At 32.9% G+C, this 288358-nt stretch overlaps 2 protein-coding genes and 1 long non-coding RNA gene across 7 annotated transcripts in view; 1 reads left to right on the top strand and 2 right to left on the bottom strand.

The window, feature by feature from the left end:
- Window positions 1-16591: 16591 nt before the first annotated feature.
- On the bottom strand, window positions 16592-174992 carry LOC145277843 (actin nucleation-promoting factor WASL-like). Of its 4 annotated transcripts, none has more exons than XR_013868221.1 (12): window positions 174057-174992; window positions 141684-141824; window positions 99269-99355; window positions 92259-92358; window positions 69991-70104; window positions 66737-66839; window positions 59416-59458; window positions 32707-32863; window positions 26534-27060; window positions 24620-24725; window positions 17595-17742; window positions 16592-17546 (listed from the first exon to the last, which is right to left on the bottom strand). XR_013868221.1 is itself a non-coding variant. In XM_080129788.1 (11 exons), the coding sequence occupies exons 1-11, from the start codon at window positions 174189-174191 to the stop codon at window positions 17678-17680; spliced, it is 1569 nt and encodes a 522-aa protein (XP_079985914.1). In that variant the 5' UTR covers window positions 174192-174992; the 3' UTR covers window positions 16592-17677. The 4 variants fall into 4 exon arrangements, 2 of the variants coding, with proteins under 2 accessions (XP_079985914.1, XP_079985913.1); XR_013868220.1 differs by having other exon boundaries at window positions 17581-17742; XM_080129788.1 differs by having other exon boundaries at window positions 16592-17742; window positions 32707-32854.
- LOC145277844 (uncharacterized) lies at window positions 171727-179084 on the top strand. Its single transcript, XR_013868222.1, has 3 exons — window positions 171727-172980; window positions 175740-176205; window positions 178997-179084. It is a non-coding gene; the product is annotated as an uncharacterized LOC145277844 (long non-coding RNA).
- Window positions 179085-212208: 33124 nt separating this feature from the next.
- Window positions 212209-288358, bottom strand: part of LOC145277845 (2,4-dienoyl-CoA reductase [(3E)-enoyl-CoA-producing], mitochondrial-like) — a 141918-nt gene continuing 65768 nt past the window's right edge. The window contains exons 1-8 of one of the 2 annotated variants that reach the window (XM_080129789.1): window positions 261369-261880; window positions 250803-251014; window positions 249639-249696; window positions 249310-249544; window positions 247479-247578; window positions 225594-225666; window positions 213477-213623; window positions 212209-213101 (exon numbers count right to left, since the gene is read on the bottom strand). In XM_080129789.1, coding sequence (XP_079985915.1) covers window positions 212979-213101; window positions 213477-213623; window positions 225594-225666; window positions 247479-247578; window positions 249310-249544; window positions 249639-249696; window positions 250803-251014; window positions 261369-261434 — 1014 coding nt within the window. In that variant the 5' untranslated portion in view covers window positions 261435-261880 and the 3' untranslated portion in view covers window positions 212209-212978. Of the gene's footprint in view, window positions 213102-213476; window positions 213624-225593; window positions 225667-247478; window positions 247579-249309; window positions 249545-249638; window positions 249697-250802; window positions 251015-261368; window positions 261881-288358 lie in introns of those variants that run through there. The other variant, XM_080129790.1, reaches the window with a different exon arrangement.

Genomic DNA, 288358 nt, shown 5'->3' on the forward strand with positions numbered 1-288358 from the left:
GCCCTGGACGATGGCTGCAAAGGATTGAACATATTGAGAGAGCATTATTTATCGAAAGAAAAACCAAAAATTATTTCTTTATACACTGAACTGACCTCTCTAAAACGAATGGAAGCCGAAACTATTACTGATTATATTATAAGAGCCGGAACGACTGCAAATTCTTTAAAAATGTCTGATGAAGTTATAAGTGACAGTCTGTTAATTTCCATAGTCCTTAAGAGATTAACCGAGTGATTTCAAGCCATTTACCACCGTGATAGAAAGAAAAATCCGTGACTTTTAGCCAATTCAAGGTAGCACTCAGAAGTTACGAAGAAACTGAAAAAAATGTTCACAGAAAAAAACGAATCCACAAATATCATGAAATTTAAAAATACACACATAAAAACACAAAAATCGAATTATACCGATGCCAGGAATAAAAACCGCAACTTTGCCAAAAACAATTTTTCTCCTAAGAAAAGTACAAAAATTATTTGCTATAATTGTGGACGACCTAATCACAAGAGTTTCCAATGTAGATACAGGACTCAAAATGGCGACTACATTAAAAATGTAGAGAGCTCTGTTAGCGAACATACATTTTTATTTTCGTGTACGTTTAATGCTTCAACAAACAATAATAATTTTCTTGTCGATTGTGGGGCCACAGCATATGTGATTACAAAGGAATCTGATTTTATCAATTTTGACCCCAACTTTAAGCCACAAAATCATTTTGTAGAACTAGCTGATGGGAGTCGAGTAAATGATATCGTTTTGAAAAGAGGCAACGCGAAAATCTCGCTAAAGAACAATAAAGGTGAACTGTGTTTCTGTATTCTAGAAAATGCTCTTCTAATCCCAAAATTTAAACAAAATATATTTTCTGTACAAGCTGCCACAAAACAAGGTGCAAATATAAACTTTAGCTCCAATAAATCAAAACTGGTATACCCGAATGGAACTTTATTCGACATTAAAGAAAATGGAAGACTATATTATTTAAATAGCGTAGTCCCATCGAAAACCGCCTGCCATGATCTACAGACATGGCATAAAATTCTTGGACACTGCAATATTCCTGATATCAAAAATTTGCCGACTGTAGTTGATGGAATGAAAATACAAACATCAAAAAACTTCAACTGCGACGTCTGTATGCAAGGGAAAATGACAAACTACCAAAGCAAGATACCAGACAAAAAGGTAAAAAAAAATCCTATCAATGGTGCATTGTGACTTGAACGGTCCCGTAGAACCAATGGCCAGAGAACATTATAGATATGTGTTGAATTTCGTAGATGACCATTCAGGTTTAATAATGGTTTACTTTTTAAAGAACAAATCTGATACCCTGCTAGCAACTAAAAAATATTTAGCCGACATGGCTCCCTACGGTAAAATCAAGTGTATTCGCTCTGACAACGGTACGGAATTCACCAATAAAGACTTTGAATTTTTATTAATTAACCATCATATCATACATGAAACATCAGCTCCTAGATCACCACACCAAAACGGGACTGCTGAACGTGCATGGTGGACACTTTTTGAAATGGCAAGATGCCTACTCATTGAATCAAAACTCCCTAAAAACCTCTGGACGTACGCACTTATGGCGGCAGCCTATATACACAACAGGTGCTTTAACAAAGCACTATATAAAACTCCATATGAATCTTTCTGCGGTAAAAGAACAAATTTAAGCAGAATGCATATATTTAGTTCAACTTGCTTCGCATATATAGATAAAAAGAGTAAATTGAATATTAAAGCCGACAGAGGTATATTTCTTGGATACGATAAAAACAGTCCAGCCATTTTAGTATTTTTTCCCGAAAAAAATAAAATAAAAAGAATCCGATGTGTAAAATTCACAGACACATTTAATTTTACAGACGAAAACCTGCCATATGAAGAAGATGAAATTATATTCCTTCAAATAATTAAAACAAACGAAGACAATAAATAATGACGGAGACAAGAGTGTCTTTATAGTTGAAAGATATCCCAAAAGAAATAGAAGGCGACCCGATTTTTTTGTGGTCGACAATATAAAAGATTATCAAATCGACTATTGCTATTCAATGGAAAATGCGCCAAAAAGCTTTAACAAAGCAATTAATTCAGAACATTGTGATGAATGGAAAATTGCCATGAAAAAAGAAATCGAAAATGATACCTATACGGTAGACAAGATGGGTCTTTACAAAAAAGACTACAGCATCAGGCGTAGAACAGTACAAAGCTAGATTTGTTGCTAAAGGGTACTCTCAGATTTATGGTATAGAATATTTTTCTATGTTTTCACCGACCACAAACTTAACGACAATCAGAATTTTACTGCAAGTCGTATCACAATATGACCTAAACATCCATCAAATGGACGTAAAAAATGCTTATTTTAATGCCCCAATAGACTGTGAAATTTATATAACCCCTCCAGAGGGATTTATAATGAAAAATAAAAATAGCGTGTGGCGACTTAACAAGTCATTATATGGTCTAAAGCAGAGATCTCAGTGTTGGAACACAGTATTTCATGATTATATTATTAAACAATAATTTAGACAATGCGCTGTAGACCCCTGTTTATATACCCAACACAAAGACGATAAACTACTGATTTTGGTTTTGTGGGTCGATGGTATTTTAATCGCATCAAATTGTGACATAATGTTAACTGATGTTAAGAACAAATTAAGTAAAAGATTCAACATGACCGATCTTGGCAAAATATCCTGGTTTCTGGGGATAGAATTTACTCAAAGCAAAGGACTTGCTACGATGAATCAATCGAGATACATCGACAAAATACTATTAAAATTTGGACTGAGAAAGTGCAAGAAACGCTCCACACCGGTCGAAAATGATATTAATAAAAATATACACACAGAATCTGAAATAATAAATGACAAACAGTATCACAAAATATAGGTAGTCTTATATATTTAATGACTGCATCCAAGCCCGACATATGCTATACAGTAACAAAACTGTCACAAAAATTATCACGACCGACAATGAAGGATTTAAACAGAGCTAAACAAGTCCTGCGTTATTTAAAAGGAACTAAAGAACAGAAGTTAGTATTTAGAAAATCAAGAAATCCCCTAAAATTGGAAGCCTTTTTGGATTCAGACTGGGGAAACGACGAAGATCGCAAGAGTATATCTGGATATTGTTTCAGACTCTCAGAAAATGGGCCTATTATTTCATGGAAATCTAAAAAGCAACAGATTGTATCTCTCTCTACGTGTGAAGCAGAATTTATCGCGATCACACACACGACCCAGGAAGCACTCTACATTAAAAATATCCTAAAGACTATTTTAGAGCCAGAATTAACTAAAAGCCCCATAGTAATTGTGATAATCAAGCCAGTACAATCTTAGCACAGAACACGATAATCAACCAAAGATCTAAGCATATAGATATAAAATACCATTTTATAAAAAACGAGGTGAAAAAGGAATCCATTATTTTGAATTACATATCATCAGAACAAAATATCGTTGATGTATTTACGAAACCCGCAACAAGAATAAAGTTACAACGTTTTTTCTCCAAACTTGTTGGGGGATTCGACTGAATAATTTTTTTTTTCACGGCCCTATAGATTTCTATATATATAAAAAAAAAAAATAGTTTTGGACAAGACGTTAAACTGTATCCATTTCATTTGTATTAACACTTTAACCTACTAATGCGTAACTAATACTTTTGCTGAAATAAAAATAAATAAATAAATAAAAAAAAACTCTTTGTAATTTTCCTTTTCGACAAAATACTTTCTGCATGCTTATTTTAAGGCACGCAGAAATTACAATTGACTTTTATTTATTTTTTTTTTTTGTGCACATTAGTTTCCTTATTTTTCAAAAATGTCCTATCTATTTTTTGCAGTGTTTTCATTAACAAAAAAAAAAAACTCTTTAAACGGGTACATATTGCATGTATGTTTTATGTATATTTATTTATATGTATGCGTTTTTTCTTTTCTTTTTTTTACAAAACTGCATGATCAAATTTAAAAAATGGCTTCTTTTTCGCATACCCACCCCTTTTTAAGGTTGAAATACCTTCCATTTCTTTTATTTCTCTTCTCTGTACACATCTCTGTTTTGACATTTGAACACAATTAAAAATGGCGTCTTTTTACATGCTAAAATTCTAAGATCCAAATGATTTTTAATTTTTGTTATGTATGATTGAATATAAAAATATATATTTATTTTTGAGCAGAACGAACACAAGGGACTTCCCCATTATAAAAAAATAGGGAGGATGTTACAATATTTTTGGAGTTATAATGGGGTAGTTATTTAATTGCCGCCCACATCGGCAATATTTGGCACAAGGCCGGAAAGTGGGAACCCCGCAGGCTCCCCTAAAGGAGGGGCACTCCTGCAATGTTAAAAATTGCCTGAGTAACCCCGTCGGCATTCCCCGGTCCTCAGGCAGCAAGCAATAAACTTGCCCCACCGGAAAGCCCGGTGGCAAGGCCTGAGAGGGTGGACCATCTAGGTATTACCTCAGTCCAACAGGTGCTGGGCCGGTTCCCGGCCCCTCACCTGTTGGGCTGAGTGTCAAGTGACGAATCCTTGACTTGTACTACCCTGTCTCCCTGCAGCCGAAGCCGCGAGGAGACACATCCCATCACAACAGTGTTATAATGGGGTATGATCTCACACAGTCGGATTTCTATTTATAAACGATGCTGCTAGGAACTGACGACTCGAATTAATTCACGTTCTGCTACCAACCAATCAGAAACCAGAATTGCTCCATAAATATTAAACCTTTTCCGTAGCAATTTCACATGTTTTTTTTCCGTCTCGACACAGTTAGAATATTTTGCTCTGTGGAACTGTCTACTGAAAACAAGTCACCTCTCAGGACTTGTGTGTAACAGCGAACCATCGGAAACTGTTCTGTCTACTGCAAACCAGTCACCTCTGAAGACTTGTTTAGAACAACGAACCATCGGAAACTGTTCTGTCTACTGCAAACCAGTCACCTCTCCAAACTTGTTTAGAACAACGAACCATCGGAAACTGTTCTGTCTACTGCAAACCAGTCACCTCTCCAAACTTGTTTAGAACAACGAACCATCGGAAACTGTTCTGTCTACTGCAAACCAGTCACCTCTCCAAACTTGTTTAGAACAACGAACCATCTGAAACTGTTCTGAAACTAAACATGGCTTACACTTCTATTAGCTACTCATATTTTCTCTACCGTTCACCCTCGACTCAGAACTGCGCCCTAATCAATCATGTCTCTGACAGTATAGATACAGCACTCCGCCTAAGTACATCTATTTGATGATTTTAATGTCCACCATAGAAATTCACTTGGTTTCTCTAGTTACGCAAACTCGTCTCCCAGATCAACAAGATCTCATTTCTAAATCTATTTCTAACCACAGTTCCTGTGATTGTGTAACAAATGCTGATCACACTGTGATGCTGGTAGAAATCATCCTAAATTCTCGACCCCAATATGAATACCCATTACTCAAAATAACAAGGTACAACAAAAAGACTGACTGGGAAGCCATCTGGGGTCACATCAGAGATGCTTCATGAAGTAGTATCTTTTCCTATCGAATTATGTGCAAATGAAATTACCAATGGTTCAAAGCAGCAATTGAAGCACATGTTCTAACATGGAAAAACATTAAAATAAAACTCCCCTTTCCTCAATGGTTTATTTCTATTTGTGCAGATGCAGTTGCTCAAAGGCAGCATACATACTGCAGACTTATCTGATATAAGTCCGATACAAATAGGCAAAAGGTATATAAAAGCTAGAAATAATTGGAAGTGTGAAAAAACTTAGAGAAGGCATTCCAAAGTCACCAGAAAATGCACTGAGTTGCAGAAATTAGGAACTCATGATTTCTGGAAAATTTATAATAGTGAACAGTCAACAATTCCCTAATCTTGAGATTGTTTTCATAGCAACTGAAAAGGCAAACCTGCTTGCCCAACGGTTTACTTCTAACAAAGCACCCCCTCCCAAATTTTCATTTACAGACAGAAGCCACACTTGATCAGGAAATCATGATGCCATAAAAAGCCTAGATCCTTCGAAAGTGTGAAAGATCTCATCCCTGCTATACTATTTAAAAAAATGCTCTACCTAGGTTGCCCTAATTCTCTCCAAACTCCTTACCTTACAAATACCTTACCAAATCTTGCTTTCCTGACTACTGTAAAACTGCTTCTGTTGTACCGGTTTTTAAGAATTCTGGCGAAAGAACCGACCCACTAAACTCCTGCCCCATTAGCTTCCTTCCTCTCTTCGCCAAAATCAAGTCCACCACCTCCAAAACTTCTTTCTGACCGACAATATGGATTTAGGCATGTCGATTCTACTGCAGATATCCTAACTGTAATCTCCAAACATATATGCCATGCACTAGATAAGGCAAGGGAAGCTAGATCAGTAGCCCTAGACATATCTAAGGCCTTTGGCATGATGGTCTTCTAAAGAAAATTAAATCATATATGGTATAACTGGACAAATTCTTAATAATCAAATCCTTCTTAGATAAGAGAAAAATCCAGCTTGATAGTCAAAGCAACATGATATAAATGTAGGACGTTTATTATTCCTGACATAAATGACCTGATAAAAAAATTGTCTTGATTACACTATGCTCTATAGGGAAATCAAATGAGAGGAAATCAAATGAATCTAAAACCTTAGAGGATGACCTGTAGTGGAATGGAGCTGAGAATGGATGGTAACGTTCAATGCTGCCAAGACTAAGCTTCTTTCCTTTAATAATTACAACCTTCTCAACCAACGATTGCTATGTCTAATGAATGTACTTTGTTTAAATTCCTAGATTTAACATTCACAGGCAACATAAATTGGAACAAATAGATTGAAGTAATTGCCAAGGCTGCTGCAAAGGCGAGCACCTTGCTAGGAGGTTACTCATACCTGAAAGTATCCCGTACCACCATTCGCACATGCATGGAGTATTGTTGTCACATCTGGGCTGGTGCATCTACGACAAGTCTCATAGGATTGAAAGACAGGATTGAAAATAATCTAATACTAATAAGTCCCGCACTGTCAGCCAAACTCCAACTTCTGCTAAAATGTGGCATCCCTGTTTTAATGGAATGTGCTCTGACAAACTCAAAATATTTGTACACCTTCAATGAAAAAACCGACAAACTCATCAAGCAGCAAAATCCCACTCCTACATTGTAGAGATCCCTAGATGCTGTAAAGCCTTTCTACTTCTTCCCTTGGTTTTGGAATTCCATCCCAGATCTGTGCATCCCCGATGCAGAAGTTCAAGTATAATTTGAACAGATATCTCGCTACCCAACTTCCTACACAGTATCCCTGTAAATTTGATCCCAAATAGTAACCCCTTATGAGAAAGTGGCACTGTGCCTTGTTTGGGGTGAAATAAAAGTAAAATAAATAAGCTGCAAGAAAAAAATTGAACACTTTTTTATTGTTCTAATATAAAAAACCAAAAAACAAACATATTCTTTGAGAAAACTGCCTCCAATAATTCCAGATGAGTAGATTTTAATGCGGCTTTCACTCTTTTTTTTAGGTAACCTCCCAGCAATTATTGGTAAGTGTAGATAGTTGATTTATTTTTAAAATCCTCAGTTTTTTTGTTTTTTTTTAATTAATAAAAAATGCTTAATTATTCAAATATTGTTTTAAGTGAAAAAAAAATTAGAAATAACTAAATTTTTACTAATCTCAACTTTGATTTATCAACTCTGATAACAAAAATCTGAGCAAGGTTGGCGAGTACAAGGTTGGCGAAAACATTACAGGTATAAGAGCCATGAGTAGGAACCATGCAAATAAATTATTTTTCACCAACATATATAGACTTTTTTGAGCCATCACAAATTGCTTTGGCAATTCATGTAGATTACATCCATCTTCCCCATAGTATTCCATGCCATGAGAAAATCTTTCTAAGCAAAATGGACAAATAATCTCTGGAAATTTGCTTCAAACTAGCGCATGAATGTAGTTAATTCATTTTACTAATTATTGGTAAGTGTAGATAGTTTTATAATCTTAATTTCATTGTATTGCAACTTAACCAAGAGTGCACACAACTTAACCAACCGATATCATTAGTTAATTCTTTTGTTCAGATTCTTTTTATGTTGGAATTTTAAAGATCATTCTCAAACGTTTATTTTTTTACTTTGCCAATGGAGCAGAGTTGCTTTTAATAAAAATAGAAATAAGGGGCTTACTCTTATTTACATCTTCCTCTTCTACTTCAATTTCAATAATTCCATTTTAAGATGATGTAAAAAAAGAATCCATATAAAAAAAAAATCAATAAAATTGCTGATTGCAATATCGCACATAAAACTTTCATTCTTAAATTTGCTTAGATATGCTTATTTTGACTTTGGCAACTTTTATCTAAAATCATGACATTTTTAAAAAAACATAATTTATGATGGAGCAATGTTTCGCCACTAATCTATTTGTTTAGCTTTTTTATAAAATTTGTTTAAAAGTCAACTTTTCAAATTTGATCCTTACCAAATCTCTCACAATTTTACATTTACATTTCAAATATTTTCTTTTAAAGTGCTGTTTATTATACAGTGTCATTTAAGCTCATTAACAAAAGTGAAAATATTTTATTATAATATTTAAACTTTTTCTATTTGTTAGGAAACTGATTAGTCATTAAAAAGTATTTGAATTTTAGTGAAAAATATCTTCTATTTTGATTAACATAAATGCGTTAATATTTCCAAATGTTACAGATAATATATATATATATATAATATTTTGATTGCAGAAATTCCCCTCTGGATCAAATTACTGTAGTTTTGCAACAATAGATGCCACACACAAATTTATTGTGTCTAGGCGATTAGCCACTACATTATGTAACTTTACAACTTCATTATAGACAGATTTAGGCCTTATAATAAAATCCTACAATTCATCCTAAGAGAGAAATCATCACTTTCGCGAATATCATTAGAGCAAGTAGTTCCTATTTTTCCTTCTAATTCATAACTGCTCTCACCACCCCCACTCTACACCACATAAAATTACACACAGTAGACTTGTATTGCCCTGTCACCCTTATTTATTGAATCATAAACTTATAGAAATAATGTAATACATGTAGTTCATCGATAACAGACCATTTGCTTAAAAACCTGCGATGTTCAATAAATTTCAGCAGTGACTTATTTTCTATTCTAAATCATGCTCATTCATGAATAGTCTTCATATCTGGAAACTATTCATGTCTGTTTAAGGAGACCTTCTCTCTGAAAGCAAAGGGATTGTCTATTGGGTCTGGACTTCCCTCTCCATTGTATAACAATAGATTTATTTTAGTCGTCTCCCTATTTTTCTCCCCGATAGTTGGGTTTTATTTTAGTCGTTCCCATCTGAATTTGGTTACCTATACAAAAAAAACAAAAAAGAAAACCCTCAATTCGGTTTTGAAAAGTGAGGGCAAAACCCAGTCAGCTGACTATCCCCTTATTTATTTAATTTTTTTTTAACCTTCATTAAATGTTTTCCCTTCGTCCTCCTTTTTACCATACATAAAAAAATAACTCAGTCTTCCTTTTTTAATAGCTATTAAAAAGTTTTATACCCTCCCAAAATAATGATACACACGCACAAAATGCATATTATCATTCAGATAAAAGTGAATGAGTTGCGCTGTTTTATGATGATTTCTATTTCATCAATGTTAGCAATGGTAACGATTACCGTAACTGATAAAACATGGTTAAAATGAAATGAACTCCAGACTAATTACATGTCGATACAATTAGTTTCTCATTTTTGAGTACCAAAATATATCAATTCTATTTTTTTCTCCTACCACTCTTCTTTCGTATGTTGATTTTCCTGCATTCTCATCGCACTGTTTTTGTTTACAGCTTCTCATATTTATTTTTAACTTTCAATTCCCTTACACAGATTTTTAAATCTCTCTTTTCTAATATCTCTTTGTAATGGTTGATATGCGTTGCCAACTTTGGACAAAAGTTTTTCCTTTCCTGAAAAAGACTTGTAGTTTTATAATGTATTCATTGACAGGGTCGAACATTCTTACCTCTGGGAGGTGTAGATAACTCAACAAAATATTTTTCATATAAAAATAAGACTGTTTTCATAAAACTTGTAGTTACCAGAAAAGTCTTTCACTGATTGGACATTGAGACCTCTTGTATTTCTGGACTTAACACCCAATTTGGACTTTTTTGAGGTCTTTCAAGTTCGAACCTTATTTTGCAAAGTTACTTGGCAGATGGTCATCAAGTTTTTGGGTGAAATAAAACCATTTTTGTTGGGGAAACTTGAAAACTTTTCCAAAACTGAATAAAATGAATATTAATTGACAAGATCACTGCCCAGCCAAATTCCATAAAACCTTTTTATTAGTCCCTTTATTTTATCGGATCTGTATCACGAAACATAAATATATGTGTGTATATGCACGCATGTAGGTAAAAAGAAAGGTTAAAAAATGTCTTTAAAAAGCTTGTTGGAAAAATTATTTTAATTAAAAATTATTTGAGTAAAAAGACAGTTTTTCTTTTCATAAATGGACTTTGATATTCATACTCCAAGAAACTTTCTTTTTAAAAGTTTTAAGATTTGAAAATTCTGATAAACTTTATTTTTCTTTTAGCCGCCATCAATAAATTTTTACAGAATTATCTTTCAAATACTAATTTTAAACAAAAAAGAATAACCTGAAACTTTAATTTTGTTTTAAACGTTTTGATCTGCACAAAAATTTGAAAAATATCTTCCGTTTTGTTTAACATAAATAATTTTTTTTTAAATTCTTTTTTGTTATTAGTTTGAATCCAAATTTGAAAATTAAGAAATAAAATTATTCAGTCTTAAAAATTTGACTAGTATGCCATCCTCCTTCTCCTCTCTAGTCTCTCATGATAATATGACTGACAATCCACACAATCGAGAAATATTAAAAAATTGAGAAATATTAAATTTTTTTTTAAAATATCCCTGAAAGTGGATACAACTTGCAATCCAATTTTTGTTATATAAAAGATCTTTGAGTTACGATTTTCTAAAATTGAAATGTTTTGTGGTTACAGCGCATAGTTTGCATAGTGTAACGGAAGAATATTTCTCATCAAATGTTGCACTGCGATTTTTTTTTTTTTACATAGGCATCACCACTTATCAAGGCCAAGAGGCCACTCGAGGATAAGGGCTAAAGAGTGTATAGTAGAAATTGGATAATATAGTAATCGTTAATAATGGAAATTCAGTAAATTTGTTAACATATGGAACGGTTCATCAAAAATTTGTTTACGTTAGACTTGTACACAACCATATTGTAGTCAGCTGGAAAGCAGGAAAACGGAAGATAATTCCACAGGCGTGCAGTTCTAAGAAAGAAGCTTTGTTCATGGAATCTACATTAAGGTTTAGGCACAGCTAAAGAGTGGGGGAAATTAGTGATAGTGTTTTCTGCTAGATGAGTGTTTCTTGTGAAAGTTTGGCGAGGGGGAACCATAGATTGGAGCTCAGCTGAGCACTTGCCATGAAAATAACGATAAAGCAGAAACAAACTCGCAACATCTCTTCTATGAGAAAGAGGTTGCAGGGAAGAGAAAAGGACATCTCCTACGAGGCTATGAAGTCTATTTTGAACTCTATCAAAGCAGGATAAGTCCTTTCTAGCAGCTCCTGCCCAGATGTGGCAACAGTACTCCATCCCTGGACATACTTGGCTCTTATATAGATAGAGAATTGCATCAGCAATGAGATATCTACTGGATCGATAGAAGGATCCCACCATTTTTCCAGCGGTCTTGGCAATGGATTTAATGTATGTGTTCCATTTAAGATTAGGAGTAGAGGTCAAGCCAAGAAGCTTGTCAAAACATGAGGCCTCCCCAAAACGAGAGCCATTTATTTCAATTGATGCCAGATGGGGATCAGAGCATTGATGATGTAAAGAGAGAGGCTTGGTTTTAGGTGCATTAAAAGTAACAAGTCACCTCTTTCCCCATTGTACCACTTGCTTAAGATCAGAGGAGAGAGAATCAGAGAGAACTTGGTCATTTATGGTCTTAGATGTGCTACCATAGATAGTAGTGTCATCAGCATAAATGTCTACGAATGATGTAAGGATGTGATTTGGAAGATCATTAATGTAGATCAGGAAGAGAGTTGGGCTCAGGATGGATCCCTGAGGGACTCCAGCATTAATATTGAGAGCTTCTGATTTTTGCCCATCAACTACTACTCTTATGAACCTATCAGAGAGAAATGATTTAATAATTGAGAAGACATTTCCAGCTATACCGTAACTGGATATCTTGTGAAGTAAACCTTTATGCCATACTCTATCAAAGGCCTTTGATATGTCAAGAGCAATTGCCCTAGAAAGGTAGCTTCCGTCGAGAGATTCGCTAATCCTATGAGATATAAATGTAAGCACATCTGCTGTAGATTTAGCAGAACGGAAACCATATTGTGTGTCACTAAGGTTATTTTTGCTGAGATGGTTGATTACTTCTCTATTTAACACAGATTCCAGCAATTTACTCATGACACAAGGAGACTTATTGGCCTGTACTGAGAGGGAGATGAGCGATCACCTGAATTCTTAAATACGGGGCATACTGATGAGATTTTCCAGGGTGACGGGAAGCAATTCCCTTAAGACAGCGTTTAAACAATTTTGTAAGGGTGGGCGCTAGTTCTGGTTGAAGTCTTTTGAGTACTATAATTGGAATACCGCCAGGGCCGGTTGCTTTACTGGAATCAAGGTTTTTGATTAGCTTGGCAACATCATGTACAGATATTTGTGTATCACATAGCGTGTTTTCTGATACAGGAGAAATATTGGAGGTTGGCAGCCTCGGTCGCAAAGGGCAGAATTAGCTGCAAAGTTCTTGGCAAAGAGTTTGGCTTTGTCTGATGCTGACAAGATGACCTCAGGTCCATTTATGAGAGTTGGGATAGAACACATGCTTCTGTTCAAGATTCTGTTTGCTATTTGCCAAAACTGGTGGGAACCAAGCCGCTGCTCAGCTACTTTGGACTTGACGGACTGAGCATCCAACTTTCTTGCGTTCTTTATTACTTTTTTACAATGGTTGCTGGCAGTCCTGAAAGTGGCTTTAGTCTCAGTACTTTCTGTGCGCAATGGCAGCAGCACATTCTGGAGAGAACCATGGCTGGCTGTTAGGTTTTTGCTGGAATTTTTTTGAGGGTATGAAATGGTCTATACCTACAATTAACCATTCCGTCAGGTCTGATACGATAGAGGACACATCCTTTTTAAACATGGAATGCAGAGGTAGATCTGATATAAATGTACGGAAGCTATCCCAGTCAGTCATAAAGTATCCATATACTGTACGATGGAGAGGTACGTCTCGGGACTTATTACATTTCATTTTTATCTTAACTGATACAACTGAGTGGTCGGAAGATCCAAGTGGCGACAGAACGGAAGCTGAACACAGTTCAAGGCAAGTTGTGTGGATTCGTGAACAATCTGAGTGAGGTCATAAGCAATAGAGAAATCATGATAGAACCTCCCCTCATCTTTGGTCTTTTTTGAGTGAGTTAACCATTCCACATTGTGAACATTGAAGTCTCCACATACGTGAATGTTAGCTGAAGGATAAGCAGATAGGACTTGGTCAATTTTCTCAGATATGCATTTAAAGATAGTAACTCCGCTGTTGTGGAGGCGATAAAGAGCAAATATAAATGCAGTAGTTTGAGCAAGTGCAACCCGGAAGCACATATAGGGTAAGTTAAGATCTTCTCTGGAGATGTCCCTACCACATGGAAAGCCGTCTTTTATATAGGCACATATTCCATGCCCATGGCGATCTTGAGAGTCAGATTTGGAAGTTAAATTAGAGTATCCTTTAATTACGAACTCATCTAGGGAAATGGTCTGTCCAATGCCAGTTTCGCTTAGAAATAATACGATTGGGGCATTCTGCTTGTATGTTGTTTGGATTCCATGAAAATGTTATAGTTGCAATATTTCATGAAATGTTATAGTTGCAAAGTTTCATATAAAAAGCTGTTAGAAATAATAAATGCCAAAAATTTCAACAATATCTGAGTCAAAGCTGCTCTTTTGGAAAGCTTTTAATTTATTAAAAAACTAGCAGGACCTGCTAACTGGCATTGCCCGGTGGAAGCATGCCCCTCTAGAAAATTTGAAAGTACAGTTATTGTTGACCAACAACCAACCTCTTCATGTTAAGAAAGGTTTTCAGAATAGACACCCCCAACCTTTTCATGTTAAGAATGGCTTTCGGACTGGTTACCGGCAACATTCCCATGTGAAGAACGGCTTTCGGACTGGTCACCCCATTTTGGTAGTGTGGTTGACTGTCAAAATATTTGCCACAAATTTAACTTGGATAGTCGCTATCAAGATCCCCACGCGCAACTACTATGAACCAAGAAATAAGTTAGGGGGTGAGAATGTCGGTCGGATATAATTAGATTTGATCCTCACCCGTGCGTACTAATCTGACGGCCAGTGATATAAAGTGCATAATACAGGTTTTATATGTGGAAAACTACTTGTATAAATCAGATGTTCTTAATCAGCATAGCGAAAAACTACAAAAGTTGTCATTTTAAAGGAAAGTATGTTGGTGGATCTAAAGTAAAAATTTTGCAACCAAAAAAATGCTCTATCAACCCCCATCCCTCGTAAAAACAGTAAAGTACTGTTGCTGTTGTTGTCGCCCAACCCCCAAGCTTCTCATGGTAGTAACGGCTTTCGGAATACACCTCACAACCTCTTTTGGTCAGCCACAATATCCCCGTATTAAGAACGGCTCTTGGAATATACACCCCATCTTGTGAGTGGGAAGAGATTTGTTCAAATTTTCATGTCATAATGTAGGACGTTGAAACCAAACATTAAAAGAAGTTTGTCTCATTTACTAAGATTCGTTCATTTAGTCCATTCATAATTTTGGATGATAAAAACAAACATTAAAATGTGGAGTTTGTCTCGTTTGATTCGTTCATTTAGTAATTCTCATAAATTTGGACGCTAAAAACAAACATTAAAAAAGTGAAGTTCATCTCGTTTATTAAGATTCATTCATTTAGTCCATTCATAATTTTGGGCACTAAAAACAAACATGTAAAAAATGAAGTTTGTCTTGTTTACTAAGATTCGTTCAGTTAGTCATGTGAAAATTTTGGACGCTAAAAAATCAACATTAAAAAAGTGAAATTCCTCTCGTTCAAGATTCGTTCATTTATGTGATAATTTTGGATGCTAAAAACAAACATAAAAAACGTAAAGTTTGTCTTGTTTACTATGATTCGTTCATTTAATAATGTAATAATTTTGGATGCTAAAAACCGTTAAGACCCCCCCCCCCAAAAGAAGAAACGAATAATACAATAAATGTAGATTATATATTTTGTCCTTTTTAAGTTTTATTGAAAGTTTTCTATTTGGTCACAATGTAATTTAGCTAAATATAGGACGGTTAACCGTGATGTCATGTAAAGAAATCTGCGACATAATTGTTTAAATATAACAATCTATAAATCCCCCCCCCCTCAAACAAAGTAAAAACACCAAAAACAAATGAAGGATTTTCGTTTGTATTTGATACAAAAACAAACAAACTAAAAACCCACAAAAAAAGACAAAAAACAAATGTAACGGTTTTAATCAGAAATCGAAAGTTTTATAAACATAAAAAAAAGAAAGATAAACATGTGAGCGAACATTTATAAATAATGAAACCCATCCTTTATGATGAAAGAAAAAGTATATAAATAAATGAAAAATACAAGAAATGTGAAGTATATCGTATGTGTTGCTAATTATGTTGGTTAAAATGTAATTGAGGTAAATTTAGGACGCTAAAACCATATATGATATATAGAAAGCTGCGATGTAATTGTTTTTAATTGACCAATACGTAAATGATGGTTATTGCAAGTATTGGAAAAAGTATTAACTTTAGAGTGATTAAATAATGTATAGCAATGCGTGATGACATGCGTAAGTGTAAATGGAATAAATGATGGATGACAATGTGTGGCGATTGACCTGCCATTGTGAATTAGGGCTGCGGTGTTCGTTTTTTTGCATGTCTGTGTATAATCCAGAAGAATAGAATGACATCAATGCAACCAATGAAAATAGCCGGATTGTTATGCGGGAGGAATCAGTATTTTGGAATAGCGAAGTATACGAGTGTGCAACCCAGTTAATAACGGTATCAAGTCAATATAGTTGTAATGGTTGTAGAAGTACCTGGTCCTGTTTAGGAGAGTGGGAGGAGTTTTCAGTTAGAGGGGAAATATGAGCTACTTCGTCTTTAGGTATTGGCAATCGTGATGATGTCGCTCCTAGGAAATAAGATAAGATTTGATTAAATCTAATAAATGTGTAACGGCGTTCATAAGTTACATAAGATGGTGAGTAAAAGTTTAGACACAATAAATATGTGGCATCTGTCATTGCAAACCTATCGTAATTTGGTCCAGAGGGGAATTTCTGCAATCCAATTATTATATATAGAAGATAAAAAGTAAAAACAAAAACAAAGCATTAGTTTAAATGTTATTTATCCAATTTAAAAAATTAGCAATCCAAATTAAAAAAAAAAAATCATTAAAAATGTACAAAAACAATCAAATTGAAATTATTAGAATTTATTTTTCAAACTGTTCTTTGATATTCCCATGTCAAGAAATGAATTGGCCAATTGAATGTCTTTTTTCTGAAATTTCTTGACAAGAACTAATTACGAATTACGACGATTTCATCAAACAATTTGAAAATCTGTTAGAAATGGTAATTTTTAAGATATTGAGCATTTTTGAAGACGATCCAACCTCTTCTTGCATGAGTTGCTGTCACCACGTTTCAATCTGTGTAATGCAGAGGATCAGGCTATTTTATGGGCTGAGGTGGTGCAGGGGAGTAATATAGTATATAAATACCTCTCCACCTTAGTTGAAACGGAATGAAAACAGAAGTGCTGAAAGAGTAAATGGTAATATGACGTCTCAAAATAAATATTTAAACGTAGACACAACTAAGAAAACAAATGCCCAAATTTGTTGAACAATAAAACCTCCTTTGAGGCAAAAAGTTAATGAAGCCAGTATTTTTATAAGGCAAGATTTTTTGTTTTGTTGCTGACAAGAGGTTAATAGGAAGGAGAGAAACCATATTGAGAGAAAGAGGGGGGTGGGTGAAACAAGGTTAAAATAATTCACAAGTGAAAGAGTGGGGAAGGAGGGGCAGCAAGTTCAAGGCTCCTTATTTGAAAATTTTATTTTATATTACAATTTCTTTACTCAAGAGGCCGGGTTTTATTTACTCCAAGTTAAATGATCAAACTGTTTGATGATGATGAAGAGGAGCAGGAAGAGTTGGCTAGCTAAAGGGAGGGGGAGTGCATGGAGCATAAGGCATTTGTTGTAAGAAGATTTCTTCTGCTCACTTTCAAGTAAGAGGAAAGACACATAGGCGCTATTCATATATGTGTGTGTGTATGTATATATATATATATATATATATATATATATATATATATATATATATATATATATATATATATATACACACAAACACAAACAGTTGTATAGATATATAACATTTCTTCTTTAGTCAGCTGCTAGCTCCAGTTCAATCGTCCCAGTCATCATCATCAATATTGTCATCATCACTGCTTTCTTCATCACTTTCCCCATCTGCAAGAAAAAAACAAAAACAGATAAAAATAAAAAAATATGATTGCAATTATTGTGAGAGTTAAGCATCAGTTTCATACGAGATAAATGAAACCTTTCGATAGTTGAACGAGAAACAGAAGAGAAATGACTAAGGATGGTGGAAAACGGGAAGATGAAGTGAAAATAGTTTTATTTTTAGTTATTCTTTTAATTATTACAATTATTTTTAATTATTCTTTTAGTTATTACAATTATTTTTAATTATTCTTTTAGTTATTACAATTATTTTTTATTATTCTTTTAGTTATTACAATTATTTTTTATTATTCTTTTAGTTATTACAATTATTTTTTATTATTCTTTTAGATAATACAATTATTTTTAATTATTCTTTTAGTTATTACAATTAATTTTAATTATCCTTTTAGTTATTACAATTATTTTTAATTATACTTTTAATTATTACAATTATTTTTGATTATTAATTTAGTTATTACAATTATTTTTGATTATTCTTTTAGATATTACAATTATTTTTGATTATTCTTTAAATTATAGCAATTATTTTTAATTATTCTTTTAGTTATTACAATTATTTTTGATTATTCTTTTAGTTATTACAATTATTTTTAATTATTCTTTTAGTTATTACAATTATTTTTAATTATTCTTTTAGTTATTACAATTATTTTTGATTATTCTTTTCGTTATTACAATAATTTTTATTATTCTCTTAGTTATTACAATTATTTTTAATTATTCTTTTAGTTATTACAATTATTTTTGATTATTCTTTTAATTATTACAATTATTTTTGATTATTCTTTTATTTATTACAATTATTTTTGATTATTCTTTTAGCTATTACAATTATTTTTGATTATTCTTTTAGTTATTACAATTATTTTTTATTATTCTTTTAGTTATTACAATTATTTCTAATTATTCTTTTAGTTATTACAGTTATTTTTAATTATTCTTTTAGTTATTACAATCATTTTTTATTATTCTTTTAGTTATTACAATTATTTTTTATTATTCTTTTAGTTATTACAATTATTTTTAATTATTCTTTTAGTTATTAGTTATTTTTAATTATTCTTTTAGTTATTACAATCATTTTTAATTATTCTTTTAGTTATTACAATTATTTTTAATATTTCTTTTAGTTATTACAATTATTTTTGATTATTCTTTTAATTATTACAATTATTTTTGATTATTCTTTTATTTATTACAATTATTTTTGATTATTCTTTTACTTATTACAATTAATTTTAATTATTCTTTTAGTTATTACAATTATTTTTTATTATTCTTTTAGTTATTACAATTATTTCTAATTATTCTTTTAGTTATTACAGTTATTTTTTATTATTCTTTTAGTTATTACAATCATTTTTAATTATTCTTTTAGTTATTACAATTATTTTTTATTATTCTTTTAGTTATTACAATTATTTTTAATTATTCTTTTAGTTATTAGTTATTTTTAATTATTCTTTTAGTTATTACAATCATTTTTAATTATTCTTTTAGTTATTACAATTATTTTTAATATTTCTTTTAGTTATTACAATTATTTTTGATTATTCTTTTAATTATTACAATTATTTTTGATTATTCTTTTATTTATTACAATTATTTTTAATTATTCTTTTACTTATTACAATTATTTTTAATTATTCTTTTAGTTATTACAATTATTTTTAATATTTCTTGTAATTATTACAATTTTTTAAAATTATTATTTTAGTTATTACAATTATTTTTAATTATTCTTTTAGCTATTACAATTATTTTTTATTATTCTTTTAATTATTACAATTATTTTTTATTATTCTTTTAGTTATTACAATTATTTTTAATTATTCTTTTAGTTATTACAATTATTTCTGATTATTCTTTTAGTTATTAGAATTATTTTAGTTATTCTTTTAGTTATTACAATTATTTTTAATTATTCTTTTAGTTATTACAATTATTTTTAATTATTCTTTTAGTCATTACAATTATTTTTAATATTTCTGTTAATTATTGCAATTATTTTTTATTATTCTTTTAGTTATTACAATTATTTTTAATTATTCTTTTAGTTATTCTTTAAGTTATTACAATTATTTTCGATTATTCTTTTAGTTATTACAATTATTTTTAATTATTCTTTTAGTTATTACAATTATTTTTAATTATTCTTTTAGTAATTACAATTATTTTTAATATTTCTTTTAATTATTACAATTATTTTTAATTATTCTTTTAGTTATTATCATTATTTTTAATATTTCTTTTAGTTATTACAATTATTTTTAATTATTCTTTTAGTTATTAGAATCTTTTTAGTTATTCCTTTAGTTATTACAATTATTTTTAATTATTCTTTTAGTTATTACAATTATTTTTAATTATTCTTTTAGTTATTACAATTATTTTTAATTATTCTTTTAGTTATTACAATTATTTTTTATTATTCTTTTAGTTATTGCAATTAATTTTGATTATTATTTTAGTTATTAGAATTATTTTAGTTATTACAATTATTTTTAATTATTCTTTTAGTTATTACAATTATTTTTAATATTTCTTGTAATTATTACAATTATTTTTAATTATTCTTTTAGTTATTACAATTATTTTTTATTATTCTTTAAATTATTACAATTATTTTTTATTATTCTTTTAGATAATACAATTATTTTTAATTATTCTTTTAGTTATTACCATTATTTCTTATTATTCTTTTAGTTATTACAATTATTTTTTATTATTCTTTTACATAATACAATTATTTTTAATTATTCTTTTAGTAATTACAATTAATTTTAATTATCCTTTTAGTTATTACAATTATTTTTAATTATACTTTTAATTATTAATTATTTTTGATTATTAATTTAGTTATTACAATTATTTTTGATTATTCTTTTAGATATTACAATTATTTTTAATTATTCTTTTAGTTATTACAATTATTTTTAATTATTCTTATAGTTATTACAATTATTTTATTATTCTTTTACTTATTACAATTATTTTTAATTATTCTTTTAGTTATTACAATTATTTTTGATTATTCTTTTAATTATTACAATTATTTTTGATTATTCTTTTATTTATTACAATTATTTTTTATTATTCTTTTAGCTATTACAATTATTTTTTATTATTCTTTTAGTTATTACAATTATTTTTAATTATTCTTTTAGTTATTACAATCATTTTTAATTATTCTTTTAGTTATTACAATTATTTTTTATTATTCTTTTAGTTATTACAATTATTTTTAATTATTCTTTTAGTTATTACAGTTATTTTTAATTATTCTTTTAGTTATTACAATCATTTTTAATTATTCTTTTAGTTATTACAATTATTTTTAATATTTCTTTTAGTTATTACAATTATTTTGATTATTCTTTTAATTATTATAATTATTTTTAATTATTCTTTTATTTATTACAATTATTTTTGATTATTCTTTTACTTATTACAATTAATTTTAATTATTCTTTTAGTTATTACAATTATTTTTAATATTTCTTGTAATTATTACAATTATTTTTAATTATTATTTTAGTTATTACAATTATTTTTAATTATTCTTTTAGCTATTACAATTATTTTTTATTATTCTTTTAATTATTACAATTATTTTTTATTATTCTTTTAGCTATTACAATTATTTTTTATTATTCTTTTAATTATTACAATTATTTTTTATTATTCTTTTAGCTATTACAATTATTTTTAATTATTCTTTTAGTTATTACAATAATTTTTAATATTTCTGTTAATTATTCCAATTATTTTTACTTATTCTTTTAGTTATTACAATTATTTTTAATTATTCTTTTAGTTATTAGAATTATTTTAGTTATTCTTTAAGTTATTACAATTATTTTTGATTATTCTTTTAGTTATTACAATTATTTTTGATTATTCTTTTAGTTATTACAATTATTTTTTATTATTCTTTTAGTTATTACAATTATTTTTAATTATTCTTTTAGTTATTAGAATTATTTTAGTTATTCTTTTAGTTATTACAATTATTTCCAATTATTCTTTTAGTAATTACAATTATTTTTAATATTTCTTTTAATTATTACAATTATTTTTAATTATTCTTTTAGTTATTACAATTATTTTTAATATTTCTTTTAGTTATTACAATTATTTTTAATTATTCTTTTAGTTATTAGAATCTTTTTAGTTATTCCTTTAGTTATTACAATTATTTTTAATTATTCTTTTAGTTATTACAATTATTTTTAATTATTCTTTTAGTTATTACAATTATTTTTAATTATTCTTTTAGTTATTACAATTATTTTTTATTATTCTTTTAGTTATTGCAATTAATTTTGATTATTATTTTAGTTATTAGAATTATTTTAGTTATTACAATTATTTTTAATTATTCTTTTAGTTATTACAATTATTTTTAATATTTCTTGTAATTATTACAATTATTTTTTATTATTCTTTTAGTTATTACAATTATTTTTAATTATTCTTTTAGTTATTACAATTATTTTTAATTATTCTTTTAGTTATTAGAATTATTTTAGTTATTCTTTTAGTTATTACAATTATTTTTAATTATTCTTTTAGTTATTACAATTAATTTTGATTATTCTTTTAGTTATTACAATTAATTTTGATTATTCTTTTAGTTATTAAAATTATTTTAGTTATTCTTTTAGTTATTACAATTATTTTTAATTATTCTTTTAGTTATTACAATTATTTTTAATTATTCTTTTAGTCATTACAATTATTTTTAATATTTCTTTTAATTATTACAATCATTTTTAATTATTCTTTTAGTTATTACAATTATTTTTGATTATTCTTTTAGTTATTAGAATTATTTTAGTTATTCTTTTAGTTATTACAATTATTTTTAATTATTCTTTTAATTATTACAATTATTTTTAATTATTCTTTTAGTTATTACAATTATTTTTAATTATTCTTTTAGTTATTACAATTATTTTTAATTATTCTTTTAATTATTACAATTAATTTTGATTATTCTTTTAGTTATTACAATTAATTTTGATCATTCTTTTAGTTATTAAAATTATTTTAGTTATTCTTTTAGTTATTACAATTATTTTTAATTATTCTTTTAGTTATTACAATTATTTTTTATTATTCTTTTAGTTATTACAATTATTTTTAATTATTCTTTTAGTTATTACAATTATTTTTAATTATTCTTTCAGTTATTACAATCATTTGGAGTTATTCTTTTAGTCATTAAAACTATTCCTAGTTATTCTTTTATCACTAAATCAACTTTTATATTATTTAATTGGAATTCAGATGAATATCATTCAATTTTATTTATTGCAGACCATTAACCTCATCTTTTTTTTAGTTGTTTCACGACGTTCCGGCCAACTATTCCTTTGGCCTTCGTCAGATTGTAACCGTGACGGATATGAACTCTGAATGTCCTGACTGCATTCACTGCAATTACTGCCTTTCGTAGTTGTTGTCGTCTCACCACGCTTTTGGCACAGTAAGCCTCTGACTGGCTTTGGGTTTTAAGTTAATGGTAGGATTGAAACCGTTAACTTAAAACCCAATTGCAGTGGATGCAATCAGGAGATTCAGAGTTCCTATCCCGTCGCGGTTACCACCTGTCGAAGGCCAGAGGAGTAGTTTGCCAAAACATCATGAAACAACTAAAAAAAGATGAGGATAATAGTCCACAATAAATAAATTTAAAAAAAAATTAAATTAACTTTTATCACTTAATCAACTTTTACAGATTATTTTTATAGAAAGTACAAATTAATTCATAAATTGAAACAATTTGTCAAGTTGAGACTTTAAAAAATTGCTACAGAAAAAAGGTTTGGAGTGAAATATTTCCAATCAGATTAATATGCTTCGTCTATACAGCTTTTACTTTACTGTTGATCCATTGCGTGAACAGAGAAAATGGTGGCGAGTCAAAAATGCATGTACATTATCTGGAAAGATTCTCCGTTGGCAACAATGGAAAGAGAAATGTCGAAACACAAGCATTCCAAGACAGATAAAGAAAGGACAGATTCGGTTGGACTAGAATTGTAGACAATTTGTTGCTTTCGTTTCCAATTATGTTGAAGTTTCTTTATCAACAGTCATTTACTGTTGCTTTTATATAAGAATTCATATTTTCACCTTTCATAATGTAACTTTCACATATAAAAAAATTGGTTAAAATGGCTTTTACAATTATTTCTTTCAATTATGACCGGATGTAAATATTAAAATAATGTCTCACTACAGCTGATATTCATTAAAGCAAATATTGTTGAAAGATGATTTACCAAGAATTAAAAATATTTGTTGATTCATGGAAAATGACTTGATCATTGGTTAGCATGTGACATGGAAAAGGTTTCAAGTTAGGTTTCAGTTGCAATCTGAATTTTATGCAATATAAATTATAGGAGATGATGATGATTAGGGATGGTGGAAAAGATAGTAATATGGCTAAGGAAAGGAAACATGGATGAAGTTGAAAAATGTTTGAAGAGAGTCATCATTCACCATTTTCAGAAATGTATCATTCGCCAAACAAAAAACAGATTCAGCCCGACTGAAGCAAAAAATAATGAAAATATACAAAATTAATAATTGTTTTCATTTATTTGACTTACATAAGTTGTTGTTAGAGTTGAATTGGTATCATGTGAACATATCTGTACAATTTGAACGAGTGAATGTTTTCTGAAGCATGGATAATAATTAAATCAGAAAATGAATCTTGGAGGTTTACCAAAAAGTACCTAATCTTGGGAAAAGTTTTTTGGGAGAAAAAAAAAACAAAAAATAAACGTTATGATCATGTTTCTTTCAGCAACTTAAAGAAAAAAATGTCCTGTCTGTATACCTGATCCTTGCATGCTTTTCATTCGGTTTGCCAAGGCTTGGGCAAGGGCACCAACAATTCCATCTTCTCCTGCTGAATCTGGCCGAGCTGTTTGATTGGCTTCAACCTGAAAACAGTCACATAGATAGATATGGATAGAAAAAGCTGGACAAAAATGTAATTTATTCTTTATTCAGTGGGAAAATCAAATTAAATCGAATTAAGGAAAGAAGTGAACAAATGAAACAAATAAACAAATGATAATGTGGGTTGATCTGGGTTCATCTAACTAAATTATTTATATTGCAAACAAGAAATGCTGTGAGTTGCAACTCTCAAGAAATTTATGTCAGATAATAAAATAAGTTTTCGATATAGAAACCTTAAAAAAGGTTTCATTATAATAAAAATATGTAAGAAATTGTTTTACATACAAGTCCATTGTTTCAGTTAAAAAATTAAATCTTACTCGTCATTTTATAGCGTTAACATTTTATCATTAATTTGCTAAAAACTGTTTAAATATATCATGTAGATTATTATTTTTTTATGAATGTGAAAGGATATTCATTTCCAAACAAAATGGTGGTATTTTGAGGACTTCAAGTGCTTTTAAAATATAACTATTTTAGTAGAACTGCCTTGAAATCTGATTATTTAAAGCATTTTATCTATGATGGGTATTATTAGTATAACCTTTAGCTGCAACTATTTTTTTTTTTTTACAATGCTTTATGATTATTTTCTTTAAATATTTGATCAGTTTTCGTGGTGATGGAGGGTATTGCTTGAAATTTGATACATTTTGATAACTAGTATTTGTTTGAAAATCTTCATTTAATCATGTGGTTTGCCTTTGTTTGATTACAGCAAGATTGTTTGGATGTTTCCATGATTCAAGTGAACATCATTTTTCGAACAATTTCAATTTTAAAAATCACATAATTGTAAAAATAAAATGATCATAATATATTTGAACTTTTGTCATTCATTTCTTTGGTCATCTTTTCTTATTTGTAAATCAATTACTTTGTTTTATGATTTTTCTCATCTTTGAAAACTTAATTTAAGAGATGAAAATCTAAAATTATCTTGACGAAGTAGTGAAAACTCGGTTCATAAAACACCGAAAAAAGTGTCACTTAAAAGAATCAATATCGATTATGAATGCGAAAATATAAACAATTTTCATTCATTTCTGATTGAATTTGATTAAAGATTTCAGGGGATTGTTGCTGCTGCATGTACAATAATTTCAAAACTCATTTTGAAAAACATGTTTATGTTAATAAACTAAAAACAAAATAATAACACTTTCAGCAATTCACAAATAATCATAAGCAATTATTGTAGAAAAATAAAAAGCAACTTTCAAAATTGAAGCTAATATTGAATTATATAAATTTAAAAAATATGAGTTGCTTGAAATATTGAATTATATAAATTTAAAAAATATGAGTTGCTTGAAATATTGAATTATATAAATTTAAAAAATATGAGTTGCTTGAAATATTGAATTATATAAATTTAAAAAATATGAGTTGCTTGAAATATTGAATTATATAAATTTAAAAAATATGAGTTGCTTGAAATTTTAAAAGCAAAAGCCAAAAAAACCCCCCAAAAAACCCAGACTTTATCTACCTGACAAAATGTTAGTCCATGTTTGCAACATTAGAGCGGGTTTAATAAAGCTGCTGCTCTATTTTAACAAATGCTCATTCAATTTTAACTGTATATGTAAAAAAAATGCAACATATATAATACAATTATGCAATAACTTTCTAAGGATAAACAGTTTTTTGTTACTCCTTTGGATGGAAATGACTAATTGATCACCTCTGGTACACATCGCTTACTCCTAAAATGCAAACATGATGCACGAAAAACCATATCATCAACAAAAAAAAAACAAAAAACAAAAAAAAAACTTACTTTTTTCAAATGTTTACGTCCCACATTTCGGATCTCACTAAGGAGATTGTCCCTCTTGTCTTCAGAAGGAGGGGGTCGGTTTTCATCCATCTTTACCTTTTTCAATTGTGTCCCTTGTTGAATTTGATCAAGGAGAGCACTTCGGGGATTGCTGCTGCTGCTGCTATCGCAGGTCAAATCGTCGTCATCCATCATCGGAGGAGGTGGAGGTGGGGGAGGTGGTGGAGGCGGAGGGGGAGGTGGGGCTCCACCAGAGATCTCCACTGGAGCAGCACGGGGTGGTAGTGATGCACTGTTGGGTGGATTCGTTGGAGGTGGTGGTGGGGGTGTACCAGGTACTTTGGGAGGGGGAGGAAGTGTGGAACGCATAGGGGGAGGTGGAGGAATTGCAGGGCTACGAGAAGGTGGCGGTGCTCGTGATGGAGGTGGGGGTGCTGGTGTTGTGTGCCGACCTGGAGGCAATGGTGGTTGACCCATCGTCCTACTGGGCGTTGGAGGAGGAGCTGTAGGCCGTGGAGTAACATTTTCTACAATAAAAAAAAGTAATAAATAAAAATAATAATTTAATAACATTTTTTTTATTTTTAATTGATTTAGAAATTACATTTTTATTTTTAGTAATTTAGAAATTGTATTTTTATTTTTTAATTAATTTAGAAATTATACTTTTGTTTTTAACTAGCAAGCTGTCTGGCATTGTCCAGTCGTAAAATATGCTTAAATATGATATTTTGATTAATGCAGATTTTGTATTTATTATTATATTATATTGGACCCAATATATAGTAATGATTTAAAAAAAAAAAAAAAAAAGATTTGTGCGCCACCACTGAGAATTGAAACCTAAATGTTTAGCTTATGATTTACTTTTTCCTTTTTTTTTTAATGCCTGAGCATGTTTTCTGCAAGGTTAAAAATTAAAACATAAACCAATAGCTATCACGTTCGACCTTAATCTGGCAAATTTCATTTTTTTAATTTTCACACTTTTGCACTGATTTTCCCTGGTTTGCATGGGTTTCAATACACTATATATTAAGTTTCATGTCTGTAGACCAAAAACTGACAGGCAAAATTTTTTAAACAAATATATATACGCATACATAAATATATATAGAAAGAGGTTTTTACGCAAATATTATGCAAGTATAAATCATGTAGAATATTTACATGAATATAATTACACATAATAGTTACCCCATAAGAAAACCAAAAAAACTAATAGGGAATTAATTAAAATGAATGCTTAAAAGAATATGCAAATTAGATCTTTTGCAGATGAATGCAATGTCATGACCCATATATAATAAAGTTGTATTTTTTTTTTTAAATAAATAGAAAAAAGGGTTTTTAATATGTCAATACACACACACAAAAAAAAAATTTATAGGAATATAGATTAATTTAAAAAGTGTACCTTTATTTTTTTTAATTTAGATTTTGTACTTGTGTTTTGAAAATTTTCTCATCTTATTTTTTATATTTGAAATGTTTTAGTTGATGTAACTTACAACCTTCTTCACGTGCATCTTTTTAACCTGGGAAACTATAGAATTTATATAATTTTGAACTGATCACTTTATTTAATCAATGGGAATAAACTGTTCTTATTATGGCAGCCATGACTGAGTAGAAATGTTGGATTATCCTTAGTTATTGCTTGTAGTCATTGACCATTACTTACAACTGATTATTAACTGATGTTTTATGCAATGGTGCAATGGGTTCATGTTTTTATTATTGATATCCATTTATAAAACTCAACGTTTGTGTGTTTATGTTTTCCCTATAAAAAAGTTACAGAATTTACATAAGATCTAAAAATGTATTCTCATCGATAATGGAAATGTTCCTGAATCTCTAAATGCACCCTTATGATGTCATAACCACCTTAAATCTTCAAATATATCCTATTTTTATAAAATTTCAATATGTACAACATTTTCCAAAGAAGGCAATGGAAGTAGTTCCATATATGTGCTAAATATCTACGTACCCTCATGCCTTAGTGACCTAACGGGAGAGAATCTGTTAAGATTTCAAATTTTTCTCATGAATGTTATTTTAAAAGTCAACTTAATGAATGTCAGTCTCAGACTGAAAACATCAAATGTGCGGTTTCAATGAAATCAAACATTTTTCAATTTTTTAATAGAATTTTGATATATTTACTTTGTAACACCTCTTTGTTTGTCTCTCATTAAAGATTTCTATATATTCAAAAAGAAAAGTTATATAAAATGTAAAAGTCTATTCATATGTGAAAATTTATTGGAGAAGACAATGGAAGTATCCCTGAATCTCCAAGTTCACCTTTGAGGGGACTTGGAGTGTAATCTCCTTAAAGCTTTATATACTGTTTTATGAAATTTAAATCATATGTATAAAATTTTCTGGGGAGGACAACGAAACCAGTCCAAAATCTTTAAATATCTTCCTAACCTAACAAAGCTATGGGGGCTGAATGAACCTCTTTTAAAACTTCAAGCATATTCTATTCTTTGTGTACGTTGCCCCCAATCTCTATGTGTACCCATCTCTAAGACAGTCCAGTCATGGGGACAGACCCTTTAAAACTATTAGTGTATTAAAAGGAAAGATTATATTTTCAGGATAGAATATGTGTCAGAGATGAACAGGAAAAATTGAAGAATAAAAAAAAATTGTATTTTATGAATAGTATTTTGAAAAGAAAAAGAATTAGTTGAGAAATATTCGTGTATCAAAATAAAAATCAATTATATAGAGACTTTGTCCATTTGTCAAATTTTTTAAACACAGAATTATGAAATTGTAGAATTTGTTTCATTCTGAAATATTAGATATCTTTATTACTTTTAGAAAAGGAGAAAATTGCATTCATCATAAATAATACATCTCCCAAGAAATAAAACGGATGCTATGACTGGAAATCAAAACTGAAACTTTGTACTTTACTCCCTACTTGGACTTTATTATAAATAGAGATTAAAACATCACTACAATAAAATAATTATACCTTGTGTGTGACGTCATAGATTTGTTATTCACATTATGTTTCAAAATATGAATTCAAATATAAATAATAATAAAAAAATTTTAAAAATGAACAGGTAAACATTATCAATAGTGTTGGAAATTATTTTAATAGTCTCAAACAATTTATTTTGCTTTAACTATGTATTCGCATTAAAAATAATTTAATATTTAATACCAGCTGTATCCGCCAAATTATGCGGCATAGTCTGGTTGATGCAACAAACAAACACACATACAAACACGAAAACATGTCATCACACACACACATTTTGCAAATAGTCAGGATTAGACAGTTTAAAGGTTTCCAAATCACACATAAGGAAATTTTTAAGTATATAAACTCCAAAATACTGGTTATGTACACAGGTCTCGGCTATAATAATCGCTTAATCCGTTTTTAAAAAGTTTTTTATTTAGTTATTTATTTAATTTTCTTTATTTTATATAAAGAAAGAATTTTCATCAATTGTACTTAAAAAAAAGAAAGGTTTATAAGAAATATTTGTTATCAGTGCCGATATGTCGGAAAACAGTCCGATGTGATGAGAAAAGATTTAGCATGGTAACATAACTTTCGAATGAAAATTAACATGTAGGTTATACTTGATGAAAATTAACATGTAGGTTATACTTGATGAAAATTAACATGTAGGTTATACTTGATGAAAATTAACATTCTGGGCTTATAAACATTGTCCCAATGTCTCACAGCTGTTTGATATGTTTGTGTTTTATATATAGCGATTGCCTCTTGTATAGAGTGAAGCCATATTGGTAAATTTCTGGAGTGTTCAATTCTGGAATAAACAAATTAATTTCTGGAAAGTTAGATTCTGGAATGAACGAATAGTCAGTTTCAGCCAATGAGATTTAGCAGAATGTGAAAAAGGAGAATTTATTATTTTTGTATTAGGAAATGGAAGGATTATGTTATGGCTAAGGGTGCAACCCCATATCCATCGAAAGTGTAGAAATCCTCCCGGTGATGACTGGGAGCGGTAAGAGTATTTGGTACTTAGAGGGGAAAATACAAACTACTTCCTCTAAAGATGGTTGCAATTGTGATGATGTAATGTAGGATTTTATTATAATGACAAAATGTGGTGTAAATGGTGTTCAAAAGTTAGATAAGATGGTGAATAATAGTTTAGACATAATAAATTTGTATATATCTGTTATTGCAAACTGACGGTAATTTGGTCCAGAGGAGAATTTCTGCAATCAAAATATTATATATAGGAGATATATTAGAATTTGGGCCATAGGGCCTATATGTCTCGTAAATAAAAACTTTTTTTTCTTTTTGTGTTCAAGATGCCAGTCATGAAAGGTTCATAATCAAGAAATGTGAGCTGATTTAAAATATAAAAAGATCCGACAATTCTATTCTCCACTGCCCCCTCTCGCACCTCGTATCCCTCAAAACGACACACTAGTCAAACTGCCGAACGATGGCACGTTACACATTTTTTTTTTTTTTTTTTAAATCTTGTCGGACGCAGAGCTGTATAAAGCTAAGACAATCGTTAATAGTTATGCATTGACGATGAATGCTTTTAACATAAGTTGTGAATTTGCGATATTTTCGTTTTTATTAGATGCAAATGTTAATATTATATTGATTTCAGTTTTTAATTTATATTTTTTATTTGATTGTGTTTTATTAAATCTATAATAGTTTTCATTTTATCTTGCATATTGATTTAAAATACAGCATAAAATGATCCGACAATTCTATCTCTGCTGCTTCCCCCATGCACCGTGTATCCTTAAAATGATACACTAGTCCAACTGCCGAACAATGGCATGTTACGTTTTTTTTTTTTTAAATATTGTTAAACGCAGGCCTGTATAAAGACGATCTTTGCATTGCAAACATTTTAGAAAGGTATGGCATAAAGGTCTACTCCACAAGATCTCCAGCTACGGTATAGCTGGAAATATCTTCTCAATTATTAAATCATTTTTCTCAGATAGTCATAAGAATAGTGGTTGATGGGCAGAAATCAGAAGCTCACATTATCAATGATGGAGTCCCTCAGTGGTTCATCCTGAGCTCAACTCTCTTGCTGATTTACATCAATCATCTCCCAAATCACATCCTAAGATCATTCATAGACATTTATGCTGACAACGCTACCATCTATGGCAACACTTTAAAGGCCGTAAATGACAAAGTTCTCTCTGATTCTCTTTCCTCTGATCCTGAGCACAGGCGGCTGGTTAATTTTAATGTATCTAAAATCAAGCTCCTATCTTTACATTATCAACGCTCTGATCCCTGTCTGGCATCAATTGAAATGAATGGCTCTCATTTTGAGGAGGCTCCATGTTTTGACAAGCTTCTAGGTCTGACCTTTACTCCTTACCTGAGATGGAACACGTACATCAAATCTATTGCCAAGGTCGCTGAAAAAAATGGTGGGATCCTTCTACTGCTCCAGTAGATATCTCACTGCTGATGCAATTCTCTACCTGTATAAAAGCCAAGTACATCCAAGGATGGAGTACTGTTTCCACATCCGATCAGGATTTGTTAGAAATATCTTATCTTGCCTAGACAGAGTTCAAAATAGACTTCGTAGCCTAGTGGGGGATGCCCTTTTTCTTCCCTGCAAGCTTCTTTCCCCCAGAAGAGATGTTGCGAACCTGTCTCTATATCATTATTTTCATGGCAAGTGTTTGTCTGAGTTCCAATCTATGGTCCCTCCACCGCCAAACTTTCACGAAAAACACCCATCTAGCTGAAACCACTTTAACATTACTATTATCCGGCTAAAATGTTATCAGGAAAAAAAACAAAAACAATTTGAGAAAAATTATATTTATGTCATAGTGGGGAAAAAAGTAAAAAATTAGAGTAGCCTGAACCAAATAGTGATATGTCAGACTGATTGCTATTTGGGATTGACTTTGAAAATCAAATTGACTTTTCTTAATATGTATATATATAGAAGCTAGAAAATTGTATATAGAATTTACATATTGAAATGAAGTTGATAAATTGTAAATACATTTTTTGTTCTAATACTAGTCATTTCTATAAATATTGTCTTCTAATTTGGTAATTCTGATTGGTATACAATAACATGCAATGATAAGAGAAACAGTTAAAAGCAAAAATGTTTCATTTGTGAAAAGAATTTCACACTCACTCTCACGATTAGCCATCTCTTTTTTAACAGCATCAATGCCACCATATTTTTCAACAAAATCGTAGATGAAATCCACCGTGTCTTTGTCGATATTCTCACCAGATGTGTAGCCAACGGATTCAAACAGTTTTTTCATGTCTTCATCGACCTTATCCATCTGGGAATCAGCAAGAGAAATCAAAAATTTGTTTAAAAACAAAATCTTCCAAAATGTTCTAATGAAAACTGAATTGAAACGGGTAAGAGGGGAATAATAATGAGGATAATGTAACAAAACCAAAACAAGCAATGTTTAAATATTATGGAGAGCAGCATTTTATTTCTCTGGAAAGAAAAAAAAATTGCTCTTGATTTCTAATTGCAATTTGAGAAACAAAAAAATGGAAAGAACAGAAGAAAAAAACTAGAATTGGAAATTTAATGAAATACAAAAACTTTGAAAATCAGAGGAGGGAAAAGAAATACTTTGAAACAATGAATTATTAAAGTCGACTGTTAGTTTTGTGAAATGAATAAGGATCAGCAAAAATCTAAACAACTGGAATTTGTCAAATTATCAAATATTATGCAATTATGAAATATGGATGATAACTTTAGAAACATTAAACATGGAGAATTATAAGAGATTAGGAGAAAAAAAAATTGCTTTTAGAAATCTCATAAAAAATGAGAAATAGAGAGAAAAAGTCCATGTGAGAGAGCATAAATGAAGGAAAATATTATAAATAATATTAAAAGGGAAATATAAGTAAAAAATAATATTATAGCATAAAAATTTTGTTTGGAAATCAAAAATTCTTCTGACTGCAAAAACTATAAGTCTTTGATCATTTTAAGAAGTTTGCTTTCAATTGAAAATCAAAATTCATAAGAGTTCATTAAAATTTCAAATGTTATCAAACTAGTTTGATGGCACATTTTTGTATTTTTTCTGTAAACATGGATTTACTCAATATTATTTTTTGTTGTCTTAACAACAAAATGATCAGAAAGAAAATTGTTTTTTTTTTAAAGCAAAATTCCATTCCTCCAAGAGAAAGAATCTTTTAAAAAACTTGAATGTTATTTTTATTCATTAATTTATGAATCACCTTGTACCCTGTTCCCCAAAATATCAAAGATCAACAATGTGAACCTACTCTTTCACAAATATACAATTTACTTACAAAAAAATGTCAGTTTTCTTATTAAGAAACATCAAAACAGTTTTATTTTTTGTCTCTTATGATTTTAGACTTGAACAAATTGAATGAAAGTAAGGCAGAGGCAACATGGTTTGGCATCAACATGTCAAATGAGCATGTATGTGGGGAAGAATGAGCAACATCTATTTTTTTTGGGGGGGGGGATCCAACACATAACATTGTAAACTAGTAACATTCAATTTCAAAAGCAAAAATTCCTGAAAAAAAAAAAAAAAAAAAAAAAAAAGAAAGCAATTTTAAGCAATAACAACAAATGTGTACATGCATGCAACTATATCTAATATGAAAAACATAAAAAAATAAAAGGTGGGAGGAGGGCAGGGGAGTAATAAAAATAGCAAAATGAGAAACACACTGATGTACAGATTGGAAAAATGTAAAACAAATGCAAAAACAAAACTTTATTTGTGAAACTTTGTTGTTTTTAAGATTAATTATGAAATTGATCACGCATAAATGAACCAGCTAAAAAGAATAAATTTACAGATGAGTTTTATGAGCAAATGGCAGAACGAAAGAAATACCCATCCTTGAACAGTTCAAATTTGAATTTTAAGATGGCTTTGTCTAGTGTTTAACATTTTTCTAAAATTACTATTAGAGTAATTAAGTAATCTTCCTAATATATATATATATGTAATTGAAGGGAGTTAAAGAAGTATTGAAGACTTCTTTAAATGTGGATCTATAAAAACGTGTGAAGTCAACAGATATGGTGAAGCTTAAATACAATAAGATTATAGACAAGACAAAGCCATATATTGGTATATATACAGATTTATTTGCGAATGTAATAAGGAAAAAACATCATATGCTATTTATATGTAGGTATTTTGAAGCATAATGCTTCTCATCAGAAGAGAGGCTAGGGAACTACGTCGCCAACAGTTCAATGCAACATCTAGCTAAAAGGTAAATTGGGAGATTAAGGTATATGGTATATAGTGGAGTGATGAACTAGGGATATGCGGGGTATCTGGGGAGGAGCTAATTATTATATAGGTGAATTTAAGCTGTACTGGGAACTTGAGAAATTTGAAATAAAGAATAAGAGATAATATAATAGGAGGGGGATAGTGACGATATGGAGGAAATAAACTACTGTATAATGGGATTGAGGACATATTCAATGAGCAAATGATTTCTAATTGCAATTTATAATATAATGATAAATAAGGGCTAAGAACTATAAACAAATAAGCGATGAGAAGATAATTAGAGTAAGATGAAGTGGAATAAAATGAAGTAAAGAAATCTTAAATTTAATTAATTAATTAGATTAAGATCAAGAAAACAAGGTTCAGAATATGAGGATACGAGAGGATAGAAATATAGATAAATAATTAGCATAGAGAACATAAAGAGGAGGATGAGAAGCATTAGGTTTTGAAATAGCAATACATAACACCTCCCCAATTGATGTTTTTCCTTATTACATCAGCAAATAAATCTAAATATACCAATATATATCGCTTTGTCTTGCCTATAATCCTATCATATATATATATATAAAAAAAACTCAAATGACCTTGTAACGGGTGTTGTAACCCAACAGTTTATGACTTCCGGTTGCGCATGCGTACATAAACAAATAATCAATGCGACAATAAAACGTATTGTTTTACTGTGTACGTTTTCAGTGTCCCAATTGTTTTGTTTTTTTGCGTTATCAAAATAAACAATTGTTAATACTTTCTGCATTTCTTTTTTACATCGTCATTTCCATATTACGTTTAAGTTATTTTAACGCAATTTTCTTACAAATAAATCTACTTTAACCCGTTGACAACCATAAGAGCATTTTACTACGCCGATTTAACCACCGCCTTCATTTTTTTTTTAAAATTTATTCTGCATTTTTTAATACACCTTCCTTGAATAAAAACATTCATACATTTTCTTCTACCCTACCAACATAAATAAACAACTCCGAAAATATGTTTTTTTTTAATTTGCGTTACAAACGCGACAATAAAATGTAGTTTTACTGTGTACATTTTCAGTATCCCAATTGTTTTTTTTTATTTTTCGTGTTTAAATTAAAAGATATATCAAAATTTGAATTTAACTTTAAGTATTATAGTATCTGTTCAGTGCACATTTACCTATAAGTATTGCAAACCACTTATAATTCAATGGCTGTAAGTTTTTTTTTTTCCAAAATAAACAATTATAAACAGAACGACTCATAGAAATCTATCTATATTCTTTTTTCATTTTAATATATTTTCATAGAAATATTTTTGTTATGCCACAAAAAATCATTTTCTTTACGTCACAAGTGTCATGCTCATACATTAATTCCATAGCTAATATAGCATACTGACCCAACGGGTCACGGGTAGTCTAGTGTATATATATACATAGAGAGAGAGAGGAAAATATATTTATGGAAAGTAAGATACACAGAGGCATTCATGTTTCATTCCATCAGGAAATCATCAGGCTAAGATTTTATGTTAGTGATTGTTTTTATATCTAAGTAACGTTAACCAATCAGATTCATTTGTTTTGTGAAATCCCTAAATCATATTGAATAGTATTTTCCTCTAACAATTCCCCTGCACAAATGCAAGAAATTAGTTATAGGAAAATGCTTTTCGATAAGATTTAGGAATTTTGTGCCAAGTTTTAAAGACGGTAAAGATTTCAAGGCAGTCAAAAAGAGAAACACAAAAATTTATGGGCTTAAAATTGTTTTAAATTGAACTTTACAAAGCACATATTCTTAGACGGTCTTAAAATGATTGTCATTTGCTCCAATACTGAGAATCTGTATGATTTGCTGTCGTTTTCTCATGAGGTCTTTATAAACAAGGCCGATAGCCATTAGTCGTGTGCTCTCGTGTAATGAATGAATGCGTGAATGTAGATTGACATGAAATTCTTAAAGATAAACTAAAATGACCGAAAAATGGGCTGAAATGACTTAAATAAAGAGTAAATGAGTTTAATGAACTTAAGAATGAATTGAATGCTTAAAAATAACTGGAATCCTTCAAAAACAACTTGAATAATCTGGAGAATGACTTGACTGGTTGTAAAGTGGATGATCATTTTACATTAAATTAATACAGAAAAGTGATCCCCCACTTTATATCACAAAACTTATTTGATTTAGGGAATTTGAAACGTTATTTTCGTATTCAGGAATCCCGAAAACCAATAAATAGTGGTATAATAAACATAAAAAGAAATAAAAAGTATATGTGTTACGGACCAACCGACTGAGTGACATATAGAGTTGCTTGCACACGACTAAAAAAACTATTCTGTGGTATGCATTTTTAAAAGACTATTCTCCGTCCGTCCATAATTAGTTACAAACAAGTGCAGTATCGGTTAAGAACAGATACTACACTTTGAGATATTAAATCTTTTATTCATGGTAAAAATTACAGTCAAAATCAACGATGAACAAAAAACTTAGGCACATGGCCAACTCAAAAGGGGGGATTTTGGGGGTCGTTGGTCATCCTTGTCACTCCAGAACTAAACAAAGTCAAAAGTTTCTCCCAGCTAGTATCTTCTTTCACCATAATACCGCATTCACCCTTTCATATTGGGGGACGTCCTACTTAACTCCCAATTTTTAAAACATTTTTTATTGACGTGTAAAAACAAAAAAGATAACAATAAAATGGTACAATAATTCATTTGTGTTGAGGGCGGGGGTAGAAAAAACAAAAGGTGATTAGTAGGACCCTCCCAACCCCGTCTAGTTGATAGACTGCCCGTTCCACTAGGTTTGTAAAAGGAACCTAGCTTCTGCGGGTCAGTCTCTAGGTGGGGATGCCCTCTAGATGGGGATGAATGGAGAAAAGAAATTTTTGTGGGTAAGGGATGGAGGTTAGTTTGTATTTCTTTTTCTCCAAGATGGGTAGAATTTAGAGGAAGGGGTGAAAACAAAAATTGCAGGTAAGAAGGGATGGGGATCTTGGAGGCTTCCTAATCGGGGAGGGATGGAACACACACTCAGCTAGCTGAGAGGCTACTTGTTTAATTTTACTTTACAGAACTGCGCGTTCCACACCTAGGCGGGGAACACGTATTCAAATTTGGCTCCTCTTCGTACACACAGACTTGCCACATGTATCCATCTTCTGTCAAATGCAGCGCGATGCAGCCTTCTTCTATCACATCTGATCTTCACCCGTAGTTAGTGTTTAAAGAAAGCGATCAGATCTTGATCAGAAAAAGACAACACTCCCCGGCAACCTTGCAGACGCGACGTCCAAATCACCATTCTCGCCACGGCCAGGATCGTAACGTAGACCATTTGTCTTTCCTGGTCCCACGGCGGCCTCACGTTGTCCACAACATTGGATACAGTAATTGGGCGAGGATGCTCAGGATCGATGCGAGCCGTCACTCCGCTGACATACGACCAGTACTGGCGGAGTTCGCAGCAATCGAAGAAAGCGTGATCCGTAGTTTCTACGGCCGTTGTCCCACCACGGGGACAATCAGGCGACTCCAAAAACCCGGAACTGCATTGTATGTTGTTGAGTGGAAGTGCATTTCGGGCCAATCGCCAGGTCAGAGAGAACTCGGAATTGTTCAGATGACTCGAACCTGGCGCCCAGCTCCACGCGGAGCGGATCTCACTCTGCTGCCACCCCAAACGCGCGCATAGCGGGTCGTCGGCGGCCCCCTTCACTAGATCCCTGTGGAGTTCCCTACGGGTAGCAGTCACAAGGTCACTGGACCTTGGTAGTCGTTTTAGCGCGGCTCGACACTCTTTCATGTAGGCAGATTCTTCCCACGGCCTGCGACGGCTCTCAATGGAAGGGTCGAGAATGAGGTCGGGGAAGGCGGCAGTAACCACGGGGTGCCACGGTTGGTCATTTTGCATATAGTGGCTCAGGAAGGCCAGCCTCTCAGCATCTCGATGACACGTCAAGTCCGGCATTCCCAAGCCTCCCTCACACGGACGTTGAATACAGACCTGTCTGCTCACCCAGTGTCTTCCTCTGTCCCAAAGGAGCGAGGACAAGAGTTCAACAAGAACTTTTAGGTGTTGTGCAGGCAGGGGAAGTACGGCCAATCGGTAAAGGATGAGAGGAAAGACGTAAGTGGCGCACGCCTCAGCTCTACCCTTTAAGGAAAGTTTCCTAGGAAGCCACGAATTGACTGCAGCCTCCACCTTTGACCGTACCTCCAACCAATTCTTGTCAAGCTGGAGACCCGGTCCGAACCACACGCCGAGGATCCGGACCGGGCCATCTGTCCAGCTGAGGGGCGCCGGGAGGTTTGCGTTGCCACTCCATGCGCCCAACCGCAGTCCTACCGACTTGTTGCGGTTTATCTTGGCTCCCGTGATTCTTTTGTACTGTGTGAGTGCCTCCGACACGACTTCAATGTCTCTGAAGCCCGACACGAAGACCGTGACATCATCGGCAAACGCGGATACCTTGGCAGCTGAGCCGCCAGGCAGAGCCATTTCGCGCAGGGCCGAATTTGCCTCCCCATGTCTCAGCTTGCGGAGAAGAGGCTCCAAAGCCAGGACATAAAGCAGGGGCGACAGCGGACAACCCTGACGAACTGACCGGGAGATAACAAAGGGTTTCGAGCGCTTTCCGTTGACTTGCACGACAGCCATGGGCTGTCGATACATTATGGAGATCCACTTGCAAAAGTCCGGTTTAAAACCGGCGGCCTCTAAGACAGATGCCAGGAAACGATGGTCGACCCTATCGAAAGCTTTGGACTGATCTAAGTTGATCAGCGCGGCTTCCGTGTCGTCATCTATTCCCCCCTCTAGGATCGTGCGGATCAGGTGCAAGTTGTTCTGAATCGATCTACCCTTCACAGCGTAGTTCTGTTCCAGTTCAACCAACTCGTCGATAACAACCTGCAGCCGATTCGACAGGACCTTGGCCAAAATCTTCAACTCTGTGTTTAGCAGAGTTATGGGCCTGTAGTCGTCTAACTCTTCTCCTCCATGCCCGTCACCTTTCTTCAGCAATGTGATCACTCCCTTGGTCACCTGCCCTGGGATGGATCCCTGAGCAAACCAATGGTTGAACATATCCGTCAGAAGAGGCAGAAACATGGGCGACAGCCTCAAGTACAGTTCGTATGGCAGACCATCAAGTCCCGGCGATCTGTCACAGCTGACCTGCTTCAGCGCAGTAAAGACCTCCCGCTCCGTCACCCGGCCCTCGCAACCAGCCGCCTCGAGGCGGGGAGAGTCGGCCAAATAGTCGCTAAACTCAAGGACCGGAAGATCGGGCTGCTGCGTAAAACGCTCCTCGAAATGTTCTTGAAACCCCTCGCAGATCTCCCGAGTCGATCCCAGGGTGCGTCCATCCGGATGTTTGACTTTCGCAATGTATTTGTCCGAGCCACGCCTAGAAACCTCACGGCGCACGTCTGCATCAGAATTGACTGCTTCGTTGCCTATCTTTCTAAGCCTAGCTCTAACTACTTGGCCTTCGTAACGCTCGCTAATCTCGCGTAGAAGGTCCTGCTTAGCTAGTTCCTGACTAACCCTATCACCCTCCCCCGTAGCCTGGGCTAATTTCTGCTCTAGCTGCTTCTTCGTCTTGGCCTTATCTAGTGCGAGGCGCTGGGCATACTTGACGGAGAAGCTTCTGATCTTGGCTTTGAGACCTAACCACCACTTACTCCCGGTAACCGCCCCCACTAGTGCCTTTTTAATCAATTCTCTTAACTGATCTCGGAAGTCTTGTATCTCCAGAAGGGAGGTGTTTAACTTCCAGTACCCTGCTAACTTAGGCCTATTTCCTAGCTTCAGCCGGGCCATAACTAATTTATGGTCCGTCTGGCCTAGCCAAGTGAACGTGGGACAGGATAGGAAGTCTACTTCGCCTCTCCTAACTAACATCCTGTCCAAATAGGTATTTGGATAGGAGGAAACGCTATTGGTCCACGTCCACATTTCCCGCCCTGGATGCTCGACCCGAAACCTGTCGACCAGTCCGCATCTAGCCATCAGATCAGCCAGGCTGGACTCGCACCTCTCCGACCCTCTAGCTCCGCCTCCTACCTTATCTATGTCAGGGTCTAAGATGGCATTCCAATCCCCCATTAGCACTACCCGCTTCCGACAATCTACAAACGCGTCAAGCTGACTGAAGAATGAGACCCTCTTACGAGCGGTGCTGGGCGCATGAACCGCAATCACCCGAAACACAGAATCTTTTACGGCAACATCTGCCACGACCAGCCTGCCCTCCGCATCCCTATGGACAACGTCGACCGTCGCGGAAACAGTACGTTTAACTAGCAAGGATACTCCCTTCCCCCGCGGGCTGCCATATGCTGAGAAAACCTCAAAGTCTCGGGCCAGCACCTGACAGTCCACAGAGGAAACGAAATGCGTCTCCTGAATCGCAGCAACATCCACTCCCAGGGACAAGAGGTCGTGCCGGAGGCGAGCCGCCCGGCCCGATGATTTCAAGCCCCTCGCATTCAGACTAGCCAAATTCAAAGCCATGGTACCTACCTTAAGGTGTGTTACACTCAGCTCCGAAGTCAGCCGGGGAAAGGACACCGACGTTGTGTGCAATGCTCAAGGTGGTCAGGTTTTTCATGTCCTGACCTTCTCTCACAATGCCGCCAACATCCAAATACTACACTTTGATCTTAGCCATGTGGCCAAGGAAAAATTACATTTTGGACAAGTTTCAGAAAAGTCTAATGTATAGGTAAACATTTATGGGGCAAAAAGTGTCATTATTTGCAATTTTGGTACATTTTTGACCCCTTATAAGCCCCTTGGAATGCTGAATACCAGTGACAATGGACAAACTATGCAGTTTTACACCATAACACATGTATATTTGAATTCAGCACCATGAGAGAGCACTATATAGATATACATATCAAGTTTTTTTATTGAGAAATATGAAAAAAGGGTATTTTTAGCACTAAAATCCCCAGGGGACGCAAAGCAGAATTTTACTAGGGTCATCCATAGTGAATTTATATTAAGAACAATGCTCTGCGCATTTTGGACAAGTTTCAGAAAAATGTAATGGATAGGTAAAAATTTATGGGTCAAAAAGTGTAATTTTTTGCAATTTTGGTACATTTTTGACCCCTGATGAGCCACTTTGAATGCCGAATAGCAGTGACAATGGACAAACAGTGCAGTTTCACACCTTAACACATGTATATTTACATTCAGCAACATAGGAAATCACTATATAGACAGATCAAGTTTTTGTTGAGAAATATGAGAAATGCGCCAGAAGAAAGGGCATTTTCAGCACAGAAAATCCCCGGGGGACACAAACCAGACTTTTGTCAGGGTCACCCATACTGAATTTATATTAAGAACAATGCCCTCCACATTTTTGGCAAGTTTCTGAAAAATCTAATGGATGAATCAAATGTTACGGGACAAAAAGTGTCATTTTCGGCCATTTTTTACCCCTTTTGAGCCCCTGCCGGCAAAACAGAATTTTTCGAAAAAAAATGCTTTTACTAAGCACATTTACACATTAAAATATGATTTGTGACAAAATTTCAGGAAAAACTAATGGACGATTATCCGTCAATCATCTGGATTAATGGACAGACGGACCCATTGAAAACATAGGTCCCTCTCTGATAAATCGGGGGACCAAAATGTTACTCCATACCCCTTGTTTAAAAAAATAAAATAAAATGTAAATGTGTTACAGACCAACCGATGGAGTGACTTGCATGCGACTAAAAATGCCTTAGCATGGAAGGGTTTCCCCTTCGATTTCCAAGGAAAAGTTACAAATGTAAGTGCAGCATCTGTTAAGAACAGATACTACGCTTTGATCTTGGCCAAAAGGACAAGAAAAGGGTATTTATTTGCTCCCCCACTGAGCAAATTAGACACAAGGCCGATTTTTAATGTGAGGAGTGAAGGGGAAATGGGGACCAACTCCCCGTGGAGTAGGGGAGCTGGATAGTGACAATTGGTATGAAGGGTTGCCCCTACATTGACCAAGATCATATACGTGGAGTTGCCCCCACATATGGTCTTTGCTTGCAGTATCTGCCGGAACAGATACTACACTTTGATCTTGATATCTGATTTATTCCGTTTAAAGAAAAAATTACAATAAAAAAAATTTCAATATAAAATTAAAAAATTTAAAAAAGTAAAATCTCCAAAAGACAAAACAAATTTAGGCACAACAAGCACAAAAGTGTTACGGGTCGACCGATGGAGTGACTTATAGAGTCGCTTGCACGCGACTAAAAATATGACCCTGTGCATGAGTAGATTGATTATTCTTGCCAAATTTCATATTAAGTCTAAAGGTAGTTTGCAGGACTTGTATTAGAATATCATCTTTATCGTTTATATTTGTTGCTTAAAATAAGAGACACTGTCTTTATTTTACAGATATATTCTCCGTGAAGAGAAAAAAGACCGATAAAAACTGTTGGCACAAATCTCTTTTTAGACTTGCCTTCATCATTTGTGTTGTTCTCTGTTGCATCCTCACATCCTTTCTATCTGGTATGATCGACTCTTCTGAATGTAGCTATTCAGTTTCATAGCAGGTTAAATTTGGAATTTGTCTAAAACATCTGATATTCATAGCAACAATGCCAACAAATGCCAGTGTTTTAGAAGAACTATGAAATTTTAGGCAGGTTTTTTTAATCTATTCCTTGCTTTTTTCTATGTTGATTTTCCGGTTATATTTTACCTAAAATTAAGTTAACTTTATACATAGACTTCTAAGAAAAAACAAAAATAAAAAAAGTAAAATAAAAAATATTTAATATAAAAAAAATGAAATTATTGATTCATGACAATGGTTGGGTTTTCACTTAAGATTTGACCCTATAATGCGGAGTTTCTTCATGAAGAATATAACCCTATAAATGCTGGGCTTCTTCAAAAATGATATGACTATAAATGTTTAATTAATATCTCTACTTATATATAAAAGGTATTTTTTTACTATGTGTGTGTGTGTGTGTGTGTGTGTGTGTGTGTGTGTGTGTGTGTGCGCGCGAGTTTGTTCCTTACCTATTTTTGAAACGTCTGGGCTGATTTTTTTTTAAAATTTCACACAAATTTAATTTATGTGTTTCGGAGTGTTCTTATACTAGGTTTTGTATTGGAATGCTCCTGATAAGTATTGAAAATCAATAAACGAAAAAATCTGATTAAAGAAGGAGCAGTTCGATTTTGAATAAAATACAACCCAACATCACAAGTGCATTTGAAAAGTTTTATCAAAGCACAAGCCGGCACATAAAATCAACAATAGTTTTTTTAATGAGACAGGGGCGCGTTTGAAATTAATGTTTCTGCTTACAGTATAATTGAACCATGGTACTTGAGTTCTGCATTTTAAACTTTAATTCAATTTTATAAAATCAACTGTAAGTTCTCTGTAGTGCATGTAATATAGCTTACAATCTATTGTGAACTAAGTCATTGCGGGGAGGTATGTGAAGCTTCTAGCCAGTGCACCATTGTGAGTCTCCGACTAGAGCAGGCAATCAATTGATTGAAAAATGGGCAATTATGATAATAAAAGTATTGGAAGTGTGGAACATTAGTTGATCCTCATTCAATCGTAGGCAATGTCAAGTCTCCCTGCTAGTTATTTGAATACAATATGGATTGGAAACAAATTAAAAATCGAAAGAATTACAATGTTAGATCAGAACATCATTCCATTTTTTTTTTTCAAGCAGACGTTCAGCAAAGCAGGCAAAACATACAATTCTTCAATATTTAAATTCCACAAAGTTTTAGCAAACACAAACACAAAATTAAAACAAGTTAGTCGAAATGTTAACATTAGATTGAATAACTTTTTAATTCATAACCAAATATAATGTTGCTTTTTATCAAATGCAAAACAATATTTGACAAATTGAAATCCTCTATTTCAGCAATGAAGATTTATCAATTCTCACATTTTCTTTGGAGTGTTGTCATCATCATCAGTATTATTTAGATTAGCCAAAAACAATCAGGTTTATTATAAGAATTTGTATCATTCGTTGCAGCAATTAAGTTTATGAAAAACATCAACCAATAAAAATGTTGATTAAAATATGGGAAAAACCACAAGCATGAACCTTATATCAGGAGACTTGAGGGCACTTTAGCCAAAATTTGGTACAAATATCAATGTTGCATTGGACAACATCACAAACTAACACAATGTAAATATTGTGTTGGTATTAAAAAGATATGACTGTATGATATGCCTAATATAGAGATGCTATCCTGAAATGGGAAATGTTAAATGTTGCTGAGAAAACCAACAAAAAAACACCATAAAGTTATTTGCTTGACATCCAAAGGTTATGCAATCAGTCAATTGTTCATTTGTAGTAAATCAATTGTTGCAAATGTAAAGTGGTTGATTTTTCTTTGAAATGTGTTGAAACAAAAGTATCACTTGTGTAAAAGCCAACAAAGTTTTTCAAAATTACACTCACACACAGGAAATTTAGTTTGCATATTTTAAAAATATTGCTTTAATTATTTTTATTCAATTTTAAAATATTCAGTTCAATATAAATTTTTTGAGGTATGAAATATTTAAGGTTACATATATAATATGAAAATTAATTAAAGAAGAGCCGAATCAAACCTTGCAAATACAAACAGGTGTGGTGTCCTTTCAAATAGAATAATAATAAATGTAGTATGTTTTAACACTTTCCTGCAGTTTCATGGAACATCTGATCATCAGAAGTAGATTAAAAACATCCTTAACATCATTTATATATATATATATATATATATATATATATATATATATATATATGAATAAAAAAGAATACGAAAAGTATAAAAGCTTATAACTTTTCTTTATTCGTTTTTAATTGGTGACGTGCAGGAATACAAAATAATATTATGAAAAAAAATTAAAAAACTTTTTTTATAAGTACATAATTTTCGACCGATCCTTCAGTCTTCATCGGTGTAGTGAAAGTATGAGGATGCACGGGGAAAAGGGGAATGGAAAAGGAAGGAAGGTAGAGGAGGAGGAGAAGGAGGTATAGCCAATGAGAAGGTGCCACGTCAGTCTTAAATATATAGACATATAAGTACGCACATAAACACATGCACACAGTACATATACACATACAAACGAAAAATTAAAAATTAAACAGTAAATAAAAATGAGAAACGCATCTTTAACTGTCTAATCCTTTGAATTCTAATGATATTATTTATTCTAAGAGAGAATAAGAATTCAAAGGATATAAGACGTTATGAGGAGAAACGCTATGATGCTCATTTGTAATTTAACGGCTATTTCTCGTTCGAAAAAGAACAAAAACGTTGTTTCTAAATTCAACCGTTTAAGACAAAAACGAAACGCTACTTTTTATTAATTTGTATATTAATATGTACATATACATACGTATACAAACACTCACATGTACAAATATATATATATATATATATGCACATATGCATACATAAATGCATGCATATATACACATATACATATACTAACAGACATACATGTACATACATAAATGCTTGCGCATACATTTACACGTAGAGACAGCTGTACATATATACACAAGTTTACATAAGCGAATGTAGGGAGAGAGAGAGAGGAGAAGAGAGTGACGGGAAAAGAAGTATAGGTGTGCGAGAAATACATACACATATATACACATATACATATACGGTAATATGAAGAAAATAAGAAAATGTGTTTTGAAAACATACACACATATATGCGCACACATACACATATATCCAAATATACATATATATATATACATACACATACATATACATGTATATACATATACTGACGTGTATATACACTTTCAGGTACGTGTACACATACACTCGCACAAATACATACAAATATGCATACATAATATGCACACACATACAGATGCCATGTGTATGAGAGGATAAAGAAATAAAACATTAGGGAAAATGTAAAGATTTCGGAAAGAGTTACCCCATCTCACCGTGCATTTTAGTCCTAAGGAAATGTTTATAGAATATCTTTGTAGTTATGAAAATTGTAGTCACTGAGTAGTCCTAGGTTTTTGTTAAGGCCTGTAGTGTGCGTGTTGAGTTTTAGAATTAATTTTTTTTCATATTTTCTTCTCTGGTGTTGTGTAATAAAATTGGATGCTATGAGGATATATCTGATATTGTCTATTGTGTGGTTAGGTAAATTATAGTGGATAGCTACTGGATGCTGTGTAGATTTATCTCTGATGGTATGTTTGTGGTTATTAAGACGTAGGCGGAACTCCAGGCCTGTTTCCCCCACGTAGTTGCCTTTTGTGCATTTTGTGCAGTATAACAGATATATTACATTTGAGCTATTGCAATTTAGAGGGGGAAGTTTGAGATGGACGTTGGTATATATATTAGGTTGAGAGGAAAGTTCAAGAATTTGCTTCTGAATTAAACATAACATATACAACGATGTCCAACCACAGGAGAGAAACTGGAAAGACAAAAAATTTGATAAATGGCTGCCTCACAAATTGAACGACAAAAGAAATGACATTATGAAGTGTCATCTTCCTTCTTTTATGCAACATTTCTCAACCGAATTGTGACTTGTGATAAAAAATGGGTTCTTTACGACAATTGGCGATGCTCAGCTCAGTGATTAGACAACAATGAAGCTCCACAACATTTCCCAAAGAGTTGCACCAAAAGAAGGTCATGCTGACTGTTTGGTGGTCTACAACCAGTCTCATCCATTATAGTTTTTTGAATGTAGGTGCAAGGTTATCAGATCTGAACGCTCTCCTCAGTGCATGCATTACATAACATTCAATTGAAAAATCACAATTGATAAATACAAACTGAAAGCAAATTGGAAAACTGTTTGTATCTGTTTATTGGCCGATTTGTTTATGTTGTCAATTTTAAGATGAGAAAAGTCTGCCCACATATGGAAGTGATGCGGTTAGAAGTTTGCGAATTGGTGATGGATGAAGACAGGAAACAAAGCAAGGAGATAATGAGAATGAGAGAATTATAAAAACTGAAAAATTTGAGGTGATTAAAACAAAAAACAAAACATCTCCACACCCAAACAACGAGTAATCATGTAAGCGAAGGGGGGGGGGTGATCCGTCTGTTCTCTTCTGTCTCTCTCCAGTTTTATGTTCTCGATTTAGTCTTTCATGGATTAAAACAATCAATGAAATTTTTCATAACTCATTTCCATTAATTTTCAAGAACATAACCATTTTTATTATAAAGCAAATTTTATCTTGGAAATAGTTTTTCAAGTATTTAAGCATGAAACTCAAGTTTGAAACAATCTAGCAATATATTTACACAAGCAATTTAGCAGAACATAGGATATAAAACCCTAAAAAAAAAATACATTTTTCTTTTTTTCCTTCAGTAAAGTTTTTGTTGCTCATTTTTAGTCGAAAGATGTGATCACGTGAGACAAGGGCAGCAAAATAAAAACGTTAAAAATGTGTAACATCTTTGTTTCGAACACTTTTCACCTTTTACATCATCAGACATGTGACTTTAACACCTTCTGTTCCATCTGAACTACTCCCTCTCTCTTTTGCAACTGGTTCAAAATAAGAAAAAGGAAGAAGCTGACTAAACTAGTTTCAGTTTTGTTTTTAAAACAATTACCAATAAGAACAAAAGAATATTTCTCCCACTCCTAAATTAATTTAATCCCTAGTGACCTTGAGGAATGAATATTGCAATATTTTCTTTTACCATAGTCAGTCGATGATAAATCTGATGATGCATGGGATATGTATCTTGCAAAGTTTCTGACTTTTAGCCAAACACACACAGAATTATGATTTTCTGTTATATAAAAGATGGAACAGATGGTGCCAACAAGCATGAGAACTGTAGTAGAGTAATTCTATTTCTTTTAATGATGCTGATGATGATGACACAAGTACAGAACATTTGAAATTTGTTTAGTTACAAATGATCGTTTGCCATTAAATTACAACTTAATGTAATGAATGTCAGAGATAAAATGAGTTTATAGGTGAAACCATATATCAATAATGTTTACACAAAATAAATTGTGTATTATAAAATTATCAAATTAATATCATATATATCTACTTTATACTTTATTTTTTATTAAGATATAATTAATATCATTTATCTTTCATCTAGTTTGGTAAACATGCTGATACAGGACTGATAGTAATTTGGGGTATGAAAGGTGAGGTTTTTATTTCTAATGAATGACATAAGGTGTGACCTTATTTCTATACATATCTGCAAATTTGCATAGTATTTAATGATTTTCTTTCAAATTGAACTGCATTTTTTTACATTTGCTCAGAGGTGGTGGTGGTGGTTTAAAATCCCACTAGGTTGCTAATTTTGATGCAAGTAGACTAAATTATGATGATAGCATTTAGTGTTCATCCAGTATTTGTGTATTATTTTGTAATATTTTAAATATTTCCATATGACCACTGTATTGCTTAGACAGTTGACATTGTATGTAAAAAAATAAATATTAATGAAAAGATGCATTTTGAATGAAAACTGAGTGTATTTGCAGCATTAATATTAAAATGAGACAATCATCTCAGCTTAAAAGATGAAAATTATATTTCTCCATCCAATGTCAATTAGAAATCATATGATACTGACAATTGGTTATAACAAAAATCAAACAATCAAGCAAAAAAAACCCAAAACATTAAGTTGGGCATATTTGTATTTTTAATATTTAAATTGATAAACTTATTTTACAATTCAACATGATAGCCAAAGTGATTTAAGTAAAAAAAAAAAAAATGGATGTGACGAGTGATGTTTAAGAGATTTGTAAGTGAAAGAGAAAGAAAATGGAAAGGTTGCAAGTTCTTAGATCTTAATCAAATTGTTTGATGAAAAGGAAGGACATTTCTTTAGAAATGCTCACGATTATAATGAGGAGAATAACAACTATTAGTACTACTACAACAACGATGATGACGACAATAATGAGAACTAAAGTATTGTGCTTGAGCTGTGAACTAATCACTGGAAAATTGTAACTTGTGGTGGTTTAGTGGTAAAGTGTGCCTGAGGCAAGAGTCTCAAAAGGAAGGAGAGAGAGACAGAGGTAAAAAAAAAAAGGATCAATAAAACATGCATCATATAGATGAAAGTCCTTGGTTGCTAAGGATGAATGAGGATGACGACAACTGAGTGGAAAGGTGGAGGAGGATTAATGATCAGAATGTGTGGAAAAAAAGCAAAACTCACCAATTGATCGGAATCCAGAAATAACCACGAGGTGGGGGGGACATCATGGGAGAGAGAAAAATGAAATTAGGGCATTGGACAAAAGATGTCAAGTTAGTTTCCAAGCAGATCATTTAGATACATTTAGAGAGTCAGGCAGATTTAGCAGGTGTGTGAAGCAAAGATGTATAACACAACTCAAAGGTGGTTTGGAAAACGGTACGATTCAATTGTTGTGGTAAGAAAAAAAGAAGAAAAAAAATTCTAACTCTAAAACAATTTTCTCAAAACAAATTAGCTTTTAAAATAACCAACAGAAAAGGAATTGATGTCAAGGTCGTTTCTTGTGAAGAAGAATTTTTACTGATATTTCTCAGAAGCTTTTTTGGCTATTTCAAAATTCTGTAAGCTATTCAAGTTAGTTTTACATTTGAGTGCCACTGTACCTTACATATATACACATTACTATAGATATGCACAGCATACAACAATGTATCTATTGCATCATATACTTATTCATAGTAGCCAAGTATTTTAATGATTTTGACGGAAATAAAATATTTGTTTAATCTAAAAACGTTCTGAGCTATTTGTATAAAATACTAATGAATTTTCTTGTAAAACTAAAAAAGCATTATATATATATATATATATATATATATGTAGACACACATATGTATTTAAAATAAAAAAATTCAAGATAATATCAAGGTTTTATCATTTGTTTATTAAAGAGACATAAATCATAACCTGTTCTCACTTACTGTGAAGAGTTGATGTTTCGTTTAATCAACCAAAGCATAATCAATTGTTTAAAAAAAGCAAAAGTTAAAGAAAAGCAGCTGACAAATGTTGCAAAAAAATCGAAAAAAGAATATACATTGGTTGAAAGTAATGAAAAAAAAAAAAACCCACAAAAACAAACAGTGGTGGTGGGGTCAACAAATGTAGCAGCAACAATACATTAGGCAGAATAACATTAAAATGGTTTTTGTTTTAATTAAATTTGATATTTTTGCTTTATATCAGCCATTAATGGTGATAATCAGAAAAAAAAAAACAGTGAAGATACATATTTGAGATTTTACTAACACTATAGAAACAACTTTCAGTTCTTTCGAAATTTGTAATATAAAAAAAGGACACTGGGAGGAGGATTTGTGTTATAGTATATAAATCCTACCTGAGCTATTTAATGCTAAAACACAATGCCTATTAAATATATCATTTATTGAACACAAGTTGCTATTTTTCTATTTTCCACATATATGGTTAGGCATTTATGGCATATCAGCCCATATTTAGTTATTTAATGCCAAAACACTGACTATTCATGATTCATCGAAAACACAGCTTACGATTTTGGGCATAGAAGAAGAGAGGAATAGTCATAGCTCCTCGATAAATGGAAGTAAAAACTCAATTCCATGTATTCATTATGTCACTAATTTTCTTTTCTTTCATAAAATGCATTCATTTGGACAATCAGTGATTGCGTGTTCGTTTATATTCAATGACCCAGAAAATCAGATTGATATTAAATTATCCCAGAAAGCATTCACTATAGATTTAGCCAAACTTTGGAAGAATAACTTTTTCTTACTGCTTCTTAACCTTGGAGAAAGATCACCAGTGTCAAGCAATCTTTGCCAATCAGCAAAGTTAATGCTTGTGTACTATTAAAATTTTAATTAAATATTTTAACAATTTCATGTTAATCAAGGCCTGCAATATTTTGTATTTAAATAAACACTGGAATTAATGTAAATTAAACACACACACACACACACACACACACACACACACACACACACACACATTATATACACACACACACAAATTATTTATAAACTATACATTACAGATTCCATAGATGTACCATAGTTTCATTAACCTGTTTAAAATTCTCAGCGACTCATAGAATGAAAACAGTTTGGAAAAATGCAAGCTGATAATTGTATTTTTGTTCTCACATTCTTATAATTGAGCACTGTCTGGATTTTGACATAGCAGCATTATAATTTCCTTTATTATAATTATTATAATTTCCTTTATTAGCACGACAGATATGATTCTTGAGTGTTGGACGCATTTAGATGTGATTAGCTATTCAGGTTTCAGATTTTGGCATGGATACATTATCTTCATCATACTGATGAGTTGTAGACAACTAAACAGTTGTCTGTGGATGACTATATGAATGAACCATTTTTCAGGGTCAACGGCCAACTAGCACCGTGTGTGTTTGTGTATATGTATGTGTGTGTTGGGGTGGAGAGGGCTCCCGTAAGCTGTGGTGAAGGCAACCTTTCTAGGAGAAGCAAATTTAAAAAACCATAAAGCGGGAGACCAGTACCCGCATTAAGCTGGTCTGCAGTTTAACTTGTTGCTGGCTATGTTGCTCTTGCTTGTTGTTGGATCTCAACATTTTGAACAGAGAGAGAGACTTAGCTGTCGTACAAAGCTAAGACTCTATAACATCATCTGTGTATAGATACTCCCTCAGGCATTTGTCTATTTAAATGGTCCTGTGGCGATGGAAGTCATTTTTGGGCTCATGGACTTTAAGTGTCTGAGGAAGTGGCACTCGTCTGACAAGACGTTGCAATCATCATATATATATATATATATATAAATTTAGTAATTTAAATTTTAGGACGTGAAATGGTTAAATTTCAAATCTTGAAATGTTTATTATATGCAAGACAAAGAATACAATTCAAAAAGTATATCTCCTTAACTCATAGGTTTTTGATGTCTACCCGTCTCCTCAGAGGAGAAAATATTATTTTTTTTTTTTTTTTATTACATTTTCTAACCAAACAAGGCACAGTGCCACTTTGATGTAGGGGGCTACTATCAGGGACATAAGCTACAGGGGTACTATGTGGGGAGCTGGGCAGCAAGATGTCGGTTCACGTTACACTTGCTTGAACTTCTGCATATCAGTGCAGTTGGGGAAGCAGGAACCCGGAAGGGAATTCCAAATTCTAGCGGTTCTGGGGAAGAACCTACTGGAGTAAAAGGCTCTCTTACATCTAGAGATCTCTACAGTGAAGGGGCGAGATTTTGCTGCTTGTCGGGTTTGTCGGGGGTATTTACGCCGAGAGGGTACAAGTGCTTGCAGTTCTTCGGAGCATTCACCGTTAAAGTACTTGTAGAACAGGCAGAGGGATGCTACATTTTGTCGATGGGGCAGAGGCTGAAGTTTAGATGACAATTCAGAACCTATTAGGTTGGCAACTCTCTTTTGAACCTTGTCTAAGAGTGAGAGACTAGTGGCAGATGCACTTGCCCAAATATGACAACAATACTCCATACATGGGCGAATGGTGGCCTTATAGAGGTACAGGATACTTTTGGGCGTTAATAGTTTTCTAGCATGGTAGAGAGAACCTACCCTTTTCGCAGCAGTCCTGGCAATGCTCTCAATGTAATTGTTCCAACTCATATTTCCTGTGAATGTTAGGCCAAGAAGTTTAAAAGATGTACTTTCACATAAAGAGTCATTGGCCATTGCTATTGGTGGTACAGAAGGTTTCTTGTAGTTATTGAAGGAAACAAGTTTAGTCTTGGCAGCATTGAATGTGACCATCCATTTTTGTCCCCATTCCACTACGGATCGGAAGTCATCCTCTAGTGTTTCTGCCATTTCTTTAGATATATGTTCATTTGTTTTCCTGTCGTGTCTGTTATAGAGCGTGGTGTCATCAGCATATATACCCATCTCACAGACAATTTTGTCAGGGAGGTCATTTATGAATATTAGGAATAACAGAGGTCCAAGGATAGACCCGAGGCACTTCCGCATTTATATCTTATTGTTTAGATGTATGACCATCGAGGACAACCTGAATTTTTCTTTTATCTAAGAAGGATTTAAGTATTCTTCCAGTGATATCATATGATCTGATTTTTCTGAGATGACCTTCATGCCATACCCTTAGATATATCTAGAGCTACCGCTCTACCCTCCTCTGCTTTGTCAAGTGAATGGTATATACGTTCAGAGATTACAGTTAGGATGTCTGCTGTGGCTTGTCTAAATCCATATTGTTGGTTGATCAGAATTTTAGTATCTGTAAGGTGTTGAACTAGAGCTTGGTTAATTATGGACTCAAATATTTTGGCGAAAAGTGGGAGGAGGCTAATGAGGCGGTAATTTATTGGGTCAGTTCTTTTGCCAGAATTCTTGAAAACTGGTACCACAGAAGCAGTTTTCCAGCAGGCAAGAAAGCAAGATTTATTAAAGCATTTGTTGTAAAGTTTGGAGAGAACTGGAGCTACTTCGGCAGAGCACTTTTTTAATAGCACAGCCGGGATAAGATCAAGCCCACATGCTTTTGTAATGTCAAGATTTTTTATGATAGCATGCACCTGAGAAGGGGTGATTTTCAGATCGTTTAGTGTAGCGTCTATCCGCAAAGGAAAGTCAGGGAGGGGGTGGTTAGTAGGATCCAGTGTGGAGTTGGAGGCAAACCGACTGGCAAGCATGTTAGCCTTCTCAGTTGCTGAGCAAACAACCTCATGATTGTTGGATAGTGGGGGAATTGTTCATTGCCCATTATTTACTACACTGTTGTAGATTTTTCAGAAGTCACGGGTTCCTAATTTCTGTGCTTTGATGTGTTTTTTGGTGGTTTCAGTAAATTCTCTCTTAGCTGTCGCTATTTCTTTCTTACAGTTATTTCTGGCTTCTATATATTTCTGTCTATTTGAACTGGACTTATGTCGGTTAAATCTGCGGTATTCATGTTGCCTTTGTGCGATGGCAGCTGCACAAGTAGAAGTGAGCCATTGGAGAGAGAGGGGCTTGCTATAAAATTTTCGTGTGGGAACATGTGCTTCAATTGCTGTTTTGAACCATTCAGTGGTCTCTTTTGCGCACTGTTCAGCAGGAACTGAAAAGATATTTCGCCATGGGGCGTCTTTGATTAGATCCCTGATGGCTTCCCAGTCAGCCTTTTTATAATATCTTGTTTTGAGCAATGGCTATTCCGTTTTGGCTCTAGAGTTTAGGGTGATTTCAACTATTATCACTACATAATCAGCATTCCCAAGTGGGCTGTGGGCATTCGTAACACAATCATCGGGAACTGTGGTTAGAAACATATCTAGAAGTGATGCGTGTTGTTCTTGCTGGTCAGGGAAATGGGTTGGGAACGTAACCATTTGTGATAAGGAATGAGATATAGAGAAGCTATGTGTTGTGCTACCAGCTGCGTCTGTGTAAGTAGAAAATCCAAGCCAGTTGTTGTGGTGGACATTGAAGTCACCAAATACATGCACTTGTGCGCTAGTGTTGAGGGAAAGTGCTGTATCTATGCTGTCAGAGACTTTGTTTATTAGGGTACAGTCCTGGGTCGAGGGAGAGCGGTAGAGAAAATAAAAGTAACTAATGTTATGTTGCATGTTAAGTCTAAAGCACATAAAGGCTTGATTGTCAGATTCTAGTTTTGTTTCTCTAGTCAAGGGGAGGGTGTTCCGAATATAGACTCCAAGCCCGTGCATATGTCTGTCAGAATCTTTACGGCAGAGTGGGAGATATCCACGCATGTTAAAGTAGTTAGAGGAGTGTGAGGAGTGTAGGTTAGTCTCACTTAGTGCTAAGATATCTGGGATGTTTGTTAGGAGAAATGCTTCAACATTATTTAAATTAGTTCTAAGCCCACGGATGTTTGTAAATGCAAGCCTCAAGGGAGGAGGCAATTTGGTTTTGTTTGAGTTTTGTCCTGGTTTAAGCGTAATTTTAGATTGTAGTGTCATCATTTTTTTTTTAAGAGTTTCAGTTTAGGTAAGGGGTGCTAAATAAGTGGTTATGCAAAATACCAGACATGCAACACAAGTAGACCATCAGCTGACCCTCCATCTACTAGGATTGTGGCCTCAGGAAAGCAGGGTCCCTTTCAATGTGCGACATGGCACTACAAACATCCCGATATTATTCAACTGTTGATGGAGCAGCCGCTCTAAGCGCTACCAAAGAGTTAGGGCACCTGTACTACCAGTCGGGAACAGCAGCCAGGAACTGTCAGTCTGGTACCCTCAACCCATAAGACGATAGTCAACCCAATCTGCTTGTACTGGCATTATGGCATTTAACCGCTCCCAAGTGCCCAATTTAGAGGGATGGGATGTGTCGGGAGAAGGGAAAACAGTGTTCATTGCCCTAGTCAGGAAACAAGATCGACCACAATCAATAGCAAATATGGTTTATACCTAATTTGCTGAAACATTAAACATAGAAAATCATAATTAAAGTTTTTAAATATCATAGAGTAAGTGAAATTATACATTGGTTCAAAATAAAAAGGATATTGAATTTCATATCCAAATTGTATGGAGATGTAATGATTGAAATGTATTCTTTGTCGTGCAAATAATAAAAATTTCAAGATTTGAAATTTAAATTACTAAATTTTGATTTATTTGCTCTATCTGGTATATTGAGCAATTTTTATTTAGCTGGGATTGTCTTTATAAAATATTACAGTCAATAATATTTTGTAAGACTGATAATCACTGAATTTCCATACCAGTAGAGCTATTGCATTACTTTATTCTGAAGTGTATGTATGTATATATATATATATATATATATATATATATATATATATATATATATATATATATGTATAAGACGTCTTTTGGTTGACACTTTTCAAAATAAATGTCGGCAACATCATTTAAAAACATGGTCAAAAGAAATAAATTACTAGCAAAAATAGGGGAAAAAGAGAAAAAGAAACAATCTCATCGAACATATGTTCTTTCTGTTTATAGAGAGACAGCTGATACAAATAGACACCACCTGAAGAATTTTTAAATGGATTTTCGAGCGTGCTCTATGTAAGATTGAAAAGGTTTCATTTGTGTACCTTCCAGTGCAGACCTGGCACTGCAATAAATATTCACTGATGACCAACTTATGAGCTTGTATATGCCCGGATGTTGGCCATTTTCTGTACTGACGTATCGAAGGGGTAGACATGTTGGGAAATTCTAACCTCCAAATGATGAATGGTATGCCCCATGTAGTCAGCCTTGCACTAACTGATCAAGAAAGCACGATGTACTAAGGCTTTTATCAGATTTATTTTTCTGATTTTAGGGAAAAATGAAACCTGTAAAAGTAGTTTTTCTATATATGCTGGTAAGAAAAAACATCTTTTGACAAGAACGGTAATGAGCCATTAACCTCATCCTCCATAGTAAACGTCAATGCAGGGTGAACTAAGTTTAATTGTCATAACAACCCCTCAGTTTCTGTAGAGGATGAACATATGACAAAAATGTCATCCACATAGCAGAAATATCGGTTTAGGAAACTGATCAAAAAGCAGTTGCTCCTGAAATCAAACAAAAATATTGGCCAATGTTGGATTCAAAAGACTTCCTATTGCCACCCCATCAACTTGATGATACATGTTTCTGTCAAAACTGAATTCAACTTAGTAGTTAAACCCATGAGCTAAAAAAGTATATGCTCAGAAAATGAGGGCTTAGCTAGGGAACTATGATAGAAACTATCGGTACAAATCCCGGTGGACAAACTGGATATGGATAAATACCCAGTGTTCGATGAACCGTTTACATCACGAATAAATTCTGCAAACCGTAGAGAATCAGGAATGCAGAATTCAGAGTATATCCTCAAAACAGGTGTTAGGATCTCGGCTAACCATTTACCCAATTCATGTTGGACAGAACCCACCATTAATAAAATAGATCTCATAGGTACATTTTCTTTATAGATCTTGGGTAAACTGTACATCCTGGGACGTTTAGAACCCACAGGATGAACTCAATCGTAAGTTTCTTAGGAAAGCCATCGACGTTTATGAAGTTTGAGAACGCGAGATTGTAGTTTGGTTTCTATTTTAAGTGTCCTATCACTAATATATATATATATATATATATATATATATATATATATATATATATATATATATTATTATTTATTAAATTTTTAAATGTTTATTTTATTTAAATATTCAAAAAAATATTTTTACGTGCATAACAGTTATCCATGTTTCTGGGTATCACCTGTCATCAGTATGGCTACATTTTCTGGCAAGGGAATGCCATTTTACCGCTGAACCACAATGCCATGTTAGATTTTATGCATGATTTTAATCACTTTTAAATATAATATCTGTTGTTTTTTTATTAGCGATATAAGCAGTTTTTTATAGTTGCTTATTGGTATCTAATTTTTGCTTCCTTATATATATATATATATATATATTCAAAATCAAGAAAGTGTTCAATTATAAGAATGTGAGAGCAAAAATACAATTATCAGCTTGCATTTCTTCAAATAATTTATGTGAGTATATATATATATATATATATATATATATATATATATTAGTGATGGGGCGATTTCAGTATTTTTCTCGATTCTGATACTATTTGCAATTCTGATTTGTTATAAATCTTTAAATATTTCACAATAAAGTTGTTATTTATTCCTGATTAACATAAAAACACATGCTAAATATGCAGATATTTCCTCCAACATGAAAATACACTTGTGGAAGATGATCTATAGACTTAAGTTTAAAATCAATAAGTATTTATTATTTTGTCAAACAAACAAAATCAATAAAAAAGACAATTTAAAGAATCGTTTTTTTGGCATTGGAAGATAGGCACGCATTTTCCTGATACTTCCAAAAGATCTGATTTTTCCGATTCTCAATTCAATTGTCCCAACACTACTATATATATATGCAGGCTGGAATGATGGAAAGGAAGATGTGGAGACAATATATGTGATATTTTTTCTTCAAAAAACTAATTATTTTTCACTAACTCTTTCACTTACTGTTAAGAGTTTGAGATGCTGGAGAATATATATTTTGATATTTTGGAAGAACACTGCTCTGCTTTATTAACAACAAGTGAAAAAAATTACTGACAATTTATGAAAATTCAAAAACTTTAAATGTTACTTTAAAGTGAATGACATTTTTGTATATGTTAAATATACAAAAATGTCATTCACATTTAAAGTTTTTTGAAGAAAAATATGACATATATTGTTTCCACTTCATCTTTTTATCAATTCCAACTTCTACTGCATTGCAAACAACCTTATTAAATACCTACACATTTATTTAGCAGCAAACTATCATACCATATATATATATATATATATATATATATATATATATATATATATATATACACACATATATACACATAAGCTTAAATAATCTTCTTTAATATATTGATTTTTATGCATAAACCTAAGCTAAACAAAAACATTTGAAGCATAATCCTGATCAGGAAACCAGAAAACAAAGAAATGCACATGGAAAGCTCAAGACTTACATCCAATCCTTTCTGAGGATCCCATCCAACATGGCCAACGTGTCTAAAAAATTTAGAGAGAAAGAGAGAGAAATAAAACCATATAAATAAATTATATGAATGTTAATATAAAAATAATATAATTAAAGAACATAAAATATCTGTAAAACTAACGCCTTACGTATTAAGAAAAATCTGCAAAGAATTGCTGATTAAGTATGGCGTTTGAATTATTTGTAATCATTATGAACACAAAATAGAAACAATCTTAAAAATCATTTACAAATTTAATAAGTTTAACTATTCTGCTTATAATTTTTCAAATACTTTTATTAATGGAAATTCAAATTAACATATACAAAAATTTTGATTCATTTTAAAATCAACACTGTCACATGAAAATGGTAACGAATAAAGTTGTACATGCTATTGAATCACATGACTACAACTATTTCACTTGGATTTCAATTGAAAATTCATAAATTGAAATATATTTAGGGATAGGCAATGAAAGTAAAAGTCATTTGTTTTTTAAATATATCATTACTACTAATTATCAACATAGGTTTTGAAATTAAAATTAATATTAAATGATGACATTTAATACTCGTGGATACAAATTTCAAATTAACTATACATTCTAACTTAATTTTATTCTAAACCTCCTTCATAAATTAAAAAAAAAGCAAATATTTATGCCTTGCTGGCCAGACAAAGTAACCATCTTCCTCTACCCCTTATAATTAGTGTGCATGTCGGGTATCCCAATGGTCTTGGGCAGTTTTTGAACTCACCGGATTTCTGATTTAATGCCAGCAAAGTTTCACACCAACTTTTTTGCATGGACACATACAAAATCCACTTTTCCGTCTTCATCCACTAATTTCCTTGTCTTGCCCTTTTTTGTTTTCATTTCTTTGTTTTAATTTTAATATTTTTAACTCTCGTCCTTTTATTTATTTCATACTTTATTCTAGTTTCTACTTTTCCATCATTAGGAGACCATGTGGCTTTTTCAAAATGCAATTTTTGTGAAATTTGTTTTTTCTCAATTTCAATGTCTGACGAGGTTTTTAGTTATTCATAACTAATTGAATAAGACATTGTCGATCGTGTAGTGATATTAAAATGCTTATTTATATAAATATAAATAAAAAGTATATATATATATATATATATATATATATATATATACATACACACACATGGAGCACTGTGAAAGTGATGATCAATGTTTCTATAAAGCATTGTTTGATATCATTGCTAACAGTGCCTATCCCAGTGATGGATAGAGCTAATGACTATCAACTCAGTGGGTGTTGGTTCAATCCTGGGTTTTGGATGGTCTAGCCACACTAAAGAGCTGTGATATAGTGAAACAGTCTGTGGATGACTGTATATATATAATAAATTGTACTTGGACTTAACTACAGTTCAACAGAACTATTGTTATCATCATATATATCACTGAATAAATTCCAGGCATAACATTAATAACATGATTAACAAAAATCCATGATTTTTATAAAGTACTAATCTTCAAATGACGTGTCAAAATTTGAGTACGAGTTTAGATTACTAGTGTTACAAATTTTCAAGACAATGGAAAAATATGAATTTCATGTTGATAAAGCATTATTTTCATGAGAAAAATATTGTTCAAGCGAAGCAATGGTGTTCCGTTATTTAGCTTGAGAAAAGAATTATCAATAATGAATATAGATTTATTGATATGTTTAGATGAAGGAATCACCCTAAAAATGCCCTTTCACGCAATGATCTTAATGGCAAAACTAAATGAACTACACCTAAAATATTTACAGCATCTATTCTCCTGATCTGAATCCCATGAAAAGTGATATCAGAAACTGGGGTGTATGTTACGTTATTTTCTTTATGATCGCCAGGTTGGCAGGCTTGTTTTCAAAGAGGGAGCAGGAAGATGAGTCATGTGCTTATTGAGCATGCCTTTCAAATAGCCACGTGTCTTTTCATTTTTTTACCTGCCTTTCAATCTTTATACGTATATACTTATTGATAGAGTCAGCAATTATGTTATATACCTATTCATACCAAAAAAAAAAAAAAATTCTTTACAAAAATTTAAAACATGCAAAGAAAAAAAAAAGAATCTAAAAAAAAGTTAAAGAGTTTGAACAAAAAAGGACATGAATAAAAATAAAATTTTCCTTTTGTCAGAATTTCTTTTTTATGTTAACAAAATATCAAATTTAAATCGAGGAAAAACTAAATCAATTCTGCTGAACATGCTTTTGCGTTGGTAATCCGCCTGACTTTTTTTTTTTTTTTTTGCAATAATCAGTTGTTTATTTCTCCACTGTCTTCATACCAGATTTGTTTTCCTGTTGTATTCCAAATTTCTTTTGTTACTTTTTTTTCTTCTTTTTCTCATGCATTCTATTTTCATTTTCTTCCACAACTTTCAATTTTTCCCATCTACTCTATCTTATTACTATTTCTCCCCTTGTGCTTGTTTGATAGATTTTCATGCTGATTGCTAAACTAATATTCTTTTAATTAAAACTTTCTCTCCGAAATTCTTGAATAAACTGGTTAGCATAATCTTTTGCTCAATCTTACGTCACATTTTCCTCTTAGCTGTTTAACTCCTTGTGGTGAGATCATTCAAGACACTTTCGATTGACACCTGACCTGAAGAGCATGACTTAATCAGATATTAACAGATTATGCACCAATCATTGCATTTTTCCTGTTTCGTCACATTCCAATGCTGGTAACGAAACTGAGGTTGAACTTATCCAATCCAAAGCGAGCACTCTGGTTATTCACTTATTACTTCTCTAATTTCTGCTATACTTTACCCTGAGCTACTTTGTTCATAAACTGAACCCTTAGAAGCCCCTTGTCACTAACTTCCATCTCTCATCGCTAAGTGATGTTCCATCACTGGAATATCTGATTCATTGTTCAAATTCTCTCTGTAACATTCATAACGCTTACAAACAAATTCATCATTATCTACTTCTTCTATTTCTGTATCTGAAGAATCGGAATTTAATTGTCTTATCTACTTTGGGCCACAGAGATAGAATATCCCATTTATTCACATCAGCTGAATGAAAATGCTCTGCATGAGTTTTTGTAACTGTATTCGTGAACTGATTCTAAATTTTATAAATTACGAGACTCGTCTTCTCCAATCATTTCTTATCTAGTTTACTCTGATGTTAGTGGTTCTTGTAACACAGAAAATCACCAACTTCGAATTCTACAGACTTTTATTTTCTAATCTATTTTCTTTCTCGCTTTCTTCAGGTTCTCTAAATGAAAGCTCTATGTTGTTCCTATTTCATGATAATCCCTTCCTCCTGCTTCCCCCTGGCACTTTCTGCGAGGTGTAATGGGAGCACTACATCATGATTAAATCTCATAGCCACTAGCATCTATCTATATATATATATATATATATATATATATATATATATATATATATATATAGGTCCCATGACATGGATTATCACCTATCTTTTTTGCTAGTATATCATTCGTCATTCTATGTAACCATTCTACCTTACTATTACTTTAGGGATGATAGAAAGATGTCGTCACATGATGAATTCATGATGCTATTAATGTTTTCCGGTGCATTGTCTGTCACTATCTGTAAGGAAGCATCAAATCTCTATTAAAAAGTGACTGACCATTTTTGCCTTCATATTTGGCACTGGAAAACACTCTGCCCCCCCCTCCCACTGTATATATCTATAAGTGTTTACTTGTTTCCTGAAATTGTCTTTGGGAAAGCTTTGCATCACTCACCATTTTTGTGAACAGGTAGGATGGAGTGTCATATTCTTGTAACCTAGGCTGACTCTTACTTAAAATTTCTATTCTGGCAGATGATACATTTGTTAATATAATCTACTACCTCTTTAAATAAATAAAGACAAAAATACTTGAGTTTAATTGCCTGGTAAGTTTTATTCATCTCCATATGCCCATTTTCATCATGATACTGCACCAGTACTCTCAGTCTAAGATGGGCCCAAATATAGTTTTACCATCGGATCTTTGTCTGGATACGAGATATAATAGACAATTTCATCTAAAATTCTGAATTAGTAGCGTTCTTCCTCTTAAATTTTTTTTGTAGCTCCCTGATTTCCTTATTGTTTTGCTCATGTACAATGTTGCATTCTGTTAGCGTAGACTTCACAAACTCTTCTGCTCGGGGCTCTTCATTTAATCAAGCAAATTTCTAAGGTTTGAACTGGTTTGAGTTTATTGCGCTAACTTGATGGGCTGTGTCATCTATTTCTACTTGTTTATCCTGGCTGGTGCTTGAAACACCTTTCGAACATGGTAATAGGTCTGCACATATGCTTTTTGTGCCTTTTAAATACTGAATTTCACAATCATAACCAACTATACTCAGTTGAATTATGCTATTTTGCAGATGCGAGTTTAACAAGTATTCAAGCGGTTTATGATCTGAATAAATGATGAATTTAGCACCAAATAATTAGTGATTTAACTTTTGCAGTGCATGATGCATGACATGAGTATTTTTTAACTGTCGACTATCTTGTTTGAGTATCACTAAACTTATGCGATAAGAATTAGCGTAGAGGTGACGTCTGCATATACTAAAGTCACCATCTCACCCAACATTCCCTTTCACTTATCAAAAACTACCTGACATTCATCATTTCACTTGAATCTTGCATATTTCCTAAGGAATATTCATGGCTCGACTATACTAGAAAATTTGGGGATAAATCTTCTATAATATGAGCACATCCTTATAAAAGCACAAATCTCCCTGTGCTTTACATTGCAAGTGAAACAGTCATATTTGCAAGTGATTTTTCTAAGTTGCGATTAGAAATAATCAAACGCTTATTTTTTCGCGATTGTGTTTCTTTAATCGACAATCTTTCAAAGCCATTAATAAATGAAGAATGTCTCTTCAACCTTTATTTTTTTAAAAAACAAGCAAAATTAAATTATTTAAACAATAAAAGGTTTAATAGAGCAATATACTATTTTTTTTTAACAGAGGCTGTTTAAAAAACATCTGAAGAAATTTGAATTCATATAGAGGTTATACCTTCCTTACCATGTAAAATGGCAGCCATCTCTTATCTATGTCACAACATAAAATTTGGTGCATATTTAGAATTACACTTATTTTTAAAATATACAGAAAAATACTTATTATGTACATACTCGTCATGGAACAAAGATGCCATATTCCAAAAATCAGGTGGGTTTGGCTGGTAACGTTTCTATTTGGCTAGTAAATGAAAATATTTAGTTGTCAAAGGTTAACTGAAGATAAATTTGTTCGTAGAGCCCTGAGCCTGTATAGTTTTTACCTTCTCCAGGTCAGACTGTATGCCATCTCTGCTAATTCTAAATCCTAAATATTGAGTCTCCCTTTTGAAAAACTCTCATTTCAACACTTTTAATTTGAGGTTATGCTCCCTTAAACTGTCAAACACCTTTTGAATGTGTTTGAGATGATTTTTGGCTGTGTGTGAAAATACCAAAATATTATCAAGGTACGCTAAAGCATATTCTTTCTGGCCCTGTCGCACTACGGATATTAGCTTTGAGAAAACTCTGAGTGCATTTACAATCGCAAACAGCAGAACCTTAAATTTAAAAAGCCCTCTATACAAAACAAATGCCACGTTATCTTTTCCGTCTAATTCTACCTGTGAGTATTCTGATTTTAAATCTAACTTAAAAAAGTATTTTGCCGAACACAAGATGCTAAAATATCAATAACTAGCAGTGTGTAGGACTTACTTTTCATTATCTTGTTTCAAGCCTTACAATTTACACAAAATCTATTGGTTTCATCTTTTTTTCCACTAATACTATGGAAAATCCTCACAAACTCCTGGATCTCTATATGATCCCTGCCTCAAGCATCTCATTGATAGTTTTGTCCATCAGTGCTGTTTTAGAGGGGTGCGATATGGGGGCTTGTTTTATGGGTGGATTTCCCTTCATGTCGATATTCATTTTTACAGTATCTGTTATCACCAGATATTTATCAGCCTTGGTAAACAGGTCTCTGTTTTTTCATAGCAGAGGCATAAGATATTTTGCCAACTTCTTTGGAATACTTACCTCTTCTAGTTTCCTATCTGAAATTTTATTCCTGTCCCTATTTGCTAACGATATGCTGTTTTTATCTTCTCTGCTTCCTGTAGTTTTCCCATCAGACATCCCCACTTCAATTTAATTGACTGGTTAGTTCCATTTACATGGACTTTCAATACCACATTATTCTGTTATCTAATAGTGAAGGGATGTGCTTATCTCCTTCTTCTAATGTTACATATTTGGTCTTAAACCTGAAAGCATTTAAAACACAGTAAATGCGGACATTTTTTTTTAACCAATCGTATCAAAATAATAATCTTACTTAGGTTCTCTATTGTGATGAGCTCTTTGTTTGCCTACTCTAGCATTGTTTCTCCTTTCATTCTCAACTGAGATCCATTCACGGTCTGTAAATTTATTCTCTTATTCATTGTTTATAGATTAGGCCTAAACTTTGATTTAAAATCCTATGTGCTATTGAAACTTTGGCCCCCAGAATCTATTAATGCTTTGTAGGTTTTTGTGCCTAACCTAAATGTTAAAGGAGCTCAATGCCACCCTATATTAGGATATAGGGTGGCATTGAGCTCCTGCTGTTATGGCTTATTGTGGCTTGGTGTGGGTTATTTCCCTTTTTTTCTTTTATAATTCCTAGCCACATGGCTTTTTTCCAAGTTCCATTTTCACACTTCACGTGGCATACATGTTGTTTAAGGATGAGCTGATCTGAACAGAAACAACCACACCACAAATTGTCTTTGTGAATTCACCAGCAAAACCGAGAGTACCTTTCAAATCACCATATGCTTTTCATTTTTCTTTGCTTTTTCCCGATCTTAATATCTATATATACACATTTTCTTTCATGACATCATGCTCAGACTACAACTTGAAATGCTGAAGCGACATTAACTTAGCACGTAAGTTGTCAGTGTTCTAGTTTGGCTATTTAATGGTAGAGCCAGACTATGTCATATTTTGAGGCCAAAGACAAAGCATTCTAAAAAAAAAAAAAAATGTATCAAATAACAGTTTTGCCTTGTGCTTTGCTTGAACATTATTTTTCTCATCAGAAAGTAATGCTTGGAATCAATCTATGACCGTAGAAATAGGTCATATTGATGAATAAAGTTGAATTTTGTCTAAAAGTTGTTTTATTAGTTATATATAATATAATTAGTTATATATAATATAATTAGTTATATATAATAGAAAACGTGAAGGAATGAAAAAAAAAACTTACCTGAAGTTTGTTGGCAGGCTTATGTCATCTTTAGTCAACTTACTTTTGTTTTTCTTATCTTTCTTTGAAAACTTTTTAGGCATCGGTGTAACCGTATTGCCGACTGAAAAAGGTCATATGTAGCCAGTTAATAATAATAGATTGGAATTAAAAGAAAGAAAAAAAAAAAAAAAAGGAATTACGTTTTTAATTAAAAATAAAAATAATTTCGCTTTTAATTTGTAAAATTTTTTTCAAAGTCCATTCTCTTCCATGAAAATATTTTTTATTAAAAAATACAATGATGTTAAATTTTAACTTGCAAGTATTTCTCAGCACATTTTGAAGTTGCATAAATATTTTTTTTTTACATTTTTGAGTTGCATAAATATTTTTTTTTACGTTTTCGAGTTGCATAAATATTTTTTTGTACGTTTTCGAGTTGTATGAACATGTTTTTTACATTTTCGAGTTAAATAAATATTTTTTTATATTTTTAAGTTGCATAATTTTTTGTTTTTGATTTCAGAATACAATCATTAGTGAATGTGAACATCTAACACATCAAGCATGACAAGATTTTGATGTTGACAAGCAAAATATATCTGGATGAATATCCAGTTATAAAAAAAAAAATCAGAAATTAGACAGTGAACAAAAAGCACAAACCATAATCTAAATATATACATTATATCACTGAAATATACTGTTGAAAACAAACTATAGTAAATTAATTTAAAACATCATTAATTTTGTGAATTGGATTGAAACAATTAATCTTGTTATTAATTTAATAGATTTATTAGCTGTGGCTAATACATGTAAATTAAAGCAGAAATTAGTTCAACATTTCTTTAAATACTAAATGATGAGAAAATAATCTGGTGACAAAAGTTGCAATTTGTTTGTCAGATTATTTGATTGCAAATCTAGATGAAAGAATCTATTACGTAAAGATAATTTAATAATTTATAAGACTTCTTTAGGATTTAATAATTCCTTTTCAAAAAATTGAAATGGCTGCATTTAACACTGATTACTTTTCAAGATCATTTCAATTTTGAACACAAAATAAATTAAATCAGATTTTTGGTTAATTAGAGAAGCTTAAAAATAATTAATAAACATGATGAAACACTTGGAAATTTAAATGAACAAATTTTGGAGTAATTTAAACTATTTTACTATATTGTATTGTTTTAAATTAAAAAAAAATTACAATCATTATTAAAAAAATTATCAGCCATCACAACATAGTGTAAAATCATTATGTAATTGTCTGTGCATTGAACGCCATGGTTTGGGATTGTAGTGCAGGCCAGGTGGAAAAGGAACTGGCCTGACTTGATCTGACTAGGTTTAACATTGATATAACAACATTGTTTTTTTGGTGAAAAAACAAAAGGTAAATTTAACAGGGTAGGAGTAAAGTATGATATTTAATAAACAGAAAATGCAAAAAAGAAAGAGAGAGAACCTAGAGAATGTTTTTTTGACTAATACTGCGGAATGATTGGAATGACCGATGTTATATAATAATTGGAATGACCAATGTTGCGGAATGATTTGAATGCCCAACGTTACACAATAATTGGAATTACTAATGTTATGTAATTACTTGAATGACCAATGTTACATAATGATTGGTATGACAAATTTTATGTAAGGACTGGAACGATCAATGTTGCGTAATTATTAGGGCTGTGACAACAGCATATTCTTTTCATTGTTTTGACTGTTTAGTATATATCCGTTAATATCGTATATGTTTTTATATAAAATGATGTGGTTCTCAGTTGGTTGACTGTGTCTTATTGCGCCAGATATATACTTAAGAGTCAAAAGAATATGCTGTTGTCACAGTCTCAGTAATTATTGGAATGTTGCATAATGATTGGAATTAACACTGTTACATAATAACTGGAATTACACATTATGTAATGATTGGAACGACCATTGTTCTGTAATGATTGGAATGGCCGATGTTGTATAATAGTTGGAATCACCAATATTGCATAATGATCGGAACTGACAATATTGTGCCATTATCGGAGTGAATAATTTTACGTAGTGATTGGAATGACTGATGTTGCGCAATGATTGGAATGACCGATATTTTGTGATGATTGTCAAATGTTAGAAATGATCAATTGTGTAATGATAACTAATATTGTGCAATGATAACTAATATTGTGTAATGATAACTAATGTTGTGTAATGATAACTAATATTGTGTAATGAAGATATTACTAAAATTGTATATTGATAGAAATAAGTAATATTGCATAATAATAGGGATGATTGATATTAAGTAATATCAGTTATTCAAATGTAATCTTTTTTAATTTTTGAACACAAGTACAATTATTATGTGCTTTATATAATTTACAGTCAAACAAATTTGTATCATTTTAATCACTGTTCTCATCTTGATTGTTATAATCACAACATTTAAACTGCTGTAACCACTGGCCACTGTAGGTTCATCTTGTTGATCCTAAAAATACAATTAACATTTATCAACCATTACCTCCCAAAATGAGAAAAATCTACCCACCATGGATTCCATAAATGTTTCTGTTCGAAAATTATGTAGAAATTCACAAGTTTTGACAAAAATTTCCGTGCTCAACAAGATTTTTGTGTTTAACAACCAAAGAAGTTGGGAGGTCACATCAGCCAAAAAGTTTTTGAGAATTGAGATGAGAACAGTAGTCGAAACAATCCAAATTATCAATACCATCTCAAAAATTTTAAAACATGTATTGTCTGCTGATATAAAAGAAATTTCTTCCTTTCATAACAATGATTTACGATTTGCAAGCATTTATAGCATGGATGATCCAAAGTAGAAGATACAATCACATAAACACAACAAACATTTGTTTGACGATACAACAACAATGAAAGAATAAGTCATGTGACATGTGAAAGAATAGTAAATGGGCAAGCCAAGAATTAACTGCATATACAACAATGTATACCCAGCTATGTACATGACCCTTTACAAGAGGATATGGTTACTATGCTACACTGACTTCTAACCTTTCTTCTTTAGTGCAGTTGAGGAAGTGTTGCTTGGGAGGTGTGATTTTAGAGTGCTTATCAAGTGAATCGAAACTTAAACCCCAAATAAAAGTTTTGTAGATGAATAAGAGTTTGCCATGAACAGAAACAGAGAAAGCAAAGAAGGGAAATAAAAAAAGTGGGGAGTGTGATAGATAGTATGTAAATCAAAGTGAACACAAAACATGTGCTGTTGACATGCCACTTACTAAAATTGCATTCTGGTGAGGGAGGTGCAGCAGAGGTTTTGTTAAGGCTAATGTCACCTCGAGTCATGTGGTGGGTGTGTTGTGTACGGTTAGCATTCTGTTGTCTCCGTCGCTCTGAAAGAAAACAGTAAGGTTAGAGTGCTTGCAAGATCAAAGATGCTGTGACAATGTCAAGAATTGAAGCCCTCCCTCCCAAAACAACCCTGATAAATTCCCTCCTCAAAAAAAAACAAACAAAAACAAAAGATAAAATCTTTTATTTTGCTTATCTTTTGTCAAAACCTATATTTATGATAAATTCTAATATAATGTTATATGTGATATCAATCTAATATCAAATGATATCAATTTCATATATTAAATACAATATCAATCTAATATTAAATGTGATATCAATTTGATAATATTAATGCAATATCAATCTAATATTAAATGTGATATCAATTTAATATAATATTAAAGGCAATATCAATCTAATTTAATATATCAAAGGATATCAATCTCTTATATCAAATGCGATATCAATCTAACATTAAATGTGATATACGTTTAATATAATATTAAACACAATATGAATCCAATATAATATTGAAGCTATCTGACAAACCAACAAAATGACAACTTTGGACAACAAGTGGGAATGTTAAAATAATGCAGAAATATGATTAACAGACTGAGGCCCATAGTAATGAAGAATCGAGTATGTTAACTAGATGAAATATGCAGTTTGCATAACTAAACAAAACAATGTTAGAAAGCCAGATTTGAAAACAAATAGTAAATATTTGACAAATCAAGAATTCACCAGAAGAATAAACAAACCATAACAGTTCAGAAACAATGACAAACGTTGATCTGATCTTAGAAAGAGTCAAAGATAATGCAATGGTTTTGGGAGAGATCAGTTCACAAAAACAAATTATTATGTAGTTAATAAGAATTGTATTAGTCACAGAAAAAGAGTCCAAAGTCAATGGACAGGACACTTCAATTATGTAATCCACAATTACAAAATTGTTCACTTCGTGATAGTATCAGCTCTTTTATGTCTGGGGAGCTAAGGGGTGTTTATAACTTGTAGATTTAATATGAGTAAGGAGAACTTGAGATTGCAACTCTGTTCACTACAGTGTCAATGAATGAAAATAAAGCTGAATTTCAATTGTAAAGAAGGTATGACTTTGTTGTTATTTAAAGAAGGTCTTGTTATTCGATCTGTTTATTAAACTCGTTTACACATCACACGCATACATGCTGTGATATGCACTTGTTACATGGACATTTACTATCGCAATGATGACATACTTTATGCATACATTTAAAGCATGAATTGATATACACACCTGTAAGTAACAACATGTCTTAAATTTATGCAACATTTTCTTTTATAAAGCATATTCTACCAAGAAGACAATATTTTTACTGAAAGTAAGAGTTGCATACTTTTGAATGTATTTGAATTCAAAACTATTCAGCAGAAAATTTTTTGAATTAAAAAACTGACATGAGATGTATGTGGGGGAAAGAACACGGGACACATTAACTCCACTCTCCCCAAGTTAGTAATATGTTAAAACAAAACTAAAAGTGAAGGGGAGTAAAATCGATTCAGGTGAGCAAGCAAATCGAATGTAGTGCAAGAATTAGTCATCATCTCAATAACAAAAAATGTCAGCTTTCTCTGGAATTTCAGATTATGAGATATACCTACCTGCTTCATCTCACCCACACCCTGCCTCACAATTTTAAATATAAATAGCTTATTATATCTTATGTCATTCTTCATCATAATATGTTTAAATGCATGGAATGGATATATTAAATAATACAAGTAAATAATGATATAGAAGACAATGCAAAATTTGGATAGCAGAAAAAAAAATATCTTTGTAGATTTTATTTTTAAAAAATTAAACAATTTGATTTTTTTCAAGCAAAATTGAATAATAAAAAAATTAATATACTGAGTAATATATTAAGTATGTGGCAGATTATGACAAAAAGTTAATTTTCACACATTCTTTGAATAAAACATTTTTCACAAGTAAAGAGAAAACAAAACGTCTGAAACTGAAAGTTAGGATTTACAAGCAGCATCTAGAATGTTCCTAATATGGAATCCATAAATAATATTAAAATTCATCTACATTAAATGAAGAAATCCAACAAGTAAAGGAAGAATGTGATTTGGAAGATGATTTTGATGATTTAAAGATAAAAATATTTTTATTTTATTGTATCGATGCCAAATGATTGATAAATGAAGGATTAGAGATTATTTCAAAGCAACCAAATGTTGTTTAAAGATATTTAAAGCATTAATAAGATCTCATATAGAATATTGTACTTAGGCATGGCCTCTGGTCTCAAGATATAAAAATTGGAATGTAATATTAAGAAAACTTAAGATTAACTACTTTACTGAAGAAAAGAATTATATTTAATTGAAGCTTTCACAACATTTATACATTCAAGGTGTAAATGTTTTGTGAAATATTATTTTAAATGTTAAAAACAGTTAACAATGGAGATGCTCAAAAACGTGGGCAACATCAAATAAATGGAAACAGGAGAAGAACATGACAGCTATTTGAAACTAATTTATATAACAGAAACCTAATAAAAAGGAATAAATAAGGCAGTATCACTATTAAGATATTTGAGTCTCTTCATAAACTGGACAAATGATGTTCAATATCTAGATCAAAGGACTAGGAAACTAATGACCATGCATTGTACCCCAAAGGACTGACCATGTAAAAAGGAAAGATGAAAGAGGACTGGTAAGTATTGAAAAGTGTGTAGATGATATGATAAAAGGATTGGAAAAATACAGCAAAACTGATTACCCCACTGCCTGCACCCTCATAAAAACAACAACAATCTGAACAATGTGGAGAGCAGCAAAACAGGAAACAAAAAGATGAGAAAGCAAAACAGGAAAAGAAACAGTTACATGGACAATTTATAAAATTGACAAAAAAAAAAATAGTGCATGAAAACATATTGACATCGTTATCGCACTACATGAAAGCTAAGACAGACAATTGTGAGGAAAACAATAAATGTAGACTCTATAGACTAATGATAATATTATGAGTTTAGAGAATTGTTTGATATACAATTATCGCCTGAACTTCACAAAAGACAATTTTTGAGGAATTAAAAAATATATAACAGAAAATGTGTCTTAAATGTTATCAAATACTGTAGATATAAAGTTTTTTCTTAAAAGAGTATCCATTTATTTGAATTAGTTTGTAATTTTTTTTCATTTAACCTAAATTAGTTATTTCTTTATATTCAAAACTAAAGTAAAAGTGTATTTTTAGAGGAAAGAAAAATATTAAAAAAATAAAGAAAAGAAAAAAAATGAAAATATTATTCTTTTTGTGTTTTTAATTTCTTGTTTTTTGAACCTGTTTATTTTATTCAATGCTCCACAGAACAGAAAAAGCTTTATAGATAAACAGTTTGGGCAAAGAAAAGATTCTTTGAGAAGTTAAACATTGAAGTAATCCTAAACGTCTAATTTTTAAATAAGATGCTTTGTATTTTGAGACCTTAAAATTGGACAGATAAAATTAGAAATTTGGCAAGACAAAATTCTGTTTTTCAATCTTAACACAAAATATTTATTTATAACAATCAGTTGTCTATCTGTGTGAACTGAAACATGTCTAGAATACGTGCTCAAGTTGTCATGTCTTACAAAGAAACAGTGTCTATTAAAACTTGGAGGAAGTTCTCAGATTAAATGCGAGCATAAAGCAATAAGATAAGATTCACATGTAGATAAACGATACAAATACATAATTTGAATTACATCGACTTGAAAATAAGAAATACTTTGGAGCAGAAATGTTCTTATCATTCATTATTATTATTATATACAAAAGGTACTTTGTGTGTGTGTGCGTGAGAGAGAGAGAGAAAGAAAGAGAGAGTTTGTTCCCTATGGGCACTGAAATAGTTGGGCCAATTTATATAAATTTATCACAAATGCACTTTATGTGCCTGAGGGAGTTCTTAGATAGATTTTATACTAGCATGCCTACGATAAGTATTGAAAATTGAAAAATTTCGATTAAAGAAGGAACCGTCCCAATTTTACTATGGTTAGGGTTCAATGGATCCAAATTAGTGTCAGCTTGTCCATAGGTGTTATGCAATGACAGCTTAACATCACAAGTGCACAAGAAGTTTTATTACTGCACAAGCAGAAGAAGCCGGCATATAAAATCAGCAGTAAATTTTGTGATGACAGAGGTGCGTTCGAAATAAATGTTTCTGTTTAGAGCATAATTGATTTTTCTATTTTAAGCTTTAATTGAAACCATTATCTATACCCCTATGAATTTTTTTTTTTTGTGTATTGATATTCATATTAAAAACATTTTTCTATTTAAAAAGAAAATGCAACTATGGGTTGTGGAATTGCATTCATCTGCAAAAGATCTAATTTGCAATATTCTTTTAAGCATTCATTTTAATTCCTTATTAGTTTTTTTCAGTTTCCTTATGGGATGATCATCTTTAGTTAACTATTACATGTAATTATATTTATACAGATATTCTACATGATTTATACTTGCGTAATATTTACGTAAAAAGCTTATAGTAAACACAAACCTCTTTCTATATATATTTATGTATGTGTATATATTTTTGTTTAAAATGTTTTGCCTACAAACTCCTCTGTCAGTTTTTGGTCTACAGACATGAAACTTAATATAATGGGTATTCGAACCCATGTGAAACTTTATATTTGGATTTTAGCTGAGGAAAATTGATGCAAAAGTGTGAAAATTAAAGAAATAGAACGTTAAACAATGGCATTACGAATATGCATGTGTAACACAATAGCTATTACTTTATATTATATTAGTTTATATTATATTAGTTTATATATTGCAGCAAACATGTCTTCATAGCTTACGCATTAACGTCAAAAGAAAAAGTAAACGTTTGGTTTCGATTCTCGGTGGTGGCGCAGAAGTCCTTTTTTTTAAAAACTTTTTAAGTCATTACTATATATTGGGTCCAATATAATCTATATAAATAAAAATGTAAAATGATGTTTGTTACGAACCAATAATCAAAAAACTACTGAACGAATTGCCTCAACATTTCGCAATAGTGTTTTTATCTAATCCAAGCATGTTTTAAGATGAAAAAATATTACAATATTAAAAAACTTTCTTTTTAAAATCATTTCTTCTTGCTAAAAGTCAATCATTTTGAATGCGACAAAAATTTGTTTTTTTCTGCATTTTTTTCTAAGCAATTGTTTTACTTTTTCACTTTACACTAACATGGTTTATTTTCATATGTTTACTACCAAATAATAATAAAAAAATTCCTATGTCTCGAAAAATGCTGAAAAATATTGATTGTGACTTTAATCGCGTATTCGTTGCTTTTGTGGTCAATATTTTTAAACGTTAAACCAACAAATATATTTGTTATACTTCCTACACAATCACATTACAACATAAAAAGCAAATTATTTTTTTTTAAATTTATTTTAAATGTTGCATACAACCATCTATACAATATCTCATCATACATCATACGATATCGATACTCTATGGCTGACTGGGATAACTTCCATACATTCATATCTGATCTACCTCTGCATTCCATGTTTAAAAAGGAAGTGTCCTCTATAGTATCAGACCTCACCGAATGGTTAATTGTAGGCATAGACTAATTCATACCATCCAAAAAATTCAAACAAAAACCTAACAGCCAGCCATGGTTCTCCCCAGAATGTGCTGATGCCATCGCGCACAGAAATCACTTTTTCCTCATACACTGACGGTATTCCAATTATAGTGTTGAAAAAGCTCCAACCAGAACTTGCCCTCATACTTACAAAACTGTTTAAGCGTTGCCTTAAGGAGAAGTGCTTTCCAACACCCTAGAAAACCTCATCAGTATGCCCTGTATTTAAGAATTCAGGTGATAAGTCATCTCACTCTCAGTACAGACCAATAAGTCTCCTGTGTGTCATGAGTAAGTTGTTGGAATCCATATTAAATAAAGTAGTAGTAAACCACCTCAGCAGAAATAACCTTCTTAGTGACATGCAATATAGTTTCCATTCTGCCAGATTTACAGCAGATGTGCTAACAGTTATATCTTATAGGATTAGTGAATCTCTTGATAGGCTTCCTTTCTAGGGCAATTGCTCTTGATATATCAAAGGCCTTCGATAAGGTATGGCATAAATGCCTACTTCACAAGATATCCAAGTACGGTATAACTGAAAATGTTTTCTCAATTATTAAATCATTTCTCTCTGATAGAGTAGTGGTTGATGGGCAGAAATCAGAGGCCCACAGTATTAATGGTGGAGTCCCTCAGGGGCCATTCTGGGCCCAACTCTCTTCCTGGCATCTATGGTGATGACACGGCCATCTATGGCAACACATCAAAGGCCGTAAATGGCAAAGTTCTCTCTGATTTTCTCTCCTCTGATCTTGAGCGCGTGGTACAGTGGGAAAAGACGTGGCTGGTTACTTTTAATCCATCTAAAACCAAGTTCCTATCTTTACATCATCAACGCTCTGATCCCCATCTGGCATCAATTGAAATGGATGGCTCTCGTCTAGGGGAGGCTCTATGTTTTGATATTTGTTTCTTGGATTGACCTTTACTCCTGACTTGAAATGGAACACGTACATAAAGTCTGTTGCGAAGGTTGCTGGAAAAATAGTAGGATCCTTCTACCACTCCAGAAGATATCTCATTGCTGATGCATCTATAAAGTTCATCCAAGGATGGAGTACTACTGCCACATCTGGGCAGAAGCTGCTAAAAACAGCCTATCCTGCCTTGACAGAGTACAAGATAGACTTTGTGGCTTAGTAGGGGATGCCCTTTCCTCTTCCCTGCAACCTCTTTCCCACTGAAGAGACGTTGCGAGCCTGTCTTTGTTTTATCGTTATTTCTATGGCAAGTGCTTGTCTAAGCTCCAATCTCTGGTCCCCCCCTCGCCAATCTTTCATGAAAAACACCCGTCTAGCTGAAACCTCTGTCAATAATTTTTCCCATTCTTTATCTGTGCTTAAATCAAAACGTAGATTCCATGATTCTTTTTACTTAGAAGTGCATGCCTGTGGAACTTTCTTCTGTTTGCCTGTTTCCCACCTGCCTACAACTTGGACGTCTTCAAGTCCAACATAAACAAGTTCCCGATAAACTTCCCCCTTAAGTAAGACACTTTATCAAATCTCCATTACTAACGATTACTACGATATTATCCCATTGATTACTGTACACGCAATAACCCTTATCCCCGAGTGGCTTCCGGGCCTTGATAAATGGTGGCTACCATGTAAAAAAAACAAAAAAAAAAACAAAACATGTTAGAAGCATAAATGAATAGTAATTATTGAAATTGAACATGCTGGTGTACTGTTTTTTTTACTAATCACGTATTCGCTGCTTTAGTGGCAGTATATATTTTTTAAACGTCAAATTAACAAATATATTGATACTTTCTACACAAGTACATTGCGACATAAAAAATTATATTTTAAGAATTGCAATGATATTTTTTATTAAATCAAAACATTAACAAAAGAAATTTTTTTCATCTAACAAAGCTGATAACATTAATAATACAAAATGTAATTTGTGGCAACTATTTTTTTAAATTAAAAAGTAAATGTTATGGTAAGGTTTTTTTAAAAATTAGTTTTTAACCTTTAAAAATACAAAGAATGAAACTTTTTAATAAAACAAGGATAAATCTTTTAAAGCTGCGGCGGCATTTTACTGCAACAAACTTTATAATATCAATAACACCAACATCTAGTTTTAACATTACAAAAAATGAAAATGCAACGATAGTCGTAGGGAAATTGCAAACAAAGTTGATAACATTAATAATACAAAATGTAGTTTTTATGCAACTATTAAAAAAATCGTTTCTGTTTTCATATCAGAAATCAATGAGATTAAATGCGACGATAGAAAATAATTTTTTTCTAACAAAACTTTTTAATAAAAAAAAAGATAGAAATATGAAAAAAAAAAGGCTGCAGCTTTCTTTTTTTTTCTTACTGAACAAAGTTTATAATATTAATAATACCAACATCTAGTTTTTAACATAAATAATAAATTGCATTTTTTTAAAATAAAAATTACAATTCCTTTACAATTATCATCCCATTTTCATTTTTTGTAACGTTTTAACATTTTTTGTAACGTTAAACACTAGATGTTGGTGTTATTACTATTATAAGCTTTGTTACAGTAAAAAAAAAAAAAAAGTCACCACAGGGTTAAAAGTTTCATCCTTGTTTTATTAAAGAGTTTTATTCTTTGTATTTTTCAAAGTTAAAGACTAATGTTTTAAAAACCTTACAATAACATTTACTTTTTAATTAAAAAAAAAATTTGTCGTAAAAAATGTAGAAAAAGTTACCGCAGCTTCTTTTTTGAATGTTTTCATCTAATGAAAATATTGTTGGTTATGATATGAAAACAGAAACGATTCTCTTAATAGTCGCGTAAAAACTACATTTTGTATTATTAATGTTATCAACTTTGTTTCATTAAAAGAAAATTTTTTTTAATGTTTTGATCTAATAAAAAATATTGCTGCATCAAGTGTCCTAAATTATGCGATGAAATAATGAACTCTTAATAAACGAGAATTTACTAAGAGAGTTATTGACAATGACAAATTGTAAAACAGCACCTTTCTCTCTCCCTCTCTGTTTCCAACTCTCCCTTCCTCTCTCTTTCTGTTTATCTCCCTCTCTCTTTCTCTATTTTTTTATCTTCTTATCCCTCTCTAATCCCTCATTTATTTTAGTCACCTAAATTACTTACAGTGAATAAGGCATTGTCAAAACATGGCTAAATCCTACTTTAGTCACTTAAATTACTTACATTGAGAATAGAAAGTTATTTGAAAATTACTGCTAATTAGAACAGCATCAGGAGGAACTGGTAAAACCTTTCTAATTAAATTAATTTTGACAGCCATTTGATCACAAAATGACATAGCTTCATGCTGAAGAGTTGTGACCTTACGGCAAGAAAAAAGAACTGTTCTGCTTTGAAATATACTATTAAACATTCAATTTTTCAAACCTCCCATGTTAAATATCTCCAAAACATCCAGCATGGTAAAAATATTTCAGAAATGCAAACTTATTGTTTGGGATGATGCACACTAGCACACAAAAAAATCACTTGAGGCTCTTGATTGATTCTTGCAAGATTTGCATGGCAATGTAAAATGATTTGGGAATGCAGTAATATTGCTTGCAGGAGATTTTAGACAAACATTACCTGTAATTCCTGAATCAACACCAGCAGATGAAATAAATGCTTGCCTCAAATACTCTACCTTTTTAGCGCCATGTGAAGACATAACTCAAAATATGCGTGTCCAGTTGCAGAACAATCGATCTGCAGAAAATTTTTGCAGCAATTGTTGGAAATTGGGTACGGAAAAGTGCCGGCACCATCAAAATGCAAATTCAAACAATTCAACGGTTCAGGGCACAGCTAAACGCATCGGATGACTCTTTGGAGGTGGTGGAGCTGAAGGCCAAAGTTTGGACATTTGCTTGTCGTTTGGTTATACATCAAGAACATCAGTAACCCGACCTCCAACAACACCAAAGCCAGCCTGATCATCGCCATCTGCCAAGTATTCGCCGACCTCCTGCCGGCGCTTGTGGAAAACGCATGCTCCCAGTTCCGGACTCATATCAAGATGGTGATCAAGGCTGAAGGTGGCTACATTGAATAAATGTCAGCTCTACTACATAATTTAGTTAGCTGAATTTCAATAAAAGTTTTAAAATAAAATTAAAAGTTAGTGTTGTTTTCGGGTTAGGGCGACACTTTTATCGTTCTATCCTGTAGAACTAAGCACAATCTATCATTTACAGGCCAGAAAATTATTAAAGCTTAACATATTCTACAATGCAACTTGCAAAAGCTAGTGAGGAGCATCCACTAGCCCAAAGTAAATTTTCTTAATAAATTGGGGACAAACATGACACAACAGCTCAGATCGTTTTCTTAAAACAATTTTTATTCTCTTGAATTACTGAAATTAACAGAACAAAAGTAGTTTTACTTTTTTAAATTAATAAATTAAAAAGTAATTCACTTAATTTATTCAATTATAAAAATAATTTTTAAAAGAAACAATTTCAAAACAATTTTTTTAATTAGGCATCACAAAATTATAGCTGTCATTCAAAGAAATTGTATCACTTTGGTTTGAAAGAATGTGTTTTCTAATGACTATAAAATAATTTTAACTTGTGAAAAAAATAAAATTTTTTACATTTTCTATCATCCTCTCTTGACCTACAGGGTGGTGCATAAGTTACTGCATGGCACAGAAATAACTTTGCCATTTTAAAATAAAATATCATTTTTATAAATTAGTGTACTTTATTTTTATTTTATTGCATAGTTTAAAGAATGGAATTTTATTTTGAATTTTGTATCAAAAGTAATGTCATGTAATGTTATGTACATCCAAATTTAAAAAAGTAAAGTCACTTATGCACCACCCTGGACATCCCAAACAAAATTTGACAAAAGTTGCAAGTGAATATAGGGGGTGAATATGGACTGATATTAGAAATTTGCTTGTTGTGAATTTACAAAATTGAAACCATAAAAGAGAACAAGTTTACAAGAGTATGCGTTTATAAAAGTACAGATATGTTACGAGAAATTGCTTCTGATTTAGCCATAGTGATTCACTTTCTTACCATCAATATTTAATGATGCAATTAACATTTAAAATTGCACAGATGGAGAGTTCAGCAATATCTGCACGTTCATACATACATACACACATGTAATTATAGAAAATAAAACACGGCACTTTGCTATATTCTCCTTAGTTTTGTATTCTCTCAATTAGAATGACTTCTGACAGGCAAAATTAGTCTAATTAAATATAAGCTTTTTATAATACTTTAAGAAAAATATCCCCTAAATTTTAAACAGTTTTCTACCTTTAGTTTTGAAATTAAAATCCGAAAGCATGGCTATTGGCTATACTTATCGAAGATTAAACATGGTACCTTAAACACTAAAGCATCTTCGTGTGACTAAAAATACTTCACTCTTCTCTCCTGTAACACCCCAATTATATTTTGAAAAAATAATTTTTTTATGAATCATATGATCAACAATTTTCATTCATATTCACCAGCTTTCATCCTCTTTATTAAAAAAAGAAATAATTTTCTTTAGAACTGTTTGTTTTTTCCGAGGAAAATATTAACCGTCTCTGATAAGTTGTTTGGTGTTCAGATGCCATTCAACGAAACACATGTAAGACCAAATAAAATATTATGAAAGAAAAAAAAAAAAAAAAAAATATATATATATATATATATATTGGCTTTGGAATTGAAACTACTATAAAAGTGAAATTGTCTGTGTGTATACATTTCCTTACCAAATTACTTTATTAATTTTTAGTCTACAGACTCAAGATTTGACATAAGAGGTATTGAGATTTGGGAAAATCTTTTTAATCAGTTTTCGGCCAAAAATGTAGCTTTCTAGGAGTCAAAGTTCAATGATTTGACCTTTGAAAATTCTACCAAACTCCCCCGCCAATTTTAGGTCTAAACACTTGAAATTTTAGATGTAGGTTACTTGGACATGGATCAAACTTTTTACCTTAATTTGAGCTCAAAGCAATAAATGTTAATGGGTCAAAAATGGGGTCAAAGTAAAAAAAAAAAAAAAAAAAAAAAAAATGACCTCTTAGCCAATTTTTGGTCTAAACATTTGAAATTTTACATAAAGTGTATTTAGACATAGGGCAATCTTTTTAATCAATCTTTGACTATGAATTTTTCTATTTTTACCAATTGAATTGTAAGAATGTTTTTACTTGAGAATCTGTTAACAACAGTGAAGCCAATTTCTGCAAAGTTGATTCAAAGTCATTGGATTATGCATTGTCATAATGGTTGCTATATTTACAAAGATGTTATGGCATTTACACAAAATCTGCTAAAAGTCACAAAATTAAAAACAGGAAAGAAAATTAAGAAAAAAGTGAAATAAAACATGAAAATAATCAAGACAAAAAAAACAAAAAGAAACTAAAAAATAAACAACAACAATGAAACAACAACAAAAAAGCACACTTGTCTACATGCTACTTTCTAAAAATTATCTAAACTTTAAAAAGCAAAGAGGACTTTTATGGGTTGAAACAGAAACTTGAATAAAATTATTTTGATCAAGAACACTATAGGATTTTGATTGGTAGAAGATAAAATGGGTTTTTACTATAAATGAAAAAGAAAAGGCAAGTTTTTATAAAGTGTAAATTGGCATGCAATGGCTGAAGGGAAATACAAGTTAAAAATCACACAAAAAATGGGACAAATAAAACAGCACACATTAACTCACGTATAATAAGGTCTATTAAAAATAAACAAAAAAGAATACTTAAAAACAACAGCAAAAAAACAACATGAATGTGTGAAGAAAAGAATATTTTACAAAAGTCGTGTTTATTGTGAATATGAAATTCATTTCATTCTGACTGTTGAGAGACAAAGACGAGAGCAGTTCAAATTCAAAATTTCCCACGATCAAACAGATTTAAGATGTAATGAGAAACAGTCTAATTTTCCATGCAACAACATTCATTATAATTATGCATTTATATGTAAACATCTGTACAAATATTCTAGAATCCACATATTTTTGAAAAAGGATTAGAAAAGAAAGTATCAGAGGTAAAAAAAAAAACTGCCAAAAAAGACAGTAAATACCTCAAGCACTATTCATATTAGATTTTCTATTGCTACTTAACAACAAAAAAGTAACAATTAATTAATAAAGTAACTTAAATAAAATTTATTTTTTTAAATTTGCATTAATCGGTGTTCATTAGTATTAGTATCCAGTATTAGTTGTAATTTTATACAGGTAGTGGAATTGTTAATGTGACAGTAGAAATATTTGAAAATTATGCTGGGTTTTTAGCTTATAAATTAAATCAGCTATTTGATTTATACTAATGCATAGAAAAAAATAATTATCAGTTTAAGAAAGATAACTTAGAATTATGTCACTTGAATGTCTCTTATTTGACACACAGCTGAGTAAAATTAAAATTATTATGAACATAAGATTTTAACATAAGGTTTATTATATTTTATTAATAGTCAATTAAATAATAGAACATGCAATCAATATTTTCTCAGAGTATCAGATTTTTATAATGAAAATATACAGATATTCTTGTATTTTTATTTTATTTAAAGATAATTTCTACAATGATCGGTTGGTTTACAATAGTTGTGTATAGCATATAATAATTTTGCTGGCTAATTTTAGTTTGATATTTTCCTTTAAATTTACAAATCAAATATGATTAAAGTAAAGTTTTTTATAATCAATATTTTAAGAATAAAATTACTTATAGTTTATTGATTGAATTATCACATCCTTTCATTAGAAATTAAATATGAACATTTTTTTTAGAAATATAGTTTTAGCATATAATAAAAAAATATAGTTTTAGCATATAATAAAAAAATATAGTTTTAGCATATAGTAAAAAAATATGGTGGCAACAATCTTCTCCTCGTGGTATCTGTATTTAAAGTGTTTTTTTCCTGGAACGATCTATAAATGAATTATAATAAGTTCTTATTATTTTTATTCTTATGACTTAAAAAAAATCTATTTCCTTTTTCAAAAAAAAAGAAAAACACAAGAAAAATACATCTTTATTATGGATTTATATGGGTCTCTGATGAGTTGCTTGGTCATTCTATATCATTCAATGAAACGTGTAAGATGTTTCATACAACCAATAAAATAACATGATTGTCATATAAGCATATGAAAGAACAAATCAACCAGTAACTACATGTTGAGGAAGAGTTGTTTACCTTAGATTACGCATGAGAAATAATACCATCATTTTCTTTTTTTTGAAAAACAACATCCAAATGTGTGTTGTTTGGATGTATGACACCATCTTGTTTTATGTGCAAGTTGTTGTTAACTGTTCAAAATTATTCTATTAAAATATGCCCTTATTCTGATGAACATGTGTGAACAGCCAATAAAATTGTCCAGAAGTTGTGAAGAGAGCAGTCCATATTTAAACCTTTGCAGAGGAAAGAACTAATGCTGAATGTATTGGAATAAGAACGAAACACGGACAGTGCTGATGGAAAACTGACTTAGAAAAGTTCCCGGTTTCTTCAGGGATAGTGGGAGGAGAAAACAGTTAGTGAGTAAATATCGTCCTACCAACCATTAAATATTACTTATTTTGGAATGTGACTTTATATTGGTTAGTAGTCTGACCACATTGATCAGGCATCTGTATTTACAAAGCTATGTTTTTCCCCCTAATCACTTTGGTTTTATAATATATAGAAATAATAATTAAATAAATGTTACAATAACATTAACAATAATTAAATAATTCTTATGATAATAATGTATTTATAATTATTAAACTATTATTATAATTAAATAATTGTTATAATTATAATGTATTTATAATAATTAAAATATTGTAATAATAATTTTTAATAATAATTAAATGATTGCTATAACCATAATATACTTAAAATACTAATTAAATTATAGCAATAATAATAATAATGTATTAGTAATAAATAACTGATTGTTATAATAATGTATTTATAATAATTAAATTATTGTTATAATGTTATTATAACAACTATAAAATAATTGTTATAATAATCTCTGCATATAATAAAATGGAAACAGTTATTCTTGTCTAGAAAAAACATTACAACATTGTAAACACAGATGCCACATATAAATCCTACATGCTCACACTAGCTACCCATATCTGGTGCATGTTTTCCACATATTAGCATTCACTTCTTCACACTTAAATAAATTCCTTTCCATTTCTGGGCCAATCACCCTCCCAAACAACATTTACAGATGGTAGGATCATACTTACCCTCTAATTATTTCCTCCTCACACATTCCCATTATAGACCGGAGCAGCTTATTCATATCTTTCCAGCGAGGACCAGTATTATTTACTTTTCATCAATTGTGCTTTCCTATTCTCTCACCACCTCATTATCACCACAAACAATGATTAGTCCCTTTCATTTCATTTCCTGCCATTTCATTAGTTATTTTCTTGGATTTCGATAATCCACTATTCTGTCACACTTTCAATATTGCCGAACAAAAGCACAATTGAATCCAGTATGACACCCTTCAGTTTTACTACAGAACATACTATTGGTTAAATAACAAACATTTAAGTAGTGTGCCTACATAATTATGTGCTGCTTGGTTTTATTGCGTTTGGCTCACGTCACGCTATATGGGGTGACGTGAGCCAAGCATGCTTTAATCAGGCATGATTTACTATCAGCACTTTTTTTTTTTACTTCTTGCACTGTTCCACAACCTGTTATGTGAAAGCATGCTTTTCTACGAGTACCAATTTCTTTCTTTCCATTTTTTCATGTATTTTTATGTTTAGTTTTTCGAATTATTCATTTCCAGAGCACACTCGTACAAAAAAATCTGAAATGTTTCTTGTGCATGTTTTACAATTATTCTTTGATTTATGGTTCAGATTTTCCTGCATTTTTATGGTTCGGTAAATGATATAAAAAATTACACAGAACTTTACATTCAGTTTTTCATCGCTTGAACATTTTTTTTTTTCTAGTTAATATTTTTATTTATGTGGGTGGGGATATTAAATTATAACACTTTCATGATACGGTATCTTCTGTTTATTTTATTGTTAGATGAAAGTACAGAATGGGTTTCTTCGATAATGTTACATGAAACATTTGAGTACATTTATTTATTTTTTTTTATGACTTCTTAGATTATTTAATTTTTTTTTACATTTTCTGTGCACACTAACAAAAACAGTCTCCCAAACAATCTGAAACTGCTTATTATGAATATTTTATAATTATTCTTTCATTCATAGTTCAAACTCTTCTGTGTTTTTAGCTTCAATAATTTATATAAATACAAAATTCATTGGAAATAAAATTATATTCAGTCTTTCATCATTTGAACTTTTTCCTTTTTATTTGGTGATGGGGGGGATATTAAATTACAGCACTTTCTGCGATATGGTATCTTTTGCTTATTTAGTTGTTAAGTGAAAGTGCAGAATAGGTTTCTAAATTTTATTTTTTAAACCTTCCCTGTATATGTACCAAAAGTTTTTCTTGGTGGTGGTGGTGGTGGGGGGGGGACATTCATTATTGGACCATTTGTGATGTTTCGTTTTTCAGTTTCAACAATACATTAGAATTTGTAATAAACTAATTCAAATCTGTTAGGTTGCTCAGTTTTCCTGATAATTTAAGATGTGTAAATAATTTAATACTAATTACCAATAAAATTAAATACATTTAGTTTTTCAGCATTTGAAAGTTTCTTGAGAGCCGGCTGGGCGGACAGTTTCTTAGAGATCTTTCCAGGATATCATAACATTTTTGTCTATAACTACTCTGCAATTATGTTTAATTAATCATTAGAGAAAGTACAGAATAAGGTACTTTTTTTGCATAAGTATCAACAATTTTTTTGTTTTGTTTGGGGAGGAGGTATAGTTTCATCAAGAGGTTTCCTCAAAACAAAATCTAACAGTGATCCAATGACTGGTAAAGTAATTTAAGAATAGCTTTCTTTCAGAAATACATGTTTGCGATAACTGTTGTTTAATTTTTGAAAATTACATACTCTAATAAATACCTAAGAAACTTACTTAGCAATACAAAAAGAATATTTAATGTATTTTTCTTTTTATTTAAAATTCTTTAACATCTCTTCAGGCAACACCGTGAAATAGGTCCTGCTAGTAACTAAATAATAATAATAATAATAATAATAATAATAATAATGTATAAATGTGCTGTAAGTTTCAGGGTTAAAAATTCATCAAAAGTGTATTATTAAAATCCTTAAGGTCTTTATGAGTTTGAAAATAATTCAAATAAATTTATTTAATACATTTGACAAAATCTGAAACCATTTGTATAATTGTTGGACTTGGATACTTCATTAAAAAAAAATTTTTTTTATGGAAATCAACCCAGACAAGTCACCTGAGAAATAACTAAAATAAAAAAAGTACTTCAAGGTAAAAAACTTGCTGACATGAGTGTTGGATAGAATAGATTCTGACCCAGAAAACAGCAATTCTTCTCTCTTTGTCAGAAACATCACTCATGGAATATGAGGACTAAAGAACAAAATAAGGGAAGCAAGAGATTCAGAAAATAAAGAAAGGTTAAAATGAAAACAATATTTAGCATTTAAATTAGGAAATGCTAACACAATGAGATTGGGCTAAAAAAATAATTTAAGATTAAATCTGAAAAAATTCAAAGTATGAAATGCATAAGACATTTTTGCACATCAACTGTGAATAATTTCAAAAATTTGGCATAAGTGTTTGCAGAAAGCTAATTGGAATGTTAATACAAGTGATGAAGATGCTGAGGTGAAGATCATGCATCGTTTGAAATTTATGTTCATTTAGATACACTTCTCAAATATCTTCAATGAAATTCACATTGGCCGAATACGTTAAATGTTCTAAAGGAATCAAGTTATTTGCCCTGAAAGAATTCTTTACAGACATTATGAATTGCAGCAGCATCCTTCTGAAGAGTCTTCAGTCAATAAGATGTCTCTTTCTTCAACATGCCATTGTAAGCAGCAATGGTTTGATAAATTTATATAACTTGAGCTCCATTGCACCTTGAAAGAAGCCCCCACCCCATAATGATTAAATGTTTCCAGTGGGATCTCCTTAATATACTAGTAAAGTTGAAAGTCACTTGGATCATCCAGGTTAACTTATTTTTTCATCAGAGAACAAAATCTTCTTCCATTTTTCTATTTTGATACTCTTTTCTGCTTTTAACCAAACTTTTGGGAAGCAGGAGAGATTTGAAATATATTAATGTTTTTAAAGATGTCTTATTGGCATCAAACTATTTCGCTAATCAGCTGGAGTTTTGCTGGACAATTTGGAAAATTTTGCTGCTGAATTTAAAATTCATTTCAAATTTTTAAATTTCAGAAAGAATGATCAACAAAACATAAATTTTTTAATCTTTAATCAATGAAATATGTTTGGATAGATACATTCACAAGCGTTTATGTATAGCTCACTTTTCATAAGTATACTTTTATATGACCACACACACACACACATTGTCTGAAGCCAGAACATGAGAACAACAATGATAATTAATTATATAAGCTAACCCTTATAAAACAAATTAAAGCCAGTCATTGAAATACTACATATATAACCAGCTCAATAGAAGATAAACTAGATTAAATAGGGGATAAATAATGATTATTCAAATTCTAAATTTCTTCATTATTATTGAATAGAAATTATTATATTACAAATAAACAATGTTGATGGCTGATGTGGTATTAGTAAGTAATAACAAAAACAAATATGAAGAATAAATTTGATGAAAACTCTTCTGTATAAATCAACAAATATAATTCTTATATAATTGTAACTGAAAAAGAATCACTTTATAATGAGAATGTGCTTATTTGTAGTCACTGTGCAAGATGTCTATTTGAATGTGATCTCAAACGTCGGCTGTCTAGAATCCAAAGGGACATAACTGCTTTTTGGAATCCAGTTTATCTCAAGCGAACAAATAACAAGGAATTACTTCCCTTCTAAATAAACAATACTTTATTATTTTCTAGACAAAATCTATTCCATTTAACAAGGATGCACCAATTTTTTGTATTTGATGTTATTTTCGTTGACTGTAGAAGATAACAAATCATGTAACAACGAATAATGCTTTACTACATCTGAATATCATTAAGTAAAAGTAAAATTAGCATAAGTGTATGCTGTATTTTCGTGGACATCGGCAATATTAGATACCTAATGTGCTTCAACAAGTCATATCTTTTTTTTATTTATTGGCCAATTTTTAAAAGAATTACATTGATGAAAAGAGAATAAAATAAGCATTCCAATGTTAATTTTTTTTTTTTTTTTATGCGTTCAATGTTTTTATGCTCAAAGTTAAAAATGAAAAAACGGTAAAAAATGACAACAAAAACGAAACAGTTTTTTTTATTGTTTACATTTTATACGTTACGTTTGGATACACATGCATGGGGTTGAATTTGATTGGATATGGCTGAAATTTTACAGGCTATATAAACAAAGAAGTCTATCCCTACTGGTGTTTGATTTTTATTTTTACGACGATAGGAAACAAAGTTACGACCGAGCAAAGTTGACGAAGAATATTTCAAAATTGATAAGATAAAATCTGCATATATCATCCATTTTCATATAAATAATAGTTTCAGAATTATTTTCATGTATAATATGTAAATATTTGATAATTATTAATTGCGTGGAATTTTCTTTAAAATGTTATCTTTTATAGAAATCAAATCCGCTTACAGAAAAACGGTTATTAAGGACGTCATGTGCTGAGCTAACTAAAGTATTCTCTTAAAAATAGAAAACGGTCTTACTAGCCTAGTCATTTTTTATTTTGAGTTCGTCAATTTAAAAAAAAATATTTTGAAGTTTTTCGAATTTGATTTCCAAACAATACTATTTTGTTGTTTTTAACGCTTTTAGTACACATGCACTAAAAGCGTTAAACAACAAAATGTACTAAGTACATGCGTTTAACTTCTTATTTGTACTTAAGGTAAAATTTGTACTTAAGGTAGTGGTCAAAAAAAACAAAAAACAACAAATATATAACAAATAAAAAGGTACCTGTGCACTTATACTACCATGCTGAAATAACTCTATTATTTAGAAACCCATTCTTAACATGGGGAAGGAAGAGTGTTTTTTGTTAACTATTCTGTACTTTCACCTAACAATTAAATAAAAAAAGATATCGTGAAACTTGAATTTATTTTTAACTCATTGTCAAGACCATTTTTTCGAATCTGTAAAACAAACCCATTTTTTTTTAACTGAGGATATCTAAATAATAATAATAATTATGCGTTCCGATAAAGAATTTTATTGTGATGCATTTTGTAAATTTTTACCTTGTTTCCATCTGAACATTTTTCTTTAAAATGACTACCTTGTTAAGGCTTTTGGGTATGCTGAAAACGAATATCACATTTAAATTTTCTGCAAATAAGTAGTTTTCCGGATATTTAGCAGTGTCATTTCTTACGTTATTGCTGGTGCCCATCTTAGTATGCGCGTTTGTGCATAGTTTCTTGGGGTTGCATTTGAGTGCTTGCGCCTACCAAGATGGCCACCAGCGATAACATAAGAAATAACATTGCTTAATACACGGAAAATTACTTATTTGCAGAAAATTTAAAAGCGATATTCGTTTTCAGCATGCCCTAAAACCTATAGAAGTAATCATTTTAAATATTAAAGTGGAAACAAGGTAAAAAATTACTGTTTTATTTCTTTGTTTACATAATTTAATTTTCAGTAAAACAACAATAGAAATGACGAAAATTACCATCAACTGGTGAATATATAGTTGTTGCTTACCAGGATTCCTGGTATCCTGGTACTTTGAAAGCTACATCAAGGATTCATGTAGAGTACGATTTACGGTTGCACCGCAGAGAGGATTTACAAAATTGAAAACTGGACCCAAAATGCATAAGTTCTGGTCGACTATGGGAATTTCCATCTTTTACAGAAATCCAAAATCTATATGAAAAATTTTCTTTGATTTATTTCTGAGATTAATTCATATCTACTCAATTTTTTTTTTTTTCTTTGAAGGGAGTAGTAAATACTGGCCATGAATGCTCTTTAGGCATTCAATGGCTACACACAAGATTAAACTCTCCTTTGGTGAGGAGGCAGGAAAATGCCTATTCTCAATAAAGCTATATTCAAATACTACTATAATACTTAGTTTTGTTCATAAATAGACACCCACTGTATGATACCATGCGCCAGTTTAAAAAAAAATTGAAATTTGTACATCTGAATTTATAATTCATGGTTTATGGTAAAGAGATAAATCAAATTTGACTGCATAATCAGAAAGAGCACAATTTTACATAAGAGTGCCAAGATTCATGAGAATAGCTTGAAAAATAAATAAATGGTGGCGAAATTACCAAATTTCTTGAAATTTTTCTTTTTCTAAAGAAAAATGTCCATGGAAAAGCCTAAATTTTGACACTTAAAATTCTCATAACTTTTGAACTACAGATGGTATTTGCATAATTCAAACGGTTTTAAGCATCTTTTATATAGCTCTTTTCATGCAAGTTGATAACATAATTATCTAAAAAGAAAAAAATCAACTTGTAATGCTAGTAAAATATCAATCAATATTAACTATGGTTTTGATAAAATTGATTCAAAATACATTTTTTAAGAACATGGCCTGATGGCAGTTATGTTGAAACAGAAATGTTCAAAAACATCTGCAAAGAGATGGACCGTACTTTATATATTAGATATACACATAGCTAATAATAATATTATATATTAGATATACACATAGCTAATAATAATATTATATATTAGATATACACATAGCTAATAATAATATTATATATTAGATATACACATAGCTAATAATAATATTATATATTAGATATACACATAGCTAATAATAATATTATATATTAGATATACACATAGCTAATAATAATATTATATATTAGATATACACATAGCTAATAATAATATTATATATTAGATATACACATAGCTAATAATAATATTATATATTAGATATACACATAGCTAATAATAATATTATATATTAGATATACACATAGCTAATAATAATATTATATATTAGATATACACATAGCTAATAATAATATTATATATTAGATATACACATAGCTAATAATAATATTATATATTAGATATACACATAGCTAATAATAATATTATATATTAGATATACACATAGCTAATAATAATATTATATATTAGATATACACATAGCTAATAATAATATTATATATTAGATATACACATAGCTAATAATAATATTATATATTAGATATACACATAGCTAATAATAATAAAAATTTTCTTCATCATTTAAAAACGCAAACTTCTGTTTTAACAAGATTTGTCTGTGCAGATAATTGATATTAACAAAAATCTTATTTGCAAATAGAAAACAAAATCAAAACAACTCTAAAACAAGGATAAAAAAAAAAAACTTGATGAATATTCAAAATCCATTGATAGAAAAATATTGTGTTGGTTAAAAACTTACCTTCTTTCTTTCGCTGTCTTTCTGCTATTTTATTAAGAATCACTTGTTCAAATCGCTTTGATTCATCTTCATCGGCAAAATTTATGCCAGCTTGGCAATGCTACAAAACATTGAAAAATTAATTTTATATCATATTTTCACTATTTAAAGGCCAATATTATTCAATCAATAACATTAGCCATAGTTTGAAAGGCTCAGTTAAAAGGGTTTCAGAAACAAAATTCATACGAGCAAAAGATATGTACAGAATTAAATGAGGTCTACAACAAAAATTAATGAAAATCAGATTTTAACACAATCTGTTATACATTTGTCTGTGAAATCAAAGTAGAATGAATAGTGATAATGCTTGTGACTCAAATGGTCATGGGTGCATATATATATATATATATATATATATATATATATATATATATACATACATACATACATACATACACACACAGTGGAACCTCTAGGTACAAAATTAATTGGTTCTGGCTTAGTTTTCGTATCTTGAAATTTCCGTATTCTGAAAGGCATTTTAAACATAAATTGCCTAATCTACTCCAAGCTCTATGAAAATAAGGGTAAAACCAAAATGAAAATAAAAGCTAAACAGTACCTAACCTAACTGTTAACATTTGAAATGAAGTAAATATTAGAACATAATGCAATAATAAATTTTAAAATTCTTTAATACGAAAATATGGAACTTTACTTTCTAGTGAGGCAATGTCCGAACATTACGAAAGACTTAAAATTAACTTTTTTATTTTTCAGTTTCTAATTTTCACTTTCTTCCTGTTTTTTTTTCAGATCACTTTGACCGTCACCTTGACTTACTGATAGTCTCTTTGAGAAGAAATGATCCAAGGAAGCTTATTTCTGCCTACTTTTTAACATGTTCCTGAAATGACTCAGCAAATGTCATTAAACTGTGCAAGAGAACGACCTGTAACCTCCTGTCAAGCATGATCAATGAACCTAAGACATATAACAATATCGAAATGGTCCAAAACAGAAGGTGAGGTTGGTGCTATCAGTGATTTTAAAACATTGCTTGAAGAGATGTTTTGTATACAGGTTCTTGAAATTAGAAACCACTTGCTGGTCCATAGGTGGCAGGTGAAAGGAAAAAAAAAACATGCTAAAAGGACATTCTGTGAAAATATCTTTGAGACAAGGAGAGTGAGCAGAGACGTTGTCAAACAACAGTAGACGTTTCAGAGGGTAATGGTTTTCTTTAAAGTTTTTTTTTCACAATTCGTTTGAATGTGAGGTTTATCCACTCGACAAAAATCTACCTCATTACCCTTTCGCATTAACCTTCCACATCACCGGAAGCTTCTCCTTTAGCATTTTGTGGGACTTAAAGACTTTAGGGTTCTCTGAATGATACAGCAATAGAAGCTTCACCTTACAACTGGCATTGGCATAGAGAACAAGAGTAATCCTATCTTTCATAGGCTTATGTCCAGGTAGCTTCTTCTCTTCTTCCGTGATATAAGTCCGATGAGGCAATTTTTTCCAATAAAGCCCTGTTTCATCACAGTTAAAAATGCTGTGAAATATAGTTTTCCTGCAGAGTCAACTCATCAAATTTCTTAACGAAGCCATTGTTGTGTCCGAGCTGGCAGCCTACCCATGTCGCACCACCAAATGAATGTCAGCCCGTCTCTTGAATTTCTCAAATCATCCCCATGAAGCTGTGAACTCTAGGGGGTGTCTGCTGAGAATCTTGCAATATCCTTTTACTTGGGTCATCCTCTGCCTGGGTACGCATGAGGTCATCGAAAATAGTGATGGCTTTCTGACAGATGATAGTCTTGGTGATGGTATCTCTGGCAATTTCCTTTTCCTTATGAGAAATAGTTTCTCCATCACATCATGGATGTGGTTCCTCTTATTTGAAAGGACAGTCATACCTTTAGAATGTGTTGCTGCTTTGATGGTTTACTACTGCTTCAGAATAGTACCAATTGTAGACGAATTTTTGCCATATTCAACTGTATGCCACCTTCATATTTCTTAATTATCTCCAGATTCGTTTCTATGACAAACATCTTCTTTCTTTTAACATCAACATCATTCTTCAGACCCATGCCTACAGCATGGGTTCAATAAAGCAATATCAAACACAATGAAAATGAACAACAAATGCCAAAATGAAAGCTAACTGGGGAAAACAAGTGACTGATGCATGATGACAAATATTTGAAAAACAAAAATAAAGATAAAATAAAAAATCATTTAAATCACTCGCTATTTATACTTTACTTTGATTTCTAATTATAAAATTCTATTTAATAGAAAAATGACTGAGAGATATAATAATTTTTTTGTTATTTTAATCAATACTTATGTTACAACCTTTAGATTTGATTTATCAAATCTATGGGCATGCAGGTATGCAGAGAAAAATCTTTTTCAAAATGAAATTGATTGTTTACTTTCTTACAGCTAATTTGTCATTTCCGGTGGGGGGGTGGGGGTCTGCTTGGAGAGATGGATCAGGCGAGGATGAAGATGCACCTTGCTGTTGAACAGGTAATGATCAGTATCGCAGTCGGCACTGTGGTAACAGCAAATGAGAAGCACCTGGTTCAGTATGGATTTCCAGGTGATGATAAAATCCAGCAGGGGCTAATGCTTGAATCTGGGATGTATCCAGGACATTCTGTGGTGTAACTTGGTGGCAAAGAAGGTATTGGTAATGCACAGAGCTCCAGTAGCTTACCAATGCCAAAGTGTCCAATGCAGTGTGGCCAAGAGTCGTGGTCTGCATCGACTCAGGTGTTGAAGTCTCCGACCAAGAGCACATTCTCATTTTCTGGGATTAGTCTGATCCTCGCATCGAGCTCCTCATAGAAAAAATTTTTGATGTCAAAAATATATTAGTTACACAATACATGAAACATTCCTTTTGACGATAGAATTTAGAAGAATTTCCAATATAAAATATTTGAAGTTGTTCCAATTGGCTCTCGAGTATCTATACATGCTGTGGTGGAAAAGGACATCAGAGATCTTACTGAAATTATTTTGATCTTAGTTGAAACAACTGAGTGGAGACAGAACAATGAATGAGCACTGTTCAAGATAAGATCAAAGAGGATTCATCAGCATCAGCTACATAAGTAGAATTGTTAGTAATTTGTGCAAAATCATGAGAAAATCTTTGTTATTAGTTTTGTTTGAATTGTTTACTTTCAACATTGTGAATATTAAGTCATAGATGCTGGTCAAAGGATATACTTAATTCTATCAGAGATATCCTCAAAGATAGTAACTCTGAAATTCTGGGAACAATAGAGGGCAATAATGAGTGCAACACTGTCAGCAAGTGCTACACAGAAACACATATAAGACAATTTTGGGTACAAGCCCCTCCCCCCTCCGTCTTATACTTAATGGCTTTATAGAAAGTATAGCTTGAATCAAGATGATATTGGAAAAAATTGCAGATCTTCCAAGCAAAATATCAAATAATAATATGACATATTTTTTTTTTTTAAATTTGAAATTGACAAACAGAATTCAAATCCAGTCACTCACATTGTAGGAAAGTTTAAACGTATTATTTCTCTTTCGCTATGTATTAAATAGCAGTTTGTATGAAATGAATCATTTAAAATAGATGCATTTCAGCATTAAATCAATAAAAGGGGCTAAATTGCTATAAAAACAGACTAAATCAGAGAGAGAGAGAGAGAGAGAGAGAGAGAGAGAGGGAGAGAGAGAAAGAGAGTTTTCATATACAACACCACCCCCTCTTAAATCTTTGGATTACTATCAATAAAGTGACAAATTCTTAGCTTATAATAAAAAAAAAAATCTGTTCAGTTTGATTGTATTTTAAAATGATCCCATACTGAAAAGACATTTATAAACAAGATTATTTGGGTTAAAGACTGGTCAACAAAATAAAATTATTTGATGTTAAATTTAAAAACATTTTCTCCTAAAAGGTAAAAGTTTTTTTTGAATAATAAAAAAAATAATCATAAAAAAAGTGAATAAACAACAATTTAATTTTGGGGGTGGAGATGAGGGGGGGGGGCATATTTTCACCAATACAATTACTGATCAAACCAGCTGCTGGTTTTAGGGTGTGGTTTGGATCTCTGTCTGCTCAATATAGGTGAAGGTTATGTGTGTGCATGTGTGAGAGAAAGTACAATAGCAATAGGCTAATATACTCTCTATACAAGAGAATACACTTCATAAAATTAGTAGATAAAGATTACACAATTATCAGGTCAGGACTTTTCACCAAACAGTGTATAATGGTGTGTATATATAACTTGTGTATATATATCACCTCTAAATCTAAATGCATGTATGATGCATATATAACAATACATATGGGTCTATATCAACGTGCAATGTGTATATATCAACATGGCTGTGTTGTCTAGTGTTCATGTATGCAATTGTATGTATAAAAGACAGCGTTTCCTTTTATATGTGCACATGTACATACATTCAATATAGTTTGTTTACTACAGGACAATACATAACAGGAACAGTTCTTTTATAAAATCACATGTTGTAGGATGTCGAGGTCAGGCATATACCTTGTTTTTTTCTTTTTCTTAATTGCTACGCAGATTTCTGAATTTTTGAGATGAGCATTAGTTATTCATATTATTTGGATTCATCGGACTACTGTTCTCATCTTAAGTGTCATTTTCACAACGCTTCGGTCGATGTAACCTCTGACCTTCTTCAGGTGTATCTTGTCCTGAATTCGACAAAATACACCTGAAGAAGGTCGGAGGTTACATCGACTGAAACGTGAAAATGACCCAGAAGATGAGAACAGCAGTCTGATGAACCAACTAATCTTCTAAAATATTAACTGTAAATATGTTTTTGTTTTTCTAAGTTATTAATCTTACTTAAACATTTGACCCATAAATATTGTATTGCAGCTTTTAAAATCTGCTATTAAATATTTCATTTTGATAACAACTGAACAATTGCAACACCACGACTGCCCAGGAGTCCCATTATTCAACAAATATTGTCGGGTTTTAGAACTGCAATATCTCATTTGGTGGCCAGATTCCAAGATAAAGGTTAGTTGTTTTGGATCAAACAGTGTTTCTAGGCTGGTGTTGTTTATATATTCTGTGAAAAGTTTGCTAATTATGCTAGAGATTGAGTAAACCAATGTTTCATGGCGGGAGTTAATGTCCCCTGAAAGCGCATACTGAACTTGGACTGGAGGTAAAATATTGACATATCTTGTTGGTTGGAGGGTAGGTGATATATATTCATAATCTAAATGTTGTCAGGTGGTTCAATCAGTCGGGTCATTTTCTGTTGAGCTACCAACATACATGAAGTCAATATCGGTTTGAACAAAGTGGCCAGCCTGTAGTGAATATTATAAATATTACTAAGCAACACTGGGTTACGACAGCATTTATAATATATTTGTAATTATTTTTCTCTAAGCCATACACCCTCCAACAGAGAAAATGGATAGCTAGAATATATAAACGTGACTTTGTAACTGGGTTCAAATGTGACCTGTGTGAATATACATGGCCATTGCACTTAAGTCATGTAACCTGCTGATGTTATAGAATAAAGTTTAAAGATATGACTGGGAGTCCTTCCATTGTATCAAATTGCAGAGGGAAATTATGAAAATTGTCCAATAGTGACTTATAACGTATGCTTATTAACAACTAACTGGTCTTCTAGATAAATCACATAAGTCTTTTCATTTTCATGGATTTATATTTAAATCATTTTAGTAAGGAAAAAATAAAAAGAACAAATCTTGTGGACATATATGTGTAAATAGAAGCTATGCTGGAAAAATAAAGTAGCCCTCTTTATAAACAAGTGCTAGCTCTAAAAAACAAAAATTATAGCTGAAGTGCATAAAGATGGCGGTGATGTTTTTCAGCTGTTTTCCTCTTATCGTTTCACATGTACAGTATAACTTGCTAGGACTTGTTTTTATTGTTTCAGCACTCGAAACTCATTCCCTAAATAATTTACGTGACTGAAATAGGAATTTCACTTATTTGATGTAAATAAGCTTTATTGAAAAGAAAATGGAGCTAATATTTTGATTCTTTCATTTTGCTTGAGATCTGATTCCATATTTTAAATCCTCTCATGTATGTAATTATATATATATATATATATATATATATATATATATATACATACATACATACATATATATATAGTTCAAGATTTACAAATTAAGAATTTGAAAAATGTGAAAACTTAAAATGGAATATATAAATATTAATACTAATATTTATAATAAAAAATCCTATCCAGATGAATCCAGCCCAATATTTGAGATAGAGAATAGGTATATGCAACAAAAATTAAATTATTACAAGTTACAACATTTATTTTTTTTGAACAAGGGATACAAGAGATAATTAATTCCTACATTTGCGACAAGTGTATATTTTATACTACTGCAAAGCTCTAGAATATTGAGCAATTATATATATATATATATATATATATATATATATATATATATATATATGATGATTGCAACATCTTGTTAAAAGTCCATGAGCCCAAAAATGACTTCCATCGCCACAGGACCATTTTAATAGACAAATGTCTGAGGGAGTATCTATACACAGATGATGTTACAGAGTCTTAGCTTTGTATGACAGCTATGTTTCTCTCTTGGTTCAAAATGTTGAGATCCAGCAACAAACAAGAGCAAGATAGCCAGCAACAAGTTAAACTGCACACCAGCTTAATGAGGGTACTGGTCTCCCGCTTTATGGAGTTGTCTTCACCATGCCTTACGGGAGCCCTCTCCACCCCAATGTGTGTGCGTGTGTGTATGTGTGTGTGTATATATATATATATATATATATATATATATATATATATACACACACACACACTGATAAAAAAAATTTTTTTTTTAAATTATTTTTTTCTATCAATGCATTCAATTGATGATTACAGGTAACAATTCAGTTATCATGTCAATGTACAAATTTTGTAAATAAGTATAAAAAACTTACATCAGCTTCAAATGTGTGGAAAAATTTCCGAGGAGTCTTGTATTTCAACTGATGGTACATTTCCTGCTCCCATAATAATTGCTGTCTCTGGAAAGAGAAAAATAAATGCACAAAAATATTTTATTTAATATAAAATCAAGTAAATAATAAAGATAAAAATTGTAGGAGAAATAAACTTATTAAAATAAAATTAATAAATAATACATGGTTGTCAATTATCAACACAGGATATATAAGCTTGACCATTTGATATTGTAGTAATATTGGGGGGGGGCAGGTTACACAGATACAACAAGTTAATCGTTTTTGTCTTGTGTTACCAGCACTCATACACACTTTGATAATTCATTCAGAAACTTTTATCTAATATGCAAAATTAAGTTGGTTGGATTTTCAAAATGCTAAATAGTAATGCTCTGACAAATAAATAAATAAAATAAAAGCATTACCCCCCCCCCTCCCCAACATACACACACAATGTCCATCATATCGTTATGTACCTAGAATTCTGCTAACCTCCCATTTCCGATATGACCTGAAGATGGGTAGGTCGCATTTTCCAGGCTCTTAAGCTAAGGTTAAAAAATGTTTCTATCTAACTTTTTGAAATCTATTTTGTGCTGATTACCACTAACTGTTTTCTTATTGCAGCTTTGACTTAAAAACCCGTAACTTAATTTTACCTATCTTGTCATGTTTTTTTGTTTTTTTTCTCTTTATTGTTCTGAATTCTTTTTTGTCAAATATGCTATTAACCAATATTGTCTTGTTACATGTAAAACGAAAAGGAAAAAAAAAAGTCACCCATGAAAACGAGAACCCTCCAAATTAAAACCTTAATCTATTATGTAAACTCAAATGTAAATTACTAAAAATTAAGCCAACTTCACAAACTGCTAAAAGTGCATTATAGGATTTTAATTATAAGGTGAAGCTCGAATGATTCAAACTCGAGATAGATAACGACAAAACATCCCCACTTGAATATGGGAGGGGAGATTATCTTCAAACAGCGTCCTGAATTGATAATTGAGCACCGGACTTATACTAAGTAGATATTAATATGTTCCTCATACCAATTCCCTTTTTTTTTTCTTTTTTTTTTTTTTAAATGGAGAGTAGATAATACAGTGGATGTGTTATCGGCAGCTCCAGTAACTCTCGCTTCTCCTTTTTTGTCCCTCAGTCCTCATTCAAATGAGTGATTTTTCTGACAAAGGGTGAAGAAAAAGCTGCTTTCCAGGTCGGTAGTACTTGGTGAACAGTAGTCTGATATGTCTGAAATTTTTCTGTCTCTATGTCTATCCTTGTAGCCATGTCACTAGTAAGGGTGCTGGAGGTAAACGTTTCATCTGGGCTGACGTTATCCGCCTGATAGTCAGGGACCAGAACCTTAGATTAACCACTAAGGAGGCTGTCCTATCAGCAGGTGCAAAGTACTGGGGCTGCTGTATTGCCATTTGGTGAATGGATTCTGGACCATGTAGTAGTCTCTGGTGGGGGCCTCTCGATGCCATAATAGTGGGTAATTGTTACGGCTTTACCTTATCATGTGCTACATAAAAAAAACAAAATATTTTCCTGTCCTTTTCTCTCTTACTTTTCCTCTCTATCCTACTCTAACCAAGTATGCCGACCTGTTCCACAAATTCCAAAACCTCAACATGAAATATCTCCAGAAAAAAAACTCGAATAAACCTAGAACCCTATCTTCCAACATAGACCCCTACTACCAAGTCTCTTTCTCCAACATCAAGGGTCTACGTTCCAACCTTCCAGATGTTGAAACCCAATTACAGGAGACGGCACCGGACATATTCTTTCTAAGCGAAACTGGAATAGGGCCGACCACTTCCCTAGGTGAGTTCATAATTAACGGATACTCTAACTTAACATCTAAACCTGACCCCCAAGATCGCCATGGGCATGCAATATGTGCCTACATTAAAGATGGCTTTCCATGTGGCAGGGATATCTCTAGAGAAGATCCTAATTTACCTTATATGTGCTTCCGGGTTGCACTTGCTTACACCACTGCATTTATATTTGCCCTCTATCGGCCCCATAATAGCGAAGTTACTATCTTTAAGAGTATATTTGAGAAAATAGACCACATCCTGTCTGCACATCCCTCGGCTAACATTCACATCTGTGGTGACTTCAACGTCCATAACGTGGAATGGCTGACCCACTCAAATAAGACAGACGATGAGGAGAGGTTCTGTCATGATTTTGCCATTGCTTATGACCTCACTCAGATTGTTCGCGAGCCCACCAGTGTACCCGATACTACAGGTCAGTATGCAAGCTTTCTAGACCTTTTTCTCTCCACTTCCCCTGAGCTATGTTCATGTTCCGTTCTTTCTCCTCTAGGATCCTCCAACCACTCCGTCGTATTAGTTAAGATAAAAATGAAATGTAATAAGTCCCCAGACGTACCCCTCCACCGTACTGTATACCGATACTCTATGGCTGACTGGGATAGCTTCCGTACATTCATATCTGATTTACTTCTGCATTCCATGTTTAAAAAGGATGTGTCCTCTATAGTATCAGACCTGACCGAATGGTTAATTGTAGGCATAAACCGATTCATATCATCTAAAAAATTCAAACAAAAACCTAACAGCCAGCCATGGTTCTCCCCAGAATGTGCTGCTGCCATCGTGCACAGAAATCACTTTTTCCATAGCTACCAACGTAATAGATGCACTGAGACTAAAGCTACTTTCATGAACGCCAGCAACCACTGTAAAAGAGTAATAAAAAATGCAAGAGAACTATAAGCTCAGTCCGTTAAATCCAAAGTAGCTGATCAGCGGCTTGGTTCCCACCAGTTTTGGCAAATAACAAATAGGATCCTGAACAGAAGTGTGCGTTCTATCCCAACCATTATCAACGGACCAGAGGTTATCTCGTCAGCTTCAGACAAGGTCAAACTATTTGCCAAGAACTTTGCAGCTAATTCTACCCTATGCGACAAAGGCCATCAACTCCCAATATTTCCTCCTATAACACTGAACACGCTAGGTAACATACAAATATCTGTGCATGAGGTCGCCAAGCTAATCAAGAACCTTGATTCCAGTAAAGCAACTGGCTCTGACGGCATCCCAATTATAGTGTTAAAAAAGCTTCAACCAGAACTTGCTCTCATACTTACGAAACTGTTTAAGCGTTGCCTTAAGGAGAAGTGCTTTCCAACACCCTGGAAAACCTCATCAGTATGCCCTGTATTTAAGAATTCAGGTGATAAGTCATCTCCCTCTCAGTACAGACCAATAAGTCTCCTGTGTGTCATGAGTAAGTTGCTGGAATCCATATTAAATAGAGAAATAGTCAACCACCTCAGCAGAAATAACCTTCTTAGTGACATGCAATATGGTTTACGTTCTGCAAGATCTACCGCAGATGTGCTAACGGTTATATCTCATAGGATTAGTGAATCTCTTGACAAAGGCTTCCTTTCTAGGGCAATTGCTCTTGACATATCAAAGGCCTTCGACAAGGTATGGCATAAAGGTCTACTTCACAAGATTTCCAGCTACGGTATAACTGGAAATGTTTTCTCTATCATTAAATCATTTCTCTCTGATAGGCTCATAAGAGTAGTGGTCGATGGACAAAAATCAGAAGTCAGCAGTATTAATGCTGGAGTCCCTCAGGGGTCCATCCTGGGCCCAACTCTTTTCCTGATCTACATCAATGATATCCCTAAACACATACTTAAATCATTCGTTGACATCTATGCTGACCATCTACGGCAACACATCAAACGCTGTAAATGACAAAGTTCTCTCTGATTCTCTTTCCTCTGATCTCGAGCGCATGGTTCAGTGGGGGAAGATGTGGCTGGTTACCTTTAATGCATTTAAAACCAAACTCCTATCCTTACATCATCAACGCTCTGAATCCCCATCTGGCATCAATTGAAATGGATGGCTTTCGTCTAGGAGAAGCCTCATGTTTTGACAAGCTTCTGGGCTTGACCTTTACTCCTGATCTGAAATAGAACACGTACATCAAGTCTGTTGCCAAGGTCGCTGGAAAGATGGTGGGATCCTTCTACCGCTCCAGAAAATATCTCACTACTGATGCAATTCTCTATCTATATAAAAGCCAAGTACGTCCAAGGATGGAATACTGCTGCCATATCTGGGCAGGAGCAGCTAAAAACAGCCTATCCTGCCTTGACAGAGTACAAAATAGACTTCATGGCTTAGTGGGGGATGCCCTTTTCTCTTCCCTGCAACCTCTCTCCCACAGAAGAGACATTGCGAGCCTATCTTTGTTTTATCGTTATTTCCATGGCAGGTGCTCGTCTGAGCTACAATCTCTGGTCACTCCTCGCCAATCTTTTACGAAAAACACCCGTCTAGCTGAAACCACTGTCAAAAATTTTTCCCACTCTTTATCTGTGCCTAAATCAAAATGTAGATTCCATGAACAAAGCTTCTTTCTTAGAACTGCATGCCCGTGGAACTCTGTTGCGTCTGCCTGCTTCCCACCTGACTACAACTTAGATGTCTTCAAGTCCAACAAAAACAAATTCCTGATGAGCCACCCCCTTAAGTAGACACTTTTATTAAATTCCCACACTAACGTACTGTACATGCAATAACCCTTATCCCTGAGTGGCTTCCGGACCTTGATAAGTGGTGACCACCTTGTAAAAAACAAAAACAAAAAAAAACAAATCAATATTTATTCAGCTAGCCTCCTCTCCACTTCCACTATGTCATATTTTAATATGGTTTAGTTTTTTTATAGTTCCTTTCATTAAATAGAATTTTGAATAAATTGTGACGTTTTCTGTTAGTCACCTAAACAGCATTAGCTAAAAAAGAGTTTTGATATTTTGCTATCTTACATTATAATTATCAAACAATTTATGCTATTTCATACAAAACCCCAGTCTTAAATAAAATTCTTTTATTACATTTAACAAACAAATAAATAAATGTGCAAAATTGTAAAAAAAAAAAAAAAAAAAAAAAAAAAATCTTAAAAATTTTAAGATTAAAACCATGTCATGTGATGTTTACTATGTGTAATCTCTATGAATGTTCTTTCATGTTCATCTAAGAAACCAGGCCTGATGAAGTCCAGTTGATTTCCAGCAATATGTAATTACAGCTTGAATTCTCCAAGTAACAACATTAGCTGTATTTTTTTTTTGTCTTGACTTGTTTCTGTCATGAAGTGAAACCATGGAGTTAACAGATTTCCAGAGTATACTTCCCCTTCTCTTTGTTGGGAATATTCTTAACAAGACTTTTTAGGGCAATTTTAATAAGTGACTTTATGCAAATTGCCCACTATTACTTGAGGAGAGGCTATATATAAACACTAAAAAAAAACCTTGGACGAGAAGAGGTCAAAAAGAATTTACTGAAATGAATGAAAACACTTCTCACCTCTGCTACCTAATTTTCTTCAACAAAAGAAGAACATTCTTCAGAACAACCATTTTGGAAACGACCAAACTTCAAACTGACATAAGTATTACTCTTTATTGTATTTGTAATTATAATTGAATATCATTTGTTTTTTTTAATGCAATAACTTGTTGGTTTTTTATTGTATTTGTAATTATAATTGAATATCATTTGTTTTTTGAATGCAATAACTTGTTGGTTTTTAATTGTTGTCATCCAAAAAACGGAAGGTTGTTCTGCTACAAAAAAAAATGTTAAAAATAACTCAAGAAAATTTCTAACATCTTCTATTTTTAACAATTGGAAAAAGAAAGCGTCAAATGAGTCAAATGTTTTTTTTGACTGCTTCCACGTGTATATTTGAGCAAAATAAGATAAAGGAGGGCTCATCTGAGAAAATAACACTGTTACACCATTTCAGGCTTTTACTTTAAATGCAGTAATTTTCTAATTTGAACCCTCTCATGAAATCTGACCTTGTGCAGCCCCTGACTAGTTTTATAAAACTGAATTATGCAGTAAACTGCACGAATTGTACTTTTGTTGTGCATATTGCACATGTAAGAGTTAGGGTTAGTTTAGTTTTGACAAGTTTTTCACTTTTTTTCAAAGGCCATCATTACTTTGGAGACAGTATTTCTTGACTTTCCAAATGTTTTTGTTATGCTAGCATCTGCCATATAAATACTAACAACTTTACCTGCTTAAAATCTGATAGATCCATCATTTTAATAAACTTTTATCATTTTTTTTTTTGATGAAATCTAAGAAGTATCAATTTTAGCAAAACATTCAGTAACACTCAAAAATAACATCAAAATAAACTTTACACAGACGGTTTCAAAAGTTTAAGTGTATTTCTATTATTTTGTTCAACTCCTGTATATAGTTTAAAAGTGAGAATGTGTATGTAAGGACACTTCTCAACCTATATACTCAACAATTTTTGGATCTACAGACTCGAAATTTGGTATATAGAGTATTCAAACATTTAGAAAACTTTTTCATCAGTTTGCATCCAGAAGAAAGGACTGCTAAGAAGTCAAAATTGAAAAATTGGTACATGTGGAGAGGGGGAGGGGCATTGAATTTTTAGGTTTGTTTACTGTTTCATGAATGTGCATGTGTGAATCATTCTCACGACAGATTACTTATGTTAAGAATAAGTTTGAAAACACTTTTTAAAGACATGTGTCAAGATGGCCTAATGGTTATCATACTTGATTCAAGTCTTTAGGTTTTGGTTTTGATCTCAGCTCGAGTATTTTTTTTTTTTTTTTTTTTACTTACAAGAAGTTAGTTGGTTGGTTGGTTGTTTTTGTTTTACGGCATATCAACCCTTTTCAGGTTATTTAATGCCGAATCCAGTGATTTTGAAGAACAATTTTTTAATGGAGTATATTTGTTTTTTAAGTCGGTTTCTATTTAACCCATAGTTGGGACACTAACAGGTACTACCACTCTGGGTCAGAGTGGACCTGGGAGCAATGGCAATTAAAGGGTGGCTCCACACTCCCCAAAGCCCGCAAGCTGGGGCCTCGCCATCGGATATAGTTGAAGGTCATATCCAGGACCTTACAAGAAGTGAACTGTTTAGAAAAAACAATACTTGCTTGCACATGTCTCAGTTTCTTTCCGTTTATTTATTTATTTTTTTTTTTTACTTCATTATTTTTAAGGAATTCAACGTTACGTTTAATACCTGCAGTATTTCTGTTTATAATAAATAAGAATTTTGCATTAATTAAAATATATTTTTGTGTATTTTACAAGTGGTCGACACCAGGCAGTATCTAAGTATTATAAATTTTTGATATGTTACATGTTTATATATTTTTATGCACAAGATCCATTTTAACTGATCGTTATGAATTTTTTAACATAATTGCTTGCCATAACTCGTCCAAATGTAGGTTATATTTAGTTTTAATTTAATGCAAAGAAATCAAATAGAGAGTGAAACCCATTTGTGTAAATTTATATTTATCTTATTTTTGTGAAATTTCAACAATAAATATTAAGCATAAATTAATAAATATTCCCCAAATCTCAGTTTCTTTAGGTTTATTTTAGAGGATTTTTTGGGTGGAGTGAGTGGGAATAATATAAAACCCTCCCATTTGATTCAGATTCGCATTGGATTTGATCCACAGTCATTAAACACCAATGAAGCAAGGTTCCCTGAATTTAATTTTTTTAAGACCCCTTAAGCTAAGCCTTACGTTTAAGATATTTTTTAGAATCAAAATTATGTAATAAATTTTCATCAAAATTAGAATAAAAATTCAAGATGTAGATATAGTATCATTATATATTGATTTTAATCTCCATAACGGAGATTATAGCAATGCAAAACTGTTGTTTGTGTAATTAATTTTATTCATTGTGGGAGAAGTAATTTTCTAGTATTTTTTATATATATAAGTTAGGTGTATCTAGAAGAGCCAACAAGGGTATTTATCAATCTGATATTAATTAGACTTGAATAAAATTATCATGCAATTATGCCTAGGAATTGGACAACTACACTTGTAATGTCAAAAAACGTAAATATATTCAAACAAATATCTGTTATGTCAACACTAACAATTTAAAGAAAATGCCATTTCTAATTCAAGTTTATTAAGTCCCAGGGTATCTAAATTTTCTACTATTGAGTTCAAGCTTTGTGTAATGACTAATAACAGATTAGAATACACAAATTGAAAGGAAAAACTTATTTATTTTATTTAGAAAGACAAATAAGACAAAAAAATAAAAATAAATTTCTTTTTATATCACTTTTCAAAATTTTGAGCCCATTCCATAAAAGAAAAGAAAATCAATAATATATAAATTAACTTAAATTTATCAAATCTACAACAGAATTTGGGATTAGAATTCAAACATGATGCAATTTTAAATGCTTTTATCAATGGATTCTACTTTACATTAAAATGAACCAGAATAATGAACAAGAAAATACATTTAATCTTTTTTTTGTAATGTACTTATTTTTTTAACTCTCCTTTGAATTTTACAACATTTTATAATTCTTTTTTCTTTTTTTTCACATTTGTTTTTTACAAAATCAACGAATCTTCCATCTGCCACTCTTTTTTGAATAGAGTACTTAATAATGATGAGTTTCAATATTTTGGACTGACTTTGGAATTTCACCCATTTAATAATAATTTGAGTAATTTGGGTGATTTCACCCCATAGAATTACCGATGATAATAATCATGATGTAAATTCAAATTAAGTCTCACTTTATATTACAGAATTCAGAGGAAGAACAATTCTGAAATATATTTATTTTTAATGCAAAATTAATGCAAATATTTCTTAGATTCACCCTTCAATCTGTACCTCATCGAAAATGAACACATATTTAAAATTGATCACGATGATACTACATAAAAGCAGAGAGAGAGAGAGAGAGAGAGAGAGAGAGAGAGAGGTGAGAAGAAAATAGATTAAGATGGAGAGAATAGGAAAGAGAAAAGGGAAAAAACAGAGGAGGGAGTGAAGAGAAGGCAGATTAAGGGAGTGAGAGAAGTGAGGAAGAAAACCACATTAGGAAAAACCCAATGAGATTAAAAAGATAGAATTATACGACTTGTTGTTATTTTAGTTGCTCAACTAATGAAATAGAGTTAACCATCATTTTTTTCCTTTCATGCCTGATGCATCTTGAGTGCATGTGCACACACAACACATGTTACTGCTCCAAGTATAGAGATAGAGTTAAAACTTAATTACCTTGCTATAGGTATAGATTAACTGGGGTGGATAATCCACCCGCAAGGATTAAGGAAATCAATAACATTCTAGCAAATGCTTATTTTTGTCTCGAGAGAAATGCATTCCAAACAATGACAATGGATCAGAAGACAAATCATTAGATTTCAAATCAGAAATAATTCTCTTTGCAAACCATATGTGACATTGGAGTTGAAAGATTTTTATTCATCCCTCCTTAATTTCATTCTTATCGTCCCCCACCCCGATGTTTTCCTTGGCCATCCTCTTGTGCTGACAGTTTCCTCAACTGTTCCACATCTACTACCCCAAGAAAATTCATCCATTCTTTCAACATGGCCATACCATCAAAGTCTTGTTCTCCATATATCTCCCTATACTATCTAGATTTAATCCACCTCTGAGGTCGTCAAATCTAAAACTGTCATTTTATTAACATGAATTTTGTTTAGTGATTCGATAAATTACTAATTGCAATTAATAGCAAAATGATATAAATAGATAAACATACTTTACATTTAAATAAACAAATATTTAGTAAAAAATAAAATTAATCAAAATATCTCTCAAATTTTTTGGTTTACTCTCAACTCTTTGTTATAATATCATAAGATATCAACTGTCATACTAGTTCATTGTTGGTGATACTATTCGAGCACCAGATAGAGCAGATGCAAGTGGATGAAGTAAGTTTAGGGAACTTCTGCCATTACTAATCAGCAAAGTGTTACCATTGTCAATAAAGACTATTAGATATGTATGCACAGTGTGACGTGTAGAATGTGAAACCAGGCCAAAGAGAGTTGAGGACATGCATTGCATGGAGAGAAATGATATGAGAACAATATGATGGATGCGTAATGCGAGTCTTAAAGACAGACCTCAGAGGTGAATTAAATCTAGACAGTATAGGGAGATGTAAGCAGAACAAGATTTTGGATGGTATGGCCATGTTGAAAGAATGGACGAGTTTTCTTGGGTTAGTAGATGTGAAACAGTTGAGGAAGCAGGGTCAGCACAAAATAGGATGGCCAAGGAAAACATGGGGGGGGGGAGTGATAAGGATGAAATTAAGAGAGGGATGAATAAAGACCTGGCCAAAGGTAGGTTAATTTGGAAATCAATTTAATAAAAGCGATCCAATACATGCCAACAGGCAAAATGGACATTAAATCAAATGATCATGTTGCTGCATTCAAAAAATATATTCTACGCCTTAAAATAGATATTTTAAATGATGAAAATTGACCATTTTTAAAATCAAAAGTTTACTTTTTAAAGTGTAGAAATACTCATCTATGCTATTTTCTAATTTGAAAGAAGACACTTTTAAAAATGGCTAAATAATGTAAACACATTCATGAAATATGACGATTATCATAGAAAATGTGTTAGGAAACCAACAAAATAATTATTTTTTTAAATGAAGTCACTAAACTGTTTGCAATGAACAACTAATAATTATAGATAATATGAACTTGGTTCAAGGTCAGAAGTGTAGGACGTCCATGTTAGGATTTGAATTGTTAAGTGTTAATTGTCAGACTTGCTTCATCATGAATTATCTTAAAAGTAATTGATAAATCTCATCACATTGAAGCTGAATCAATAAAATGACAAGAAAAAATATAAGAGTCGGATTAAGATTTTCAGAAGTTAAAGGTCATTATCAAATTTGGTTGAATAGCATTAGTTTATTACTATAGAAACAAAATAGGATACTTTTCATTGAACTGTAACATGTCTTAAAAAGGGCCTTTATTTTTTTAATTGATAAGCAATGCAATTATTAATGAAAATAAAACATTTTTTTCTCCTTTCCTAAAATGCATTTAAAAAAAAAATCTTTTAGTTTATTTTTCAAAACTAAATTTTAAAAATCATGATTTTGTTCACATTATTTGAAATTAAAAAATGTTATTTGGGAAGAAAAAATGTTTTATTTAGATAGCACTTCCATTTGGATAGCAGTATTCTCCAAAAGGACCATTATAAGGTAAAAAGAATTATATTTAATGATTGGCTTCATACAGGAAATTCACGTCTCTTTCTCATACTTTTTCTTTTGTACACTCATTACGCATTAACTATTTTATACCCTTCCCTTCACTTAAAAAAATAAGCAATTATAATTGAAAAGTGGTTCTCATTGTCATTATCAACTTAATGTCTGATGTACATACTAGCATATGTTGGATTGCTTTTAGAATTGACTTCTAAACTGAGCTATCTCTGGCCAGGTATTTATGCTCTCTTCTCTTAAATCCATCCTTATCACCTCTTCCAATATTTTCTTTGGCTTTCCCTTGTCACTTGACCTTGCTACATCTACTAATCCAAGCACTCTCAAGCAGTCATTCTTTCAATGTAAGTAAACCAACAAAATCTCATGTTTTATACACATCTCTCTATACTGTCCAGATTTAATCTTCCTCTGAGTTCATCAGATCTAAGCCTTTCTTTAAAATTGGCATTACATACAGCATTTCTTTCCATGCAGCACATGTTCTCAACCCTCATTGGCCAGGTTTTGCTTGCATACATCATTGGACTGTGCACACATGTCTGATAGACTCTTCTCATGGTTGACAGCAGTGATGATTGTGTCTGCATCAAAATATCTTTTGTATAAAATTTTTTTTATAATCTGAAAATGAGATGTGTAATTAATTCTGAAGATTTATGTAGCCATTTTACAGAGTAAAAAGGCTTGACACATGATATTCGAATATTTTTCAATTCATCAAATTAATTTGTGCATTCATTCTTTTTGCGGACTGTTATCCTTATCTTCATAGTTGTTGTTTCACATTTCAGCCAACTCATCCTCTGGCCTTCTTCAGGGGATTCACCATGGTTAGATAGGAATGCTGTAACTGTATCCCCAGTAATTACTGCCTTCCATAGTTGTTGTTGTCTCACAACATCTTGACCAACTAATCCTCTGGTCTTCTTTGGTAGGATTGAAACCGCTATCTTCAGCTCAGCTGGAACCTCAATGCTTCTATCTACTGCACCACGAGGATACCAGTTCACAAAAAGAATAATACACAAATTATGAAACCTCATCTCAAAGGATATGTGTGTGTAATCAGATTAAATACAAAATTTTGATTGCTTTTTTTTTGGCAGTTATTTTCCAAACTTATCCTTGTCCAATGGTTTTCAGTTTGCTCTCTTGCAATCAAGTTACGTCATATTTGTTTTATATATTTTCATTTATTTACAATTTAAGTGATTAAACATGCAAATGGTCTGAAGCAAATAATCCTTTGCAGTTTATTCAGTGGAAAAATGGTTAGAAAATTTTGTTCCTTTTTCCCCAATTTAAATAGTTTTATATAGCTGCTAACGGACTACAATTTCCTCAGCTTTTCTAATAAAATCAAAAGATCAATAACCTTTTCAAAAACTTCTTAAGATGAGTGGAATTAATACTTTTGCACTGACAATGGTAAGTTCGAATCAAATTGCTTCATTCTTACTAATGCACTTGATAATTAATAATAATCATCTACTGTCTAACATCTAAATGAATTCAAAGGTTTTTTTTCCATCTATACATTAACATCAAAACAAGTTATGAATATTTAATTCTAATGATACCAAAATTGTTAAATACTGTATCTCCAAACTCCCTCTAATAGAACTCGATATTCCTCATTTGCATTTTTTTTTCTCAAGTTTCTGATGAATTAATATTCTGTAATGGCCATTTCTAATTTTGTACTGCCAATTTTTCTTCTATATATGCAATGGTTTTGTTGATAGCACTATTTTAATTATTAATAGAATTAATTAAAGTTTTTAATGAACAAGGATACTTTTTAAAAACTGCTTTTAGAATCTCATTTTCAAGACAGATAATTTATATGAAAACTTTGAATTAGTAAAATGCTAAATATCACTGAAATGGAGAATACAACAGACCAAGCAATCATTGAAAATGTTATTGTGGCTAGGCATTTTTAAATAAATGAAAAAACAATTGTTTTTTAATGGGAGTAGGTAAACTAGTATTGATTCCGTTCTCATAAGACATCCTCCAACAAATTACCTCCTCCTTTTTGGGGGGAGAGCGAGTAGTGTTTGCTTGTCATGATACCATCCTCTCAATCAGGGGTCGTATATGTTTGTTTACTCCAACAAGCTAGCAAATATATATGACTGGAAGGAGTGATCATCAAAGTACATGTTTCTATTTACAAAATAAAATAATTGTTCATAAAGATAGCAACTATACTTTTCCACCTAATTTTCATTTTGGCATTTTTACCTGGACATTGAAATTTGCCATTCTTTTTAATGTGATCTAAATGAATGAACGAGAAAAAAATTTTCACCTATCCTAACTATATCAACATGAAAGCGATTTAATTCACCATGATACATTCCTCTTATGGGAGGGGGGGGGCAGTATAGCATAAATTCATTCCTCATGATACCATTCTTCCAAGAATTGCTATTGCCTTTTTTAGGGGGAGGGAGCATAAACTATCTATTCTGCAGTCATGATATCATGCTCCCAAGAATTAACTTTTTTTTTTTTTTTTTTTGGATAGGGGAGGTGTTATCATCCACTCAGTCATGTGTTGGGAGTTAATGTATGTCGTTCATCATAACAACGTGCTTTCAGCCTAGCAAAAATTTGCGCCCTCCAGTCACATTTTTGCTAGGCTGAAAATAAAATTTGTATATTGAGAAAATACTTAATCCTCTTTTTTAGTATTATAATATAATTTTTCCCTTGACAAATAAGCTGTAATTGCTGTACATTTATTTTTTTAAATGTTTCATAAATTTATCTGTTTTTATTTCCGTATTTTTGTACATGTGACAATATTAACACATGCTGTATCATATCGCTTTAATCTTAAGTGTCAGGAAAGAAGTCATTAAAAAGCAATCACGGAAATCTCTTAAAGCAAAAAACATTTTCGTGATACAATTGCCATGTTATACAGATTATTATATGAGAAATGGCATGACAATCAAATGCAATTCAAACAGATTAGAAAAAGCTGCAAACAATGATAAAAAAAGGCAGATGAGTACAGAACAGACATTTACTTATTGTTTTGAAAATTTTCAGATGCAAAAATTGATTGTCAATTATTCAAACAACTATTTTCACCATGCTTGTTTGATTCACTTTTCAACGAATGTAACCTTTTTCAGTTTCATGTAATAGTTGAACTTGAGAAAATATCTAAAGAAGGATAACAAGCAAAATAGTCTGCATTGCTATTCATTGTATCAAAAGAAAGCAAAGCCTGGGAGAGTGGACCTTGTAGAACTGCATAGAACCAGTATTACACCATAATCAACAGGGAACAGGTCATTAAAGGAATGGTATATCTGCTCTCTCTCTCCCTTTCTCTCTTTGCCTGATTTGGAAGTGCATTGAATAACTAACCTGAGGAAATTAAAACACAAAAAGGAATTATACACTCTAGTGCAAAAACTTCCTTGGGATATTTTATCCACAACTTCTCAGGTTGCATTCAACTTGTGAAAGGATTGATTTAAAATGAGGGGCAGTCCATGCTAGGACCACTTTCACAACTGCATGATCCGATACCAAAAAGGAAATCCAAGACAACTGAAAAGCAGAATATGGTGACCTGAGCACAAATCAATTGTGTGCACCAATTGATCACCAACTCCATATAAAAATAGTCCGTTTATCCTTTGACCTTATTTTTCATCTTTGGTGTCTAGCCATTTTTTGTTCACAAATCACATGAACATGCAATTGGAAGTATTGACTTACATGGTGCTACTACTAGACGAAATTGATAGTGAGTCAAGAGAGAGGTGAATGATTGATGAATATTAAATGAAAGAAGATAAACTAATGTTACATATGGGCCTTGTGTTAGATGAGTTAAGCTGCTAATAACCTTTGAAATTTAGAAAGTAGAAATCAAATTAAAGAAATAGTGATGTATTTTGAAGTTTTAATAAAAATGGAGACAAAATAAAATAGAAACTGCATGGAGAAACAAGCACTCGCTTCCTTCCCTCCCCAACACAAAATAAAAAGACTGTATCTGTTTTGGAACACAGCAGCTGTGTGACATAAGAGCTGTAATGTGAGCTATATTTAGTTTGATTTAATTTTATGCAAAAAGACCAATAATCTAAAAAATCTTCTGTGAACATTCAAATGAATTTTAATGAAATGTTAACAATAAGTATTAGACCCGAATTAATGAATATTGCTCAAATTTCAGTTTCTGTTGAGTATATAAAAGAGGTATTTGTGGGAGTAATATGGTCACAAACTTCCATTTAAAAATTCAAATATTTCAGATTTACATTAAATTGTATCCAGAGTATTGAGAAAATTCACCAAATTTCAATTTCTTAAGACCCCTTATGCTTAAAACCCAAATTTTAGAAATTTTTTCTAGAATCAAAATCATTTAACAGATTTTGATCAAAATTCAAATAAAGATTACAACTTGATTTTACTCTTTGTAACAGGACTTAAAACTGGTACAAAACTGATTGATGAATTAATTTATTATTTTGCCATACAATTTACATCTGTGTATACGTATGCACAGACACCATGTAGATTAGGTTACAATGCTAAAAAAGAGTGACTCTTTTTTAAATGCTCAGAAACATTAAGAAATATTAGAAAGTGGTTGAATCAATACAGCGAGCGGGGTGAGAAAATACAGTTAAGTAAGCAATAGGTGACTTGTCAATTACAAATTACAACTAATTAGAATCAAAACATAATTCAATCCTATGATAGAACTAAGATGTATTTTAGCATGCATTTTGTGGAATTAAAGTATATTGGAAAAAGATTAATTTCATTGATTCAGCTTTATTATAATATTTATACATATACTAACAGGGACACCTGATGTTGTCCAGGATTGAACAAGATTAACAAATGTTCAACCTTCCCATACTTATATTGTCAAAATCGGTGAAATCAGATTTTTTTATATCAAATCTCTAAAAAGAAACATTCATTTTGAACGCGCCCCTGTCTTATAAAAGAATTTACAGTTGATTTTATAGACTGGTCCTTTCTACTTGTGCAGTGATAAAACTTCTCAAATGCACCTGTGATATTAGGTTGTATAAAAGTATTATCTTTGGTTAAATCAGACTTCCTTCTTTACTCATATTTTTTTCGATTTTCGATATTTTTCAGATTCATTCTGATACAAAACCTATGTAAAAACGCTCCCAGACACATCAAGTACCTTTGTGTGAAATTTTGCAAAAAAAATTGGCCCATCCATTTTCAAATGCATAGAAAAGAAACTCAAAGTTTCCTATATATATATATATATATATATATATATATATATAAAACCTCAAATAACATATTCAAATATTTATCTAATATATAAAGTCAGTGAATATGTATATGTGTTTGTTTGTTTGTATGTCTTGCCAAAAATTTTCAAATACAAAACAGACCATCATCAAGTTGATATTGTCTGAAAGGATAATGTCTTGAAAAAAATCTAAAATTCAGAAAAAAGTATTTTTTTAAATAGAACTGCCATTTAATGTAGAAGGAAGGCTTGAGTAAAATATTTCTTTATTGCTGCTGTCGTCATCTCAACGTGATTTGGTGTAACGGATAAGATCACAAAATGATGACACTAAGTTTTTAGCTTTGCTCCCAGCTGATGGTCAGGTTTTTTTTTTCAACCCATGCTTCTACAGAATTTGAACCGAATGATAACAACTCAGACAGTAAACGCATGTTTTTTTTTTATATTTTATTTTTAAAAGGAAGATTTAATTTTTCCAATTAAGTTAACTTTATTTTAAGGTTTTGATTTGTCCCCTTCCCTAAAAAGAAAAGAAACTTTAGTCAAACCAGCACACATTTTTTTTTCATTAAATTGTTAGGTAAAATAACAGAATATTTAACAATGCCACATCATCACTATTTTAGTTTACAATTTTCAACATAGAAGAAAAAATACAACAAAAAAAAAATAAAAAATACAACAAAAAAAATGACAATTCTGTAAGTAGTCTATTTACTAAAAAAAAAAAACAAATCTCTACGAACATTGTGAAAACAGAAAATCCATGTCAATCAAATAGAAAAAAAAAATTCATATTTACTTGCCACCCCATGGGGGGCAGAGATCGGATTTTCCAATTTAAGGTGTTGTTAACTTACTTTCATACACTACATATGGAAACTGCTATATTATGATGTTGTTAGGAGAAAGTACAAAAGAGTTAACGAAGCCGAACACTTCTTTATTATTCGAGCGAAAATCAAAAATATTGAATTTCAATTAAAATCACTAGTATCTACTTAACTGTCATGCCGAAATTAGTAACATATCCAAACATTACAAAAACCGATGAAGTAGAAAATTACTTAATTATTGCAAACAAGTTTGGCCTTTTTGGAAGCAGTCTGCGCTTCAAAAACTGTATTTGACTTTCTTTTTTTTAAATTTAGAATATATAAAACTAATCATCTAATCGTGGCAATGCACCATATTCACTCATAAAATCATTCGATATGGATAGTTTTTCATTCTTTTGTTAACTATTAAAAGGTTGTGTTGTACAGGAAGAGTAACATCCAATTTTTTGTTGTATTATTTTATCCAAGATAATCTACTCGGTTTTGTTCCGGGATAAAAACTGATATGCAGTCAGCAAAAAGTTATATCATAAGAATAACAGGTGTATTCAACCGTAACTTCATTTTTCTTTTTCTTTTTTCTTATGTGGCCCCAGGCAACGCCAGGTATCCCTACTAGTTTGCAATAGAGCTGAAATTAGTAAAGTTTTGTAATAAAGATATGGTGAATGACTACATAAATGCACTTATGTTTTGATCCTCGGTCTCATCAAGCTGATTAGAGATCTAGGATGAGAAGTGCATTTATCATTATAGACACAATTTCTCTTTCAATCTTCAGGTGTCTATTGTAAAACAACCAATTAATAATTCCAACAAAAACAAATTATTCAAAAATGTACTTGGATGAAAGTTGGAAAATGAGAGAAACTAGAAAAACTAATGAATTGTTTAAAGTTAATTGTATGAATCATTTAAATAAAAAAGCAAGAACAAAAGCTTTTACCTCGTTTTCGTCATACACATGCTCATCATCTGAATAGTCAACATTTGGATAAGAGTGACCATTTTGCATTGATACAGTAGTTGTCTGCACTGGATTATCTAAATTGTATGGATCATATTTCTTAGGAACTGGGATTTTGCCTTGAAGGTTGTAAGGGTCATAATTCTGGAAGGAGGAGCCATTTATTCGAAGAGCATTCTGCTTTCCAGCAACTGGGATGGGTTGATTTGAGGCCATTTGTTGGTTATCAAAATGTTGCGGAGTTGCATTGGCATCGAAAAATTCATAAGAAGAGAGATTTGTGTGATTATCGAAATTCTGTTGGGAGCTTTTCATATTACTGGCATCGTACATCTGATGGTGATCAAGCTTCTTCTTTTGTGGATTGGCTTTCGCCCATCTCTCTGCATCATCATTGTAACCATTTTGATTTATAGAGTGTGAATCAGTCTTCATTTGGTACAAGTTAGATTCATGAGGGACAGAGGAAGTGATCCTTCTGCGATGAGGGCTGGCATGGTCAAGTACTTTGGTCCACATTTGATGGCTATCAAAAGTTTGATGCTTGTCCAATTTGTTTGAGTATTGGCTAGATTTGCTAAACGAGTACAACTGGTTGGGATTAGTGAAACGTTCATTCACTTCTTTCGTAATATCCTGATGTGAATGGGATTTTTCATCTCGGCGAATCCGTGGCACAGTATTCCGATATCGTTCTAATGCTTTTAGTATAACAGGGGCTAACTGTTCAAGAGAAAGCTCCCGAATATTGCAAGGTTCTTCATCTTCACCATCAGAATGGGTACTGTACGTTTGACTGATGCTAGTATCATCAATGTTGTAATCTGTGAGGTCAGAAAGAGATTTGGAATGGCCATGTAAGCCTTCTTGACTTTCCAATGTGCTTTCATAATTATAACCAGTTTTGTGCTCATAATTGAGATTGTATGAATCAAAATCACGATAGCTATTTGTTTGATGATGGTCGTCATAGGTAGACTGGGTGTCAGATGTGTTTAGATAGTCTGAACTGTGATCGTATCCATTTACACTTGGGTCAAAAGCAAATTCTTGACCATACAACTGCTGTTGGGAGGCAGGTAGCTTATGATGATCATAATTTTCTTGGGGGACGGATACTTGTGACTCCAAAGTTTGTTTTGCCAGATTATAAGGATCATAGTCCCGATATGAGTCACACAGTTTGGGACGGTGAGAGAACACCGTAGCCATTTCCAAAGTGGGTTTTGTTTTGTAAAAATGAAAAGAAAGAGTACTGCGGATAGTCTCCTACCTGCCTCCTGCAACTACTTCTCTGCTTTTGATTTACTGCCTGCGTAGAAAAGAAAACTTGCATGGAGATTCAACCAGGTAATGCACCCTCCCCACCTTTACTAGCAGGTGATTTAATCCTTTATTGCTCATCCAATGGTACAATTTACAGGATAATCTATCACGTTAATCCGTATTTTTAAGCACAACAAAAACAATAAATAAACTTTATATATTAATGCTTGCTAATTTTACATACGAACAAGTTCATTTATTGATGACTGAACTGAGGTTACAAAGCACTACAGCAATTTTTATATTTTATGAAAATAGCTGTTTAAAATCAATATACTAAGTTGAGTGATTCATCTAGGTATTATATACTATCCTCACTTCCACAAATAAACTACTTCTAGCGACCCCCACCCCACCCTAATGGATAATATATAAAAAAGAGAGCAAATTACACTATTCAACATGTACTTTCATTAAGAAATTCTATTTTAGATGCAAGTAGCCATTAGAAAAGCAAGAAACTGTCATGAAATACCAGTACCATTCCTCATGGGATTTTAACTATTATACATAATATCAAAAACAATTGTGGATTGTAAACATGAAAGTACAATAAGCTTTTTGACATCATTAGTATAAAACTTTGTCATCTTCATGTTTTAAATAGGATCTTGAAAATTAATTTAAGTATTAAAAAGTTAAATGTCTTCAAAGCTATTTACATCCAATACACTTTTTATAAATAAAGATAAAAAACTAATACTGTGTTAAACTTAATTTGTTTCAATTAATAATTTAATGACCAAACAAGACTAAAGAAACAAATCATTGAATATGCAATTTAATAATTTTGTCAATGCTTAATTACAAAGTCAAAATACATTGTGATGTCATGCTACACCATTTCTTTTTTGTTACTGCTTTCTATCTTTTAAAGTGTGCATGGTGACAAGCAAGGAAGCAAGATAGCATCCGAGTACATAGATTTGCTAGTAAATTTTATATGTAGATCAAACGGATAGTTGGCCAATTGATTTAAAAAATTGAAAAAACTACTGGTTGCTATTATTACGTTAATTGGATAAGGAATGTTCAAATGACAATCAGATAAGTATGCTAATGTTAAAATTACAAGTGTATCATAACATTTAAATTAAGGGCATCGGATGAAGAGGAGTATCTTAATACTAAAATAAAAATGTTCATCTTATTTGAGCATTTAATATTTTGTTTTAGGAAATCGCTCTAGGCATGAAGCCACTTGATGTAAAGAACTAAAAGCAAAAAAATGTATTTCAAGGTCAAAAACTTGCCAATGATAAGGGCTAGATGGAATAAATTCTGATTCAGAAAGCAGCAATTCTTCCCTCTTTGTCTGAAACATTGTTCTTGGAATGTAAGAACTAAAGGACAAAATATAAGAGACGAAAGTTATGTGGCTGCCAAAAGTAAAACCCAAGATTGACTTTCTACTCTCTTTACATTATAATGTGGGGTTGAGTTAGAAGGAAACCCTTGAGACTTAAACCAGAAATAAATGTCCGATCATATTTTCTTTATTCTTCTTCCTTACATGGTCAAATTTTCCATCTGTTCCTCATTTTTTCAACTGAAAAACCAATGCATTCCGTTAATCAATCTGTTTTGAAAATATATTTTTGTTGCTGTGGTTTCTTTTTTTCATTTGTTTTGTTTAGTTATCTGCGACATTTTAAAAAAAGGAAAAACTTACAAGAAATTAATTTTTCCAACTGAAAAAAAACAATCGATCTATTTTGAAAATATAGTATTGTTATTTCTTTGTTTTGATCACTTTGTTTAGTTGCCCTTACATGATTCAACTTAAAAAGACATGAGAATTCTGTAACAGAGAAAATTTGAAAATAATTCCAACTTTAACGAAAATAACAGATCTTCCTGTTGTATCAAAAAAAAAAAAAAAAAGTGAAATGGAAAATTTTTTTTATAAAATCCGAACTGACTCACTATCTTTCTCAGCTTTGGCTAGGAACAAAATAAGATATGTCCTGATACTACATTTTATCTTTTCTGTCCTCAGTCAGTGAAGGAAAAATCCTTCTAGAGTGAGGCAATTTTAATTTTTGTTCCAATCAAGTGTGTCCCATTTAAGACTGACCTTATGTCTAACTCTACCTATCTTCTATAGGAGAGACAAATAAATAGGGACTCGTCATCTTCCTTAATTTGTATTTTCATTCAAACTGATTTTTTGTCACGTATGGTCCCAAAAGTATGTCAAGTAAAGAATTTACAGGTCAACAACATTCAAGAAATCATTAATTCAATTAAAAATCATGTACCCTTTCTTTTTCTTGATTATAAGATTTACTGAATTAAAATGACTGTCGAACTTGAGTGAAGGTATGCATTTGAGAGCCATTTTAATTCATGACTCTCTTGGTAAATAAGATTTCAGTGTTCATACACTTTGCAGAAAACATAATGCAATTAAATCAAGATATAAATCTCAGAGTCCATATATTCAGATAATATATTATTTTATAATTCATTATGACTATCTTTCTCTTTCTAAAGAGAGAGAGAGTCATGAAACACTTTATAAAAGCTTAAATCTTCATAAACAATGAGCTCATCGTAACAATGGATCAGATTTACAGCAAGATAGCACTTTTTTTTTTTTTTTTTTACACAGGCATCACCACATTATCAAGGCCAAGAGGCCACTCAAGGATAAGGGTTAAAGAGTGTACAGTAGAAATTGGACATTATAGTAATCATTAGTAATGAAAATTTGGTAAAGTTGATAACTTATATGGAACGGCTCATCAAGAACTTATTTACGTTAGACTTGAAGACAACCATATTGTAGTCAGCCGGAAAGCAGGAAAACGGAAGACAATTCCACAGGCGTGCAGTTCTAAGAAAAAAGCTTTGTTCATGGAATCTACGTTTAGGTTTAGGCACAGATAAAGAGTGGGGGGAATTATTGATAGTGTTTACAGCTAGACGAGTGTTTCTTTTGAAAGTTTGGCGAGGGGGGACCATAGATTGAAGCTCATTCGAACACTTTCCATGAAAATAACGATACATCAGAGACAAACTCGCAACATCTCTTCTGTGAGATAAAGGTTGCAAGGAAGAGAAAAGGACATCTCCTACGAGGCTACGAAGTCTATTTTGAACTCTATCAAGGCAGGCCAAGTCCTTTCTAGTAGCTCCTGCCCAGATGTGGCAACAGTATTCCATCCTTGGACGTACCTGGCTCTTATATAGATAGAGAATAGCATCAGCAGTGAGATATCTACCGGATCGATAGAAAGATCCCACCATTTTTCCAGCGGCCTTGGCAACAGATTTGATGTACGTGTTCCATTTAAGATCAGGAGTAATGGTCAAGCCAAGAAGTTTGTCAAAACTTGAGGCCTCCTGAAGACGAGAGCCATTCATTTCAATTGATGTCAGATGTGGATCAGAATGTTGATGATGTAAAGAGAGAAGCTTGGTTTTAGATGCATTAAAAGTAACCAGCCATTAAACTAAAATAGCTAATAAAAAAGTAGGCCCATCAGAGGGTCTGAATCCAGCGACTCGAAACTGGGACCCCATGATAAGAAGCCTAAACCTCTAACACTAGACCATCTCGCACTACTGCTGGATTATCACATTTTTTTTAATTATGTAGATGTTGTTTGTTTGTTTGTGATACTTTTTTGAATAAATTCAATTATTTATACAAAAGTGCATTTTTACCTTAATGCGAGTTGAGAATGATTTTCCCTTTGACTACCAAATGGGAAGCAGCATATGTATTGTTTTTAAAATATAATTATCCACGGGGGTACCAATGGGGGTACCAATGGGGGTACCAAATTAGTCAAAGGGAAAATTATTCCCAACTCGCATTTAAGTGGTGATTTCCATGTAAAAAAAAATGGTTTTTATTTAACATTAGATTTCAGTATAATAGTTATTAACATTTTTTTAATTAATCTATTCAAATCTCAGCGAAATATAGTCACTCTATCAATACAAATTAAGGGTACGCATTTATCAATCTGTCCATATTAAGAATAGTGATGAGATGATTCCAAAGTTTTTTTTCTCAATTCTGATATAAATTATCAATTTCTAATAACCAAAATGTCTTAAAGAACACAGCCACAGTATAAAAGAAATCAACTGCTCAACTATAGAAACCTATTGAAAGAGTTCATTAAATGGCTTTGATTTAAGTTTGTTTATATCGACATTTTCAAATATTTGGAGTTTAAGAAGATAAGAATATTGTAAACTTTTTCACAAAAAAAAAATTCATTAACAATTTGTTGACATTTGTTTTGTTTTTTTTAAATATTTTATGCTGAAATATAAAATATGTGTATTTTCATTATTTTTGTATATCACTTTGTTTTTTTTATTTTTGTTTTTATCACTCAAATTGGCACAATGGAAAAAATTCCCAAATGAGAAAACGCATGTTTCTTATAGGTTTAATTTCCCATTTCGTACACAGTTTTTGTTGTTCCATTTTCTAAGCCGATATAGAGATTTTCTGGTTTGCTGAGTCTTGAATATGTAACATAAATTGTCCATGTGAAAAAACAAATTGTAAAGATTGTTCCCGGACCTTTGTTGATGGTTATTGCAAATGGCAATGAAATTAGAAAATGCAATTTCCAATTTTATTGTCATAAACCCCTACTACCATGTCTCCTTCTCCAACATCAGGGGTCTACATTCCAACCTTCCAGAGGTTGAAACCCAATTGCAGGAGACAAAACCGGACATATTGTTCCTAAGCGAAATTGGTATTGGGCTAATTTAACATCTAAATCTGACCCCCAAGATCGCCATGGGCATTGAATATGTGCCTACATTAAAGATGGCTTTCCGTGTGGCAAGGATATCTCCAGAGAAGATCCTAATTTACCTTATATGTGCTTCCGGGATGCACTTGCTTACACCACCGCATTTATATTTGCCCTCTATCACCTCCACAACATCAGAGTTACTATCTTTAAGAGTATATCTGAGAAAATTGACCACATCCTGTCTGCTCATCCTTCGGCTAACATTCACATTTGTGGTGACTTCAATATTCACAATGTGGAATGGCTGACCAACTTAAACAAGATAGATGATGAGAGGAGGTTCTGTTATGATTTCTCCATTGCCTATGACCTCACTCAGATTGTTCACGAAGTCACCCGTGTGCCCGATACTACTGGTCAGTATGCAAGCCTTCTAGACCTTTTTCTCACAACTTCCCCTGAGCTATGTTCATGTTCTGTTCTATCTCCTCTGGGATCTTCCTACCACTCGGTTGTATCAGTTAAGATAAAAATGAAATGTAATAAGTCTTCAGACATGCCTCTCCATCGTACAGTATATCGATACTCTATGGCTGACTGGGATAGCATCCGTACATTTATATCTGCTCTACTTCTGCAGTCCATGTTTAAGAAGAATGTGTCCTCTATAGTATCAGACCTGATCGAATGGTTAATTGTAATCCAAAAACTTCCAACAAAAACCTAACAGCCAGCCATAGTTCTCCCCAAAATGTTTTGCTGCCATCGTGCACAGAAATCACTTTTTCCATAGCTACCAACGTAATAGATGTACTGAGACTAAAGCTGCTTTTAGGACTGCCAGCAACCACTGTAAAAGAGTAATAAAAAATGCAAGAGACCTATATGCTCAGTCTGTTAAATCCAAAGTAGCTGAGCAGCGGCTTGGTTCCCATCAGTTTTGACGATAGAAAACAGGATCCTGAACAGAAGCATGCGTTCTATCCCAACCATCATCAATGGACCTGAGGTCATCTCATCAGCATCAGACAAGGCCAGACTATTTGCCAAGAACTTTGCAGCTAATTCTACCCTATGCAACCAAAGCCATCAATTCCCCATATTTCCTCCTATAACAGACAACACGCTATGCAACATACATGTATCTGTGCGTGAGGTCGCCAAGCTAATCAAGAACCTTGATTCCAGTAAAGCAACTGGCCCTGACGGCATTCCAATTATAGTGTTGAAAAAGCTTCAACCAGAACTTGCCCCCATACTTACAAAACTGTTTAAGCGTTGTCTTAAGGGAAATTGTTTCCCAACACCATGGAAAACCTCATCAGTATGCCCTGTATTTAAGAATTTAGGTGATAAGTCCAGTACAGACCAATAAGTGCGTCATGAGTAAGTTGCTGGAATCCATATTAAATAAAGAAGTAGTCAACTACCTCAGCAGAAATAACCTTCTTAGTGACATACAATATGGTTTCCATTCTGCTAGATCTACAGCAGATGTGTTAACGGTTATATCTCATAGGATTAGTGAATTTCTCAACAAAGGCTTCCTTTCTAAGGCCTTTGATAAGGTATGCCATAAAGGTCTACTTCACATGATTTCCAGCTACGGTATAACTGGAAATGTTTTCTCAATTATTAAATCATTTCTCTTTGATAGGCTCATAAGAGTGTTGGTTGATGGGCAGAAATCAGAGGCCCACAGTATTAATGCTGAAGTCCCTCAGGGGTCCATCCTAGGCCCAACTTTCTTCCTGATCTACATCAATGATCTCCCAAAACACATACTTAAATCATTCATTGACATCTATGCTGATGACACGACCATCTATGGCAACACATCAAAGGCTGTAAATGACAAAGTTCTCTCTGATTCTCTCTCCTCTGATCTTGAGCACGTAGTACAATGTGGGGGAAGAGGTGGCTGGTTACTTTTAATGCATCTAAAACCAAGCTTCTATCTTTACATCATCAACGCTCTGATCCCCATCTGGCATCAATTGAAATGGATGGCTCTGGTCTTGGGGAGGCTCTATGTTTTGACAAGCTTGTGGGACTGACCTTGAATCCTGATCTGAAATGGAACACGTACATTAAATCTGTTGCCAAGGTCGCTGGAAAAATAGTAGGATCCTTCTACCGCTCCAGTAGATATCTCACTGCTGATGCAATTCTCTATCTATATCAAAGCCAAGTACGTCCAAGATGGAGTACTGCTGCTACATCTGGGCAAGAGCTGCTAAAAACAGCTTATCCTGCCTTGACAGAGTACAAAATAGACTTCGTAGCTTAGTGAGGGATGCCCTTTTCTCTTCCCTGCAACCTCTCTCCCACAGAAGAGACGTTGCGAGCCTGTCTTTGTTGTATCGTTACTTCCATGGCAAGTGCTCGTCTGAGCTTCAATCTCTGGTCTCCCCTCGCTAATCCGCCCCCTAAGTAATCCACTTTATCAAATCTCCATTACTAATGATTACTTCGATATTATCCCGTTGATACACGCAATAACCCTTATCCCCGAGTGGCCTCCGAGCCTTGATAAGTGATGACTACCATGTAAAAAAAAAAAATTTCCTAAAGTGTAATGGTGTATCCGGTGGAATCATAGGAATGTGTGGAATGAAGATATATTCACCTGCGAAAGGTCCTGTTAAAATTGTTGTTTTCATGAGATTGTTAATTTTTTTCCTGCTAGCCATGTGCCATTGCAAATCTTGGATTGGTTTATATTTCACACCATGATAATTAGTACGCCAATTTTCAGTTGCAGTACATGTAGTGGCATCCCAGGCAAATCTAGCTGTTGGATAATTAACCACTTTTATTTGCTTCCACAGCAGTGTCGATCGATTTGTATTTGACTACCTCACTTGGAATTTTATGCTGAATAATAGCGTTAAGTTCATGCCGTCTTTGTATTGAGCTACAAGAATAGCTTGTTCACTCAGTTAAGTAGAATTCGTATAATTAATTTGAATATCTGAAAAAAACTTTTTAACCAACTCTTCTTTTGATGTAATAAAATTACAGAAGTTAAGAGTCAAAGAATTTCGCCCTTAACGTGGATCAGCCGGCAATCTTCCTTACCCAAATTCCCACACGTGATGCAAAAATTTCTGTGCAGATCGAGCAACTGGACATGCATATTTTGAATTAAGTGTAATGTCTTCACATGGCACCAAAAAATAGAGCATTTGAGGCAAGCATTTATTTCATCTGCTGGTGTTGATTGAGGAATTACAGGTAACATTTGTCTGAAATCTCCTGCAAGCAATATTACTGCATTCCCAAATTGTCTGACATTGCCACACAAATCTTGCAAGGATCGACCAAGAGCCTCAAGTGATTTTTTGCATACCATTGTGCATTCATCGCAAACAATAAGTTTGCATTTCTGCAATATTTTTCCTCATACTGGATGTTTTGGAGATGTTGAACATGAGATTTTTGAAAAATTGAATGTTTAATAGTAGTTTCAAAGTAGAATGAGTAGTTCTACCTGATAGCAAGGTCGCAGGAATTCCACATGCAGCAAGGGCTAATGTCATTTTGTCACCGAATGGCTGCCAAAATTAATTTAATTAGAAAGGTTTTAGTAGTTACTCCTGGTGCTGTTCAAGGTAGCAGTAATTTCCAAATAACTTCTATTCTCACTGTAAGTAAATAAGGTGACTAAAATAGGATTTCTCCATGTTTTGACAATGCCTTATTCACTGTAATTAATTTACGAAACTAAAATAGGATGAGGGATTAGATTAGAGATGTATAGATAGAGAGAGAGATAGAGATAGAAAAGAGAAACTAAGAGGGAAATAGAAAAAGAGAAGGAGACAGAGAGAGGGACAGAAGGATTGAGATAAACAAAGAGAGGGGTACAGAAACAGAGAGGGAGCGAGACAGAGGAAAAGAGAGAAGGGAAGAGAGAGATAGAGGGAGTTAGAGAGAGAAAGGGGCCCAAAGAGAGAAAGATAGATCGAGAGAGAGATGGATGGAGAGAGATATTAAGAGAGGAAGATAGAGAGTGGGGGGGGAGAAACAGAGGGTGAACTACAATTCACCCTTTTTTCCCTTGATCAGTAGAGGAGATATCCTTCAAGACTGAGGCAATTTTTATTTTTATTACTATCCAGAATATCCTTTCTTTTTTTTTTTTTTTCAAGAGGTAGATTTTCCACAAATTAGAAACCGATGGGTTATCTGTACTTTCACTTAACAATTTAATAAAAAAAAGATATTGTAAAACTTGAATTTAACATGAAAATACTATTTTAAAAAATAGTATGGTAACATAAGTGCCACTTTATTTTAAATAAACAGCCAGATAAAGTCAAGCGTTGCTAATAAAATAATAATAACACTATGGGAAAGAAAAAATAAAGTAAAATTTTAAATGTAGAAACATCAACAGAAAAACACAAAAAAAAAAAAAAAAAAAAAAAGCAAAAAACCTACCGTTCATTTGTATTTCTGATTAAATGTTTGTAGAAAATGTCATTTTGTTTTTGTCAAATAAATTTTAAGCAATTTTTGCAATAAATAAGAGTAACTTTTTTAAAAGTATTTTTATAGTTTAGAAAAGGTGAAAAAATTTTTTTGTGTATTTTTTTTTGCAAGTATATATATATATATATATATATATATATATATATATATATATATATATTTCCGAATCCTTGTAAGTAGTTGTGTTTGTTTTTATTTTGTTATGCCAGGAAGGAACATTTTTCTCAGGAGGGTTTCAGCATAGTCGTTGTCATATCCACCGATCGAATTGTTTCTTTCTTTCTTTTTTTGTCCCTTCCAATTGCTATCGGTATTCTCGTCTGATGCTTGGCACGCGCGTCAAGTTGAAACTCTGCGCGCTGCATTGTAACGGCATGCTACGCCAAGCAGCAGCTAAACTCAACCTTTTTACATCGTGTTCCAGAGAAATCCGACCCAAACACCAAATTATGTTTAGTTCATTAAATGCATATGTACCAAATAATTTTATTTTTAGTTATGCTTTATTTCTTGAATTTAACAATTTGTTTTACTCTTTTAACGATTGATAAAAAAAGTTTGTTTTATACATACAGAAAGTCAGAATTGTTATTTTTCGTCATTTCAAAATAGTCGACCGAACAGAAATGGTGTCGAAAAAGTTTTCTTTTTAATACAGTAATATTTTTTACTTTTAAATATATAAAAACATGCTTGGATTAGATACAATTACTATTGCAAAATATGACAGAAAACGAGCCTGTAGTTTTCTAGTTTCTAGTTCTAACAAACCACGGGTTCCATTTTTATATAAATAAATTATATAAATAAATTAAATTTTCAACACATTGACAATATTTCACTTCCAATGATCCCTAGAGTAATTGTGGTATTGCAGCGACTGAAGTGATTCAAGCTAAGAGTATGATAGTGTAAGATAAAGGATGACCAACGACCCACACTTTCACACACTTTTGATGGTCTTATACAATGTTATTTTTTTAGCAAATAAATAATTCAAAGTGTAGTATATGTTCTGATACCACACTTTATCTTTTCTGTTCTTGGTCAATGAAAGAGAAATCCTTCTAGACTGAAGCAATATTTATTTTTCTCCCAGATTGTCCCTTCTTAGAGAGCTGGATTCCCTACATTAGAAAACGACCTCATTCTAACACTATCTCTGTGTGGAGACAAGTAAAAAGGATGAATTGTACTTAACAACACCCTTAACTAAATAATTCCTCTTTAAAATTAGATTCTACTTTTTAGGTTGCTACATATGAACACTTGGAAAATTTGGTTGAAAAAGACAAAAATAATTATTTGAGAATTTAGAGTAGGAGGATGGATCAGTTTTGTATATAAAATTAACATAAAACATCCTAAGTTTTAGGGCTGCTCAATTTTATTTTACTACTAATTTTAAGTCCAAGCAGAAATCATAACCCCACATAATCACTTTTAAAAAATCAACAAAAAAAAAAAATGTCTAGAATTTCTTTCCTATAGAAAATTTATTTATTAACTGCTGTAAAACAGGTCTCATTTTTGTTAAATTTACATGTGAAACTAATCCCTCATTTTTAATTCTAAAAGAGATGATATTTTTCCTGCCAATTTTTTAAAGGAGTTCAAACATAATCGTCTAAAAAAGTAGAATCTCATTTTTGTTGGGCTGGGTGGGGATTTAGTTTAGAATATTTATAAGTTTTTATATAGTATAAGAATGTACTTAACTTCTATTAATTTTGAATTCATAAGCACATTTAAAATACTTTTCACATAATTTTTTTAAGAATATACACTTTATGTTGGCAAGTAAATTTTCACTGTTTTTTTTACATATCTTGTGTATTTGTATTGTCGGTGGAAAGAAAATGAACTCAACTTATTTTTTTCTTCAATTTTCACCCCAGACAAGGCACAGTGCCATTTTGAAGTAGGGGGCTATTATCGGGGACATAAGTTGAAGGGACATTATGAAAGGAGACGAGCAGCAAGATGTCTGTTCACATTACACTTGAACTTGTCAGTACCCAGCATGATCCTCCGTTCGACTTACCCCTCTCCCCCCTCAACGGGATTATATTTTTTTTTTTTTTTAACAGCAGAATCCCGGAAGGGAGTTCCAAAGTCTAGCAGTTCTGGGAAAGAAACTATTGGAGTAGAAGGCTTTCTTACACCTAGGGATCTCTACTGTGTAGGGGTGGGATTTAGCCGCTTGTCGGTTTGTCAGAGGTATTTACGTCGAGGAGGTACAAGCGCTTGTAGTTCGTCAGAGCATTCACCATTAAAATACTTGTAGAACAGCAGAGGGATGCAACATTTCGTTGATAGGACAGAGGCTGAAGTCTATATGACAGTACAGGGCCTATCAGGTTGGCGACTCTTTTGAACCCTGTCCAGGAGTGAGAAACTAGTAGCAGATGCACCAGCTCAAATGTGACAACAGTACTCCATACATGGGCAAATGGTGGTCTTATAGAGGTACAGGATACTTTCAAGTGTAAGTAGCTTTCTAGCATGGTAGAGAGAGCCCACCTTCTTTGCAACATCCTTGGCAATGCTCTCAATGTATCTATTCCAGTTCATGTTCCCTGTGAACGTTAGGCCGAGGAGTTTAAAGGTAATGTGTTTTTGGCCATTGCTATTGGTGGTTGAGAAGGTTTCTTGTAGTTATTGAAGGAAACAAGCAGCATTGAATGTGACCATTTTTGCCGCCATTCCATTACAGATTGGAGGTCTTCATCTAGTGTTTCTGCCATTTCCTTAGATATGTGTTCATTTGTTTTCCCCTCGTGCCTGTTGTAGAGAGTGGTGTCATCAGCAAATATACCCATCTCAGGCAGGTCATTTATGAATATCAGAAATAATAAAGGTACTCCCGCATTTATATCAGATTGTTTAGATGTAAGAAGGATTTAATTACATTATGTATTCTTTCGGAGATACCATATGATCTAATTTTCCTTAGAAGACCATTGTGCCAAACCCTGTCAAAAGCCTTAGATATATCTACCCTCCCCTGCTTTGTTCAGTGAACAGTAGAAACAATTCAAAGATTACAGTTAGGATATCTGCTGTGGAATGGGCTTGCCTAAATCCATATTGATTGTCGGTCAGAAGTTTAGCAGCTTTAAGGTGATGGACTAGAGCTTGATTAATCATGGACTCAAATATTTTGGCGAAAAGTGGGAGGAGGCTAATGGGGCAATAATTTAATGGGTTAGTTCTTTCATCAGAATTCTTGAAAACTGGTACCACAGAAGCAGTTTTCCAGCAGTCAGGAAAGCAAGATTCATTAAGGCATTTGTTGTAAAGTTTGGAGAGAATTGGAACAACCTCAGCAGAGTATTTTTTTAATAGTACAGCCGGGATGAGATCAGGTCCACATGCTTTTGAGGTTTCTAGGTTTTTTTATGATACCATGTACCTGAGAAGGGGTGATTTTCAGATCATCTAGCGTGGCGTCTATCCGCAATGTAAAATCAGGGAGGTAGTGGTTTGCCGGGTCCAATGTGGAGTTTGAGGCAAATCGACTGGCAAGCAATTTTAGCCTTCATGGTTGTTTGATAGTGGAGGAATTGTTGACTGCCCATTATTTACTACACTGTTGTAGATTTTCCAAAAGTTGCAGGTTCCTAATTTTTGTGCTTCAATGCATTTTCTGGTGGTTTCAGTGTATTCTATCTTAGCTGTTGCTATTTCTCTCTTACGATTACTTCTAGCTTCTATAAATTTCTGTCTGTTTGAACTGGACTTATGTTGGTTAAATCTGCAGTATGCATGCTGCCTTTGAGCAATGGCAGAAGTAAACCATTGGGGAGAATGAGGCTTACTATAGAATTCTGCGTGGGAACATGTGCTTCAATTACAGTTTTGAACCATTTAGTGGTCTCATTTACGCACTGTTCAACTGGAGAGAAAAGATATTTCCCCATAGGGTATTCTGATGAGAAGACTGATGGCTTCCCAGTCAGCCTTTTTGTAATATTTCGTTGTTTTGAGCAGTGGTTCCTCAATTTTGGGTCAAAAATTTAGGAAGATTTCTACCATTATCACAGCGTGATCAGAATTCCCAAGTGGGTTGTGGGCCTTCATTATACAATACAGGAGGAGGCTAATGGGGCAATAATTTAATGAGTTAATTCTTTCATCAGAATTCTTGAAAACTAGTACCACAGAAGCAGTTTTCCAGCAGTCAACTGCGGAACTGTGGTCAGTGTCAAAACGGTTTTGACAATATTAATGACAAGAATGATTTTCATTATTAGTCTTTGCTTTTATTGTCGTCTATTTTCAGTCCATCCATGCTTAGAAATTTTGTTTTACAACAGACATGAAACTCAAAATCAAAGGGTGATCTCATGTAGAGCTGCGAAAATATTGAAATTCACATCATTTATACCTAATTCTAACAGAGTCTTAGAAAATGTTCGAGTTTTTTTGTTTTTTTTCACACTTTTGAACACTTTTTGTTAGATTTGCCAATGCTAGAAGACTAGACAAAAACCCACATTTCATTTTATGTACAAGTAAAATAAATTTACATATTTTTCATGTGTTTATGATGCATAGATTTTATTTTAAAAGCAATAAATATTTAGCATGTTATCATTAGTACCAGCAATGGGAAATTAAGTTAAAAAATTTTTTTAAAGAATTATTTTTTGAATCGGAAATTAGGCTAAAATTTTTTCAGATTCAAAAGTTCCGTTAAAAAAAAAAAAAAATATTTTTAAATTCCAGTTAATAAAAATAGATGGCAACTTGTTGAAAATAAAGTCAGTGCCCCTAAAGGTTGAAGAGGAACATTTAATCACAAATGGGAAACATTTGTCCATGGAATCAAAAGAAGCATGAAATTTAAAAACCATAAAAAATAAAGTGTAGGATTGTTAATAGAAGGGAGGACACAGAGAGAAAGAGAGAGGAGTCAGTTACTCCCTCCCTTTTCTTCATGAACTCGCTTATACTTTGTATATCTCTTTCTAACAAGCAATATTACTTTAAGAAAAGTTTTACTAATTTCCCTTATCACTTATTGTTAATATTCACAAAGCTATTAGATAGCGAGGAACATAGATCAATAAAATTACAAATAAATAACACCAAACATTAGTTTATTATGAATTGTTTATAAAATAGTTATGTAAATTAGACATTCAAATAGTTGTGTCTGTACTTTAAATATCGTGTTTCAATCTTTTATTATTGATTTAAGTAGCAAAAATCTGTTTTCATGGGAATATAGGAGAGATAAATGAAAAAAAGAAAAAACTTTTATCATCTTCTATTATATAAAGGACAAACGTCTGTATGTGTGTGTTTGTTTGTATATGCGTGTGTGTGTGTGTGTGTGTGTGCAATGCACACAGGGTGATGTGATGCGCAAGTGTGTTAGCTATACGGTAGCGTCTTGGCTTACGCACCATCTCGCTCTCAGCAACCACCACTGGCTAGCCTTGCGCGAAACGAGAAGCCGAGTGCATAAGTCTTCTCCTGTCAGTACACAGCCTTTCCATCATCAAGACCTCTGCTGTGCCTCCTCGTGGTCACACACGGTAACTGGTTGTCATGCGACTCCAGGCTGAATCAGTAGAGGATCTCGGAACAGTAGGGAGTCCCAGAGGGACTGTGTTACGGCCCACCGACGTGTGGACATGCCCTGACACATTACCAATCCCTATCCCAGCCATGGGTCAAATGGACTCACTGCCTTGTGAGAGCCATGGAAATGGATAAGGCTAGGGGAGCAACCCCGACAGAAACTTAGGCGGTTGGATGGCATACTTGCCTCCCTCCGGCAGCTCTTGCACCCTTGTTCGTCCCCAGCCGTCTCGACTACATCTTGCCATTGGAATTGGGCGAGCCAGGACGAGAGAGTGAGGCCGATGCAGCGCAAGTCCCCCTCACTATAATCCAAATCCAGCGCAAGTCAGGGTGTCAAACATTGCGTCAACACCAAGCCCTGTGGCGATGGGCGAGCGGCAAAGCAGCAGGTGTGGAAATCACTGGGAGCTGTAGCTGCAAACCTGCACACAGGCGGCCCAGAAACTGGTCGTACTCCACTCGACCGAAGCAGCGAGGGGGTGCAGGCAACTGGCTGGCCGACCGAGCAGTCCTTTTAAGGATCATTCTGCTCGCCTCCATGGCATGAGGACGGGGCGATAAAAGGAGCCCTAAACATAGCTGCTTCACCATCACCCCTGGCCAGCATATCGCGGCTGGCGGGGTTTCCCTCACAGCGGTCGAGACATGAGAAAAAAAGGGTTTGTGCTTACCTTAGCATCATGGAATGTTCGTACTTTGCTCGACAACACCAGAGCTGACCGACCCGAGAGAAGAACTACTCTCGTAGCAAGGGAGCTTGCCCGTTATAAGGTAGATATCGCAGCCCTCAGTGAGACTCGCCTCTCAGACAAGGGTCAACTGACAGAGTCAGGTGGCGGCTACACCTTTTTTTGGAGTGGACGCAGCAGCGAGGAGCGCAGAGAGGCTGGCGTGGGCTTCGCCATCAAGACTGAGCACGTGAGGAAGCTGGTCAGCATCCCGGACGGCATCAATGACCGTCTGATGAAGATGCAACTCCCGCTCAACAAGGCAAGAACCGCCACACTGATCAGCGCCTACGCACCAACCATGACTAACCCCAAAGATATCAAGGACCAGTTCTATGAAGATCTGGAAAGCCTCATCTCCGCTGCTCCGCAGAGAGAGAAGCTCATCATCCTCGGTGACTTCAATGCCCGCGTTGGCATGGACCATTCCACTTGGGACCGGGTCCTTGGCCACCATGGAGTGGGCAAGTGCAATAGCAACGGCCTACGGCTGCTCAGCCTTTGCGCTGCACACGACCTTTCAATCACCAACACCATGTTCCGCCTACCCACCCGTAGCAAGACGTCGTGGATGCACCCACGCTCCCACCACTGGCATCTGATTGACTACGTCATCATCAGGGCAAGGGACAGGAGAGACGTAAGATTGACCAAGGCTGTGTGTGGTGCCGACTGTTGGACAGACCACCGCCTGATCATATCCAAAATGTGCCTCTACATCCAACCCAAGAGGCGGCCTCAGGGCCAGAAAGTCACAAAGCGCCTTGACCTGGAAAAACTTAAAAGTCCAGATGTCATCCATGAGCTACAGGAAGCAATCAACGACAAGCTATCTGTTCCCCTCACCATCTCGGACACTATCGAAGATCAGTGGGCACACCTCAGAGACTCCACCTACTCTATCGCTCTCGAAATCATTGGACCCAAGCAAAAGAAGCACCAGGACTGGTTTGATGAAAATGACTCTGAGATTCAGCCCCTCCTGGAGGAGAAACGCCAACTTCTCCGTGCACATCAGAGTGACCCCGAGTGTTTCGCAAAGAAAGCTGCCTTCATCAACATCCGCAGCAAGGTGCAGGCCAGACTCCGCTCCATGCACGATGCCTGGCTCAGCGCCAAAGCAGATGAGATCCAGGAGCATGCCGATAGCCAGGATATGAGGAAGTTTTACGATGCGCTGAGGGCTGTCTACGGTCCCCAGTCCTCTAGCTCCTCCCCTCTGCTTAGCTCCGATGGAACAACTGTCTTGAATGACAAAAAGCAGATCCTTGATAGATGGGCGGAGCACTTTAACAGTGTGCTAAACCGACCATCTTCCATCAACGATGAAGCCATCGACCGACTACGCCAGGAGCCTATCAACGAGGAGCTCGACATCCCACCCTCATCAGAGGAAGTAAGCAAAGCCATCAAGCAACTTTCCTCTGGGAAGGCCCCCGGCCCCGACTCAATTCCAGCAGAAGTATACAAAGCTGGTGGACCTACACTGCTTTTAAGACTAACAGAACTCTTCCAATCCACGTGGGAGAGTGAAGAATTACCCCAAGATTTTCGTGATGCTACTATCGTTCACATTTACAAACGCAAGGGAAATCGTCAGTCATGTGACAACCACCGCGGGATATCCCTTCTTTCCATCGCCGGGAAAATTCTGGCCCGCGTCCTTCTCAACCGCCTGCTTGTGCACCTTGAAGATGGTCGTCTTCCCGAGAGCCAGTGTGGCTTTCGAGCAGGCCGCGGGACGACTGATATGATCTTTGCTGCACGCCAACTGCAGGAGAAGTGTGTCGAGCAGCGTCGGGGCCTCTACACCACATTCGTCAGCCTGACCAAGGCCTTCGACACTGTTTGCCGAAATGGCCTCTGGCAGATCATGAAAAAATTTGGTTGTCCAGACAGGTTCATCGCCATTGTCAGGCAGTTCCATGAGGGCATGACCGCTCGTGTCCTGGATGACGGCGACCCCTCAGAGTCCTTCCCTGTGACCAACTGGGTCAAGCAGGGCTGTGTCTTAGCCCCGACGCTCTTCAGCATGGTTTTCTCTGCCATGCTCCAGGACGCTTTCAAAGACAGTCACTCTGGCATTGCAATCAAGTACAGATGTGACGGGGAATTGTTTAACATCAGGCGAATGCAGGCAGTCACGAAAGTGAGGGAAACCATCATCAGAGACCTTCTCTTTGCCGATGACTGTGCCCTTAATGCCCCAAATGAGATAGAGATGCAACATCAAATGGACGGATTTTCCACCAGCTGTGACAACTTTGGTCTCATCATCAGTACAAAGAAGACAGAAGATATGTACCAACCCGCCCCAGGAGATGCATACCATGAACCCGGCATCACTGTCAAAGGGTAGAAGATCCATGCTGTGGAGCAATTCACCTACCTTGGCAGCACCCTCTCCCGCACCGCCAACATTGACATTAAGGTTAACCATAGGATCTCCACAGCGAGCAGTGCATTTGGAAGACTTAGAGACAATGTGTGGAAGAGGAGAGGCATTACACTCGCAACCAAACTGAAAGTATACCGAGCAGTCATCCTGACAACCCTACTCTACGCATGTGAAACTTGGACGCCATATAAAAGACATGAAAAACAGTTGAATGGCTTCCACCTCAGATGCCTCCGTAATCTTCTCAACATCCGCTGGCAAGACAGAATTCCTGACACAGAAGTCTTGAAGCACGCGGGGCTCCATACCATCACCACCATAATCCGCAAAACCCAGCTCCGGTGGGCAGGCCATGTCTATCGCATGCACGACAGCCGAATCCCCAAACAACTTTTCTATGGGGAACTCAGCCAGGGAAAGCGGAATGCAGGGGGCCAAAAGAAACGATATAAAGACTGTCTGAGAACGTCCCTAAAAGACTTTGACATCAGCCCCCAGTCTTGGGAGAGTCGCGCTGCTAAACGTTCGGCCTGGCGTTGCGTCATCAGCCTAGGAGCCGACAGGGCAGAGAATCAACGCATGACACACGACCAGCAGAAGCGCAAGAGGAGGAAGGAGAGAGCTGCCGGTTCACAGCCTGCCGATACCGCCTTCACGTGTCCAGAGTGTGGAAGAGTCTGCCGAGCACGGATTGGCCTCATCAGCCATCTCAGGACCCACAAACCCCTGACGCCGAACTGATTGATACCTTGGTCATCGTCGACTTCGACGGACGAGCAAGAAGAAGAAGATGTGTGTTTGTTTGTTTGTCCAGCTAAATGTAAAAAATAAAAAATGATCCACCATGAATATGATATCGACTAAAAGAATAGGGATTCGAATGTATAATATTTAAAAATTAGAAAAAAATTATCAATTCTTTGATGTACAAATGTCATTTTATTTGATGGCGGAGATAAAAATCTTGTCTTCAACACTCTTTCTTAACAATTACATGCATGAATGCTGATCTTTTCTACCTTCATTTTAAAAACATAAATTTGCAACGACATAACATGGTTGCGATGTTAGCTTAATGGACAGTGTCTTCGCTTACAGCGTTTGCTTTTGATGTTCACGACCAGCGCACATCATTTTTTTTCTTTTAATAACACAATAAGTAATCAGCAATCATTTTTAAAACATAAAAACGTTTATTTTTGGTTGGAAAAAAAAAAACAAAAAAAAAAAACACTTATGCGGCTTGCGAAGCGCTGAAAATAACTTTTCATTTTCTTTAAAAATTTTATTTCTATTTTATTTCTAATCTGTTACTTTTAAAATTTAATTAATTTCAGTTTGTTTTATTTAAGTTTTTTTCTCTCCTGTCTTTGGAGGAGACATAAAAAAACTTCTGAAGTTTACAGACTGTGCTGTGATAGACATCTACAAAGTAACATGGCATTTGCAACGGATCGCAAAGAGAAATCTTTCTATGCTCAAGCAGCATTTAAGAAAATTGTTTTGCACAAGATAGAAAGTGGTATATAGCCATCAAAACGTGCTCAATATCCTGAGGATAGTTTCTTTTCTTTATATCCCTTAATCTTTTGTTTACCTCCCCTCTCATAATTTGATTGGGGAGGGGGAGAACTGTTGAAAAATCTGGTGAGGAGGTGGTCACATACTTCTGTTTTTAGGGCGATTTCATTTTCGTGTTTAAGTTAAATCAAATTTTTACCGTATCTATAGATTACTTTTTCCCCTGAGAAATGTCAGATAGCCCATCTAGTGTATTATATAAAGGGTAGTTGCTTGTATGTTTGTATAGCTAGCTAAAACTTCAAAAATACATAAAAATAAACACACAAAGTTTGTATATTTTTGAATCAGCATAACTCTGGAAAAATATCTAAAATTTAGAAAAAAAAAGATTCATTTTTGGGGGTTCAAATGGCCATTTATATCATTAATTACCACTCAGAAGTAAACATGTTTTTTAATGTTATGTATTAGTATAACCCAGGAAACGAGTCAGCATTTTTCCATATTGAAAGACATGAACTCAAGATTTAATTTATTGTTTCTTAACTGTTGTCATTTCTCTAGAAAGAAATGAGAATGGAAGAAACTTAGTTTTAGTAGTGCTCTGGAGACATTCTTAATTTTATTTGGCACTTTAAGTAGCACTCTGGAGGCCTCCATAGTTTTATTTGTTCACTTAAAAAAAAAAAAGGAATCTTATAAGTGTGTGTGTGGGGGGGGGACTTCACACTATTTAACATCTATTTAGTTTTTTATGGACCTGGGCAATGCCGGGTAACCCTACTAGTATTATATCTATAAGGGTCATTCCAAAAGTTAAGCCTCATATTTTTTTAATTAAAAAAAAAAACGATCTTTTGTGCCCCAGAATTTATTTTTCTACATAGTCACCACCATTCTAAATGCACTTTTGTCAGTGATGAACGAGGACTGTGTATGCGCATTCGGAGTGTGCTTTGTCATACAAGGGTTGTTCCAAAAGTAAAGCCTTCTAATTTTTTTTTTTTCAAAAAGTCAAAGAGTTATGAAGATGGAATTGGTACCATTAAAAACGAGCAACCTTTTGTACACCAGAATATATTTTTCTACACATAGTTGCCCCATTATCATTTCTGCCAGTAATTCAACGATGCACTAGCAGTGTCAGAAAAATTGAATTAAAAAAAAAAACGTTTGTCTAAAATATTATATTCGGTTTATTGGAAAGAACATAAAATTTCACATTGACCCTGAAAATATCGTAAAAATAGAATCAATAGAAAAATTTTGATAGATTTTTAAAGTTCAAAAATTGAAAAGTTTAAAAATTGAAAAAAGTTTGGAAAATTCATTACTGTTTTAAAAAAAAAAAAAAAAAAAATATTTTTATTACTTTTAAAACAACTGTAATAGTTTATTTTGGAAGTATAATCCATAAAGAAAATAAATAACCCACTTTTAACAGAGAAATTACGAGATTTTTATATTGTATTCGCAGTTTCGTGTTGGGGGTGTCAAAAATTCCTACAAAAATTCTGATACTGCTAACGATGCACCTCTGCTTCTGATGCACATTCATGACAGGGGTTGCTTTCTTAGAGTCTCATACCATCAATATCTATAACAGAAAGATGAAACTTTGAGGTCATGAATGCATAAGTTCAGTCATCATAATAATATTTCAGGTGGAATAAAAAATAGGAGGCATTACTTTTGGAACGACCCTTGTATATATTGTTATGCTGTGATAATACTTTCCAGATGAGAATAATAGCCAATTTAAATTTATAATCCTCATTTCTATATTTCCAAAAGGAACAAGAATTTACAATTTTTGAAGTCAGAATTGATAGTTTGTATACTTGTGATTATTCATACTACTGTTCTCATCTTGGATGTTATTTTAAAAACGTTTCCGACAATGTAACCTCTGGCCCTTTATTTCATTGACTTGCATTTTGTCAGTAATGACTGCGTAATTCTTAGTATCGTTCATAATGAGGATTGAAATTTCAACCCCAAAAAGACTGTCACTTAGAACCTTCAAAAGAGTGTCATTTAAGGCACCAACAATTTTATGGTTTTTACACATTTGAAGAACGCATAAATTTTATCTAAACATGTTCATACAAATTGAATAAATCAGATGGATTTTTTTACTTCAGATCTGACAAATTAATATTTGTTTCTGTCTAGCCAGTGAATTACTGCATTTTTCAGTTCGGGTTTTCATAAAGAAATTTATACTAGTCAAATTGATTTAATTAATTACATATTTTTTATAACTATTCACCTCTTATTTTCATTGTATAATCAACAGAGATTATTAGTCAATAAAATCACTGTTAAAAAATAATTTTCGTACCTCATTGCTAGATAAATAAGTTATTTCTTTTGTCATTATTATACATTTCAGTTCTAGGTAGATTTTATTTCCAACTGTTTTCCTACAAGATAATGGCTAACTATTATTGTTCTTAACAAAAACAAATTAGTCCTTCCTTCAGAAAGACCACATGTCAACATCATACCATAAGAAAATAAAATTTTGTTTCATTCATATATACATTTCAAGCAGTTGGCCAAGTTTTCTTATCGCCGAGATACATTTAATTTATTCAATGCTTTATTTTCCCCATCAGTTAAATTCTATTCCAGTCACCTAAATTATTTACAATCTTTAAAATTACCTAAAGTTTGCTTCTTTTTTGTTTGGTGTTATAATATGTTTGGCTTCAAGAATCAGTACAGGAACAAACATGATGATTTTCCTTTTTAATTACAAAAAAAACCTTTTTGTAATTGACATTTGTTGAAAGCAAACCAAATATAAATTTCTTTTGGGAAAATAATGAAAAATATTTTCTGTATTAAATATAATGAAAATAATGATAATAATCAAACCACCTGACTCCTTTTTCCAAACAAAAAAATATATAAAAAGTTGCTAAATATAATTTCTGTTAAAAAACAAGACATGTATATACATTTGATAAATAAATTCTTATAATCTTTAAAAAAATATTTTTTTAAAATTAATCTTTTTATTGTTTAACATATTTTAAAAATGCATATAAAGAATTTAATAGTGCCAAATAGAGTGAATATTTTAATATATGAAACTGAAGTATTTAAAGATAAAAAAAGGAAAAAAGTGACATAAAATAAAATTTGGTAATTAAGTAAAAAACTTTAATTTTAAGAATTATCAAATTTAAAAGAAGTTTTTGCAAAATTATTCGTTCCTCAAAAAATAAAACTGATCAAAAAAGTGAAGGTGAGGGGGGAGCAAAAGAGTCGTAAAAAGAAAAAGAAAAGAAAATGGGATACAAACCTTTGGGTCATATATGCGAAAGTAAAAGGACTTGTTTGAATTATCTTTGACAAAACATACGATACCACAACATCTTTTCGTCCATTGGTGCACATTTGGTGATTCTGCCAAATATAACTGGCAAAGGGCAGAGGCCATAATCTGAAGAGATAAAAAAATTAAATAAACTTTAACAGCATACATATCAGCAGATATAAAAAAGGTAATCATGAATCCCAAGGACACGATCTGTTTTTTTTAAGCATTTCTATTATTTTTATTGTTTTTATTGTTTTTACTGTGCTCATTTCACATATAATCTGTTGTTCCTTAAATATGTTCTGTTTATTGATAGCTGAAATAGAAAGTATGGGGAGACTCTTTCAAAACCGGAAATATACAATAGACGAACGAACAGCGTATGAAAGCAACGAAAACATGACACACAATGGTAACTTTCAAAGTTAAATTTTATTACAAAACACTAAACTATGGTAGGGAGGGGATGAGATTAAATAAAATAAAAATAAAACAAATTACGGGGGTGTAGAAGGAGTATCTTGATATACTATTTGAAAATGCCAACGAGAAATATATCAATATAAAAAAAATATCAGTCCAACAGAATCGCAAAATGAACCTATTGACTTAATACATGAGAGAGAGGTATTCACAAAGACGAATTACTGATTTTCTTTTTCTTTTCTGTTTCTTTTGTTCCAAGCAGTTAGTTAAAATGAATGTCTTTAATATCCGTCCCTTCGTTAGTTCGTAATTCAAATTGTAACATTCGCCGTTTACCACTACTGACATCACCTCCTTTCGCTGTTGATATGGGATTTTCCTTTTCGACATGGGCTCCTACTTTTCTTGTGTTCCAGAGGTTTTTCTTTCATTTCATTTCGGGTGGATTAAAACACATTCGTAAAGTTTGCCGTATATCGCTGCTGACATCACCTCCTTTCGTTGCTGATATGGAGTTTTCCCAGGCATTATTTCTTTTCTTTCGTTGGTGATGGGGGAGGGGTGACATCGGTTCGTTCTCTGTCGTTTGGTGGAGTCGTGGAAAATTTTCCACCTCCGCTCGGCGCTGTACCAAAATGTCTCTTTTCCTCTTTTTCCTTCTCTCTTTCTCTTCTTTATACATTTCTTACCCCTTCTAATTTCTGTAGTTTTAGTTTGCTAGTATCATGTTCTAATTGCGCTGTCTCTGAGAATTTTTTGAAGTTGAAAGTGGGAGCAAGAATGATTAACTTTTAGATGCTTGTTTATTGCACTGGTATCAGATAGGTGCATAGTGAGATGTCTTGACAGAGTTGTGGTAGTTAAGCCTACATATGTTTTTTTTTCTTCATTATCGGAGACAGTCTCCCAAAAGACATTAACACTCATATATGAAGTTTTTCTTATTCAAAACCCCCGATCAAGTGGAAAGAATTTTTGATAAGGTTAGAGGTTTTAAATTTGGTATAATAAATAATTTTTATTTTTTATTTGGATTGATGAGAAGTTAATTTTTATTAATCATAGCTCTTAATACGTGTGTATAATTATTATGAAGCTGATTTTGGTAAAATAATGTTATGTATTTGAGTAAATGAATTTTATTAGTAAAAGTTGTTATTATTGGAATGATAGAATTGTCGCCCAAAAGAAAACAACACTATAGCTTTATTGAAAAAATCAATTCAGGTAACTAGATTATGTAGTGGAGCTGACATTTATTCAATGTAACTGCCTTCAGACTCGATCACCGCCTCGATACGGTCAGGAACTGGGAGCATGCTGTTTCCACAAGCGCCAGTAGGAGCTTGGCAGATGGCGGTAATCAGGCTGACTTTAGTGTTATGAAAGGTCATGTTGGTGATGTACTCCAACGGGTTCAGGTCAGGAGAGGAGGAGGGGCCAATGAGAGAAGGATACAAAGTTGTAGCACTTCTTTTGAAGCCAAGCCTGGGTCTCTTTGGACTTGTGAACTGGCATCGAGTCCTGCTGCTACCCCCAGGGTCTGCCAGCGGCCACCTGATTGCATCTGGGGATCACCACACTTTTCAGCACATCCAGGTACACTTTGGTGTTGACTTTCAAGCCGACTTTGATGTGAGGTGGCATGATGTGGCCCTCACTTGAAACCAAAGACCATAAATTTGTTTTCATTACCTTAAAAACTTTGTTTTCATCCCTGTTATTTGTGGCAATCCAGCGATGCATTTTGAGGATGCTAGCAATGGTCCTGTTGTCATAACTTGGATTGGTAGAGAATATGGGTTGTACAGCGGTGCATCTATGATCTCGTTCGTTGAACATTGTGTTACTTTCAGACATGATAGAAGACTCCTCGCTCTTGGGATTTGTACATAACTAGCCAACTACTAGATGATTCGCAACAAATAAAGAAAACCGGCTTTCATTAAACGGAAATAAAATCATGTCATCTTTTCCTGTAAAATGTCGACTTTGTTCATCTATAATGTAGTTTGAAATACTTTTGAGTTAGTGTTGAAAAATCATTGATAAGGAAGGGATTAGTTTAGTTCGGGATAATAGGTTTGAGATAATGGCAGAAAAGAGAATTTTCTGTTATATTTAAGAGCAGAAGGTTTTTATTGGTTTCCACCAAAAACATAAAACATTTAAAAATACATGTTCTTTACTAGATAATACCCCACTAAAGATGGCTCAGCAATGAACGAAAAGTACTAACGTACACAACAAGTACAACAAATACATCTACCAGTTCTGGCCTGAAACTCGAAAATTAAATCTAAAGTGAATCAAAGAAAAACTATGCAGACACAAGTCATCTGTAATATTTAATGAAATATGTATTTAAGAAAAATACTGTACACACACACACACAAATACACACGAAACTCATGTGACCTGTTGAGTTAATCATTCAGCTTAGATTAGATTGTTTGAATCAGGAAAAAGAGAGTTTGCAAAGTCAGTTAATTTTTAAAAAAATGAAAAGACAAAATTTCAAATCAATCTCTAATTATGGGCTAAATAGCATTCTTTCCTTACAATGAACAATTACAATTTGAGTTTTATAGTTTGTTAACAGTCAAAGGTAATAAAATTGAATGAGTTATAGACACCATATAAAATAAGGGAGGGGGGGGGGGTTAAACAGCATACAGTGAAAGGATGAATGAGTGATAGACAAGTATAAGAAATAGGTCACTTGGTAAGTTAATTGCAAATTATAGCTAATTAAAACAATTAAAATGATTTTTTTCAGACATAACTCAATCACAAAACTAAATATTTTAGGATGATTAAAACATGTAGGGGAAAAAACCTTAGGGAAACAAACGTTAACTAAACGTTTATTTCGTATCAATACATGCATATATGCCTATGTGCAGATATAGATTTAATCTAACAATACATGCATATATGCCTATGTGCAGATATATATTTAATCTAACAAAATAATAGAGAAATATAAAAGAAATCTTTGACAAATGTTACAAATTTATTTCTATCTTGTAAGATAGAAATGAACATATGACAAAATAATGCATTTTAAGCAGCAATATTTTAATAGATAAGTCATCTTAAAGGGGGGGGGGGGCTACTTGTATATGAAAAAAATTATAGATCAGTTTAATGTTGTATTTATATTGTATTTCTGTTCCTTATAATAATTTGAAGCAAAATACAGTCTTGCTTGTTAAGGACATGGTAGAAAGAAGAAAACAAATTCGTTAGTAAGAATCAAATAACAATTTGTCAGATGTATTGTCATATGGGTCTAAGTTTGAAGATCTGACTGACTTAAATTTGTGTGTGTATATATATATATATAAGAGAATGGGCTCTATTAAAAAGACATGAATGAAAATCAAGAGACAATAAAGATTTCCAAGTTTGTGAAGTTCAGTAAAATATAACATTCCATGTGATTAAATTAAAAGTTAAGAAAAAATATTAAAAACGTTTTTTCTTTCGTATTGTGAGAAGGAACAAGAAGGTAATGTCCACAAGAAACGATATTCTGAGAAATATTCATGAAGCAGAAAATGCTAGAGTGATGAAATGCTTAAGTAGACAAACTGTCTTTTGAATAAAAAAATAGTGATATTTTATTAAATGCTTGATTATTGCTTCACATACAATAAATTAGGGGAAGTTTTCATTTTCCTACTTGGGCATCATAGTGGTTGAATTGATGAGGTGGGGTTTCTAACACATCTGCAGAGATGCAGTCAGTCTATTCTACTGCCTCTGCAGACAAAGTAATATTCCTTATAGGAATTAAAATGCTTCAAATAATGATTTTTTCAATAACTTTTTAATAAGATTATATGCATAGAAATAAATGGGCAGATCATGCAAATAAATTATAGTTTGACATAACAGATGAATTATTCAGTCATTGAAATAGGTTTTCAATTAAATCACACATACATATAAGTGTCATCTGTCTGGGAAAACAAAGTCCTATATCACGATCAAACAAGTTTGGAAATGTAAATAAAATCCAACATGATTAAAATATATCCACACCAAAAATTGGACGAGTTCAAAAATAATCAAGTGTTATTTTTTGTTTTATTTTACAATGATTTCAGTGTGTAAAATCAGCTGTCTACAAATCAAATGATAAAGCCTTTCATTATGGGGAGGAGGGTACATACAATGAATTGGCTACCATTACCATGCCAAGAAATACAATACAGTAAAATAAAAATTAGAGTGACTCTTAAGGAAAATGCAATATATTGTTATTTATTGTTAAAGGCTTGGAAGAAACCAATGCCAACTTTACAATCAATTACAAGAGGATATTTGTGTTGTCGGAACAAAATTAAATGTTATATTCAATTTATAAGGTTGACAAGAAAGTTCTTGCGGTTTTAACTTTTAAATTCAGATGAACATATTTCGACTTAAACAAAAATTTATTGATCGAAATAAGCAAAATCATAATCAACACACTGTCAATGCAAAACAAGTGTATTTATGCCAGTAAAGTAAATATATTGCATTCTGTGATGAAGTCGGTGAAAGCATTTTTGATATCGCTTAGGTTTTTGAAGCAGAAAGTTGTTGAAATGCTTGAAAAAGTGGTACTTTATGGCCACCTTTTTTTTTTGAGGGGGGGGGCAGCGTACAATGAACACAATTTACCTAAACTGAGCACCCAACTTTTTGGCAGGGGGGAGCATTAATAATCAATTTGACGTGCACCAACCCCGAAACAAAAAAAGTGGGTGCTCATTTTAAATTAAATTGTGTTCATTGTACATGGACCCCACCCCTTGAGAAAAAAAAAAAAAAAAAAAAATGTGGCCATAAAGTGGGTGCTCATTTTGCGTTAAATTATTATAGAAAAGTGATTCCCCACTTTTTAGAAAATAACATTTATTCATATCTTGGAAACTACTCGTATGGCAGATTTTCATACATTATGTTCATTTTTAGCACCCCCGAAAACCTTTTAAAGTGGTAATTTTAAAGGATTTTTCGAGGGTGGAAAGATTCTTCATATTTACCACAAAAAGAAATAATGTCAGATGACGTTTTACAATGAGTAAATGTGTTTCATTTTATAATTTACAATTAAAAGCGTTGAATAATACAAAATACAATTTCAGGTGATTATTTTTACATTGGGGGGGGAGGGGAGGGTCTTTTGTAAATATTCTTCCACCTTATGATTGAAAAAAAAAATAGCGTGAAAGTTGAATTTAATCTGAAAACACTACAAGTAGCGCGGTATCAAAAATGCATAAGCAACAAATTTTAAAGTAGATATTGATCTTGGATGCATATGATGGCAGAGCGCGATACGATATGTGACTATATGGAAGTATAACTTGGTGCTTTTGAATTTTTTGGTACCGCGTAATTTTGAAATAGTTTGCTCAGATTAAATTCATGCTACCACTGGGCAACGCCGGTTAATGAATTCTGCTAGTTGTAAATAATAAATACACATTGAATTATTTTTTCTTATTGAATATTTATTGAAATAAAAAATTAAATAAGGGAAAACTAAAACAAATTTTAAAATTGATATTTAAACAATGAAATGTCTATTTTTAAGTTAGACCATCCACCTGGTAACAATAGGTAAATATAACCTGTTAAACATTAACTTATTCATTATTATTTTAATTTCTTATTTTGGTCTAGCTGAGGATAGGGCATTCTACCAGATGCCAAACCATCCCCCACTATCTCCTGCAATCTAACTGAGAGATCTTTTTAAGATTCTAACAATTCTTTTAAGTGAAATTTTTTGTATCTTTCTTGCACTTGGTTCACGGGGTATATTTGTCAGATAGTTTTTGAAAATTTTTTCCTGAGTTCAGTTGCTCCTATAATTACTGAAAGATTCCAGTTTCTTTTAGTGTTACACATTGTAGTCATCTTAGATGTTAACTGAAATAGAATTAACTTCATCATCTTTTGAAAAAAAACGGTTGATAAACATAAAAAAATTGAATGATGTGGCATCATAAAATCAAGATAATTTGGCATCATTTTTCAGAAAAATAAACTAAAAATCATACTTTACAAAGGAAGACCATTTCACAATTCTTATTTACAATGTCATTATATTTTTTAAATATCAATGCAGTTCACAATGAACATGAGAGAAAATAAAAAAGAAACATATGTAAGCAGAGTTTCTAAAGAACAATGGTAAAAACAGGGGAGAGGTAGTAAGATATTACACAAATTTATTCAATTTCAAAAAGACTGGCAGATGCCCAAAAAAAGAGAGAAAGAAAACACCTAATTGTTAATTTTCTCCAGACAAAACTGGAATAAAGATTGATAACATTTTCTGGGGCTTTCATTTTAGTTCAAGAAAGACATTAAACAGTAAAAAAGATTTTAAAAAACAACAAATGAGTGAGGAAGACATTTTTATTATAAAAAATATAAAATATCGTTTCTTTATAATTTTTTTTTTAATTTTCCCTCAACAAGATAAAACAGAGATGAAACAGTAAATCACATAATGAGCCCAAAAAGATTACAACATCAACAGACACGATTGCATGAGGACAGCAGTACAATGAAAATTCTACAAATGACTGCATTTCGAACATGCAGATAAACGGTACAGGCATGAACTGAAGACAGTATTGGAAAATGAAAATTACAAAATCCTTTGAAACATGGAGGTACAAACAGATAAACCTATTCAAGCAAAGAGACCAGACATCATAATAATTAACAAGGAAAGAAACTGCCAAATTGTAGATTTTGCTGTCAAAAAATTATCAAATACTAGCATGGGTACCCAGCATTGCCTGGGTTAACATGAAGTTCCGTTTGAAACACACCTGTATACTAATCATTTTCATCATGGGCAACGTGGATACCCCCACAACAAAAATAAAAGAACAGATGAAAACATGTAAATGTAATCACCCAAAAAAAGAAGTATATGATACCCTCTCCACTAGATATTTTGGAAGAAGGGCTACAAAGAGAAGAAACTATTCTCCGGATATTGAGCACTGGAAAGACCCCCCCCCCCACATAAAAAAATAATTAAAATTAAATCATCACAACTAAAATAGCAACGAATGCCCATGCGATCACAAAAAAAAGAAAAAAAAAAAAGAAGATCTACCAAAAATTCCAAAAACAATTTAAATGAAATTTTTCGTCATTTTATATTTCTAATGTAATCCCCCCCCTCCCAATTGAATTTGTCATATTTTGGGGTTCGTTCTGTTTATAAAATTGTTAGGTGAAAGTACAGAATGGTCTCATAAAATTAATTAAATTTATCGTTATGTTTCAAATGTAATTCCTGACCCCCCCCCCACCACACACACAAAAAAAATGTATTTGTCATGTCATCGAGCTAATTATTCAAATAGATTTAATTTAATGTGATATGCTAATGACCGTAATGTAGATGTGTTTTGAAGAATGCGATATACAGAAATTACGTATAAAATATAATGTCCCCATTGACAGAAGTCTCCTATCATGGGCATAAATATTTCTTGATCAGGATAGGTGTACACACATATGGCCTTTATATGTCTTTGATCATTGGGAATTGTACACACACACGAACGCTGCTACTTATATAGGTACACATATGCATAAGAATCAATCTGAAACTATTATCAATATGAAATTTAATGATGTACATCGATATATCTTATTACTTTTTTAAAAAATTCTTAGTTAACTTTGATCAGTTGTATCTTTAGTTCTAATGGTAGTAAAAATTAAAATCACATAACACTAGAACTAAAATCTCACGAATATCCAATCAAATCTAATCCTGCTGATTTTAATCGGAATGTAAGGCATGAAATATAAAAATGAAAAAAAAAAAAAAAAAAAAAAAAAAAAAAATTGTTTTTTTCATTATCTTCAAAATTTTGGCATAACTCCCCCCCCTAAAAAAAAGGCCTATGTCAAAATAAGGGTTGGTTAAAGAATAACTACAGAAAAAGTTTTATTATTCATAAACTTTTCATCATGGTCAACGTTTTAAGGAGTAAACTTTAAAAAAATGACTCATAGAAATTACATTACAATAGTTAACTTCTTAAATAAACCCACGAGTCAGTCAAGAAGTGTACTACTTCCTTATTGAAATACTGGCATAATACAATTGATCATTACACAAGAGAGTGAATGACTTGCTTAAAAAAAAATACTGAATTAAAAAATAAAGGAACTGAACCTGAAAACAAGCTTTATAATAAAAAATATGAAATCGCCACAAAAAGTAAAATTGCCATATCATCTAACACTATCCAGAAATATATATAGTAGTAAAAGTATAAACCTTTACGACACATAGATATTTGTGTCTTATCCTCCATCCCCCCAAATCATTAGTCATATGCAAGCTTTACCTACTCAACATAACACAGTATATATATATATATATATATATATATATATATATATATATATATATATATATATATATATTAGTTAAAATATTTTATTAACAAAAAAAAAAAAAAAAAAAAAAAAAAGAAAATATGCAAGCCATAAAGAGATGAAAAATAAATTTTAATATAAGGGAGATAACTAATATTTTTATGTTTTTCAATTTTAATATAAGGGAGATAACTAATATTTTTATGTTCAAACTAAAATAGGAATTATCTCCCTTACGTTTTCAACCTTTTATTTAAAATTATCTCCATTATAATAATCTTCTTTGCCAGAATAATGATTTTGTAAAAGAAACTAGACCAAATTACATGTTGCGAGGATAAAAATGAAGAAATCAGAATTTAATAATGATTTGTTACAATGTATTACTATTTAGATTTGTTACAATGTATTACTATTTAGATACGTTACAATGTATTACTATTTAGATACGTTACAATGTATTACTATTTAGATACGTTACAATGTATTACTATTTAGATATGTTACAATGTATTACTATTTAGATACGTTACAATGTATTACTATTTAGATACGTTACAATGTATTACTATTTAGATTTGTTACAATGTATTACTATTTAGATACAACATGGAAATCCAACAAGACAAATTTATATGTTAGAAAAGAAAATATCTGTCACAGGACAAGTTCAAAATACTAACTCTTTAATAAGTGATGGTTTCAAACAAAAAACTTTTAGATTTATTATAATTATAACACATTTAATGTTTCACATTATTATTTATATTGATTACCTTTTCAAGTTGAATCAGTTAATAAATGAATTTTTCATATTTTAAACAAAATATTTATTCAATCCCTATTTTCATCAAGGATGATGCAAAGATTTTTTTGTATTTTCTCAAATCTCTATATTAATAAAATTGTGTGATCACTTTTTGAGTCATGACTTGTAATGGAATTCACCTCAAGTTAGTTGTTAGCTCCTCTTTTGAAAGACTTCCAGTTTGCAAAGGTTTGCAGCTTTCATCCACCAGCACTCACATCCATAGAGGAGAATAGTATGAACAAGCGCTTGATAATCATGGATCTTTTCAGTTTAATTTTTTGCCTTTAATTCAAAATTGTACATGACAAGATGGGCATTTTCGATGTAGCTATTTATACCCCCACCTAGTCTATTGCAGTAGTAACAGATCTGAGATATGAAGCAGTCAATTTCTTCATGAATATCATCAAGGACAATTGGCTTCGTTTCAAAAAGGATAAACCTTGTTGTCAGCAATTTGCTTTTTGAATTGTTGGAACGCAAAGCACTGCAATTCTTCAATTGCTAACTGGATGTCAACATAGTTGTCATTTAAGATGGCAATTTAGTGTCAACATAGTCCAGCTCTTTAAATACCAACTCCCAATCCACAGGAAGTTTTTAAGAGCATGCAACATGATTCAATTGACAGCAAAGTTAAGCAACATAGAAAAAAGATTGGATTTCAAAGATTTCCAATTCTAGATTATAAATGCAGACTTTAGTGTGAGTCAAACTGTAGTTGGCTCTCAGTAGGCTAAGAAGTTTCGGCAGCATACTGTCTGCATGTGTTTTGCAATCAACTGATTTATATGCAGCAAGAAAGTTAATGAAGCATCAGTGATGTTCAAGAATTCATTACATTACATTCATGCTCTATGTTTCTCAATTCTATGTGACTTACACATATTTTTATTATCAATTTTTTATTGACATTAAAAGTGCAATAGCACAAAGTATGAAAATGAACTTTTTAAAAATTCTATAAAAAAAAAAAAAAAAATGTAATTATGGAATTAGATCCATTAGTGCATTTTGGTTTCTTTGTAAAATGTCAGCCATTTTAATGTTTGGTTAATAATTGAAATTTTAAAGGAATTTTGAAATATTTAAATTGTCAAATAAAACAATAATTTAAACTGGTTTTCCAATTCTTATATTCTGATGTATTAAAAGATTAGAAATGATTTACATTAAATAGTTTTATAAATAGAGATTATCCCAACAAACATTAGTTATAATTTCATAAGTTTTAAATATGATTAAGAAAAAATAGTGTGGTTATAAAACCTAAAAAAACATTAAATTAATGACTCCTGAATGCTGATCGCTAATTGTTAATGTAGTATTTGGTTTTTAAAGTTTAATGATTAATCCAAGCCACAAATTTTATTACTACGCCTCACATTTAACAAAACTAGTTAAATAATTCCTACTTTATTAATGTAGATTCACGATTATAATGTGCCTGGCCTTTATGTATGAAATTAAGGTTTCAGCTTAAATAAAAAAAAGAAAACAAAATTTATTCCAATTTTTTGGTGTGCCATTTTTTTTTTTGTGTGTATAAACTCTTACTCCATCAACTTGACTATTGAATCCATTTGATGTTGATGCACTCTGTGCCTTTTATATTCGTATTCTATTTATAAATCAATCTCACATTGTTTTCTTTTGCATGTACACCTTCCAGTTATGGTGCTAAGTTTTGTCTTCGGTCAGAAGAGCAGAAATTGTTCTTGTTTGAGGTAATTTTTGTTTCCTCCATCCAAACTGATCTTTTTTAGAAAACTGGAGATTTGAATAAAACACAGAAAACTGTACAAAGAGAAATAGAACTTGTCAAGCTATACTTGTCTCATCACATGATGGAAAGAAAAGTTACCATTGTAGCCAGAACATTGTTGGTGTCAACATGACCATGAGATATGTGTGCGAATATAACTTATAAATAACTCTTTAAGGGAAAGGGGCAGACCAGAGTTGTATTCAATAATGGAAACGAAATAACAAAATTTCTAAAACTCTTGAAAATACTCACACTCCATTAAGATGACTTTCGCACACGTTTTTTAGTGTAAGTTGCACCTAAAGAAAACTATTATTTCAGATGAAATCATTCAAAAGTTCATGTTTGAAATGTTTTTGATAAATCAGTATGTTTGACATAGTGTAAGAAAAAGGAATGTTAAGACATTTGAAAGAAATGAGGAAATCTTCCAAAAAAAATATTCATGCGAATGATCTATATTACGAATGAAATAGTTTAACTATTTTCATCCAAATATTTTCACCTATGTTTTTTATTTATCTACAAAATTCGAAAAATAAAAAAAAATATATGTTGAGAAAAAAAATTTATATTTTTTTTTTACTTTTTCCTTCCTGTTTTTTTAAGGCGTCTAAACTCTTTGCCTTCTCCTCTTCCCCCCTTTGAAATCATCTTCTCATTTCTTCTTTGATATATTCTATTTATTTACTTCCTCCCTTCTTGTCCTAACTATTTTCATCCCCCCCTCCTTACCGTACACAATTTTTATATTATATTCCTTCTTTATTATTATTTTTAAAAATCCTTTTATTGTTAAAATATTTTATTCTTGGTTTTTGTATTTGATTTTTTATTTTAATCATTTACCTCCATTCTTTATTCATCGTTTTTCGTTTTATACTTTTTCCCTCTCTCTTATCTTTTTTCTCTTCCTTCTTATTTTATTCCTCCCTGCATTTCATTTTATTTCAAGCACTGTAATATTTTATATTCTGCTTGTCATTATATCTGAATTCTCTTTTCTCGCCTATAAACTTTTTTCTGTCTGGAGAGGTGATTGGTGATTGCCGGAAAAAAAGATTCTTATCTGCTTGGATATTTTATGTTAATTTTATGTTAATTTCAAATGTCAATTTATTGTGAGTTGAATGTGCCATATTAAACGACCCATGCATGCAAAAACAAGTTTGATTAGTAAATTGCCAACATGCAGAATTCTACTAAAGATATTTCAATTCCAGACTTTCACTACAGTTTCTTACCAACAGTTCATCACACATTGGATTATTCTTTTACTGGCCGGATGTTAATTAACAAGCTTTACTCAATTGTGTGAAGATTGTTTTTTTTTCTAAAACTGAAACCATTCCATCTTCACAGCTTGTGTTGGCAACAAGAATGGCCTTCATAGTGTCTCACAGTTGAATTCATACAAAACATCCACCACTTGCTCCAACAACACCTGCCGCACTATTATTGAAAAAATGTTGTGTCAGATATTTACTTTATAAGATGTCTCTTTTTTTAAAAGTTAAATGGTGTTCTGGTCCTTAGTTTTTTTCATAGTTTTCTGTCCATTTTCCTTATAAAGCAATATGCCCTTATGCATTCTCCTATCAAGTCCAATGCATATATTTTTTTCCACACTTTCATCTTGTTTTTGTTGGGCAGTTTTTTTTTCACTTTAGTCTTTGTCCTAACTTTACATGTATCAATAATAATATCGCTCATGTATCAGAACTGGCTTTCCCAAAGAAGGAAGTTTCATGGGAATATCAGTATCTTCATCAGGGGAGATGACAATGTTGGGTTTTAGCAGTTCTTGCAGGGAAATGTTGACATTCTCCTACATATAGTGTTTGGCATTCCCAAATGGTCACTCATCTGGTGCTGACCAGGCTGAACGTTGCTTAACTTTGATGGTCTAATGAGAACTGGTATGTTAATGTGATTATGCTGTATCATGGAAGATACTCGACTCTGGTTACTCCATATAAGACATTCACAGCAAGAACTCTTACTACCACAACTGCAAAGAACTTTCCTTTCTTCTTCCATGTTCTATCATAATGCCCTTTTTAAAAACATGGATAGTTGCACAAATATTCAATATACAATATTCAGTGGCCCCTTGGGAAAATTATGCTCAAATGAGTGCCATGATTAACGCCTACTATCATTTTCCACTATTAGCAATCCTCTAGAGTCAATTTTGAAAATTGATGAAATACATGATATCAGGTGTGAGCAAAAACTTCTGTATAAATACAGTCAGTATTTCTAAAGGTAAGCTTGACTATGTAATAGAAATTATCACTCTTGTAAACGACATGTTTGCTTAGCCTGTAAAATGAAGGCAAAAAATTTAGGAAAGAAGAAGAAAAGACAAGCATAATTTTGTAGGTTAGTCATTGGTGAACATGCGCCATTAATTTGCATATGTACACAATTGGTAACTGTTAAAAGAGATGAATTCTAAAGCATGAGGGTTAAGTTTTGTTTTTTGTTGGACAGCTTAGAACGAGAACGAACGGTGGAAGATAATATCAAATACACAAGGATTTGTTGCAAGTTGAGGAAAAAAAGAATTTTGTGCGTTGTATTGACAAAAAGACATTTTTACAGTGTGATTTTTTTTTTTTTTTGGTTTGTTCCCTTTCCATTTTTCAGACTCCTGGAAAATTGGTCCTTTAAACCGTTACCTTTGGTCATTAAGGCTCATGCGTTTATGGACTTGTGGTGTATACCCACAAAGGCTCACAACAAAACTCCACACTTTAAAAAAAAAAATTTATTGTAAATGTGTATGCCACTTGTTGATTTGAAATTAAAAGAAATAATAAATTTCACAATCAGTAAGTGCAGCTTTTTAATATGATCCAGAGTGCATTAATGAGCAGTTCATGAAATCTAACAGATCACATTCAAAAATATAAAAGGTAATACATTTTGTTTACTGCCTAAAAGCCTTCTATATTCCATGATGAAATCCGAGAAACTTGAAGAGAAATAGCTTCAAAAAGAAATTTGGCCATTAGGTAAGTAAATTCATATATCTCTGACTCAAATCCAATTTATAGACTCATTTTTAAAGATTTTATCCAATTTCACTATAATTGTTAAAACAACACAGATTGAAATTTTTTAATAATTCAATAAATTAAGTTTTATATTCTTTCAGGGATGCGGAGTCAACAAAAAAAAAAAAAAAGGGTTGAAAACCTATTAATTTTAATGCCACACATTGGACCCAATTAATAGATTTTTTTTTTTTTGAACCACCAATGACGGAGGATTTTCCTGAAGAGAATCATTGATAAATGAAACGAAGCTTCAATTGCCAAATTTACCCTCGCTTTCTCAGGGCGTACAACGCGCAGCCAACAAAAGCCTCACAAACTGTATATGAGTTTGAAGCAAGACATCAACATATTACAGCCAAAGTTTTGAATCAGAAATTGAAACCAGCATTTTTGTCTAAGGGCTCTTTGTATGGAGCAATTTGACTATTAAGCTCTGTTAAAATAGTGCTTGGTTTTTCTTTGTTGTATTTTCACTTATAGCTGAAAAAAAAAAAACAATTTTTAAGGTATTCAAATATTACTGCTTAATTCATAATGTTAAAAAATAGTTTCCTAAAGCAGATACTGAAAATAGAGGAGGTAGATTTTCAATTTGAAGATTTCTTTAATTAATATCATAGTTTACAAAATAAAAGGACATTCCTTGATTTTAAATAAAAGTATTTAGTTTCCACACTAATATTGAAGCAAATCTTGCAAAAATGAGGAATATCCAGTATATTTTTCTTGACACTCTTTGATACCAAACGCTAAAAAAAATGTTGAAGTATTTGATCTAATTTTTTGCATGAGTACTTAATGGGTCCTTACACAACTTTTGGTAAGTGAGAGGTTTTTAAGATTTTAAGAAAAGTGAAAAATCGACCTACCCGAATATATGTAAATATATATATACCTCCAATGCATATCACAGAATTAACTACCCTATATGTAACACTTTTTCCACATCCACATTGAGGTAGGAGCAGTAGGTGCATTTTGTAGAGGTCGTCTTGCCAGTAGCCATAATTCTCTTTTCTAGTTTAATCTTTTATCTTCTAGTCCTTCTGCTTTCAAAATATGTAAGAATTGCAATTGTTATTTTATATCATACTGCATAACTGAAAACTGTTAAATCTCCTTTTGTTTCAACTATTTAATGTACAATATATATAAAGATGACATTAGTAATCTATTCTGTTAATGAAATAATTAAAATTTAGTTTCAAGCAGTGCATATCTGAACACTCATGAATGTATCTGTAACATTAATTTTTTAAGAACCTGTTTTCAAAAAAAAAACTTGGGTGTGACCTCTAACGTGTGTAAATGTAGTTTTTCAGGACTTCCAATGCATGAGCAACCAACATACAACTGACCATGAAAAAAACAAGGTATCTAAAGAATAAATGCAACAACTTTGAGGCTTTATTTATAGACATGGCATGTATAGGCATGGCATTATAGGCATGGCATGTATAGGCATGGCATTATAGGCATGGCATGTATAGGCATGGCATTATAGGCATGGCATGTATAGGCATGGCATGTATAGGCATGGCATTATAGGCATGGCATTATAGGCATGGCATTATAGGCATGGCATGTATAGGCATGGCATGTATAGGCATGGCATGTATAGGCATGGCATTATAGGCATGGCATGTATAGGCATGGCATGTATAGGCATGGCATTATAGGCATGGCATTATAGGCATGGCATGTATAGGCATGGCATGTATAGGCATGGCATGTATAGGCATGGCATGTATAGGCATGGCATTATAGGCATGGCATGTATAGGCATGGCATTATAGGCATGGCATGTATAGGTATGGCATGTATAGGTATGGCATGTATAGGCATGGCATGTATAGGCATGGCATGTATAGGCATGGCATGTATAGGCATGGCATGTATAGGCATGGCATTATAGGCATGGCATTATAGGCATGGCATTATAGGCATGGCATGTATAGGTATGGCATGTATAGGCATGGCATTATAGGCATGGCATGTATAGGTATGGCATTATAGGCATGGCATGTATAGGCATGGCATGTATAGGCATGGCATTATAGGAATGGCATTATAGGAATGGCATTATAGGCATGGCATTATAGGCATGGCATGTATAGGCATGGCATGTATAGGCATGGCATGTATAGGTATGGCATTATAGGCATGGCATTATAGGCATGGCATTATAGGCATGGCATGTATAGGCATGGCATTATAGGAATGGCATGTATAGGCATGGCATGTATAGGTATGGCATGTATAGGTATGGCATGTATAGGCATGGCATGTATAGGCATGGCATATATAGGTATGGCATTATAGGCATGGCATGTATAGGCATGGCATGTATAGGTATGGCATGTATAGGAATGGCATGTATAGGCATGGTATTATAGGCATGGCATTATAGGCATGGCATGTATAGGCATGGTATTATAGGCATGGCATTATAGGCATGGCATGTATAGGCATGGTATTATAGGCATGGCATTATAGGCATGGCATGTATAGGCATGGCATGTATAGGTATGGCATTATAGGCATGGCATTATAGGCATGGCATTATAGGCATGGCATGTATAGGCATGGCATTATAGGCATGGCATGTATAGGTATGGCATGTATAGGTATGGCATATATAGGTATGGCATTATAGGCATGGCATGTATAGGCATGGCATGTATAGGTATGGCATGTATAGGAATGGCATGTATAGGCATGGCATTATAGGCATGGCATGTATAGGCATGGTATTATAGGCATGGCATTATAGGCATGGCATGTATAGGCATGGTATTATAGGCATGGCATTATAGGCATGGCATGTATAGGCATGGCATGTATAGGCATGGCATGTATAGGCATGGCATGTATAGGCATGGCATATATAGGTATGGCATTATAGGCATGGCATGTATAGGCATGGCATGTATAGGTATGGCATGTATAGGAATGGCATGTATAGGCATGGTATTATAGGCATGGCATTATAGGCATGGCATTATAGGCATGGCATTATAGGCATGGCATGTATAGGCATGGCATAATAGGCATGGCATGTATAGGCATGGCATATATAGGCATGGCATTATAGGCATGGCATGTATAGGCATGGCATTATAGGCATGGCATGTATAGGCATGGCATGTATAGGCATGGCATGTATAGGCATGGCATGTATAGGTATGGCATGTATAGGCATGGCATGTATAGGTATGGCATGTATAGGTATGGCATTATAGGCATGGCATGTATAGGCATGGCATGTATAGGTATGGCATTATAGGCATGGCATGTATAGGTATGGCATGTATAGGCATGGCATGTATAGGCATGGCATTATAGGAATGGCATGTATAGGCATGGCATTATAGGAATGGCATTATAGGCATGGCATGTATAGGCATGGCATGTATAGGTATGGCATTATAGGCATGGCATGTATAGGCATGGCATGTATAGGCATGGCATTATAGGAATGGCATTATAGGCATGGCATGTATAGGCATGGCATGTATAGGCATGGCATGTATAGGCATGGCATTATAGGCATGGCATGTATAGGCATGGCATTATAGGCATGGCATGTATAGGCATGGCATTATAGGCATGGCATTATAGGCATGGCATGTATAGGCATGGCATGTATAGGCATGGCATTATAGGCATGGCATGTATAGGCATGGCATTATAGGCATGGCATGTATAGGCATGGCATGTATAGGCATGGCATGTATAGGCATGGCATATATAGGTATGGCATTATAGGCATGGCATGTATAGGCATGGCATGTATAGGCATGGCATGTATAGGCATGGCATGTATAGGTATGGCATGTATAGGAATGGCATGTATAGGCATGGTATTATAGGCATGGCATTATAGGCATGGCATTATAGGCATGGCATGTATAGGCATGGCATGTATAGGCATGGCATCTATAGGCATGGCATGTATAGGCATGGCATGTATAGGCATGGCATTATAGGCATGGCATGTATAGGCATGGCATATATAGGCATGGCATTATAGGCATGGCATGTATAGGCATGGCATTATAGGCATGGCATGTATAGGCATGGCATGTATAGGCATGGCATGTATAGGCATGGCATATATAGGTATGGCATTATAGGCATGGCATGTATAGGCATGGCATGTATAGGTATGGCATGTATAGGCATGGCATGTATAGGTATGGCATGTATAGGAATGGCATGTATAGGCATGGCATTATAGGCATGGCATGTATAGGCATGGCATTATAGGCATGGCATGTATAGGCATGGCATGTATAGGCATGGCATTATAGGCATGGCATGTATAGGCATGGCATTATAGGCATGGCATGTATAGGCATGGCATTATAGGCATGGCATGTATAGGCATGGCATTATAGGCATGGCATGTATAGGCATGGCATTATAGGCATGGCATGTATAGGCATGGCATGTATAGGCATGGCATTATAGGCATGGCATTATAGGCATGGCATGTATAGGCATGGCATGTATAGGTATGGCATTATAGGCATGGCATTATAGGCATGGCATGTATAGGCATGGCATTATAGGCATGGCATGTATAGGCATGGCATTATAGGCATGGCATGTATAGGCATCGCATGTATAGGCATCGCATTATAGGCATGGCATTATAGGCATGGCATGTATAGGCATGGCATTATAGGCATGGCATTATAGGCATGGCATTATAGGCATGGCATATATAGGTATGGCATTATAGGCATGGCATTATAGGCATGGCATGTATAGGCATGGCATTATAGGCATGGCATTATAGGCATTGCATTATAGGCATGGCATTATAGGCATGGCATGTATAGGAATGGCATATATAGGCATGGCATTATAGGCATGGCATTATAGGCATGGCATTATAGGCATGGCATTATAGGCATGGCATGTATAGGCATGGCATTATAGGCATGGCATTATAGGCATGGCATGTATAGGTATGGCATTATAGGCATGGCATTATAGGCATGGCATTATAGGCATGGCATTATAGGCATGGCATGTATAGGCATGGCATGTATAGGTATGGCATTATAGGCATGGCATGTATAGGTATGGCATGTATAGGTATGGCATTATAGGCATGGCATGTATAGGCATGGCATGTATAGGCATGGCATATATAGGTATGGCATTATAGGCATGGCATTATAGGCATGGCATGTATAGGCATGGCATGTATAGGCATGGCATGTATAGGTATGGCATTATAGGCATGGCATGTATAGGCATGGCATGTATAGGCATGGCATGTATAGGCATGGCATGTATAGGTATGGCATGTATAGGTATGGCATTATAGGCATGGCATGTATAGGCATGGCATGTATAGGCATGGCATTATAGGCATGGCATTATAGGCATGGCATTATAGGCATGGCATTATAGGCATGGCATTATAGGCATGGCATTATAGGCATGGCATGTATAGGTATGGCATTATAGGCATGGCATGTATAGGTATGGCATGTATAGGTATGGCATTATAGGCATGGCATATATAGGTATGGCATTATAGGCATGGCATTATAGGCATGGCATGTATAGGTATGGCATGTATAGGTATGGCATGTATAGGTATGGCATGTATAGGTATGGCATTATAGGCATGGCATGTATAGGCATGGCATGTATAGGCATGGCATTATAGGCATGGCATGTATAGGCATGGCATGTATAGGCATGGCATTATAGGCATGGCATGTATAGGCATGGCATTATAGGCATGGCATGTATAGGCATGGCATGTATAGGCATGGCATGTATAGGCATGGCATTATAGGCATGGCATGTATAGGCATGGCATTATAGGCATGGCATTATACGCATGGCATGTATAGGCATGGCATTATAGGCATGGCATGTATAGGCATGGCATTATAGGCATGGCATTATAGGCATGGGATGTATAGGCATGGCATTATAGGCATGGCATTATAGGCATGGCATGTATAGGCATGGCATTATAGGCATGGCATGTATAGGCATGGCATGTATAGGCATGGCATTATAGGCATGGGATGTATAGGCATGGCATTATAGGCATGGCATAGGCATGGCATGTATAGGCATGGCATTATAGGCATGGCATGTATAGGCATGGCATTATAGGCATGGCATTATAGGCATGGCATGTATAGGCATGGCATTATAGGCATGGCATGTATAGGCATGGCATTATAGGCATGGCATTATAGGCATGGCATGTATAGGCATGGCATTATAGGCATGGCATGTATAGGCATGGCATGTATAGGCATGGCATGTATAGGCATGGCATTATAGGCATGGCATTATAGGCATGGCATGTATAGGCATGGCATTATAGGCATGGCATTATAGGCATGGGATGTATAGGCATGGCATTATAGGCATGGCATTATAGGCATGGCATGTATAGGCATGGCATTATAGGCATGGCATGTATAGGCATGGCATGTATAGGCATGGCATTATAGGCATGGGATGTATAGGCATGGCATTATAGGCATGGCATTATAGGCATGGCATGTATAGGCATGGCATTATAGGCATGGCATGTATAGGCATGGCATTATAGGCATGGCATTATAGGCATGGCATTATAGGCATGGCATGTATAGGCATGGCATGTATAGGCATGGCATTATAGGCATGGCATTATAGGCATGGCATGTATAGGCATGGCATGTATAGGCATGGCATTATAGGCATGGCATTATAGGCATGGCATTATAGGCATGGCATGTATAGGCATGGCATGTATAGGCATGGCATGTATAGGCATGGCATGTATAGGCATGGCATTATAGGCATGGCATGTATAGGCATGGCATTATAGGCATGGCATGTATAGGTATGGCATGTATAGGTATGGCATGTATAGGCATGGCATGTATAGGCATGGCATGTATAGGCATGGCATGTATAGGCATGGCATTATAGGCATGGCATTATAGGCATGGCATTATAGGCATGGCATGTATAGGTATGGCATGTATAGGCATGGCATTATAGGCATGGCATGTATAGGTATGGAATTATAGGCATGGCATGTATAGGCATGGCATGTATAGGCATGGCATTATAGGAATGGCATTATAGGAATGGCATTATAGGCATGGCATTATAGGCATGGCATGTATAGGCATGGCATGTATAGGCATGGCATGTATAGGTATGGCATTATAGGCATGGCATTATAGGCATGGCATTATAGGCATGGCATGTATAGGCATGGCATTATAGGAATGGCATGTATAGGCATGGCATGTATAGGTATGGCATGTATAGGTATGGCATGTATAGGCATGGCATGTATAGGCATGGCATATATAGGTATGGCATTATAGGCATGGCATGTATAGGCATGGCATGTATAGGTATGGCATGTATAGGAATGGCATGTATAGGCATGGTATTATAGGCATGGCATTATAGGCATGGCATGTATAGGCATGGTATTATAGGCATGGCATTATAGGCATGGCATGTATAGGCATGGTATTATAGGCATGGCATTATAGGCATGGCATGTATAGGCATGGCATGTATAGGTATGGCATTATAGGCATGGCATTATAGGCATGGCATTATAGGCATGGCATGTATAGGCATGGCATTATAGGCATGGCATGTATAGGTATGGCATGTATAGGTATGGCATATATAGGTATGGCATTATAGGCATGGCATGTATAGGCATGGCATGTATAGGTATGGCATGTATAGGAATGGCATGTATAGGCATGGCATTATAGGCATGGCATGTATAGGCATGGTATTATAGGCATGGCATTATAGGCATGGCATGTATAGGCATGGTATTATAGGCATGGCATTATAGGCATGGCATGTATAGGCATGGCATGTATAGGCATGGCATGTATAGGCATGGCATATATAGGTATGGCATTATAGGCATGGCATGTATAGGCATGGCATGTATAGGTATGGCATGTATAGGAATGGCATGTATAGGCATGGTATTATAGGCATGGCATTATAGGCATGGCATTATAGGCATGGCATTATAGGCATGGCATGTATAGGCATGGCATAATAGGCATGGCATGTATAGGCATGGCATATATAGGCATGGCATTATAGGCATGGCATGTATAGGCATGGCATTATAGGCATGGCATGTATAGGCATGGCATGTATAGGCATGGCATGTATAGGCATGGCATGTATAGGTATGGCATGTATAGGCATGGCATGTATAGGTATGGCATGTATAGGTATGGCATTATAGGCATGGCATGTATAGGCATGGCATGTATAGGTATGGCATTATAGGCATGGCATGTATAGGTATGGCATGTATAGGCATGGCATGTATAGGCATGGCATTATAGGAATGGCATGTATAGGCATGGCATTATAGGAATGGCATTATAGGCATGGCATGTATAGGCATGGCATGTATAGGTATGGCATTATAGGCATGGCATGTATAGGCATGGCATGTATAGGCATGGCATTATAGGAATGGCATTATAGGCATGGCATGTATAGGCATGGCATGTATAGGCATGGCATGTATAGGCATGGCATTATAGGCATGGCATGTATAGGCATGGCATTATAGGCATGGCATGTATAGGCATGGCATTATAGGCATGGCATTATAGGCATGGCATGTATAGGCATGGCATGTATAGGCATGGCATTATAGGCATGGCATGTATAGGCATGGCATGTATAGGCATGGCATGTATAGGCATGGCATATATAGGTATGGCATTATAGGCATGGCATGTATAGGCATGGCATGTATAGGCATGGCATGTATAGGCATGGCATGTATAGGTATGGCATGTATAGGAATGGCATGTATAGGCATGGCATTATAGGCATGGCATTATAGGCATGGCATGTATAGGCATGGCATGTATAGGCATGGCATCTATAGGCATGGCATGTATAGGCATGGCATGTATAGGCATGGCATTATAGGCATGGCATGTATAGGCATGGCATATATAGGCATGGCATTATAGGCATGGCATGTATAGGCATGGCATTATAGGCATGGCATGTATAGGCATGGCATGTATAGGCATGGCATGTATAGGCATGGCATATATAGGTATGGCATTATAGGCATGGCATGTATAGGCATGGCATGTATAGGTATGGCATGTATAGGCATGGCATGTATAGGTATGGCATGTATAGGAATGGCATGTATAGGCATGGCATTATAGGCATGGCATGTATAGGCATGGCATTATAGGCATGGCATGTATAGGCATGGCATGTATAGGCATGGCATTATAGGCATGGCATTATAGGCATGGCATGTATAGGCATGGCATTATAGGCATGGCATGTATAGGCATGGCATTATAGGCATGGCATGTATAGGCATGGCATTATAGGCATGGCATGTATAGGCATGGCATGTATAGGCATGGCATTATAGGCATGGCATTATAGGCATGGCATGTATAGGCATGGCATGTATAGGTATGGCATTATAGGCATGGCATTATAGGCATGGCATGTATAGGCATGGCATTATAGGCATGGCATGTATAGGCATGGCATTATAGGCATGGCATGTATAGGCATCGCATGTATAGGCATCGCATTATAGGCATGGCATTATAGGCATGGCATGTATAGGCATGGCATTATAGGCATGGCATGTATAGGCATGGCATTATAGGCATGGCATTATAGGCATGGCATATATAGGTATGGCATTATAGGCATGGCATTATAGGCATGGCATGTATAGGCATGGCATTATAGGCATGGCATTATAGGCATTGCATTATAGGCATGGCATTATAGGCATGGCATGTATAGGAATGGCATATATAGGCATGGCATTATAGGCATGGCATTATAGGCATGGCATTATAGGCATGGCATTATAGGCATGGCATGTATAGGCATGGCATTATAGGCATGGCATTATAGGCATGGCATGTATAGGTATGGCATTATAGGCATGGCATTATAGGCATGGCATTATAGGCATGGCATTATAGGCATGGCATGTATAGGCATGGCATGTATAGGTATGGCATTATAGGCATGGCATGTATAGGTATGGCATGTATAGGTATGGCATTATAGGCATGGCATGTATAGGCATGGCATGTATAGGCATGGCATATATAGGTATGGCATTATAGGCATGGCATTATAGGCATGGCATGTATAGGCATGGCATGTATAGGCATGGCATGTATAGGTATGGCATTATAGGCATGGCATGTATAGGCATGGCATGTATAGGCATGGCATGTATAGGCATGGCATGTATAGGTATGGCATGTATAGGTATGGCATTATAGGCATGGCATGTATAGGCATGGCATGTATAGGCATGGCATTATAGGCATGGCATTATAGGCATGGCATTATAGGCATGGCATTATAGGCATGGCATTATAGGCATGGCATTATAGGCATGGCATGTATAGGTATGGCATTATAGGCATGGCATGTATAGGTATGGCATGTATAGGTATGGCATTATAGGCATGGCATATATAGGTATGGCATTATAGGCATGGCATTATAGGCATGGCATGTATAGGTATGGCATGTATAGGTATGGCATGTATAGGTATGGCATGTATAGGTATGGCATTATAGGCATGGCATGTATAGGCATGGCATGTATAGGCATGGCATTATAGGCATGGCATGTATAGGCATGGCATGTATAGGCATGGCATTATAGGCATGGCATGTATAGGCATGGCATTATAGGCATGGCATGTATAGGCATGGCATGTATAGGCATGGCATGTATAGGCATGGCATTATAGGCATGGCATGTATAGGCATGGCATTATAGGCATGGCATTATACGCATGGCATGTATAGGCATGGCATTATAGGCATGGCATGTATAGGCATGGCATTATAGGCATGGCATTATAGGCATGGGATGTATAGGCATGGCATTATAGGCATGGCATTATAGGCATGGCATGTATAGGCATGGCATTATAGGCATGGCATGTATAGGCATGGCATGTATAGGCATGGCATTATAGGCATGGGATGTATAGGCATGGCATTATAGGCATGGCATAGGCATGGCATGTATAGGCATGGCATTATAGGCATGGCATGTATAGGCATGGCATTATAGGCATGGCATTATAGGCATGGCATGTATAGGCATGGCATTATAGGCATGGCATGTATAGGCATGGCATTATAGGCATGGCATTATAGGCATGGCATGTATAGGCATGGCATTATAGGCATGGCATGTATAGGCATGGCATGTATAGGCATGGCATGTATAGGCATGGCATTATAGCATGGCATTATAGGCATGGCATGTATAGGCATGGCATTATAGGCATGGCATTATAGGCATGGGATGTATAGGCATGGCATTATAGGCATGGCATTATAGGCATGGCATGTATAGGCATGGCATTATAGGCATGGCATGTATAGGCATGGCATGTATAGGCATGGCATTATAGGCATGGGATGTATAGGCATGGCATTATAGGCATGGCATTATAGGCATGGCATGTATAGGCATGGCATTATAGGCATGGCATGTATAGGCATGGCATTATAGGCATGGCATTATAGGCATGGCATGTATAGGCATGGCATGTATAGGCATGGCATTATAGGCATGGCATTATAGGCATGGCATGTATAGGCATGGCATTATAGGCATGGCATGTATAGGCATGGCATTATAGGCATGGCATGTATAGGCATGGCATTATAGGCATGGCATTATAGGCATGGCATGTATAGGCATGGCATTATAGGCATGGCATGTATAGGCATGGCATGTATAGGCATGGCATTATAGGCATGGCATTATAGGCATGGCATGTATAGGCATGGCATTATAGGCATGGCATGTATAGGCATGGCATTATAGGCATGGCATTATAGGCATGGCATGTATAGGCATGGCATTATAGGCATGGCATTATAGGCATGGCATTATAGGCATGGCATGTATAGGCATGGCATTATAGGCATGGCATGTATAGGCATGGCATTATAGGCATGGCATGTATAGGCATGGCATTATAGGCATGGCATTATAGGCATGGCATGTATAGGCATGGCATTATAGGCATGGCATTATAGGCATGGCATGTATAGGCATGGCATGTATAGGCATGGCATTATAGGCATGGCATGTATAGGCATGGCATTATAGGCATGGCATTATAGGCATGGCATGTATAGGCATGGCATTATAGGCATGGCATGTATAGGCATGGCATGTATAGGCATGGCATTATAGGCATGGCATTATAGGCATGGCATGTATAGGCATGGCATGTATAGGCATGGCATTATAGGCATGGCATTATAGGCATGGCATGTATAGGCATGGCATTATAGGCATGGCATGTATAGGCATGGCATTATAGGCATGGCATGTATAGGCATGGCATTATAGGCATGGCATTATAGGCATGGCATGTATAGGCATGGCATTATAGGCATGGCATGTATAGGCATGGCATGTATAGGCATGGCATTATAGGCATGGCATTATAGGCATGGCATGTATAGGCATGGCATTATAGGCATGGCATGTATAGGCATGGCATTATAGGCATGGCATTATAGGCATGGCATGTATAGGCATGGCATTATAGGCATGGCATTATAGGCATGGCATTATAGGCATGGCATTATAGGCATGGCATGTATAGGCATGGCATTATAGGCATGGCATGTATAGGCATGGCATTATAGGCATGGCATGTATAGGCATGGCATGTATAGGCATGGCATTATAGGCATGGTATTATAGGCATGGCATTATAGGCATGGCATGTATAGGCATGGCATTATAGGCATGGCATGTATAGGCATGGCATATATAGGTATGGCATTATAGGCATGGCATTATAGGCATGGCATGTATAGGCATGGCATTATAGGCATGGCATGTATAGGCATGGCATATATAGGTATGGCATTATAGGCATGGCATGTATAGGCATGGCATATATAGGTATGGCATTATAGGCATGGCATTATAGGCATGGCATTATAGGCATGGCATGTATAGGCATGGCATGTATAGGCATGGCATGTATAGGCATGGCATTATAGGCATGGCATGTATAGGCATGGCATTATAGGCATGGCATGTATAGGTATGGCATTATAGGCATGGCATGTATAGGCATGGCATATATAGGTATGGCATGTATAGGCATGGCATTATAGGCATGGCATTATAGGCATGGCATGTATAGGCATGGCATTATAGACATGGCAAAACTATTTTTATTGGGAATTGTAAATGCTTGAATTGAAATGACATGTCAGAAGGAATAAGGGGAATCCAAGTAATTAACAGTTTCATCCTTAAAATTTCTACTTATTTTAATGGCTCCCAGAACATCAGTTTTCAAAGATTTTATTGCTAACCATGTGCCATTACACAGTTTAGGTGGATCAAGATTTCTTAATAATATAAGTAGAGCTCCTTCCTTCCATATCAGGTTATGATGCAGCATTCCAAGCAGTTGTAGTGAATTCTACAAGAAATTCTACTGCCTGATCTTCATGAATAACACAATCAATGGATTGATAACTCTTGCAAAAGATTATAATTGATCATATCAACAGTATCATTTCTAGGGGCTAAGATTACTCTTTCACGAAGCCATCCAACATTGTGAAAATGTTTAGCAATATCTGGGAAAACCTTAGTCATCAGGTCACCAACTGAATTTACCATGTGGCCACATGGTAATTTGTGCAATTGAAGATCTCTATTCAATGTTATTGAACCAGTGTCAATGAAAGGGAGGTGATTTGAGAAAAGTGCTGCAGATCGATCACCAAATAAATGTGTCTACATTATAATATTCTCCAAACTGAAAGCCAAAAACACATTAATTATTCGGAGCAATCCCACACCCATAAAAAAATACACTGAAAACAAAATACATTTACGTTTAACTGTGTTTCCCTTTTACGCTTTCTGAGCAGCAATATTTTACTTCTAGTGTGCTTTATTACGGGCTGTTCCAGTTTTATTTTTAAATATTTTACATTAAAAAAAATTTTTTTTTCACACCAAACAGTTCTACTCCCCCAAAATAAAATTACCTTGAACCTTATATGTATGCTATATACTTATCAAACCTTTCTTTGTGTGTTTACCTTTTACGCATTCCGAGCGGCGATGTTTACCTTCGACCGTGTTTTAATATGGGTGATTACATTTTTAAATATTTTTAGTTTTTTTTTATCACCAAACAGTTTAACTCTACCCCCCCCACCAAAATACCATACCCTGAACCCCATACTTGCTACATGTACGTTATATACATGTACGTTATATACATGTACGTTATATACATGTACGTTATATACTTATTCTACAAACACTACCCCTCCTTTCTACATTTGCTTTTACATGAATTGTACTTCTTTTTTTCTTTGAAGAAAAGATAATTTTTTACCTCAACTCCAACTTCAAACTTTCCTTAAAAATGACAAATTTAATAGGTTTCCCTCTATGCCGATTCAGAAAATCCTAATTATATTTGATAGATACAAGTATTTTATGACATATAACGCCCTCTCTGCGCAGTTATTACCCCACCCCCACCAAATAATAAACATACCTTGAACTCAACATTTTATGCATGTAGATTAAAAACTTATTTGTTATATGTTTGCATTTATGCCAATTATTTCTTTTTTTTTAAACAAATTTTTACCTTAGCTCCAACTACACACTTTTATTTAAAATAAAGACTTTTTAGGTTTCCCACTATGCTGATTTAGAAAATCTCATTTTTATTTGGCAGACACAAATAGTTACAGAGATATAATGCCCTGTATCGTGCACTTTAATCACTGGCCACCAGATTAATACATACGGGCCGATCAACACTGCAACCACCAAATGTTTTGTTGTTCGTTAATAGTATTTGTGTGTGGGAATCCTGACAGAGATTATCGAGGTTAAATTTCAGGTAAATTTTTTGACAACCTCATCCCCACTCACAAAATGAGGTGTCTATTCGGAAAGCAGTTCTTAACATAGGGATGTTGGCGGTGTCCATTCCAAAAGCCATTCTTAACATGAGGAGGCTGGGCAACAACACCAACAGCTGTACTTTAACTTTTTACGCGTAGCGGAGAGGGAAGGGGCACCAGGCAATGCCGGTTAATGGATCCTGCTAGCTATCGTAATAATTATATATATATATATATATATATATATATATATATATATATATATATATATTGCCTTTCTTGTACCAAAGGTACTTAAACTTTTATGTATTTTTATTCTCATAGTATTTTTATGCTAGTCAACATGTCGCAGAATACATCTTGTAAACTTATTAAATTTACTTATATATGTCATTAATATTTTATTTTATATATTAGTATAAATAGTAACTGTATTGTCATACATTTTGTTATTGCGGAAGTGGTATTTTTCACTGGAGAGTCATATATTTTACAGCTGTCCTGTTTTTAAATCATCGAAACAGCTACATGGTAGGTAGCTGAGGATCCCGGTTTTCTATTTTAAAAATTTTAGTTAAGGTTTTCTTCTTTTTTTATATCCTTATATAGTTGAATTCTCTTTTATGATTATAGACTATTGAAAAATTTGCTCATGCAAGTGCTAAACCTCTTTGTATTTAACAAGGTTTTTTTGTTTTGTTTTCATCGTTATATAGTCGAATTCTATTTTGTAAATGTAAACTTTTTAGACGTTGGATTATGTAGCTGCTAAGTCTGTGATAGGTTAAATTTTTTCTTTTTTCCTCTGAGAATTTAAACTGTATTCTATATTTTCATTTTTACATTTTTTTACTCAAAGCTTATATACACACATGGTCGTTTTTTTTTTTTTTTTGTATTTTATATTTTGTGATTGGTTAATCATTTACAGCCAGAAAGAGCTAAAAAAAAATGTGGAGGAAGTAGATAGAGTGCAATGTCAATACATCACTAAGTGTTTTTATTCTTTCTCCCCCCCCCCTCCAGGAATCCGGGTTTCATTTTATGATTGCATTTCGGTCGTTGTAATTTGTTATCGAATATTAGCAGCCGTGAAAGTTAATCTCTAAAAGCAACAGAAAAAAAAAAATCTGCGATACTCTGGAATCGTTTCTACTTGGGTGGGGTTTAAGCAAAAACAAAACACATTTCACCATCACCACTATGGCATAAAGGTTCCGATTTGCGGTTAAAGTTATTTATCTCCCTCTCAAGGTAGAAAGATGTGACACAAGGATCGGAAAGTGGGATCGAAGATCTTGCACTCTAAAGGACCCTGGTCTGCAAAATGCCCGGGCAGCCCCATCTGCATTCCTCGATAAGGGCACCTCAAGCGAATAAAATAGTTTTCGTTTTTTTTTTTCTTGCTTAAATATTAAAAAAAAATCTTTGGAGAAACTTGTTGCCACCCAAAATTTTAGTGAAGATCAATGGTTATTGCCATCGAGAAGTCAATGGAAAACGGCTGATGCGATAGCACAAAAAAGTTGCAGAGGTTAATGAAAGAGGTAGAGAGTATTGGAAATCTGAGGAAACTTGTTGTCACCCAAACTCCAGGGAACACTACTGTTTGTTGTAAAAGAGTACTATCTGATGAGTGTATGTATGAGAATTCCTACTAAATCGATATGTAAACAGTGGCAAACCTGTTGAGAAAGAGAAATGGGGTACGGAATGTGAGACACTGGCCGATAGCTAGACATCGGCATATGTGAAAGTAAATGATTTTCGTGGACGCTAATATTTTTTTCGTCACAAGTAAGTGTTTCCTAAGGTTTCCCTGTGTGTGTGTGTGTGTGTGTGTGTGTGTGTGTGTGTTTTAACTTCCCCATTTCATTCAGGCGTTCAAATTTATAGACTTTAAAAAGTAAAGTACGATTTAATTTAAAGAGAAAAATACAATGTAAGACAAACAACACCGTTGTGAGAAAACCACATGAAATTAGCGAGATTTTTTAAGGGATTCTTAATTGGCCCCATTATGGTTAGAATGGAGAATAAGAAACATCTATATCTACAATATATTTGGAATCATCAGTTAGTTTTAGCTAAATTTGAAAAAGGTCTGAAATACATTTCATCGGTGGGTGGAGACTGGAGATCCAGTCATCACAACAACCAGCTAGAATTATTATGACACACTTTAATATTAGAATCACAATCCTAATTGTAAACATGGGAGTTAGTAAACACTAAACAATTTAACAAAAATTTTTAAACTCATTTTAAACGCAATTATTATTTTTACAACTAACGATAAAAGTGTTTTTTTTTTTTTTTTGCAATACAGACACCCAACCCATCCCCGTTTTTGACATTTGAGAAGGAAATCGAGCGAATACATAAAGAAACCGTAAATATTTATGTAGATCGACAATAGTGCACGCGATATTTTGCACAATCGACCAGTCATATGGCCAAAGACAAAACAGGGTTGATTTTTTTAGAATAAAATCCGGGGCAATTAAGAGGGAGGGGTATTTTTTTAAACATACATCACAATTTTTCCGTGTTTTAATAGAAACTTTTTTGTAGGTAAAACTGTCCAGAAAAACACGCAAGTACCGTGAAGGTATTTATTATTATTATTAATTATTATTATTATTATTATTTTAGGGATATTAAACCAGCCAGTCATCCATGAGTGACCCTCTTTAAAACCAAATCTGCTGGGACTTAAATCGGAACGACACAGAAGTTAAATGGAGCAAATTCTTCTGATGTCACCAATGCAATAAAATAACATTTCATACCAAGAAAACTGTTAATTTTGTAAAGTTTTATTTTAAAGTTATTAAATTATTTTTAAAAGTAAATCAGAAAAAAAAACTTACCACACAACCTTTACCAAGGCAGTTAAAAAGATGTTCATTTTCTTGCGAATCTAATAACGTGCAACTGACGTTTACCAATTTATTCGACGGTTTGTTAACGCGATTCATATTTCGGTTATTTGTCGTACTGTCCATGGCTGATTTCTTTATTTCATTCCACACTATATCTTTGTTTATTTATTTGGTTTTTATGCGTAATTGAGTTCTTGTGTGGACATTCCATTGATAAAAAAAAAAAGTTGGAGGAGATTAACGTCTGACACGATTCACCAAACGTTAATCAGCAGGAGCGAACCGAATCACTAATTTCCGGCGAATCACGTCATTCAGAATCGACGTTAAACAAGATACAAAAAAACAAAAAAACTTAATTCAAAATAAAGTTAACTATTCTTTTATGAATAAGAGATTGCGTTTCAAGTGTTATCATATATAAGCATTCTTATAAAATTACAATTATGCAACAACGTTTGTGCCTTACTGGTAATTGTAGTAGTAGTAGTTAAAAACTACTTGATGAGAAAAAAATGCTTGTTTTGTTTTAATGAGGCTTTTTAACAGTCAATTTAAAAAAGGATACAGAACCTGTTATTATTTAGATAGAATTTTCAAGTTGAATTCAGTTTTTCCTGTATCTTTTATTCATTAAATTTTTAAGAATCGGTTTCCACACAATAACATTATTATTTACGTACGGTCGGTAAACTACAGAAAAAAAATAATACATTACTCATGTTTTTATTTGTTCAGCAGCTTCAAAAAAAGTTATGTTTACAATCACAGATTAAGAATTAATACAAACAACATATAAAGATAAAGATTGTTAAACTGTTTACTTGTTAGATTGTTTGTAGTGTTTGTTAATTTTTTTTAATAATAAAAAAATTAAACTACTGTCGTATAGTATTATTGGTAGGGAAATATTACTCCGCAGCGAGAGCGGAAGTTAAACTGATTTTTACAAAGAGTTACCTTCCCTTGTTTACAGGATTGCCAAATTGGCCCTTTTGAGGTCAGAATTTGCGAATTTGGCTTCTTTTTTTTTTTTTTTAATGTAGTTTGGCCTTCAAAAATTGTATTTGGCCGTTGTAGAAATTTAGCTTTAATTTTGTTCTTTTCTGATTTATTTTATAAAAATATTTATTTGATAGTAATTATTAAAAAAAACAACAACAACATTATAATAAACTTTTTTAAGAAGTTTGGTCTTCAAATATTGTGTAGATCTTTTTAAATTTTGGCCTTTTCTTTACTATTTTATAACTATATCTACAAGTTATTATTTCTTGCAAGACCTGCAAATCGTTTAAAAAATGATTTTATAAACTTTTAAAATATTAAATTTATCTCTTATGCAATTAATGATATAGATATATAATTTTCAAGTATTTTATTTTTAAAGTGTAACAAAAATGTACATAAAATAAATCCAAGCTAATTTTTAGATTCAATTTGAATTAAATTTTTATATTTTACTTTGTAAAGTTTATAAAAGTGCACTTTGAAAATTAATACATTTCAAATTAAATCTTATTCCTTTATTTTTAAAGTTTTGTTAGAAATTTTACAATTACATCAAGCCTCCCACTGTATTTGTTTTGGACCAATCCAATTGGTTGATTATATTTACCACGTAGCGTTTTGCTTTCACAGGTTTTTTTGTATTTGCATGTTTCTTTTCAGTTTTAATCAAGGCAGCCGTACAGTACGGATGGAGACGAATTCCGCTCCACTTTCATTCATGCAACTTATATGAGAAGGACGTTTGAAACTCTCCCCCCTCCCCCACTGCTTGAGGCATAATGGAGCCTGACTTTTTATTTCAAGCCTAAATAATTGGGCACATTAATTGTTTAAGTCTGCTAAAGACTTACTGCGGTATGAATTGTCGACCTGACATGAACATTTATCATGAACTGCGGCACTATCCTCTCTGACCGAGGACTGAATCTTTTTACATCAGAAGGCATAATATCGACCCCTTCAATGGCTGTAAACTCATATCTTCGAAGACATATGAGCCAGCTACTCGATCCTGTTGAAGATGAAAGACCTTTCGAGGTTGTTAACAGCTCTGTTTACAGAGACAAAAAGTGGGCATTCCTTTTTTACAACCAAGAAACTAATAAAATTATATTGAATTTTAAAGGTAAGCCTTTGTTGTGTTTGTCTTGGAGCAAAAGCATTAAGATAAATATCTAAGAGTTTATAAAAAAAAACATTTGGTGTTCCTAGACTATTAGTAGGTATGTCAACAGCAGCCTGCTATCTCCTGGAAAATGCGAAAAGAGTCGTTTTTAAATCGCTCCATTATTATTTTTTTTATAATCTTAACTAAAATAAAATGCATACCAAATAAAAGCTTATTCTATGTACTTTAAGTCTGTGCCATTTATTTTTACGTGTATAATAATGCGCGAGTAACATTTACAGTTTAAATAATAGGCCAGTTTGGTTACTTCAAGCCATTTTGTTAACAAAATTTCAGAAGCTGTTTTTACTCCTTATTAAATTTCTTCATTTTCGTATGGTTGCATGTATTTTATACAAGAACCAATGAGTTAGTTTGAAAGCTGACATTTTCTGTTTTATTTTCGTATTGTTTCATCCGAAAATATTTAATGTTTATGAAAAATACAAATGTAAAGTTTGATTGAATAATTCAAACAAATCTAATAAAAATAAAGTAATGAAACATATATATATATATATATCTATAATATAAAGCTGAATGTGTGTGTGTGTGTCTGGTCACGAATAGGCTTCTATATGGTTGACTATTTTAAAAAACTGATTACATATGATAGAAGATGTATCGAAACACAGGAATGGGTATGTTTGATCTGGCAGAACGGTGGTTCATTAAAATTGTGGGGTCTGCATTCGCGCCTGGTCCACAAAGTATGGAAATAAAAAAATTTAAAAATTAAAAAAAAAAACATTTACAAGTGTTTTTGATATAGATGTACATAAGAATACTTTGATAAGTATGTTTTAACTTAATAGGGATGGTATAATAAAATTGTGGAGTCTGCGTTCACGCCTGGCCTCCATGGAATAGAAATAGGCACAAACTTTAATAAAGACTTTTCATATCTATCTGCGTAAATATACTTTGATAATTATGTTTCAGTTTGAAGAAATATGGTATAATTCAATAACTTGAGTGTTATTTCTTCCGCCCGTCACACCAATAATTTCCTAGGTAAGGTTGACACTGTTGTCCAAACTTCCAAACTTCTGTATACGTAACACACCTTTTCTCAACTCCAAACGAACCTGCTAATTCAACTTATTTCTTCGAAATCCAACTTCAAAATGAACGTCCCTCTAAAAAATCAACCCTCTTTTATCTCCAACCAGGAGCATCTCATTTGCATATCGGGTGGTCACATTGCAGTCATATAAAGAGATAAGGCAGCCATTTTTGTTTCTTTCTTCTTCATTCATTTCATTCCACAACCGACCCATTGAATTATGCACACGTGCTAGTTAGGTAAGTCGCACGTTTCCCTACATATAATATCCCTATAATAAAATTATGGGGTGTTCGTTAGCGCCTGACCTCCATAGAATGGAAATATGTCACAAAGTTTAACAAGGTTTTTTAATATAGATCCATAGAATATTGTGATAAGTGTTTCAGTGTGAACAGGTATGGTATAATAAATTATGGGGTTTATCTATTTTATTTTTACTTTCATCATATTTTGCTTTGGTTTTGATACCCCCAAATTCAAAGCTATCTCTTTACAACCCTTCCTTTTCATAACCTATCATACTTTCATAAATCAGAGTCCATTTTCTGTAGGCTGTTTTTGAACCCAGTCAACGACGGGTACTTTTGCTAGTATATATATATATATATAAAGATCATTCAGTAATGTATAAAACTAAAATGAAATATAATTCGAAACTACGACACGTTTGCGATGAAGATGACTTTAATTATAGCCACCACGTGCATTTAAAATCGATGCATCAACCATTGATAACTGAATTTTTTTCATCCCAGCACAGCCAACTAATATTCCGTCAGCATGACCTCTATGGACGAAATATATCGAGAAATAGGTCAGGATTTATTTTAACACATTGTATATAAGATATATGTATATTTTAAATCTTTTGAATGTTTTAAATTGGTCATTCGAAAAAGATATTCGATCGTTCGTGAATAGTTTTATTCATCGCATGTCGTCATTGTTTATTTTGAAATGTTGCCTAAAAAGTACTTTCTCGGCACAGTATTCATCTGAAATTAATTTAATATAACGATAAGACATTAATATTAATTTTATGTAAGATTATATGTCATATTTGCCAGGTATATTTTGTTAAATGAAAATTTTTGCTGCGAGTCAGTTATGGAAGAAGACTGTCTTATCAAGCAGATGAAAGTAAATCTAAAAAAATATCAATGAGAAATATCAGAAATTGAAAAATTAAATTTCCCCCAGAAAGATCAGAGCCATGAAAAGAAAAGAATCCTATCTGAAACAAAAATAAAGATTTTTAACAAAAAGATTATCCAACCAGTGTGCAGCTGACCAACAAAATAAACACAGTGACAGTAACAAAGTCATGTGTAAGAAAATTCTGAATCTCCAGAAAAATTATAGTGCACAGAAATTGAAAGCTAGACAAAGACTTTTTGAATTAAATCGATCTCAAAAAGATATTGCTCAAACAAAAATTGAAGTGGCCAATTTAAAGTCAGTAGTATTGGTTCTAGAATCCAAAGACAAACCAGACACAAAAATGTATACCTCAAAATGAATAAATTAAAATTATTTTTATAACATCCATAAGGACTTTGTTTTAATAATGATTTTGTCACTCTCTTTTCTAACCCTAATTTTCAACTAAATTACAAATAAATCCACACTGACTGATTATGAAGACTTGGAACTGACTGGATGTTTCTTCATTTTTTACAGATAGTCTTTCTGAAGATGCTGATTAAACTTGGCGAAATGCATAAAAGATTATCTATATAATTAATAAACATGTTCTGAGATATTTCAACACCGTCTTATGTTTTTCACAAGCGTCTTTTTATTCTACTACACTCAGTATGCAACATTTATCTCTGTGGCATTTTCTGTAATGATCTACAAGGATCATACCCGTTTGATATCTACCCTATTTATATGTATAATTTTCAACTTTAGCCTTTTTTAAATATGATAAATAGAAAGAGCACCCCCTCCCCCAAAATAGTTAAATATGAACTTTTATGTTTGTATTCGAATAGGTATATATTTTCTGGCTATTTTGCTATGGCTCACATTTAGTCGGATTTGGGAGTTTTATCACATTTTGACAAATGATGTATTCCTTGTATTTTTAAAATGATTACATCCCAAAATTACGAAAATCGATAAGGTAGAAAATTATTTATTAAAGAAAATAAAATAGAATTTGAAGAAAACGATTGTAAAACACAAGAGAGTTCAAAAGAGAGGTAATTTTCCGTTTCGATTTAAACAAGATGGCTGCAATTTTTCACCTGTTAACACTATTGAAGTTGTTTTTTTTATTAATAATTCAGTAATATTCAGGTAATTTCGACTGCATAATTTGGAAGCTAACATTGTAATTTATTAGAATTGACAAAAAAAATCAGTAGAAACCATTGTTTTTTTGGTTTTTTTACACAGGCATCACCACATTATCAAGGCCAAGAGGCCACTCGAGGATAAGGGTTAAAGAGTGTACAGTAGAAATTGGACAATATAGTTATCAATTCGGTAAATTTGTTAACTTATATGGAACGGCTCATCAAGAACTTGTTTACGTTAGACTTGAACACAACCATATTGTAGTCAGTCGGAAAGTAGGAAAACGGAAGACAATTCTACAGGCGTGCAGTTCTAAGAAAGAAGCTTTGTTCATGGAATCTACGGTTAGGTTTAGGCACAGATAAAGAGTGGAGGAAATTATTGATAGTGTTTTCAGCTAGACGAGTGTTTCTTGTGAAAGTTTGGCGAGGGGGAACCATAGATTGAAGCTCAGTCAAACACTTTCCATGAAAATAACGATACATCAGAGACAATTTCGCAACATCTCTTCTGTGAGATAGAGGTTGCAGCGAAGAGAAAAGGATATCTCCTACGAGGCTACAAAGTCTATTTTGAACTGTATCAAGGCAGGACAAGTCCTTTCTAGCAACTCCTGCCCAGATGTGGCAACAGTATTCCATCCTTGGACATACCTGGCTCTTATATAGATAGAGAATTGCATCAGCAATGAGATATCTACTGGATCGATAGAAAGATCCCACCATTTTTCCAGCGGCCTTAGCAACAGATTTGATGTACGTGTTCCATTTAAGATCAGGAGTAATGGTCAAGCCCAGAAGCTTGTCAAAACTTGAGGCCTCCTGAAGACGAGAGCCATTCATTTCAATTGATGCCAGATGTGGATCAGAGTGTTGATGATGTAAAGAGAGAAGCTTGGTTTTAGATGCATTAAAAGTAACCAACCACCCTTTCCCATTGTACCACATGCTCAAGATCAGAGGAGAGAGAATTGGAGAGAACTTATTCGTTTATGGTCTTAGATGTGCTACCATAAATGGTAGTGTCGTCAGCATAAATGTCTACAAATGATGTAAGGATGTGATTTGGAAGATCATTAATGTAGATCAGGAATAGAGTTGGGACCAGGATAGACCCCTGAGGGACTCCAGCATTAATACTGTGAGCTTCTGATTTTTGCCCCTCAACTACTACTCTTATGAACCTATCAGAAAGAAATGATTTAATAATTGAGAAGACTTTTCCAGCTATACCATAGCTAGAAATTTTGTGAAGTAAACCTTTATGCCATACCCTATCAAAGGCCTTAGATATGTCAAGAGCAATTGCCCTAGAAAGGTTGCCTCCGTCGAGAGATTTGCTAATCCTATGAGATATAACTGTAAGCACATCTGCTGTAGATCTAACAGAACGGAAACCATATTGAGTGTCACTAAGAAGGTTATTTTTGTTGAGATTGTTGATTACTTTTGTATTTAACACAGATTCCAGCAACTTACTCATGATGCACAGGAGACTTATTGGTCTGTACTGAGAGGGGGATGAGCAATCACCTGAATTCTTAAATACAGGGCATACTGATGAGATTTTCCAGGGTGATGGGAAGCTATTCTCCTTAAGACAACGTTTAAACAGTTTTGTAAGTATGGGCACTAGGTCTGGTTGAAGTTTTTTGAGTACTATAATTGGAATACCGTCAGTGCCTGTTGCTTTACTGGAATCAAGGTTTTTGATTAGCTTCGCAACATCATGTACATATATATGTATATCACATAGTGTGTTTTCTGATACAGGAGGAAATATTGGGGGTTGGCGGCCTTGGTCGCAAAGGGTAGAATTAGCTGCAAAGTTCTTGGCAAAGAGTTTGTCTTTGTGTGATGCTGACGAGATTACCTCAGGTCCATTGATGATAGTTGGGATAGAGCACACACTTCTGTCCAGGATTCTGTTTGCTATTTGCCAAAACCGGTGGGAACCAAGCCGCTGCTCAGCTACTTTGGACTTGATGGACTGAGCATACAACTCTCTTGCGTTCTTTATTACTTTCTTATAATGGTTGCTGGCAGTCCTGAAAGCGGCTTTAGTTTCCATACATCTATTATGTTGGAAGCAGTGGAAAAAGTGATTTCTGTACGCAATGGCAGCAGCACATTCTGGTGAGAACCATGGCTGGCTGTTAGGTTTTTGCTGAAACTTTTTCTAGGTTATGAAACGGTCTATACCTACAATTAACTATTCCATCAGGTTTGATACTATAGAGGACACATCCTTTTTAAACATGGAACGTAGAGGTAGATCTGATATAAATGTACGGAAGCTATCCCAGTCAGCCTTATATACTGTACGATGGAAAGGTACGTCTGGGGACTTATTACATTTAATTTTTATCTTAATTGATAACAACAGAGTGGTCGGAAGATCCAAGAGGAGACAGAACAGAAACTGAACATGGTTCAGGGCAAGTTGTGAGAAAAAGGTCTAGTAGACTCGCATACTGGCCGTCATTGTCGGACACACGGGTGGGTTCGTGAACAATCTGAGTGAGGTCATAAGCAATGGAGAAATCATGACAGAACCGCCCCTCATCATCGGTCTTGTTTGAGTGGGTCAACCATTCCACGTTGGAAACATTGAAGTCTCCACATACGTGAATGTTAGCTGAAGGATAAGCAGATAGTTTTTCTCTGAAAACTCCATTTATTGACTACAAAATTTAATCCTAATCGTGTAGAAGCGCCAAACATTTTGTTTTACCATTTTCTTTGTAAGAACTGCTTTTCTAATTTGTATCTCATTATTTAAGATTATATTTTACTTATTTTTTTTTTGTTTAAATTTTAAAAAATAGATAATTATACTTCTGTTTGCCTGTAACAAGTTGAAATTATTTTTTATTTCAATATTCTACTTGGTTGAAAAAGAAAAGTTTTTTTTGTAACAAAATCTGATTAAAATCTGATATAAAATAAAAATATAGTAAAAAAGAAAAGCATAAATAATTAAATCTACTTTTCTGTCTTTCCATCAATCTTTGCTTATATATTTCTCCTTTATATATTTTCTTATACTCTCTCAAATCATATATATTCTATTTAGGTTACTGAGCACTGTTCAATTCAACATAAGATTTAATAAAAGAAAAATTATATTATTACATATACCAGCTGTATTTAAAGTAATGTGTAAATTCGGATTCAGCATCTACCACGTTCCATATATTCCAAATTCGGATTCAGCATCCTCCACGTTCCATATATTCCAAATTCGGATTCAGCATCTACCACATTCCATGTATTCCAAATTCGGATTCAGCATCTACCACGTTCCATATATTCCAAATTCGGATTCAGCATCTACCACGTTCCATATATTCCAAATTCGGATTCAGCATCTACCACGTTCCATATATTCCAAATTCGGATTCAGCATCTACCACGTTCCATATATTCCAAATTCAGATTCAGCATCTACCACGTTCCATATATTCCAAATTCGGATTCAGCATCTACCACGTTCCATATATTCCAAATTCGGATTCAGCATCTACCACGTTCCATATATTCCAAATTCGGATTCAGCATCTACCACGTTCCATATATTCCAAATTCGGATTCAGCATCTACCACGTTCCATATATTCCAAATTCGGATTCAGCATCTACAACATTTCATTATTGCACACATTTGTTACATATTTTATGTAGTATATCCTCTCTATCGAGTGTCCTACTTTATTAATAATTCATTGCTCTAGAGTTTGTTTCAGATTATTGGTCAGAGCCATAAATAACAATCAGTATAAAAAAAAGTGTGTTTAAAATATTTCTTTTAAAACATTTCTTTATCTCTCATTATCTTGAAACTCATTTGTTTTAAAACCATGTTCATTCATTAATTTTAAACAAAATATAACAAATAAAACAAAAACAATTTCAGAAGTGAGCAGTGAAAAACATAAAAGTCAGGAGGTCTCTAAAGTGCTACTAAAACTCTGAATTTAAGAGGCAAGTTTCTACTCCTTCACTCAGAAAAGAAATGATTATTTTTTAAGTGAGCAGTAAAAAATATCAAACTTAGAAGGCTTTCAAACCGCTTCTGAAAGCACTAAATAAAAGTAAGGAAGCCTCCAGAGAACTAATAAAACCAAGTTTCTAACATCCACCTGGAAGAGGCATCATTTTTTAAGCGAGCACTTAAAAAATGAATGAAACTCGAGGCCTCTATCGTGCGTGAGAATACTACTAAAATTAAATATCTATCCGTCCTCCTTAGAAGAAAAATACTTTTTTAAGTGAGCAGTGAAAAAAAAAAAAATCAGGAAGCCTACAGAGCACCACCGAAAACACTAAAATCAAGGAAGCCTCCAGAGTACTACTAAAACCACGTTTTTATCTCTCTTCTTTTTAGAGAATTATTTCTTTTAATAAAAAAAACTCAGGAGGTTTCCAGGGTGCTTCTAAAAGCACTAAATAAAATGAAGAAGGTGAACAAGCAGCTTATATTTTATTTAAGATTCCCAAATCAATACAAACTTTCATGGTGACAAAAACATGCCAGTCATCAACCTCAACACTATCCCTAAGTTTACTTTTTAGTTTATGTGAAGTATCTTCATGCCCTAGATTTATATTTAATGCTGCTCTTTCTGATTCAGCATCATCAGTATCACTCTCCTACTGAATAGGAACTTGATTTAATTCATTAATGTGTACACTTCAGAGCGCTTTGTCACATACTTTGTCACATACTTGAGAGCAAAATTACATCACTTATTAGAGTCTTCGACTAGTTTTTCAGCTGTTAAGAGTAACATACAAGCCTCAACCTTTATCTGATCAGCTCATCGCTTCTTGATCTTTCTAACATAGCTGGGTCTAGCAGCCAGAAAACAAATTTAAGCCACATTAATTTCATTTTGTAAATAACTTTGATATCTGTATTTCTTATAAAATTACTCCAAGGATAGTTCTCAAATACTTTTTTAAAAGACATTGAGCTTCCTCTAACACTCTGTTAGCAAGTCGAGTGTTTTTTTTTTGTGACAGTGTGGCAAGAGGAGACCATAGATTGGAGCTCAGACGAGTACTTGCCATGAAAATAATGATAGAGCAGAGACAGATTCGCAGCATCTCTTCTCTGAGAGAGAGGTTGCAGAGAAGAGAAAGGCATCTACAAGGTTTTGAAGTTTTAGGAGCCATCAAGGCAAGATAGGGCATGCTGAGCATCTCCTGCCAAAATGTGGCAATAGTATTTTAGGGTGTATTTGGCTCTTATACAGATAGAAGATTGCATTGGCAGTGAGATATCTACTGGAGTGGTAGAATGATCCCACTATTTTTCCAGTGATCTGACAGTGATTTAAAACATCTGACACTGAGTGAATTTTTTTTTTGTAACAGTCTTGTGATTTCTTAGACTGTTTTTTGTATAAGAGAACTGACAAAATGTATGAACTATGTTTAAGCTGTAATGTGCATCCAGGAGACAAGTGCCCGCGTGTTTGTGTGTTGTGTGTGTGCGTAAGAGAGACGGACGAAAAGGAAAGACTTACCTCGGGGCCGGCTCGGCGTCGCCGACCGAAAATAGAGAAAGAAAGATCAAGATGGCGGCCGCCGTCGTTTGTAAAGGATGATATCTCGCAAAGTCACATGAATTCTCGCAATATGCAAATTTAGCCGGCCTGCAACGGCCATAAAAGCGGATGATTGAAAGACGTTGGGAGAGCAATGATTGACTTGGTCGGGAATCGTGTTGCTGTTGCTTCTCGTGCCATGGGAGTGTGAGCATATCTTACCGTTGTTGGGACCATTCTGAGTAACCGATTGTTGGGTCTGTTCTGAGTAACCATTCGCGTCCGTCTAGGTACCTTGCTAGTTGAATTCCGTGCAGAACCAGTGTTTACTGGTTATTGAATTGCTTTACGTTGCTGCAACATTACACATCTACAGAGGGCGTAGTACTTTTAAAGGATTTTCCTTATACATCTACAGAGGGCGCAGTACTTTTAAAGGATTTTCCTTACACATTTTCTACATAAGCATAGTTTATTTCACCAATGAACATATGCATCTGTGAAAACAGCAATTTAAGAAAAGGGTTGGCATGAACGTATATTTGGAAACAAATGTTTTGTCTTATTTCGATATCAAAATCTTTGAAAACATTTGTAGATGAATCACCTCATAATGTTGGTTGCAGCCATGTCTAGGTCTATAGAACTCATGCCATCGATTTACCCTCAGCCAGCGTTTTCTAACATCCACTTGTATAGATCTGGTGATAATTTATTCCTATTTAGGAGATATTTTTAAAGGTGGGTATGTTTGAGAGTAGATATTAGGGCTTCACCTGACTAGTTGATTGATAAACCACTCCAACCACCTCTCTAGTCCAGGTAAAGGCCAAAGTGATCTGCTGTGAAATGAAGGTACTGAACCATTGGCATAGTAACTGATTTCGCCCCCTTTCCCCTGCTGGCATTTGATAACATGTTAACCTTCAAAATTCCAAAAAGCCCTCAAGATATTTTCATGGAACTACAACCAAGCGTCTAATTTTAGACTGCTGCTATTATCGTAGATTTTCATCTTATTGTAGCGTTTTGGAGGGGGTTTGTTTGTTTGTTATTCTTATGTTTTTTTTTTTACAAGGTGGTCACCACTTATCAAGGCCCGGAAGCCACTCAGGGATAAGGGTTATTGCATGTACAGTACTTCAGTGTTGAGATTTAATAAAGTGTCTGCTTAAGGGGGCGGTTCATCAGAAATTTGTTTACGTTGGACTTGAGGACATCCAGGTTGTAGTCAGGTGGGAAACAGGCAGACGGAACAGAGTTCCACAAGCGTGCAGTTCTAAGAAAGAGTCTCTTATTATTACATACATGTGTCTCTTATTTATCGTTTCTACATATGTGTGCGTGATCGTCTATGTATGCTTTCATGTATCTATGGATGTGGTTGTGTCACCTCTAGTGTGTGTGCATATGTATTGCAATGGAAGTCACCATACCTTTTTTTTCTGTTCCTTTTATCTTCTCTCGAGATGCATTTCGTCTCGTTACTGTTTGTCGCTGAAAGAAACATCTGATGAAAAACATAACAGCTCTTTTTTTGTCTAATGACTGAATGGGAGGGAAGCATTGCATTGTCAACTACTCAAACTTTATTACGTTCCTTTCTTTTCCGACCCATTCTGAGTCGTCCAAAGTTGGAAGGACTACTTCCGCATCTGTCTCACCCAGAATCAGAAAACCAACTCTCTTTTCATGCGAACGAAAGGATATCTTTTCTCTCTTTCTTCTTCATGCGTCGTTTTTCTTTCACACGAACTCAATCACCCTCGCTTGTCATCACTGACCCTAACTACAGCGTTCGACATACGTCAACCTTAACCCCTTGAACTGTTTTTGCATTAACCAACCTGCCAGCAACTCACAATTTCCAACATAACGGCGTAACCCAGAATATATTATATATCATTATTACAGTCAAAGAAAACCAAAGATTTTTCAAAGCAAAAATGTATAATTCAAATTATTAAAAAAAAATTTGTTAAATTAACTGGCTGCATAAACAAGTAAATAAAAACTGGATATGCAAACAAAGAAAACTAAATATTTTTCAAAACAAAATCGTATAATTCAAATTATAAAAAAGAATGTTAAATTAAATTAATTGCTACACAAACAAATATAATAAATTTAAATGAAAATGTTATGAAATGATAAAAAAAAGGAAATAAAAATGATTTTGTTATTGTTGAAATCCAAATTTTTGCCAAAAACATGGCTTTATCAAGGAAAGGATAGTCTGATATAATTTTCTTTTCTTTTTCTTTATAATATTATCAAAAGGTTGATCCACCTGAAGAGAAAAAAACATCTTGTATCGGTGCTGTTTGAAATCCTTGTGTGTAATCGCTCAGTTTAAGTGCAAAATTTAAGAAGTAGAGAGTCACACATTTTAGGAAACATTTTTTTATAAATTTAAATGAGAATATTTGAAAACCTGAAAATGTTCTGAAATGATAAAATCATTTTATTTACATTTTTTTTTACTGTTGTTAATGTTTCAACCTCTTTAAAAATAGTTTTAAAAAATTTTTAAATAAATTTATTTATAAATTGCAAAAAATGCTATAAATTTATTTTTTGTGAGAGAACTGCCACAAGCTATCAAGTTGGTTGAAAATTTACAGACTTTTTGCGCTTTTTTTTTTGGCAAAGTTATCAATAACTATCAAAATTCACTTTATCAACAAGTTCCCTTTCTATGGAAAGGATTGCCAACTCTGTAAGCCTTGTCTGGCTCGTTTTTGATCGAAGGTAGTTCTTTATGAGCTTCCATTTCGAGAAAGAGAGTTCACAGCTGGCAATGTTAATAGCTCAGGTAAGGAAAATGTGCAGCAAGATCACAATATCAGGGATGGAATATAAAGCTCAAAAGTTCAAGAGGTCCATTGATTTTGTCTTTTCCTGAAGTTTTCACAAAATACTGTAATCTCTTCCTTTTGGCAAAGAATTCCTCTTTTTCTATATCTTCGTCAACTTCACTAAGCTGACAATCATAATTATCATCAAACAGACTTGACAGTGTAAAAAAAAACGTATTTATTTGTAAGATCATGAACATTGAAATCTGCAAGATATTTCTTCAGTCAATCTGTTTATGACAGACAGCATTTCCTGTCTCAACTCAGTATCAAACACCATCCCTGCATCAGTCAATCCTTTACCATTCATTCGTTTCTTTTTGTTGACATGATGCTTATGCCCATTTCAGAGCAGAGTTTTTTTTTAACTCGTCTATTGCAGTGTCCATCATCTTTTCTCTATTCTGAAGAGGGTAATCTCTCAACGCTGTCAACCTGACAGAACTTTGTTACAGCTCCAGCCCTTTTGTTTGAAAATACTTCTGCGCATCATTGATTTCTAGGAAAATAGTTTTCCAAAGGCTCAGAAATAAAAGAAATGAAAACAGTACCAAGTTGAGAATTAAAGATGCATCTGCTCTTGTAGTTGCAATTTCTTCTTCTGTGAGTTCTTCCAGGGCAATGACGACTTCCAACATATCACAACATTTACAGCATCTGCTCGACTACTCCATCTAGTTTCCGCTTGATACTTAGACTGATCAACTGAATCAAGACATCTCAGTGATGTGTAGATGCAGAAAAGAATGAGAATAACCAGTCCAGTGTGCCAAAAAAATGTAATAGAGCGAACTGCTACAGAAGCTACACATACACAAACCAGATTTAGTGAATGGTTTGTGCATGGCACAAAAAGAGTTTCTGGGTTGATTTCAGATAGGCATTTCTGCACACCCGATCAATGGCCTTCCATAACAGTGGTATTGTTAAATGCCTGGCCAATAGTTACCAATCTGAATCCCATCGTCCTACAGTTTCTCAAAATTAGTTCAGAAATTTCCTCTGTACTTTTATCCTTTGTCTCGAAGCAGAGAAACGACTCCTCCACCTTCACTTCATTTTTGTCAATTTTTATGTAACACAACACCTAACTCATCTGGTCCTTGTAAAATACATCAGGAGTATTATCAAAAATTATGCAAAAGTACTTGCTTTCCTTGATTTGAATGATGATTTTCTTTCTCACCTGCTTTGTCAAAATGCTCACAAATTTATTTTGAATTTCTGGTGACAGAAAAGTAGCGATTTTCTTTCCCAGGTTAACTTTCACCAAATGTTCACAGAGCGCAAGGTCATACTTGACCAATAAATTAAAAATATTCTTTTTGTTTTCTTAACCTCTTCCATCATCTTGGATGTCTTCCCGGTGACTTCATAGTGCCAGGTTCTGCCTGGCGAGAAACCTGATGATGTCCAGCAATCTAGCTAGGATTTCCCACCATTTTTTAGTTTCCTTCTCAATAAGATTGTGCTCTACTTTACCTTTCCTTCAGCAAGTCGGATCTCTAGCTCCTTCCAGTTGAGGAACGCCTGAGCATGAAATATACTAACTTCGTGTTCATATACTTTTGGATTTAATTTCCATCAATTCATAAAACCCACACCAGCAGAAAAACTCAACAGTCTTGTTGAAAACAGTCTGCAGCAGAAGCAAAATAAGGCTTCTCTGGAAGGAGAATCCATGTTCACAAACGTTTCTCACCATTCCGCAAAACCCGATAGAAAGCTAACAAAAAACTGGTTCTAATGTTACCTTTTGTTTTCGTTCCTGGTCGTACTACTTCTTTGAATTCATGATCAAGGTGCCGCACAGCAGCAGATCCCTTATGGACAAGCATAGCACAAATTTCATGTTTAGTCACAACAGGCCATAGACCAACATCTTTAAAATCGGCTGCAGTGTATGTTTTCACGCCAACTAGTGATTGCCTTTCTAATTCTTCAACTTCACGCACATCATCATTGACAGTTTTTGATGTATCAACACTGTCAATGGCGACTTCCGAAGTAAGAGTATCAACGTTAGCAATATCAACTTTATCTTCAGTCTCTGCATGATTTTCGCCTTTCGTTTTTGCCATTTCGATTGTAGAAGTCTTTTTGATGAATTTCAACAGCACGACTTTATTTCTTTTTTGCATTTTTCACCATCTTGAATTCTTACAATTCGTAAAAAGTTAATATTTGAGATGAAATAAAGAATGTTTAAAACTACTTTAAAACACCAATAAATAATTCAGGTAGGTTGCAAAGTAACTTTTATAGTCAATGGTAACATTTATTTATTTTATATTTTATTTTTACCCGTTTTTCAAACCTCTGTGTATTGTAAAACAAACCATAAAACTACTTAAAATAATAATTACATACTTTTTAAAGTATTTCCTTATTTAACAAAATATAGAAAAATACAAGGAATGGGCAATCTTGACTGTAGTGAAGTAGAAAAAAAAAGAAATTAAAAAAATATATATATAAGACACAGCTGTTCCTTCCAAAAGGTCGAGCTCTTCAACGTCCCAAAATAATTCACCATCACAAAAAGAATTCGCCGTCACTTCTTCCAACCGTCATTTCACTCTCTGCACTCTTCACCCTGCTTAAAAAAAAGTACCGTTTATATGCTGCCCATTTCTCCACTTATGCAAATTGACTATCAACCAGAGCCGTCTAGTTTTCCATTTCTCCAAACAGCCAATTTGCAAAGGGGGACGACTCAAACCACACAGAGCCATCTAGTTTTCCATTTCTCCAAACAGCCAATTTGCAAAGGGGGACAACTCAAACCACACGCCCCCTTGATCTACACGATCATCACATGTCAACCCATCATGTAGTCGCTCGACCAACATGGCGGCCGTCTCTCTCGCTGCGATCTCCGCGGAGCCTCTTCGTGAACGTCGCTACTTGGCTCGACGTTGCTGTCTTCCTCTGATGACACCACTACCGGCCGCACATCAAGGATGTGTCGAGGGATGCTGTCGATAGATACATTGTTCGGGGACTGGACACTTGTCACAATGCCCCTCCCCCAGCGTGTGGTACAGCGAGCATCAGGCGGTTTGATCCACACTTTCTCTCCCACTCGCACAGTCGCTCGCTTCTCGCCTTCCTCCGCGGGTACCTGTGCAGTTCGGGGATGCCGCCACTTGTACTTGAAGACTGCCCTCTGCGGCACTGACTCCACTTTTTGCCCTGACTTTGGAGCCGTATTATACCAGAAGACAGCTTCTGGCGGCGAAATCTGGCCCCTTTCAGCTATAGCCTTAATGGTCCTGTGATACCGCTCCACAATTCCGTTTCCGCCTGGTCTATATGCAGCCCTGAAATAGCGCCGTACTCCCTGCTTATCCAACACATTCTCCATGGCAGCTGTGCGAAAGGCAGTTCCATTGTCCATTAGCACTTCCGTCACTGGACCCCTCTCCAAAAACACCTCTTCCAAGACCTTTGTAATTTCACCTGCATTTTCCACCTTGATTTCCCTCCAAATGGCTACTCTTCCTGGTCCACAGTCGACCATTGACAGATACGGCCTCTGTCGATAGTTCGTTACGTCTATCGCCAACCTGCTCCAGTTCTCTACCACCTGAACCTCACCAGCTTCGTGTCTACTCGGCACAGGGTCGATTGATTGACACCGGCTGCATCTCTCAACCACTGTCCTAACGGCCTCCTTTGTGATTCTGGGGTCCACCTTCCTGGCCAAGAACAAGGTTCTATCCACTCCAAAATGGTGCATGTCGTGCAAATCCTTCAGAGTGTCTTCATTCAAACAACATATTGCAACAGCCGCCTCATTCAGCGCCTTAGCCAGGTCTTCCGCACTCTCGTCATCACATCTGCTCTGTTCTTCGCTGAAGGAACGATAGTGACCCTAAGTTGAAGATCAAATTCCCTAATCAGATCCCTTAACATCATCAATCGACGCTTTACTAGCATCTCGGCAGCACCTTTCGTCTTCACCCTCCTTTCTCCTGTAGCTTCGGACTGGATCCAAGAGAACACAGTGGTTGAGTCGGTCCTCACCTCAACATTCTGTAGCCCCCGTTTCAAGGCTACGTTGATGCCCTTCATAACCGCATCCAGTTCCGCCACATTTATGTGAGCCACGTCGTTCTTCTTCCGCAACCAAGCAGCATCTTCTGCAGTAACACCACCTATCTCCAAGGTGATCCCCACTGCTATACAGCTTGCATCACACCACACAACAACTTCTGCACTGTTGGGTACATGCCAAACACCTCTCACTGGATCCTCCCTCTTCACCTCTTCAATAATCTCCCTCATAATGTCCACAGTCTCTTTATCAACTCCATCCTTCCACTAGCTCGCCTTTTGATATAGCTACATGCAGTCCATAGCCATCCTGCAATAGGGTAATGGCCCACCAGTCTTCCGCATATTGAGAAGAGTTCTCGCCTGCTCAATTTTTCCGACACCTCCGGGATCTCATTTCCCCGCCGGAACACTAACCGTCCTATCCGGTCCTTTCTTAGTTGGAGCCCTAACACAGCTCCTCCCTCCAACGATTCTGGGCGTTTTGCAATTAGCCCAAAGCTGTTGAGGTGTTTTACTACGTCCTCCGCAGTTGTTACCGTCTCATCCACCAAAATATCATCAATGTAGGAACTGGTGGCTCTTCTAACTGCGTCCTCCTTGCTTAGCACTGTTTTGAGGATCGCTACCATGATTTTTGGTGCAGAATTCAGGCCAAAACCCAACCTAGTCAGGCAGTACGTTCGGCCCTTGTATCTGACCAGCTGGTATTTCCAGAATTCCTGTGAAATGTGGATCTGTAGGTATGCAGATTTTAAATCCACAATCGTCGCAGCCTTCTGAATCTGCCTCCACTCTCGCATGGTCTCTCCGCACACGTCCATCACATCACCTCCCGTGTGACATGCAACGTGTACGTTCAGCTCCCTGAAGTCCAGTACTGGCCGAACTTTTTATTTTGTGGGCTGAACAACCGCCATTAACGGCAGCACACCTTCCACCTTCTTCGTCCATGGTCTTAAAATCCCCTCTGAGATCCATCGGTCCACCTCCTTCTCAATTCAACTCTTGTGCCTCCTCGCAACGTATGCTCATAGCATTCCACTCTGTTGTTCAGAATGGGAGGTTCTCCCTTCCATGCCCACTTGACTGTCCATTTCTCACCATCAAAGTGTGCAGAGAAATCTTGGTCTTCTATCGTGCAACTTTTGTCTAACCCGGCCGTTCCTGTGACACCTTTTTCGAATTGCGCACCTGCAGCCCGTTGATGTCCTCCAAATCTCACGGAGTTCCTATATACCGTAACGCCCCCTAGTCGAGCAATTGCGTCCATCCCTAGCACCACATCGACACCCGTGACAATTTTGTTAATAACAATCGCCTGGATTGTTAGTGACATCCCACGTACCATCAACCGAACGATACTTGTGCCATTGCACTTCACCTCTCTGCCATCAACTGCCGTAATGCTGCTGGTTCCATTGCATGTGTCAACCATGTCTTTGGTGACAATTGTTGAAGTACAGCCCGTGTTAACAAGGGCTTTTGCACTTCGTCCATTTAGGGTCACCTATACTTGTGGTGACATACCCTGAAGCACCTTCATCGAATAAGTGGGGTAGCCACCGGCGCAGTGGCTTCCCCCTGTTCGTTTCTCTGGGGGGCAGAATCTGCTGATGTGGCCGACTTCCCCACAGCGGTAATACGTGACTTCTGGCTTTGGCTCCCTGCACTCCCTCGCCATATGGGGGCCTTGGCATCGGTAGCATCTGCCAGAGAACCTGGGTCTCTGCCACAGTCCTCTCTGCTTTTCGTCCTTCACAATTTCCTGCTGCAGTTTGCTTCGTTGAGCGACAGCTACGATTCCCTGCTCACTCTCTTTTTTCCTGGCCAGCACCCTAGCCTGTGTAATCAACTCCGCCACCTCCATAGTATTTACACCGGGCAGTTGCTGCAGAGCTATAGAAATATGGTCCAGGAAGCCATTGATAAAGGCCATCTTAACCATCTGTCGACGGCCTCCTCCATTGAATCCCGCTAGTCCCGTCAACCTCCTGATATTGTTGGCGTAAACATCGACAGGCTCTCCGGTCCACACCATACGGCTTAGTTTGCCATATGCCACAAACGGTCCTTCGGTAAATGCTTCCTTCAACTTTTCCTCAATGGCGTCAACAGACAGTCGATCCTCCTCCCGCATCTCCAGATATAGGGCCAGAGCATCACCATCAAGATACAGCGGTATCAAGCTGGCTACATCCGCGATGTCCCGCAACTTAACCTTGGTCAGCCAGGTTATAACATCTCCCTCTCCAGAGAACGTCTTAAGCATTTCACTGCTGATCCTCTTTGCTTCAATAGTTCCCGCCGAAATAGCTTGTATGAAGTAGAAAAAAAAAAGAAATTTAAAAAAAAAAATATATAAGACACAGCTGTTCCTTCCAAAAGGTCGAGCTCTTCAACGTCCAAATATAATTCACCGTCACAAAAAGAATTCGCCGTCACTTCTTCCAACCGTCGTTTCACTCTCTGCGCTCTTCTCACTGCTTAAAAAAAAATACCGTTTATATGCTGCCCATTTCTCCACTTATGGAAATTGACTATCAACCAGAGCCATCTAGTTTTCCATTTCTCCAAACAGCCAATTTGCAAAGGGGGACAACTCAAACCACATTGACTAAAGTCGTACGTAAGATGGCTGGTGCGAATGGATGTAAAATATGGAACGGAACACAAATTTTAGTGAAACCAAATTAGCAAGTCGACCATACAGTCTAGTAAAAAAAAAAAACCCAACAAACTCAACTGCTGATAACAACAACTAACAATAAGCATATTTTAATTTTTAATTACTCTGTACTTGTTATGGTCTTATGGTTAATAATGAAATGAAATAACTAAGAAATGTTTTCTTGTTTCAACTAGACAGTAGTTTCTCATAACAAACAGAATAAACAAAAGATACCATAAAAATTGAATTTCATCGTCCTTTTTCTGCATAATTACCAAAACAAAAACAATGAAATGAAATAACTAAAAAATAATGTAATTTTCCAGAATAGCAAACAAAGCAATTTTAATGTCTTTTTTTAGTTAAGAAAAAAAGTAGTGTGAAAAATGTAAATAGATTAAAACACAAAATACTTATCTTCTTCTTCTTCCTGTATAGCGGCATGTTCATGAAATCATGGTAAGTGTTCTCTATAGGCTTCAATCCATTGTTTGTTTTCAGAGTCCGGTGATATTGCTGATACCCATTGCACATCTAATATCCTTATCCTTTGTCTTCCATCAGTTTCATTCTCCAAGATGCATCATTTGATGCCTAATGCAATAGGTGTCAAACAAAGCGGCACTGCCTTTCATTGATGGTCGGTATCAGCGATCGATCTCCATTCTTCTTGGGACTTCAGCATTTGACACTCTCTTTGTCCAAGAAATGCTAAGCATTCGTTGATAGAATCACATCTTAGCTGTCTCCAAATGTCCACTCATCACTTTATTGATTGTCCAAGATCCATGTATCAGAATTGACCAGACGTGACACTTTAGCAGCTTTTTCTTGATTTCAAGATTTTGTGCACTCAGAACGCCTTTCATATTCATAAACGTTTTCTTTGCAACACCTATTCTGCATTTGATGTCTGATTCTCATCAACCATCTGATGTAATCATGCTTCCCAAGTACGTAAAGCTTTCCTTCTGATGTATCGCAGTTCCATTCACTGATAGATGACAATGAGGTATCCGAGTTTTCTTACTGCAGACCATTGAAAATGTCTTCTGACAGTTGATTGACAGCCCTAATTTCAAACTCTTTTTGGCTGCTATATCTAGCAGTTCTTGTAGGTTTTCCTCTGAATTAAGGTGGTATTATCTGCATATCTGAGATTGTTGTATTTTCTATCACCAAGTTGGGCTTTGTCGTCAGTTTCTACAGAGCAATCTCATTATTAGGGCTATGACAACAGCATATTCTTTTCCTTGTTTTGATTCTCAGGTATATATCCATTGATATCTTATATGTTTTTATGTACAGTGATGTGGTTCTCAGTTGATTGTGTCTGTGTCGGATATATACTCGAGAGTAAAAACAATGAAAAGAATATGCTGTTGTCATAGCTCTACTCGTTATTGAACAGATCAGGCTATAGCACTCACCCTTGACTCCTTTCTGGATTTCTATCCATTCACTGCTTTTGCCGTGAAGTTACACTGCCGTTTTCTGATTCCAGTACAGATTTGCAATCAATTGCAGGTCTTTTCCATTGATCTCTAGCTTCTCCAACATTCTTATCAACTCCTCGTGTTTAACGGAATCAAACGCCTTCACATAATCAATGAAATAAATGTCTTTCTCCTTTTTGATGCACTTCTCTGCTCACGATTTCAAGCATAATATAGCATTTTGGATTCCTTTTCCTGGCTTGTATCTGAACTGCTCTTTTGACAAATTCTGCCTAATCATCTCATTTATTCAATTTAGTATCATGTGTAAGATGATCTTTGTGACATAGCTCATGAGACTGATCATATGATGCTCCTTGAAATAAACTGCACTTGCCTTCTTCAGAAGATTCCAACATTTCTTCCAAAACCGTTCCTGCATAGAACTGGTTTGCTATTTCTGTCAGTTCTTCAACACTAAACAGATCAAAAAAATTAATAAGCTCAAATAGGATGCTGTCGTTTCCACCTGCCTTTCCATGCTTCATCTTCTTCATAGCCTTTCCACTGGGCTGAACTTGCAGAATTTCATTGTTTTCTTTATCTCTGGCTTCTCCTTTCTTCCAACATCACCATAGAGATCTCATCGTCTATCAGTATCAAGCTGTCTGCATCTGTAATGTATCCAGTCTGACTCTTTACCTTTCTATGCGTCACCTGAACTTTCTTGTGCATGACTTCTTCTCCAGCTCTTCAATTTCAACGCAGCATTCAGGCAAGTACTGCTCTTTTGCATGTTTACACATTTTTCTGATCTGCTGGTCATTCTTTAACAGCATCCTTACTTCCATCAAGTCTTTGCATTGCGGCATATGCGTGGCAACCACTCTTCTGATGCCTATTACAAATGTAAACAAAAAGTATAAAAAAAAGACAGACATTTAATAAAAATGAACAATGAAACACATGAGCCCTGGGTTCGATACCTCTTGCTGAAATTAAAAAAATGGGGAGACTCTTTCAAAACCTGAAAATATACATTAGACGAACGAACAGCAGATGAAAGTAACAAAGACACAACACACAATGGTAACTTTCAAAGTTAATTTTATTACAAAAAAACAAACTGTGGTAGGGAAATGAGATTAAGAAAAATAAGAATAAAACAAATTATGAGGGTGTGGAAGGGGTATCTTGACCTACTATCTGCAAATGCTGACGAGAAATATAACAATACAAAAAAGTACAACAATATCAACAAATACAATGGCAAAATGAACCCAATAATTTAATATATGAGACAGATATTCAGAGAGACGACTTACAGTTTTTATTTTTATTTTCTTTTCTATGTGAGGTTTAACCTCCATTTTATTTGCTTTGGACGACAGTTCGTAACATGCAGTATTTCTATGTAGTATTCGTCCAATGTTTTGGTTATTTTTGGAGTGCTTTGACCCTTGTGTTCGCAGAGTTGACATTCTATATTTCGACGACATCGGTTCGTTCCTCGCTTCTCTGTCGTGGTGGAGGGGAAATTTTTCCACGTGTGCCCGGCTCGGCGGCACGGTGGAGAGAGACCTGTACCAAAAATGTCTCTTTTCTTTTTTCTCCCCCTCTCTTTTTATAGGTTTAGCCTCTCTTTCTCTCTCTCTTTTTCTTCCATGTTCATTTTGCCTTGGCAACAAAATATAAAAACAAAAATGATATATTTCTCATTGGCCTAAAATTAAATATTTAAATTTTCATTTAAATGTATAATCCAATTTAAGGATTATGTCACACACCTTTTCTATTGACGTCTTGAGGAAAGCCCAATCACATTTTGCTGTGTCTTTACACCAGATACCATTTTTGGATCCATAAACATTCCTACACCTTTCTCATGCCGTTGGTTCTTGGTACCCGAGTATAGAAACGTCATTCTCTCTGAAATTATCCTTCCAGCACCAGGCCATCTCACTTCTGCCACACCCAGAATGTTGATGTTTTGTCATTTCATCTCTTTTACAAGATTGTCTAGTTTCCTGCCATCATACATAGTTCTCACATTCGATGTAGAAATATAGAAAAATAACAGAGCTTGTCTTTGGTAACATTTGTTCTTTGTTTATTGTTTCACCCATTTTTGAAAAAAAAAACAAAAAAAAAACGAAAAATAAGTTTCTTAGTTTTTTTCATTTCATTATTTTGTTTTGGTAATTATGCAGAGAAAGGGTGATGAAATTCAATTTTATAGTATCTTTTGTTTATTAAAATGGTATGTGAAACTACAGTCTAGTTGAAACAAAAAAAAACATTTTTAGTTATTTCATTTCATTATTAACCATAAGACCATAACAAGTACAGAGTAATTAAAAATTAAAACACGTTTATTATTAGTTGTTGTTATCAGCAGTTGAGTTGTTTTTTTTTCTTGCTAGGCTGTACAGTTGACTTGCTAATTTGGTTTTACTAAAATTTGCATTCCATTCCATTTTTTTACATTCATTTGCAGCTGCTATCTTGCGTAGGACTTTAGTCAAAATTACCCAAGAAATGGAGGGCTTAAGACTTTTTTTAGAAAAAAAATAATTTGTATACTTTTTTAATGACAAACTCCCCGATCCCTCACAAAAGTTGAGGTTCATGTAGAATAAAAAATCGAATGGTAAAACTTTTTTATTTTATTTTCTTCAAATCTAGTACAATTTGTATTGTGACCACTGAAGTTTTCAATTTTGAAAATAATTTTTATTTACAGGGTGGGAGGGGGGGGGGAAAGAAAAATTTAACTTCCAGCAAAAAAATATTTTTCATAAAAAAAAATCAACAAAAATATTTAAAAATCACTGTCCTAAAATACTAGAATAGCTCGAATATGGAGGTTTATTTTACATTAAATTTACATGTGAAAATGACCCCCACCCAAAATTCTTAAATTTATATTTTTGTTTATTTCTTCTTGTCTGGTGAATGATTTTCCAGGCTATCTAAGAAAGCAAAAAAATAAAAATAAAAAGGGAGAAAAAATAAGTACAAAACGAATAAATGTTACCAAAGACAAGATAAGTACCTCTTCTACCTAATAAAAGAATGTATTTAACTTTTACAAAGGAAACAATTTGCACTTTTGCATTACATTAAAATAAAAGTTTAAACATGAAACAAAAATAAAAAAATATGTCAATTAATTTTCAATTCATGGAACACATTTTGAATGTCTTTAAAATAGATTTAAAAAATACATTTACATTTTATATTGGCAAATTTTCAATGTCTTTTGTGCGTCCTCCTAGCACATGGGAAACTTGAGAACTAAATTGTTGAATGGAATCAAAAATATTATTTATCAAAAATAATTTCTGTTAGTAGCCTGAGATTTTATTGCTTTATATTGCCATTCAAATCTGTCTTCTTTTATTCAGAAATTTTGTTTTAGTAGATACATAAACTGAAATCCAAAAAATGAGCCAACATGGGTTGTCACATATAGATGTGAAAATTTCTGAATCTACTAATCCTGTTAATGCCCAATTCATCTGAACAAATACAGACATAACCCGAAATCAAAGAAGAAATGAACCTGAACCGACACACGTTGTCGCATATAGATGCGAAAGGTTTTAATTCATAAATTTTATTACTGTCCAATTCATGTGAGGCTTAGACTTTGAAATTATCAAAAGTTTGTTTTGTAAGCACACTTTTTGATAACTCCTTGCTAACTAGGGAACCAGACAAAAGGACAAAACAGATAAAATCTCAAATGAATCAAAAACATTAAAAAATCACTTTTTATATTTTTTATTTAATTGAAGTTAGAAAAATTAGATACATGTGAACTAATTTTGGCAAGGTATGAAAATTAGCATCCATGGAATTGAAAATTAAATTGAAAACAGATTTTAAGACCATTCTTAAAGACGATATAGTTTTAAATAGAATTCGAATGCCTCTCACAGAAATATACATATTTTTAAATATTTACTCTTGTTTGAAAGCAAGTAAGTCGATTTTTCTAAGTTAGGTGTGCATTCTAAGGACACTTTTCTTGCATTATCTTTTACAATTATTATATTAATAAAAAAGTAATAAATTAAAATCCTATTACCAGATTGATTTCATCGGTTTATTCAGAAATGCATCAGCAATTATAAAATTTTGTTAATAGTTTGAAAAAAAAAAAAAAAAAAAAAAGAAGTCAATTACTCTGTGACTGTTCGAAACTTGAGAGGAATTTGACAGTATTCAAACTATCGAATAGAAAGCCACTTAAATAATATTTTAGGTGTAGCACTTAGTCGTATTTAAAATTATATTCCCTGATAGGACGATCATAAAATCTGTTTTCAGTTGATTTTTATTCCGTAGTTGCTTAATGTTTCTACAATTCCAAAATTACGTAATTTTTTGTTGCTAATTTTTCAGTGTCCAATTTTCTGTTGCATCATTTAATTATCAGTGATGTTTGAAAATATTTTTTTTGACAAAAATTTTTTGTTTAATTTTTCAAAATTTTTTGGAACATGTAAATCAACTGCTTTCTTTAAAAGGTTACCTAGAGAATTAATGCAGATTTAAAAAAAAATTTTTTTCTTTTACAAGTAAAATAAATTTACATAGTATTTCATATTATTATTTACATCATTATTATCATTTTAGTTTTAGTGATAATTTAAAAACAATAAATATTTATCATTAATATCAATAATGAAAAATTAAAAGAATCGGTTTTGGAATCAGAAAATAGGGACACATTTTTCTGATTCCAATACCTCGAAAAGTTCAGAATTGTTTTACAACCTTAAAGACTCATTTTGGTATAAAATTTCAGATTTTTCATTAACTTTTATTTATTTTTTCTATTTTTATCCTCAAAATGCCTCCCCCAGGCAGGGACGCCCCCCCCTTCCCCTGATACACCACTGTACTTAACCCTAATCTTCTAGTCACTCAACCACCAGGATCACATTATACGAGAGGCGTGCAATAAGTAATGCCCCTGACCCACTTCCAGTTATCTGATCTAGCTGAAATTTTGCATGTGCAATGATTTATATCTCTACAGATTATGTGGCAAATTACAGCTCTGAACTAATTGTGGTTTCTGTTTTACAGGTGTGTGAACTGAGTCAGGTGTGAAATGGAGCCTGTTGAATGTCGAGCAGTGATCCGGGTTTTTGTATTTGAAAGGGTGCACACCACAGGAGACTTTTGATGAAATGAAAGAAACATATGGTGATAATGCCCTGTCACATGACCTTGTAAAACACTGGCATCATGAATCCAAACATAGCTGGAAGTCTGTGGAAACAGCTCCCAGACCTGGTCGCCCCCTCCCCTCTGCCATTGATGAGGCATCTGTCCATCAAGTTGAGGCTGCCATTTTAGAAGATTGGCGCATTACTATTCGTCAAATAGCCCAAGATGTCAAGATTAGTACAGGGTCTGTGGAAACTATCATTCATGATCATTTGCATATGCATAAGGTGTCTGCCAGATGGATCCCAGGTTGCTCACACCATTCCAGAAGCAAGAACGCGTCGAGTGCTCGAGGATGAATTTGGAGATGCACCAAGAAGATGAGTCAAAGTTTTTCAAAAGACTGATTACACAGGATGAAACCTGGGTCCATCACTATGATCCAGAGACCAAAGCCCAGTCAATGCAGTGGAAGCACTTGGACTCACCACCTCCAAAGAAGGCAAGGGTGCAGCCCTCCGCTTGGCAAGGTCATGCTCAGTCTTCTGGGACCAAGACGGAGTAGTGATGACAGATTTCCTGGCAAAGGGTACCACAATTACAGGAGCCTATTATGCTTCACTTTTGAGGAAATTAAGGGAAGCTATCAAAATCAAGAGGTGGGGCAAGATCAGCAAAGGTACACTCCTCCTGCAGGACAACGCTCCAGTCCACAACTCCCATGTCATCAGATCAGAAGCACGGGTGTGTGGTTATGAAATCCTACTCCATCCTCCCTACTCTCCTGACCTTGCACCCTCTGACTTTCACCTCTTCCCAGCCATGAAGTTGTTTTTTAAAGGAAAGCGTTTCCCAGATGATGCAGCCTTGATTTCTGAAGTCACGTCGTGGTTGGAGGACCAACCTGGGGTGTTCTACAAAAACAGTCTCCAGAGCTGCATCAAACGATGGCAGAAATGCATAACTCTGGGTGGTTCCTAGAAAGAAATATTTATGTGATGGAAACCATCAGACAAGTTTATCACAGAATGATTATCCATTTCAGAACTGGCATTAATTTTTGAAAGTTTGTTCATTCATACATATCATACAATCCTTGTAATTCTTGGTTGTAGAAACTTCCAAATATTTGCATTTGAAAATGAGTAATTGTTCTACGATCATTTAACACAAAAACAAAATTTTGTTTTAAATATTGAATGAGATTTTTTGATAATTTGATGCTTAAATTTTGTAAACTTTTTAGAGAAAAGTTAAACAACTCAAAACCTGCCAAATCTAAAAAAAAAAAAAAAAAAAAATGTTAATCTTTTATAATCAAAATCATTAATTTTTGTTTACAATTTTTGTGACAGACAATTTTCTTCAATCAGTCTAAAATTATAAAAAATACTCATACAATCCACTTATAGAAAAGAAAAAAAAAGGAAAATGTTATGATTTTCCCAATAGCAATCAATAGTCATCATACCCTGAAGATTGTTTATAGCAAAAATAAAGTTGCGGCTAAAATGGTTTATGATTTTTTAAGGATTTAGAATGCTGACTTTCAGACAATTTAACGATTTTCTTTTGATTTGAATTTTTTTTATTTTAAAACTGTTTAGAAATGAATGTGCAAAAGATTAAACACCATTGAAATAATTTATGCAAAGTTGATATTTGATTTATCCTTTTTATTTCTATTACACATCGAGACTAGAAATGTCACATGAACATATGACATAACAGGTAAATATGTCTGTTAATAAACGGCCTTGTTCTTGTTTAGGTTGAATACTACAGGTGATAATAATTAAGATTAAAAAATTAACATTTCTATTCGATCATGGTTGATGGAATGAGAACAATCTACACTCATGAATTAAAAAAATTCATTTTTAAATTCCATGTAGGTTCTCAAATTTCATTGTTATGTTCCTAAATTTGAAAAGATCCAACTGAAGAAAATCATCAGCCAAAACTTTGTGAATGTAAGAATTAAAAATTGTTTGAATAATTTTAAAAAATTTAATTAAGTGCATGCATGAAAATATTACAATAAAAAATGATTATTTAAAACTGCAGGAAACAAACAAGGAGAAGAGTTTCAACGCTGAGGAGCAGGAAGTACACAAGTTCTTCCATGAGGACATTTTTTTTTTTAATTATAATTTTACCCCAAACAAGGCATATTACCACTTTGGTGTAGGGGGCTACTATCAGGGTCAATAGCTACTGGGGTATTATGTAGGGAGTTGGGCAGAAAGATGTCGGTTCATGTTACACTTGAATTTCTGCATGTCAGTACAGTTGGGGAAGCAGGGACCTGGAATGGAATTCCATAGTCTAGCGGTTCTGGGGAAGAAACTACTGGAGTAGGAAGATCTTTTACATCTAGGGATCTCTACTGTGTGGGGATGGGATTTAGCTCCTGTTGGGTTTGTCGAGGGTGTTTACATCGTGGGGGCACAAGTGCTTGCAGTTCGTCAGAGCATTCACCATTAAAATACTTGTAGAACAGGCAGTAGGATGAAATTTCGTTGATGGGACAGAGGCTGAAGATTAGATGACAGTTCAGGACCTATCAGATTGGCGACTCTCTTTTGAACCTTATCTAGGCGCGAGAGACTAGTAGCAGATGCATCAGCCCAAATATGACAACAATACTCCATACATGGGCGAATGGTGGCCTTATAGAGGTATAGGATACTTTCGGATGTTAGTAGTTTTCTAGCATGGTAGAGAGAGCCTACCTTCTTTGCAGCGGTTCTGGCAAGGCTTTCAATGTAATTTTTCCAACTCATGTTTCCTGTGAATGTTAGGCCAAGGAGTTTAAAAGATGTACTTTGAGATAAAGAGTCTTTGGCCATTGCTTTTGGTGGTAGAGAAAGTTTCTTGTAATTATTGAAGGAAACTAGTTTAGTCTTGGCAGCATTGAATGTGACCATCCATTTTTGTCCCCATTCCACTACAGATTGAAGGTCATCCTCTAGTGTTTCTACCATTTCTTTAGATATGTATTCATTTGTTTTCCTGTCGTGCCTGCTATAGAGTGTGGTGTCATCAGCATATATACCCATCTCAGAGGCAATTTTGTCGGGGAGGTTATTTATGAATATTAGGAATAATAGAGGTCCAAGGAGGCACTCCTGCATTTATATCATATTGTTTAGATGTATGACCGTCGAGGACAACCTGGATTTTTCTCTTATCTAAGAAGGATTTAATTATGTTAAGTATTCTTCCAGTGATACCGTATGATCTAATTTTCCTGAGGAGACCCTCATGCCATACCCTGTCAAAAGCCTTAAATATATCTAGAGCTACTGCTCTACCTTCCCCTGCTTTGTCCAGTGAATGGTATATACATTTAGAGATTATAGTTAGGATGTCTGCTGTGGAACGGGCTTTCCTAAATCCATATTGTTTGTCAGTCAGAAGTTTAATATTTGTAAAATGATGGACTAGAGCTTGGTTAATTATGAACTCAAATATTTTGGCGAAAAGTGGGAGGAGGCTAATGGGGTGATAATTTACTGGGTCAGTTCTTTTGCCAGAATTCTTGAAAACTGGTACCACAGAAGCAGTTTTCCAGCAGTCAGCAAAGCAAGATTCATTAGGCATTTGTTGTAGAGTTTGGAGAGAACTGGAGCTACTTTGGTGGAGCATTTTTTTAATAGCACAGCTGGGATGAGATCGGGTCCACATGCTTTTGAAGTGTCAAGGTTTTTTTATGATAGCATGCACCTGAGCAGGGGTGATTTTCAGATTGTCTAGCATGGCATCTGTCTCAAAGGAAAGTTAGGGAGCAGGTGGTTGGAAGGGTCCAGTGTGGAGTTTGAGGTAAACCGACTAGCAAGCATGTTAGCCTTCTTGGTTGCTGAGCAAACAACCTTGTGATTGTTGGTTAGTGGGGGAATTGTTGATTGTCCATTATTTACATTAAAACAAGAACAACAAAAACCAATAATTTCTAATTCATTGAGGAATTACAACTAATATATGCAGGAATGCAGTCAACTTTTATGAAATTAGAATTTGCATAGAAAGTAAATATGATATAAAAATCAAATAAAATTTGAGGGAATAGAAAGTAAATAGGATATAAAAATCAAATAAAATTTGAGGGAATAGAAAGTAAATAGGATATAAAAATCAAATAAAATTTGAGGGAATAGAAAGTAAATAGGATATAAAAATCAAATAAAATTTGAGGGAATAGAAAGTAAATATGATATAAAAATCAAATAAAATTTGAGGGAATAGAAAGTAAATATGATATAAAAATCAAATAAAATTTGAGGGAATAGAAAGTAAATATGATATAAAAATCAAATAAAATTTGAGGGAATAAAAAGTAAATATGATATAAAAATCAAATAAAATTTGAGGGAATAGAAAGTAAATAGGATATAAAAATCAAATAAAATTTGAGGGAATAAAAAGTAAATATGATATAAAAATCAAATAAAATTTGAGGGAATAGAAAGTAAATATGATATAAAAATCAAATAAAATTTGAGGGAATAGAAAGTAAATATGATATAAAAATCAAATAAAATTTGAGGGAATAGAAAGTAAATAGGATATAAAAATCAAATAAAATTTGAGGGAATAAAAAGTAAATATGATATAAAAATCAAATAAAATTTGAGGGAATAAAAAGTAAATAGGATATAAAAATCAAATAAAATTTGAGGGAATAAAAAGTAAATATGATATAAAAATCAAATAAAATTTGAGGGAATAAAAAGTAAATATGATATAAAAATCAAATAAAATTTGAGGGAATAGAAAGTAAATATGATATAAAAATCAAATAAAATTTGAGGGAATAGAAAGTAAATATGATATAAAAATCAAATAAAATTTGAGGGAATAAAAAGTAAATATGATATAAAAATCAAATAAAATTTGAGGGAATAGAAAGTAAATAGGATATAAAAATCAAATAAAATTTGAGGGAATAAAAAGTAAATATGATATAAAAATCAAATAAAATTTGAGGGAATAAAAAGTAAATATGATATAAAAATCAAATAAAATTTGAGGGAATAAAAAGTAAATATGATATAAAAATCAAATAAAATTTGAGGGAATAGAAAGTAAATAGGATATAAAAATCAAATAAAATTTGAGGGAATAAAAAGTAAATATGATATAAAAATCAAATAAAATTTGAGGGAATAAAAAGTAAATATGATATAAAAATCAAATAAAATTTGAGGGAATAGAAAGTAAATAGGATATAAAAATCAAATAAAATTTGAGGGAATAGAAAGTAAATAGGATATAAAAATCAAATAAAATTTGAGGGAATAAAAAGTAAATATGATATAAAAATCAAATAAAATTTGAGGGAATAGAAAGTAAATAGGATATAAAAATCAAATAAAATTTGAGGGAATAAAAAGTAAATATGATATAAAAATCAAATAAAATTTGAGGGAATAAAAAGTAAATATGATATAAAAATCAAATAAAATTTGAGGGAATAAAAAGTAAATATGATATAAAAATCAAATAAAATTTGAGGGAATAGAAAGTAAATATGATATAAAAATCAAATAAAATTTGAGGGAATAGAAAGTAAATATGATATAAAAATCAAATAAAATTTGAGGGAATAAAAAGTAAATATGATATAAAAATCAAATAAAATTTGAGGGAATAGAAAGTAAATAGGATATAAAAATCAAATAAAATTTGAGGGAATAAAAAGTAAATATGATATAAAAATCAAATAAAATTTGAGGGAATAAAAAGTAAATATGATATAAAAATCAAATAAAATTTGAGGGAATAAAAAGTAAATATGATATAAAAATCAAATAAAATTTGAGGGAATAGAAAGTAAATAGGATATAAAAATCAAATAAAATTTGAGGGAATAAAAAGTAAATATGATATAAAAATCAAATAAAATTTGAGGGAATAAAAAGTAAATATGATATAAAAATCAAATAAAATTTGAGGGAATAAAAAGTAAATATGATATAAAAATCAAATAAAATTTGAGGGAATAAAAAGTAAATATGATATAAAAATCAAATAAAATTTGAGGGAATAGAAAGTAAATATGATATAAAAATCAAATAAAATTTGAGGGAATAGAAAGTAAATATGATATAAAAATCAAATAAAATTTGAGGGAATAGAAAGTAAATAGGATATAAAAATCAAATAAAATTTGAGGGAATAAAAAGTAAATATGATATAAAAATCAAATAAAATTTGAGGGAATAGAAAGTAAATATGATATAAAAATCAAATAAAATTTGAGGGAATAAAAAGTAAATAGGATATAAAAATCAAATAAAATTTGAGGGAATAAAAAGTAAATATGATATAAAAATCAAATAAAATTTGAGGGAATAAAAAGTAAATATGATATAAAAATCAAATAAAATTTGAGGGAATAAAAAGTAAATATGATATAAAAATCAAATAAAATTTGAGGGAATAAAAAGTAAATATGATATAAAAATCAAATAAAATTTGAGGGAATAGAAAGTAAATATGATATAAAAATCAAATAAAATTTGAGGGAATAGAAAGTAAATATGATATAAAAATCAAATAAAATTTGAGGGAATAAAAAGTAAATATGATATAAAAATCAAATAAAATTTGAGGGAATAAAAAGTAAATATGATATAAAAATCAAATAAAATTTGAGGGAATAGAAAGTAAATATGATATAAAAATCAAATAAAATTTGAGGGAATAAAAAGTAAATATGATATAAAAATCAAATAAAATTTGAATAGAAAGTAAATATGATATAAAAATCAAATAAAATTTGAGGGAATAAAAAGTAAATATGATATAAAAATCAAATAAAATTTGAGGGAATAAAAAGTAAATATGATATAAAAATCAAATAAAATTTGAGGGAATAAAAAGTAAATATGATATAAAAATCAAATAAAATTTGAGGGAATAGAAAGTAAATATGATATAAAAATCAAATAAAATTTGAGGGAATAGAAAGTAAATATGATATAAAAAATCAAATAAAATTTGAATAGAAAGTAAATATGATATAAAAATCAAATAAAATTTGAGGGAATAGAAAGTAAATATGATATAAAAAATCAAATAAAATTTGAATAGAAAGTAAATATGATATAAAAATCAAATAAAATTTGAGGGAATAAAAAGTAAATAGGATATAAAAATCAAATAAAATTTGAGGGAATAGAAAGTAAATAGGATATAAAAATCAAATAAAATTTGAGGGAATAAAAAGTAAATATGATATAAAAATCAAATAAAATTTGAGGGAATAGAAAGTAAATATGATATAAAAATCAAATAAAATTTGAGGGAATAAAAAGTAAATATGATATAAAAATCAAATAAAATTTGAGGGAATAAAAAGTAAATATGATATAAAAATCAAATAAAATTTGAGGGAATAAAAAGTAAATATGATATAAAAATCAAATAAAATTTGAGGGAATAAAAAGTAAATATGATATAAAAATCAAATAAAATTTGAATAGAAAGTAAATATGATATAAAAATCAAATAAAATTTGAGGGAATAAAAAGTAAATATGATATAAAAATCAAATAAAATTTGAGGGAATAAAAAGTAAATATGATATAAAAATCAAATAAAATTTGAGGGAATAAAAAGTAAATATGATATAAAAATCAAATAAAATTTGAGGGAATAAAAAGTAAATATGATATAAAAATCAAATAAAATTTGAATAGAAAGTAAATATGATATAAAAATCAAATAAAATTTGAGGGAATAAAAAGTAAATATGATATAAAAATCAAATAAAATTTGAGGGAATAAAAAGTAAATATGATATAAAAATCAAATAAAATTTGAGGGAATAAAAAGTAAATATGATATAAAAATCAAATAAAATTTGAGGGAATAAAAAGTAAATATGATATAAAAATCAAATAAAATTTGAGGGAATAAAAAGTAAATATGATATAAAAATCAAATAAAATTTGAGGGAATAAAAAGTTAATATGATATAAAAATCAAATAAAATTTGAGGGAATAAAAAGTAAATATGATATAAAAATCAAATAAAATTTGAGGGAATAAAAAGTAAATATGATATAAAAATCAAATAAAATTTGAATAGAAAGTAAATATGATATAAAAATCAAATAAAATTTGAGGGAATAAAAAGTAAATATGATATAAAAATCAAATAAAATTTGAGGGAATAAAAAGTAAATATGATATAAAAATCAAATAAAATTTGAATAGAAAGTAAATATGATATAAAAATCAAATAAAATTTGAGGGAATAAAAAGTAAATATGATATAAAAATCAAATAAAATTTGAGGGAATAAAAAGTAAATATGATATAAAAATCAAATAAAATTTGAGGCAATAAAAAGTAAATATGATATAAAAATCAAATAAAATTTGAGGGAATAAAAAGTTAATATGATATAAAAATCAAATAAAATTTGAGGGAATAAAAAGTAAATATGATATAAAAATCAAATAAAATTTGAGGGAATAAAAAGTAAATATGATATAAAAATCAAATAAAATTTGAATAGAAAGTAAATATGATATAAAAATCAAATAAAATTTGAGGGAATAAAAAGTAAATATGATATAAAAATCAAATAAAATTTGAGGGAATAAAAAGTAAATATGATATAAAAATCAAATAAAATTTGAGGGAATAAAAAGTAAATATGATATAAAAATCAAATAAAATTTGAGGGAATAAAAAGTAAATATGATATAAAAATCAAATAAAATTTGAGGGAATAAAAAGTAAATATGATATAAAAATCAAATAAAATTTGAGGGAATAAAAAGTAAATATGATATAAAAATCAAATAAAATTTGAGGGAATAAAAAGTAAATATGATATAAAAATCAAATAAAATTTGAGGGAATAAAAAGTTAATATGATATAAAAATCAAATAAAATTTGAGGGAATAAAAAGTAAATATGATATAAAAATCAAATAAAATTTGAGGGAATAAAAAGTAAATATGATATAAAAATCAAATAAAATTTGAGGGAATAAAAAGTAAATATGATATAAAAATCAAATAAAATTTGAGGGAATAAAAAGTAAATATGATATAAAAATCAAATAAAATTTGAGGGAATAAAAAGTAAATATGATATAAAAATCAAATAAAATTTGAGGGAATAAAAAGTAAATATGATATAAAAATCAAATAAAATTTGAGGGAATAAAAAGTAAATATGATATAAAAATCAAATAAAATTTGAGGGAATAAAAAGTTAATATGATATAAAAATCAAATAAAATTTGAGGGAATAAAAAGTAAAAAGTAAATATGATAAAAATCAAATAAAAATTTGAGGGAATAAAATAAAAGTAAATATGATATAAAAATCAAATAAAATTTGAGGGAATAAAAAGTTAATATGATATAAAAATCAAATAAAATTTGAGGGAATAAAAAGTAAATATGATATAAAAATCAAATAAAATTTGAGGGAATAAAAAGTAAATATGATATAAAAATCAAATAAAATTTGAGGGAATAAAAAGTTAATATGATATAAAAATCAAATAAAATTTGAATAGAAAGTAAATATGATATAAAAATCAAATAAAATTTGAGGGAATAAAAAGTAAATATGATATAAAAATCAAATAAAATTTGAGGGAATAAAAAGTAAATATGATATAAAAATCAAATAAAATTTGAGGGAATAAAAAGTAAATATGATATAAAAATCAAATAAAATTTGAGGGAATAAAAAGTAAATATGATATAAAAATCAAATAAAATTTGAGGGAATAAAAAGTAAATATGATATAAAAATCAAATAAAATTTGAGGGAATAAAAAGTAAATATGATATAAAAATCAAATAAAATTTGAGGGAATAAAAAGTAAATATGATATAAAAATCAAATAAAATTTGAGGGAATAAAAAGTTAATATGATATAAAAATCAAATAAAATTTGAGGGAATAAAAAGTAAATATGATATAAAAATCAAATAAAATTTGAGGGAATAAAAAGTAAATATGATATAAAAATCAAATAAAATTTGAGGGAATAGAAAGTAAATATGATATAAAAATCAAATAAAATTTGAGGGAATAAAAAGTTAATATGATATAAAAATCAAATAAAATTTGAGGGAATAAAAAGTTAATATGATATAAAAATCAAATAAAATTTGAGGGAATAAAAAGTTAATATGATATAAAAATCAAATAAAATTTGAGGGAATAAAAAGTTAATATGATATAAAAATCAAATAAAATTTGAGGGAATAAAAAGTTAATATGATATAAAAATCAAAATTCAATCCTTGACTCTTCCCAAACAAATAACCAAGAAATGTAGAATATCCTGAAAATTTTTTTTTATATTTATAAATCTATAATATAAATCTTACCCGTCTGTTTAAATGTATGTATGTATGTGTGTTTGTATAGGCGACAGATTTTCACGAGATCGGTATCATTTTGAAACTTGACCTTCAGACGACAAATATTTAAAAATTGGCTAAAAACATTAATTCCTTCACTCTCAACTCGGCAGTTTTCTACAAGGAGGGGTTACTTTTTTGGCCGATATTTGCGAAAATCATCCCCTGTTTTTGACTGACTACCCTTAATTTAAACCTACATCACTTCTGGTTTAGCGATGGGCGCAACAGCAAAGATGTCACGTTTTTTTTCACATTGTTTTCCCCCTTCGTTGTATAGGTTTGAGCCTGCCTGCCTGCCTGCCTACTACAACTTTTTTTTTTTTTTTTTGCTTAACACACACCTCCAAACACCCGGGTAATGCCAGGCACCCAGGCTAGTATAATATAAAACATCTGTTGGAATATTTAAAAGAAAAAATGTTTATTTAAAATGCAAGAAACATCTATTTTTATTTCATATTGAAACTTTGTATCCTTTAACACTAAAACTTTCCATATTTTTGTTCTTTCTTTTCATATATTCTGACTGTTACTTTATTTGAAAGAAGTGTTTATATAATGTTCGATTTTCAAAGACACCCATAAATTATGGAGATGGACTGAAAAATAATTTTCATTGGTTTTTTTTTAGTTAGAAAAATAATGAGTGTTAATCTTTGTAAGAATTAAATATAAGCGTTTTTGTAAATATAAAAAATGCTTTTTGTTAATTGTAAAAATGCTATTCTGAAGTCATTTACAAATCCACACTTTGTTATATTTGTTTACATGTCTGCATTTCAATGGTCTCAAATACAGTGTTGTGCTAAATTTATTCCTATCAGTTGCTAATATAAATTGGATGCTGAAAATACATTTAGTCAAAATTTATAAAAAAAATAATTTTGGTTTAATACACAAGGAATCATTAGAAAAAAAAATACCTCACATTTTTTGGGATAGCAATTAATTTTGATGGTTTATAGATTCATTTGGAAAAAAAAAAGAAGCTTTTTGAAATCACAGTTGAATTGGTCCAAATCATATCTTATACACAAATTGTTAGAGGGAGGAAGTTGGAAGGAATAAAACAAATACAAAATATAACATCTTAAAAAGTTCAAATCAATTTGTTGGTTTGTTTGTAGTGTGTTTTTTTTGTGTAACTTTTCCTGGAAGTTATATGAAGGCTATAATTCATTTAAAAGATATTAGGAGCCTTTCACCTTCCGGATTGTTTTTTCTATCATGTCCCATTGCTCAGTAGTTACCTCCCTTAGCTGGTTGAACTCTCCTGCCATACTTGGATATTCACCTCCATCAAAGCGGAAAATCTGTTGATATGAAACAATTTTAAAATAGTTATTTTTCAGATTGCAAAAATAAATTCATAAATCTTTGTTATAAAAACCAACTCTAAACAGAAATTGTTAATCCATGGATTCTGTGCTAAAAGCGTAAAACTATTGACTGAGATTTAGTCCAAGTGTGTGCACGTGTGTGTGTATGTGTATGTATGTGTGTGTGTTAGTTACAACTTAATTAAAATCTTTTAATCATGACTATTATTCTGATATCAGATTTGCAAAGAAATTTGCAAAGAAGAAATTCTGAGCTCAACAGGAGGCAAAAACTTTAATAAGACGGCATACATTTTGTATACAAAAAATTAGTATGTTGAGAAATGACTAAAACAATATTGGCCTTACCGCTCCGGTCACCCAGTTCGAATAGTCACTGACCAAATAAAGGGCCATATTTGCTAATTCATTAGGATGTCCAAGTCGTCCTGTGGGAATGCGCTGTTTGGCATGTTCAGAAAATGAGTCATTGGGATCAAGTCGAGTGAAAGCTCCCTAAGAGGAAAAGAAAAAACTGTCAAAAGAAGAGAAGATTGAAATCATGAATTTATATATTCCCCAAAACCTCTGCCCTTGATGGAGGGAAGACTAAAACTTGCTGCTATGGTTTCAAATGATTTGAAATAACAGCAAGGGGAGACTTGAATCCAAATATTTCTCATATGTTGTATCTCCCCTCTTTTGGAAATAGGTATGATTATGAATATCTTCAGAAACAAATAATCCTTATACATTGTGAAATTTACTTTATGTATAAAAACCAAAGTGGGAAAATATATGTTGTGGGGTACAAATAACCCCTATATCAGAAGTGGAATCAACCAGTCCTATGAATACTACTGGTTTAAGATACTAAATGAAGACATTCATACCATGTTTAACTGCATGCTACGAACACGTTCCTCTCATACCACTTTAGTGTCTCCTGTATTCTTTATGATAAATAGATATTATATTTTACACACTTTACACTACTTCTGGTTTCTTTCATTTGTAACCCCTAGCACGGGTCTACAACAACTGGTTGACAAGGCGATTCAAGAACTTCCCGGATCAATCTACAATAATTGCTAACAACAACTGAATGACGAATATTTGGGCAACGAATTCACTCTAAAATTAAAACAGTCATTGGAAGACAGCATTTGACGACCAAAAGGATTCAAGGAAAAAGAACGCACGCAAATATTCAAAATAATTTTTTCCTACACTTGGGGGACATTCGAAACTTCAAAAGTATTTATTTTCAAAAGTTTGATGAAGAATGGGAAAAACTACTTGTCTACATTGGGGGAAAAAAACAACATTCGAGCGTAAAAATCCACAAATACGGGATAAAGAACACTTTGAAAAAAGGACAACAATTCTTGCCGAAAAAAGGATTTTACAAAGACGTCGTATCTTATCTTGCTGTTAAAAAAGCTAATAAACCGTAAACTACGAGCTGTAACAGAATTCATAAGATGAATTACGTGGAGAATTATTATTACTGAATTAACGAGACCAAGTTTTCAGTAAGTACAAAAAAAAAATGTCGTTCTAAAAAGCATGTCTTGCTAATACGTCCTATGGTTAAAAGGCATTGCATTGGAAAAAGAAAAAAAAAACTTATGCAAAAGTAAATGATATATTTTATTTTATTGGTTAAAGCGAGTATTTGCACAAATTAAAAAAGACGTCAGATTTTAATCTGATTAAAATAAACTTTTCACTGGTCGACGGGACTGCATGTCGAAGAAGAAAAAAAAACGATTTTGCTAAGCACAACAAATAAAGTGTTAATGAGAAAAGGACATTTTTTTCGCACAGAGATCAAAAAGAATACCCAATATTAAACAAATGCTATAAACTCTCTTTCACAGATAAGTAACTTTTTCTTTTTAAAGAAAAAAGAGGAAAAAAATGTGTAGGATCAACAAGGAATTAAACCCAGTACCTACATGTTACGAAAATGTAAAAATGACAAACGAAATCTACTGCTTTCTGTACAAATGCAAACGCCGAATTATTTTCTCAGACAAATTGCGACACGAGGAAATAAATATATGAAAGAAATATTCGTTAAATAACAGGTACAAATTTTGTAAAGGTTTTTTTTCAATAGAGGTGGTACTATACGAAAAGTAAATCCACGAATTGGGTTGTTTTGTCATATTAAGTAATTTCCATACCGTTAAAAAAAAGAAAGAAAAAAAATCAAAATGGACGATTTTGCAAAACAAATTTTGAAAATGGAGAAATTCCAACAAAGTCAACAATTAGAACTTGAAAAAAGGTTTAGAGAAGAGCAATTGGCAATACCGAAACAAAACGAAGACAAACAGTCAAATTTAATAAAATATCTCGAAGAAAAACGAGGAAGAGAAAAGAAAGAAATGAACGAACAAATATTGGAAAAGTAGTTAGATTTAATGAAATTCTTTGAGGAAAATACAGGAAAGAGAAAGGAAAGAAATGAATGAATAAATATTGGAATTGAAAAAAATTACATTTAGAGCAACAAAGCCAGTCAGATAAAAAATGGATTTGATAACACAAGTTTTAGTGAATAAGGACAGCGGATAAGAAATTAGCACGGCTTTTTCCCAAATGCGATCTAGTCAGCTATTGATACATTTCACTATGCTCCTGAGGAAGACCTAATGTTTGAAGCATATTTCAGAAGATTTGAAGACCTTTTTAAAATTGATTGCAGTGCATGGACTGATCAAAAGAAGGTACGTTTATTGCTACGGAAGTTAGGTATATCCAAACATAACAAATTCGTGGACTATATTTTACCAAGAAAAACCAACGAATTGTAGTTTGACGAGGCAGTCAAACTATTAATGGAGTTATACTGTCCAAAAAGAAGCCGTTTTCATAAAAGATGGAAATGCATGAATTTTACATGTAAGGAGAGTCAGGACTATGTGACTTTGCTTCTATAGTTAATAAGCACTGTGGCGATTTCAAATTGTCGTCATTAACGGTGAACAATTTCAAATGCTTAATATTCACACAAGGTTTGATAGCCACAAAAGATGCCGATATAAGACGTCGTGCTCTAAATAAATTGGAATTAGAACCTGATTTGACGCTTCAGAAACTGGCTGAAGATTGTCAGCGATTCATAGCAATGAAACAAGATTCCTGAAACAAAGAAGAAACAAGTATCATGCACATTAAAAAATACACTTCAAAAATGAAGGACACCCACTCTCAAGAGGCAAAAAGAACCCTTCACAAAATTATCAGGATAGACAAAATCCTAGGACCCCTTGGAGCAAAGGTGAAGGACCTCATAGGTACAATGCATGTCAGTACCAAAGGAAGATAACATGTGACCTATGCAGGCGAGCAGGGCACAAGGCCTCATATTGCAGAGCAAAAGTAGCAAAAAAGAGCTACGTAAAAACTGCAAAAATGCACCCTTCACCAACAGAGAACATAAGGAAGTATGTTACAGTGAGAATCATAAATAAAGAAGTAAAACTGCAGCTCAATTCAGAGTCGGATTTATCAATTATAAATTTTCACATATAGAAGAGAATAAGAAAGCCCACAATGACAAAGACGAATAAAGTCGCAAGATCGGTAACTGGTGAAAAAATAAATTTTGAGGGTGAACTAGTTATTAATGTGTCACTAAAAAGAATGTTCTAAGGAATGCAACAAACTTATTTGGGACCGATTGGATTCAGGAATTTGAATTATAGGACGCGCCAAAGATTTTTGTCACAAAGTAGCAAAACCTAACAGCCAAAGCCGACACTCAAAAAGTATCTCAAAAAATCTTTCCCAAGTGTTTTCTCCAAAAAGCTTGGATGCTGCACAAAAATAAAGGCGAGATTCGAATTGCTGGACGAAGCAAAACCAATATTCAAAATGCCATGGAGCATACCGTTCGCTTCAAGGGAAAAAATTGAAAAAAAATTAGAAAGACTAGTTAACACTGGGATTTTAACCCCTATTAACTATAGTGAGTGGGCAGCCCCCACCGTATGTGAAAAAAATATCTAAAGAGATTAGGGTATGCGCAGACTTTTTGACCGGATTGAATGCGGCGCTCAAGGACCATCACTACCCGCTACCAAACCCAGTCGAAATATTAGCTAAGTTAAATGGTGGAAAATATTTTTCCAAAATAGACTTAAGTGAGGCATACCTACAAATACCAGTAGAGGAAGATAGCTCGAAACTTTTGTGTATCTCAACGCACAAAAGACTTCATAAATTCAATAGATTAGCATTTGGTATAAAAGTAGCACCTGCAATTTTCCAACATGTAATTGATACTTTGCTAAGCGGTTTGGATTTCGCAATAGACTATCTGGGCGATATTCTTATGCATAGTCAAAATGTTGAACAACATAGAGATCATGTATTTCAAGTGTTTGACAAAATAAAAGAATACGACTTCACATTGTAGGAAGCAAAATGCGATTCTTTTTTGGAATATCATAGATAAGGACGAGAGGAAACCCGATCCAGACAGGTCCACAGTTATAAAAGACATGCCAGAACCTCATAATGTAACTACATTGTAGAGTTTTTTAGGGCTCGCGAACTATTATCAAACGTTCATTAAGAATATGCATGAATTGCCTGCGCCATTGAATGTACTATTAAAAAAGGACTGGACGCCTGAGTGCCAGACAGCATTTAAGAAATTAAGACCTATTAACGTCAGATTTATCCCTGACTTATTTCAATCCGGAACAAGAGATTATTGTCATAACTGATGCGAGTTCTTATGGGATCGAGACGTGCATTCTACACAAGATGCCTGATGGGTCCACTAAGCTGATCGCCCATGCGTCAAGAACTTTAGTTCCTGCTGAGAAGAATTAGTCCCAAATCGAAAATGAAGCACTGGGGATCATATTCAGTGTTACAAAATTCCACTGATTTTTACACGGTCGTAAATTTAAATTACAAACTGACCATAAGCCGCTTATAACCATCTTTGACTCTAAAAAAGGTCTGCCAACTTACACAGCCAACAGACTGCAAAGTTGGGGGACCATTCTACTGAATTTCGATTTCAGTATGGAATTTCTTACATCTGCGAAGTCATGCAGACGGATTGTCACGATTAATCCTGAAATCAAGGGAACCGCTAGAAGACACAGTAATAGCGTCACTACAATGTGAAAAGAACTATACAAAAATACTATGTAATATGATCAAGGAACTACCAGTCACTTTGGAAGATACAATAAGGGAGGCTGAAGAAGATAGTTTTATCAAAGAAAGGAAACAAAAAATTAAATCGGATGAATCGGCGGTGGAAGCTTATTCTATGTGCAATGAGGTACTGTTGTACTGAGAAAGAGTAGAAATCCCAGCTACACAACAAAAGAAAATTCTAAAGGATTTTCATACAGGGCACCCTGGGGCTACACGAATGAAGAGCCTCATGAGGTCCTACGTTTACTGAAAGAATATGAACACTGATATAGAAGGCATGATAAAGTCGTGTAAAGGATGCGCATTGGCTGAAAAGCGCCCCCAATACAATTTAGCCCATGGCCTAAAGCGGACCACCCCTGACAAAGAATATAGGTAGATTACACAGGCCCACTGGATGGAAATTATTATTTAATAGTGGTAGACAGCTTTTCAAAATGGCCTGAGGGATATTGATGTAAAAGTCCAACAATGGATTTTACAATCAGTGCTTTTCACAAATTGTTTGCTAGGTTTGATGTGGTTGATTGTTTAGTGTCAGACAATGGCGCACAATTCACTTCAGCAGATTTTAAAAGCTTCTGCAAGGATTTCCAGGTTAACCACATAACGGCACCAACCTATCATCACCGATCGAACAGTCAGGCAGAGAGGTTTGTAGACACATTGAAAAGAGCCCTGAAGAAGGCGTTACAACAGGTTTTACAAGTTTACTGAATTACGCCAAATGAAAGGACTCCATCGAAGATGTCGCCAGCAGAGTTAATGTTCACAAGGAAAATTAGGCCGGTCTTTGAGAAACTTTTATCAAAACAGGTGAAACCGCCAAATACTATAGTTCCTAAAAGGAGGTATTTACCTAGTGAAAAGGTATTTTTCCAGATACATAAAAATAATAGCACGATGTGGGAACTAGGAAAGGTCCAGAAAAGGATCGGGCGGATGGTCTACATTATCGAAAATCCAAGATTTACGCACAAGAAATATTTAAACCAAATTCGGAACCGTATAACTGATGACGAAAGATAACCTCCTGCTGAACAAGAAGTAATGGACCAGATATATGACACGTTCGACTTGGTAACACCACAAGCAGCCGGACAACGCCGGTACTCCAGGAAAAGTAGAATGACCGACCTGATAGAGATCAACCCCAGGAAAAAGAGCTATATGATCATCCCAGGGAATGAAAAGCTCGGAAGGGGGGGGGTGTTGTGGGGGTACAAATCACCCCTATTTCAAAACTAAGTGGAATCAACCAGTCCTATGAATACCACTGGTTTCAGAGACTAAATGGAGACATTCATACGATGTTTAATCGCATGCTATGAACCCGTTCCTCTCATACCACTTTAGTGGCTCCTGTATTCTTTCTGATAAATACATATGATATTTTATACACTTTACACTACTTGTGGGTTCTTTCATTTGTGACCCCTTGCACGGGTCTACAACAATATAATATGTAAAAAATATTTGGAATCAAATCTCCTCTTGCTGTTATTTCAGATCATTTGAAACCATATAGCAGCAAATTTTAGTCTCTCTTCCATTAAGGCCAGAGGTTTTGGGGAAATATCAGATATTTTGTAATTCATATGCAAAACTAGGAAAACAAATGACTATGATTGAAACATTGATAAAGGTGCAGTATCTTTCCATCCTCAAAAATTCCTTTAAAATTACCACTATTGTAGGGTTTCAAGGGTGATGAAAACAAAAATAACGTTTAAAGTTCCAAGAAACAAGTAGTTTCTAAAATATGAAGAAATTATAGTTTCACTTTATAGCCACCTTTTTTGGGGCAGGGGCGTCTGTTATTTTTTTAGGAGTGATGTTTATTTGGTAATTGTGGCTTGGTAGGTTTAAATTTTCCGCAAATAAGTATTTCTTTATGTTATAAGTGGTGGCCATTGTTGTATGCACAAGTGCGCATATTTTTGCTCAATACTTGGAAAAATGTTTATTTATGGAAAATTTAAATGTGATATTCATTTTCAGCACACTCGAAAACCTATAAAAAACAAGTTTTGTAAGGTTAGTTTTGTGTTATACCACCTCTAAAAAAAAAAAAAAATAACTCCCGCCCCGCAAAAAAGGTGGCCTTAATGTGGGTGCTCATTTTACTTTAAATTAATATGATCCCCCACTTTTTTAAACTATAATTCGTTTCCTGGAATTTTAGAGGTTATATTCGTTTTCAGCACACTCGAAAAACTATATTAGTGGTAATTTTAAAGGATATTTTGAGGATGGAAAGATACTGCACCTTTACTGAAACATTTTATGGCTGTAAAAAAGCGCCAAAAATAGGCTCTGGATGATGGATGATCTCCTTAATGTGCGACCTTAAGGGCAAATGTCACATAGCGCACTACACAATTCAGGTCATTATTTTTCCAATGAGCCATGATTTGTTAAATTCTGATCAATAGTCACTGAGATTTGGAACTTATAAAATTGCCAAAAAAGATGGTATATCTATATATACAGGGTGACCCCAAAAAAACAAAAGCTAAATGGAGGCCATCTAGAACATATGCTGTAAAACGAAGAAAAAAAGGCCAAAAGACCTTAGTGTTTTGATATGATATTTTGAATATAATAAACTAATTATGACCAAAGTTTCATTTCATTCAGACAAAACACTAAGAAACGGAGCCTAATTAGAGTTTGGGGCCCGTTTTTTTTTTGGGAGGGGGAGGGTTACCCTGGAGGGTTACCCTGTATTTATACTAGCAATTCAGCCAGGCTTTGCTCAGCCCTTTCTACTATTTATAACTTGCCCTATGTGTGATTATCCTTTTATGTAAAATTTCAAATGTTTAGACTAAAAATTGTCTGAGTAATTTGGTAGAGACCACAGAGGTAATTTTTTAAACTTTGACCTCAATTTTGACCCCTTAACATTTATTGCTTTGGTTTCAAATCAAAATAAAATCTTTGACCCATGTCCAAGTTAACTACATCTAAAATTTCAAGTATTTAGACCCAAAATTGGCTGAGTAGTTTGCTAGAGAACGCGAAGGTCAATTCTTTTGAACTTTGACCCCATGGCAGTTCAAATTTTCGACTCAAACTGATTAAAAAGCTTGCCCTATTTCTGAATGTAAAATTTCAAATGTTTAGACCAGAAATTGGCTGAGTAAATTTGGTAGAAACCACAGAGGTCAAATTCTTTTAACTTTGACCCCAATTTTGACCCCTTAACATTTATTTTTGGGGCTCAAATCAAATTAAAAAAGTGTGACCAATGTCCAAATAACCTACATTTAAAATTTCAAGTTTAGACCCAAAATTGACGGAGGAGTTTGGTAGAGTTTTCAAAGGTCAAATCATTGAACTTTGACCCCTTGACAGACAAATTTTGGGCCAAAAACCAATTTTAAAAATTTTCCCAAATCTCAATACCCTTTATGTCAAATCTCGAGTCTGTAGACTGAAAATTGACAGAGTACTTAGGGAAATATACACAGACAGACACACACACACACAGACATCTTCACTTGTATAGTTATATAGATTAGTAGCCTGACAAGGCCACAGGCAAGACAACCACACAGTAAAACTGAAGCTGCCTGCCAGGACACTATAAATACAAATGTAGGCAAATTTGGGCATATTTTATTGGCTTAGGTTCATTTTTACTGATTGTCTAAAATTTTAACCACAGAATAGTATTATAATCTTAAAAAAACTGCAAATTTTTATGTAGTTTTGTCCCATAGAACCAAAGATATTCAATTTGGCTATGAGTATAGGTATGTCCATATTAGTAGCCTGGCAAGGCCACAAAGGAGATAACCAAGCAAAAAAAAAAAACAAAAAACAAAAATAAAAACAAGCAAAATTCATCCCAAAACAACAAAACTAAAGCTGATTTGCCAGGACACTATATATACAAGTGTAGGCAAATTTGGGTATATTTTATTGGTTTAAAAATATAGGTTCTTTTTTACCAATTATCATAAAATATTAACCATAGAATCTATATATATATATAAAAAATATAATTCTTGGTTCGTTCAAAATCGATAAAACCATATTTCTACATTACCAATTTAATTGAAATTTTCAGAAAATCTATCTGTAAAGTCAAGGAATATTTTTATGTTATTAAAATAATTTAACATTGAGAATTATAAAAATATTAAAGTAAAAATATTTTTTGTAACTGCGAGACTGTTCACCATTTCATTTCCGGGAGAAATTAGCCTTTCACTTATTGCACCACAAGTTGATGACTTTCGAATTACAACATTTCATTATCTACTTAATAGATAAGTACAAAAAAACAAAACATTCCCTACTTTTTAAAATTCAAATTAATTTGTTTATCTTAATTTTTTATTTTTAAATTCATTTGTTTATCTTAAGGCTTTCCACCCATCAAACATTACGTTTTAATTGTTTAGTCTTTTTCATGGCATCTAACGACATCTCGATTTCCAAGAATCCATTTTTTTTGGCTTAAAGCTTTCCTGGCGAAGCCTACCTAAAATAAATTTGTCTAATTCTTAATTTCTTATTCTATTGAAAAAAAAAAAAAAAAAAATAGCATCCCGGAATTTCGATAAAATTTTCCATTAAGGCGTGTCTCACGTTTGTATATAACAAAATACTTTTTTGGTGACCAGCAGACTTATCCGGTCATGTAAATTAAAAATGTTTGTAAGTGAAAAATTATCAATAAATGGTTTAATTACTTCTTTTGTATAATTCATGAAAAGAGTTAAGCCAACGTGAGAATTTATTAATAAATGTTTAGTAACTTTTTCCTTTTATTATTCTTAAAGCGTAAAACTTTTTTTTATTCATGAAAAGAGTTAAGCCAACGTAAATAAATAAATGTTTGCACAAGTTACAAATTATCAATAAATGGTTTAGTTACATTTTTTTTTTATTATTTATGAAAAGAGTTAAGCCAACATAAATAATGTTTGTAAAAGTGCGAAAGGCAATGTAAGTAAATAAATAATGTTACATGCGCATTTTGTTAGCCTTGACTGGGGGGGGAACTAAGGGAACAACCATTAAATAATTCTGCGGGTCACCATAGAATTCAACGCCCAAGGAGTACCAAAAATAGTTTTCATGATATGATATGAAGAAATTTCTTTTTCGAAAAGTGGGTGATCACTTTTCCATGTAAATTTAACTTAAAATGAGCACCCACTTTCTAGCCACCTGAGGGAGAAGGCATTTATTTTCGTATTTATTGGCTTAAAAGTTTTTTGACAAGGCAGTTTGGTACGCGAGTGCATATTTAACAGCCTTCGTTTATGCTCATGTGTAGCATAAAGAAGGCTACGACTGTGAAATGGAAAATAGTCCCAGAGTTCAGGGGTTATTACCATGCAAAAGAAATCAAACAAAAACTTTTTAGCCAAGAAACATACAGAAAAATGCCCCTCTCTCAGGTGGCCAGAAAGTGGGTGCTCATTCTAAGTTAAATTTACATCAAAAAGTGATCGCCCACTTTTCGAAAAAGTAATTTCTTGATATCATGAAAACTTTCTTTTTGCAACGGAAACGGTTTGCAGATTCGTTTTTAGCACACCGAAATCTACAATAAAATATTTTGTTATATACGAATGTGAGAGCGGCCTTAAAGTAAAATAATACTGGATTTTTTGGGGCAGATTTGCCGTTTAGTTGTACAATTATCCTCAAACCAGGTAATCACTAAAAGGAACTCTTAAAAGTCGTCACCTGTATTGAGCAAAAGTTTAAAACCATGGATTATATGCCAGCCTATGTCACGGTAACATATATTGAGTGAGTTCCTAACAGTATTTTGTATAGTTTTTTAGTTTAAACTCATGTTCCCAAAATTTCCCCAAACTTAACGTGTTCGATACGTACTGCCGTCATTTGTATTTTTCAAATATACCGATAAACACTGTATGTTTTTGAACCGATTAAACATTATACATAACATAAAAACACTAAAATCTTATCCAGTTAGGTAGAACATTTACTTTTCTGGCCTTTGATATCATTTATTTGTTATATATTTATTTTTTGACAACTTCTTTGTATCTGTGTTTAGTAATACAAACCTTTTTCATTTAATGTAACGTTTAGTCGGCTCGAAAAACAGTGTTTATCGGTGTATTTGAAACATACACTGTTGATTACGTTAAGTTTCAGAAAGTGAGTTTAAACTAAAAAAACTATACAGAATGCTGTCAAAAATCCACCGATTATGTCAGCCTATGTCATGGTAACATATATTCGGTGGGTTTCTGACACTGTTTTGTATAGTTTTTAGTTTTCAACTTACTTTCCCAAACTTAACGTATTCAACAGAGTCTGCGACCATTTCTGTTCTGCGAGCTGATTAAACATTTTACATTACATAAAAACACTAAACAATTATCCAGTTAGGTAGAATCTGTGTATAGTACCCCCCCCATCACCCAAATATTAATTACTAACTCAGTTTTGTATACAGAAAACAACAAAAAAAAAAAAAAAAAACATTTAGCCTTTCAACATTTTTGCTATGTTCGGCTTCATCCACTGATTGTTGGTCGAGCCTAAACCATGATTGATGGAAACTCCCGAGGATCCGGATCAAATTCTGCAAGAGTACCATTTTTTTTCATTTTCGCCTTCTTTTTCACATGCATTTTCTCTTTTTATTAGATTTATCCATTACACCAAATTGAGCCACTGCAACGCGTGGCAGGGTACAGCTCGTAGTATTATAATTTTCAACAAGTCTGCAAATTTTCATGTAGTTTCGTCTCATAGAACCAAAGATATATTACATAATGTATTTAATTTAAATCTGACAACTAAGAGCTAATAATTGTATTTTATAATTACATGTAAATAATAAATTAATTATTAAATTAATATATGGAATAGAAGTCATGGAACTTGAAATATTCTAAAAATTGGCCTAATTACAATATTTTAACATGTTAAATATTAGTTGCAAATAAAATATTTTTTTAATTATAAATAAAATAAAAAGTAAATGGGAGAGTGTAAGAAAATTATGTTGTAATGACAATTTTTAATAATCATCTATATATATAAAAGACAAAACAAATACATATATATATATATATATATATATATATATATATATATAAAAGACAAAACTTCCAATTTTTGGATTTGGTAATCATGCATTTTATTTTCTTTTGGTGGATTGATAGTTGCTATTTCTTCTGATGAGTTAAGGGCAAAATAGATTCATTGAATTGATTGATATAATAATTAAATTAACAAATTTTGCGTTATCTTAGGATGATTGTTTTAGAAGAGTGAAAAATTTACCTTAGTCTTTATGGGTCCTGGTGCAATGCAGTTAAACCGCATTCCATAACGACCCCATTCTGATGAAAGTGATCTGGAATTGAGAAATCAAAAATATTGATTTTTAACAAAAATTAATCAAATCTCAAACCCTGACTGAAAATTATTTTCTATCGATAATGATGGCAAGAACATTAAACAATATTTCATTTTTGGAATGTGGATATTGATATGGCGTGTATGAGGAAGTTCGAAAAATTAAATAAATTTGAAACAAAACAAAATGGTTAATCGAATTAGTAGAGAAATATGAAAATATATATTTCTTGAAGATACCACTTTACAAGGAACAGACACTCATATTATCAGTGCATTTACAAAATGTTAAGCTTTTATTGGTAATAACTTGCATACATGTATATAATAGTTCATTGCACAACTGGGCAAACATAGAAAAATCAATTTTCCAAAGTTTTCACATCCTATGAACAAGACGCTCTTATTAACATGGCAGATATTTATTAAGCAAAGAAAAGTCGCTACTCATACAGATGTTAAGGGGATGTAAATGGTGAGAGTACTTTATTATAAAATGTTCATGTTTGCTTGCCGTATTACATATATGGTGTGGATAAAAAATTTTTAAGTGAATACCTGCCATGAGCCCTGTTCATAGGATGTGAATATGTTGGAAAATTGATTTTTCTATGCACTGATTCAGTTGTGCAAATGATATACTTGTATGCAAACATTGGACTAAAACAGGTTTATGCGAGTTGTTATCAATAAAAGCCTAACATTTTGAAAATGAGTAACAATATGAGTGTTTGTTCCTTGTAAAGTGGTGTCGTTAAGAAATATTTATAGCTCTAGTTTTGTACTATTGAGCCATCCCAAATAGTATAAATTGCATATATATATATATATATATATATATATATATAGCATTTCAGTCCGGCGTTGCCCGGGTGTTTGGATGTGTGTGTTGAGCAACCAAAAAAAAAAAAAAAAAAGTGGTAGTAGGAAGGCAGGCTTGAACCCGTACCACGAAGGACGAAAAGAATGGGGAAAAAAACCTGACGTCTTTGTCGTTACGTTACTCAGAAAATTTCTGGTCTAAACATTTGAAATTTTACATGAAGGATATTCAGAGATAGGACAAGCTTTTTAATTGGTTTGGGTTGAAAATTTGAGTTACCAATATATAAATGTATGTATGTATGTATGTTTGTATGTCTGCCTAGAACTTTCGACAGAGGTGACGGATTTTTACAAGATCAGTATCGTTTTGAAGTTCGACCTTTCAGACGACAAATATTGAAAATTTGACTAAAAACATTAATATCTTCACTTTCAACTGGGCAAGGGGGAGGGGTTGCTTTTTTCGCCGATATTTTTGAAAGTCATCCTCTCCTTTCGATTGTTTAGCCTAAATTAAAACCTATGTCACTTCCGGCTTGGCGGTGGTCATAACAGCAAAGACGTCAGGTTTTTTTCCGTTCTTTTCCTCCTTTGCGGTACGAGTTCGAGCCTTCCTTCCTACTACCACTTTTTTTTTTTTTTTTTGCTCAACATACACCTCCAAACACCCGAGCAACGCCGGGCTGAAATACTAATTATATATATACTAGCAAAAGTACCCGTCGTTGACTGGGTTCAAAAACAGCCTACAGAAAATGGACTCTGATTTATGAAAGTATGATAGGTTATGAAAAGGAAGGGTTGTAAAGAGATAGCTTTGAATTTGGGGGTATCAAAACCAAAGCAAAATATGATGAAAGTAAAAATAAAATAGATAAACCCCATAATTTATTATACCATACCTGTTCACACTGAAACACTTATCACAATATTTTGTGGATCTATATTAAAAAACCTTGTTAAATTTTGTGACATATTTCCATTCTATGCGGTCAGGCGCGAAAACAAACACCCCATGATTTTATTATACCACATTTCTTCAAACTGAAACATAATTATCAAAGTATACTTACGCAGATAGATATGAAAAGTCTTTATTAAAGTTTGTGCCTATTTCCATACTATGGAGGCCAGGCGCGAACAGAAACCCACCAATTTTATTATACCATCCCTATTTAAGTTAAAACATACTTATCAAAGTATTCTTATGCACATCTATATCAAAAACCCTTGTAAACGTTTTTTTTTTTCATTTTTTATTTCCATATTTTGGGGGCCAGGCACGAAAGTAAAAATAAAATAAACAATTTTTATGAACCACTATTCTGCCAGATCAAACATACCCATTCCTTTGTCTCGATACATCTTCTACCATTATATGTAATTACTTTTTGAAAATAATCAACCATATCGGAGCCTATTCGTGACCACACACACACACAGACATTCGACTTTATATTATATATATATATATATATATATATATATATTAAAAGCTTTCAACTCAGCAAGATCGTGAATGTTCCCTCCTTGGGTCAATGAACAATTTTGGAGGCTTACTATATCTATCTACGATTATATAAAAGGAACTTTGCCTGTGTGTGTGTGAGAGAGAGTTCATTCGCTATGGACTCGGAAACGGTTGGATCGATTTTTTTAAATTTCACATGAAAGTATTTGATGTGTCTGAGAGTGTTCTTACATGGGATTTGTATCAAAATGCATCTGATAAGTATCAGAAAATCGATAATCGAAAAAATCCGATTAAAGAAGGAAGTCTGATTTTGACCAAACTTAACACTTTTATACAACCTAACATCACAAATGCATTGAGTAGTTTTATCACTGCACAAGCAGAAAGGCCCAATCTATAAAAATCAACTGTAGATTCTTTTATAAGACAGGGATGCGTTCAAAATGAATGTTTGTTTTCAAAGAACAATTAAACCATAATAACTGACTTTTGTACATTTAACAATTTAACTGCAAAAACAGTTGGTTCTTTAATATTAAGTCATGATTCTTGACTTTTGCATTTTAAACTTTAAATGAAGCCATTATTTACAGATAATTGTATAAAATTAGCATTAGATTCTCTACAGTGTAATGTAGACTACAATGTATTGCGGACTAAGTCACTGTGAAGAGGCATGAGAAGCTTTCTTCTGGTATATTTGGGAACCGTAACTAGAACAGGCAATCAGTTGATTTGACTGAAAAATGGGTGATTTCATCGGTTTCGATGACAATAAAAGTGTGGGAGGGTAGAACATTTGTTGATCTTCATTCAATCCTGTACAATGTCAGGTTTCCCTGCTAGTATTTGTTAAAAAAAATCATAGTATTTATTTCTCTTATATTTCACCCACACTATCTCCAATAAGCGCCTTGAATCCCTTGCAACCTTCAACCCTCACGCCACCTACCCCTCAACAGCAACCCGATCCCCCTCATATCCAAAACTCTGTTCCATACCAATCATTACGCAATGAACCCCCACAACCGGACCTACTCAGCAATACAACCTATAATCTGAATAATAACGCCAGGAAGACCAGCAAGAAACAAATATTAACAGCCTCCTCCCAGATAAACCAATTATTCCCCCCTATTTCTAGCTCTTCCCCTACCAACCCTAGCCCCCTCAACAATGCCACCAACAACAATAACTCAGCCCCCAAAATTTACACTTACATCGGTTCTACTTCCACCTTAGTAAAATTGAAAATATCCAACCATACTTCTTCATTCAAAAACGAATACAGAAATCAACCAGGGTACCTCTTAAAAGACTATAATCAGCAAACTTAGATCAGAAAACAAGAATTTCTCCATTACATGGGATATCATTAAAAAGTCTAAATCCTAAACCCCAGGCTCCAAATCTTGTCAACTATGCTTATCAGAAGCAGTCTCTATAATAACAGCCCCCCCCCCAGGTAAAAATCTAATAAACACCAAAAATTAGCTAATTTTCTAATGTAAACATAGGGCCAAATATAAATATAGCAACTTCCAGATCCCTCAACCTTCATAGCCTGCTCAACCATCAGGCCTCCCCCACCTTAGTGATCCCCCATCTTTATTCATAATCTCCTTCCCCTCTCCAAGGCTAGGCGATATGAAAGACCCCTTGTATTTAAGCCACCCATATCTTCAGCTCTTTCTCCTAACTAGTCCTCACTGCAGGATTCTTGCTAATAAGCTACTTCTTTAATCCTTATACAAACACTAACATTAATTTCATTAAGAATCCACTTCACTAACACAGGTAAATATATTGTCTATATGATATATCCTTACTTTCTAAGAATACATCCCCACACAGTAATCCCCCCTTTCATCATCTTAATCTTTTTTTTTTCCATAATGACCCCAGATTTCAAATCTACCCATCAGCTTTATCCCCACCCATAATAAAGACGAGTGACCTACATTCCCACACACCTGACTCGCATTTCCATGACAACAAGTGACTCAGATTTTACCCTGCGTTTCCCTTCTTTCACTTTTTCCCCCCTCCTCCTCTCAGCCTCCAGCTTTTCCTTTATTTAATTCAGTCTCAACTCTTCACATAGCCAAATGGAAGCGGTTTTGGCTTCAACTCCTTGGAATCCTAACTTTCTGACGATTTACTCTTCATTTTTCAACCATTGAAATGGACACCGGCCGCTTAATTTACCGGCAAATCTTTACGCTTTTCTACACCGGACATCCTTAAATATGGTTAGTCACCTTTTTGTAACTTTACACCCTGAATGAACTTTCCACATGAACAATTCACATATTTACACTTTATGTTTTTAAGTTTTGTGACGACAAATCATAAAACTAAGTTTTGTGACCACCAACAAATACATGAAGATATTTCGCTAAAAATTTTCTCTGATGAGAAGAAATAGCTTTGAAAGTCTGCGGATTAAGGAGCACTCACCTTTGGACTATTCCACCAAACAATAAAAACCGTTTGTATAACTCAACTTTGCAAATTTGTTATTATTTATCCTAAACTCTACCACCCTCAGTGATTGTATTGAACTTTTTCATTTGGTTGGGATTAAAATATAAATAACTATATTTATATTTGATTTTGGTGTTTACTTCTCTTTGATTAGTAAACTCCTCCTCATAAATCATTCTGCCTATGAAATAATATATATATATATATATATTATATATATATGTTGAAGGCCGAGTTTTAAATCGTTTGACCGGTAGAATAGTTATATATAGCCCCACTGATGAATTTTGATTAAGATAAAACATACATATATAAATATTAAAATATTGATTATTTATTGTCATGGTCAGCCTTTGTTAAGGAATACAGTCGCATGCACATGACAATAACAAAAAAATAAAAAATAAATAAAAATCCGGGATCGACTTGCACGTATCTGGGTTCCAATGTTAATAACAGAACATGGGGGAAGGGGATTCTCCAATTTACAATACAAGAGACAATGCAAAACCACCGAGATATAATTTAAATATTCATATGAAGAGCAAATGATTTAAGGAATATAAAGAACAAAAATAAAGAACAAAAATACAAAGTGAGGAGTGTATCTACAAACAAGAGAAGAAAAATGATTACATCCAAGCTTGGAAAGACGGCATATGGAAAAAACGATTGTACAATATTGATGGTAGACACAATGAGCACCCTAAAATAAAGTTGAGAAGTTCTATAAAAAAAGGGATGTGTCAGTTTTTATAAAAAGGATGGCTCTGTACAATCTTCGTGTGGTCATAAGATGTTTTTCTTTGTGTGTAAACGGGTAATGATGCTAGGTGGGTCAACGTAATTATCACAATAGAAACTTGTTCATTCTTGGCTGTGAAAGACATCTATCCAGATGGGATCTGAATTTGTGACAGGCAGAGCTTATATCTTGGCATTGGCTGTACTATTAAAAAAGTGCTCCGCCAAAGTAGCTTCAGTTCTCTCCAAACAAACAAATACCTTAATGAATCTTGATTTCTGGACTGCTGGAAAACTGCTTCTGTGGTACCAGTTTTCAAGAATTCTGGCAAAAGAACTGACTCAGTAAATTATCACCCCATTAGCCTCCTCCTACTTTTCGCCAAAATATTTGAGTCCATAATTAACCAAGCTCTAGTCCATCACCTTACAGATGCTAAACTTCTGACAAAACAACAATATGGATTTAAGCAAGCCATTCCACAGCAGACATCCTAACTGTAATCTCTGAATGTATATACTAGTCACTGGACAAAGCTGGCGAGGGTAGAGTGGTAGTTCTAGATATATCTAAGGCTTTTGACAGGGTATGGCATGAAGGCCTTCTCAGGAAAATCAGATCATATGGTATCACTGGAAGAATACTTAGCATAATTAAATCCTTCTTAGATCAGAGAAAAATCCAGATTGTCCTCGACCGTCATACATCTAAACAATATGATATAAATGCAGGAGTGCCTCAAGGGTCTATCCTTGAACCTCGATTATTCCTAATATTCATAAACAACCACTTGACAAAATTGTCTGTGATATGAGTATATATGCTGATGACACCACACTCTATAACATAATATAGTCATATGTGACAATATATATTTAATATTTTAATTTGCTTACTAGTCATATGTGACATCATATATTCAATATTTTAATTTGCTTACTATTCATATGTGACATCATATATTTAATATTTTAATTTGCTTACTATTCATATGTGACAATATATATTTAATATTTTAATTTGCTTACTATTTATATGTGACAATATATATTTAATATTTTAATTTGCTTACTATTTATATGTGACAATATATATTTAATATTTTAATTTGCTTACTATTCATATGTGACAATATATATTTAATATTTTAATTTGCTTACTATTCATATGTGACAATATATATTTAATATTTTAATTTGCTTACTATTTATATGTGACATCATATATTTAATATTTTAATTTGCTTACTATTCATATGTGACAATATATATTTAATATTTTAATTTGCTTACTATTCATATGTGACAATATATATTTAATATTTTAATTTGCTTACTATTTATATGTGACAATATATATTTAATATTTTAATTTGCTTACTATTCATATGTGACAATATATATTTAATATTTTAATTTGCTTACTATTTATATGTGACAATATATATTTAATATTTTAATTTGCTTACTATTTATATGTGTTACAATATATATTTAATATTTTAATTTGCTTACTATTCATATGTGACAATATATATATAATATTTTAATTTGCTTACTATTTATATGTGACATCATATATTTAATATTTTAATTTGCTTACTATTCATATGTGACAATATATATTTAATATTTTAATTTGCTTACTATTTATATGTGACATATATTTAATATTTTAATTTGCTTACTATTCATATGTGACAATAAATATTTAATATTTTAATTTGCTTACTATTTATATGTGACATCATATATTTAATATTTTAATTTGCTTACTATTCATATGTGACAATATATATTTAATATTTTAATTTGCTTACTATTTATATGTGACAATCATATATTTAATATTTTAATTTGCTTACTATTTATATGTGACAATATATATTTAATATTTTAATTTGCTTACTATTCATATGTGACAATATATATTTAATATTTTAATTTGCTTACTATTTATATGTGACAATATATATTTAATATTTTAATTTGCTTACTATTCATATGTGACAATATATATTTAATATTTTAATTTGCTTACTATTTATATGTGACAATATATATTTAATATTTTAATTTGCTTACTATTCATATGTGACAATATATATTTAATATTTTAATTTGCTTACTATTTATATGTGACAATATATATTTAATATTTTAATTTGCTTACTATTCATATGTGACAATATATATTTAATATTTTAATTTGCTTACTATTTATATGTGACAATATATATTTAATATTTTAATTTGCTTACTATTCATATGTGACAATATATATTTAATATTTTAATTTGCTTACTATTTATATGTGACAATATATATTTAATATTTTAATTTGCTTACTATTTATATGTGACAATATATATTTAATATTTTAATTTGCTTACTATTCATATGTGACATCGTATATTTAATATTTTAATTTGCTTACTATTCATATGTGACAATATATATTTAATATTTTAATTTGCTTACTATTTATATGTGACAATATATATTTAATATTTTAATTTGCTTACTATTCATATGTGACAATATATATTTAATATATTTATTTGCTTACTATTTATATGTGACAATATATATTTAATATTTTAATTTGCTTACTATTCATATGTGACAATATATATTTAATATATTTATTTGCTTACTATTTATATGTGACAATATATATTTAATATTTTAATTTGCTTACTATTTATATGTGACAATATATATTTAATATTTTAATTTGCTTACTATTTATATGTGACAATATATATTTAATATTTTAATTTGCTTACTATTCATATGTGACATCATATATTTAATATTTTAATTTGCTTACTATTCATATGTGACAATATATATTTAATATATTAATTTGCTTACTATTCATATGTGACAATATATATTTAATATTTTAATTTGCTTACTATTTATATGTGACATCATATATTTAATATTTTAATTTGCTTACTATTCATATGTGACAATATATATTTAATATTTTAATTTGCTTACTATTTATATGTGACATCATATATTTAATATTTTAATTGGCTTACTATTTATATGTGACATCATATATTTAATATTTTAATTGGCTTACTATTTATATGTGACATCATATATTTAATATTTTAATTGGCTTACTATTTATATGTGACAATATATATTTAATATCTTAATTTGCTTACTATTTATATGTGACAATATATATTTAATATTTTAATTTGCTTACTATTCATATGTGACAATATATATTTAATATATTAATTTGCTTACTATTCATATGTGACAATATATATTTAATATTTTAATTTGCTTACTATTCATATGTGACAATATATATTTAATATTTTAATTTGCTTACTATTCATATGTGACAATATATATTTAATATTTTAATTTGCTTACTATTTATATGTGACATCATATATTTAATATTTTAATTGGCTTACTATTTATATGTGACATCATATATTTAATATTTTAATTGGCTTACTATTTATATGTGACATCATATATTTAATATTTTAATTGGCTTACTATTTATATGTGACAATATATATTTAATATCTTAATTTGCTTACTATTTATATGTGACAATATATATTTAATATTTTAATTGGCTTACTATTTATATGTGACAATATATATTTAATATTTTAATTTGCTTACTATTTATATGTGACAATATATATTTAATATTTTAATTTGCTTACTATTTATATGTGACATCATATATTTAATATTTTAATTGGCTTACTATTTATATGTGACATCATATATTTAATATTTTAATTTGCTTACTATTTATATGTGACATCATATATTTAATATTTTAATTGGCTTACTATTTATATGTGACAATATATATTTAATATTTTAATTTGCTTACTATTTATATGTGACAATATATATTTAATATTTTAATTGGCTTACTATTTATATGTGACATCATATATTTAATATTTTAATTGGCTTACTATTTATATGTGACAATATATATTTAATATTTTAATTTGCTTACTATTTATATGTGACATCATATATTTAATATTTTAATTGGCTTACTATTTATATGTGACATCATATATTTAATATTTTAATTTGCTTACTATTTATATGTGACATCATATATTTAATATTTTAATTGGCTTACTATTTATGTGACAATATATATTTAATATTTTAATTTGCTTACTATTTATATGTGACAATAAATATTTAACATTTTAATTTGCTTACTATTTATATGTGACAATATATATTTAATATTTTAATTGGCTTACTATTTATATGTGACATCATATATTTAATATTTTAATTGGCTTACTATTTATATGTGACAATATATATTTAATATTTTAATTTGCTTACTATTTATATGTGACATCATATATTTAATATTTTAATTTGCTTACTATTTATATGTGACATCATATATTTAATATTTTAATTGGCTTACTATTTATATGTGACAATATATATTTAATATTTTAATTTGCTTGCTATTTATATGTGACAATATATATTTAATATTTTATTTTGCTTACTATTTATATGTGACATCATATATTTAATATTTTAATTGGCTTACTATTTATATGTGACATCATATATTTAATATTTTAATTGGCTTACTATTTATATGTGACAATATATATTTAATATTTTAATTTGCTTACTATTTATATGTGACAATATATATTTAATATTTTAATTTGCTTACTATTTATATGTGACAATATATATTTAATATTTTAATTGGCTTACTATTTATGTGACAATATATATTTAATATTTTAATTTGCTTACTATTCATATGTGACAATATATATTTAATATTTTAATTTGCTTACTAATCATATGTGACAATATATATTTAATATTTTAATTTGCTTACTATTTATATGTGACATCATATATTTAATATTTTAATTTGCTTACTATTCATATGTGACATCATATATTTAATATTTTAATTTGCTTACTATTTATATGTGACAATATATATTTAATATTTTAATTTGCTTACTATTCATATGTGACATCATATATTTAATATTTTTATTTGCTTACTATTTATATGTGACAATATATATTTAATATTTTAATTTGCTTACTATTTATATGTGACAATATATATTTAATATTTTAATTTGCTTACTATTTATATGTGGCAATATATCTATATATCTATAAAAACAGAGATGTGTGTGCTACAGACGATTTCTGATTGGTTAATCCAATAATCACATCTCCTAAAAAAGTATAGTTCTTACGCTCTTAACTTTACCATAAAATATTTTGGTCTTATTTATTGTCCATCTTGGAAGGGTTTAATTTTTTTCTTACTTGCGATTTACAACTTAAAAAAATACGAAACTAACTTACAATCTAACAATCGACGAACCTCCGACATCACGGCCGCCATTATGAAACTAAACTAAAAAAAAAAAATACGCGCGTTCACTCGTTTTTTTTGTGCATTTTTTTTTGGGGGGGGGGGCTTATTTGGCATAATAGTGTCCATTTAATAGTATTATCTTGAAAAAATAAAAAAATAAGGAAAATTACCAAAAAAAAAACAAACAAGAACAACAAAAGTGTGCCGTATTTTTAAAAGTTTTATTGCGTTGTTTTTATTTGCTTTTTTTATTTCATCGGTGAAGAAAATGGCCAAAAAGAAATTTTTAAGGCCAAACTGCTTTAAAAATAACTACTTGATGAAATTACGTTTTTTTCTGTAGGGTTTGGGTACTTGTGCAGTTTTCCATTGACATTAAAAAATGGAAATATTTTAACAAAAAATATATTGTACGTACTCGTCATGGGATAAAGTTTTCCTACAGAAAAAAATCACGTAATTTCATCAAGTAGTTATTTTTTTATAGCGAAAAAAAGAAAAAAATCAACGCTACAAGCGAAATTAAACAGAAAGTTCAAGTAGGGGGATTTCCCTTCTTTTTTTTTTTATAGCGATGCCAAATTTCCCGAATTTGGCCTTGACGGATGCCACACAAATTTCCCGAATTTTTGGCCTTGATGGATGCCACACACATGTTTAAGTGTCTGTGTGTGTCTGTGTGTCTGTGTGCATTTCCCTACGCTAAAACTCTGTCAATTTTAAGCCTAGAGATTCGAAATTTGATATACAGGGTACTGAGATTTGGGAAAATCGATGTGATAGGTTTTCGACAGAAATTTGGCGATTAAGTGGTCAATATTCAACGATTTGACCTTTGAGAACTCTACCAAACTCCTCCTACAATTTTGGGTCTAAACAGTAAACACGTGATATTTTAGATATAGATTCCTTGGACATGGATCTAACTTATTAACTTTACTTGATCCCTAAACAATAAATGTTAAGAGGTCATAATAGGGGTCAAAGTTTTAAAAAATTGACCGTTTTTTTTTTCTCAGCATTAACCTCAAAACACCTGGGCAACGCCGGGCACCGATTGCTAGTATTTAATATTTTAATTTGCTTACTATTCATATGTGACAATATATATTTAATATATTTATTTGCTTACTATTCATATGTGACAATATATATTTAATATTTTAATTTGCTTACTATTTATATGTGACAATATATATTTAATATTTTAATTTGCTTACTATTTATATGTGACAATATATATTTAATATTTTATTTTGCTTACTATTTTTATGTGACAATATATATTTAATATTTTTATTTGCTTACTATTCATATGTGACATCATATATTTAATATTTTAATTTGCTTACTATTCATATGTGACAATATATATTTAATATTTTAATTTGCTTACTATTTATATGTGACAATATATATTTAATATTTTTATTTGCTTACTATTCATATGTGACAATATATATTTAATATTTTTATTTGCTTACTATTCATATGTGACAATATATATTTAATATTTTAATTTGCTTACTATTCATATGTGACATCATATATTTAATATTTTAATTTGCTTACTATTCATATGTGACATCATATATTTAATATTTTAATTTGCTTACTATTCATATGTGACAATATATATTTAATATTTTAATTTGCTTACTATTTATATGTGACAATATATATTTAATATTTTAATTTGCTTACTATTCATATGTGACAATATATATTTAATATTTTAATTTGCTTACTATTTATATGTGACAATATATATTTAATATTTTAATTTGCTTACTATTTATATGTGACAATATATATTTAATATTTTAATTTGCTTACTATTTATATGTGACAATATATATTTAATATTTTAATTTACTTACTATTCATATGTGACAATATATATTTAATATATTTATTTGCTTACTAGTCATATGTGACAATATATAATTAATATATTTGCTTACTAGTCATATGTGACAATATATATTTAATATTTTAATTTGTTTACTATTCATATTTTGCAATACATATTTAATATTTTAATTTGTTTACTATTCATATTTTGCAATACATATTTAATATTTGTGACAATATATATTTAATATTTTATCTTTCTTACTAAACATATGTGATAATATATAATTGATATTTTAATCTGCTTACTAGTCATATACAATGATATATATTTAACATTTTAATTTGCTTACTATTTGTTGTATCTGTATCAATAACAACACGAATGCAGAAAGTAAAGGTGAAACAATATATTAAGACGAAAAGATAATACATATTTACAAAGGTGCAGTTGGAAGATTGTCCAGCAGGGGGCGTGTTACAGTCTTTCATGGAGCAACCGGCACATGCGTCTTGCCTATCCGGCGTTCGAACACAGCTCCCAGGTCTTGTTGACTTGATACCTTTATCTATATCTTGTTCACCCACGTATGCTAATTAGTGGGCGTCTCCACAACAACCCCCTCCCAAGATTTGAAGTTGTGTAGATTTCAATATCTTTTCCTTTTGGGGTTCATTATCATTGGGTCTATAGCCTTTCTTTTCCTTCCCGATCTCCTCGGTTCGGGCATGGTCTGTGGTGGTTCAATATTAAACGTTCCGTATACTATATCAATTGGATCTTCCTGTTCCTCAAGTTTGTCATGTTCGTTGTCCTTCCTATGACGTTTTCTCAATTGATTTTGATGTCTTTTGTGTATCCCTTTTGGACCTTTTATCATGTAGACCAAGTCGCCGATACGTTTATCTACTGTACCTAACTCCCAATATGACATATTATTTTTAAAACATTTAAAATATACCTGATCACCAGGTTTAAACCTTTTACGTTATGTGTGTGTCGTTTTATATACGACTGCTTGCTTTGGTATTAATTTATCAAATGGTGATTTTATTTTTTTCGCAAACATTAATTCTGCTGGCGATAATTTTGACAGTATATTAGGGTTCTCAGTTATCCTGTATATTTGCAGGAACTGTTGTAATGCTTTATCCGTCGGTGTCCCTATCGATTTTCTAAGGGCACCCTTTATCGTATCTATGAACCTTTCCGCTAATCTATTTGATCATGGATGGAACGGTGGTGTAGTTATATGGTTTACCTGAAATGATTCACAAAATTCCTTGAAAACACTTGAAGTAAATTGTGTTCCGTTATCTGTGACTACAATGTCTGGTACCCCAAAACGTGCAAATATTTCATGCAGAAAACTTATTGTGTTATCTATCGTTGGGTTTTTGACCCGCTTTACTTCCGGCCATCTGGAAAAACTATCTATTATGATTAGGTAGTATTGTCCCTCGATCGATCCAGCAAAGTCTAGATGAATGCGTGACCATGGATGGTCAGTTTTTTTCCAAGGTTTATGAACTATCGGTGGTGCCTTAGCGGCTAACGCACAACCTTTACATTTGTTTACTGTTAATGCAATATCCACATCCATATTACACCAGTAAACATAACTCCTCATAAGTGTCTTCATCCTATTTATACCCGGGTGTCCTGTATGAAAATCACGTAAGATTTTTTTCTGCAAGGTTTTCTGACCCCCAAGATCGCCATGGGCATAGAATATGTGCCTACATCAAAATGGCTTTCCATATGGTAGGGATATCTCCAGAGAAAACCCTAATTTACCTTATATGTGCTTCTGGGTTGCACTAGCTTACACCACTGCATTTATATTTGCCCTCTATCGCCCTCACAACAGTGGGGTTACTAAAGAGCCACTCAAATAAAACCGATGACGAGGGGAGGTTTTGTCATGATTTGCCATTGCCTATGACCTCACACAGATTGTTCACGAACCCACCCATGTGCCTGATACACCCGGTCAATATGCAAGCCTTCTAAACCTTTTCCTCACAACATCCCCTGAGCTGTGTTCATGTTTTCGGCTCAAAAAAGGGCTTACCAGTATATACGGCAAATCGGTTACTCCGTTGGGGTACGATCTTGCTAAATTATGATTTTCAAATAAAACATCTACGTTCGGGAAAAATAGGTCATGTGGATGGATTGTCAAGGCTTATACCGAAAAGGGAGGAAACCTTTGAAGTGTCAGTAATTGCAGCTATACGTTTCAATTATGAGGAAAAAAACATGGTGGCGAATATAATAAGAGAATTACCAGTCACGCTGGGAGGCTGAAAATGACGACGTCATCAAAGACATAAATAAAAAATTAAGGGAAAAATGACGGAAAACGCAAAGGATATTTTTTTTTATTTTTAAAAAATTTTTTTACATGGGGTTCACCACTTATCAAGGCCCGAAGGCCACTCAGTGATAAGGGTTATTGCGTGTACAGTAATCAATGAGATAGTATTGTAGTAATTATTAGTATTGGGTGGTTAGATAGAGTGTCTTACTTAAGGGGGCGGTTTGTCAGGAGTTTGTTTATGTTGGACTTGAAGACGTCCAAGTTGTAGTCAGGTGGGAAACAGGCAAGCGGCAGAGAGTTCCACTGGCGTGCAGTTCTAAGAAAGAAGCTTTGCTCATGGAATCTACATTTGGATTTAGGCACAGATAAAGAGTGGTGAAAATTATTGACAGTGGTTTCAGCCAGACGAGTGTTTCTCGTGAAAGATTGGTGAGGGGGGACGAGGCATTGGAGCTCAGACGAGCACCTGCCATGGAAATAACGATAAAACAAAGACAGGCTCGCAATGTCTCTTCTGTGGGGGAGAGGTTGCAGGGAAGAGAAAAGGGCATCCCCCACTAATCCACGAAGTCTATTTTGTACTCTGTCAAAGCAGGATAGGCTGTTTTTAGCAGCTCCTGCCATAATGTGGCAGCAGTACTCCATCCTTGGACGTACTTGGCTTTTATATACATAGAGAATTTTTTTTTTTTTTTTTTTTTTTTTTTTACAAAGGCGTCACCACATTATCAAGGCCCAGAGGCCACTCAAGGATAAGGGTTAAAGAGTGTACAGTAGAAATTGGTCAATATAGTAATCATTAGTAATGAAAATTTGGTAAATTTGATAACTTATATGGAACGGCTCATCAAGAACTTATTTACTTTAGACTTGAACACAACCATATTGTAGTCAGCCGGAAAGCAGGAAAACGGAAGACAATTCCACAGGCGTGCAGTTCTAAGAAAGAAGCTTTGTTCATGGAATCTACGTTTAGGTTTAGGCACAGATAAAGAGTGGGGGAAATTATTGATAGTGTTTACAGCTAGACGAGTGTTTCTTGTGAAAGTTTGGCGAGGGGGGACCATAGATTGAAGCTCAGTTGAACACTTTCCATGAAAATAACGATACATCAGAGACAAACTCGCAACATCTCTTCTGTGAGATAGAGGTTGCAAGGAGGAGAAAAGGACATCTCCTACGAGGCTACGAAGTCTATTTTGAACTCTATCAAGGCAGGACAAGTCCTTTCTAGCAGCTCCTGCCCAGATGTGGCAACAGTATTCCATCCTTGGACGTACCTGGCTCTTATATAGGTAGAGAATAGCATCAGCAGTGAGATATCTACTGGATCGATAGAAAGATCCCACCATTTTTCCAGCAGCCTTGGCAACAGATTTGATATACGTGTTCCATTTAAGATCAGGAGTAATGGTCAAGCCCAGAAGCTTGTCAAAACTTGAGGCCTCCTGAAGACGAGAGCCATTCATTTCAATTGATGACAAATGTGAATTAGAATGTTGATGATGTAAAGAGAGAAGCTTGGTTTTAGATGCATTAAAAGTAACCAGCCACTCCTTTCCCCATTGTACTACGTGCTCAAGATCAGAGGAGAGAGAATTGGAGAGAACTTGGTCGTTTACTGTCTTAGATGTGCTACCATAAATGGTAGTGTCGTCAGCATAAATGTCTACAAATGATGTAAGGATATGATTTGGAAGATCATTAATGTAGATCAGGAAAAGAGTTGGGCCCAGGATGGATCCCTGAGGGACACCGGCATTAATACTGTGAGCTTCTGATTTTTGCCCCTCAACTACTACTCTTATGAACCTATCAGAGAGAAATGATTTAATAATTGAGAAGACTTTTCCAGCTATACCATAGCTAGCGATCTTATGAAGTAAACCTTTATGCCATACCCTATCAAAGGCTTTAGATATGTCAAGAGCAATTGCCCTAGAAAGATTGCTACCGTCGAGAGATTTGCTAATCCTATGCGATATAACTGTAAGGACATCTGCTGTAGATCTAGCAGAACGGAAACCATATTGAGTGTCACTAAGAAGGTCATTTTTGTTGAGATGTTTGATTACTTCTGTATTTAACACAGATTCTAGCAACTTACTCATGACGCACAGGAGACTTATTGGCCTGTACTGAGAGGGGGATGAGCGATCACCTGAATTCTTAAATACAGGGCATACTGATGAGATTTTCCAGGGAGATGGGAAACTATTCTCCTTAAGACAACGTTTAAACAGTTTTGTAAGTATGGGCGCTAATTCAGGTTGAAGTTTTTTGAGTACTATAATTGGAATACCGTCAGGGCCAGTTGCTTTACTCGAATCAAGGTTTTTGATTAGCTTCGCAACATCACATACAGATATACGTATATCACATAGCGTGTTTTCTGATACAGGAGGAAATATTGGGGGTTGGCGGTCTTGGTCGCAAAGGGTAGAATTAGCTGCAAAGTTCTTGACAAAGAGTTTGGCTTTGTCAGATGCTGAAGAGATTACCTCAGGTTGCATCATTAGTGAGATATCTTCTGGAGCGGTAGAAGGATCCCACCATTTTCCCAGCGACCTTGGCAACTGACTTGATGTACGTGTTCCATTTCAGATCAGGAGTAAAGGTCAAACCCAGAAGCTTGTCAAAACATGGGGCCTCCCCAAGACAAGAGCCATCCATTTCAATTGATGACAGATGGGGATCAGAGCGTTGATGATGTAAAGATAGAAGCTTGGTTTTGGATGAATTAAAAGTGAGCAGCCACCTCTTCCCCCATTGTACCACATGCTCAAGATCATAGAAGAGAGAATCAGAGAGAACTTTGTCATTTACAGCCTTTGATGTGTTGCCATAGATGGTCGTGTCATCAGCATAGATGTCAACGAATGATTTAAATATGTGCTTTGGTAGATCATTGATGTAGATCAGGAAGAGAGTTGGGACCAGGATGGACCCCTGGGGGACTCCAGCATTAATACTGTGGGCCTCTGAATTCTGCCCATCAACTACTACTCTTATGAGCCTATCAGAGAGAAATGATTTAATGATTGAGAAAACATTTCTAGTAATACCATAGCTGGAAATCTTGTGAAGTAGGCTCTTATGCCATACCTTATCGAAGGCCTTCGATATGTCAAGAGCAATTGCCCTGGAAAGAGACCTTTGTCAAGAGATTCACTAATCCTATGTGATATAACCATTAGCACATCTGCTGCAGAGCGGAAACCATATTGCATGTCACTAAGAAGGTTGTTTCTGTTGAGGTGGTTGACTACTTCTTTATTTAATATGTATTCCAACAACTTACACATGACACACAGGAGACTTATTGGTCTGTACTGAGAGGGAGATGACTTTTCACCTGAATTCTTAAATACAGGGCATACTGATGAGGTTTTCCAGGGTGTTGGAAAACACTTCTCCTTAAGGCAATGCTTAAACAGTTTTGTAAGTATGGGGGCAAGTTCTGGCTGGAGCTTTTTCAGCACTATAACTGGAATGCCGTCAAGGCCAGTTGCTTTACTGGAATCAAGGTTCTTTATTAGCTTGGCGACCTCATGCACAGATATTTGTATGTTGCATAGCGTGTTGTCTGTTATAGGAGGAAATACAGAGAGTTGATGGTCATTGTTGCATAGGGTAGAATTAGCTACAAAGTTTTTGGCAAATAGTCTGGCCTTGTCTGATGCTGACGAGATGACTTTTACAAAAAGTGTTCATCGGTTTATTCCAAAGGTTGAATTTTTCAATAAAATCTGTTCCCAATAAATTCTCGCTTTCTTTAATTATGAAGATTTTCAATTTCTTTGTCGTGCCATTTAAATTAATGGGCAGGACGACTTCTCCTTTGAATTTGATTTTGTCTCCTGTCACCATTCTTGCACCCTGACTTGACTTTTTCAGAGTCGGTTTATCCAGTTTTTTCCAAGTGCTAACGTTTATTACCGACAAATCTGCTCCAGAATCAAGTTGAAATTTTATTTGTTTGCCGAAAATATTAACCAACACATATTTTCGTAAATTGTCTTTCTCTTTGTCGTTTGTTCTCATTTGGTGTACTCTATATTTTGTTCTGCAACAAATACTCTTATGTCCGACTTTGTCGCAATTGAAGCATCTGATATTTTTGTAAGGACAATCCTTTCCCCAATGTTTTTCATCACATCTTCCGCAATTATTACTTGGTTCCGATTTTTTATAGTTCCTTTGACTTGAATCATAATTTCGTTTTCTGTAATTAGAGTTTGAGTATTTATAACTCGCGTAATCTTTTGGATTTTGACGAGTCTCACACTTTCTTTGCCCTGCGTTTCTGCCAGATTTTTTAATCTTCCTTATGTATGACACTCCTGCTTCTTCTATATCTCTGGAGTCTTTTTTTAGTGATACTGCCCTTTGACAATCTTCTGCTAACTTTTGCAGTGTCAGACCTTGTTCTGTCTCTAATTTTGAGAGAACGCATCTTTGGATCTCAGAATTTTTTGTAGAAACTAGACCCTGTGCAAAAATTAAACATTTGAAGTTGTCCACCATAAGTTCCGATAATTTAAAATTGTCACAGTGTTTATTCACTACTGACGCATATGTCAGGTAGTCCTGCTCCTCTGTTTTCTTAAGGTTCATACACGACCATCTCTTGTGAAAAAGAGACATGTTCGGTCCGAATAACTTCTTAAGAAGTTTTACGGTCTCAGCGAAGTCTAACTGATTCGTTCTCCTTGGCAATATGAAATCAACAAATTTGCAATGTTCACTGGTACCAAGCTTTCAAAGTAATAAACTTAATTTCTTTGCGTTTAACCAGCTTTCGCAATCTGTTTCGAAAATATCTTCATACCTCTTAAAGTATGCCTCAAAAGTTTTATCCTCTTCCGGTAGGTACGTGAACACATCTATGCTATTCACAATTGTTGCGTTGGAAAAAGTCGTATTGCTTTCCTGTGCAGAATTAGTCGTTAATCTTTCCAACAAATCTTTTTGACCAAGTTGCATTTGCTCTATACATTTAAGAAGCCATTCATTCTGTCTTTCGTCTCTTTCTTGTAGTTCTTTTTTCTGTAATTCGTCTCTTTCTTGTTGTCTTTCGTCTCTTTCTTGTTGACACATTTGCATTTCTGCGAATAACTTGATAAGATCCTCCATTTTGTTTTTCAAATTAGTAAATCAGTCACTTTTACAATTTCCTTTCTTTAATAACTATGAACAACCGATTCCTTTTGTTACGTTATTAATTATGTGCAAGAAAGAAAAAAAAATCCCTTCTTAGTACACTGAGAAAAAAAACAAAACTTCTTCTTTCAAAACGTCTACCTATAAGTTCACGGTATCCTAGCGAAAACTTTTTTTTTTTTTGTGCACTTTGCAGAAAGGCTTACTGTAACTTTCAAGGTTTTTTTTTCTCGTAGGCACTTTGAAATAAAGTGCTTGCTGTTTCTTTTTTTTTTTTTTTTTCCAAGTGTCCCAGGTTTTGAATTTCCTTGTCAAGTAGTCACAAAAAAAAATCTTGGTGTTTTGTAGTATCCAGCGCTTGAATATCGCGTTTGACAATTTCGTAGCTGTTGCGTTTTAAACATTGAATTCCAGAGTGAATTTTTTTTTTCAATCTTTGATGAGTAAGTATTTCCCGAATACCACTTGAGTTTGATAGAGTGAATCTTTTTTCGAAATCCCGTTGCCACTGTTGTGTCTGTATCAATAACAACACAAACGCAGAAAGTAAAGGTAAAACAATATATTAAGAGGAAAAGATAATACATATTTACAAAGTTGGAAGATTGTCTGGCAGAGGGCGTGTTACAGTTTTTCATGGAGCAACCGGTACATGCGTCTTGCCTCCCGGTCTTGCTGACTTGATACCGTTATCTATATCTCACGTATGCTAATTAGTGGGCGTCTCCACAACACTATTCATATGTGACAATATATATTTAATATTTTAACTTGTTTAATATTCATATTTCACAATACATATTTAATATTTGTGACAATATATATTTAATATATTAACTTGCTTACTAGTAATATGTGACAATATATATTTAACATTTTAATTTGCTTACCAGTCAAATGTGACAATATATATAAGAAGAGAACTTGAATGGCCACTACCCTTGAGTCTCTAAACTCTCTACACAGAAGTTTTTCATGACAACCTGGCATGAGGATACAAGTAAACTGACTTAATATTCAAAGAAATTAAACATTATTTAATCTATCAGTTTAACAGCATTCAATAAAAACTTTTTCATAGGAAAATAATTTTTGACATTCATTAATCATGGAACCTTGTTTAATTCCTATTGCTAGATTTCTCATGATTTTAATCAAATTCATTCTTGTCTTTTTCAATCGATTAATACCTTCATTCCTTTATTCACTATGCCATGAGTCCTTTGCATAGCGAATAAAGTATTTGGTAAAATTCAGTTAAAGTTGCACTTTTCTAAAGATTGAAAGTTCAATCTTCAATACAATTTCGAATTGCTTAGAACTTCTAATCACTCATGGCTGACAGCATGAGAGCATGCTACTCTTGTAAATAAAAAAATTCAAAATTCCATGCAGTTTTCTGAGTTTGACAAGATACACCTGAAAAAGGTTGGAGATTACATCGGCTAAAACATTCAAATAGTCTAAATAATGCAAATAATACAAAAAAGTTTTTTTCTACCATTACTGACTTCAAAGTATACAAATGTATTACTTACTTTGTCATTGTTTCGACTCCTGCTTTAGCAGATGCACTGGGCACCACAAACCCTGAGCCACTTTCTGCATAAATTGTTGTGATGGAAAGAAAAGCAGCTCCTAAAAAGATTTTTGTAAAATATTAGTTTCTTCTTTCAATGACAATATAATGAGAAAATCAATGTTTATGCAAATGTTAAATGTTTTTGTTTTTCAATCACGTCATCATCGAGGTGAAAATACATATTTTCTTTTTTCATGTTTCTTTTCTCAATGTTTCATAAATAAAATTGGAATTTTTAAAATAAAAAATATTCATTAATTATATTTTTCTATTAATTGAATTTTAGTAAATTATTAAATTTCATTAAAAAAAAAAAAAATCAGATCTCAGTCTCATTAATATTAATAATCCAAGGGCAATAACTCTTTCAAGCTAATTACCAGCATACATTTTCAATTTGCCGATCTGACCACTGAGACGAATTGACAAGCATTCATTGAATCGTATCCATATATGCACACTCAAATAATTAAATTGTTTTCTTAAATTGTCACATATTTAATAAGGATATTTTGCTTTATTTTATCTGCATTTCTCATTACAGTTTATACAACATAAACACATTCACACAGATATTCAAGAAATCTAATAGATGATATTCGATAATTGTTGCTTAAAGAACTTTCCTATCTCATTAAGTCATAACAATTTCAATAACATTTTATAAATTATTATTAACTATCAAATCATATACAAAGATAATCGGATAATTACTGATGGGGATTTTTTATTTAAAAAAAAAAAATAGAGAAAGTTTGATTCATTGGAAATGTAGTTGGGATTTTATTGAACTTTTTGGAACAAGAAAAAAAAAACAGATTCAGTTTTCAAAAACTCGATCATGGAGTTCAGTTGCATTTTATTTTAAAAAAATATGAAAGGAAGAGAAATTAAAACATAAAGGAAAACAGTTTTTATGCAGTTGAAGAATTCGATTAGTGAGCAGAGAGAGAGGAAGATAAAAAAGAAGAGGTGCTGGAGGATAGAGCACTTATAAGATTTTATCAAGAAGGTTACAGTCATGACATCATCTGTAAGTTTTATTTCATCAAAACATTGTTGGATTATGTTGTTTGAAAATATAAAGGCATTAATTTGTATATGAGGGGGAATAGTTGGGTAAGAAGGATGAGTTGGGGAGAACAGTGAGTTGAGTGTTTTGCAGTTCAGAGAACACACTGGAATAGTGCGAATTGCAGTATCAGTGAAAAGGTAAGTTGTCAATTTCTACTTCGATAATAAGCTATCTGGGTGAGTAAGAAAAGTTGGGATCACATCGAGTGTTCAGCAAGAGATAAACGTCATGTTTTAGAGAATTGTTAATTACAATTCAAAAAACGGGCTTTTTTATAGTTGGAGTATTCATGGTATGGAGAATTGTTAATTATGATTCGATTGGAGAGGACAGTGAGAGTTTCGCCGCTGAGAAAACACATTAAAGTTAACAGTGCAAATTATGATGTCAATGAAAATTAGTGTCAATGTCTATTTAGCTTGCAGTATATTAGTTGTCTCACTTGAAATTGTGTTGTAACATCACTTTTGTATCAAAACGGTATTTCAATTAAAATTTTGCCACAAATTTTCAATTTTTTGTCTTCTTACTAAAATTTTGGACCCAAAAGAAAGTGATGTGCATTAAATTTACCACACTGACAAAATTAAAAATGTAAATACTTTTTGATTTGATTTTATTATTATTTTTTAATGTTGCTAAGGTAATTATTAAATTTAAATTAATTTTCTAACATTAATATGAAAAGGATCTGCTGATATACAATGCTAACCTTTTTTGGCTTCAATTAGTCTTTTGCCAATGTCAAGAGTAACATTGGCAGTACCGTTCAAGACAATATCTATTATTGTCTTCCAGGCATTAGCTGAGAGTCTTTCTGAAGGTGATATGAAATTTCCTGCTGCATTATTAATGATGATGTCAGGAAGAGCAAAACAAGAAACACACTTGTCAACAGCTGTTTTAATGTCTTCTGGTTTCCGTACATCAGCTGCAATCGGTAAAACCTAGACAAAAATACAAAAAGATTTTTCATGAAAAGCTTGTAAATATGTTTTCATATTACTTGTTTTCACAGAAAAATAGTTAAAAAATACTCACTTGATTTCCAGTTAATTTTATGATTTCCTCTGATGTCTTTTCAAGAACATCCATTTTTCTATTTAAAACAAAAAGTCAAAAGATGCAATTAAAAAAAAAAAAAAGAAAGAAATGTTTGAATTCCACAAAATGAAAATTTTACTAAGTCCATATCTAAATTTTCTATTTATACAACTTTTATTATAACAGGTTGCAATATTTTCGTCTAAGGCTTCTTTACACTTATGAAAACGAACATATGAAAACAGTACAAAAATAAAGTTTATGCAACTGAACACAAAAGCTTCAAATAGACAATTTTGTGGAGTTGCAGTATAAGATGGTTGAAATGGGTTTAAAGTTTGGAAATCTGTACAATTTCAGATCATTCACATAGAGGTTAAATTTCATTATAAACGGATGAACTTTCTGAAAAAGCAGTTCATAACAAATAAAATAAAAAATCTATAGTGTGTCACACAAGCTGATATATAAAATTTGATATTCAAAATTTAAATAAAATTGCTTGCATGGTTCTGGAGTTTTGTGGGCAAACCTAATACATACACGATGACTGCCTCCCTGGAGCCGAGTGTGGCCATTGAATGGTATGAGTGATAGATTTATTGAAGATATAAATGAATACAACTTTTCAGTTAATAACACATTGTTCACAACAAACGGATTATAGGAAGAATCTCGTTTCAATCCACATGCTGAAGTACACAATTCGATACAAATGTGCAGACTTATACTCAGCACATGCTCTTTCCACAGAGCTTCAGCGTCAAAGGTAACATTTCACTTTAGTGTTTCTGTTGCCCTCCATCATCTATAATAAATTTTTATACAGATATTTTATTAATTCATTCTGAATAACAAAAAGTGCATCTTTTATGCATGCACATGCACACACACATGAATATGTTTAACGCAGCCTCAAAACTAACAACATTGGAGAACACCAACAGGATTTGAACCTACACTATGAAAGGAGCTTCTTTTAATAGCAAAAACATTACTCGGTTAGAGTTGCAAATGAGATTGAAATAATGCTAAACAACTTACAATGTCCCATAATCAAACAATGAAACATTTTAGTTTGTATTTCTTATTTATTAATTAAATATCAATTATTTAAATGAATTTTTCATTTAAGTTTTTTATTTTAGGAAGAATTCTTACCTGCTTGATATAACCACTTGAGCCCCAAGTCGAGACAGCATTGTTGCCATTGCTTTTCCAAGACCGGTGCCACCTCCTGTTACAAAGGCTGTTTTCCCTTTAAACGAGTTTTCTGGAAGCATGGGAGTGGTCAGAATGGGAAAAAATCTAGCCTGTGGTTGATCATCTGATAAGTGATTGGATGATGTATGTAAAGGACGTTTGGATAGTAACTGAAAAAAACAAAATAGAGCAAATTAAGACATGATGTACTTAAGACTTTCAGGGGCACATACATCATATGATAGGTTTAAAATGTTTGAACAAAATCCAAGGATGTAAAAAGGCTCAGAAAGCAAAATTCTTGAAAAATATACTACTATATTGGATTAGAGTCTCACATGTGCTCTTGTTTAAAAAAGGTGTTGTTAACTACCAACCTTATATCAATTAAATGCAGTAAATGTAACAAGGAATAAAAATCTGTAGGTTAGAGTTTAAATTACCAAATTCAAATGCTAAGCAGCAGGTTTGCAATAGATTTTTACATCTTTTGTGCTTCAAGTCAGCCACAAGTACAAGAGTTATGTCATCTAATGAATAGAAAATATTGTCATAGTTTGTAATTTGTGTTATTCTATCGGTTATTGATACAGTTGCACCCAGGCTGTCCACTTCATACAGAGGTCCAGTCTACTAGATGATTGAGGTTGGGATTAGGGTAGCCTGGTATTGGTAGCTGGTCAGATATCTTTTCCAGCCAGATGTCCAGTTGTTTCTTGAAAGTGCCGGAGGACACTCTCCTTATATTTCTTATTGTGGATGAAATACAGTTGAATGTTCTTGTACCACCGTAGGCGAAGCTGTAGTGGATGAGGGACTTGATCCTCTGTGTAGTCCCAGGTGTGGTTTTTATATAATAGAGCCTTCCTTGCCGCTGTCGGGTTCTTTTTACTATTGTTGTGTCTGGAACCCTTCCTTCCAAGATTTTAATATATTATTCTCTTCAACGCTGTAGTGAATACAGTTGCAGCTCCTTCAGCACCCCCCAGTAATTCATTTGGTCTCCACATATTTTGCTGATGAATGTTCTCTGGGGTGCTTCTATTTTGCAGATTACTGTTACTTTTTGTAGAGACCACAGATGACAGCAGTATTCCAACCTTGGGAGAACAAGGGATTTCCATAGTGTGAGCATGTACTCACTGTTCCTACTCCTGAAGCTTCTCAGTATCCATCCTGTTAGTGTTCATATAAGCGTTGTGGTGTGGTCAATAGGTTGTGTGAAGGTTGCATCTTTGCTCATATAAACCTCTAGATCCTTCACTACTTCCTTTGATGTGATTTCTTGTTGCCCACACAAGTATCAAGATGGTTCATTGAGATGGTCTTCATTACTATATTGGAGTAGTTCAAATTTGTCTCTTAGTGTATTGTTGATGTTATCTCTCTGCAGCTTCAATTGCCTCCCTTAGCCAGTTGTCTCCATCTTTATAATATTTATTTATGCAACAGTTTTCAAATTTTACTTTAACTTCAGTCGCTCTTGTTGTATTTTTTTAAAATAGCGACGCTTATAATTTCCAACCAACCAGCAATCCGCAAAATTAAGAATTCAAGAACGAAATGAATATAAACATGAATGTATATAAATATGATTTTCACTTAGCATAATGTAATATTCTTTCATAGAAATAATCAAGTTTTTTAGGTTAATACTAACAAATGGAAAAATTAATTTAAGCGATATAATTTCCTTCATTTGTGTAGTGGATTCATTAGTTCAGATGCTAAGACATCTGACACCATTGTACGTGATCTGGTGGTCAAGTTTCAAATCTTAGAGTCTAGCCACTCTGAAGAGTCATGAAATGATAAAAATACCATTTTTATATATGAAATGATCACCACTCATCAAAGCCCAGAAGCAACTTAAAGATAAGGGTTAATGGGTACCGTTAATGGAAATTTGATAATTTATTTTAGAGGCTGGCTCTTCAAAAACCTGTTCATGTTGGACTTGAAAACCACCATGATCTAATCAGCTGGGAAGCAACTCTGTAGTATTGTGTTCCACAGATGAGCAGCTCTAGGAAAAAACTGCTCATGGAATTTTTGTTTAGATTTAGGCACAGATAGAGAATAAAGCAAATTGCTGATAGTTGTTGCAACTAGTCGGGTGTTTGCCGTAAAAGACTTATGGGAGGGGGGAGCCATACATTGAAGCTTAGTCGAACACCTGTCATGAAAACAGCTCCTCCCCTAGATAAAGCAACAGTACTTCATCCTAGGATATATTGGTTTCTTATACGGGTAGAGGATTGTATTAGCAGTGAGATATTTACTGGAGTGGTAGAATGATTAAACCATTTTTTTCTGGTAATCTTAGCAACAATGTATTCCATTTTAGATCAAGAGTGACAATCAGTTCCAGAAGCTTGTCAAAACATGGTGCTTCCCCAAGATGAGAGCCATTCATTTCAATTGAGGCTAAGTCTGAGCATTGGTGATGCAAAAAGAGAAGCTTGGTTTTAGATGCATTAAAATTAACCACCTCTTTTTCTATTGCATCACAATCTCAGAAGAAAGAGAATCATTCTGATTTTGGTCATTGCCGACCGTTGAAGTGTTGCCATAGATTGTCTACATAAATGTCTACAAATGATCTAAGAGTTTATTCCTATTTTTCATAGCTGTCTTATATGGGGATGCCTAACAGTTGTTGATTAAGAAAATGAAAGAATCAAAAAAAAAAAAAAATTTTTTTTTTTATTGCAGAAATAAAAATCAATCTCTATGGCCTGAAGAGTCACTTTAACAGAATTTAAAGATTTCAAAATGACCGTTATGCTTGGTTTGATGAACTTGTTTATATCAGGTTGACAAGAAATTTCTTGCAGTTTTAAACTTTTAAATTCAGATGAACATATCTCGGCTCAAACAAAAATTTATTGATCGAAATAAGCACGATCAGAATCAACAAACTTTTGCCAACGCAAAACAAATGTATTTATGCCAGTAACGTAAAAATCTGGTGTTCTGATGATGATGATATCATTTAGGTTTTGAAGCATTTCTCATGCAGTAAGTTGTCGAGATACTTGAAAAAGTGGTAGTCGGTAGGTGAGAGATCTGGAGAGTAAGGTGGATGAGGCAGTTTCGTGACTTAATTCATTCAACTGCAGGGTCGGTTTTGCAATGTGTGGTTTGGCATTGTCATGGAAGAGAATTAGGTCTTTTCTGTTGACTAATGCTGGGTGCTGTTGTCAAGTTTCTAATACATTTCATCCATTTGTTGACAGTACTTCACAAATGGTTTTGCCTGCATTCAAAAAACTATAATTTATCGCCATGTGCGAATTCTGTTTTTGAGGTTTGTTATTTAATCCAATCTCCTCTTTGTAGCCAATTTTGTTGTGCCCGGAGAAATGGGTTGTTGGAATCATGGAATATTTGAATGAAAAGTAAACAAGCTCATTTTAGGTTAAATACTATTTATTACAGTCAAAACACAAATTATATTTACAGCAATATATATGCACGTTTAGTGCAGCCGTCATCTTGTCCATTCTCCCCGGAACTCTCTTTTTCTTTTCATCTATATAAGGACAATAACTCTTACTTCCTTTATTAGAGTTATTTCCCCTTTAGCTTTTGATCGCTATAACAATATTAAAATATATCAACAATCGAGAATGTACATATACCAATAAAAAAGTGATCGCTATGACAGAGTGAAACCAGTCGCATGACCTTCTTTTGGTACAACTCTGGCTACGGGAAATGTTGTGGAGTTTTGTTGGCGTCTAACAACTGAGCTGAGTGTCACCGATTGTCATAAAGAACCAATTTTTTCATCGCAAGTTACAACTTGGTCGAGAAACGGGTCGTTTTTGTTATACAAAAGAAGGGAAGATGACAGTTCATAACGGAATTTCTTTTGGTTATCGTTCAATTCATGAGGCACCCATTTATCAAGTTTTTTGTCTTTTCAATCTCTTAAGTGGTTAGAAATCATCGTATACATTACATCTAATTCAGAAGCAACTTCTCAAACAGTTATGTATAGATTAGCTTGGACTAAAGCTCTTAATTGATCGTTGTCAATCTCTGATAACCGATCACTATGCTCATCATCTTCAAAACTCTTGTCACTGCCACAAAATTATTAAAACCACCCTTATGTTGTGCGTTCAGTAGTGATTCCTTTAATATGTAGTGATTCCTGGATCAAATACTTCATTAATATCACAAACTGTTTCAGCAACTTTTTGGCCTAGTTTGCATTGAAATAAGAAAATTGTATGAATTTGCTTTTCTTCCGTCTTGTATTCAACATTCTGAAAAGAAGACAACTGTTTTTAAACAATTGTAATTTAAACAACTAGATAGAACGAAAAGTGCTCTTTAAAATGATATATAAAGTAAAGGTATTATAACGAAAACGTATTTGAAATTCAAAGTAAAAATTCCACAAGAACTTTCTTCTTAACCTAATAATTTGTTTCTTCAGCAGATAGGAAGATAATTTATTGAAGCACAAAAATTAGGAACTCGTGACTTCTGGAAAATCTACAACAGTGTAGTAAATAATGGGCAATCAACAATTCCCCCACTAATCAACAATCACGAGGTTGTTTGCTCAGCAACCGATAAGGCTAATATGCTTGCCAGTCGGTTTGCCTCAAACTCCACACTGCACCCTTCCAACCACCCCCTGCCTGACTTTCCTTTGCGGACAGATGCTACACTAGACAATCTAAAAATCACTCCTGCTCAGGTGCATGTTATCATAAAAAACCTTGACACTTCAAAAGCATGTTGACCCGATCTCATCCCAGCTGTGCTATTAAAAAAGTGCCCAGCCGAAGTAGCTCTAGTTCTCTCCAAACTCTACAACAAATGCCTTAATGAATCTTGCTTTCCGAACTGTTGGAAAACTGCTTCTGTGGTACCAGTATTCAAGAATTCTGGCGAAAGAACTGACCTATCAAATTATCGCCCCATTAGCCTCCTCCCACTTTTCGCCAAAATATTTGAGACCATAATTAACCATGCTCTAGTCCATCACCTTACAGATACTAAACTTCTGACTGACAAACAATATGGATTTAGGCAAGCCCGTTCCACAGCAGACATCCTAACTGTAATCTCTGAACGTCACTAGACTGGGGACAAATGGGGACAAAAATGGATGGTCACATTCAATGTTGCCAAGACTAAACTGGTTTCCTTCAATGATTACAAGAAACCTTCTCTGCCACCAATAGCAATGGCCAGTGACTCTTTATCTGAGAGTACATCTTTCAAACTGCTTAGCCTAACGTTCACAGGAAACAGGAGTTGGAACAATTACATTGAAAGCATTGCCAGGGCTGCTGCAAAGAAGGTAGGCTCTCTCTACCGTGCTAGAAAACTACTAACACCCGAAAGTATCCTGTACCTCTATAAGGCCACCATTCGCTCATGTATGGAGTATTGCTGTCACATTTGGGCTGGTGCATCTGCTACTAGTCTCTCGCTCCTAGACAAGGTTCAAAAGAGAGTCGCCAATCTGATAGGCCCTGAACTGGCATCTAAGCTTCAGCCTCTGTCCCATCGATTAAATGTTGCATCCCTCTGCCTGTTCTACAAGTACTTTAATGGTGAATGCTCTGGCGAACTGCAGACACTTGTGCCCCCACGACATAGACACCCTCGACAAAATCCCACCCCCACACAGTAGAGATCCCTAGATGTAAAAGATCTTTCTACTCCAATGGTTTCTTCCCCAGAACCGTTAGACTCTGGAATTCCATTCCCTGCTTCCCCAACTGTACTGACATGCAGAAGTTCAAGTATAACGTAAACCGACATCTTGCTGCTCAAATCCCAACATAGTACCCTAGTAGTTGTTGCCCCTGATTGTAGCCTCCTACACCAAACTGGCAAAAAAAAAAAAAAAAAATTTTTTTTACAAACAAGAAATATATTTTCTTTCAAAGTGATGGAAAATTTTTTTGAAGCTAATCAGGCCAATATTGATTAAGAAATATTAAGAAATGTGTGTCTGTGTTCTTTAACCGATTAAAGATTATTAAATTTTAGGAGCAGTAGATTTCTTAGGAATGATTCACTATCAGATGGGTTTTGAAAATGGGATATATACAGCCTCTTCTCAATTAATTATAAAAAGAATTTCATGTGAGGGAAGAGTACACCTTTTAATTTAAATTAAGACAAATTACATATGAAATGTTATTATATGCATTGTTAATCAAGAAGTCTGGCATTCTTATTCCTTTTAATGGTCTTCAGGTTATTTTGTCTTTGAAAGATACGGCTTGTTGTTTTGCTGGCAATTCTTCTATTGATAATTCTAGTGCTGTTCTTCCTGGTTTTCCTTTAAAAAACTGATCAGTCTCTTGATTCTATAGTTATTATTCCAAAGATAGTTGCTAGAGTTCTTCCTGATCTTGACTAGTCTAAAGCTTTCGATCCTGATTTGATTCCTGTTGTCATTCTCAAACATTGTGCTCTTAAACTTTCTTCTATTCTTTGAAAATTATTTAATCTCTGTTTATCTCAGCTCTATTTCCTTTCTTCTTGTAAAAGTCCTCTATTGTTCCTATCTTTAAAAATGCTGCTTTATCTATTGTTCCTATCTTTAAAAATGCTGCTTTATCTATTGTTCCTATCTTTAAAAATGCTGCTTTATCTATTGTTCCTATCTTTAAAAATGCTGCTTTATCTATTGTTCCTATCTTTAAAAATGCTGCTTTATCTATTGTTCCTATCTTTAAAAATGCTGCTGATCAGTCTGACCCTATTAAATATCCTATTAGTCTCATCTTTATTATTAGCAAAGTTTTTGAAAGGTTTTTCAACAATAAGCTTGTTCATTTTCTGAAATGTCTGGGTCTCTTAAGTGATGTTCAGCACGGTTTTTGTGAATTTTGTTCATGTTTACTGAAACCTGATACGAGACAAAAACGTGTCTTGTGCAAATTGAAGAAAATAAAGAAAAAGAAAAATTATTTCTAGATCGCCAAGTTCACCGCGTCGAAGCAAACATAAAAAATCTGTTCTGTACCCTTTTCGATGTCATTGCAAACAAGTTTTGATCAACTGACATCAGACAGATTGCAAAGTACACCGTACTGACGTCAAGCCAACAAAAAAGAATCATCGCCAACTGAAGAAATATTGTCAAACTCGATCGCGTCTCAATTTGCATAAGACACGTTTTGGTCTCGTGTCGGTCAGATTTCGAATTTAAGACTTTTCTCTTTCTTTTCGTAAGCGAATAACACCCACACTAATCATGCACATTACAATTTTCCCAACAGTTCAACAGATGAATTTTTAACTGTTGTAACTGAATAGATCTGTTGTTTTTTTTGGGGATAATTACACTTGACATTGCAAGATTAATTATTAAGATAATTAAGCTCAATAACAGGTTATGTCTTTAGTTGAAGTCCAATTTATTTCAGAAACAGCTGAATTTTAAATTAAAACAACAATTGACACAAATAAAATACAATTTAAATTTTATGAAACTATTGTATGTTATTTAAAACAATAATAAAAAACAAAAACAAAAATTAACAAATACTGAATTAGTCATAAATAAATGGAAAACTGCAAAAATTACTTTTGGTTAAAAGAAAATTTTGTCTTCCTTAACAAAAAAGAATGGTTTTAAATGTCTTAAATGAAAGTTCATATAATGCGAATTTAATTTCAATGGTTTTAGTTTGAGAATGAAAAGTTTTAGTTATTCTAAGAGATAAAGAATCTGAACAAAAACAAACTTTAAAAATTTTTATTGAGAACTTGAGTTTTGTTATCACACATTATCATGCAACCTTTCAAACGACTGATATGAAGCACTTTATCTTGCATAACAGACAAATAATAATCAAGAAAAAATATACAATAAATTATTTGCAAAAAAAAAGAAAAAAAAAAGAAAGAATGTCTACTCTGTTTGCTGAGTAGATAATGACTGTATGTCAAAACCTGAAAAGTGTTAGAATTTATAGCACAATTTTGCACAAACACTCAATAATTTATTCAGAATATCTTGCTGTAATCGGTTTCATTATAATAATACTATATATAGCATTTTTTCATTTAAGCAAACATTGTTAAAAATAACAAAATTCCTCAGCTTAATTATACCACTTTTATTTTCAATTTTTCTAATGATCTTTTTTGTGTCAAAAAAAAAAAAAAAAAAAAAAAAATTTATGTATTACGAACGTTTTCGATTCTTCATAGAATTATGAACAGACGAAAAAGCAAATGAACAAAAATTTTAGAGAAAAGAAGAGAATTGCAAAAGGTAATTGAGAAACGGGTATGTGAAGCCAGCTCGATGCCAAATGAACATTTTCATGTTTTTCCTGGAAAGACGTTAACAATTTATGTGTTCGTTATTTATTGCGGACTTTTATCCTCATCTTTCTTAGTTGTTGTTTCACAACGTTTCAGCCAACTATTCCTTTGGCCTTCATCAGGTGGTAACCACGACGGGACAGGAACTCCGAATAGTTGGCCGAAACGGGTTTGTTTTACTGTACACAGATTCGAAAAAGTTGTCAAAAAACAAATATATAACGAATAAATGTTATCAAAGGCAAGATAAGTTACTTTTCTACCAAACTGGATATATTTTTTGGGGTTTGTATTACTATACACATAGATTCGAAAAAGTTGTCAAAAAACAAATATATAACAAATAAATGTTATCAAAGGCAAGATAAGTTACTTTTCTACCTAACTTGATATAATTTTCGTGCTTTTATTCAATGTAACATGTTTATTCAGCTCGAAAAACATGCAGTGTTTACCGATGTATTGGAAAATTCAAAATGGTGGTCGACTCTCTCTTAAACACGGTAAGTTTTTTTTTTTTTTTTTTTTTTACACAGTGATCACCACTTATCAAGGCCCGGAAGCCACTCAGGGAATTTTTTAGATGGTATGAATTGGTCTATGCCTACAATTAACCATTCGGTCAGATCTGATACTATAGAGGACACTTCCTTTTTAAACATGGAGTGCAGAGGTAAATCAGATATGAATGTACGGAAGCTATCCCAGTCAGCCATAGAGTATCGGTATACAGTACGGTGGAGGAGTACGTCTGATGGCTTCTTACATTTTGTTTTTATCTTAACTGATACAACGGAGTGGTCGGAGGATCCTAAAGGAGAATGAACGGTACATGAACATAGCTCAGGGGAAGTTGAAAGAAAAAGGTCTAAGAGGCTTGCATATTGATTGGGTGTATCAGGCACACGGGTGGGTTCGCGAACAATCTGAGTGAGGTCATAAGCAATGGCAAAATCATGACAAAACCACCCACAGTTCGGGAAAAGGTGTTATAAATAATAAACTAGACAAAATACTGTTAGAAATTCGCTCAATATATATTACCGTGACATAAGTTGACATATATTCGGTGTTTTTTAAATAGTATTTTGTCTAGTTTATTATTTATAACACCTTTTCTCGAACTTACCGTGTTTAAGAGAGAGTGGGCCGCCATTTTGAATTGTCCAATACATCGGTAAACACTGCATGTTTTGCATGTTTTTCGAGCTGAATAAATGTTACATTGAATAAAAACACAAAAAACGGGTTTGTTTTACTGTACACAGATTCGAAAAAGTTGTCAAAAAACAAATATATAACAAATAAATGTTATCAAAGGCAAGATAAGTTACTTTTCTACCAAACTGGATATATTTTTTAATACAAACCCTGCAAATATTCTACATGATTTATACTTGCATAAAAAGGTTATAGTAAACAAACTTCTTTCTATATATATTTACCTTTGCGTATATATATATTTGTTTAAAAAATTTTGCTTACCAAACGAAACGCCTGTCAGTTTTTGGTTTACAGACATAAAACTTAATATATAAGGTATTTGAACCCATGCAAAACTTTATATTTGAGTTTTAACCAGGGGAAAATCGGTACAAAAATGTGAAAATTAAAAAAAAAAAAATGAAATTTGCCAGGTGATGGTCAAATGACGCCATTACGAATATGCATGCGTAACGTAATAGCTATTGGTTCAGGTTTTAATTTTTAGCCTTGCAGCAAACATAACATGCCTTCATAGCTTAGGCACGGTCACAAAAATGGGGGGGGGGGAAAACAAACAAACAAACAAAGCTGTTTAAAAAAAAAAAATTATTTAAAAAAAACGATTTAAAACTATTAAAATCCATTATTTATGAACAACTTTTTTCCCCAAAAAATAATGCTTCTGCGAGTGCACACTGCACATCTTGGAGCCTCGCCCCAATTAGATTTTAAAGGGCCAATATTGTTTCTCACATAGCATAACAGGTAATACGTTGGTTAATAAACAGTTCTAAGTCAAGTCACCGTCTTCTGGAAATTAAATTAAAGATTCAATTAACGCCCTACTCGGTGTTGGCTAACGGAATAAGGACACCCTGTCTTATATGAATTAAAGCGCCCAGTTCGAAATTCATTCCAAAGTTCGAAAAATACACATGAAAAAGATCGACAGTAAAAAAAAAAAAAAAGTAGGGTGGATTAACGTAATACTTTACTTACGTGATTGTTATTATTCAATAATCGTGTCTTGTCGCATCCAATTCGTACAACACGATTTAATAACATCTTTGCCGTTTTGTTTTTCTGAATCAAATCAAAATCAAATCATTTAACATGAATTCCTTGCTGATTATTTCGGCTGACCTGTTGTGTTCTGTTCAAGGAATTCAAACCAAATCAATAAAAGTGCTTGTCCTTTTTTTTTTTTTTTTTTTTAAACTTACACCGTATTTAAAGAAAGATAACTTTCGTTTAGGAATCAGTTATTTCCCTTAGATACAAACATTTTTTTTTTTTTTTTTGCTTTATACAGTCGAACTGAAACCTCTAGATAATCGGTCCCAGTTGGTTTCCGTATCTTTAAATTTTATTACCTTGAAAAGCGTTTGACACGCCAATCGTCTAATCCGTCCCAAGCCACCACCAGCCTCGTGAAAACCCTCATTAAATTTTATAAGGAAATTAAGAGCCAAACAGTACCTAACCTAACCGCCTTACATTTACTATTCAATGAATATTCATTTGTATTTAATAAAAAGCGACTGAGATATGACATTTTTAAAATCGTTGTTTGAATCAATAATTAAAATAACGATTAATAATCATTAATCGTAAGGTCATTATCTCAATCAAATCTATGGGCAAGCAGGCGGAAAAAGGATTGAAAATGATATGGACTATTTACATTCTTACAGCCAATTTGCAATTTCTAAGAAAAATACCAACAAAATCCTCCACCCCTTACAAAAATTTCAGAGGATGTACGATACAGATAATCTTTTGCATGGGGAAATATCGCACATAAGAAAGGATTGTAACGTGCACATATCTCACACACAAAAATAAACCCTTTCTTGTTAAATAAATTTTTTTTTTTAAATGTTTGTATTTGTTCTCGAGTCGTTGCTATTTGCTGCTGTTTTTTTTTTTCTTGTTAGTTTCGACCTATGTTCTCGTCACCATCAGGATTTCAGAGACCAAGTCAATCCCCCTTCTCCTTACACTTTTTCAATTTATAGTTTTCAAATATGGTAAAAATTATAATGCACGCATTAATTCAAATTTATAGAGAGGTAAGTAAAAAAATGTATTCAAGTTCAAGAAAAATTCAACACAAATATTTGTAGAAAACTGCTAAACTTTGCTAAAATCAAATAAACCCCGATTTTAAACAGATTTTCGAAGAATTAGGTGCCTGAAAAATAGTCTTTCTGTTACTCATATCTTTTGTAATGTGAAATTTTTTGCACATGCAAGGCCCAACATTTTTCACATTGTGTTTCGTAATGTTGCATTTCATCAATGTTCACAAGTATGGCACATCAATTATGGGGTTTCACCAAATGTACGCTTTTTTATCTTGTTCTCAGGCTTTTTGACCATTTGAGTTGCTTGTGTCCCACCATTCATTGCACGTAAAAACAAAAGCTTTCTCAACACATAGTAACAGACACAAGTCTCTATTCTTTTCTGAACAATTGGGTTTTATTCAGCCACAATGATTTACTGTGGTTGAAGTCGCATCGTCATTTCTCGTTACCTTAGAAGGAGGGTGTTTATTTTGCTATGATCTTAGTCGCCATTTACTTCTCATCATCTCCACAAGAACACTTGTTGTGGGGCCGGTCGTCCGGGTATAATCAACCCAACAACTAACAAAGTAGATACAGGCAAAAAGTAAACAGCAAAAGAGCAAAGAAGAATGACAGACACGGGTTGTTAGGTTACAGACGAGGGTTCACCTTTTATCTTTTTTAAAGGAAGCAAAAAATCGTATGATCTGGATGCTAGTCGCCTGGAAGGTCGCATGTCACTGGAGGCTAAAGTCTGGATGTCTGGAACAGGTACTCTAGATGCAGTGTGGTTCAGGGTTGCTCACTGGGTCTGCAGCGTGGTTCAGGGTTGCTGGCTGGGTCTGGAAAGATCGGCTGGATGTCACGGCGATCTGGAATGGATTGTGGACACTGAGAACTCAGGGGTTAGTGTTAAAGAATGGACAACACTGAGAACAGAGGATCAGTGTTAAGGAACGGACGACACTGAGAACGGAGGATCAGTGTTTAGGAACGGATGACACTGAGAATGGAGGGGTTAGTGTTTAGGAACAGACGATCAGTAGGAAGCCAGGTGCGAGCAAGGTTGCAGACCGGAGGAACAAGGTGCGAGCGAGGTAGCAGACCAGAGGTGCAAGGTGCAAGTGAGGTTGCAGGCCGGAGGAGCGAGGTGGCACGTGAGGCTGCCGGAGCACTTGCTAGAAGGCTGCAGGAGTGAGCTGGAGGCGTTGGAGCGAACTGGAGGCACCAAGGGCTGGAAAGGCTGCAGGAATGAGCAGGAAGCTGCTGGAGTGAGCTGGAAGTGCTGGAGACTGGAAGTGAAGTTCGTTGCTGGTGGGTCTCAGGAAGCAAGCAGTAGTGAATCGCATTTGTGAAAAAACTTATTAGCCCTAATAAGGGCTGTTTGAACTGTTGCTGTCGCTGCTGCTGCTGGAATCCTTCAGCGCTGGTTGACGTGACTGGTAACGTTGCCGTTTCGGGAGCCTCCTCATTCCTCCCTGGCCAGGGCTAGCGCCCGGCTGAACTGCTGTATTTATTTGCTTCCCCACTGAGCAAATTAGGCACAAGGCTGTTTTTTAATGTGGAGAGTGAAGGGGAAATGGGGAGTAGGGGAGCTGGAAAGTGACAATTGGTATGAAAGGTTTCCCTTACATTGACCAATAACTGATTGCCACAAGGGCAATTGTCTTATATGTGGGATTGCCCCCACATATGGTCTTTGAGATTCATGCCTAGCCCCCACAGGACCAGGCGAAACTGCTGGATTTATTTGCTTCCCCACTGAGCAAATTAAGTACAAGGCCATTTTTTAATGTGGAGAGTGAAGGGGAAATGGGGACCAACTCCTTGGGGAGTAGGGAAGCTGGACAATTGGTATGAAGGGTTTCTCCTACATTGACCAATAACTGATTGCCACAAGGGCAATTGTCTTATATGTGGGATTGCCCCCACATATGATCTTTGAGATTCATGCCCAGCCCCGCAGGGGGACCGGGCAAAACTGCCGTACTTATTTGCTTCCCCACTAAGCAAAATAGGCACAAGAGACGCACTAGTCTGAGAGAGAGAGAGAGAGAGAGAGAGAGAGAGAGAGAGAGAGAGAGAGAGAGAGAGCAAATGAACAGGATTAATTCTCCGCTGAATCGAATACAACCAAAAAAATTCCATGTGTAAATTGATTGTGCTTATGTCCGATTCCTCTTGGAAACAAAGTCTCTGCTCTTCATTTTCATGGAGAAAGAGTTGAAATGAGATTTCTTTCACCTCTATTTGACTCGAGAAAATGGTTATTTGCCGCCAAATTCATAAATGGCCGGCGTGGTAAAACATAAACTATGATGTGAGCGTACCGCGACACACTCCATGACCCATTTTCGCTAGGGTCCAAAGACAGACTTTTTTGATCTGCTCTCTGTATTAACAACTGCTCTGCCTGTTCGACCTATTTCTCTAATATTGTTATGTCACTTTTAGTAAACAAAGCAATCAGCTATGTTTGCAAAATAACTGTTAATGAACTGTCGATTTATGAAGTCAGTCCATGAAATTCAATAGAAAAGCAGCTTCAAGAATATTCTTTTGGAGAAAGTTTGACTCTAAACATTCATGTTCATTATTTTTTATTAAAGACAGAAGGGATTTCATGTTCAGCCATGATTTGCTTCCCTTTGATAATGAAAACTATCGCCCATGCACATTTAGAAATTCTGAAAATAAAGAAAAGTCATGGAATCAGTTTAACTCTTCATTTTTGCCCTTTCATTTTTTTTTTGCCCTTTCATTTTTTTTTTGCCCTTTGTTCAATCTAACGAGTTCAGTTGATATTACAGTGTTATTTTTATATTTACATCTATTTTTTATGATATATTTTGCCATTCTCAAAAATCATTTATTCATGAAGAACAAATACAGTAAAATATAAAGTTAATTTTATATTTATATAAATAAATGACAATTATGTGAAAAGTGCATCAATTAGGGCAAGCAGTTTAAGCTAAAGTCATTAGTAGCATACTAATTCATTAGTAGCAATATGGAATATGGTTTGTTACTTGAACCAAGAGTTCATTAAAGAGTAAGCGTTCCTTGCTTACCCATGGATCGCCTGATCTATCTTACAAAATAACTGACAAATTTTATTGTATGTCCATGACTTAATTATTGACTTGAGCTTTCCCATTTCAAATCCAAATATGCACGCATGCATGCATCCACACACATACACAGTAATTCAGGTAAAGGGTAACATGGTTATATAATAATATGCTCAATAATAAATAGAGCTGTTAATACAATAGTTATCATAATAATAATAATAATAATAATAATAATGTTTATAATAATAATAATGTTTATAATAATGATAATGATAATAATAATAATCATAATAATGATGTTTATAATAATAATGATAATAATAATAATAATAATAATGTTTATAATAATAATAATAATAATAATGTTTATAATAATAATGTTTATAGCAATAATAATAATAATAATGATAATAATAATAAAGATAATAATAATAATAATGATGATCTTTATAATAATAATAATAATAATAATAATACTAATAATGATGTTTATAATAATAATAATAATAATGATGTTTATAATAATAATGATAATAATAATAATAATAATACTAATAATGTTTATAATATATAATAATATTAATGCTTGAAAAATATAATCATAATAATGTTTATAATATATAATAATAATAATGTTTGCATAAATAAAAATCATTGTATTGACAAGAAAAATGTGACCCATTGAACTCAGATTAAATTCTTTAAATCAGTAAAAAAAAACAAAAAACAGTTCAATATAAAATATATAAAAAGACAAAATCTTTAAGTAACCCTGCTATCTATTTCTCCCTTTCTCTTTTTGTTCAGCTAGAGGTTAAATAATATTACTACTTTTGCTGATATTCCCTTTTTAATAAGAGACAGGTCACTTGGTGTTAGTTATTTCGAAATTAAGGATAATTAGAACTATTAAAATGAAAACCCCAAACCGACAAATATCTTAGTATGTATTTTGTGATTAAAATATATCGAAACAATTCTTTGAATGACCTGACACATGTTACATACTACATATGAACAGTCATAATTATGTATATATATTATATGTAGTGTCATCAAAATGGTATATATACTATTACTAATGCGTTTTTTAAAATTTATATATAAAATTGTGCTGTGTTGTCATGGGTGTATAAACGTCTATGCAACTTTTTGTGTATGACGTATAAATGTATCACTGCATGTGTGTGTGTGTGTAGATGGGTGTTTAACTCAAAGAACAGTTCACAGGAACATTAATAAATATGTAAATATTAACATGGCTAAAAAACTAACACGAAACAGTTCCTTAAAATGTTAGGTAACGAGAAATGACAGCAATAAGCTCATGCATGTGTGATGCACAGAGGAAGGGGACATAACTTGTGTTCACCGGTTCCACTTGTTCTCCAGAACTTTCTTGAAACTTTATAATAAGAGATACTTCCATGTGAAGCAACACCAAGACAACTTCTTCTAACTGTAACATAACGTTTATTTCAGTTTTCAGATTTTTTTAGTGCTCGGTGTTACAAGTTATTGAATACAAAACGGAATGGGGCTGCATGTTCATATCCCGTCGAGTTCACCAAAATATATAGAAATGAGGCAAAGAAATGGAAGTCTTACTTTAACATTGAATAAACAAACTTTATTTGTCATTTTCGTTAGTAGCTTTAGTAGGAGAGTGAAAGGTATTAGTAAGAGAGTTCATTATTCGTGTTTGCCTGTAGTAGTCGTGAAAAGTTCCTTATGTGGGAACGAAGATTAGATATTCGACAATTAGATATAGGTCAGGCTTATTAAAGGAGAAGGAAGAGTGTATATAAAGATAGATTTAATATCATGCCAGCTGGTTGAAGAAGAGAGAGGCACAGTAGCTGTCGGTACAAAGGAAGCTTATGAAAGAAAGGGGCAAGAATTTTCAGTGGGTTTGCGTGTTGTCATGGCCGTGTGTGTGTGTGTGTGTGTGTGTGTGTGTGTGTGTCGGTGTTTGTTCTTTAGCATGACAAAAAATGTTTAAGTTACCGCACGTGGAAATAAATGGTAGTTAGAAAAGAGCCATTGTTAGCTCGTAGTACTCACATTCTGACTGGGGCCGAAACCCCAGGCGATGTCTGCTTCTGGGCAAAGCAGCGAGAAAAAGAGATCTAATGGTTGCAGATTTCGCCTTTTATATACTCAGTCATTGAGAGTTGGCTTTTATATACTCAGCCATTGAGAGTTGGCTTTTATATACTCAGCCATTGAGAGTTGGCTTTTATATACTCAGCCATTGAGAGTTGGCTTGTGATTGGACAAGCTAGAGAGAAATGGATTTCAAATCTCGAAGTCGTGAGAAGTAGTTTCTGTCTGTTTCTAGTGGCTGCTACAAAGTTCTCCTGATTATTATTATTTTTACATTTTGACCATAAACGTCCTCTTAGCTTCATAGGATGTAAATAACGATATATCCCAAGCAAATCTCAAATGTTTGTTTCTTTATATAGTTACTACCGGGATTACTTTTGAAATATATTTGGTCTAAGGTGTTGTTACGTTTTTTAAATAATTAATTATGGCGGTTTTAGACTTTTGTATTTGTCAACTCCAGAAAGAGAGACAACTCCACTCTGTGAACATCTGATATTACAATTTAAAATCGCGGTCTGTTTGAATCCTTGCTTAAAAAAATTATTTTATTTAAAAAGTACATGGAATATAAAATATAAATATGGACACATTCTTAAACTCAACTCCTCTCCTTGATCAGATCGTTAACCTAATATAATAAAATATTCCTTTGTCCTTAATGCGGGCACATGTAATTACAAACCGTTTTTGTTGTATACCATTCTTTATTACTTGCCTTCAGTATAAGGAATGGCACATATTTATATTCATGTCGAAAACAATCCTTTATTGCATAAGACTTCATCTTTTTTTCAGAATGTGATAGTTCGTTGGCAACAACATTGATATTTTAAATAATTAAGATGCAGAAAATTATTAATTCATTCGTGCGTACACAAAATGTGGGTTTATTTCTATTTTTTTTATTTGTTTTTCTACGCTAAACAATCGCTTGTAAGCCAAACAACGTTAAAAGCTTAAATCAAATAAAAGTTTTGAACTCCCAGAATCTTAACGAAATATTTAAGAACTCACTTTTTAGCAAAATTTATTTGCTAACAATTTAGGCATTTTTTATTGTCTCGACCACCATCGCTGTATATGAGGTCAGCAGAAATTTTGATTTGACATGTGAGGTAGTCACTAAGACTTAGGATCAGAAGGGCATGTTTTCGTCATCATCATCGTTCAGTCGTTCGTTCACTCGTCCAATGTTTACTAATTCCACTAATTAAAATTTTTAATTTACAAATAAAATCATAAATTATTTTCATTAATGCCTTCAGTACACATTTTTTATTTGAAGTCTGCTAGATCGATATTGCCTTTCCACGTCAGGGTTTCAGTTAATTTACATTACAGCGAAATAACAAGTTATCTGAAACACAAACAATACACTATGAAAGAGAAATAAATATATAAGTAAATATATTTCAAGGGCCTTAACTCCCTTAAATTTTATGAAAATGAGTTATCTCCCTTATAAGTGTTTTCTTTTTTTTTTTTTAGAAACGTTAAAATAAAGTGAATTTTATTTCAACAAAATAGATGTTATTTCATTAATTTTCAGGTTTCTCCCAGTTATTCCACCATTTCTTTAATATATCCTTATAAAATCTATTAAGTGCTTTTAGAAATATAGGTCAATATGCACTAGAGGACCAACTAAAGACTTACCTTTAAAAAGTTGATTTTGAGGATATTTCGAGTCTGTTTTGAACGAATATGACATGTAAAATAGTTGCCAACAAGAAGTTATTATGATATTAAAACCTTTATGATACAATGTATTCCGTATTCCATTCTCATATCATTTCTCTCCATGTAATGCATGCTCTTATCCCTCACTTCATACAGCAACACACTTCATACAGCATCACACTTCATACAGCATCACACTTCATACAGCAACACACTTCATACAGCAACACACTTCATACAGCATCACACTTCATACAGCAACACACTTCATACAGCAACACACTTCATACAGCATCACACTTCATACAGCAACACACTTCATACAGCAACACACTTCATACAGCAACACACTTCATACAGCATCACACTTCGTACAGCAACACACTTCATACAGCATCACACTTCATACAGCATCACACTTCATACAGCAACACACTTCATACAGCATCACACTTCATACAGCATCACACTTCATACAGCATCACACTTCATACAGAATCACACTTCATACAGCAACACAATTCATACAGCAACACACTTCATACAGCATCACACTTCATACAGCATCACACTTCATACAGCAACACACTTCATACAGCAACACATTTCATACAGCATCACACTTCATACAGCATCACACTTCATACAGCATCACACTTCATACAGCATCACACTTCATACAGCAACACACTTCATACAGCAACACACTTCATACAGCATCACACTTCATACAGCAACACACTTCATACAGCATCACACTTCATACAGCAACACACTTCATACAGCATTACACTTCATACAGCAACACACTTCATACAGCAACACACTTCATACAGCATCACACTTCATACAGCAACACACTTCATACAGCAACACACTTCATACAGCAACACACTTCATACAGCAACACACTTCATACAGCATCACACTTCATACAGCATCACACTTCATACAGCAACACACTTCATACTACATAATCTCTACTGCTGCATATCTTGAAAACGCAGCTGTTAAACCAGATATAGTGATTTGGGACAGAGCAAACAAAAAAGCGACCGTAATAGAGGTCAGTGTACCCAATGATACAGGGCTTAACAGAGTTGAGAGGGAAAAGATAACAAAGTATCAAGGACTTATGTATGATATGAAACGAAATTGGAAATTAAAAGACGTTTCAATTATACCAGTCATCATAGGAGCAACTGGGCTTATGAAAAAGAACTTTAAAAAGTACATAGCAAGCATACCCGGTGAACCAAGTGCAAGTGAAATACAAACGATTGCACTGAAAGGGACGGTTAGAATCCTGAAAAGATCTCTTGGTTGGACTCACTAAAATAGGGGTAAATGTCAGACATCTGGTTGGATGTCCCATCCCCTAGAAGAAAAAGTTTAAGAAAAATGAAAAAAAAGAGAACAGCAACACACTTCATACATCTGCTCCTCCGTGTATTCCAATGATTCATTAAGGTTACAAACATTCTGAACAACCTAGCTTTGGCCTGCTCAGAATTTCAACATATTATGGATCTCAGTATAATATGATCCTCAAGCAGCCCTTGGTCATTCCCACTGTACATGGTACCAAAGAAACCGAAAGGAGACTGGAGAACGAGCAGTGACTACCGTGCACTCAACACCACAACTGTACTTGACAGGTATCCTATTCCACACCTGCACGATTTTTTAGTTTCTTTATCCGGATTGACAGTTTTTTCTTGGATCGATTTAGTCCGTGCATACAACCAAATTCCCTTTGCTGAGGAAGACATTCCTAAGCACAATATGCACACCTAGGTATGTCAACATTTTTTTGGAATTTTTGACACCCTTAACACAAAACTGCCAATAAAATATACAAAACTCGTAATTTCTTTTTTTAAAATGGGTTGTTTAATTTCTTTATGGAATATACTTCCAAAATAAACTATTAAAGATTTTTGAAAAATAATAGGAATATTAATTTTTATTTTTTTAAAAATGTGCTTACAAAGTGCATGTGCGCGCTCAAGCAGCCATTTTTTCTACGTAATGAAATGAATTGAATTTTACAAGTTAAATTTTTTTCAATTTAAAAATCTATCCAAATTTTTCTATTGGTTCAATTTTTACGATATTTTCAGGTTTAATGTGAAATTTTATGCTCTTTCCAATAAATCGAATATAAAATTCTAGACAAACGTTTTTTTTTAAATTCACCGTCCCCATTTTGAAATGTCTATTAAAAAGAAAATAATTAATTTCTCACCTAAGGTTTATATATCACAAATTGAAGATAAAAGATCAATAAATGAAATCTAATTTAAAACAAAAGAATAGTTATGTGCAAATTTACCTGTAAAATCAAAAGTTTAAAATCTTTTTTTAAAAAAACCACGCTGATTTTTTTTTAAAGTGAAACCATATATTTTGAAAAGATTGTCCTGTAAAAATTGGATATCTGCATCAATTTTTTCTATTTCATTTAATGTTGATGTTTTCTTTTTTAGATTTTTGAAAAAAAAATTCATTGCATAAAGAAGAAATAAAATATTTTAAATAAAAAACTCATGTAATTCTTTAAGAGAATAAAAAAATGGAAAATTTGTCGGCGAGTTTGTAAACTTACTTTTTCAGCTGATGAGTGAAATGTGATCATTTTTCAAATACGGTGACCCATAACTGACTAACTTGGCTGTTGACAGCAAACACATGTCAGAAATTCAAAGGAGAGATAAGACACATATCAGTACTTCAAATGTTGAATCCTTGCTTAAAAAATTATTTTATTTAAAAAGTACATGGAATATAAAATATAAATATGGAAAAATTCTTATAAATGAAGAATGGAAGCACCCATTGATTAGTATTTTTTATAGGAAAGTGATTTTTTTGAATTTACATATATTTATTATATTCGGAGTAAGTTAAAATTTGTTGACTTTTAAAAAATATTTTTTAAAGAAAACCGATTAAAAAAAATATTGCATATTTTTCTATTAAACCTTTTATTATTTTAAAATTTGGTCTTTGCTCCTTTTATTGAAAAAAAAAAAAAGGTTTAAATTACATTTTTCAAGTAGTTATAAGCTTCGACAGATAGTGAGTCTAATTATTAAAATTTTTATCACTTATTTTTAATGGCGACATCTGACACTGCTAATGCACACCTTTCGGACTATTCGAATTCACCTACTTACCTTTTGGACTACATAATGTCGCTCTGGCATTTCAAAGGTTTATTCACAAAGTCCTTGGTGGACTACCATTCATTTTTTGCGTACATCGACGACATCTTAAACGCAAGTTCATCACAGGAAAAAATACTTGACCCACATTACCAAAGTCTTCCAACGTTTACAATCCTATGGACTAAAAATCAACATTTCAAAATGCAAATTCAGTGTAAATTCCCTGGATTTTCTCGGATATCAGATTGACAAATTTGAACTTACGGCCTTGCATTTGAAAGTGTAAGCAATCCAGGATTTTCTGTACCTACTTCCTTGCATCAACTACGTCGTTACATCGGACTTGTGAATTAGTACCACCGGTTTATTCCCAACTGTTTACATCACCTGTCCAAGATCACAGCTCTCTCCATACGCGCTAGTAGACTCTGCCTCTCTCTCAAATGAAATACTCATCTTTCCACACATCGAAAACAGCTCTGATGAACTACACAAAACTTTCCTACATCAACCCCGATCCGAAAGCTAAGCTCTTTCATTCAGCAGATACTTCTGATGTAGCTGTTGGTGCTATTCTCAATCAGGAAGTGAACGGTGAAACACAACCCTTGTCTTTCTTTTGTGCTAAGCTAAGTACAACTCAGTAAAAACGGCGTTTTTGGCCGAGAACTACTTATTTAGCTGTGAAACATTTCCACTATATCTTTAAAGGGAGACAATTCACAATTTTTACCGATTACAAACCATTAATTGCTCCCCTTATATCGTCCATTTCTGGTAAACACACACTCAGAGAGTTACGACAGATGGCGCCTTTGTAACGCAATATTCTGCCGACATTCAATATTTACTAGGCAAGACAAATATTGTGGTAGACACACTTTCCCGTTTTTATGATCTCAACAGTTTTGAAAAACCTATGGATGTAGACTACATTGTAGCCAAATAGGAATGAGACACATCACTAACAGTCGACTTCATCTATTTCGCTGAAAAAGACTCCAATCCTTTTTTTGGATAAACTAATCTGGTGCGATAGACTCTATCGCACATCCAAGACCATACTTGCCTCCTTCCTGTCGGAAGAAAATTTTTGGTCACTTTCACAACTTAACGCACCCTGGCTAACGTGCAACAGTGAAGCTTTTTTTTTTTTTTTTACATAGGCGTCATCACTTATCAAGGCCGAGAGGCCACTCAAGGATAAGGGTTACAGAGTGCACAGTAGTCAAAAGGGTAATATAGTAATCGATAGTAATGGAAGTTCCGTAAATTTGCTAACTTAAGTGGAACGGCTCATCAGAAACTTGTTTACGTTCGACTTGAAGACAACCAGTTCGAAAGCAGGAAAACGGAAAACAATTCCACAGACGTGCACGCGCAGTTCTAAGAAAGAAGCTTTGTTCATGGAATCTACGTTTAGGTTTAGGCACAGATAGTGGGGGGAATTATTTTTTATTTTTATTTTTTATTTTTTTTACAAGGTGGTCACCACTTATCAAGGCCCGGAAGCCACCCAGGGATAAGGGTTATTGTAAGTACAGTATGATAGTGTGGAGATTTAAAGTGTCTACTTAAGGGGGCGGTTCATCAGGAATTTGTTTACGTTGGACTTGAAGACATCCAAGTTGTAGTCAGGGGGGAAGCAGGCAGACGGAACAGAGTTCCACAGGCGTGCAGTTCTAAGAAAGAAGCTTTGTTCATGGAATCTATGTTTTGATTTAGGCATAGATAAGGAGTGGGGAAAGTTTTTGACAGTGGATTCAGTCAGACGGGTGTTTTTCGTAAAAGATTGGCGAGGGGGGGACCAGAGATTGGAGTTCAGACGAGCACCTGCCATGGAAATAACGATAAAACAAAGACAGGCTTGCAACATATCTTTTGTGGGAGAGAGGTTGCAGGGAAGAGAAAAGGGCATCCCCCACTAAGCCACGAAGTCTATTTTGTACTCTGTCAAGGTAGGATAAGCTGTTTTTAGCAGCTCCTGCCCAGATATGGCAGCAGTACTCCATCCTTGGATGTACTTGGCTTTTATATAGATAGAGAATTGCATCAGTAGTGAGATATCTTCTGGAGCGGTAGAAGGATCCCATCATCTTTCCAGCGACCTTGGCAACAGACTTGATGTACGTGTTCCATTTCAGATCAGGAGTAAAGATCAAGCCCAGAAGCTTGTCAAAACATGGGGCTTCTCCTAGACGAGAGCCATCCATTTCAATTGATGCCAGATGGGGATCAGAGCGTTGATGATGTAAAGATAGGAGTTTGGTTTTAGATGCATTAAAGGTAACCAGCCATGTCTTCCCCACTGAACCACTCGTTCGAGATCAGAAGAGAGAGAATCAGAGAGAGCTTTGTCATTTACAACCTTTGATGTGTTGCCGTAGATGGTCGTGTCATCAGCATAGATGTCAACAAAAGATTTAAGTATGTGTTTAGGGAGATCAGGAAGAGAGTTGGGCCCAGGATGGACCCTTGAGGGACTCCAGCATTAATATTGCAGGTCTCTGATTTTTGTCCATCAACCACTACTCTTATGAGCCTATCAGAGAGAAATGATTTAATGATAGAGAGAATATTTCCAGTTATATTGTAGCTGGAGATCTTGTGAAGTAGGCCTTTATGCCATACCTTGTCGAAGATCTCAGCTTGTGTTTTTTTTTCCCCAGTATGAACGTCGACATATGCCGATGGACTCAAGCATGTATATCCTGCCAAACTACAAATACATCACCATGCTAAGGCTTCTCCAGGCAACTTCTCAGCACCTGACGGTCGTTTCTCCCATGTCCATCTGAACATCTGCCGCCTTCTGCTGGTCATTGCTACATTCTCACCATGTTGATTTCACTCATTGGCCAGCAGTAATCTTCTTGCATGATATTTCCACAGAGGTTACAGTGCATACATTCACAGAGAACTGGATCTCTAACTTTGGTGTACCCACCATTGTTATCACTGACTGAGGTTCCCATTTTACACATTTTTCTTTTTAAATTCAATTTTCATCTCAAACAAGACACAGTGCCACTTTGAAGTAGGAAGGTTACAATCGGGGACATACGTTGCAGGGGCATTATGAAGGGAGATGAGTAGAAAGATGTCTGTTAACAGAACACTTGAACTTCTGCATGTCAGTACAGTTCTGAAAGCAGAATCCTGGATGGGAGTTCAAAATTTTAGCAGTTCTGGGGAGAAACTATTATATAAGAATGCTTTCCTACACCTAGGGATCTCTACTGTGAAAGGGTGGGATGAGGCTGATGTTGGGTTTGTCGGGGGTATTCACGTTGAGGGGGGAACAAGCGCTTGTAGTTCATTCTTTGATGAAAGGTGGCGTTAATAAAGCACTTTAATATTCGTATTAACCATTGTAAGGCAGTCTATCATCGTCGTCATAATTGCCAGACAGTCTATCATCGTCGTCATCATTGTCCGTCAGTCTACCATTTTCGTCACCATTGTCAGACAGTCTATCATCGTCGTCATCATTGTCCGTCAGTCTACCATCGTCGTTATCATTGTAAAACAGTCTGTCATCGTCGTCATCATTGTCAGACAGTCTATCATCGACGTCACCATTGTCAGACAATCTATCATCGTCGTCATCATTGTCCGTCAGTCTACCATTTTCGTCACCATTGTCAGAGAGTCTATCATCGTCGTCACCATTGTCAGACAGTCTGTCATAATCGTTATCATTGTCAGACTGTCAACTATCGTCGTCATCATTGTCAGACAGTCTATCATCGTCGTCATCATTGTCAGACTGTCAACTATCGTCGTCATCATTGTTAGACAGTCTATCATCTTTGTCACCATTGTCAGACCGTCTATCATAGTCGTCATCATTGTGAGAGTCTGTAATCGTCGTCATCATTTTCAGACAGTCTATCATCGTCGTCACAATTGTCAGACAGTCTATCATCGTCGTCATCATTGTGAGAGTCTGTAATCGTCATCATCATTGTCAGACAGTCTATTATCGTCGTCCTCATTTTCAGAGAGTCTGTCATTGGCGTCATCATTGTCAGGCAGTCTATCATGGTCGGCATAATTGTCAGACCGTCTATCATCGTCGTCATCATTATCAGACAGTCTCTCATCGTCGGCATCATTTTTAGACAGTCTATTATCTTTGTCACCATTGTCAGACAGTCTATCATCGTCCTCATCATTGTCAGACAGCCTCTCATCGTGGACATCATGCTCAGACAGTCTATCATAGTCGTCATCAATGTCAGACAGTCTATCATCGTTGTTAGCATTGTTAGACAGTCTGTCATCGTCATCATCATTGTCAGACAGTCTATTATCTTTGTCACCATTGTCAGATAGTCTATCATCATTGTCATAATGAATAATAAACAGTGTAAACAAATAATAAAACAAATACATAATAACAAATCGTAAGCAATAATAAACTAAACCAATTGTAAAACATCGTAAAAAATAATACAAGAAATAAATTATAAATAATTATAAAAAATAATAGCATAAATTATTAATAAAACATTGGAACCAAACAATAAAATAAGTAAATAATAAAATAGTTTGAAAAATAATTAAATAAATACGTACATTGGAAGCAGATAATAAAATAAAATAATCATAAAAGTTCGACAAAATTAAAAAAAATTACAATAAAAATTGTAAACAAATAATAAAATAAATGAATGATAAATCATCGTGAATAAATAACAAAATTAATAAATAATAAAACATTGTAAACAAAAAATAAAAAATAATGAAACATTGTGAACAAATAATAAAATAAATAAATAATAAAACATTATAAGCTTATAATAAAGTAATAATTACAAAAATAATATCAAAACATTCTAAACAAATAATAAAGTAAATGAATAATAAAACATTGTAAACAAATAATTAAATAATGAAATATCAACAAAAATAAAATAAATAGTAAATAATAAAACATCGTACACAAATAATAAAATTAATAATAAAACATTTTATACAAATAATAAATACATAAATAATAAAGCATTCTAAAGATATAATATTATAAGTAAATAATAAAGCATTGTCAACAAAAAATAAAATAAATACAAACATTTTCAACAAAATCTAAATAAAAAATAATAAAAAACTGTAAACAACTAATAAAATAAATAAATAATAAAAAATTGTCAACAAATACAAACATAAATGATTGATACAATATTATAAGCAAATAATCAGATAAACAAATAATAAAACATTGTAAACAGAAACTAAAATAAATAATTAATAAAATATTGTAAAAATAATGGAATAAATAAATAATAAAACACGTAAAGCAAATAATAAAATAATTAATAATAAAAAAAGAATAAATAAATAATAAAACATTATCAACGAAAATAAAATAAATAAATTATAAAACATTGTAAGAAAATAAGTAAATAATATTACATTGTCAAAAAATAATAATATAAATTAATAATACAACATTGTTAACAAATAATAAAATAAATCAGTAATAAAACATTGTAAACAAATGATAAAATAAATAAATTATAAAACCTTGCAAAACTTATTAAATATGAATAATAAACATAGCAAACAATAATAAAGTAAATTAGTAATAAAACATTGTAAACAAATAATAAAATAAATAAATAATAAAAAAATGAAAACAAATAATTAAATAAATGAATAATACAACATTGTCAACACATAATAAAATAATTAATAAGAAAATATTCTGAACTAATAATTAAATAAATTAATAATAAAACATTGTAAACAAATAATAAAATAAATAAATAATAAAACATTGTCAAAAAAACTAAAAAAATTAAATATTAAAACATTGTCAACAAAAATAAAATAAATAAATAATAAAACATTGTAAACAAATACTAAAATAAATAAATAATAAAACATTGTAAACAAATAATAAAATAAATAAATAATAAAACATTGTCAAAAAACTAAAAAAATTAAATATTAAAACATTGTCAACAAAAATAAAATAAATAAATAATAAAACATTGTAAACAAATACTAAAATAAATAAATAATAAAACATTGTAAACAAATAATAAAATAAATAAGAAAACATTGTAAACAAATAATAAAATAAATAAATAATAAAACGTTGTAAACAAAATGAATAATAAAACAGTGTAAAAAACTAAAAAAATTAAATAATAAAACATTGTAAACAAAAATAAAATAAATAAATAATAAAACAATGTAAACAAATGATAAAATAAATGAAGACAGCATTGGCAACAAACACTATAGTTTATAATAACATTGTAAACAAACAAAAAATAGATAAATAATAAAACATTGTAAACAAATAAGAATATAAATCAATAACAAAGCATTGTCAACAAATAATAAAATAAAATAAAATAGATATAAAACATTGTAAACAAGAACTTAAATAAATAAATAAAACATTGTAAAGAACTAATGAAATAAATAAATAATAAAATATTGTAAAAATATAATAAAATAAATGAATAATAAAACATTGTCAACGAAAATAAAATAAATAAATCATAAACATTGTAAAAAAAATAAATAAATAATATAACATTGTCAAAAAATAATGAAATGTTTAAGTGTTGTGACATTATGTTGAACAAAGATGGCTGCATAGTTCAGATCAGATCCTGACTGTAATTGGCAGTAACCTAGATGGCGGCCAAGAATCAAATGCGGTCCGTGACATATTTAGCGTCAAACTGATTGAATCCCAAATTCGACAATTTTATACTAACTTTGGAAGGTTTTCATTGGTTGTTTTGTACAGCCGGTGGTTATAAAACTGATTGGCGAATTTATTCGTCTCATACCCCCCATTAGGAGTCGAAAACATTTTACAGAAATAAATAAATCATAAAACATTGTAAAAAAATAATAAAAAATGAACAACACACATTATAAACAATTAATAAAATAAATCATAAAACCTTGTAAAAAATAATAAAATACGAATAATAAAAAAAACATTATAAACAAATAATAAAATAAATCAGTAATAAACATTGTAAACAAATAATAAAGTAAATAAATAATAAAACATTATAAACAAATAATCAAATGAATGAATAATACAATATTGTCAACAAATAATAAAATAATTAATTAGAACACATTATAAAATAATAATTAAATAAAAATAAATAAATAATAAAACCTTGTAAACAAATAAAAATAAATAAATAATAAAACATTGTAAACAAACAAAAAAATAAATAAATAATAAAACAGTGTAAAGAAATAATAATATAAATTAATAATAAAGCATTGTCAACAAATAATTAAATGAATATAAAACATTGTAAACAAAAACTTAAATAAATAAATAATAAAACATTGTAAACAACTAATAAAATAAATAAATAATAAAAAATTGTCAACAAATAATGATATAGATGATTAATAAAATATTATACACAAATAATCAAATAAACAAATAATAAAACATTGTAAACAACTAATAAAATAAATAAATAATAAAAAATTGTCAACAAATAATGATATAAATGATTAATAAAATATTATACACAAATAATCAAATAAACAAATAATAAAACATTGTACACAAAAACTAAAATAAATAAATAATAAAACCTTGTAAATGAATGTGCTGCTGCCATCGCACACAGAAATCACTTTTTCCATAACTACCAATGTAATAGATGTACTGAGACTAAAGCTGCTTTCAGGACTGCCAGCAACCACTGTAAAAGAGTAATAAAAAAATGCAAGAGAGCTATATGCTCAGTCTGTTAAATCCAAAGTAGCTGAGCAGCGGCTTGGTTCCCACCAGTTCTGGCAAATAGCAAACAGGATCTTGAACAGAAGTGTGCGTTCTATCCCAACTATCATCAATAGACCTGAGGTTATCTCGTCAGCATCAGACAAGGCCAGACTATTTGCCAAGAACTTTATCAAGAAATTCTACCCTATGTGACAATGGCCATCAATTCCCTGTATTTCCTCCTATAACAGACAACAAGCTATGCAACATACACATATCTGTGCGTGAGGTCGCCAAGCTAATCAAGAACCTTAAAGCAACTGGCCTTGACGGCATTCCAGTTATAGTGCTGAAAAAGCTCCAACCTGAACTTGCCCCCATACTTACAAAACTGTTTAAGCATTGCCTTGAGGAGAAGTGCTTTCCAACACCTTAGAAAACCTCATCAGTATGCCCTGTATTTAAGAATTCAGGTGAAAAGTCATCTCCCTCTCAGTACAGACCAATAAGTCTCCTGTGTATCATGAGTAAGTTGTTGGAATCCATATTAAATAAAGAAGTAGTCAACCACCTCAACAGAAACAACCTTCTTAGTGACATGCAATATGGTTTCCACTCTGCAAGATCTACAGCAGATGTGCTAACGGTTATATCACATAGGATTAGTGAATCTCTTGACAAAGGCTTCCTTTCCAGGGCAATTGCTCTTGACATATGGAAGGCCTTCGATAAGGTATGGCATAAGGGCCTACTTCAAAAGATTTCCAGCTATGGTATTACTGGAAATGTTTTCTCAATCATTAAATCATTTCTTTCTGATAGGTTCATAAGAGCAGTGGTTGATGGGCAGAAATCAGAGGCCCACAGTATTAATGCTGGAGTCCTCCAGGGGTCCATCCTGGGCCCAACTCTCTTCCTGATCTACATCAATGATCTCCCAAAACACATACTTAAATCATTCATTGACATCTATGCTGATGACACGACCATCTATGGCAACACATCAAAGGCCGTAAATGACAAAGTTCTCTCTAATTTTCTCTCCTCTGATCTTGAGCGCGTGGTACAATGGGGGAAGAGGTGGCTGCTCACTTTTAATTCATCCAAAACCAAGCTTCTATCTTTACATCATCAACGCTCTGATTCCCATCTGGCATCAATTGAAATGAATGGCTCTCGTCTTGGAGAGTCTCCATGTTTTGACAAGCTTCTGGGATTGACCTTTACTTCTGATCTGAAATGGAACACGTACATCAAGTCTGTTGCCAGGGATGCTGGGAAATATGGTGGGATCCTTCTACCGCTCCACAAGATATCTCACTACTGATGCAATTCTCTATCTGTATAAAAGCCAAGTACGTCCAAGGATGGAGTACTGTTGCCACATCTGGGCTAAAAACAGCCTATCCTGCCTTGACAGAGTACAAAATAGACTTCGTGGTTTAGTGGGGATGCCCTTTTGTCTTCCCTGCAACTTCTCTCCCACAGAAGAGACGTTGCGAGCCTGTCTTTGTTTTATCACTATTTCCATGGCAGGTGCTTGTCTGAGCTCCAATCCCTCGTCCCCCCCTCGCCAATCTTTCATGAGAAACACCCGTCTGGCTGAAACTACTGTCAAAAATTTTCGCCACTCTTTATCTGTGCCTAAATCCAAACGTAGATTCCATGAGCAAAGCTTCTTTCTTAGAACTGCACGACTGTGGAACTCTCTGCCGCTTGCCTGTTTCCCCACCTGACTACAACTTGGATGTCTTCAAGTCCAATATAAACAAACTCCTGACAAACCGCCCCCTTAAGTAAGACACTCTATCAAATCTCCTATACTAATGATTACTACAATACTATCTCATTGATTACTGTACACGCAATAACCCTTATCCCTGAGTGGCCTCGAGGCCTTGATAAGTGGTGACGCCCATGTAAAAAAAAAAAAATATAAAATGAAATAATGAAATAATAAGACACGTAAACCAAATAATGAAATTATTAATAATAAAACAAAGAATAAAATACATAAATAACAAAACTTTGTAAACAAATAATGAAATAAATAAATAAATAATAAAACATTGTAATAAATAAATAATAAAATACAAATAATAAAACATTGTAAACAAATAATGAAATAAATAAATAATACAACATTGTCATCAAATAATAAAATAATTAATTTGAAAACATTATAAACTAATAGTTAAATAAATAAATATTAAACATTGCAAACAAAAACTAAAATAATTTAATATTAAACATTGTCAACAAAAATAAAATGAATAAATAATAAAACATCGTAATCAAATAATAAAATAAATGATAAAACATTGTAAACAAGCAAAAAATAAATAAAAAATAAAACATTGTAAAGAAATAATAATATAAATTAATAATAAAGCATTGTCAACAAATAATAGTATAAATGAAATATAAAACATTGTAAATAAAAACTTAAATAAATAAATAATAAAACATTGTAAATAACTAATAAAACAAATAAATAATAAAACATTGTCAAAAATAATAAAATAAATGAATAATTAAAACATTGTCAACAAATAATGAAATTAATAAAACATTGCCAACAAATAATTAAATAATTAAATAATAAACATTGTAATAAATAATAAAATAAACAAATAATAAAACATTATAAAAAAAATAAATAAATAATAAAATATTTTAAACAAATAATAAAATAAATAATAAAACATTGTAAACAATAAAATAAATAAATAATAAAATATTTTCAACAAATAATAAAACAAATGAATAATGAAATAATAAGGAGGCTGTCCTATCAGCGGGTGCAAAATACTGAGGCTGCTGTATTGCCATTTGGTGAATGGATTCTAGACCATGCAGTCGCTTCTGGTGGGGCCATTGATCCCACATTAGTGAGTAATTGTTACGGCTTTACCTTATCATGTGCTACAAAAAAAAAAAAAATTCCTTCCTTTCTTTTTCTTTCGTAGTTTCCCTTTCTGTCTGGCTCTAAGCAAGTTTGACGACCTAGTCCACAAATTTCAAAACTCCATCATGACAAGTTTCAAGAAAAAATACATGATTAAACCCATATCTCCAACTTCCAACGTAGACTCCCCCACTATCATCTCCTTCTCCAACATCAGGGGTCTTCCTTCTAACCTTCCAGAGGTTTAAACCCAATTACAGGAGTCTAAACCAGACCTAAGTGAAATTGATATTGGACAGACGATTTCCCTAGAGGAGTTTGTAATTAAAGCATACTCTAACTTAACTTCCAAATCTGACCCCCAAGATCGTTATGAGCATAGAATATGCCCCTATATTAAAGATGGCTTTCCATGTGGTAGGGATATCTCCAGAGAAGATCCTAACTTACCCTATATTTGCTTCTGGGTTGCACTTGCTCACACTACTGCATTTATATTTACTCTCTATCGCCTTCACAACAGCGGAGTTACTATCTTTAAAAGCATATCTGATAAAATTGATCAGGTCCTATGTGCTTATCCTTCAGCTAACATTCACGTTTGTGGAGACTTCAATGTTCACAATGTGGAATGGTTAACTCACTCAAACAAAACCGATGATGAGGGGAGGTTCTGTTATGATTTCTCCATTACTTATGACCTCACTCAGATTGTTCACGAACCCACCCGTGTGCCCGACACTGACGACCAGTATGTGAGTCTCCTAGACTTTTTTCTCACAACTTGCCCTGAACTATGTTCAATTTCCATTCTGTCTTCTCTTGGATCTTCCGACCAGTTAAGATAAAAATGAAATGTAATAAGTCCTCAGACGTACCTCTCCATCGTAGAGTATATCGATACACTATGGCTGATGGGATAACTTCCATACATTTATATCAGATGTACTTCTGCGTTCCATGTTTAAAAAGGATGTGTCATCTGACGGAAAAGTTAATTGTAGATATAGACCTCGAAAAGTTCCAGCAAAAACCTAAAAGCCAGCCATCGTTCTCTCCAGAATGTGCTGCTTCCATTGCGCACAGAAATCACTTTCTCCATTGTTTCCACCATAATAGATGCATGGAGACTAAAACCGCTTTCAAGACTGCCAACAACCATTGTAAGAAAGTAATAAAAAACGCAAGAGAGTTGTATGCTCAGTCCGTCAAGTCCAAAGCAGCTGAGCAGCGGCTTAGTTTCCACCAGTTTTGGCAAATAGCAAACAGAATCCTGAACAGAAGCGTGTGCTCTATCCCAACTATCATCAATGGACCTGAGATTATCTCTTCAGCTTCAGACAAAGCCAAAACTCTTTGCCAAGAACGTTGCAGCTAATTCTACACTTTGCGACCAAGGCCGCCAACCCCACATATTTCCTCCTGTATCAGAAAACACGCTATGTAATATATCTGTACGTGATGTTGACAAGCTAATCAAAAACATTGATTCCAGTAAAGCAACCGGCCTTAACGGTATTCCAATTATAGTACTCAAAAACCAGAACTAGTGCCCATAATTACTGTTTAAACGTTGTCTTAAGGAGAATTGCTTCCCATCACCCTGGAAAATCTCATCAGTATGCCCCGTATTTAAGAATTCAGGGGATCGGTCATCCCCCTCTCAGTACAGACCAATAAGTATCCTGTGCGTCATGAGCAAGTTGTTGGAATCTGTTAAATACAGAAGTAATCAACCATCTCAGCAAAAATAACCTTCTTAGTGAAACAATATGTTTTCCATTCTGCTAGATCTACAGCAGATGTGCTTATGGTTATATCTAATAGGATTAGTGAATCTCTCGACGGAGGTAACCTTTCTAGGGCAATTGCTCTTGACATAGGGTATGGCATAAAGGTTTACTTCACAAGATCTCCAGCTATGGTATAGCTGGAAATGTCTCTCAATTATTAAATCATTTCTCTCTGATAGGTTCATAAGAGTAGTAGTTGATGGGCAAAAATCAGAAGCTCACAGTATTAATGCTGGAGTCCCTCAGGGGTCCATCCTGGGTCCAACTCTTTTCCTGATCTACATTAATGATCTTCCAAATCACATCCTTACATCATTTGTAGACATTTAAGCTGATGACACTACCATCTATGGTAGTACATCTAAGACCGTAAACGACCAAGTTCTCTCCGATTCTCTCTCCTCTGATCTTGAGCAAGTAGTATAATGGGGAAAGGAGTGGCTGGTTACTTTTAATGCATCTAAAACCAAGCTTCTCTCTTTACATCATCAACGTTCTGATCCCATCTGGCACAATTGAAATGAATGGCTCTTGTCTTTGGGAAGCTCCTTGTTTTGACAAGCTTCTGGGCTTGACGTTTACTCCTGATCTGAAATGGAAAACATACATCAAATTTCTTGTCAAGGCCACTGGAAAAATGGTGGGATCCTTCTAACGATCCAGTAGATGTCTCACTGCTCATGCAATTCTCTATCTATATGAGAGCCAGGTACGTCCAAGGATGGAGTACTGTTGCCACATCTGGATAGGAGCTACTAGAAAGGTGTTGCCTTGATAGAGTTCAAAATAGACTTCATAGCCTCATAGGAGATGTCCTTTTCTCTTCCCTGCAACCTCTATCTCACAGAAGAGATGTTGCGAGTTTGTCTCTGCTTTATCGTTATTTTCATGGAAAGTGTTCGACTGAGCTCCAATCTATGATCCCCCCACGCACAACATTCACGAGAAACACTCGTTTGGCTGAAAACACCATCAATAATTCCCCCCACACTTTATTTGTGCTTAAACCTAAATGTAGATTCCATGAACAAAGCTTCTTTCTTAGAAGTGCACGCCTGTGAAGCTGTCTTCCATTTTCCTGCTTTGCAGCAGACTACAATCTGATTGTCTTCAAGTCCAACGTAAACAAGTTTTTGACGAGCCGTTCCACTTAAGCTAACAAATTTACAGAATTTCCATTACAAATTCTTACTATACTGTCCAATTGACTACTGTACACTCGTAACCCTTATCCTCGATTGGTCTCTGAGCCTTGATAAGTGGTGTAAAAAACAACATTATAAAATAAAATAAAATAAATAAATAATAAAATATCGTAAACAAATAATAAAATACATAAATAAATCATTGTAAAGAATTAATTAAATAAATAATAAAACATTTTCAATAAAAAATAAATTAAATAAATAATAAAACATTTTCAATAAAAAATAAATTAAATAAACATTAAAACATTTTCAATAAAAAATAAATTAAATAAATAATAAAACATTTTCAATAAAAAATAAAATGAATAAATAATAAAACGTTGTAAACAAATAATAAAATAAATAAATAATAAAACATTGTAAACAAATAATAAAATAAATAAATCATAAAACGTTGTAAACAAATAATAAAATAAATAAATAATAAAACATTGTAAAAAATAATAAAATAAATAAATAATAAAACATTGTAAACAAATAATAAAATAAATAAATAATAAAACGTTGTAAACAAATAATAAAATAAATAAATAATAAAACATTGTAAACAAATACTAAATTAAATAAATAATAAAACATTGTAAACAAATAATAAAATAAATAAATCATAAAACGTTGTAAACAAATAATAAAATAAATAAATAATAAAACATTGTAAACAAATGATAAAATAAATAAATAATAAAACATTGTAAACAAATAATAAAATAAATAAATAATAAAGCGTTGTAAACAAATAATAAAATAAATAAATAATAAAACGTTGTAAACAAATAATAAAATAAATAAATAATAAAGCGTTGTAAACAAATAATAAAATAAATAAATAATAAAACATTGTACACAAATAATAAAAGAAATAAATAATAAAACGTTGTAAACAAATAATAAAATAAATAAATAATAAAACATTGTAAACAAATAATAAAATAAATAAATAATAAAGCGTTGTAAACAAATAATAAAATACATAAATAATAAAACATTGTAAACAAATAATAAAATAAATAAATAATAAAACATTGTAAACAAATAATAAAATAAATAAATAATAAAACATTGTAAACAAATAATAAAATAAATAAATAATAAAACATTGTAAACAAATAATAAAATAAATAAATAATAAAACATTGTAAACAAATAATAAAATAAATACATGATAAAGCGTTGTAAACAAATAATAAAATAAATAAATAATAAAACGTTGTAAACAAATAATAAAATAAATAAATAATGAAACATTGTAAACAAATAATAAAATAAAAAAATAATAAAACATTGTAAACAAATAATAAAATAAATAAATAATAAAACATTGTAAACAAATAATAAAATAAATAAATAATAAAACATTGTAAACAAATAATAAAATAAATAAATAATAAAACATTGTAAACAAATAATAAAATAAATAAATAATAAAACATTGTAAACAAATAATAAAAGAAATAAATAATAAAACATTGTAAACAAATAATAAAATAAATAAATAATAAAACGTTGTAAACAAATAATAAAATAAATAAATAATAAAACATTTTAAACAAATAATAAAATAAATAAATAATAAAACATTGTAAACAAATAATAAAAGAAATAAATAATAAAACATTGTAAACAAATAATAAAATAAATAAATAATAAAACATTGTAAACAAATAATAAAATAAATAAATAATAAAACATTGTAAACAAATAATAAAATAAATAAATAATAAAACGTTGTAAACAAATAATAAAATTAATAAATAATAAAGCGTTGTAAAAAAATAATAAAATAAATAAATAATAAAACGTTGTAAACAAATAATAAAATAAATAAATAATAAAGCGTTGTAAACAAATAATAAAATAAATAAATAATAAAACATTGTAAACAAATAATAAAATAAATAAATAATAAAGCGTTGTAAACAAATAATAAAATAAATAAATGATAAAACATTGTAAACAAATAATAAAATAAATAAATAATAAAACGTTGTAAACAAATAATAAAATAAATAAATAATAAAACATTGTAAACAAATAATAAAATAAATAAATAATAAAACATTGTAAACAAATAATAAAATAAATAATAAAACATTGTAAACAAATAATAAAATAAATAAATAATAAAACATTGTAAACAAATAATAAAATAAATAAATAATAAAGCGTTGTAAACAAATAATAAAATAAATAAATGATAAAGCGTTGTAAACAAATAATAAAATAAATAAATAATAAAACATTGT

This window comes from Euprymna scolopes, chromosome 6 (assembly GCF_053919585.1).
Source record: "Euprymna scolopes isolate OS-2025 chromosome 6, ASM5391958v1, whole genome shotgun sequence".
NCBI classification, from domain to species: domain Eukaryota; kingdom Metazoa; phylum Mollusca; class Cephalopoda; order Sepiida; family Sepiolidae; genus Euprymna; species Euprymna scolopes.

Coding starts and splice junctions, on each gene's coding strand:
- LOC145277843 (XM_080129787.1), bottom strand. CDS start 174,191: ATGGACAGTACGACAAATAACCGAAATATGAATCGCGTTAACAAACCG. Junction 24,726..26,533: donor GACGTAAACATTTGAAAAAA/GTAAGTTTTTTT, acceptor GACTGTTTTCAG/GTTGAAGCCAATCAAACAGC. Junction 17,743..24,619: donor GAAAAGCATGCAAGGATCAG/GTATACAGACAG, acceptor TTTTTCTTGCAG/ATGGGGAAAGTGATGAAGAA.